Source organism: Aptenodytes patagonicus, chromosome 14 (assembly GCF_965638725.1).
Source record: "Aptenodytes patagonicus chromosome 14, bAptPat1.pri.cur, whole genome shotgun sequence".
Classification (NCBI taxonomy): Eukaryota; Metazoa; Chordata; class Aves; order Sphenisciformes; family Spheniscidae; genus Aptenodytes; species Aptenodytes patagonicus.
The window spans coordinates 367,802-604,871 of NC_134962.1; the positions used below are offsets into that span (position 1 = coordinate 367,802).

General features: G+C 63.5%; 23 protein-coding genes and 1 long non-coding RNA gene across 45 annotated transcripts; 10 read left to right on the forward strand and 14 right to left on the reverse strand.

The window, feature by feature from the left end:
* Nucleotides 1–10,866: 10,866 nt before the first annotated feature.
* Nucleotides 10,867–17,461, reverse strand: CD40 (CD40 molecule). Of its 5 annotated transcripts, none has more exons than XM_076351731.1 (9): nucleotides 17,405–17,461; nucleotides 15,924–16,005; nucleotides 15,182–15,307; nucleotides 14,928–15,071; nucleotides 14,588–14,687; nucleotides 13,536–13,597; nucleotides 13,164–13,265; nucleotides 12,713–12,738; nucleotides 10,867–10,943 (listed from the first exon to the last, which is right to left on the reverse strand). In XM_076351731.1, the coding sequence occupies exons 1-9, from the start codon at nucleotides 17,450–17,452 to the stop codon at nucleotides 10,893–10,895; spliced, it is 741 nt and encodes a 246-aa protein (XP_076207846.1). In that variant the 5' UTR covers nucleotides 17,453–17,461; the 3' UTR covers nucleotides 10,867–10,892. The 5 variants fall into 5 exon arrangements, with proteins under 5 accessions (XP_076207846.1, XP_076207845.1, XP_076207848.1 ...); XM_076351730.1 differs by lacking the exon at nucleotides 10,867–10,943 and adding an exon at nucleotides 11,549–12,395 and having other exon boundaries at nucleotides 13,164–13,262; XM_076351733.1 differs by lacking the exon at nucleotides 10,867–10,943 and adding an exon at nucleotides 11,549–12,169.
* Nucleotides 17,462–19,752: 2,291 nt separating this feature from the next.
* Nucleotides 19,753–40,004, forward strand: NCOA5 (nuclear receptor coactivator 5). Of its 5 annotated transcripts, none has more exons than XM_076351995.1 (10): nucleotides 19,753–19,808; nucleotides 23,281–23,467; nucleotides 24,003–24,110; nucleotides 28,101–28,167; nucleotides 31,732–32,109; nucleotides 32,385–32,500; nucleotides 32,652–32,778; nucleotides 35,078–35,277; nucleotides 37,242–37,565; nucleotides 37,992–40,004. In XM_076351995.1, exons 2-10 carry the CDS (start codon nucleotides 23,305–23,307, stop codon nucleotides 38,645–38,647), a joined length of 2,139 nt encoding a protein of 712 aa, XP_076208110.1. In that variant the 5' UTR covers nucleotides 19,753–19,808; nucleotides 23,281–23,304; the 3' UTR covers nucleotides 38,648–40,004. The 5 variants fall into 5 exon arrangements, with proteins under 5 accessions (XP_076208110.1, XP_076208113.1, XP_076208112.1 ...); XM_076351996.1 differs by lacking the exon at nucleotides 19,753–19,808 and adding an exon at nucleotides 20,259–20,315; XM_076351998.1 differs by lacking the exon at nucleotides 31,732–32,109.
* Nucleotides 40,005–45,028: 5,024 nt separating this feature from the next.
* SLC12A5 (solute carrier family 12 member 5) lies at nucleotides 45,029–75,260 on the reverse strand. 4 transcript variants are annotated; one of them, XM_076351601.1, is made up of 27 exons: nucleotides 75,152–75,260; nucleotides 60,354–60,448; nucleotides 59,971–60,102; nucleotides 59,600–59,746; nucleotides 58,889–58,943; nucleotides 57,711–57,841; nucleotides 57,277–57,518; nucleotides 56,989–57,200; nucleotides 54,468–54,635; nucleotides 53,382–53,480; nucleotides 53,145–53,202; nucleotides 52,208–52,382; nucleotides 51,192–51,310; nucleotides 50,750–50,848; nucleotides 50,504–50,623; nucleotides 50,223–50,327; nucleotides 49,979–50,147; nucleotides 48,832–49,027; nucleotides 48,579–48,748; nucleotides 48,368–48,499; nucleotides 48,037–48,144; nucleotides 47,739–47,861; nucleotides 47,471–47,658; nucleotides 47,098–47,112; nucleotides 46,372–46,505; nucleotides 45,730–45,827; nucleotides 45,029–45,577 (listed from the first exon to the last, which is right to left on the reverse strand). In XM_076351601.1, the coding sequence occupies exons 1-26, from the start codon at nucleotides 75,258–75,260 to the stop codon at nucleotides 45,736–45,738; spliced, it is 3,393 nt and encodes a 1,130-aa protein (XP_076207716.1). In that variant the 3' UTR covers nucleotides 45,029–45,577; nucleotides 45,730–45,735. The 4 variants fall into 4 exon arrangements, with proteins under 4 accessions (XP_076207716.1, XP_076207715.1, XP_076207714.1 ...); XM_076351600.1 differs by having other exon boundaries at nucleotides 45,717–45,827; XM_076351599.1 differs by having other exon boundaries at nucleotides 45,029–45,827.
* A 1,119-nt stretch (nucleotides 75,261–76,379) lies between these two features.
* On the reverse strand, nucleotides 76,380–80,936 carry MMP9 (matrix metallopeptidase 9). The gene is made up of 13 exons (XM_076351702.1): nucleotides 80,771–80,936; nucleotides 80,311–80,549; nucleotides 79,808–79,956; nucleotides 79,426–79,554; nucleotides 79,170–79,343; nucleotides 78,920–79,093; nucleotides 78,608–78,781; nucleotides 78,322–78,477; nucleotides 78,007–78,232; nucleotides 77,749–77,888; nucleotides 77,484–77,634; nucleotides 77,277–77,380; nucleotides 76,380–76,967 (listed from the first exon to the last, which is right to left on the reverse strand). The coding sequence occupies exons 1-13, from the start codon at nucleotides 80,912–80,914 to the stop codon at nucleotides 76,858–76,860; spliced, it is 2,070 nt and encodes a 689-aa protein (XP_076207817.1). The 5' UTR covers nucleotides 80,915–80,936; the 3' UTR covers nucleotides 76,380–76,857.
* Nucleotides 80,937–92,646: 11,710 nt separating this feature from the next.
* On the forward strand, nucleotides 92,647–103,154 carry ZNF335 (zinc finger protein 335). Of its 8 annotated transcripts, none has more exons than XM_076351745.1 (28): nucleotides 92,647–92,702; nucleotides 93,131–93,362; nucleotides 93,746–94,019; nucleotides 94,460–94,537; nucleotides 94,784–95,113; nucleotides 95,258–95,392; nucleotides 95,474–95,632; nucleotides 95,750–96,008; nucleotides 96,115–96,292; nucleotides 96,376–96,488; nucleotides 96,696–96,714; nucleotides 96,922–97,038; nucleotides 97,126–97,202; nucleotides 97,321–97,481; nucleotides 97,612–97,841; nucleotides 97,920–98,028; nucleotides 98,133–98,227; nucleotides 98,376–98,656; nucleotides 98,766–98,907; nucleotides 98,979–99,368; nucleotides 99,458–99,600; nucleotides 99,963–100,102; nucleotides 100,627–100,730; nucleotides 100,864–100,941; nucleotides 101,127–101,210; nucleotides 101,387–101,452; nucleotides 101,647–101,728; nucleotides 102,326–103,154. In XM_076351745.1, exons 2-28 carry the CDS (start codon nucleotides 93,162–93,164, stop codon nucleotides 102,442–102,444), a joined length of 4,164 nt encoding a protein of 1,387 aa, XP_076207860.1. In that variant the 5' UTR covers nucleotides 92,647–92,702; nucleotides 93,131–93,161; the 3' UTR covers nucleotides 102,445–103,154. The 8 variants fall into 8 exon arrangements, with proteins under 8 accessions (XP_076207860.1, XP_076207863.1, XP_076207862.1 ...); XM_076351748.1 differs by having other exon boundaries at nucleotides 102,329–103,154; XM_076351747.1 differs by having other exon boundaries at nucleotides 98,769–98,907.
* A 4,336-nt stretch (nucleotides 103,155–107,490) lies between these two features.
* Nucleotides 107,491–109,585, reverse strand: LOC143166894 (E3 ubiquitin-protein ligase RNF182-like). Its single transcript, XM_076351738.1, has 2 exons — nucleotides 109,510–109,585; nucleotides 107,491–109,064 (listed from the first exon to the last, which is right to left on the reverse strand). Exon 2 carries the CDS (start codon nucleotides 109,030–109,032, stop codon nucleotides 108,310–108,312), a length of 723 nt encoding a protein of 240 aa, XP_076207853.1. The 5' UTR covers nucleotides 109,033–109,064; nucleotides 109,510–109,585; the 3' UTR covers nucleotides 107,491–108,309.
* Nucleotides 109,586–112,891: 3,306 nt separating this feature from the next.
* On the reverse strand, nucleotides 112,892–126,265 carry PCIF1 (phosphorylated CTD interacting factor 1). Its single transcript, XM_076351592.1, has 17 exons — nucleotides 126,197–126,265; nucleotides 125,822–125,930; nucleotides 122,824–122,962; nucleotides 122,496–122,620; nucleotides 121,893–122,030; nucleotides 121,341–121,471; nucleotides 120,944–121,098; nucleotides 120,562–120,709; nucleotides 120,270–120,353; nucleotides 119,403–119,502; nucleotides 119,025–119,187; nucleotides 117,637–117,809; nucleotides 116,537–116,623; nucleotides 115,853–116,037; nucleotides 115,247–115,340; nucleotides 114,848–115,023; nucleotides 112,892–113,999 (listed from the first exon to the last, which is right to left on the reverse strand). Exons 3-17 carry the CDS (start codon nucleotides 122,945–122,947, stop codon nucleotides 113,747–113,749), a joined length of 2,136 nt encoding a protein of 711 aa, XP_076207707.1. The 5' UTR covers nucleotides 122,948–122,962; nucleotides 125,822–125,930; nucleotides 126,197–126,265; the 3' UTR covers nucleotides 112,892–113,746.
* PLTP (phospholipid transfer protein) lies at nucleotides 125,698–133,583 on the forward strand. 2 transcript variants are annotated; one of them, XM_076351594.1, is made up of 16 exons: nucleotides 125,698–125,809; nucleotides 129,855–129,973; nucleotides 130,178–130,277; nucleotides 130,358–130,486; nucleotides 130,641–130,796; nucleotides 130,990–131,053; nucleotides 131,178–131,241; nucleotides 131,360–131,451; nucleotides 131,590–131,766; nucleotides 131,948–132,007; nucleotides 132,109–132,270; nucleotides 132,493–132,560; nucleotides 132,643–132,685; nucleotides 132,892–132,955; nucleotides 133,043–133,119; nucleotides 133,234–133,583. In XM_076351594.1, the coding sequence occupies exons 2-16, from the start codon at nucleotides 129,862–129,864 to the stop codon at nucleotides 133,372–133,374; spliced, it is 1,509 nt and encodes a 502-aa protein (XP_076207709.1). In that variant the 5' UTR covers nucleotides 125,698–125,809; nucleotides 129,855–129,861; the 3' UTR covers nucleotides 133,375–133,583. The 2 variants fall into 2 exon arrangements, with proteins under 2 accessions (XP_076207709.1, XP_076207708.1); XM_076351593.1 differs by lacking the exon at nucleotides 125,698–125,809 and adding an exon at nucleotides 128,904–129,083.
* A 372-nt stretch (nucleotides 133,584–133,955) lies between these two features.
* CTSA (cathepsin A) lies at nucleotides 133,956–138,607 on the reverse strand. The gene is made up of 15 exons (XM_076352018.1): nucleotides 138,557–138,607; nucleotides 138,203–138,360; nucleotides 137,982–138,093; nucleotides 137,809–137,859; nucleotides 137,429–137,515; nucleotides 137,168–137,323; nucleotides 136,700–136,791; nucleotides 136,278–136,362; nucleotides 136,049–136,140; nucleotides 135,782–135,860; nucleotides 135,483–135,631; nucleotides 135,334–135,409; nucleotides 135,136–135,225; nucleotides 134,880–134,981; nucleotides 133,956–134,686 (listed from the first exon to the last, which is right to left on the reverse strand). Exons 1-15 carry the CDS (start codon nucleotides 138,605–138,607, stop codon nucleotides 134,603–134,605), a joined length of 1,464 nt encoding a protein of 487 aa, XP_076208133.1. The 3' UTR covers nucleotides 133,956–134,602.
* Nucleotides 138,608–139,331: 724 nt separating this feature from the next.
* On the forward strand, nucleotides 139,332–142,986 carry NEURL2 (neuralized E3 ubiquitin protein ligase 2). Its single transcript, XM_076352019.1, has 2 exons — nucleotides 139,332–140,013; nucleotides 142,557–142,986. Exons 1-2 carry the CDS (start codon nucleotides 139,332–139,334, stop codon nucleotides 142,670–142,672), a joined length of 798 nt encoding a protein of 265 aa, XP_076208134.1. The 3' UTR covers nucleotides 142,673–142,986.
* A 2,030-nt stretch (nucleotides 142,987–145,016) lies between these two features.
* ZSWIM1 (zinc finger SWIM-type containing 1) lies at nucleotides 145,017–147,124 on the reverse strand. Its single transcript, XM_076352184.1, has one exon. The coding sequence runs from the start codon at nucleotides 147,096–147,098 to the stop codon at nucleotides 145,458–145,460; it is 1,641 nt and encodes a 546-aa protein (XP_076208299.1). The 5' UTR covers nucleotides 147,099–147,124; the 3' UTR covers nucleotides 145,017–145,457.
* Nucleotides 147,125–147,524: 400 nt separating this feature from the next.
* On the reverse strand, nucleotides 147,525–151,006 carry ZSWIM3 (zinc finger SWIM-type containing 3). 2 transcript variants are annotated; one of them, XM_076352014.1, is made up of 2 exons: nucleotides 150,772–151,006; nucleotides 147,525–149,451 (listed from the first exon to the last, which is right to left on the reverse strand). In XM_076352014.1, the coding sequence occupies exons 1-2, from the start codon at nucleotides 150,924–150,926 to the stop codon at nucleotides 147,567–147,569; spliced, it is 2,040 nt and encodes a 679-aa protein (XP_076208129.1). In that variant the 5' UTR covers nucleotides 150,927–151,006; the 3' UTR covers nucleotides 147,525–147,566. The 2 variants fall into 2 exon arrangements, with proteins under 2 accessions (XP_076208129.1, XP_076208130.1); XM_076352015.1 differs by lacking the exon at nucleotides 150,772–151,006 and adding an exon at nucleotides 149,770–150,524.
* A 36-nt stretch (nucleotides 151,007–151,042) lies between these two features.
* ACOT8 (acyl-CoA thioesterase 8) lies at nucleotides 151,043–153,799 on the forward strand. The gene is given in 8 exon segments (XM_076352016.1): nucleotides 151,043–151,121; nucleotides 151,123–151,186; nucleotides 151,189–151,372; nucleotides 151,453–151,589; nucleotides 152,062–152,287; nucleotides 152,547–152,704; nucleotides 153,109–153,300; nucleotides 153,399–153,799. Coding segments are annotated over 8 exon segments (1,149 nt in total). The 5' UTR covers nucleotides 151,043–151,052; the 3' UTR covers nucleotides 153,518–153,799.
* Nucleotides 153,800–154,196: 397 nt separating this feature from the next.
* SNX21 (sorting nexin family member 21) lies at nucleotides 154,197–156,595 on the reverse strand. Its single transcript, XM_076351757.1, has 4 exons — nucleotides 156,543–156,595; nucleotides 155,949–156,239; nucleotides 155,641–155,777; nucleotides 154,197–155,305 (listed from the first exon to the last, which is right to left on the reverse strand). The coding sequence occupies exons 2-4, from the start codon at nucleotides 156,223–156,225 to the stop codon at nucleotides 154,634–154,636; spliced, it is 1,086 nt and encodes a 361-aa protein (XP_076207872.1). The 5' UTR covers nucleotides 156,226–156,239; nucleotides 156,543–156,595; the 3' UTR covers nucleotides 154,197–154,633.
* A 1,748-nt stretch (nucleotides 156,596–158,343) lies between these two features.
* TNNC2 (troponin C2, fast skeletal type) lies at nucleotides 158,344–160,277 on the forward strand. Its single transcript, XM_076351657.1, has 6 exons — nucleotides 158,344–158,433; nucleotides 159,192–159,243; nucleotides 159,365–159,508; nucleotides 159,589–159,703; nucleotides 159,786–159,922; nucleotides 160,025–160,277. The coding sequence occupies exons 1-6, from the start codon at nucleotides 158,422–158,424 to the stop codon at nucleotides 160,054–160,056; spliced, it is 492 nt and encodes a 163-aa protein (XP_076207772.1). The 5' UTR covers nucleotides 158,344–158,421; the 3' UTR covers nucleotides 160,057–160,277.
* Nucleotides 160,278–160,958: 681 nt separating this feature from the next.
* LOC143166898 (regulator of G-protein signaling 9-binding protein-like) lies at nucleotides 160,959–162,207 on the forward strand. The gene is made up of 2 exons (XM_076351743.1): nucleotides 160,959–161,288; nucleotides 161,442–162,207. Exons 1-2 carry the CDS (start codon nucleotides 161,096–161,098, stop codon nucleotides 161,885–161,887), a joined length of 639 nt encoding a protein of 212 aa, XP_076207858.1. The 5' UTR covers nucleotides 160,959–161,095; the 3' UTR covers nucleotides 161,888–162,207.
* On the reverse strand, nucleotides 162,181–163,537 carry UBE2C (ubiquitin conjugating enzyme E2 C). The gene is made up of 6 exons (XM_076351744.1): nucleotides 163,437–163,537; nucleotides 163,329–163,356; nucleotides 163,148–163,234; nucleotides 162,751–162,955; nucleotides 162,552–162,611; nucleotides 162,181–162,402 (listed from the first exon to the last, which is right to left on the reverse strand). The coding sequence occupies exons 1-6, from the start codon at nucleotides 163,535–163,537 to the stop codon at nucleotides 162,344–162,346; spliced, it is 540 nt and encodes a 179-aa protein (XP_076207859.1). The 3' UTR covers nucleotides 162,181–162,343.
* A 58-nt stretch (nucleotides 163,538–163,595) lies between these two features.
* DNTTIP1 (deoxynucleotidyltransferase terminal interacting protein 1) lies at nucleotides 163,596–169,172 on the reverse strand. Its single transcript, XM_076352389.1, has 13 exons — nucleotides 169,085–169,172; nucleotides 168,926–168,996; nucleotides 168,520–168,616; nucleotides 168,216–168,314; nucleotides 167,607–167,675; nucleotides 167,185–167,241; nucleotides 166,875–166,936; nucleotides 166,355–166,400; nucleotides 165,820–165,878; nucleotides 165,575–165,635; nucleotides 165,101–165,172; nucleotides 164,642–164,697; nucleotides 163,596–164,253 (listed from the first exon to the last, which is right to left on the reverse strand). Exons 1-13 carry the CDS (start codon nucleotides 169,169–169,171, stop codon nucleotides 163,596–163,598), a joined length of 1,494 nt encoding a protein of 497 aa, XP_076208504.1. The 5' UTR covers nucleotide 169,172.
* A 6,873-nt stretch (nucleotides 169,173–176,045) lies between these two features.
* Nucleotides 176,046–179,132, forward strand: LOC143166946 (uncharacterized). The gene is made up of 2 exons (XM_076351827.1): nucleotides 176,046–176,158; nucleotides 178,070–179,132. The coding sequence occupies exons 1-2, from the start codon at nucleotides 176,086–176,088 to the stop codon at nucleotides 178,951–178,953; spliced, it is 957 nt and encodes a 318-aa protein (XP_076207942.1). The 5' UTR covers nucleotides 176,046–176,085; the 3' UTR covers nucleotides 178,954–179,132.
* Nucleotides 179,133–184,096: 4,964 nt separating this feature from the next.
* Nucleotides 184,097–209,520, forward strand: LOC143166891 (actinia tenebrosa protease inhibitors-like). The gene is made up of 8 exons (XM_076351735.1): nucleotides 184,097–184,243; nucleotides 184,448–184,621; nucleotides 184,970–185,137; nucleotides 193,221–193,289; nucleotides 207,322–207,462; nucleotides 207,844–207,984; nucleotides 208,072–208,464; nucleotides 209,370–209,520. Exons 1-8 carry the CDS (start codon nucleotides 184,135–184,137, stop codon nucleotides 209,384–209,386), a joined length of 1,212 nt encoding a protein of 403 aa, XP_076207850.1. The 5' UTR covers nucleotides 184,097–184,134; the 3' UTR covers nucleotides 209,387–209,520.
* On the reverse strand, nucleotides 198,358–204,105 carry LOC143167109 (WAP four-disulfide core domain protein 2-like). The gene is made up of 4 exons (XM_076352174.1): nucleotides 200,393–204,105; nucleotides 199,990–200,124; nucleotides 198,661–198,813; nucleotides 198,358–198,564 (listed from the first exon to the last, which is right to left on the reverse strand). The coding sequence occupies exons 1-3, from the start codon at nucleotides 200,478–200,480 to the stop codon at nucleotides 198,662–198,664; spliced, it is 375 nt and encodes a 124-aa protein (XP_076208289.1). The 5' UTR covers nucleotides 200,481–204,105; the 3' UTR covers nucleotides 198,358–198,564; nucleotide 198,661.
* Nucleotides 209,521–210,914: 1,394 nt separating the features above from the next.
* LOC143167107 (uncharacterized) lies at nucleotides 210,915–217,689 on the reverse strand. The gene is made up of 2 exons (XR_012996499.1): nucleotides 217,593–217,689; nucleotides 210,915–212,068 (listed from the first exon to the last, which is right to left on the reverse strand). It is a non-coding gene; the product is annotated as an uncharacterized LOC143167107 (long non-coding RNA).
* LOC143167106 (waprin-Phi1-like) lies at nucleotides 210,915–217,758 on the reverse strand. 2 transcript variants are annotated; one of them, XM_076352172.1, is made up of 3 exons: nucleotides 213,874–217,586; nucleotides 213,471–213,605; nucleotides 210,915–212,294 (listed from the first exon to the last, which is right to left on the reverse strand). In XM_076352172.1, the coding sequence occupies exons 1-3, from the start codon at nucleotides 213,959–213,961 to the stop codon at nucleotides 212,167–212,169; spliced, it is 351 nt and encodes a 116-aa protein (XP_076208287.1). In that variant the 5' UTR covers nucleotides 213,962–217,586; the 3' UTR covers nucleotides 210,915–212,166. The 2 variants fall into 2 exon arrangements, 1 of the variants encoding a protein (XP_076208287.1); XR_012996498.1 differs by lacking the exons at nucleotides 213,471–213,605; nucleotides 213,874–217,586 and adding an exon at nucleotides 217,688–217,758 and having other exon boundaries at nucleotides 212,226–212,294.
* Nucleotides 217,759–220,215: 2,457 nt separating this feature from the next.
* LOC143166992 (uncharacterized) lies at nucleotides 220,216–223,001 on the forward strand. The gene is made up of 5 exons (XM_076351932.1): nucleotides 220,216–220,355; nucleotides 220,803–220,943; nucleotides 221,325–221,465; nucleotides 221,553–221,945; nucleotides 222,851–223,001. The coding sequence occupies exons 1-5, from the start codon at nucleotides 220,265–220,267 to the stop codon at nucleotides 222,865–222,867; spliced, it is 783 nt and encodes a 260-aa protein (XP_076208047.1). The 5' UTR covers nucleotides 220,216–220,264; the 3' UTR covers nucleotides 222,868–223,001.
* Nucleotides 223,002–237,070: the final 14,069 nt, after the last annotated feature.

The window sequence follows — 237,070 nt, forward strand, 5'->3', positions numbered from 1 at the left end:
GCTGCAGACAGCGGCATCGCCTGGCCAGCAATGGGGTGGTTCCAGCCTGCAGCCATGCTTCCTGGCGAGAGGGATCTGTGCGACCCCCACCATGCTTGGTGGCACCGCAACATGCAGCACTTCAGCCTCAGCAATTGCCAGTTACATTCCCAACCCTGTCTTCCTGCAGTGAGGTCGGGGCAGTGTGGACAAGCATCCTGCAGCTCTCACAGGTGACAAGATGGGGGGGACAGCCATGAATGCTGTCTGCCCCACTGACTGCAGAGCTGGGGAGAGCCCCGGCAGCTCATAGCACAGCAGAGGCTTCCTGCGGAGGCAGCACAGGGCCGGGGCAGGAGGGAGGGGAGCAGCCGAGGAGCCCTGGGTGCAGGCTGCGCGGTGCTGGCTCTGGGAGGGGGGAGGCTGCTGGAAGGTCCAGCTGGGGAGGGGCGCAGCCGAGTCCTTCCCACCATGGGGCTCTGCCCTGCCCTGGCTGCAGCATCAGCCGTGCCCACGCTGGTGCTGCTGCTGGCCACCGCCTGCTCACCCCAGCTCCCCCCTACCCTCCTTCTCTGCTTCGTGGCTTTTGTCTAATTCCCTACGCCCCTTTCCTATTTTTCTTCTTGACAGAAGAAGCAGGCTCATGCATCTAGAGACTCCACAGCCCTTTCTTGTAGCTGTAGATTAAATTTCCCAGTGCAATGTCTGCTGGCCTCTGGCTGAGTCGGTGTGCACGGTGTCCTCCCCGTCCCCAGGAGCAGAGTGCAGTCCTGGCAGTGCCGGGCCCTTGAGAGAGGGTCTGTGCAGAGGCATGGGGTGATCCCCGCCAGCCAAGCCAAGTCAAGCCAAGCCAAGTCAAGCCAAGCCAAGTCAAGCCCTGCCAGCCCTCCAGGCCACGGCTGTGGGCGAAGAGAAGGCATAAATCTTGCCTGAGCCCAGCAGCCAAACTCTGCTGAGCATCCCCCAGCTCCTGCTTCCCTTGCTCTGTTCTGTCCTTGACCCCGGGGAGGGTGCAGCATGTGGAGGGAGCCCGACTGCTCTAATTAAACCATGTTTGCAAACTCCCATGGTAAGCATCACTAATTATAATTAGAGAGAGTAGATCTGCCTTCCCTGCCTCTTGGAGACGTGAACAAGCTTCCTGCATGCCAACCAGGCTTGGAGGGCACTGAGGGCCGGCATGCAGCACTGTTTGTTGTCCCCTGGGCCAGGCATGTGCCCCAGAACAGCCCCTGTGGGGCAATGGTCCCATCGGAAGCCCTTGGGCTGGGAGTGCCAGGCCAGGGGCAGGGTGCCATGGTGCAGCTGGCATCGACCCTTCCATCCATGCATGGCATGACTGCCGCCCCGCTCCCTCAGCACACTGTCTTCATGCTTGAACCATTGGCCTAACGATTTCAGGTTTTTCCCCATTTTCCTGTATTATTATTTGTCGTTGTTCCCGTTGCAGTTCAGTGACCATGAATTATTGAACGTCTGCTTGCTCAGTAACTCTTTACTTCCACTTCGGCACACTGCTGCCTCACAGCCCACACGGGACGGCTGCCAGCTCCTGCCCCCAGCCTCGCCGCCTGCTGCCGCGGGACCCCTCTCTGCACTGCAGCATGCGTGGCCTGGCCCCACTCGTTGGCAAGGCTGCGGGCAAGGGGCTGCACAGGATTCCAGGTCCAGCAAAGTGCCTTTCCCTGGCTCCACTTCGCTGGCCATAGGGGCTGGGGAAGGCCAGGAGCCGCTCAGTCATGGGAGCCCTGGGTGAGGCGTGGGATGTACTGGGATGCACTGGGACGCACTGGGGGGCTGTGTGAGCAGTGGGGTCAGCTGGCTGGAGCTCACTTGTGCCCTGAGTGGGTGTGACCCAGGCCATTAGGTGCACATGGGGCTGATTTAGGGCAGTGCTCAACACATCCCTGCTAGGTGATAAAAGGAGGAGAGGGGGTCACTGCTTCCCTGTCTAGCCTGGAGTGGGGTGGTGGGAGGAAGCTCAGCCTGCTCCTCTAGGGAGGCTAAAGGCATTCTGCAGGGTAAGCAGGGAGGGTGGGTGGGTGGGTGGGTGGGTGGGGGCAGGCAGGCAGGCAGGCAGGCAGGGTCTGGCCCTGGCCCTGGCCCTGGCCCTGGCCCTGGCCCTGGGACATGATGGGTCTGCACTGCTGCCGAGGACTGCCGTGGGTGCCCGGACCACCAGCTCCCTGCAGCAGCCCATGCGTTTGCCGTGCCAATGCTGTGTGCTGCAGCTGCTGCACCTGTGCAGGTGAGTCTGCTCTCGCTGGGCTCCAGCTCTGCTTGCTTGGGGCCAGCAGGGCTGGATCCCCCAGGGCCCCTGCAGTGCTCGCCTTTGCCCCTCCATCCTGTCTCTCCCAGGACTGTGCTGGGGAAGGGGCTAGTTGTTGTGACTGCTTCAAACACAGCACCTCTAGCTGAGCTGCAGAGACCCCAGGTGCTGGGAGACCCATTCCCAACAGCCTTGACAGCTTGCCCCGGCAGGGGCTTTGCAGCAAGTGCTCACTGGGCAGCGTGGGTGGGCATGAGCGGGGCTTGCCCAGCATCCTGTCCCCGCTCTCAAGAGCTCTGTGCCCATCAGTGAGCAGGGACATGTTGGTGCTCACTGAGCTGCCCCGGTGCTGGTGGCAGGACAGGGCCTGGAGCTGTGGCTGCACCATAGCATTTGCAGGAGCAAGGAGGCTCTTGGTGGGTGACAGTGTCTGGCCAGACCATCAAAGCACGGGGAAGGCTCAGGCAGAGCCTGCTGGTGCCCCAGGGCAATGGCACAAGCAGCTGGGGATGAGCGAGGGAGGCTCTTGGCAGTGCCCAGCCCTGCCTGGGAGGACAGGGCTTTCCCGGCGCCAGGGAAATGTTTCCCTCCCCTGTGCCATGCTCAGAGTGCATCTGCACATAAACCCAGGGGAGCCTCTGGGTTTAACAGGCCCTGTGAGAAGCCCTGGGTGGGAGCAAGGACGTGGGTATGCCCGGTGCCAGGCTGACCTGCGCCAGCAGGAGCTGGTCCCGCTAGCGCTGGGGCAGCCAGGATGCACTGTGGCTGGAAGCTGGCTGGCACCTTGGCTCTGCAAAGCCACTGCTTTCTCCACACTGCTTTTGTGCTTAGGGCAGAGCTGAGGAATCTCTACTGGTATTGTAGGATTTCACAGAAGTGAAGAATAAAGTCTCTGAACTCCCTACAGCTGCATTTTCTGAGCACTGCAACACTCTGATACCTCTGAATCACTATTAAGCACCTGGTGCTGGGTTGTCTTTGCAACCGTGTCCCCAAATAAATCCCTTCCCCATGCTGAGCCTTGCTAGTGGCCCATTGTTAAATGGCCAGCCAACACAGTATAAGATGAAGTCATTTTTTCCAGTCATCCCGGGGGGGGGGGATCTCTCCAACGTCCTTCTTGTAGGATGAGACTGAAACTGGGAAGCTGCAAATCCCTGTGCAGTGCACTTGCTTGGCTGTGCCCCCCTGCCCCCTAAGCAGGGGTGCTGGTCGCTCGGGGCCCTCCTCACAGGGCTCATCATGGGAAGCGTTTGCTGGCATTGAGCTGGGCCAGGCACCCTCCACTGTGGGGCAGGGCGGCCCCCAGCAGTGCCAGGGCACCAGGGATGGGGAGCAGCATCCACCCTGCTGGCTGCTGCACAGCATCAGCTCCTCCATCAGGGTGGGCTGGCGGCACCCACAGGGACTCCCAGCCTCCTCAGGCTGTCCTGGATCCACAGGCCACGCTGGCCTCCCCCGTCGTAAGCCAGGGCAATCGCCGCCCGCTCTGCCATGCCCGGCTGGGCATCCTGCGGGGCCAGCAAGCCCCCATCCCCGCCTGCATCCGCAGCCCACTCCTGCCTTGCGCCTGAGCCAGCGGTGAGGCTGGGCAGGGAGCCTCGGCAGGCCGGCATCAGCTGTGCCCTGCACTGGCAGGCTGGGGCCGCGCTGGCTGGCATGTGCTCTGCTCTGGCCCTTTGCACTCGTGTGTGCAAGGCGCTGCCTCCAGCCTGTGTCCCGGCCTAGCTGCCCTCCGGCACCCGTGTGCTTGTCTCTGTCTGCCGCCGTCTTGCACATAAGTGGGCTCCCTGGGAGATTTGCTCAATTTTTTTCCTTTAACCTTGAAATGCAATTTCCTCCCCAAAATACCCTTTTTCCTGTAAACAACATCTCTTTAGTGAGATTACAGCAAAAATCCCTGAGCTACTGGGTCTGGCCGCTTTATCACCCGGTGAGCCCCATCCGTCACGGCTGCGTGTGTGTTCCCGGCGCCCCACCCTTGCCGCTGGGTGATGGTCTTTTCATCATTTTTACAGATTTATTTTACAATAATTTAATTTCATCCTCAGCCCTGGGAAGACGAATTGGCCCCTGATGTGACTGGGGATTTGGAGCCAGCCTCATAAATTTGCTGCCTCAACACAAAGCTCTTTCTGGAGTCCCAACTGCAGCCGTGAGCGAGAGTCTTTAAACAACGGGGGACGGGCTGTAAATCTCACGCAGCGGCGGAGGGGTGCTGCCAGCGCTGCTGCTTCTTCCCGAGCCTCAGCTGGGCTCGGTGGCTCCAGGCAGCTGGCAGGGCCTGGGCAGGGGCGTGGGGCAAGCAGGGCTCTGTGGGCTGCCCTGGCAGCTCCCCTGCAGGACTGGGTGCTGCTGGCAACTCCACAGGGAGCTGCCAGTGGCCAAGTGCTGGGGCTCTCACTGCGCTGCCAGGATGCAGCCTGCCCACACGGGCACCTGCTGCTGGGAGCCCAGAAGTGGCCAGTGCCCGGGACCTACCTCCACAGGCACACGCCTTGCTTTCCTGGCTCGGCAGAGCTGGTGCTGTGCCGGTGCTGTGCCAGTCACTGGCTTCAGGGTGGTACTGCCAGCCCTGCTGCAGAGCTGTGCTCGCTCCTGCACATCTGCGCTCGCTGCATGTGGGACTCGCCGCACTTTTGTTGCGAGAGGCTCGCCAATGTAATTAAACTCGAGTGACTCCCCTGCCCCCAGGCACAGCCCCTCGTTTCCCTTTGATTTATTATGTCGTCTTAATTTATTTAAATGAGTCTCGGTGTTTGCACAGGCTGGAAGGGTGCTGGCTGGAGCTCTAATTGCTGGAGCGAAGGGAAGGCAGCAGGAGGGGCTCCACGGCAGCTCAGCCCAGGCTAGGCAGCCACGTCCACCCCTGGGGGCGGCTGGAGCCACAGGGCCGGAGCTGCGGGAAGGAGCTTCCCTGCCTGCGGCCACTGTCCCCTGTAGATGTGCTGCTGAGCGGGGCATGGCCGCCCGCAGGGGTGTGCGCTGTGGGGCAGGGGGCTGCAGACAGACCCCAGGCATGGGAAGCGCCTTCAGAGCAAAGGTCCCTGTGCTGGCAGAGGCTGTTTGGCTCCCGGTGCTGGGCTGCGCTGGTGCCTGGGGCTGTGCCTCAGTGGGGCTGCAACGGGAAAGGCTGAGCAGCTTTTGGGGCCTGTTTAGGGGCATCTCCCTGGGGCACCACAGGGCAGCAGCTGCCCTGGCTCTGAGCTGGCAAAGGCAGGGGGATGGCAGAGCCTGTGGGGGACCCCCTGCTTGGCACTGCTCCCAGTGTGCACAGTGACTGGGGTCCAGCCGGACCTCACCATGGTTCCTGGCTGGCATGGGAGAGGTGTGTGGGACCCCAGGAGAGCCTGTGGCACAGCTCCGAGGGGTCAGTCTGTGCTCGAGGCCAGAGGAGGTTCCTCTCCGCAGAGCCTCTCACTCCCTCCATCTGTTCCTCCTGCCTCTCCATGGGCCCTGCTCCTCTGGTCCCCAAAGGATCACCAGGCTGAGCAGGCAGCATGCCTCCTGCCTGTCCCGTTCCTGCCCGAGCACCTGCGTGGTCTCATGCCCAGCTGGGCTCTGCGCTGCCGGCCTTGCCATCCTCAGCCTGTGTTTGCACAGCTGATTATTTCTGGCTCAGCGTACTGCCTTGCACTTGTCTCTGTTGAATTTCATCCTATTTTTTCCAGTCCATTTCTCCAATTTGTCAAGATCATTTTGAATTCTAATCCTGTCCTCCAAGATACTTGTAGTCCCTCCCAGCTTCATGTCATCTGCAAATTTAATAAGCGCTCTCTCTATTCCATCATCCAGGTCCTTAATGAAAACATTGAGCAAACCAGAACCAGGGCGAGCCCTTGGCCATCCAAGCAGCCCGACACTCACGCTGCGCTCGCCATGCTTGCTGCCCAAATGTGATGGGAGATGGTGCCAGAGCTTTGCCTCTGAGGCTGTGCCTCGCTGTGTCGCCCAGTTCACGTGGGACCTCTCTGCTTCGCTGCCCCGGAGCAGTGCTGGGACCACAGTGTGCTGCCGACTCTGCGGTCCCCAGTCCCTGTTGGGGGCGGGGGTGCCGGAGCTGGGACGAGGCTGGGAAGGGGCAGAGGTATGTCCTGAGGAGGGCTCCAGTGCGAGCTGCTGCTGGCCAGCGCAGTGCCAACGCCTGGGGCCGGCTGGCGGGTCTGCGTGACATCCCATGTAGCAGGGAGCCCGGTGGGGCCTCGCCAAGTGGCTGTGTGGTAAATGCCGTGGGGCCATGCCCTGCAAACCCCTGCTGCAGTGATGCCAGCGGTGCAAGGAGGGTGTGTGGAGCAGCAGTGAGACACGGCTCCGGCAGCAGCTGCTCCATCCCAGGCTGGGGCGTGCAGCAGGGACCACAGCGACAAGTGAGGTGCAGAGGGGAGCAGGCATCCAGCAGTGGCAGGGCAAGAGCCCCTCAGCCAGGTAATCGGTGCGGGCATGGGGGCAGCAGAGCAGCCCCTGATGGGGCCGTCCTCCCCCCTCGCAGCACAATGGCCACACCCTTTTCCACAGGGTGCAGGCTCTCCCCAGCCCCACAGTCTCCCTGTGCTGAGGCTGCTCTCTTGGGGGCCAGGACTGCTCCTCTGGGCTGCACACAGTGACCTGGAGCCAGGCCAAAGAGGAGCCACCCCATGTACCCCCCCCCCCAGGCCACCAGCCACCTCTTTTCTTTAATTGATTGTAGAAAGCAATTTACAAAATACAAACTGCTGCCTATGCCAAGCTCTGCATGTCCAGGCATAGCTTAATTTCACAGTAAAATTTCAAATGCAATGAATGGCTTTTCTCAGCACCAGTCCATGTCCAAGCCAAGAGCTTTGCTAGCTGCATGGGCTGTGCTGAGCAGCCCAGAAATGGCTCTTGCACTGCCCTGCAGAGCAAGCAGCTCCCCAGGTCGGCTGTCACGACGGTCGTGGCAGCCCTGCCAGCACTCATGTGGCTGATGCTGCCTGGGCTGGCTCAGCTGTGCGGGACCCACCGTGGCTGCAGGTCAGTCTGCAGGGAGCTGCGGGCCCTGACCCTTCGTGTAGCGAGCTGGATGCAGACCTTGCTGCAGGCATCCCATGCGATGCTGCCTCTCCACGCAGCTCTCGGGGAGGTGTCCTGGCAGGGCTGGCCAGCGCTGTGGTGGCGGGGGCTCTGCTGAGAGAGCTGGTGCTCCCGCCCTGGCTCCTTTCATGTCAGAGTTATAATTTCATGGTCAGGGTCTAGGAGGTTTGTACACACAGATGCATTAGTTCTGCATTTAGTGATACTTGAATAATTGGTGTCACATCAATTAGATCGGTTCTTGGATACTGCAGTGATAAGTGCTGTACAAAAGCCTCTGGGCTGCAGGATATGAGGAATCCCAATGGCGAGCGGGGCTGGCGGGGATGTCGAGTGCCGAGAGAGTGGCAAGGATACACGGTGCATTTGTCCTTTGCAGGAGAGCAGCAAGGCCTGGGGCCCTCAAGGTGGTCGGTGACTGGGGCTGCTGTGCTAGGGGGGACACTGCCCTGGCTGTGTAGCATGGGGGTGCAGGTGTGCGCTCGGGGAGGTGCTGCCAACATTGCAAACCTCTGAGCTCCTCAGTGCCCCAGTTGTCCCATCATGGTGCTCCTCTGTGTCAAGCCACTTGCTGGGTACCTAGTTCAGCACCATCTGCTGCTTCCCTCATCCCTCTGGGCTGCCATTGCAGCCCGTGGTGTGGATTTGCACACATGGTGGATTTCTGGGCACAGTGCTGCCAGCTAACAGGGAGGAGGTTCAGGTGGGTCTGGGGCAGCGTGGAGAACCCCAGGGCTCATGTGCCTGCAGTACAGATCAGCGCTGTCAGTCCGATCCCCGCTGCGGATTGTAGGCAGAGGTAATTTGCAGATGACAAATATCCCCGACAGTAAATATTTTTCCCATCCTCATCTTTCTACAAGCAGATAAGGTGGCAGCACTGTGGCAATACGGTTGCTGGAGGGAGACAAACTCTTTGGCAGTCTTAAGTCTATTGTGTCCCCACAATTATTTATAGATAAACAGAAGAAAGCCAATAAGCACAGAATGGAGCTGCACAGCTGCATTTGTCATGATGATGATGATGTTATCTCTCCCTCACACCCACACCCACACATCTCCAGTGCATGGAAACTCACTGCTGGCAACAATTAAATCCCCATCCTGTACAAGGCAGGACAGGCTGGAGGTTTTGCCCTCTCCTCGCTGACTTGCTGCCAGTCTGTTTTCCCTCACAGTGACCCAACCGCACAACTCTTCCAGCAGCTTCTCACCCCCAGCCGAGCCGGGGAGCCACAGCACCCAGAGTGCCACAGGGTCCTGGGGCGCCCTGGGGCTGCTGCATCTCTGTTCCTGGTGGCAGCAAGATGTGGAGACCGGGTGGCCTTTGTCCTGGTAAACCAGCCCTCAGGGTGCTGGGTGCCTCGTGATGAGGGGGGTCCCGGTGTTGCTTGCGGGGAGTGTGGGACTAGCTAGGTCCTCACCAGCTCATGCAGCAGGACCACAGGGTGTGGGTGCTCTCCACCGCCGGGAAGGGCATGGGGGCGAGCCTGTTGGCTTTCCCTGCTCTGTGCAGCCAGGACGTCCTCTCCAATCCCACACCGCTGCTGAGGACAGAAACGGGTGTGTTTGGAGGAAACTGTGTGAGGGATCTGGGATTAAACGATGTGGCAGGGAAGAGCGATGGAGATCACTGCTAATGAGCGCATTTCTCCAGCCCGTGAAGCAGAGACGCCAGGGAGTGAGAAATGCTGACTCCAGCATGGGAAGGAGTTGGGAAGTGCCGTGCTCTCCCTGTTTGGTGAGCACTTGGAGAGGTCTCTGAGCTTTGTGGGAGCCTGCAGAGAGGGGCCGGTGGCCTGGCAGGGCTGGACCCACCGAAGATGGGGGCAGGAAAGTTGCAGGCACAAGGCCCAGGGTGCCTCTGTGCCAGGTACCGGGGTCCTCAGGTGAGCTGTTGTTCATGCAGCACTGGGGCCTTTGACCAGCCTGAGTCTCCCCGTGTCCCGGGATGCTGCATGGCATTGCCTGGCTCCCACTGGGGCAGAAGCCCTGCAGCTCCCCGGGGCACATGCAGTCACTGCTCCTCCCTGGGGCCAGGGGTGCGGGAGTGGTTTGCATCCCTGCCACGCACTCAGCCTTGTCTCTGTAGGACCTCCGCCCGGGAAAAGCACCAGGACGAGCTCTCCAGCTGCGGACAGCATCTGAGGCAGCAACTGGGAGCCCTTAACTGGACTGGAGAATGGGATGATTTTTCATCGCTTCCTCATAATAAGAGGACAGGAGTAAGTGACTAGTACAGTTCGTTCACTCGGTAAAGATTTATACAATCACTTCATCCGGTAATTGGTATTCTGGGGAGAGAGGGAGCTGCAGCTCCAGCATCCGCCTCTATTTGTTTTCTCTGTCTTCCTCTCTTTCTCTCCCCGTTTCAGAATGAGTAATTCTGTCCCTCACAATCCCATTTAAACAGAGCATTTGTGGAGTGAATAATTAGTTACATTCAATTAGGTCTCATGCGTTCTCCCTTCTCACTTTGGGGGAGACAGACGTGCTAATGAGATGGCACGTCTGACATGCGGGAACAGGCATTAAACACGCTGCATGCCAGCAGGGAGAGGTCAGCACTGGGAGACGCAGGGAGCCAGAGGGACCAGCCCACTGCCATGGGGTAGTCGTGGGGAGACAGTCCCTTGGGGGCCATTTGGGGCCAAAGGCTCAGTGTCTGTGGCCCACATGATGCCAGCCCTCTCCACCGGCAGGACTGGCAGGGCCAGCAGGAATCGGGGTCATGTCTGTCCCCAGGGCAGGGTGTTCACTGGGCTGGTGCTGAGGGGATGCTGCCCAGCCCTGGGACCATCCTGCGGGCACTGCCGGGAGCATCATGTCCTGAGAGGGAGAGCTGCTGACATGCTTTTATCTCCCTTATTAAACCTAACATTAGGTTTTAAGAGGAGCCTTAAATAATGTGCCGCTGCCTTTACAGTAAAAGTCTCTCCGTGTTCCAGCTGCTCCTGGCTCTGGGATTTATGGCCTTTCTTATGCCACGCTGCATGCGCTTGGGTGGTGGCGGGTCACAGGCTGCAGCTGCTCTCCAGACCTGGAGCCTGCGCTGGGCTCTGCGCTGCTGCAGGCCAGTCCCATGCCAGCGGGTCAGGGCCCACAGCAGCTTTGTTGCTGTTCCCCCCCTCCCGCCCCCCAGCACTGCCCTGCAGTGAGACAGGCCCCACACGGTGCATGTGGTGATGGACTGGCAAGGCGAGGTGCACTGAGCCTGCCTGCTGCAGGCAGCCCTGCATGTACACTCAGTCCCCTGCGATGCAGGGTTGAGGTCAGGGCATGGGTGGTGGGGCCGTGTTGGACTGGAGCCCATGTGCTCTCTCCTCACAGGCAGGGGTCAGTGGGTGGGAGCTGTCACATTGCCCGGCAGCCTCAGGGAATGCCGACTGCAGATGCGGGAGGAGCACACCCAGGCTCAGAGTGTGCTGGAGGCTGGGGGACAGCGTAGGGAGGGTCTGGGGCCATGGCAGGCATCAAGCACAGCTGATGGTGTCTCTTCCCTTCCCTCCTCTGGTGGGAGCATCTGTCCTGGGAGCACCTGTCCCCAGAGTGTCCCTCCCAGGAGCATCAGTCCCAGGAGTGCTGGTAGGCATCAGTGAAGCGGGGAGGCCTGAGGAGCGGCTGGCAGGGGCTGCGGGCTGTGCTGCTCATGCACATTGGGAGAATAATAAAGTTTAATTACAGCTTTTTGGAGAACAATCGAGCCCAGTCGTTCCCCCCGCAGCACCGTGGCGGGGCCGGGTGTGGAGCCGTGCGGGCCGCGGCAGTGGCCTCCACGGGGATGGCTGCAGGCGGCGGGGCCGGCCTGCGCGCTGCAGCGGCGTGGGCTGCGTGGCACGCGGCGAGCAGCGTGTGCCCTCGCCTGCGCACGTGCCGCTGGGTGCGTGGGTGCGCGCGCGCGCGGACGGGGAGGGAGGGGCCCGCTCCGGGGAGCCCCGGCGGCGCCCCCCGAGCCCTGCGGAGCCGCCCCACGGGCTGCCCCGCTCCGCGGGCCCGGCCGGCGGAGGGAGCGCGGCCGCGGAAAGCCCGGACGCCCACGCGGGGCGGGGCCGCGCTCCGCCCCTGCCGGCCCGCGTTGGACGCGGTCGCGGACAGTCCGGTCCCGCCCCGCGCAGCCCCGCAGCACCATCTCCCGGCCGCCGCGCGTCGGTGTCCGAGGGCCTCGCCCCCGCCGCACCGGGCACCGGTCCCTGTCCCGTCCCCCCCCCCCATCCCGGCCGAGAGAAGAGGGCTGCAGGCACTGCCGGGACAGCGAGCCCTGCCTTTATTTGTCCCACGGAGCCCGTCTGTGCTGGGCCAGCACGGGGCCCAGCGGCCGGGCTGATACATGGGCTGCTGCCCTGCCCCAGGCTGCCACGGCACCAGCACCAGCAGCCACCTGGCCTCCATCGCCAGCACCCGCTACAGGCACTGGGCCCAGCTCCAGCACGGGGCCCTTGTGCGGGTGGCCCAGCTGGGTGCTACCGCAGCCTCCCTGGGCAGGTGGCTGAACTGTGCTCTCCCACGGTGGTCCTACACCAGCAGCCCATACTCGCTGTCCTGGCATCCCCGGGGGTCTACCACAGGGTCTCCACCTGAGCAGCCGTACTCTGCTCCACTGCAGCAGCCCTGGCCCGTGCCTGCACCAGGCTCTGCCAGGGGGGGTCAGCATATGAGCAGCCACGCTGCACTGTACCGCAGCACGCCGGTGGGACTGGGCTCTGCTCTTGCATCCCCATGCAGGCAGCTGAGCTTTGCTCCACTATGGCAGCCCTGGGCAGGCAGCCAGACCAAGCACTGCTGAGGTATCCCCATGGGGGTGGTCATGCCATGGTCCACTGCAGCGTCACATCATTTGCAGCCAGGCCAGATGCTAGATTTCCTCCCCAGCTGGAGAGGGGACAGAAGAGATGGTGCTGGCCCCAGTCTGTGCTACTGTCGGAGGCAGTGCCCTGCACCCTCACAGCCTCTCCTGCTCCGAGATGCGGCTCTCCTTGCCATCCTCCTGGGCCACAGGCTGGCCCCCGAGCAGGGTCTCCTGCACAGGGAAGGCTTCCTCCCCCATCTCCATGGGCTGCTGGGCCTCCCGTCTCTCTCTGGGCTTCCCAGGCTCTATCTGTACAGGGGCAGGGGTCAAGGGCAGGCAGGTACATCCCCCACCTCTGCAGCCACATCTTGAAAGACGCTACGCTCCCATGCAGGGTAGGGCCTCACCCTGTCTGGGTCCCTCCTGTCTCAGCATTTGCCAGCAGCATCCCAGGGTTGCCCCAGCCCTTGTCCTGTCCCAGCCAGGCAGCCCTAGGACAGCCCCCACCCCTCCTGCTCTGCAGAGCCACAGCCCCTGCTCTGTTGCTCCCTGCTGCTGGCACTTCCCCGGCTGTGCCCAGGAGGGACCCCAGCCCACTGCTGGAGGAGGGCTCTGGGCAGACTCACCTGCTTCTGCACCCGTCGCCTGGGATCTGGATGGAAAGAAGGACAGAGAAGGCAACAGTCAGGGGAGTGCTCCTGCCCTGCCCTGCAGTGAGCACTCAGGGGGTCAGAGCCAGGGCTGGTGCTGCTACACTGCAAGTCCTGCAGCTCATGTGCCTGCTGCTGCCGCCAGGCTGGGGGCCACGGCGGGGGAGCCAGGCTGGACCCTCAGGGCACCAGTGCTTTCCTCCAAGAGCTGGCCCAGCTTGGGCTGCAGCAGTGCAAACATGCCTCCTCCCAACGACAGAGCCCACTGATCCAGCAGGGCAAGGGGCTCAGGGAGCCACGCCCTGGCAGTGTCCCCAGAAGGGCTGCCCCACTCTTGACAGAGCTGCTGCCATCCTCCCTGCTCAGCTCCTCAGCCCTGTATGGCCCCTCTGGCCAAGGCATCCCTTCCCGTGTCCCAGCCCCTTACCTGTGTGGACCAGGCAGTAGATGCAGATGCCCACAAGGCACGTGACGACTGCAGCTGTGATGGGGATCAGCACTGATAGCGAGGAGCGCCTGCCCGACTCTGCTGAGGGAGATGGGGTCAGTGAGGCACCCACATGACACTCCCACCAAGATGCCGAGTGCCCCAAGCTGCTTCTCTGCTCCAGGTCCAGTCCCGCAGGGATCCCTCACGGGGACAGAGAGGAGCAGAAAGGCATCATGCCAGCAGTGCAGTCAGACCCTCCTCTCCCAAAAACACCCACGGGCCAGGCCAGCTCCTCTGAGCGCTGCAGGAGCTGGAGCACCAGGAGATCTCTGCTCTGCACTGGCCCAGCCAAGGGCACCGGGCACTTACCACAGATCACATCCGAGGTGTTCGTCCCTTTTGCCTTCACCACCAGCCCCTTTTCCTCACAGCTGCAGGGAAGAATGAGACCATGTAACCACAGCAGCAGCCTGAGCATGCGGAAAGCCCCTGAGGAGGAACGGCCAGGGCTGGGCGGCCACCTGAGCTGCGAGAGACAGTGTCCTGTGCTGAGCCTGCCAGGCTCTGGAGGGGCAAGTGGCCAGGGGCTCCCAGCCGACGCCAGGGTCTGTGCTGTGTGACGGGGACAGCAGGTACATAGCAGGGCCCGACCCCAGGGTCCTGGTCTAGAGTTGCTGAAACTGCTGAAGATGGGTACAAGTTTGGGGACAAGGCACAGGAGGGAGCGGATATTTGAGACCTGCCCGGTCAGGGAGACCCTGGGACTCTGACATGGCAGCTATTGCAGAACAGCTCAGAGATGACTTGATGACAGGCTACAAGTGGCTCCGTGGGGAGGTAATTTCTGGGCACAGATAAAAGCAAAGTGAAATCCAATGGCTGGCAGCTGAAGCGAGACTAATTCAGCCTGGAAATAAGGCTCACGTTTCTACCAGGGAATGCAATTAACCCTCAAGCCGCTTTCTAAAGACAGGGATGACCTGCCAGCCCACGGAATCCTCAAAGCCAGACTCCCCACGGAGAGGGCTGGTGCCTTGGCTGATGACTACAGCCAAGGAGCATGCTGGGATGGAGAGCCTGGACAGGGCATGGGGGGGTCCCTGTAGCCCCTCATCCCTTGCCTCCCAGTGCGGATGACAGCATGGACATCCCTGGAGGAGCCAGCACTCTGTGCACATGCTGAGGGACAGTCACAAGGGCCTGGATGTCTGCCTCGAGCTCAGCCACACCACCCTGGACCTCACCACCCTCATAGCTCTGCTCCTCTTGCTCCTGCCCTATGCCAGCCTGATTCTGTGTCTCTCAGAGACCCTCTGCCCAGTCCCCAAGGCCCCTAAGGAGGCTGGCAGCAGAGAACATGCTCACGGGGACTGGGCACAATTGGGGATGGATGAAGGATGTGGTCAGCACTCGGACAATACCTTGTCCAGGGATGGCACGGCTCGGTTTTAGAAGAGACATTGGAGAAGGTGCCTTCTGCACAGGGCTCGCAGGGGGACGACATCCGGGCCGCAGCCTTGGCTGGAGAGGAGCAGAGGTTGCAGGAAAGTCAGTACGGGCTGCAGGAGGTGAGGGGCTGTGGGGGTCAGGTGAGCAGCCCTCCCCATGGCAATTGCTGCCAGGTGCAGCAGCAGGCACAGCTCTCCCAAAGCCTTGCTAGGGACACCTTGCTGGGGGAGTCCCCCCCTTTCCCTGGAGGACCCGAGGTCAATGCTGCCAGGGCATCAGTCCCGCTGAGAGGGATGAGCTGGTCAGACTCACCTGCCACAAAGCCAAAGCCGTGTTGGCAGGGCTGGTTCTCCACACAGGTCTGGCAGCTGATGTCAGAGCAGTGCATGCCGGCCCGGCACTGGCACATAGTGTTGTGCGTTGCGTTTCCTTGTGTCTTCACGATGAGGCCAGCATCTGGGCAAAGGGAGCATGGACGAGGTGAGGCACCAGGCAGGTGAGCCTGGGGGGACACCAGCCCCTGCAGCCCCCACAGGCTGGGTCCAGTGGGCACAGAGAGCACTTACTGTCTTCACAGATATCGTGGGGGGCACAGTGCCTCTCCTTGGTCCAGCTCTGCTGATAGTGTCCGCTCTCACAGCGGGTGCAGACAGAGTCTTCTGTACCATTGCATTCAGAGACCAGCTTTTCCCCTGCAATAGAGGCTGGTGAGGAGGGGGCGAGGGAGCTTTCCCCCTCTCCAGGCAGCAGCTCTGCCAGAAGGACAGGGGAGCACTGGCAGCTGTGGATGCCAGGGCCATTGTGGCATGCTGCTTGGTAGCCTGATGCCACTCCGGCAGCCAGGGCTGCAGGGGCCAGCTCGCCCGGTGGCTGTGCATGCTGCACGGGGCCAGGTGGGGAGGGCTGCTGGGTGCTAAGGCAGGAGAGCAGGGGGGCCGTTCACTGCCTCCAGCACTCCAAGGACTGGAAAACGATCTGGCAGTGACAGCAGGAGCTGGCGAATACCATCATGATCTGGTAGTGCCAGTGGCAGCACGCTCCCCGCAAGCTGCCCATGCCATGGGGTCCTGCAGCTGCAGGAGCACACAAACCCAAGAGAGCTGTGGCAGATTTGATGAGGTCCAGGGGGTCTCCCAGAGCACCCATGAGGTACCCAGTTGCTCTAGCACTGAGGTGACACAGGGAGGTGAAGCTGTCGGCACTGCTGGCAACGGGGTGGCGGGGGCTCGGTCACACCAAGCTGTGCTTGCTCCACTGTGGCCGGGCAGTGCACCCTGGGGCCCCAGGAAGGGGACGGGGTCTCCGTACCTGGCTGACACCGGTTGCAGCACCTGCCTTTGTGTTCATACTGCTTATCAAAGCATCTTATGGCATCACCAGGCTCCCAGCACTGGAAGAAACAAGACCTGTGAATTCATGACGCTCCCCAGCATTCCGGCACCACCTCACTTCTGCGAGCACGCGTGTGCTAACCCACGTCCTGAGGTGAGGGCTTCCTCGCACCACTCTTCCCATGCCTGCGCTAACCACAGACCGCAGCAGCCGCCTGCGTTGCCTGATGCCACCAGTGCTCTCTTTGAAGTGGGGTGGCAGTGATTCCGGTAGGGTGGCCCCACATTTCCCCAGATTTCCTAACAGATGCTGATCTCACATTACTCCGTGCCCCTGCCGACGGTGCTGTGGCCCTGGGCAGGGGGCTCGACGTTACCTGAGCCTCCTGTGCCCAGAGCACTACCAGCTCCTTCCCAAGGCTGAAGCACTGGCCCTGAGGGGCAGGAAAGCCCCGGGCAAGTATATCATCCATGCAAAATCAGCCAGGGCCCTTCCTTGCTCCTCCTAGCAGGGGGCTGTGTGCACGAGGAAGGGTGGAGAGGAGGCAGAGAAGCAGATCTCAGGCCAGTCTGGATGCAGGAGAGCACCCACAGCACTGTACCACCCACAGCGGGGCTGTGGGCCAGCAGGTGAGGGAGGGCCAGGCACAAAGGGTGCTGCGGCCCAGCACAGCTGGGCACTGCAGACCCCCGCGGGGCCCCTCGGGCAGCCCTGGCTCGATGGGGCAGCCTGGGTCCAACCTGGGGACGCCTGACCCAGCAGAGGGGAACTGGCCCCGCCATCACACACGCCTGACGCTGGGCAGAAAGGGAAGTGAAAGGGGTGCAGGCAGGCCTGTCCCTGCGCCCCCGCAGCCTCCCAGCGCCTGACCTGTGCCCCGGGCTGGGGGGACCCTGTCTGAGGGCCCAGGCTGTGCCCAGGGCTGCGGAGCCCCAGGGCTCGACGCTGCCCATCCCCGCCCGTGGGGACCCACGCCCCATCCCCGGCCTGGCGCAGGGCTGGGCTGCATACCCCGCCGGGCCCCGCTCCCTCGGGCGGAAAGTGAAAGCGAGGTCGGGCCGAAGGGCCCGCGGGCAGAGCCCGGCCTGCCCCGCCCTCTCCTCCTCCCTACATCCACGCCCGCGCTCCCGGGCGCCGGCGGGGGGGTCCCGGGGGAGACCGGACCCAGCTGGCTCGGCACGGCTCAGGCTCTGCGGGGCGGCAGCGCTGCCGGGCTTCCTCCGCCGCCGCCGCCGCCCCCGCCCCGGGCGCGGCCCCAGCTGTGGGCCTCCCGCGAGGGCGGGCCGCGCCGAGGGAACGGGCCAAAGCGGCCGGACTGTGCCCCTTCCCGGAAAGCCCGGCGGCTGCGGCCGGGGCTCTGCCCCGAGGGAGGGAGGGAGGGAGGGAGGGAGCGCCCCAGCCCCAGCCCCAGCCCCAGCCCCAGCCCCAGCCCCAGCCCCAGCCCCAGCCCCACTCACGCCCAGCAGCGCCGCGCCGAGGAGCCCCAGCAGCCCGAGCCGCTTCATGGTGCTACGGCCCGCGCTGCGGCCGCCCGCCCTATAACGCCTCGTCCCGTTCCCGCCCAGGAAGGGGGCGTTGGGCCGCCCGCCGCCGCCCCCGGGGCTTCCCCGCGCGGCGACGGGCTCGGAGAGCCCCGCCAGCGCCCGGCAAGAGCGGAGCGGGGGGGGGACCGGCTCCCCGCCAGCCCTCCCGCATCCCGGGCCCACCCGAGCCCCGCGGTGCCAGCCCGCCGGCGGCCGAGCCCTCAGCCCGGCCTGCGGGGAGGCACTGCCGCAGCCCGGGCCCCAGCCTGGCCCGCCGGCGATGCTCGGCCGGGGGCACCGCGGCTGGGGGCCGCGGGAAGGGCCCTCGCCCTGGCCTCTCCTGCCACCGTCCCGGCGGGGGAGCAGCCAGCAGAGGGTGTCCCAGGCCCCAGCCTGCCACCCGGGGTCTTGGCAGAGCCGCTGGGGCTGGGGGTCCCTGCACGGTCGCTCTATGTGAGTGTCTTGCTGCCACTGGAGGTGGGAAGCTGGCTTCTGCCAGCTCCCTGCAAGCCCCACAGAGCCGCTGCCCTGCCTGCACCTTCCCAGGGTGAACGAGGTGCAGGCAGCGGCAGGAGTCAGCTGTGGACTCTGATGAGGAAAGCGTTCGTTCTGGCCCTGCCAGCTCATTCCTGAAGCAGAAGTTTAAGGTTTAGCTTCATTTTCCCAACGGTAACTCAGAGCTGTGGCCCTGGAGAGCCCCTCATTGCCACCCACAGGCCCTGGCCTCGGCACGGGGTCCCCACAAATACATCAGCCCAGAAACAGGAAGGGGCAAATGCGCTGGAGGCCTGCTGTGTCTCTGGCCAGCCACCTGCCTCTGGCTCAGTTCCCTCGGAGGAGTCCCCGAGCGGTCCCCAGGGAAGTTCCAGGCTCCCCTGCACACGCTGGAGACTTTCCCTGGGCTCCCCTTTCCAGCGTGGTGTGTGGCCAGGCAGGGAGCCGTGGCTTCTCAGCATCCCTACAGGCCCCGGTCACACACCGCACTGCCGCCCCGTCCCCCCATGGCTGCGCTGTGCCCACACCACAGTGATGGCCGCATGGCCGCACTCTGGCAACAGCCTTCCTGGCCATAATCGCTGCCTCAGCCCCAGCTCGGAGGCTGCTAGCCATGTGCCGCTGGCTGCCTGTGGCCTTTGCCAGGTCACTCCGGCTTCCGCGCAGTGGCTGGCGGGAGGGGCGGGCAGCGTGCTTCCCCGAGCGCGACGGCGGGGCAGGCAGCCGCAGGGACCGCGTGCTCTGGATTCCCCAGCCTGCTGTCACTTCCCAAAACTGACTCACTCGAGAGCGCGAAGGGTCCCAGGGGAGTCTCGAGGGCAGAGACGAGGAGGCAAAGGTGGGGAGGGGATTTCTGGGCCCGGCTCCCCCAGGCCCGGCCTGGGAAGTCCCCCACAGCCCTGAGCACCGGCCGCGCAGAAGGATGCACTTGTGGCGCCAGGCTGCGAGCGCTCCCCGCTCCCGGCCCCGAGACAGCCCCGAGCGGCGCGGGGGTGACGGGGCCCGGTGTTCCCCGCCCGGCAGGAGCTGCTCAGGCGGGAGCCCTGGCGGGAGCCCCCGGCCCACGCAGCCTGCCTCGGTCCCAGTGCCCGCACAGCGGGGCAGGCCGGTGCCGGCGCTGCTGCTCGGCGCGGCAGCCCGGGGCCCCGCTCGCCGCGGGCAGGTCCTGGCCCGCGGGCGCCAGGCCGCTGGCACCGCCGCCGCCGCGGAGCCCGACCCTTGCACTGGGCGGGGGTGCGACGGCAGCGGCGGGGTCGCGGCCCGCCCCGCCCCAATCCCGATCCCGGTCCCGGTCCCGCCCCAATCCCGGTCCCGCCCCAATCCCGATCCCGGCCCTGGTCCCGGCCCCGGTCCCGGTCCCGCCCCAATCCCGGTCCCGGTCCAATCCCGGTCCCGGCCCCGGTCCCGGTCCCGCCCCAATCCCGATCCCGGTCCCGGTCCCGCCCCAATCCCGATCCCGCCCCAATCCCGGTCCCGGCCCCGGTCCCGGCCACCTCCCCCGCGCCCCGCCCCGCCTCCCCTCGCCTCGCGCGGGGTCTGGTGGCGCCACCCAGCGGCCTCGCCCGGCCGCCCTCCGCGGGACTACAGGTCCCAGCCCGCCTTGCGGCGGCGGCTCGCGGGGCATGCCGGGAGCCAGGTAAGGCGTGCAGCCCCGCGCGCCACGCCCTTGCCTTAGCAGGCATCGGCGGCGGGCGGTACGTCAGCGCGCCGCGCCGTAAAGCGCGAGGCGTCGCCGTCCTGCTGGCGCCCCCCCTCCACTTTGCGACGGCGCCGTGCGGCAGCAGCGGTTGGCGCCTTTGTCCTGGCGGGCGGCGGCCTGAGGCGGACCGGGCCCGGCGCGGCGGTAAGTCTGTCTGTGGGCGGGCGGGCGGCGGGGCCCCGCGGCTCCGGGGCTCCGGGCGGCGGGGCGGCTTTACGCGGAGCGCTCGAATAAAAGACGTACCACAGCAAACCTCACGGACGACTGAGTCCCTTCCCGGCCGCCGCGCCGGGCTGGGGCCGGGCCGGGCGTGCCCCGCGGCCTGCGGGCGGGCCGCGCCTCCGCCTCGCCGCGCGGCGCGTCCGGGAAGTGGTAGCGGGGAGCGCGGGGTCGCTGGAGCTCCCCTGCTCCCCCGGCGGGGGCGGCACCGGCCGCTTCCCGCGGTGGCCTGGGGCCGGCCGGTACGCAGGGTTAACGCAGCTGAACAGCGCCTCTTCCCCGGTCAAGACGCGCAACGGGCGATTTCGTTGTCGCCGTCGCGGCGTGCGCGGGGAGCGCAGCCCCCGGGAGCACCTGCGGCCTGGTGCGAGAGCGGTGGCCGCCAGCGAGGCGTCAGGCGCGTGGCTTTCCTCACCGCTGCTTGAGAAGGCTGTGAGTAGTGACAAGGGCAAGGGTGGGCAGCTGCGGTTTGAGCAGCCTGGCTCGCCTTCTCGCAGCGGCAGCAGGGTCCTCGGGAAGGAAGGTGAAAGCGTTCTCCGTGTTAGCGTTTTCCTCGTGGGCAGCTCTGCATCTGCCTGCTGTCCTGGGTGCAGAGGACCAAGGCGGGTGGGTGCTAGTGCTGCCCGAGAATGGCCCTCCTGGCCCCAGGCCTGGCATTTGGGGGTGCGGCATGGGGTGGCTGCCTGGCAGGGCTTGGCTCCGAGGTGCTGAGAGCTGCTAGCTGGTGCTGGGCAGGAAGCTTACTGCTCCTCAGCACTGCTCCTCAGCACTGTTCCTTTCTGTGGTGGCTGGCTTTATTTTTTTTGCCTTGCCCAGGAACAACTTCTTGCAGACTTCTGTGTAATGTTTCACTTGTGTCAAATTAGTTTCAACATCCCACTTGAGGTATGTCTTGCTTTCTGAAGCTGTAGCACTGTTAATAAATAACCTTGGTTTTAAATATAAGATTTTTAGGGAAACATGGCTTTAATTAACTTCCAGAAGGTTTATTGGCACGTGAGCTGACGCGGGCTGTCCTGTTGTAGGCACCTGCTCAGCCTGGCACTTGGTTTCTGCATGGGGGGTTTGGCACCTTTAAGCTGCCCAGGTGTGTAGTTGGCCTCTCTGGCTGCACTCGTAGGAAAAGACTTAATGTGGAAATTAGTCGTTCACCTGGTGTAGCGTGCCTAAAGCTGGGACAATATTCATTTATTCTGGTCTTATGATTACTAAATGGCCCTTAACTATGTAATCTACCAAGCAGAAAATGGTAAGAGGCAGTAAATGCTCTTATATGGAAGTTCTCTAGTAATTCAACCTGAGTGTTTGGGATTTATTGCTTTGTTTTGAAAGTGAGCTGCAAGTGGAAAAATAGCTCCCTGTTTTTCTTCATATGGAAAGCTCTTGCACCCTCTTCCCCAGGCACCCCCTACTATTCCCACCCTTAAGAAAAAGAAAAGGGAACTTCTTACTGCTTTTTATACGGAAAGTGAAATGTCCCGCCAGCAGCAACCAGTCTTGTTGACACCTGTTTGCTGTGTGTATACGTGACGTTCCGAGACGGTATGTGCAGGCCATGCTGCCTGAGCAGGTACTTGCAGGGGCTCCGAGTCCCCATCCCTGGTAGGGCTCGGAGCCCAGCTGGAGAAGGCTGTGACAACTGGATCCAACTTGGATGTCACCCTGCTCCAAATGGGAACTTGGACTAGATGGGTGTTTCCATGTTTTATAGCCACTTAAATCATTTTGGGAGAATTTTGAAAACTTCTGTCCCCTCAACTGATGAGGACTTGAGCTGCAGTAGCAGAACAGAAGGGAAGTCTAGTGCTTCTATACAGGAAAAAATGGGACAAGATTTGGTACTTCTGACTGGGAAGGTAAAACTGTGTGTGGACAAACTTACAGGAGGATTGAGGCAAATATGGTAGAAGAAATGACTTTTTTGTTTGATTTTGGTTTCGGTGTTGGGTTTTTTTTCCTCCTCCCTGTTATGGCAGTCTAGTTCATTTTAAAAAGTTTTAGACTGGGAGGTGTTCTCTGCCTCCCATCCCTGCAGTGTTTCCTGAAAGAAGGAGAAAAGTGATATGAATGTAAAGTTGATTGATTTAAAAAAAAAAAAACCAACCCCAAAATTTTTATGTCTCAGATTTGGAGTAGATATATTTTTCATGCTGGTTAAGTGTTGTAGAAGCATTTATGTAAAACTGTGTTATATTTTTGGATGTTTGATTTGTTTATTTAGAGGCTACTTTTAAATTGTAATGAATATAGGCTACTGTTAAGGGAGTATCTTGGTTGTAGGCATCTCATGATTAACAGTAGAAGTTTCTGCTGATATACTCAATTTCATCAACTTTCTTTTTCCAGGTTTCTTGCATGTTATAAACAGGAAAATCCCATCCTGCATTCCTGTAGAAGAATGTTTAGGAAGTATGGCAACTTTATTAAACAGTTTTCAAACTTTCAAGTTAATCTTGAAAGTTTCAGTGGTTTTCATTTTCTTTTAAGCTTTATGTAATGGTGACTTTTAAACCAGAAAGTATGAATCCTAGGTGGGGTTTGGAGGGGTTTTTTGTTGGCTTGGTAGAATTTGTGATGTTTTTTTGTTTGTTGGGGGTTTTTTGCTGTAATTCTTCGGGTAAGTTTGTGCAGTGAATGTTGCTGACTGCTCCAGCTTTTTCTGCAATAGTGTGGGTTAACGAAGTGTACTTTTGCTGTACTGGAGGAGATGAAGTAGTGGTACAGCATTTACATGGGGGTGGTTAAATTCCCAGCTGTGGACCCGCCTTCTGTGGGAGCTGACGTCTCTATGGGGACAAGGATATGCTGTTTAGTAGGGGTATGAATGAGAAACTGTGTTTTCTGGTATTGGAAAGCTAAGATTTCTCATTTAGTAAAGTGATCTGAGCGTGGTCACTTAAGAGCATTTAAGCAGTACTTCCTGATGTCTCATTCAAAGCCTGTATTGAAATATTTGGGTCCTGTTATGCAATGTTGTGATGAGTGTTTCCTTTCTGCTTATTAAAATATTGCATAAATTTCAACACTTCTTACCAGTGGACTGAAGAAATAGATATTACAACAATGGGTGTATTGAAAAGCTTAAAGTTAAGATGTTTTAGTGGAAAATGAGTTTTACTTGTATCTTAGTTTGGAGTTAAACCATTAAAACTTATCTGCAAAATAATTAGGTTTACTACCTTTCAGTATTACAGAAAAGCTCAACCAAAATGCTGTGGTATACGTTTTTGCCAGACCTCTGTATCCCTTGTATTAAGATTTCTCTGGAGTGAAGTTTGCGTCAAGCAGACCCAGTTGGCTTCTAGTCTGCAAAGCTGTTAAGTTTAATCTTGTTCCAGTTTAATTTTAATGTCATGGATTGAAATTATATGCATGGCCGTTTTTCTTTTTTGCGAAGAGTTGGATTTGGAACGAAAGCAAAATGGCTCGAGGACGCAAGAGCAATAGCATCAAACAGAGCGACTTCACTAACAGCACCAATCCTCAGGATTTAGAGAGAAGACTTTTTGTCGGCAATTTGCCCACAGACCACATGACTCGTGAAGAAATGGAAGAGATATTTTCAAAATATGGCAAAATCAGGGGTTAGTATATTATCTTATGCCTTTTTGTGGCTGGGAATTCAGTGAGAAATATAACATTCATGCTTGTCAAATGCTATTTGATGATAATGACAGGAGTGACTAATGTTGCTCCTAAAAAGTGACCTTTTAATGATAATTTTTTCTGCCTGCATTTTCTCTGAAAAAGTGATTCCTTCAGTACAGCTGAAACATAATGCCTATATATCAGCTATGTTTTAGCTTTTGGGGTTGCAGTGTGATGTTGCAATATTCTTTCAAGTGACTTCATAGTCTCTTTATCAAATCTTGGTCACTTCACGGGCTGTATTTTGGTCACTGCCTTGTCAGAAGGAGGTTGGTCTACAAAATATATTTCAGAGTCTCTAAGTCCTGCATTTTGATCCTGGTAGATTTGGTTTTCCCAGGAAACTTGCATAGTCGTTTCTGGGTAGAGCCCCTTTGCTTGTTCCTCTGGTGGGATTACCTGATGGCCTGGGTGCGGGTTAGTACTGTCCCTTAGTTGTAACCGGTCTTGCCCTGCTGTTAACTTTTCCAGCCCTCAGCATGTACCATGGCTATGGGTTCGTGCAGTATGACCGTCTAGAAGATGTCCAGGCCGCTCTGGACGGTGAGAAGGGTCGCCTTTATAAAGGGTATAGATTAGGTAAGGAAAACTGATCCGTGCTCTCCTACTGACCCTAGCATGCGTTCTGGTAGAAGGAGTGCTTTTGTTTTAAAGCTCTCTGGAAAGATCACTATGTGAAACTTGCCTGGCACTAGTCTAAAGTCACTTTTACTAGGTATGTATTTGCCTTCTGAGTTATTTGCTGTAAGTGCTGTGTGGTTCATCTGCAGTGTTTTCTCGTGCTACCTAGGTCTTACTCTGAACTTATTTTTATGTGTTAGTATTTGAAAAGCTCTCTTACCCTGTGTAAGAAACTGTCCAACAGGTAAGCCCTGGAAAGCAGTCATTGAAACCTCATACACTTAGTTTTAAAAACATTTGTAAAACTATATTGGGCTTCATCTTGACAGGTTCAGAGGAATTGGTCACAGCACTTAGCGGCTTCTTAAATAAGTAATCTTAACTTGGATTTTTTTGCACACATGAAATCAATCTGTAAGTAGTGCTATAAATACTAGGTGCTTTAAAAAGGCCATTTTCCTAAAGATGAAAATAATTCTGCTAAATATGCTGGGAGCAAACAAACAGAAATGAATGGTTAGAGATCTAAGAGTAATCTATTAAATGCAAGCAAAAAATGTACTTTCGAAGTAAACCTAACTAATTTAAAGAAAAACATTTTGACTTAGGAAGGGTTGAAAGGAGCAGTAAATAATGACTTGTGGAAAGGTGTGTGTACAGTAGCAAATACAAGCCTGAAGATGGAAATGGAGGCAAATAGACAAGGAGGGTAGAAGGATACAAGAAGAAATTATGGCCAGTATTGTCAAAGTCTAGAAGCTTAAATAGGAACAACTGCGGCTGTTTTAGAAGCTGAGGTGTAGCTGTCTGGAAATGATAAAATTTCTCACTGGAAAGGACCGCCTAATCTTCAGTTAATGTTTCTGCTGTCTATTTTTGAAGAGGCAGAGGGTGTTGTTTTTGATATAGTTTCCATTTCAGTAGGAAACTAAAAAAGATAAAACAGCAGCTACCAAAACTAGACCTCTCCAAAAAATTAAATCTAACATCTATCAGGCTTAGTGAAATGAAGAGCTGCCTAGGCTATTAATGTTGTTTTTCCACAAGCCTTGGAAAACTAGGGAGTTTCCAGGGACCTAGCAGAGCGCTGCGGATGTGCCAATAGGCAGCATAAATGGGATGAGCCTGGCATCAGCCCCTGATAACAAAGGGATTCTTTCACCTGACTCTCAGTGAGAAGTGAATTAATTAATGCCAATCAAACTAAATCCTGTCAAACTAACTTATGATACTGCAGGTTTTATGGCTGAAAGTAGCAGTGTTGATGTAAAAGACTTCTGTAAGATGTTTGATTTGATTAAGAAACTAGAACAATTAAAAATAACACAGGGTTAAATGGATTTCAAATTAATCTCAGCGTAACGTAGATGGAATTGCTCAGTGCTTTGAGTGGTGTTCTGGAAAAACTGATTCCTGGCCATACAGTGCTTTTATAAGTGACTTGGAAAGAAAACATACAATCATGTTTTAAAAAGAGAGAATGAAATAATGAAGATTGAGTCACTGATGGTGAAATGACCTGGACTTCTTCCTAAGCTGGATGGAGGCAGAACTGAGCTTTCAGTAAAGCCAAAAGGGAAGATCTGCACCTAGCAGAAGTGCTTCTGTCATCCTTAGCTGTACAAAACACAGATTTGTAAGTAGGGAGGTTTTGGCACTTGTGGGTTTTTGCTGCTGGAATACTGCGTTCAGTTCTGGTATGCCTGGTTCAAAAAGGATAATGCTAAATTGGAGAAGCCTCAGAAAAATCTGAAGAAGGCTTAAAGAGTTGAAGAACAAGCCCTAGCAAAAGCTTCAAGGTAAAGGAGTGATGTGATTTGTGTGTTACAGACAGACCTGGAGATAAGTGAGTTTTAATCTGGTAGGTGTAGGTATGACAAGTTCTTAAATGGAAATAAATAGTTTTCTTTAACAGCAAAGTAATTTACTTCTGGAATAACTTATTGGAGCTTTGGTGGTTTCTATGCTCTGAAGACTTTTAAATTGGAATTGGATGTTTTGCTAAAAGTTAAGCTCTAGTTCAATGCCACTGCTGCACTTGAGGTAGGAATGTGATTCAGGAAACTCTCGTCACCTGTGTTTATTCAGAAGGTTACACTGTATGGTTACAGTGGCCCTGTCATCTCAAAATCCTACAAGACAGAAGACTTTTTTTTTCTCGGAAGTTTTGTCAATGTTCAAATACTTAACCTGTAAATGCTGTTGGCATTAAATAAAATGTTATTAAATCTGTTTGTTTTGCACAAGAGAAGGATCCCTGTCAAAGGTGTTTTTTCTTCTAGTGAAATATTTTTGTTCAGATTTAAATACATTTTTTTAATTTGAAAGAAATGTATGGTATTGAGTGTAAAAATCATAATAGGTTTCTGCAATGGCATCTTAAAACAGAAAATAAAAATAATCTTAAACCAAAGAAAGCAGATAGTGTCTTGCTTAAAGGTAACACTTGACTTAAGGGGAAAAAGAATTTTCAACTAAAAAATAAATGCAAGTAGAACAGTTGCTTCAGTTATGCAGTCTGAGTATTAAATATAATTGCTAATAACACAATAAGGTAAAAGGCTTTGGGAGAGTTTAACTCCAGTGTTGCATTATACTAATACTTCCACAAATGCACAGAAATGTTTTCATATCTTTAATGAGTAAAACTGTGTAGGGAATAAATGTCCATCAAATTTAGTTTGTGACAGTAGACAATGCAGCTGTATTTGATCTTGGAGAGACTGCTTTGTGGTCTTGTGAATGTTGTTATGCTGCATTTGTAGTTAATGTTCAGATTGCACTTGCCTCTCTCCCCCCACAAAAAGAGAACACACTGCTGCTTGATTGACAACAAGAGCAAAATTAGAACTGTTCCCTTAATTCTAATTTTAATCTTGAAAGTAATGAAGGATAATTTGGGAAGTTACAGAAGATGTTAAGACTGAGTCTGCCTAAAGACATTGTGGCATGTTTATTCTCTTGCAAGGGCTTTGAAAGTGGTTAATGTAAATAACTAATAAGAAATTTTAATTGTTGATAGATTCTCAGGGAGCAGATATGTCCTTTTCCTTAAAAAGGCTCTCAGAGTAAAATGTCTGAAGTCATTTCTGTTTGTTCTTGCCCCCCTCCAGTACATTATTTCATCTTCAATCAGCTGTTACGGAAGGCTTTGTTTCTTTACAGTAGAACAATATCGGTCCCTGCCAGTTCTGGGCAACTTCACTTTTTCTGGTTGAGGACAAGACTCTTTCTTCAGCTCTCTTACTTCTTTGTATTTCACTTCATGGTGTTTTTCATGGAGATGCTCAGAAGCCAACCATTTTTCAAATTTCTGATCTGTTGCATCAGTTTGCATCACATTGACAGTGGTGTTTTGAATGCACCATGTTGACTTCATAAGGAGCTTGTGCTTCAGGCTCCTTGGATCCCGTTTCCTCAGTGGTGGAGGCTGTACAACTTAGTGCTGCAGCAGTCCCTTGGAAGGCAGTTGCATGTGCCACTTGAGAACCCTTGGATTATTTTCAACAAGGGTAGCGGCATGCTCCATTGAACAGGACTGGCTGTGAACTTAAGACTATGCTGGCCATCAGCTTCCTTTCTCGGAGGTTTTCAGACTCTGCTTTTTCTCCTAGAGTCCATGAGTCGCTTTCTGCTTGCTCATAGACTGCAGAAGAAAGAGGTTCTCTTATGGAATGAAGAGTCTGGATGTAGGCCTGAACGTAAAGGGTTAAAGCTTCACCCAAGCTGTCCACTCTATTTTGAAGTCAGAGAAATCCATGAAAATTTCATTATGTTGTACTATCTAAACTTAATAAAAAATTGTCAAAGTGACAATGTCTCTCTGCTGAATGGATTTTCTTGCACCATCTGGATGTTGTTGAGCTTAAGTTGCTTTCATTTGAATTGTGCTGATGATCTTTTTTTTGTTCCATAGCATTGAACAGATGGGTTGATTATTCTTTACAGATATTAATAAAGCAGTGGAAAGAAGAAATATGAATAAGGCTTCATCAAGGTCCAGTCCGGCACGAAGGTAAAGTACCTGGAAGCAGTGAGTTATACTAGGAAGGTCAGGCTTTTAGGGCATGAGCCCAGTGGCCTGTGCTAAATGTCTGTGTCTCTTCCCTACCACCACCTCCCCAGTCAAATGGAGATGCTCAAGCGAGACAGTCGGGACATGGCCGCTCCACCTCTAAGAGCCCTTCTGGCGCTGACACCTCAGGAGGCACGAGGGAAACCTCGTGTCTGCTGCTGTTACTACAGCTAAGCGTTATGTTTTGCAGCAGCACAGGTTGTAAGAGATTTGTGAGGAAGAATACACTTGATGTTTGCTCCTGCCTCAAGTATCAGAGAAGCTGAGGCATATCTAGAGAACGCCATGGGGCCGTAGCATTCCCAGTGCCATGCTGCAGAGGACTTCGGGATCTTGCCTCTTCTGATGTTGGAAGCTTCCAGTGCTGAAATGAGACTGGAAAAGAGCACGTGAGCGAAGCACAAGACAGAGCAAACTGTCTCTATTGCACTGTCCCGTCTGCATGTGAGCTTGCATTGTCAGTACCTGGAACCAGTCCCCTTCTGTGCAGTTAGTGATGTGTACCTGGCAGCTTCTCCTGGTTTCCCACCCCTCGGTAGGCACAGTGTGTGCAGCTCCTGCACATCCTCTGTGTGTGAAGTTACAGGCAGGTGGAGAAGATGTGGACTGTCCTGTCACAGGAAGACAACTTCAGTTTCCTTTCCATGGCATTACTAGGGAGCACACGAAGACATGCCCTGGTTACAGTTTGGTATAAGGCGTGCATTTTCTATGCCTATATTGTAAAGCTTTCAACACAAAGGAGTGTTAGGTGTTGGACTTGAAAGTAATCAAGCTCTCGTGTCTGGTGTGCTCTACTAGCTTGACCTGTTAAATTACCAAAAATGGGGAAAAAGTGCAACTAGCAAGACATCTACCAGCAAAAAACAGGGAATGAGTAGCTGCAGTTCTTGGCATCATCTAGGTCTTTTGTACGTTGTGTGCTTACCCTGCACAGAGCCAAATGCGCTTGCAGAGACCAGCGCGTGGGCATTGCCCGGGAAGTGCTTTGTGCACACAGCTGGGGGTTCCTGTTACAGATGCGGCAAGCCTTGGGCCTGGGCAGTGTCAGGTGTGCTCCGTGCTGGCATGAGGCCCCCAAGAATACTGCAAGTACATGAGCAGCAGGCACTGATGGCACATCTTTGGCCTCAGTGGCACTGCAGGTGTGTAACACTGAAGGCGCCGGGCAGCACTGCGGGTGTGAGAGGCAGGCACCTATGCCATGAGCGTTGGTCCTCAGACCACATTGCATAGAGACAAGCAATAGGCACTGATGCCATGGGCATTGGGACCTGTCTCATGCTGCATGAATGCAAGAGCAGATGCCCATGTCACGGGCCCTAAGGAGCGCTGGAGGTGTGGGCACCAGGCTGTGGATTGGACTACTGCCACGGCTGCCGAAGGCTTTGGTGCCACTGTGACAGGCACTGGATTCCAGCTGGCACTACAGACACCGTGGCCATCCCCTGTTGCTAGCATCAGGTCCCAAGCAGCACCATGGGCACAGGTGGTGATGAGGTCATGGGCAACGAGCCCTGGGCATGGCTGTGGGTGCACAGACAGCAGATGATGGACTCTGGACCACGCTGCAGGCATGTGGACGACAGCTGCTGATGCCGGGATGTGGAGTCCCATGCTGCGCCACAGGTGGTGGTGCTGGGCCAGCGGTACTGAGTCCTGAGCAGATGCGGGCAGTGGTGCTGACGCTGGAGGAGTTGGACTGTGGTGACAGAGGTGTGGAAGCAGAAGGCTGCTGTGCCTTCATGTTGCTGCCTCTGCAAGCAGCAGGGCAGCGATGCAGGTGCAAGAGCAGAGGAGACCCGCGCCACATCTGTACTTCTGTTGCAGTTGTGCGTTGTTCATTCTGGATCTTTTTGTCTCTGCAGATAATGAATGTGGCCTGTTCTGGTCACCCCCACTCCAGCTGGAATAAATGTCATATGCCAAACAATTACACTGCATCTGGCTGTTTTGCTATATAGTCTTACAGCTACAGAAAGATCAGTTACTCAATATACATTAGAGCAAATCAGAAATTTCCCTTGAGTTTCTGCCATCATTCATTGTAGGTTGGGGGAAGGGGGTAATGATGTGTCTCTCTCGTGGGATGTGGTTTCAATACAGATCACAAACAAAAAGCAGATTTGTGTGTCCAAGAGTCTGAAGGAGTTTACGCTTGTTTGTGTGCAAATACAGTGTTTCTTTTACAGGAGGAGACTATATATGCTCTTGGTGGCAACACTGTAGTTTGTCCCAAGATCTGTTTTGTATCTGACATAAAAATAGAGAATGCCAATGCTCCTGTGTATCCCCCAGCACAGCTGGGTGTCTAACCACCAAAGTCCATGCACAGACTCTGCACATCCATCTCGTTACTGTCCGCTTTACCTGGCACTGAACTTGGCCACAACTGACTTACTGCTGCCGCTGTTCTTTCCAGGTGACTACTATGTGAATGCGCTGTAGCGGAAGCAGACTTATGTTCTGCTTATCTTTCATAAACTAGATTAGGCTGGTAGAGGACTCTAAAAGTCTGTCAAGTTTTGGAAATAAAAAGATTCAAAAAGCTGGGTTTTTTTCCCATGGTTGTCAGTATCTTGGGGAAAGAACATTCCAAATACATGAAGCTCAGTAGTTTCTCTGCAAGATTTTTTTTTTTATGTTTGGCTTAGACTACGGTGAAAGTTGTTTTTTTTTCTGGAAAACAAAATATGACCTGGAAAAAAACCTACTGTTCTGGAAAAAGATGAAGACTGGAATGTTGTTATTCCTTGCCTCCGAAGACAGTGCAGTACAAAGTCTGAATGAGATGGATCATTCAGATGTGACAGAGAAGCCTGTTGCTGCTGAGGATGCCATGCTGATTTGGTTTAGTACCCTCTTAACGTGGAGCATCGTAAACTTAAGACTGGCTTTCTACGGAAACTATCCCTTCAAATCCAGGACACGGCTATCATTGCTTTCTGCTAGCAGCACAAACCCAACCACAACATGGAACCTACAGTGTCTTTGGTGACAACAAGCTCCTTTTTTAATTGTATGCCAATAACAAATTATTTCAGGTATTCTGCTGTCATTGACTAGTGAATTTAATGGATCCCTTGAATGCTCCTGGCTGTTGCATATTTGTGGGTATTAGGCTCCAGCACCTTGAATTCTCTCAAAGAATTTGCAAAAACATGTTTGGTAGATGATCCATGGCTGACGTTGGAGGCTGGAGGCCTTGAAACGGTAGTTTCTGAGGTGCCTGTTCACTTCTTCCACAGGTGCTCTACGCTTTTAGTGATGTTCCATTAAGGAGCTTTCTGGGTCTTGTTTGGCTATCATAAACATTGGAATTAAGAAGCTTCTCCAGGCTGCTTCAACAAATACGTTTTTTGGGCAATTGTTGCTGTTGTGGGATAGGAGGGAGGATTCAGCTGCTGAGAGAAGGGTCGTTTTGGCACCTCAGGTAAGAGATCTAGGGGTAACACTACTCATGTTGTTAGCAGTCTAATGGAATTTACCTGGTGTTTTCCTCAGAGAGCCATATGCCTATGGGGATGGCCGAGATGCCAGACGCGACCGCTCCCCTCTTCGGGGGAGCCCACGGAGAGACCCCAGAGATAGCAGGGATGGTAGAAATGGGCGAGATTCCAGAGACACTCGAGACATTCGAGCTAGAGACATGCGTGACGCCAGAGACCACAGGGACCCACGGGACCTGAGAGACCCACGGGATATCAGGGATCCAAGAGACTTGCGGGACCCTCGTGATGTTAGAGATCTTCGTGACCCACGGGAGCCGCTGTATGATCGATACAGGGATCCACGGGATATGAGGAATCCACGAGATGCGAGGGATCCACGGGATATGAGGGATCCACGGGATATGAGAGACCCTCGGGACCCTTTGTACAGGTAATTTCCATGGGATTGTATTTGCCAACATGTTTTTATGGCGATCCTGCCTCAATGGCTGCACTGGTTTGAGTGGTGTCAGGTATTTAAGATAAGGAGATTGCTCTGCTCTGGCTGGGGGCAGTTGGGTGCCTGCTTTGTGTCTTGTGGGGAGCAGGTGGGTACTTCAGAAATTAAACTTGAGGTCAAGATCTGTGCATGATGCGTTGGCAAAAGTTATTGCCTGAGATTGTGCTGGAGCATGGAAACCCTTGCTTTTTCTGTAAATGTTGCAGACGAGATGAAGCTTATGACCGTTACCTTCGCCTTGAAGACTACTATCGGCGGAAGGATGACTCTTACTACGACCGTTACAAAGAGCATTTTGATAGAGCACCAGTGAATTCAGAAGGTAAGTACTTGTAACATTATGATAGGCAGATTCACATCCTTCCTCTGGGAGGATGCGGGAGATGCCTGCAGTGCTGAGTGCGTTGCGTTCTGTGATGCTTCGAGCAGGTCCAAAGGGCACTATTTGTTCTGTCCCTGTGGCTTGCTTTCAGACCGTTTGAAGCGTGAGGAGCGGCGCCGAGAGGAGCTGTACCGTCAGTACTACGAGGAAATCAAGAGACGTTTTGATGCAGAGAGACCTGTGGATTGTTCTGTGATAGTGGTGAATAAACAGACGAAGTAAGAAAATAGTTATGACCGACTTTATTATTGCATGGTAGAAGAAAATGGAATTAAACTTAGTCCTTCCTTGAGGCTGTTTGTCTTACAGGTTGCTCTTGAGGAGTGTGGCTTTAGAGCCCTCAGAATGCTACAGCTCCTGTTGCTGTTCTAAGAATGTATGTTGATGAGATGGAGAAATGTTGTATCTTGTGCTTTACTTTTATTTCCTTTCTGTTCACCTATCACTATACCTTCTCCTCATACTTTTCTACCTACTCTTCATATCAGCCTACTGTCATGACAGGTTATAGTGGCCTGTACTTGCTATTCATGGGTTGAACGATACGGAACTTATTAATATGTGCCAACCAGCAGATAGTACAGAGCAGTTGTCAGGGTGGAGTCGTGGGGGTGTTCGTTTCAGAGCTCCTGTCAGATTGGTTACTAGGTCAGATACCAGTCAATACTGTTAATCCAACGTGCAAGAAGTAGAAAATCACTGCTGAAAGTAGTCATGAATGATACCAAAAGCATGTGTAAGTAGTAACCAGGGCGATCTCATGTGGCAGTCAGAACACTTACTGAGGTGTCCGCACTCAAACACGGTGTGTCTTTTTATTGTGCTAAATGCAAGATTGTTTATCTAGAAACAAAAATGCAGGCCATCCCTATAGAACGGTGTGCTTTCTCTTGGAATGTAAGGACTTAAAAGAATTTTAGGAGTCAAAGGGACTTGTATCAAAAATGTTAGTATGTCCTTAGTTTGAAGAGCGGGCGCTGTTTGGGAACAGAGGGGTACACCTATGCCTGGTACAGTGGGAGGGGGGCCTGTAATGATGGCACCAGTCTGATGTCTATATCTTTACAAATAAATACATCGAAGAATAGCAAAGATGTAAATAAATCGTAGATCTGGGTTGGGGTCTGAAGAAAATGTTTGTCAAGGGGAAATGTAAAGCTCTGTCTCCTTAGCCCTTCGGAAGAAAGATCAAGAGTTGCTTTTATTTAACTTTGCTATATCTGTGAGGCAGAAAGAGCTGGCGCTTGACTGATCTGGTGGTAGAAGACAGAACAGGAAATGGGAACAAGGGAAGCGGTGAAACTAGAAATACACTTCTGTGGTTTGCTTTTAATGGAGTTGATTACCTATTGGAACAAATCTTGAAAGGAAATTTTAGATTCTTTATCCCTTGGTGACCAAAAGTCTTTAGAAGATATTCTAATAGACCACAAATTATTGTATTTGATACAGTGAGAATTTTTTTGTGCAAGAGGATCAGCTTAATATCCTAAGGATCGTTTTGGTCTGTAACAGCTACAAACCTTAAGAGCTGGAGCATGTTAATAAATCTTGGGAATTGAAGTATTGATGTCAACTAATATAGACCTGTTGAAAAATGACTCCCAGATAACTTAGATACACAATCGGTATAACTTAGAAATCCTTAAAAAGACAGTTGGCAGGGGGGAGCAGTTTTAGTCACCATTACAATGTTCGCATCCAAAGACGATAAATTGAACCTCTTTCAAAAGGTGTGGGTGCACACAGACTAAATTTCTCAGAACGCATATGCGGTCAGTATTGCAGTTTTGGTGCTGAGTATAGTAAGCTTAAAAAAAGACTTGAAAACTTTAAGCTCAGCCATGTGAGCTATGGTTTGTGTTTGGAATGGGAAGTCTGCAGGACAGTGGATACAGGAACAGTGGATCCATAGATGCTGTGTTGATACTGGGTTAGAGCAGAAAGCAGCTAGTAGAACGAAAGAGCAAGAGAAAATGTATTTGGAACTCAAATGAATGTTTATGGATTGGTAGTTATCCTCTGAAAATTAATCTTCAAGTCCAGAAGTTGGTCTGTGCTACAGTGAATTAGGATAAGGCACATTTGAACAGTTAAGATACTGAACATAGCACAAGTAACTGACTTCTGTAGGTTAGCTGCTCTGCTGTGTATCCCTTAGATCTCTGCAGGCATAAATTACCTCACTTAATGAGTTCAGTTTAAACATATTTATATGCAAGCAAATTTATAATAATGTAAATCCCTTTGCAAACACTGTTTCTCAGCTAAGCTGAGGCTTGATTTGTAATCTATTTCAGTTAAACTGAAATGACTGATTCAGATCAAAATAAGGGTAGGATATGGACTTTTATATTATTGTAATGAGATTGCTTAATACTGTCCTGTTAAAGACTATGAAGTTGGGCAAGCCATCAGAAAAGTGAATCTGAGATGACAGAGAGGGTGAATGTGCCAGGGTTTCTGTTTCTGTATGTGACTGACTTGTTAAACTCTGCTGGCTTTGCTTTGTGGTAGGGAGTACGCGGAGTCAGTGGGGCGGAAGGTGCGGGATCTGGGCATGGTAGTGGACCTGATCTTCCTCAACACAGAGATGTCACTGACGCAAGCCCTGGACGATGTGAGCAGAGGAGGGTCTCCTTTTGCCATTGTCATCACCCAGCAGCATCAAGTTCACCGCTCTTGCACTGTTAACATCATGTTTGGCACCCCACAAGGTACTGAGGTCTCAGTAGGCTGTGTAGCTCTGTGGTCACTCTGAACCACGCAAAGTGCTGCTTTAGAACACTGTCTTTCAAGCAGAATCCCACAGGACAAAGTTCATCCTTGCTGTGACATAAGTAGTTATTAATGACTTGACACCATGTCATAAATGTGAATATCATTATTTACAAGTTTCCATAATGCTTTATTTGTCCCTTGTCCAAAGGACTGTCTAATTTCTACCAAGAGAGAATCTCGGCTGTGTTCTTAGCACCTAACATTACCAGCCTTTGCATCTTAGGGCAAGTCATGAACCCCAGCTCTAGAAATGACTGCATTGCCTTGGTAGATTTCTGAGTAATACCAGTCCAACCTCAGTTTATCAGTTGTTGCTCTCAAAGAGAGCATGTTTGGAATGTGACAAATTACAGGACAGATTTTAAAACCAATTGTGATCTAAGGAAAAGCGTATTTGGTCAAGGTAAAGATCTGATTGTGAAACTGGGAAGAGTTATAAAAAGATACAACTATAAAGTGATTTGGTGTGCGTGCTCCACCTTTATAGCATTTTAGCACCATTTACACTTGTCACATCAGTTTCCATCTCAGGGTGTGACGTGGTTGTTGTGAGTGTGAGGGTGGGTGTAGGTATTAAAAAAAGGTCTTGCCAGAATGTGATCTCGGAAAGCAGCCTTTTGCTCTGATCAGGTTATTTCTCCCTTATTGTGTTCTCAAGTAATGTTTTGTGAGGTGCATCTGGGAGAGTAAACTTCTGAAAGCACAGTCGCTGGTTTTTGTGTGCTTACTGACTGAATAAGCCCAGTTTCTTTTAACATCAGATGCAGATGTGATAGGAGGGTTCTCTTATTTCCTGCACAAATATAGCTCATGGACACTTTCACTGGGCTTTCCACTGCCCTTGGTTTTGGTTTTAACTCCTTTGGTTTAACACCTGTCCTCCCACCAAAGCTTCTCTTCTTCTTTACTGGATCTAACGGTGTATCAAATCTGGTAAGAACCCCAGTCATTAGCTCATCCACAGCTCTTTCTAGAGATTACATACACTCACTTGAACTGCACACGGCCACCTTTCCCTTCACATTAGTTTCAGGGAACTCTTTCACAACTTGTGCAAAGCGTAATGTGAAAATGAACCCCAGTTTCCTGTTAAGAGGAAAAGGGTGGCAGGATTTGATGATCTGCAGGTGTGAAAAGTGCCCAGAGCTTTGGGCACTTTTTGGAAGGTAAAGGCCTTCTCTTTTGCTCTCCCTGCTTAAATCTGTGTTCAGGGGAGTATTTGCATGTGTGCTTTGTGAGGTGGAAATAATGACCTCAAAAACTTTAAAAGGCAAGTGCAAAAAAAAAAAAAAGTTGGAATTGACCATTATTCATTGTATTACAGAAGAACTTGATTGCTGCTTATTGCCCCAGAGTAGTAAACATAAGCAGTAATGTGGCATTGAGCCAGTACTTGTTTCCTCCCCATATCCTGCATGCGCACACACTATATTAAGGCATTGGCAGTACAGAACCAAAAAGTATTCCCATCACTGTCCTGCTCTGGGAAGCTTTAGCAGCCTTCAGAGGGCAAGTTTTGGATCTGTCCAAAGCTTTAGCAATAGAGTGGCTGGAACCGTCTCCTCTTGGAGCACGGAGAATTTATGTGAGAGGTACAGGGAGCTGCTTTCCCTTTTAATTGGGTTAGGGGCAAGAAAGATATTTCTTGGACTGATACGATATCTTCTCAGAGCCCTCAGCTATGGAAGAAAAGGATGGCCTTGCTGGGAGATAGCCTTGAGCCTTCTGTTGGCTTAGGAAATTGAACTGTTGCTGTGTGCCTAGGAAGCTTCCCAAGTCTATGCTTGCAATCCCAAAGCAGTGCCTGCCTGCTGAATGAGATGTGCTGGTGTGTGTGAGGCAAGGCACCTCCTGTTCACATCACTTTGGTTTACTTAAAAAGTTTCTTTTCCTTGTGCAGAACACCGCAACATGCCCCAAGCTGATGCCATGGTGCTGGTGGCAAGGAATTACGAGCGCTACAAAACAGAGTCACGGGAGAAGGAGCGCGAGGAAATTGCCCGGCAGGCTGCCAAGATGGCAGATGAAGCTGTTCTGCAGGAGCGGGAGCGCCCACCCCCCGTCGAGGAGGGTGTCAGAGGAGGTCACCCTCCAGGGATTCAGACTCTTTTGAACCTGCTGGCAGACAATCGCTATCTAACTGCTGAGGAGACTGATAAAGTAATTAATTACTTGAGAGACCGGAAGGAACGGTTACTGAGGGGAAGCACTGATTCTCTGCAGGGTAAGTTTCTCAGCCCCAGGCAAGACTATTAATCAAATGGTTTGTGGGCCCTCTGGGCTGGGACCCGAAAACAGTCCTGGGACTGCAGAGGAGTCCTGGTGTCGTAACTTCCTCTCACGGCGCCTCATTTTATTGAGATGGACGTGTCCTTGGGAGTCCTGAGATGATTCAGATCTTTCATGTGAAAGAACTTTTATATTGGATTCTCTCAGGGAAACCATGGGACTGCCATAACTGGTTTGGCTGCTGCACAAAGGGCAACAGTTCTGCTGAATGGTTTGAGTTCCCCAGAGCTGCACTGCTCTCCTGTTCAGAGGGTGGGTATTCATTGATGCTTGTGTCTTTGGTAGCTGTTTCACTAGTTTTCTTTAGGTGCCCCTTCAAGGGCATTTGCAGAGCTTTAAACCTCTTTCCTTTCTTTCCCAGCATCCATGTCAAGACAGTCTTTGGGGGCACCTTCAGGATCATCTCTGGGTAGTCAGTCCAGCCTTCCAAGCTCTCAGGCTCATCAGGGTTCACAGCCTCTGGTCTCTGCTCCTTCTGTTCCAGTGTCCTCTTCTAATCCTCAGCAGGAGCTTCAAGCAAAAATCCTCAGTCTCTTCAACAGCGGGGCGGCAGCGGCAGCAGCTGCAGTAGCAAACAGCAGTTCTGCAGCCTCTGCGGGCACTTCGGGTGGCACTCCGAACCAGAACTTTGCTAACATGGCCAGCGGTCAGGCCCGGTCAGCACAGATGAGTGCTGGAAATTTAAACCAGGCTCAGCAGAGATTGCAGACTCCAAGCACACAGCTTCCTGCTCTCCAGGGCCCTTCAAGAAATGCAGGTCCAAGACCTGGAGCTCCTCCACAAGCTCAGTCACTCTATGGTCAGCACCAAAATCGCCTCCCTGCACCTGGCAATGTACCTGCTCAAAGGCCAGTATCTTCTGGTATTAACTTTGACAACCCTAGTGTACAGAAAGCCTTGGACACCCTTATCCAGAGTGGTCCTGCACTCTCCCACCTAGTGAGCCAAACTGTGGCCCAGGGGCGAGCAGGGTCCTCAGCCCAGCAACCTATGGGTTCCTACCAGCGACACTATTAAAGCTGAGCTGTCAGGCCCTTTCCCCTTCCCTTTGCCATTCCATACTTACAGCTGTTTAAAGAGTCTCTTGTCCTTGACATGGGACAAATGCCCCTGGATATGCATGTCCTCTCCACTTTGGCGAGAGTGTACCCCCAGTGGCATTGTTGCTGACTGTTGCTAGCGCTGCCCTTCCTCACCTTGGTCTGGTTAGCAGTGTTTGGACAAGTATGCTCTATTTTCTCAGCGGCACGGTGTGCTAAGAGCCGCTTTGGATAATCGGTTGTTTTGTCCAGTCCCAGAAGCTGCTGCAATGACAGTCCTTCTGCATTTTCCTCTCTCCCAGTAGCTGGTGCATCTTCACATTGCGGTGCAGTCTGGTCTCACTGAACGGTCTTAGTATAGTTTTGGGTCAGTGGTTTTGAGGAAATAGGGGACCGAACAGGGCGGTACACTGACTGGGCCTTCTTGGAGACCCACCTTTTTGGAATGGGCACTATTTTTCTTTGGATTTCTTTTTTTATTTCTTTTTTTAATAGCATATAAGCCAGTTGGAAAGTACAGTGGTAGCGCTAGCAGCTGAACTCATGAAGCACATGCCTGACCACTACTCAGTAACCCAGGACCGTGCTGTTTGGTCCTTCCGTAGCTGGACTGTCATGTCCTGGCAGAGTGAGGCAGAGAAACACTCCTCACCTTGCCCAGCTCACAGAAACTGGCAGCTTTGGCCTGAGTACTGTGGCAGATCTGAAACACGAGCTTCCAGCCAAGGCAGAGATTTCAAATGGTCTGTCAATTTTCCTAACACCAAGTAGTCAGTGTTAAGATCAATCTGTTAAATTTGGTGTATAAATTTCCTTTTCTTATAATCTTGCTTTGGGATGGTTGGTTACTGTAGCCCAACAGCTCAGTCGCAGCCACGCTGATGTGCTGCTGGCCCTCCCTTGGGAATGCCTGCAACCAGTTACCAGGTGGTGAATGTCTGCTCTCTGAAACTTCATCTCGCTGTTGATGGGTATTTTGTCCATCTAAGGTGCAGAGGCAGTGCCAAGATGCAATACCATAATTTTATACATTTTTTTCAACACTTTGGTAGCTGTAGCGGACAGTTGAGTGGAAAATCGGACAGTGATTCTTCACCGTGTTTTTAACCAGTAACATACTTTGATACCAGAATACAAAACATCTCTTAACTATGTGGTCCTCCCCATCACAGCCTTCTTAGAGTCTGTAGGCTTCCTGCAGAGAACCGAAAGAAACTAAGAAAGCAGTGTTCTTGGAGCAGAGGATTTTCTTTGTCCCAGGTGGTTTGTGTTGTAGCATTCTCTCTGTGCTGTTAACAAGAGGACATTACTTTTTAATAAAAAGGCAGGAAAAACGTTTTGTTGCATTTTTGACACTTGACAGCTTGAGTACTACTGGAATACATTATTCCACTGCATTTGCCATTACTCTCTTCTTCCAGATAAGCTGTGTCAGACGCTGCCCAGCGCTGTATGCTAAGCAGAAAGCATACAAACCTTGCTGTGACCTGCTATGATAATATTGTAGTCTGTCTCAGTTTATAACCGTTTGGTTTTGCAGTACCTCACAGATACTTCCTCTCGCACAGTGGACTCGGACGATCTCGGGCAGAGCAGCCCACGTGCCTGTTGAGGGACCCGTGCGTTGGAGCAGTGTGTGGCAGGGGCCAGTGTGAGAGATCCGAAGCCTCTCCGGCTGCTGGGGGTGGGAGGGGGTGCACTCGGGCCAGCAGCGATCTGGTCCGGTATCTGTGCTGCAGCTGCTGTTAGTTGTGCGGCTGCTGCGTGAAGTTAGGGTTACAAGTCCCTGTGCGTTTAGCACTGGCCTTCCTTGACTTCGTGCTGCCATTACTACACAACCTGAAATTGGATGGAAGTATGTCTGTCTTCCATCTTTCTTCCTCCAGTCTCTTTTTGTTTAGATCCCTTTCTCCATCTCTACAACCCCGCAGGCAAGTAAAGCATCTTTGCTGGGGTGATCAGAAATTTGCATGAGCTTAAACAGGGGAACTGTGGCACTTGGGAGAGGCTGTTCCTCTCCTGATGTTTTGCTTCCTCTGCAATCTGCTGCTCCCTGTTGGGGCTTGCTCCTTGTTAGGGAAATGGTAGCAGCCAAGTGCAAAATAGCTGTGGAGACCCTGGAAGCAAGCGAAAACTCCCCATGCAAGTAGTGAAGGATGTAATAAAATCATTTATTGCATTTTGTGCAGACAGGAGTCTAGAAAAATGAACACAGTTAAAGCAGTAAAGCAGTAACAGGGAGCATTCAACAGCCGAGGAGCCACTCCTCCATTAATACCTGCACAGAGAACACAGGGTCTGTACTGAGGCGGCCTAATGCACAATACTGAAACACTCACAGAAATTAAATGCAAGCCTAATACTCTTTTTTTTTTTTTTTTTGTTTGCAACCTGTTTTATTTACAAGGTTTTAAACTTAATTGCATTGCTCTGCACACAGATTCTCTAAAACACAAAGCATACTAGGTCACTACATGTCTACTGAAATATTGCACTCGAATAAAAGTCACTTGAATGGACGTAGAACATCTAGCTACAGTGATTAAAAGATTATTGAATGAACTGACTTTGTGATAACATTCATAACAAATATATTGCACATGTAGCACAGAAAGTGTTGTAACCAGCAAATCTCAGACCTTTTGGTCTTTCTGCTAGTTTTTAGTCCTGCTACACAGAGGAGGGTCTTGACTCTTCTAGTGCAACTCTTACCCTTGTGCAGTATCTAGTGCTTCCTCTTGCCCAGCCACGGACCAACACTGACCCAGACTGGACGCTGCCTGTGCCTCCTGTAAGTGCTGTCTTGTGGCTTGTGGCCTGTGCCGTGTGGTGGCTGCAGTGACGTGAGCTGCTGCGCGTGGGGGCCTGCGCCTGCCCAGCTGAGGGGGATAGGGCAGCTCTCTGCTCAGTGCTCCCGCAGCAGGAACTGGAGCATACACCATCACCAGCCCAGTGCTGCATGCTGGCCGAATGTGGCTGTGGGTACGCGTGCTCCCTACCTGCTGCAGGCCATGCTGCCATCCCACCGTCGGGGTGGATCGTGTCTGCTCAGCGCTGCTCCCAGCAGCAGCCTGCCTGTGAAAAAAACTTGGGGGTCAAGACCTTCCTGTCTGGAACTAAAACCAAAACGTGTCTGCGCATGTGCCAAGGAGGAACTTGCATGTCTACCAGAGGAGGACACTGTCTTCACCAAGGTGGAACGGCAGAAGGGTGCTCCACGGGGAAACAACACTCACAGAGGCCAAACGTGCAGGGCTGGGTTTGTAAACTAACATGCAGTGCTGTCTGCTAAAACTGGCCCTCTCCAGCCAACAGCAAGCAAGAACTCGCTGTGGAAACCAGCACCTTTCTTGCCACAGCCAAATTTTGCCTGGCAGGGGTGTTGAGGCAGCCCTGGCTCTGTCTAGAGCTGTGCCCCTGCTCTTGCTGGAGGATGAGGAAGGGAAACTCCTTGTTTCAGCAGTAGTGATGGAAAGGGCTCACCTTCCTGCTCCCTGGGGGAGCCGGGACCGCAGCTTTACCATGGGGGGTTGAAGTGGTGCTGAGGGGGAATGGGATCTGCTGGGGAGGCGATGAAGCAAACCTCTCAGTGGAAAAGCATGCCCTGGCCTGCTGTCTCACCACTGCTCTGCAGACAATGTCATTCCCTGCTACCCTGTACCTGCAGCCGAAGGAAGAGCTCTTTGCTCTGATGCTGCTGAGGGTGGATGCTGTCTGCGGCTTCAGCAGAGGCAGATGCTAGTGGCTGCAGCGGCTGCTGCTGCGCATAACCTGCCTCCGCACTCTGGCCCTCAGTGCTGACCTGGTCCATGCACCAGGGCGGGGGGGGACCACATTCGCTGCTGCAGGACAGCGCCCACAGCTGTAGGCACAGCAGGGCAATAGCCAAGCTGTAATTAGAGGGTGAGTACAGGGAGCGGGGTGGCATCTTTTGAAGAGGCAGAGCAGCTGGCAAGCGTTATAGGCCCAACAAGTGTGGTGCTAGCGCATGAGATGAGTGGGCAGGTTGCTGCATGCCTCCCCCATTGCTGTAGAAGTGCCTCAAATAATTTTGGGAGGCTGGAAACAGCATGTGAGCTTGTGTGTGGTGGTGTAGGACCAGCTCCAAGGGGCAGAGCAGCTAGACATGGGCAAATCCTGGTTCTCATGGGGCTGCCCTTCCCAAAGCTAAAGGAACTTTTCACTTGCAGATGCCTGCCTGCTCTTTCAACAGCTCCCAAGTGGCTGAGGCAGTGGCAGGACCAGAGAGTGCTGCCCTGTGCGTCTGCACCATTCATCAGCCTGGAGCTCCTGCGCTGAAACCAGGTCTCAGCTCACCCTGATGGTCACCTCCTGTAAACACTGAGCTCCCCAAGCCCTTGGGACTAGCTTCCACACCAGAGTCTGCAACACAGACCGATACAGCCGTGCAGATAGCTGAGCTACCATGGCAGAAAGTCTGGCTGTGGCTGTGGCTGCTGCTGGAGAGAAGGGAGGCACTTTGGGAGTGATGGAAATGTAGGAGCAAGGTATGAGCAGGCACAGATGTGCAGCTGGGGCTTGGTTTTGGTCTGGGAGTGTGTCCAAGTAGTATCTTAATGCAAAAAAAAAAACCCATCCAAAAACCCACTGCTTTTTATCCAAGCAGCCCCAAATAGCTTTGGCTTGGACCTGGAGGAGTAGTGGAGCTCTGCAGCGGGAGCGGGGACTGGAGTCATCCAGTGCAGAGGGAGTTTCCTGCCCTCAGTGAGGCAGCGGCCGAGGGCTGCAGCCGCTCTCAGTGGGCAGGAGGGATGGGCAGGCAGGGGGCTGGACGCTGGGACCAGCCGTGCCAGGCAGGAGGCAGCCGCTGCCAGGCCACCCATGGGGACGCTGTGGCAGCACCCGCTTCCTCTGTGCCAGCCTGGAGGCTGCTGGGGTGCGGGGCAGTGTTGGGGAGCGGTTTGGGGGGGCCGAGGAGGTGAGTGCTCCAGTGCAGGGGCTCAGCTCTGGCCAGGGGACAAAGCATTGCCGCTTCAGGCCAGGCTGGTGAGCCTCCACTGCTGGGAGAGGGCAACTCTTAGCAGGCTGCACTTCGAGTGGAAGCTCAAATCTGCTGTGAAACAAGTTCAGAAAAGTCTGTGACTTCTTTTCCCTGAAAACTCTTAAGAAGCTAAATTGAGAAGAGAATGAACCTGCGACCTGGCCCTTTCCCAGGGGCTACCGGTGGCCGGTGAAGGCTATAGCCTTCACCACTGCTCCAGAGCACTTGGTGCAACGGATGGGCGCCTGTTTCGTGCAGGAGCAGCCCATCTCGGCTCTCCGTCCCCGCGGCCTGGTGCTAGCAGAGCCCTGCATCTCTCAGAATAGATATAGATCTCTATATATAGACTTCATCTGGTTCTATTAACATAAATATGATCACTTTAAAAATACACATACTGTATTATGTACACTATGTACATGGGGCCGGGGCAGGCGCCGGCGGGTGCCCTGGCTGCCCTCGGCACCGCTTCCTGCATGGTTCCTGGAACCGTTCACATTTGTTAAAAGCTCCTCAGTTTCTCTGGTGTGAGAGCTGCTGGGGGGGAGGGGGCAACGACAGGGGGTGACCCTGCAGCTGCTGCCAAAGGTAAGACGTGTTTGAACTGCCCCGGTGCACCCTGCTGTCTGCACACGGGGGCTGCCTGCTGCAGCGTGGGCCAGCGAGAGGGGACAGGCTTTGGGCTGCAGCGGCTGCATGGGGTGAGGGAGTGCTGTGATGCTGGGGGGCGGTGGGACCCCTACAGCCACCCCTTGCTGCGGGGTCCGGCCCTGTCAGACCAGGCAAACAGACTTTGCATATGTTAAAACTACGCACAGATCCGGACTTTCCTACAGCCCCATGGCAGCGTCTGCGACTGCCTGGGGCTAGGTTAGCAGCGAAGCCCTGGGGAGCAGCGGGGAGCACAGCAGGGCATACGGGGACCCGGATGCACGTGCAGGTGCTGGGACCAGCTGGGTTGGCTGGTGCTGGGGGCCTGAGAGCCCCTAGTGCCCCCCGGTGCAGTGTGGCGGGGGAGTGGGGCGGGGACGACGGGATGGGATGGGACTCCTCTGAGCCCGGGGCCAAGAGCAGGCGCTGGTGTCTCGGGGGGTCAGGAGCACCCATGTAGCTCCAGTGGCTGGAGAGTGGCTCCAGCTCATGCTGCACATGGCGGGGCCTCTGCTCAGCTCCGGACATCGCAGCTCCACACCACGGCCGCTGCACAAGCAACAGGAGAGTACCAGGGCAGAGAGAGCCTGGAGTCAGTGGGGAGGGGGACAGGGAGCACCCCCCACCCACCCCAGGCCGGAGCTCATGCTGTCGTGGGATTGCTTCAATCCAGCACCCGACCCCCCACAGCTGCCCCCCACCCTCTGCCCCCTCCAAACCATCACACTGCATCTCCACAAGCTTGGCCCACGGCCTCCAGAGACAGACGGCGCCGAGGCAGCAGCGAGGTGGGGCTGTCCGGGCCCATCCTGGCGAGGGGCGGCTGGGGTGCAGCACCGTGGGAAGCAGCCCCGGGCGCTGCTGGAGATGGGGAGAGGAGTGTCCGGTGAGGAAAGCGTGCTGGTGGCCTCTCTCTTCTCCCAGCACCTTCCCAGGGAGGCAGAGCACAAGCGGCAGGCGGTCACAGGGCACAGGCGCGTCCAGCCAAGCTCCGCGCAGGGGTAGCGGCACGGTGGGGCCTGGTGCCTGTCTTGGCACAGCCACCCTCCTGCCCCGTCAGGGGCTGCAAGCAGCAGTGCTGGGGCTGGTGGCGGGGCTGGCCCTGCTGGGGACGGGCGGTGGCGGCAGCGCTGGGCTCTGGTGCTCAGTCCGCGGTACAGTGTATATATTTATATATAAACAAGGACAGCAGTGCTGTGATGTTGCAATGAGGAACAGCTGCTCTGGTGCTGGATGCTCCCGGAAGATCTGGTGCTGCAGTTCAAATGGAGAGATCAGGGGCACGGCCAAAGCCAGGTGAAGTTTCTGCACACTGGCTGCCGTCAGGCCTTTCCTCCTCCCCTCCAGGAGCACGGTGCAAAGGGGTGGCGGGGCTCTCAGCGTGCAGACAAACCTCTCTTGCGCACCGTGTTTCAGGAGTAGATGGTGATGACCTCCCGGCCCCCACCACGCACCAGGAGCACTCGGTCCAGGTGCTCCGTCAGCACCTCCAGGAACTCCATGTCTGCACGGCCGTCAAGGAGGACCAACACCAAGATGGAGCACGGGGACAGCCCCATGCCATCCCTGCCTGGCCCCATGCGCTGGGAGCTGAGCCTGCGGCATGACACCTCTGTACCAGAGGCGGGAGCTGGTGGGGTCAGGCCCGAGCCAAGGGGCCAGGGGACCCTGCCCGTGCTGGCGCCACATGACGGGGACTGTGGCTGAGCCTGCCCCAGCAGGCAGCTGAGCCCCGTGGATCTCTGCCTGCACCCCCGCAACGTGCCATCATGCTCACGTGTGTGGGGGCAACGTCATGTGGCCCCACCACCCATCCCACATGTGTCACCTCTGCCGGACAGGCAGGCTGATGCCAATGACAGCTGTCAGACCCAGCTGGGGGCAGGAGGCGTGGCGGGGTCAAGGCTCAGGCACTGGACCTGTGCCCCCACACTCGCCTGGAAGATCCACCAGCCTTGAGGGAGTTGCGGCCCCCTGGCCCCTGGCCCCCCCCAGCGGAGAGGGGACTTTGCACCAGCCCCAAGGCAGTGACCCTGCAGGAAGGATACAGTTCTCATCCCCTTTCCGGTTGCGGGGAGGCCCTGGCATGTTCAGCAGGACCAGCTTGGCGTCCTGGGACTTCTTCACGATCACCTCGTTGAGCTTCACGGCCGTGTGCATCCTCCGCACGTTGGACTGGTTCCTGGGGACGACAGCACGTGTGGGCACAGGGACGGGCATAGCCGGCCTCCCGCCCCACACCAGACCCAAGGGGCCACGGGGCGGGCTGGCCTCCTGCCCCAGAGGGGTCCAGGGCTGGGCTGCAGCACGAGCTCAAGGAGCAGCAAGCTTTGCCCGGCACGGCTGCTGGCAACTCTGAGCACACACCGGCGGCCGTGAGCTGCAGGGCTATGCATGGTGCCCATGCGCAGCGGCACACCACAGCTGCTTGGGGCCGAGCCATGTGGAAGTGAGCAGGAGCAGACGGTGTGAATGTCACCGCGGGTGCCCGAGCCCAGGCTTGCAGGAAGCTGCCAGCAGTATAACGGGGCAGACGAGGAGCACGCGGCACGGGCACTGTGCGGCACGCAAAGTCTGCGCAGGGACTGGCAGCCATGGCCCCCGCATGCTGCCCGGGTGAGCCGTCTAGCACCATGTTGGCAGCAGCTGGTGCGGCGCACCGAGCCACCCTCATGCACGGTGGCAACTCCAATGGCTCCAAGCGCGTTGCCCCACAAGCGGCGGCCCAGCTCCCCCCGCCCTGGGACCCGGCACCCAGCCAAACCCAGACTTACAGGTTCTCCCACTCCCTGCCAGGAGCACCATGGGGCCGGGGGGAGAGAGAGGAAGGGGGGGGGGGAGAGAGGGGGAGAGAGAGAGAGAGAAGATGTGAGCGCCAGGTGTGTACTCCGAGTCCCCGCAGCGCACGCTGCCCAGGCACCCTGTCCCTCATCGGCGCAGGTCTGCGCGGGGACCCCACCCCACCTCCCACCCAGCCCCTCTGCAGGGGCAAGCTCAGACCACCTGGGCTGCTGTACCCCCCCCCCCAAAGCAAGGAGCGAGCCGGTGCTGCCAGGGCCCTGCCTGCACCCGCCTGGCCGGGGTGGGCAGGGATGGCCGGGGCCGTGGGGCACAGGTGGGACAGGGTGACAGCATGTGGGGCCATACGGCTTCATGTTGAAGAAGTCCTTGATGCCCTCAGGGCTGACGGGGCTCTTGCTCTTGTTCTTCTCGGCGACAGACTTCTCCTTTGTCCAGGTGAGATGCACCTTCTCGGGGGCCGTCTCCACCTCGTCGCCGGGGGATTGGGAGCTGCTGGAGAAGGTGGTGGTGTTTTTGTCATGGATGAGCTGGACCTGCAGAGAGGAGAGGGGAACAGTGGGCAGGGGCCAGGGCCAGCTGCCTGCCCGAGCCCTGTCCCGGCACCGTGCCTCACCTCCTCCTCTGGCTTCTCCTCACTGTCGCCCACCTGCTCCTCGGGGACGCTCAGGCGCAGGCGCGTGTTAGCCGGGTTCTTGCGCCGGATGGAGCCACGGGACTCATCCGTGATGCTCTGGATCTGTGCAGGACAGGGTCAGCCAGGGGAACAGGGCAGAAGAGGGCTTGGCCAGGCAGACCCCAGCCTGCAGCCCCGACTCCCCCGCAGGATGAGTGTGCAGAGCCACGGGACAGCTCGGCCAGCGGCACAGCCACCATGGGGGCCGGATCCCACTCAGGCTGTCCTGCATCCTCACCTCCCGCTCCCGCTCATTCTTGGTGAGGTGCATTTGCTTGAGGATCTGGGAGCGCTGCTCCATCACTAGAGTCTTCTCATAGGTGTAGGCGGAGATGTCGCTTTCGTGCTGCAGGGGGGGGCACAGGAGAAACCGTGGGGCAGGGTGAGCTACACCCACTGGTCCCAGCCTGGCCCTGCGTGTCCCCATGGACCTACGTGTCCCCATGGTGCTGCATGTCCCCGTGGTGGTGTGTCCCCTGTGGTGCTGTGTCCCCCCGTGGCAGGATCTGTCTGGCTCTCCCACACGCAGCATCCCAGACTGCGGCACGCACCCCTGTCCCAGCACTCACCATCTCCACCACCTCCACCTCCGCGGTGATGCGCAGGTGGTACAAGAACGTGGTCAGGTCCTTCTTCATCTGGATGCTGTTGTCGTCCATCTGCGCCACTGTGAAGATACGCATCTTGCACTTGCGCCAGACCTGTGAGGGAGGGAGGCATGGGCACAGCTCCACAGGGACGGCCTCAGCCCCTTGCCCCATGACGTGGGGCCCAAGCTACCTTGTGGTGCCGCAGGAGGAAGGGCAGCAGCATGAGCATCCCCCCATCGTGGACGATCCACCAGACGTCGATGTGGCCCTCTGAGAACCGCTCCTGGTTGCCCGGGAACATGGCGACATTCTTGGCCACCAGCAAGGCCAGGTGCCCGGCTGTGGTCTCTCGCACCAGCTCTGGGAGGGGAAGGGCCACGTCATCCGGGGCGGTTCGCAGGGCCCCCCGCAACCCAGCAGCACCTACCCTCCGTGGTGCCTACCAATGAAGTTCCTCCAGGTCTGGTGGTCCTCCTTCTGGCGCCAGCTGCGGGGCCAGCCCACCAGCACCGTGTTGTGCTGCAGCCCCCCCAGCCCGCTGGACTGGATGAGGTGGGACATGCCATCCCGCAGGTTGGAGGAGATCACCACCTGGCAAAAGCCCTTCACCTTCTCTGCTTCCATCAGGCGGCGGATTGACTGGCGGCAGGAGAGGGGGGTCAGAGACCGCAGGGCCTGGGGACGGCTGCCTGCTGCAGGCACGGCGGCTGCCAGCCCCGGCAACGGTACCCTGGCCAAGCAGGGTGCAGAGTGCGGGGTGTGGGGTACAGGGTATGGGGTGAGGGGTGCTGCAGTGGGGTGTAGGTCCCTGCAGGTACCCAGGTCTCCATGCCCCACGGCAGGCTGGCAGCTCTGGGCCGGGAGGGGTGAGGCCTGGCAGTGAGCGGAGCTGGCGCACAGCTCTGCGCCGTGCCGAGCAGAGGGTGTCCCTGTGCCAGGGCTCTGATGGGCGGCGGAGCAGCAATTAGAGTTATTTACTCAGAGAAATTATAACATGTCTGCATGGGAGAGAAACTGTTTGCTTCCAAGGGCTTAATCTCATTAATGTGCCGCCCGGCTGGTGGAGAGGTGTGGGGGACAGGGAGGGCTCTCGCTCTGTCGGGAAAAGGCTCCCGTCTCCCAGCCTGCCTGGCACTGGTGCCACGGGGGCCGTGGGGACCGTGGGGGCCATAGGGGCTGTGGGGAGGGTCGGGGCTGCAGTGGCCATGGGGCAGCTGAGGGGCTGCTCAGCTGAGCAGCACAGCAACCCCTGGCCGGGCGCCATGCCATGCCGTGATGTGCTGTGCCGTGCCGTGCCGTGCTAAGCCCTGCAGCAGCTGGCCAAGATTGGGACCAGTGCTGGATGGTGCTGGTGTCTCTGGCATCTGGGGAAGGGGGCAGGGGTCCGGAGGTCTCCGCGGTGCCATGAGCACCGGCAAAGCGTGGAGTCTCCGAGCTCTGCCTGGTGCCACCCCAGTGCTCTCCTGGCCAACCGGGGCCACCAGCCCTGGCCACAGGACAGAAATGCTGCTGGGCTCCCAGCGACGGGCACCCGCTGCTGGCAGAACCCAGCCTGGCGCAGGCAGCGGCCCCAGCATGGGAAGCTCTCACCTCCTCTGCCCTCTGCGCCTGCGGGTGGTTGTCCAGGAAGGTCCCTTCCAGCACGGAGGCCACAATGGTGAGGCCCTTGCCGGCCTTGAGCTGTGACGTGAAGGACAGGAGCTGCGGGTGCACCACGTTCTGCTCCTGATCCCCACGGACCAGGACCAGCAGCTGTGGTCTGGAAGGACAGTCCTGCAGTCAGCACACGTGCTCTGGCCGGCCCCTGCCCCAGCCCCCCCCGGCTTGGCCTCACCTCCAGTTCTTGGTGTGTGGGGGACCCTCCTCCAGCCGCAGCAGGGCGTAGCGGGCTGCACTCAGAGACAGCCCCCGGATCCCATCACCCCACTCCTTCTCCGCCCTGTGGGAACCAGCAGCACGTAAGGGACGCCCACAGCTCCGGCCATGGACCACCACGCTGGCACCCCAGAGCATCTGGGGAGGAGCCACCCCGGGGGAGCTGAGCAGCCCACACCAAGGGGCTGAGGGGAGGCTGTCAGTGCTGGGCAGGGTCTGCGGCGCCACGGCCACCCTTACCCACGGTACTCGATGTATTTGTAGATGAGGCCGGCAATCAACATGGCGACCAGCGCGTAGTACCAGGAGCAGATGAACATCAGTGCCAGGCAGAGGCTCATGCCCAGGAAGGACAGGGTCCTACGGAGAGCACTGCACTGTCAGCGTGCCCTGGCCCCCGCAGTGGTGCCGGGGTCCCCAGCCCAGGGTGGCCCGGGGGGTGGCAGGACACCCCGTCCCGTCCAGTCCCATCCCGTCCCAGCTCACCAGTGGTAGTAGCGGAAGCGGGGCCGCCAGTTGGGCGTCCGCAGCAGTGTCTGCACCGCACACGCCAGGTTGACAAACATGTAGCACATGAGGAAGAACCTGCAGGAGAGAGCATGAGGCTGAACCGGGTGCACCAGACCGGACCGGGCCCGCAGCCAAGCCCCGCCGCACCTCCCAGCCCTGGGGTGGCCAGTGCTGGAGCGGGCCCCGCTGATGGACGGGGGAGCCGGGACCGCGGAGCAACCAGGTCACAACACTGGCCGAGGAGGGTCCCTGGGCTCCCTGTGGGGCTCCCCTCTTCCCAGGCAGGGGCCAGGGCGGCAGGGGTGTGTGTCCCCCCAAGGAGCAGAGACCCGCATGAGCCACCCGCCTGGCTGGGGTGAGGGGTTGCGGGCCCGTCCGCCACTCGCGAAGGTGCGGGTGGACAGAGCATGCTGCCTACATGGAGAGGATGGGAGCCACCTCGTCCAGGGAGGCAATCAGGATCCCGATCTCGCAGATGCAGGCTGTGAGCAGCAGGGCCCATGTTGGCTCCCCGTTGGCTTTGCCGTGGCCGAAGACCTGGGAGGCAGGGGGGAGAGGGGTGCGTCAGAGCTCTGCGATGCTGGCACCGTGCAGCCCTGGGCGAGGGTCCACAGCACAGGCTGACAGGGTCAGACTGTCCCATGTGCCCAGCCCTGGCCGGGAGCCAGGACTGGGTGCACCGGGGCTGCGTGAGCGCCGCCGCGAGCTGGCACACGTCTTGAGCCAGGTCCCGCCAGGGAAGTGGTCCCAAGGCTGGCAGGACTGGCTCCCACTGCTGGTACAGCCCCATTCCCAGCAGACCCCACGGCCCTCCTTGCACCCAAAGCAGCTCCTGTCCCCCTGGAACCGCCACCCAGGGATGAGCCCCAGCTCAGCCCGGCCACAGCCAGTGTGCAGTCAGGCACCCCATGCCCAGGACAGACACGCTGCCGGAGGAGAGCAGCTCCTCCTGTGGCTGTGGGGACACTGGTGGGTCCGGGCGCGAGGGCGGGGGCATGTGTCTGGACACATTAGAGGGTACGGGCAGCACGAGCGAGAGCTCAGGCTGGGGCTGGCAGGGTGAAGGAGGGAGGATAAAATTAGCCCGCTCTTCCCTGGGGGAGCTGTCGGGTTGGATTTGGAGAGATGAGGTTGTGAGAACACGTCTTCAGAGAGCAGATAAAATATGAAGCAGCACGGCAGCAGGGGGAGGGGATCCTGACCTTTCCCGGCACTGTTGTCCCACCAACACCGTGGCCAAACCCCCCACGGCTGCCTGCTGCCACACCGGTGCCAACGGGACGAGGGCAGGGCAGCCGGGCTGCTCTGGCAGGTGACGGTGCTGGGAGGAGGCAGTGCGGGCAGCGTGGGTGCTCACTGGTCTGCCATGCTGATGGGAGCCGCGGCCACGGTGGGTGCTTGGGGCCGGCAGTGCCGGGCTCGGGGGATGCCTACCCTGAGGAAGGGCACGATCCCATCCCTGGAGATGGCTTGCAGGAGGCGGGGAGCTCCGGTGAGGCTCTGCAGCCCAGCCCCACACGTGGAGAAGAAGGAGCCGATGACAATGACCCATGGGGATGGCCACGCCAGGGTGCCAACCACCAGGTTCCCGTTGACAGCTTCACCAAACCTGCGGGGCACCAGCATCACCCACAGCTCCGTCCTGTGGCTGAGCCCCAAGAACACCAGCACTGCGGCGGCACAACCCAGCCACCCAGGCAGGTCGGCCACCAAGGGACACTGCTGGGGGGGACGGGCCCGGAAACGGGCCCTGCCCTGACTGCTGATGGCCCCCACCCACCGCGGGGGGAGAGCAAGGGAGCGGGGTCTTGGGTAACCGGGGTCCATCCCCATCCTGCACCCGTGGCCCTGGGGAGGAGAAGGGGGAGGTATGGGACAGGCGCGCCGCATCCCCTGTGCCGGGAGGAGGCCGATTAAGGCTGCGTGTGATTGGATCCCGTTTGTGTTGGTGCTGGCGACCCAGAAGTGTCACCTGCCGCGTGCAGCGAGCTGGGCTGCCCCAGATACGCAGGCAGCGTCGGCAGCCCTGCCTGTTGACAAACAAGCACGGCTGCCTGCAGCCCTGGAGCGGGTGGAAGGACTGCGGATGTGCAGCAAAACATGGGGGGGGGGAGGAGGGGGAGGTGTCAGGGCACACACGAGTCCCCAGCGCCTGTTACAAGCTTGGGCCCCCCTGAGAGCACTCCCCACTCTGGTGCTCTCACCCCAGGACCCCCGCGGACCCTCCAGTGCCGCTCTGTCTGCCCAGTGTGTCCCAGCTGCCCCTACCTCCCCCTGGAGCTGCCCCTGCCCCAGCCTCTTCCCAGGGGCTGCCCCCGGGGGGCTGTCGGGCTCTCCCCACACTGGCCCCACATGGCCCTGGGACACTCACTTGTCACGCAGGACGACTCCCTCGATGCATGCCCCGAAGAGGACGACAGAGCTGATATCTGCCGGGCAGTCAAGGAGAGCCAGGAAGACGCGGAGTCCCACCCACCCGCCTGCCTGCCCCCCACCAGCGGGGTGCTGGGACCCCCATCCCAGCCCGGTGGGGCACCCGAGCAGGTCTGCCCTGCACAGCAAGCCCAGCCCGCCCACGGCCCAGGCTCAGGTGAGCCCTGAAGGATACAGACCGCAGAGGTGGTGGCGATGGCCAGGATGGTGCCCGTGGGGATGGACTTCTGGGCATCCCGCAGGTCTCCGGAGCGGTTGGAGCCAGCCATGATGCCTGGGGAAAGAGGGGACGGTGCCACGGCTGGCAGATCCACAGCTCTCGCCCATCCCAGCCGGCAGAACAGCTCACGCTGGGCTCTGCGCAAGCCCTGGGCGTGGCAGGGCACCAGCTCAGCAGCATGCCAGGACAGGGAGCAGACACACAGCAGCCCACTCCGCGTGTCCCCCCCAGCACCTCCCCCCCAAGCCACAGTCTGAGGCCACTCATGGATTAGGCTCAAAATGCTCTTAAGGGACTTGTCTCATTAGCCCTTAATTAGCTCAAGCAGGGACGGTGACTACAGCAGTGACAGGGACAGAGTCCAGCCCCGGCACTGCTCTGGGAAGGCAGGAGGCCAGGCTGGGACATGGCTGGTGCCAGCAGGTCCAGCACGGCCCGAGGGACGACCTGTGCTCCTGCTGTGACAGCAGCCAGGGCAGCCATCCCACTGTGCCCAGCAGGGCAGGACCCCGCAGCCAGGACGCGGCCACCTGCAGCTCAGCCTGCGTCACTGAGGGGACACGCGCCACATTAAAAACCACGACCTGCCAGTAAGCAGGTGCTGGGTGGGAGGGTGCTGGGGGCCACGTGCCAAGCAGCGTCGCAGGGCCTGTCCAGTGCCGGACCCCGCCAGTGATCGCAGTGCCTGGGACAGCCGTGGGGGTCCCACAGGCTCCGAGGCACCGGCAGAGCTGCAGGCGGGACTCAGCGACTGTGCCCCGCAGCAGTTCCGCAGTGGACTGGGGTGGGGGGGGCTCCTCCACCCCCAGGCAGCTATAAATACCGGAGCTGCAGGACGTCAGCGCGGCGCCAAGCGGCACCGTCAGATCTGGAGCGCGGGCGGCTGCGTGGGAGGCGCAGGCTGCAACCCACCCCCGTGCCACTGCCACTGCACCCAACATGGGGGGCAGGTGCACATGGGGCTCTGCGGGAGCATGCCCGGCAGCACGTGTGCTAGCCGGTGTCCCGTGGCACGCGAGCAGGGCCGGCAGCAGCTCCCACCTGTGACCGAGGGGAAGTAGATGCCGACAAGCAGGGTGAAGTAGGACGTCATGTCGCTGAAGACGTAGGGCTGGTCCATGTCCACCGGCGTGTCGGGGGGGCTGACGGAGGGCAGCCCCCGCTTCTCCACAATCACGCCTTTGGTCAGGTACGAGCTCCAGAGGTTCTCTGCGAGGCAGCAGGAGGCCAGGCAGCACAGCTGGCGTGAGGAGGTGCCGGAGAGCCGCCTGCACCTGGCACAGCACCCTCCCGCCCCGCAGCCCAAAGGGACAGAGCATGGGGGCATCCAGCACTGACTCCCCGAGCCCTGGCCTCACTAAGTAGCCAGCATGGCCAGCAGCTGGGGCCGCTGGCATCTGGTGGGCAAGGGATGGGGCATCCCTAGCCCATCACGGATGTGCGGAAACATCTGGCCTGGGGACAGGCCCGGCAGCATGGGTGGGTGACCAGAGCAGGTCCATCCTGCTGCTGGCATTGTCCCCACAAGATACTGGAGCAGCTGACATGGGATTGCAGTAGCAAATAATTAAGAGGGTAATATAATTAATGCTGATCAACACAGGTTTAAGGAAAGTGGATCGTGTCAAAGTAACTTGATAATGTTTTTGATGGGATTATGAGTGCGGGGCTGATGTAACAGGCTTAGTGTCCCTCCGCGTGCTGCCTTGGCCGCAGATCGCTGTGAGAAACTGGAGCAGCAGAGAGCAGCCAGTGCCCGGGCATGGCGGGGAGAGGCTGACAGCCATCGGCATGGCATTGCAAAGGGGCTGCTGAGCGGGTCCAAGGGGCCCCACAGGGACCAGCCCTCAGAACCCGGCACTGAGCACCCCTCCCCAGCCACGTGACCTCCCCTGACCGCTCTCGGGTGACAGACAGGGCTGGCAGCCCCCACCAAGACAGCTCTGCCCAGCTCATCCTCTCGGAAAGGCATGTTTCTCCCTGCAGGGAGACCCGGTGCCTGGGGCACAGCCAACCCCAGCCACCTCTGCTGGGACCGCGCGGTGACACCCCGTCTTGAGATGCTGCCAGCCCGGTCCCCGTCACCACCAGCCGCCCCAGAGCCGGGTCCTGGCTCTGCCCCATGTGCCCCAGATGCAGGAGCATTTGCTGTCTGCTGCCCTGACAAAGACTGGCCGGGCTGGGTGGGGAGTCTGCATCCCCTCCCCAGCAGGACCATTGCCAGCAGGAGCAGGCTGTACCCAGCAGCCAGGGACTCCTTATCTGCCCCACAAGATCTCAGCATGGGATGCCATCGGGAGCCTCCCGAGCACCCAGCAAACGCACTCCACCACATCACCGTGACACGGCCTGGCAGCCGTAGCCCCAAGCACCATGCACTTAGCCAAGTCCAAGCTCCCATGCCTGGGTCCATGCAGCCACCATGGCAGGGATGGGCTGGAGCAGCCCCTGCAGCCGCCCCGGCGCAGTTTCAGCCTCAGCACCCAGCAGAGACACAGCCGGGGCTGCCCCGTGGCAAGCACCAGCCGTGCCCAAGTGTCCCAGCCCCTGCCTTGCTCCACAGGACCTGCCGGAGATGGAGCCACCGTGAGCTCACCACGTGCACCCCGCATGCTGCACAGCTGGCACAGCCACCGCCCTGACACCCAGCCTGGCACTGCAAGAGCGCCTGGCCCGGCTGCTGCACCAGGGAAGGGCTGATCCTGCTTGCGGCTCTGCAGGCAGGGAAGCCTGACAGGGTGCTACACTCCTGAGCTCTGACACCCGCCCCAGCGCGGGAGCACCCAGAGCAGGTCCTGCCAGCACAGTCCTGCAGAGCAGGGGTCTGCAAACACCCCGAGCATGGCACTGAGCATCGGCCTCCGCCACCCACTGCAGAGTGTGAACACCTGGCAAATGTACCAGCAGCTCTGGAAAAACAGGTCAAAAGTGGCTCCTCCCAGCAAATTCACGAGTTTTTCTGCGGCCCTGGCCACTCTCCCGGTGCGGCTGCAGCCGCAGCAGCAAAGTGCCCCTGAGGGGCAATCACTCCTCGCAAAACCTCAGATCAATACCAGCCTTTCTGAAGGCCAAGAGGAAGCAGAGGGAGGATTTATTCCTCCCCAGCCTTTGGGCACCCTTCGGAGCTGTCCTGCTGTGGTCTGGCTGGCACAGACCATGCACGGGCGTCCGCAGCACCCAGCTCGGTCGTGCAGTGCAGGAGTCCGTCCCGCTGCCCAGCGTGGCGTGAGCACAGCTCACTGCACCCGAGGGGCAGAGCAGCTCACGGCAGGGATCACCCGCACGCCCCCTCACCTGGACCTGGCACTGCCCACCTGCCCCCACAACACCTGCCTGGCATGCCTGAGGGGTTGGCTACCCATGTGCACGATGGCCCCCCGCAGCACTGCCCCTCCACCAGCCCTGCCAGAGGAGCTGCCTGGCAGGCATGGCCGCTGCTCCACCACGGCTCCCCTGGGGCTTGTCCTGCGCCTCGGTCCCCGCGCCCACATCCCCATGCCTCCGTCCCTGCTCCTCCATCCCCCTGCCTCCATCCCTGTGCAGGTTCCTGTGCCGTGCCCACCTTGGATCAGGCCGCTGGCAGCACCGGGGATGCCCTCGATCTCGGTCACATTGTTCATGGTGAAGTACTCATCACAGGTGGCATTGAGGAAGCGGGAGGTGCAGAAGAGCTCCCAGAGCTTGGAGCCCACAGTCTCGTTCCCCTCTACCACCATCTTGGTGCAGAGGTCGAAGCCGTGGCGCGAGAGGGTCCTGTTGCCCAGGAGGCAGATCCTGGGGGGTGCAGGCACTCAGCTGTGCGCCTGCGTGCCCCGGGCCCTGCCACAGCCCCACAGGATGCCGTACTCACGGGAAGCTTGGTGGGTCAAAGGCCGACTTGATGACACCAGCGTAGATGGCGAGGATGGAAAGGATGACACAGCCCAGGAAGACCAGGGCAAACTTGTTGACATATTTGACCCCCACGAACACCACGGTGGCCATGCAGGTCAGCACGCAGGTGCCATACACACGCATGTTGTTGAGCATTGCAGCCGCCTCCCCACTGGCGTCCTCTGCCTTGAAGATGGCCATGGCCGGGAAGATGTAGGCCTGGGAAAGAGTCATGGCATTACCACCCAGTTAATGGCCCCGTGGAGGGGACCCCGGGGAAGGGTCCCTCAGCCCCACTGCAAAGCTCCCTGACAGGCCACGAGGAGCGGGCAGCAAGGGCAGGTGAGGGCAGAGCTGCCCTGCCGGGACCTGAGCCCTCGGCACCACCGGGGGGAAGGACCAGGCACGTACCAGCAGGATTTCGATGGTGCCCAGGATGTACATGGCGCCGGCAAAGGTGGTGCCCAGGTAGAAGCAGAGCCCCACAGCCCCACCAAACTCAGGTCCCAGGGAGCGCGAGATCATGTAGTAGGAGCCACCCGCTGCCAGAGAGAGCAAAGATGGGTCCCAGCCAGACCCCAGCGGCACCCCCAGCCCTGCCAGGCATCCTGGAGGGCAGGATGGAGCCAGGGCAGCCCTGGACCCTGCTCCTGCACAGAGCAGGACGCAGTCCCCAGGGCCCCGGAGCAGCAGGAGCGACCGTGCTGGCAGAGCCATTCCCCGGGAGCCCAGCAGCCAGGTGTGATGGCCGTGGGGACACGTGTCCCCTGGGACACCAGACAGGCACTGGAGCCCCAGGGACATGGACCATGCCCTGCTCCATCCTCCCAGAAGAGCCCTTAGAGCTGGGCTGCCGGGATCAATGGTCCCACTGCGGCAGCAGAATGATAAATAGCTTTAATTACACCCTGCGCTGAGGCTGTCAATGCCTTGCCCAGCCTGGTGGACCAGCCAGGCCAGCACAGCTCACCTGCTCCCAGCTCCCCAGGGCACTGTGGGGCTGGGCATGCTCTGGGGGAGGCAGCCCAGGGGCACCCGCACAGCCAGACCCCACTGGTGCCTCCCCGGAGGTAGAGACCGCACGCAGAAGCATCTTCGCATCTGGCACGGCTCAGGGAGGCCAGTGGGAGAGGCCGCCCCACCGCCCAGCCGGCGGTGCCCAGCACGCCCGGCTCCCCATCCTCCTGCCGGCATGTCTCCCTGGCTCCCCCACGGCCTCGCCAGTCTGGCGGAGGGAGGAGCTGCGGCTGGCAGCTCTCACTGCCATCTGCACCTCGCGGCTCTGGGGATGGGTGGCAGCTCCAGCTCCACGCTCCCCCCGGGGCCATGGGGAACCCGCGCGGGCTGGTGGCAGAAGGCCAGGGAGTGGCTGGCGGCAATGTCTGCCCTCCCGTGCGTGGCGCAGGGCAGCCCCAGAGTTCAGCTGGCATGGCCCAGGGCGCGGGACAGCCTCGGGGGGATGCTCTCTGGGAAAAGCCCTTTGCCACCTGGCCCTTCTGGGGCACAGGGGCCCCCACAGGTGCCCAACCCGGCAAGGAGCCAGCTCCCCTTGCCCCGAAGCACACACAGGGACAGGGGCTCAGCTCTACCTGGCACCACGCCATTGGTGGCGATCGCGCTCATGGAAATGGCCGTCAGCATTGTCTGCGGGAAGAAACACAGTGTTAGCACCCGGCAGAGCTCCCTCCTTGCTGGGGCAGAGGGACAGGGCAGCGGGAAGGGAGAGCTGGGGCCATGCTGGGACATGGGGCTCCCTGGGGCCACGCTGAGATGTGCCACAGGGACGGGATGCCTGGGGGAGAGCCGGATGGATGGATGGATGGATGGGCAGGCAGGGTGGCTGGCCGGCAGTACAGCTGGGGGGCTGAGCCCCTTGGAGGGACTGGCAGTGCTGTGAGGGGCAGGGGATCCCCAGGCTGCCCCGGACGCTGCCTGTGTTCAGTCCCTCCAGCCTCAGCCCTGGGGTCACTGTCCTGGCGGGATGGCTCACTGCAGCATGGTGTGCAGGGCCAGGGCAGGGGACTCCCCGCCACAACCCCCCCGCATGGCAGCTACGATCTGGGTCGCTATTTGAGCACCGTTCTGCTGCTGATTCCTTTGGGAAGCCAAAGGCTTCTCCTTGCTGTAAGTGAGGCAGGAGCAGGGGCATGGGCAGGGGCAGGGGCAGGGGCAGGGGCACAGGCAGGGCAGGGCAGGGTGGGCCGGCAGCTAGTGCACCTCTCCACAGTCCAGCCAGCCTGGCTGGTGACCCCCAGACCCGGGGCGAGGCCAGCAGGGGCCCAGCCGGCTCCATCACTCACACAGGAGCAGCAGAGGAAGACCATGCAGAAGGACTCCATGATGCCGGCGATCCCCACCACCCAGGTGAGGCGCAGGAAGAGAATGACCCCAAAGATGTTCTGGAGGCAGGGCAGGTAGACGCCCATGAAGGTGCCCATCCGCGGGGCCTGCCGAGGGAGCGGGCAGCCATCAGGGCTCATGGGCCTGGCTGGCAGAGGAGCGAGGGGTCCCGCTCCTCCTGCAATGCAGCCAGGGACCCCGGGTGAAACCACCCTCCTGGCAGGGGCCGAGGCACCCAGCTGTCCCTGGGGCAGCCCATGGCCTGGGACTGCACAGGCAGAGGCCGGGAGAAGGGACTGCGTCCCTCCTGCGTCCCTCCTGCGTCCCTCACCTGCACCGGCTTCTTCTTGCCCCCATCATTGTTCTCGGCCTCCTCATGCTCCCGGCTGCCCTGCGGCAGGTTGGTGTAGTTGGCCAGCCCACTCAGCAGGGACGAGACCATGGGGCTGGTGTCCATCTCCTCCTGCAGAGAGCAGAACCCCAAGCTGTGAGGACAGTCCCTGGGGACACCAGCCAGCCCTGGGACTTGGGGACTTTGCCAGATGCCACTCCACCGCCCACCCCGCTGGGCACGGCTGCGACAGCTGGAGGACCCTGGCCTGGGGCTCTGGCATGTCTCGGTGCCCAGGGCACGGGTCGGGGTGCTGTGGGACAGCTGCCCAGCTTGGCCCCCTCCCCAGGAACCCTCCCTGCCCCGCCGCCTGCACGCCCTACCTCGAAGAGGGCCATGTTCTTGCCATCATACTCTCTGCCCTTCTCCAGGTCCGTGCTGTTGATGAAGGGGCTGCTCTCCTTGGGATTGCCATCACCTGCAGAGATGCCACCGGGTCAGCCAGGCAGCTCCCACCCCAGCCCACACTGGGAGAGCATCCACCCCACAGGGCTGCTGCTGCAAGAGGTTGTGGCTGCACCCCAGCTCCTGCAGGAGGGCTGCTGGGGCCATGGGCACCATGCTCATGCCCAGGACAGGAGATGGCAGCCCCTGCATCCCAGCTGCCAGCATCACCTCCTGCGCCACGCATGGGCAGGGGCTGCCTGTCCCCAGGAGCCACGCGCTGCCCTGCCCGGCCGGGCTGGTGCGCGGACCCGCTGGAGCGCATCCACACAGTGAGGTGAGCGGTGTGGATCCAGGGGGAACCCTCCCGGCAGGATGGCTGGCAGCAATAACTCACGGCACGGGGCGCCCAGAGCGCACTGGGGCTGCCCAGAGTGCTGCGCCTGCAAGGGCAGGATCCAGCCGGCTGCTCAGCACACCACCACAGACAGGGACAGTCCCAGCGCGGTGCCTGGGAGCGGGGCGGGCGGCTGGATGTCTGGTCCTGCTCCCTGACATGCACCACAGGAGCAGGGGCCATGGCCTCGCCGGCTGTGCCGCAAGTCGGGGAGGCATCCGGCGGTGGCGCCACCAAGGGCAGGTTGCTGCTGCTCTGCCCAGGGCAGTGGAGCTGCCTGCAGCGGCACAGAGTCCACAGAGCTGCTGGGACAGGGTCGCAGCTGCTTGCTGCATTAACGGCCTCATGCAGAAGAAACCCGGAGTCGGCTTAATAGCAAGGAAAAGCCGAGCTGCAGAGCAGCAGAAATAAATCAGACTGGAAATGGAGCAGCAGCGAGGATGGTGCCGCCGGAGCGGCGCAGCCCTGAGCGGAGGCCCAGAGGGGAGGGGGGCAGGGGCCGCACGGGGCTGGGGAGCCAAAGGACATGGTGCTGGGCAGAGCAGCTCAGCACGTGACAGCCCCCGCGGCACAGGGAAACCTGAAACGATTGCCCTGGTCCCCAGACCTGGGCGGGAGGAGAGGGGCTCCCCACCACGCACCCATCCCAACCACCATGGCCCCGCAGCCAGGGCAATCGCACTGCTGGCGGCAGCAGCACCACGGGGCAGGCTGCCTGCACGGGCAGGGTTACAGACCTGCTCCACACCCTGGGCCTGGGGCGAGAGCCATCCCCTCCACTGGCCTTGAGCACAGAGCCCGGAGCCCAGGAGCACCTGGGGGCGCAGGGACGGCGCAGGGGCCACCTGTGGGCCAGGGTGGTGCAGCCACCCACACACCGCAGCAGCCCCGGGACAGACACTGTGACCGTTTGGAGCAGCCCGGTCCTTTGAAGACCGCCTGCCTCCTGCCAGTTGACTCATATACGGGATCCTGGGAGCCGGTTTGCCTGTGTGCGGTGGTGATTCACCATCTGCAATTTCCCCGGCAGACGCGGTGCTCCTGGCTGACCAGGAGGTGAAGCCCCAAGTGCCGCAGGTGACGCCGATCCACAGGCTGGGCCCCGCCTCCCACCGGTCCCCGGGCTCCTCCGGCATGGGGCAGCGGGGCGGCAGTGTCCCTGATGGCGCAGCCAAACTGCGGGGCAGAGCCCGCAGGCTCCTCCTGCACAGGAATGGCCGTGGTGGCAGCACCGGGACACCCTGGCCCACAGGTCCGGCCGGCTGCTGCACCGCCGGCATGTGCCCTGCCCCATGTCCCCCACCGAAGGGTGAGCGGGGAGTTCTCAGCACGGACCCAACGTGCTCCTTGCTCCAGGTTTAGTTTAAAGCACTGCACCCAACGCTCATTAGGTAACAGCGGTGGCACGGGCTGGCACCCACCCGCTTGCCATGGCTCCCACCCACTCGCACCGGCTCCAGGGACCGCGCAGACGTGAGACATCCACCACGCCAACAGTGACACCCTCCAGGCCGACAGCAGGGCCCATCCCCAGCACAGGGCCGTGAGGACACAGGACTGGGGGTGTCTGGAGCCCACCTCTCCACCCTGGGACCGAGCGAGGCTGGGCGGCACCTCAGGGGCATGGGGGCAGGGGCAGCCTGGCAGGGGGGACATGCTCGCAGCCTAGTGAGGCCCTGGGATCCCACCGGGAGAACAGAGCCCGCGGGGGCCTCGCCTCGCCGCTTGGTACCCGGCCGACGACATCACCGTGCTGGTTTCCATGGCAACGGTGAGCCATGGCGGCCTCGGCTCCCGCTCTTATGTAACAGCACAGGCGACCGGACACCGGCCCCGCATGGCACCCGCACCCCAGCCCACCAGCACCCGCCATACAGCACGGCTGGGCCCCCCGGCCCCAGCCCGCCCCGACCCCACGGGACTGGCACTGCCTGGCTCCGCACGACAGACACCAGCAGCACCCCCGGGTGCCCACGCTCCAACCCACTGGCACCACAACAGCACCCAAACCTCGCAGTCCCTCCACCCCCCGGCCCAGGGCACCGCCCCTCTCCAGCACCGCAGGGACTGCGGCCCGGTGCTGGCATCACCCAGGCTGCCAGGGCCGGCCCAGGTCACAGGAGCCCCTCACCTGGTGGTGCTGCTGGGAGGACCGGCACTGGGAGAGGCCCCAGGCTGGTGGGAAGTGGGGACACAGGGACATGCACATGGCACAGCTCCGGCACCCTCGGGGCATGGCTCGGAGGGACTCCTGGCCACCTGCCTCGCCCCTGGCCCCGCAGGCTGGAGGCAGTTAAGTGCCATGGCTGTGGGGTCCCAGGTGACGATGCACTCCCCACTCCTGCCAGGGACCATTTTGCTGCAGAAGGGCTGGTGCAGCCTCCCCCCGGCAGCTGGCACAGGATTTGTGGTCTGTGCAGGCAGAGGAAGGCAGAGGTACCATAGCCCGTCCTGGGCAGGGCCCACCCTGTCCCCCACCCGCCACCACCACGGCCACTCCCTGCCCAGCGGCACTGAGGGGGTGACAACTCCGGGCCGTGGGGACACGCAGGACCCTGCCATGTCCTCCCAGCGCCTGCCAGGCCTGCCTGTGCCCCACTCCCCCAGCACAGCCCAGGGACGAGCGGCACCGGGGCAGGAGCGCAGGATGGGGCTGGGCAGTGCTGAGGCCGGACAGCCCGGTGTGGGAGAGGCGGCATGAGCAGAGCAGAGCCGAGCCGTGCCAGGCTTCGATCCCGGCGGTGAGCCACCCCCCTCCCCAGGGATCACTCAACATGAATTGGCCTTTTAATTTGCTGCGGCGGCTGGAAGGGCTCATGGCGGGATTGCTGCCAGGAACCCGCAGCCCCGCTGTGGGCACTGTGCAGTCCCACTCGTGGCAGGGGTTACCACCGACCATGCCTGCCCAGGGCATCCCAAAGCCGACCCCGCTGCCCGACCCGGCAGCCCAGAGCCCCCACAGCTGAGGAACAGTCCCTGCGCCCCTGGGAGCTCACCCACCCCACAGGGCAGTGCTTGGGCTGCAGCACCAGCCACAATGTGATCTCCTAATGGCTTTTTACTCAGACCTAAATTGGGTTGGGAAGCGTCATGTCCCTCATCCCAAATCCTCCCTAATCGCTTTACACGGCACAGGGCACCGAGCACTGGCTGGGGAGAGCCCAAGCAGCCAAACCCTATGGGCTAATTAACCAGAGCTGCTGCCGGGGCTACTGCCTACTCCTGCCCGGCCACGGCCAGCCCATCCCCTCCACGGCACACTGCGAAGGCTGGCTCCCTCACAGCTGCCACACACAGTGAGACCTGGCCAGGGACATTGGGCGCTGGGGCTGGGGCTGTGGCGCCAGCTGGGAGGAGCAGCGGGTGAGGGGGGATGCAGTGGGGGCAGCCCCGGCCCCACACTCCCCCTGCGCCTCCGTTTGTGCTCCTGCAGCACCCTAGGGCCCGCCAGGTTCTGGCACAGGGGTGCTGACAGCTCAGGGACCCCCTGTGCGGGCCTGGCCACTGGCCCCTCCTGAGCCACTGCCCCACACCAGTCCTGCCAGCCCCAGGGGCAGGAGTAGTGCGGCTGCTGCTCACGGCACCCAGGGACACCCCGGGGCTCCCCTGGAGGCGCACAGGGCACCTTGACTTTTGCCAGAGCGTTCGACGGCACTGGCTGGCAAGCAGCCTCCTCCCGCTCCCCGGGGCTCTGCCCGCAGCCAGCGGCAAGGGGCACCCCAGGGTGACCCCAGCAGCCCGGCAAGCACATGGGTGAGCACGTGGCCCTGGCTGATGTCCCCAGCTGCTGCTGTTTTGCAGGAGCTGCTGGCCAGGGAGGCCACAGTGCTGTTTTGTCACCCCTGGCCATCAAGGGGACTTGGCCACACGTCCACTGGCTTGGTCCTGGGCTGCTGGCCTGGAGGTGCCTAAGGCAGATGGGGATGTCCAAAGGGCCCTTATGGTGGCTGGCACCTCTGCTCCTACCCAGGCTTCCTTCTCCCCTGAGCAAGGGTATCTGCCAGCTGCCCCAGGTAGGGTAACCCTCAGAGAGGCCACGGAGCCCCCGCAGCCCCCACCAAGGCAGAGACCACCAGCGGCCAGAGCAGTGCTGGCTCGTGCTGGCAGTGTGCACAGCAGTGCTGGCTCCCGGCTGCAGCGCAGCGGTGGGGTGAGGGTGGTTGGGGTGGGGGGATGTTCCCCCAGCCCCGGGGCTGCGCTTGGCCCCTCCAGCTGGTAGGCACACCGAGTGGCCTTTTGGGCTGGATTCTTTCACTGCCTGACCCAAATTGGACCAACTGCTACTTCAGACCTATCCTCTTTCTTCCTAAACCTGGGATTATCCTCCCTTTGATCAGCCGGCCCTGCAGGCGCAGGATTTCCAGCACAGGCGCTTTGGCTGGCTGCATTTAAACAGCTTCCCAGATTCTCCGACAGCCCGAGCCCTGCCTTGGAAATGGCCGTGGAGATGAGCTCCAGCAAAGCTCCTGGCCCCAGGTCTCCCCTCCTTGGGCAGCCCAGTGCCTCCAGGCTGGAGTGCTGGCACGGTAGCCTGCAGCGGGGCTGTGTCTGACATTTCCACACCCCAAACAGAGCGGTGCAAGCTGCCAGCCTGAATACTGCAGGCAGCAGCTCTGTCTGCCCCCTCGCTCCCCACCACCTCCCCAGGGGGTCTGCCACCAGCCCAGCCCTTGCCAGGCTGCCAAGGCTGGAGCCCTTGCAGCCCTTGTCAGAGGCTCTCACAGTCTATCCAGAGTGGGGACCCGAGCGGGGATGCTGCTCAGCCTTTCTGACAGAAATGGCCTAAGTGGCACCCAGGGCTTCAGCAGCTCTGCTGGGCTCAGCAAATCGACAGACGGCCAGTGCTGGAGCAGCCGGGATGCATGGGGGGGCCCCACTGGCATGCAACAGCTCTGCCACCCCCCGGGTCATCCACAGTCCGTGCAGGCAGACACCGCACAGTGATCTCAGTGTGACCCTCGGGGGGGGGGGGAGGCAATCCCACCCCCCCGCAGCAGCCGCCCTCAGCACGGGTGCAGAAGGCCCTGCCGCACCCCTCCCCACAGACCCTCCCCTGCTCTCCCAAGCCCCCCCCAGGGCCCCCACCACCTCCAGCCCCACGTCCGCTGGCCCACAGGACACCATCTCGCCAGGCCCAGCTCCAGGGACAGTCTGTCTGGTCCATCTGTAGTGGCACCGTGTCCAGCCCTCCTGCCAGACCCCAGCAAGGCAGAAATGCCTGCCGCCACGCTGCCGGCACTGCTGCGATGGAAACGCAGCGAGTGGGATAGATCCTGGTGCTGCAGAGGGCAAGGGGAGGGCGAGAGCCCAGGGAAGGGCATGTCCGGGGGCCAGTGCGGCTCCCCCCAGCCCAGCAAGGTGCCCCCAGAAGACTCCTGCAAGCCCTGACCTTGAGTGGAGCCGTGAATAAACAAGCATATAAACAGGCTCCGGTCGGCGGAGCAGAGCGAACACCAAAAGCCTCGTCGTGGCTGTGCCCAGAGCCTCACTGCAGGCAGCCAGGGACTTCTGCAGTGACTGCCAGCACCGGCTGTCCCCTCCTGGCTGGGGCTTTCAGCAGACCCTGCGAGGGGACCCAGCAAGGGGACCTGGTGGGGGGCTGGGGGGAGTCAGAGAGGCACTGCAGGTCCCCTCGGGCACACCTCTGCATTTCCCTGGCTCCAACCCATCCCTGTGCCCGACAGAAGCACCTGCAGGAGAGGGTGCTGCACTGGCCCAGCTGCCTGGGGCTGGACATGGCCCCACAGGGGCCTGAGGACCCTCCGCAGCAGCTCGGCTGTTGGCAGGTGCCCCGGGGAGAGCTCAGGCCAAAGTGCCAGCAGCCGCGTGGCCGCTGCCAGGGGCTGGTGGCCCCACCACCCGCGGGGCTGCAGCCCCGTCCCCTCGCCCGCAGCGGCCTTGCCCGCCTGCACTGCGCCGGGGCTGCAGCATGCCCGGCATGGCACAGGTTGGCAGGGAATGGCACAGCTTGGCCCGGACTGGCAGGGCACGGCACGGGCTAGACCGAGCGGACCAGCTCGGCTCAGCTTGGCTTGGCACGGCTCGGCACGGCACGGCTCAGGTTGGCTTGGCACGGCACAGCTCGGCACAGCTCGGCACGGCAGACCGCAGCGGTCCGGGCCGATCGGCTCCTGCCGGCCCCGGCGCAGGGCCCGGGCGGCCGCTTCAGCACCGCGGACAGCGGCGGCGGCGGCACGGGGCTGGCGGAGCCCCCGCGCGGCGCCGGGGGGCGGCGGATGCGGGAGGGGGGCGGTGGGGCGGCTGCCGGGGATCGGGGGGCGGCAGCGGGGAGGAATGGGGGGGCGGCAGCGGGATGAGGGAGGCGGTAGGGAGGGATGGGGGGGCGGCAGCCGGAGACGGAGGGCGGCAGTAGGGAGAGCTGGGGGGGCGGCAGCGGGGATGGGGGAGGCGGTAGGGAGGGATGGGGAGGAGGTAGCCGGGGACGGGTGGGCGGCAGCCGGAGGGGGAAGGCGGTAGGGAGGGACGGGTAGGAGGTAGCCGGGGTAGGGGGGGCGGCAGCCGGGCGCGGGGACCCCTGCGGGGGTCCCGGGCGGGCGGGAGCGGGCCGGTGCAGCGGTCGCCGGGGGCTGCCCGGGAGAGGGCAGGGGCCGGCGCCCGGCGGGATCGCCCGGAGCACAGCCCGCAGCCCACGCCCCCCGCCCGGGAGGAGGCTCCCCGGCAAGCCCCAGGCACCGCTCAGCCCCGCCGCGGCCGCTGCTCCAGCCGCGCCGCCGTTTCCCGGGGCTGCCGCAGCGGCGGGAGCGGGGCCGGGGCTGCGCGGAGGCGCCGGCAGCGGGAGCAACCCCGCACCGTCCGCATCGCCCGCCGCAGCCCCGCGGGGCCGCGGACCAAAAGCCGCCGTCGCGGCCGGTGCCGGTGCCGCCCGCCGGCCCCGCCGCGGGGTCCAGCGGCCGTGGCACCCCCAGCCTTGCGGCCCCCGGCTCCGCGCCGCCTCTGCCACCCGCTCGGCGCCGAGCCTCGGCCCCCAGCCCGGCAGGGGCGGCCGCCACGGGCTCCCCCGGTCCCCGGTCCCCGGTCCCCCGGTCCCGGTCCCTCACCTTGGCTGGCGCCGCCGTCGCCGTCCTCGCAGTCGGCCAGGTTGTTCAGCATGGCGCCGGCTGCCCGCGGCCGCACGCTGCTGCCCGGGAGCTGCGAGCGCCGCGCTCCGCAGCCAGCCGCGTCCCCGCGTCGCCGGTGGGAGGGGGCTGCAGTGCGGAGGCGCCCGGGCTCACGGCTCGCTGCTGGCGGCGGAGCCCAGCCCGGCCGCTCACTTCATCACGTATGCAGGAGGCATTGCCCCCGCCGCTGTGGGGAGGGGAGCAGCGGCAGGCAGGGGCGAGGCGGGGGAGGGCGCGGAGCGGAGCGCACGCCGCCTCCCGGCTGAGCCAGGCGGGGGGAGGAACTAGGGCACGGCAGCGCTGCGGGCCCCGGCTGGCGCGGGCGGGACGGCCCCGCACCCCGCACCGGCCCCCGGCGCAGCCCCGGGACCGGGCACCCGGCTCGGGGCGTGCAGTGGGGCAGACCCTGTGCCTGCGGGGCCGACGCATCCCCAAGGGACGCCGAGGCCTGGGGTCAGGGCAACCCCCTGCCCGGGCGGCCCCCGCCCCTGCCTGCAGTGAGGCCAGCGGCAGGCAGGTCCCGGGTGGGGCAGGGCCAGCCACGCCGAGGACCCCTCTGCAGGCAGCAGGGCCCCGGCCGAGGGCGAAGCCCCCCAGCCCCAGCAGCAGGATCGGCCTGCAGCCACCATCATCCAAGGGCACCCCGGGGAGAAGGGGGATGGCCAGACCACCCAGCAGCGGGGCCAGGGGTCCGGCAGAGGCTGCCAACCCCGCTCTGCCCAGCAGCGCTGCAGAGTGGGGAATGCTGCCCACAGACGGGAGCGGGCTTGGCCTGACCCCCCCCCCCCGGGGTCTCCAGGGGGGCCAGGGTCACACTGCTCCCGGGAACACCCTGGCACAGCCCCACCTCAGACCTGCAGCACGGCAAGTCCAGGGGCTGACCCTGGAGAAGGACTGTGAAGAGGACAACCCCCCAGGCCCTGCTGCCTCCTGCGGAGCCCCCAGCCCTCACAGCCTCTCCCCCGGCAGAGCTGTGGGGCTCAGGGCCACCTTTGGGCTGGGGGCTGCTGACAGGACCCCGCAGGGCCGCTCGCAGCCCCCCCTTCTCTCACCCACTTAATCCGGGAGGATCCCAGAGCCGGAGCTGGCTGCAGCTCCCGGCATCTCCTCCAGAGCGGGCTGAGATCATGACAGCCGGCTGGCGTTAGTTACTTCTTGACGGCTGTAATTAATTGTTTACTTTCTCCTGGTACGGGGCCAGCTGCTCTGCAGCGCGAAGGCTCCCCGGCCTTCACCTTGCAGGGCAGGAGGGCTCAGACCCCTTGCACCGCCCCTGCCAGCAGCCCCAGCCTCTGCCCTGCCTGCTGCAGCCAGGACCCCCGGGGCCGGGCATCCCCTGGGAGCCACATGAGCACAGCCCCAGCTCTGCTGCAAAGGGTGCAGGATGGCCCGCAGGCAGGGTGGGAAGCTCAGGGCCTGCCCCAGCGTGGGCAGAGCGCTGTCGTCGTCCCTCCCCCCCCACATTTGGCTCCCAGCCCCCCTCCCTGCCCAGGACCCCGCGCACCAGCATGGGGCTGCCCCTGCCCAGCCGCAGCAGCACCGTGCCCTCACCCCCGCGTCCCTCAGCCTTGAGTGGGAGCCAGCGCTGGAACAAGGGGCTGGCCCACTCCCAAGGGACAGGACTGGCCCCTGCGCGCTGCCTGCACAGCCAGGGCTGCAGGCAGGATGCAGTGGGCAGAGCTGCTCTCCCTGGTGGGTCCTGGGGGGTTTACACAGCCCACCCATGCGTGGAGGCCGTGGCCGGGCAGAGGGACAGTGGGCGAGGGGCCATGCAGGGGCCAACCAGCCACGGCGAGTGCTGAGCACCGAGAGGGTGGTTCTGCCCAGGAGGCCGCAGCGCGTGGGCTCGCACAAGAGGGATTTTCCTGCTAAAACAGATGGGGGGGAGGGAGCACGTGAAAGACCACTAATCCCCTCATCCCTGGATTATGGCTCCATTTCAGGGGCTCAGATTTGCCAGCAGCACGGGGGGGGCTACACTATCAACTGCATTTGCTTAGCCCATGCGCAGGGTCCCACCGGCATGGGGGAGCACATTGAGGGTGTCCCCAGGGCAGAGCCAGACCAAGGGGGCTCAACCCCCCAGCATGGCACTGACCTAACCCTGGCCCGTGAGCGTGATGCCCTGGGGCTGGGGTACGTGGCCCCAGTGCACTGGGAGTGGAGAGGCTTGGCATGGCTTGGGCAGCACCCATGCCCTTGCGCTGCCTGCAGCCCCAGTGCCAGACCCCTTTTCTGGCACCCTGCAGCACCCAGGGTATGGGCAGAGAAGCTGGGGATGGAGGGAGGCAGACGGCTTTCCCTGGGCATGGGGGGGGGGATCAGCTGCAAGTGACCCCTGAGCCCAGGTGCAGGCAGGATCCTGGCATGGGGCCAAGCACGGCATCAGTGCCCCACTTAACTGCAAGAGGCTGCTTGGGAATGACGAGGGAGAGCTGCACGCTCCTTTGCCAGGCCAAGGGGTTGCAACAGCACAGCTGGACCACCCCCCACGATGCCTCTGCACACCCCCCGGGATGGAGAATGCTGAGCTGCATGAGACCCCCAAGAGCCGGAGCCAGTCTGGGACACGGAGCATCCCTGCAAACCACCTTGTGCCACTGCAGACCCCGCAGAGCCACCCAAGCACATCCCAGACACCCCTGCACCCACTGTGTTGCGCAGAGCCCGGGTGGGGGGAACCGCCCCTGCAGCCCTTCCCAGGGCAGGCGTCCCAGCAGCCAGCCACACAGCCCTTGCCTGTCCTGTCACCGGCAGTGGTCAAACCTCCCAGGGGCAAGACAGGTGCCGGAGGCACTGGGAAACCTCCTGAGGGCACAGAGTGGGCAGCCTGGCAGCAGCCTGCCCGGGAGGTGAGGGCAGTCATGCTGCAGAGATCCTAGTGGGCACGCTGCACCGCCTGCAGCGATCCGCGGGCACCGTCAGCAGCCTGCCTGACCCACACCCTGCCTGGACAGGAGACCCCGTGGTCCCAGCTCGGCAGGGTGCTCCTCACAGCGCCGGGGGCTCGAGGGCATGAGGCCAGACAGCCCCCAGGAGAAAGAAGAGCTGGGGCAGGAGAGGCCCCAAGAGGACAGAGGGGTGGGAGGGGAAGCCCAGAGGCACAGTGGGGTGCAGAGGGCAGCGATGCACACACACAGCCGTGGGCCATGCCGGAAGATTTGCATCACGGTGTGCCCTGCACCGCTCTGTCCTGCCGGCCCCATGAGCCTGGGGGCAGCACGTCCTACAGCACCTCAGCGGGATGGAGGGGTCTTGCTCATCCCTGTCCAGACAGGTCAGGGCCCTGCCACCAGCACCAGGGCAAAAACAGAGCCTGGAGGTGACATGGGTGCCAGCTGGGACCTGCCACCAGCCCCAGCAGTGGGACAGGACATGGAGGGAGGGACATGTCCCGTGGGGCTGGGGGCAGAGCCACGAGGAGCCCGGAGCTGGTGCAGCTGCCCAAGGCCAAGAGCAGAAGGGCGGCAGTGGGGCAGGGCAGGAGGCAGTGGGGCAGGGCAGGAGGACGTGAGCTCCTGCGTCACGAGAGCCCCGCACTGTGCACAGCTGGTGTGGCGTCCCTAGCTGCCCTGCCCAGATGTCTTGCTGGCAGCAGGGCCATGGCAGCGGGCGGCCAGGCAGCCTGGCACAGGGATCAGCCGCGGAAGCGACCTCCTCCCACTGGGCCCCGCTCCTGGGTAGCGCAGCTGAGGACCCCCCCTCTGAGCAGCCCCGTGCCGGCTGCAGCGCCCCAGGGACGCCGGGCTGCCACAGCTGAGCGAGGGCCAGAGGGCCCGGTGCTGGCCGAGGAGCAGCTGCACAGCCATCACCGGCTGCTCCCGGAAGGGTTGGGTGCAGGAGCGTGGCTGACTGAGGCAGTGGGCTGTCCTGCATCCCACATGGTACCCCCTCCCCGGCCCCACAGCTTGTGCAAGCACCCCCAGCCCGTGGCACCCCGCTGGAGCACCCCACGATGGGTTTAGTGGCATGGAGAGGCCTCGGAAAGTTGCTGCAGGTGGCAGCTGGGGCTTGAGCTGCCCCAGCCCCCACCGGGAGCAGTCCCACACCCCCCCGTGCCACGCGGCCCGTTCATGGCGCAGCCCTTTGGCGCTTTTAACGACACGTCCCAAGAGCACCCAGTCTTCCACGAATCTGCCTTGCGTGGGTCCAGGCTGGGCGAGCCAGGGGGTCGCGGCAGCGGGGGGCGGTGGGCAGGACAGGCTGGGCCCCCCGCATGCACAGCCCTCGCAGAGCCTGCCCCTTGCATGCACCCCTCTGCGCCTGGCACCTGGTGCCTCGAGCCGGGGCTGTGGGGGCCCTGCCCTGGCACCCTGCGGGGGGCCCTGCCCCACCCTCGCACCCCCAGGGCAGCAGCCCTGGGGGGGTGGGTGTCCCTGTGGGCAGTGCCCACGCTGCCGGGACGCAGCCAGGGCTGGTGGGGCCACCGCCGCCGCCCAAGCACCCCCCACCCCGGGTGCCCACGCGTCGCCCGGGGCCGGCCCCCAGCACGGCTGCCCCACACAGCCCTGCCCACGGCCCTACGGCCCACGGCCCCGCCCTCCCCCGGCGGGTCTGGGAGAGCGGCTGAACCCCCCCCCCAGCATCAGGAGCCGCCGGCAGGGATGACACCGGGCTCGGTTTCCATGGCAACGAGAGAGGCTCCTTAACCAGCTTGTTGCCACGGCGACTGCCGCCGAGCCCGGCTGCCTCGGGATACGGGGGGGGGGCTCCGCTGCAGGGATGCCCCGGTGTCCCCCCCGAGCCAGGGCAGCTGCCCACGGCCAGCGCCCCGGGGGCAGCCCAGCCCCGCACGGCTGGGTCCCAGGGGAGGCCCACCCGATCCCCGGCCCCGCGGAAGGCCCGGCCTCCCACGCCGCGGGTGCCGGGGGAGACCCCCGTGGGGGCGGCCGCAGCGGCCGGGTCCCGCGGACGGCGGCGGGGCGGGGCCGGGCGGGGCACTCCCCCCCCCCCCGTCGGAGGCCGTCCCGTCCCGGCAGCGCCCCCTGGCGGCGCCGAGGCCCCGCGCAGCCCCGGCCGCCCCCGCCGACACCCGCGGGCCCCGCACGGACCCCGCGCCGGCCGCGGCCGTCCCGTCCCAACCCTCGGACCCAGCCCCGGCTCCGGCCGCGCTGCAGCAGCAACCTGCGCCCGGCCCCGGGGCCCCCGCTGCGGCGTCCTGCCGGCGCCCTGCCCGCACCCGGCCCGGCACCGGGAAGTCCCTTCCCACGGCCGCCCCGGCAGCCCTAGGCCGCCCCTGCCCGGGGTCCGCACGGGGCTGAAACCCCTCCCCAGCACCACCCCCAGCGCCGGCCGCGTGGGGCCGCCCACGGACAGAGCCGGCCGGGAGGGGCAGCAGCAAGGCGGCCCCACGGCCCCGGCACGCCGCAGGGAGCGTGGCACCAGCCCGCCGGGCAGGCTGCCCCCGGGCGGGGCCGGGTGGTCCCGCAGCACCGAGGTCTGCGCCGGGGTAGAGGGTCCTCCCGCCGCCCCTGCGGGTCCTCGCACCGCCCCGGCACCGAGCAGCATGGCCGGCTGCAGCCCCCACCTGCTGCCAGCCCCGCGCGTGACACTGGGAAGGGCCAGGCGGCACCGAGCACCCACCTGGGACCCGGTCCCTCCCCGGCGCCGCGCAGGCAGCTCTGCCGTCCACAGCCCCATGCCAGCCCCACGGGCGCCCAGCCCCATGGCACCCCCTCCCATCTATCCCCCCGGGAGGCTGCATCCACAGCCTCGGGGCCATGGAGCAACACGGGGCGTGAATCTGGGCCGCCCTGGGGCTCTCTGGCACACTGCCCAGACCCCTAGGCATGCACCCTGCCATGGCTGCGGCCGACCCACGGTGCAGGGTCGGTCCTGGGGCACCTGCTGGCAGGGCCGGGCAGCTGGCTGTCCTTTGCGAGGGCGCAAGGTCACAGCTCAGCCAGGGAGGGACGCCGCCCCTGCGCCTCCCCTGCCGCGGCCCCTGCGGCATGCCCACCCCAGCTCTCCCATGGCCAGGCCTGCTCCTCGCCTGGCTCGCCTGGCCCCCCGCGACTAGATCAGCTGCCGAGCTGATAAGCCATTCCTGGAGGGCCGCAGGCTCCGGCCACAGCTCCGGCTCAGCACTGGCTGCTCTGCCCCCAGTGCAGCCCATGGACCAGGCCCAGCCACCCTGGGATGCCGTGGGGTGACAAGTGGCCCTGCACCTGCCCACCACCGGGTCCAGCCCTGCGCCGCCCCACCATGGCCAGGGTCCTGGGCAGGGGACCCCAGGGGCCGGAGCCCACTCATGGGGGCACAGCCTGGCCTGGTCATTGCAGCGCCCGTCCGGCTGCTTGCCGCCTCCCACCAGCGCCCTTCGCTGAGGGCGCAAGGTCACAGCTCCGTGCAGCGCGGTGCTGCCGTCGGCTGGGTTTCTGGGATCGATATGGCTCCGGTGACGGTGCAGCCCCGCCACCACGTCCCCAGGCACTGCGAGGCGATGGCCTGCCAGCCCCAGTGCCCGTGCCCACTGCAGCCCAGTGGGCCGGCGCCACCGAGGGCTAGTCACAGCCTGCCCTCCCCATGCCCTCGCGCCGGCCCAACTGCAGCCCAACAGCCCACCCTCCTCCACGGCTCCCCGAGGAGCAGCATGTGGCCTCGTGCCCCACAGCCATCCCCCCGCATGCCAGCCATGATCCCGGCTCCGTCCCACTCCTGGTCCCACAGGAGCAGGGCCTTGCTCCTACAGACCCCTGTGATGGGGCATGGGAGCCCCCCAGGTAGTGGGGGCAGCCCCAGGGGAGAACCCGTGGATGAGGTGTCTGGCCCAGGCGGCCAAGCTCCACTCCCCACTCCACGCCCCCCATCCCCCGAGCCCCACAGCCCTGCGCCAGCCCCGCTCCGGGGGTCCCCGCCGCCTCTGAGGGGCCCAGCCGATCAACCACCGGCCCAGGGCGACTCCGCATCCCCCCCACGGTGGCCCGACGGCCCTGCCCTGCTCCGTGGACCCTTCCCATGGACCCTGCCCTGGGAAACCTACCCCATGGACCCTGCCCTGCCCCGTGGACCCTCCCCAGGGACCCTGCCCTGCCCACGGACCCTGCTCCACCGGTTCTGCCCTACCGGCTCTGCCCCACAGACCCCTCCCCACGGACCCTGCCCCGCCGGACCCTGCCCACGGACCTTGCCCCAGGGACCCTGCCCCACGGAGCCTCCCACGGAGCCTGCCCCACGGAGCCCCCCCCGCCGCCCGCCCCGCCGGCCGTCCCCGGGCGCTCACCTCTGCCGTCGCGGCCGGGCAGGCTGCCGCCCCCCGCGCCGTGGTCGGGTCCGCGGGCGGCCGTGGGGCCGTGGCGGGGCAGCGCGGTGACGGTGAACCGCCGGCTCATGGCCCCGCCGCCTCCACAAGTGGCTCGGGGCCCCGGCGGCCGCCGAGCGCGGCCCCGCCGGGCGCTGACCGGGGTCCTAGTGCCCGCGGCACCGCCCGCCGCGCCGCCCCCACGGCTGCAGGGCTGGCACGGCTCGGACCGGCTCGGATCGGCTCGGATCGGCTGGCACGGCTCGGCTTGGTGGGCACGGCTGGCTGGGCTGTCACGGCTCGGCCCGGCTCGGTTCGGCTTGACAAAGCTCGGCTCAGCTCGGCTAGGCTAAGCTCGGCTCGGCTCGGCTCGGCTCGGCTAGGCTAAGCTCGGCTCGGCTCGGCTCGGCTCGGCTCGGCACGGCTCGGTTCGGCTCGGCACGGCTCGGTTCGGCTCGACGGGACGGACCGCGGGGTCGCTCCGCCCCGCCCGGCCCCGCGCCGCTCCGCAGCCGCCGCCGCACGGGGGGTGCTGGGACCGGACCCCGGCGGGATGGGACGGGACGGGTCGGGTCGGGTCGGGCCGGGACCGCGCTCCGCCGCGCTCTGCCCCCGCCCTGCGCAGACCCGCGGCCGCTAATTACAGCCCCGGGGCTGCGGCCGCCCCACCCTGCCACGGCACCGGGCAGCCCCCGGACACGGCCCCGGACTCGGCCCCGCCGCTGGGCTTCGCAGGCCGCGCTGGGTCAGGTCGGGGTGGGCTGGGGCAGGGCGGCTCTGCGGTAGCAGGCCGCAGCAGGGGGTCCGGGCTGCAGCGGGGCCCGGCCACATGCCATGTCCCAGCCTGCGACAAACGCCCGTCTCTCACCGCCAGTGGAGAGCCGGGGACGCAGGGGAGGGCTGGGGGCTGGCGGGGTACAGGGGAGCCAGGACCTGGGGGGGATCGGCGGGCAGGAGGGGCTCTGGAGGTTGGAGGGGTGCAGGGGGCTGCACGTGGCATGGGGCTGGTGGCGGGGGATGTTGGGACCTAGGGACGTCCTCCCCGGTGGGACCCAGTGTCCCTTAGGGATCCCAGAGCCCTCAGCAGGAGTGGGGCTTGGCTGCAGACTCCCCCTCCCAGCGCCCCCTTCCCCACCGATGCTGGCACCCCACACCTTGGGGTTCGCTGCGCCGTGGCCCCAGCCGGCTGACGGAGCACTCAGAGGCCATGTCTGAAGGATTGTCTTTATTAAAAACGGGCAGATGAGATTGGCAGAGCCCCACGTCCCCATCCTGGCCAAGTCCCGGGGCACCAGCTCCCAGTGGAGCCCGGCCCAACCCGGCATGGCTGGCTCAGGAAAAAGACAAAGTCATTAACAAATCCGTGTGCGGTTCGCACCAGGCAAATGCCTCTGCGTGGTGGAGCCGGCGCTGCCAGGGGCAGCACGGTGCCGGCTGCGGTGAGAGTCCTGCTCCTCAGCCGGGGCTCCCCGGGCTGGGCAGCTCCCGAGGGGCGACCCCAGGACTCCCTTCCCCCTCCTGACGGGGAGACAGCAAAGCTCCCACCAAGGTGGGGGCTGCCCCACGGCCGCGAGGCTGCACAGCCCCCAGTGCCCCGGGGGGGTCAGGCTACAAGACAGGAGCCGTGGGGTTGGGAGCAGTGGGCAGGGAGCAGCGTGGTGGCTGGAGCCGGGCGGCCGGTCAGGTCCTCAGTGCTGAGGGCACTGCAAGATGTCGTACTTGACGTAGCCCACCCGGTCCACCTGGTAGCGCGGTGTCATTCTCCAGTAGAAGCTGCCCTGGCAGAAGTGGTACTTGTCTGGGTGAGGAGGGAGGCCGAGAGAAAGGAGAGTCAGCAGGAGGATGGCCGTGCAAGGACCCATCCTGGCAGCCGCCTGAGCAGCGCGGGCACACGGGGATCTGGCCCCGGCAGGCAGCCCTCGCCAGGGCCCGGCTAGCCCCACCACAGGGACCTGCTGGGGCTGATGGCGTGCCCTGCCCCAGGGCCGTTTCCCCATGCCCACGAGAATCCCGAGCCCAGCACCGGGTCGATGCAGCCCCTGCCCGCAGGAGGCTCAGGGCAGCCCAGGGTGATGGCATGGCCCCCACCCACCAGGTCCCCGCTCACCTTGGTAGAGGAAGACATTGTGTGCGTCGAGGGGGACACCAGTGAAGACATCGTCGGTGGCGCGGGGGTAGCCCTTGTCCACCCTCTGGACCTTCACGTCCAGCCTGCAGGGAGAGCAGAGCCATGCTGAGGGCTGCCGGGAGCCCTCCGTCCCAGCCCTTCGCAGGGGGAGCCAGCAGGCGCCGCCGCAGCCATCCAGACCCTCACCTCCAGTAATTCTCCCCACTGAAGAGCAGCACTTTGCCACGGCCCCGCTGCAGGGCCCCTGAGATGCGGCCAGCTTCCTTCCTGATGCCTAGCTTCTCAATCCCCCGGGGGCCCAGCATACTTTTGCCAGAAAACACCCAGAACTGCCGACCTGCAGCCGGGAGAGAGCACGGGCATCAGCCAGCCCTGAGGGTGCCAGGGCAGGAGTGGGCTCCTCATGCCAGCTGCCGGCACCAGGGCTGAGGGCAACAGGGGCAGAGCTCACCGGCAAAGAAGAAGACCCTCTTGGTGAGCACGTCCTGGAAAGCGGCATCGATGACAGCCGGGAGGCCGGGCCAGGTGTCTGCGACGGAGAAGGCGCCCTGGATGCCCGACTTCCAGAAGGACGAGCGGGTCCAGTATTTCCTGGTGGGGAAGGTCAGCCGTCCTGGTAACCTCAGCCTGGCACAGCCCCATGTCCCCCCACGCCTGCTTGTTGCCCTGGCACTTGCCAGGGCAGGGGGTGCTGGGCACTGCCGCTCACCCATCCTTGAAGAAATGCAGCTCCCCGTTGATCTCTGTGATGGCATCAAAGTTCTTCTCCATGCAGGCATCCCGGCTGGGGTCCACAGGAATGGGCTCGACCGTGGGCTCCAGCGTCTCCTCCTCCTCCTCGGTGGTGGAGGTGCTGCCAGCCTCTGTGGGCATGGGCTGGGGCTCCTCAGTGGTCATGGGCACAGGGGCAGTGGGCTTGGGGCCAGAGCCACGACCTGAGCAAATACAAGGGAGGGTGTGAGGCTGTGGGCTGGCCCAGTGCCGCAGGACCACCAGCATGCCCAACCGCGGCGCAGCTGCTCACCATAGAGGTACTGGATGCCCCGGACATCATCTGGGTCCAGCTGGAAGTCCTGGACGTAGCTATACATGGGGTACATCAGGGCCTCACGCACGCTAGAGTGGTCCAGCCCCAGCGAGTGCCCGAACTCGTGGGCAGCCACCAGGAAGATGCTGTAACCTGGGGGAAAGCACCGGCCTCAGTGCCTGGCGGGACAGGACACACCAGCCGGGGACTGTGACCCCCATGGGGACCGCAGCAGTGCGGCAGCATGGTGTGGGGCCGGAGGGCACGGGCAGGGGGCTGGTACCTCTGTCCGGGCAGAAGCCCCACTTCTTGTCGGTGTCATAGTTGCTGGTGGTGGCACACCAGAGCTTGCCGTCCTGCCGGCCCTGGCTGGTGCAGGCACTGTAGGACTGCCCCAGGAAGGTGAAGGGGAAGACGCACGGGTCGCCCTGGGAGTTGCCGCCGATCACCGCTGTGTCTGCAGTGCAGTGTCAGTGGGGCTGGCCCTGGCCCCCTGGACGGCCCCAAGACCCCTCAGGTGCCCATCCTGTACACCACAGCTGGGGACCAGCCACCCTGCATGCCCCCTCCCCGCGCGCCCCCTCCCCACTCGCACCTCGGTTGGGGCAGAAGCCATATTTCTTGTCCTGGTCGAAGTTGGCGGTAGTGGCACACCAGCGGTAGCCATCGGAGCGCCCGTCCGTGGTGCAGGTGTCATAGGAGGTGCCGTCAAAGATGAAGGGGAAGACGCAGGGGGACCCGTCACTGTTGCCGCCGTTGGTGTAGAGGACTGCAGGGTGAGGAAGGGTGAGGACGGCCCTGAGCACCCGCGGGGCTGGGCAGGGGCTGCAGCCACCGCTACTCACGTTCGCTGGGGCAGAAGCCATATTTCTTGTCCCGGTCGTAGCTGGCGGTGGTGGCGCACCAGGGCAGCCCGTCCGTGCGCCCTTCCGTGATGCACTGGGAGTAGGAGCGGCCCTCGAAGACGAAGGGGAAGTGGCAGTCGGCCCCGTTGGCATTCCCGTGGCGGGTCTTCACCACTGCTCGGGAGAAGGGCGGCTCAGCGACAGGGCTGGGTTGGGTGCCATCAGTCCCCCCTGACCCACCGGGCCCTGCCCTTACCTAAGCCGGTTCCCAGTGTCCAGAACTCGTCATCGTCGAAGTGGGCATCGCCCTGGACCCCTTGGCCTGGGGGAAAGGCATGGGCCAAGAGCCCATCCTTGCCGTCGAAGGGATACCCATCCCCGTGCTCTGCAGGGGAAAGCACCCTCAGACCCGGCCCTGCTAGAGGAGCCCCCGCATCCATGGCACACGCACGGACCCCAGGCACGTGAGCCCTGCGCGCCCCCTGCGTGCCTGCACACGCAAGTGCCTGTTGGCACATGCAGGAGCAGAGGAACCCTGGACATGCAGGGACACGGCCCGGGGAGATGTGGGCACATTGCCAGCCCTCCCCCCACAGCTGAGCCGGCTCCCGGCTCCCTGCCTTCCCGCAGGACGTCACCTCGGCTGCCGAACATGATCATGATGTCTGCCTCGCCGCTGTATATCTGAGTGAAGGTGAGGGGGGTCACGTCGCTCCACACTTTGAACGCCCGCTTGAAGGCGTCATCTATCACGGCACGGTCCAGGTCAGGGGAGTAGTTCATCACCCTGCCGGGGGAGAAGCAGGGGGGTCAGCGCTGTCAGGTCCTGGCTCGTGCTGCAGGAGTGACCCTGCTCCAGGCGCATGGCGGGGACATGCCCCCAACCCTGGGAGGGGACAGCAGTGCTGGCATGGCCGGCCACGGCCCTCAGGACAGGTCTCAGATGCTCTCCCAGGCACCAGAGAGCAGATGCTGCCGCTGTGCTGGCTTGGCCCTGGCTGCACCGAGACCCAGTGCCGAGGCACGGCCAGTGGGCTGAGCTGAGGCTGCCGCCCTGCCTGGGCCCTCACACCCATCTCCATCCCCCGGGCGATCGTTGCCCCGCAGGCATGAGGCTCCATCTCCTGGGGCAGAGACTCACCGGTATGTCAGGTCCATGTGGTCCCACTTGAGGTCCCCCTCGAAGGTGAGGAAGGTTCCCACGTCGGGGACGCCGCAGCGGGGGGCTCGCATGGCCTCCAGCGTGCCAGCGTCCAGCTCCCCCGTCTCCTCCAGGCCCAGCTGCTTCTGCATCTTGCGCAGCGCCTTGGCCAGGGACACATGCTTGCTGCCCGTCCTCGCCTCCGCCTCTGTGGCATAGCCGAACCGCAGCAGGTAGCTCTGGGGAGGAAAGGCAGCCAGAGGGGCTGAGTGAGGCGGGAGGGGGCTCAGGCAGTCCCAGGCACTGCACACCCCTGGTGCTGGACCCCAGCCCGGGCACCTCCCAGGGCGCAGGGAGACAGTCAGCCCTTGAGCTTGGCCCACAGCCCCGTACTGCTGCCCCGGGAGTCCCTCGGGGTCCTGGGTGCTGGGAGAGGGCCGTGGGGCTGCGCTCCCCTCACCTCCGCCAGCTCCCGGTCTGACAGGGTGCTGACCAGCTCCCCTGGGAAGGTGACAACCGCCTGTGGCTTGCTCTGGAGAGGGGCAGCACAGCAGGAGAGGGCCAGCAGCCCCATGGCGAGTGGGGCCAGGAGGATGAGTGCCATGGCGTGGCAGTAGCAGGAGGGCTGTGGCTGTGCCGGGTCCCTGCTGCTCACTCTGGGTGCCGCCAGGCTCTCACTCCTATTTATGCAGCAGGGAGGACAGTGAGTCACCCTCAGACCCCTCAGCCGCCGACTCACACTCCTTTCCCACAGTGACTAAAGGCACACTCAGGTTCCTCCGTTCCCTGCCTTAACTGTTTCATCACCTTGTTTACTAAACACATTCGGTCCCGTGGCCATGCAACTAAACACGCTCGGTCCCGTGGACACGCAAGGCGTGAGGACAGGCGCAAGGGAGAGCAGCTGGGCAGCTGTGCTGGGGCATGGCACAGCCTGGCTGCCCGGGGGCTGCCCCGCGGCGGGGCGGCCAGCAGTGAGGGGCATCGCCCTGCTGGCCCCAAGGCCATGGTGGCAGTGGGGACAGCAGGGGGTTGTGGAGGCCGGGGGGCCAGCTGGGCGCTCGGGACCCTGCAGCCATGTTGCCGCACCGGCCGATGCTGAGCTCGGCTGAGGGCCAATGCCACCAGAGCCAGACCTGCAGGGGCCTGGGTGGGCACCGGGGCTGCGTGGGCAGAGCCGGCAGGAGAGCCCCTGCCCAGAGCTCCTGTGCCTGCAGCCCACCTGCCTGGGAGCCGGACGCCAGAGCTCGGACCCTCACCAGCACACAGCATCCGTCCCCATGTCCCCCACCGTGGCTGTGTCACCCAGGTGGGGCAGAGCATTCCCAGCATAGGAGGCCCTCGTGTCTCATCACCCCATGGGTGCCTCTAAGCCCACTCGCCGGCAGCCACCCGGCAGAGCCCTGCAGGACCAGGGGCAGTGCCTGCCCAAGAGGTCTGTGCCCAGGGACACTCCGGCGGGGCCCACGGGACATGGGGGTGCCCCGTCCTCGCCACCGGCTGCTCCATAGGGCGCTGCTGACTCAGGTTCCCACCCGGCGCAGCACAAACCTCGCCATGGGACAGTGTTTTCCTGCTTCTCCCAAAGTGCCAACGCTTGTGGGAACGGGAGTGGTGAAGGGGAAAACAAACAGGGACGAGGAGCGAGAGGAAAACAGATGGCAGAGAGGAGGGAAAGGTGCAGTGTCAGCCGTGGGAGGTGGGAGGGCTGGTGTAGCCCAGTGATGCTGCCCGAGACACAGGTCCCAGGACGGGTCCCCCTTCCGCAACTCTCGCTAACCCCGGGCTCGCGGGGCCCCGCTGAGCCCTCAGCTGTCCTCGGGAGGATGATCTTCCCGGGCCACCCCATCCCTGTTGGTGCCCTGTGCTCCTGGCTCCCGAACTCCCCAGGCTGTGCCCCTGCAACCACCCCCTCCCTGCATCACCCTGGCTCTGGCTGAGCCAAACAAACAGCTCCTGGCCCAGCCAGAGGACGAACAGGTTACGCTGGCGTCCAGCAAGGCTGGGGGATGGCGAGAGGAGGGGGGCCGCGCTCCCCTGTGCCCTTGCAGAGGAGCCCCGATGCCCAAGGGAGGGCTCATCCCTGGGGGAGCATCACCCGTGCAGGGCAGATGGGCTCACTGAGGGGGGCTGACCCTGGGTGCGGGCTCTGCCCCGGACCCCCTCTCCGCCCAGCCAGGGTCCCGTGGCCCCGCTCCCAGCCCAGCTGCATGCAGGGGAGCCGCCGAGCGGCGGGCGCCCAGTGCCGGCAGGATGCAGTGCCGGGGCTGCGGTTGGCCTGGCGCGGGGAGCTCACAGGCAGCATGAGCCCCGCCGGGAGGAAGCGGAGCTGGGAAATCGCAGGGTTGCCTCACTCCCCACCACAGCCCTGCAAGAGCAGCCCTTGTTCCTGGATGGAGGAAGTTGCTCCACAAGCAGCTGCTGTCCTGCGTCCTGGCATGACAAACACGTCCAGCCCACCGTGCCTGCGCACAGCCCTCTCCTGGCAGGACGCAGGCCAGGGACCCCCACAGCCAGGCCACCCCCACTGTCTCCCCTCCCCATGGGGTCCAGCCTGCTGCCCCTCACCCCTGTGCGTGGCCCAGCTCTTTGCAAGGCAGGAGGCAGTGGCTCCCTGTGCTCTCTGCCTGGCCAGCAGCCAGAGCAACAATGGGGCTCTGCCAAGGCGCCCCAAGGCCCCCGCTGCAGCTGACAGCTCCTGGGGTGCGCAGGGAGCAGGCATCACTCCATGTCCTCCGCTCTCCAGGCTGCCAGGACCTCAGCCCACAGCACATGGAGCCAGTGCCGGAGATGGATGCAAAAGCACCGCTGGGAGGACGCACCCCTGGGGCAGCCCGGGCAAGGGGATGTCTGACACCAGCTCCGGGGCACAGCCATGGAGGCCAGATCTGGCTCTGGCATCCCCACTGGCCTCCCCAGCGCTGTGGCAAATCCCTGGACCTTTCCCATGCTATTCCCATCCCTCATTTCTGCCGCATGCAGGAGCCGCAGCTCCCACAGCCTGAGCACACTGCCACGGCACTGCCTGTACCGCACTGCACCGCCTGCAGCACCCCTGAGGGCAGAGCCATGGCCGAACAGAGCAGAGCAGTGCTGACCGGGATGGGGCTCAGAGGAGAGCGATGGCAGGAGGAGCCGAGAGCCAGGGCCCTGCACACCGCGCAGCCCGTCCTAGCAAGCCCACGCTTGCCCGGCTCCAGCCAGCTCCGGGGTGCACCGGCAGGTCCGTGGCCAATGGCCCCAAGCGTCCTTGAGCTGGGCGGCTGGGGTCCCGGCAGGAGGCTGCCAGCCACAGCTCTGCCCCCCCAACCTGGCCTCTCCCACTGACTCACAGCCCCACTCGCCAGCTTCCTCCTGGCACCGGCCCGGGGGATTTTCTGGTGACTCTCTGGAGGCTCTGCAGGGAGCAGGGGCAGGGCTGGGGCAGCAGGGAAACCCCCGTGTCTGGCAACACCAGCAGCCTCAGAGCTGGGCCGGGGAACTCCATGGGGACAGGCTTGGCGCTGCCAGCACAAACCCCGCAGGCAGCCCCAGCCCCGTGCAGGGCCAGGCCGGGGAGCTGGGGCAAGGCACGGGTCCCTCGGCACAGGTATATGCAGAGGGATGCTCAGGGCAGCCGGTGCCGCTGGTGGGAGAGGAGGGCGGTGGTGAGCATGGGCAGCGCAGCAGGCGGGAGAGGGCTTTTGGCTGCCAGGGACCCCAAGAGCATCTGGGTGCTCTGCCCAGCCCATGTCTGCCCAGGGGCACCGTTTACACCCAGAGCCCCTGTAAGGATGAACGATACGGAAAAATCTACGCAGACGTCCTCCATCCCAGCCAGCTGCCCAAGCCACGAGGCTGCCCGTCACCACCACTGAAACGGGAAGGAACAGCCACCGCAGCCCCTTCCCACACCCTTACTCATGGCCACCCTCACACAGGAGGACACCACAGGGACACCCCTGTGGGAAACAGGTCCAGGACCCTGGCTGGGGCTGGATGCCTGCCTGGATCCCTGCCAGCGAGGAGGCAGCCGCCCTGCCCGGGGCAGAGGCTGATAGGACATGGTGGCACCTCGGCCAGGCTGCAGGTCTCCAGCTGGGAGGTGCTGGCTGGGCCAGCAGCAAGGTTTGGGGGGGCCGGACAGAGCCAGGGACCCCCAGAGCTGGGCCTGGGCTCTCCCCAGCTCTGTTCCCCCAGCGCAGGTGAGCAGAGTGGGGGCCAGCTGGGGAGGGAGCACAGCACCAACTGGCCAGGGGAGAGGTCCGACAGCTGCGGCCATGGGGTGCATCAGGGTGGCAAAGGTTGTGGGAGAGCTGAGGAGCAGGGGGGCAAGGAGACACCTGGCTGCCACAGTTGCTGCCTCCCACCTGGGGAGCCCAAAGAGCCAGGCAGGGGACAGGGGGGGATGCGGGAGTGAGGGGCAGGCCCAGGCATGTGGATGGCATCGGACGCCCTCCTGGCACGAGGGGACAGGCAGGAGCGCGGCAGAGCATGGCAGAGGGGAAGCAGGGCGGGAGGGAGTCAGCGTCTTGTGTGGGATGTGTGAGACATTGCTGGGTCGGGGAGAGCACAGCGCCAGCCGCTGCAGGGAAGCACAACCTGTGCGGAGGGCAGGGAGCTGCTTGGACCTGTCAGCCGCCACACGCAGTGCCAGTGCCACAGCCACCACGGCAGAGCCAGATTCCCCATCCGGCGGGCAGGGCACCAGTGCATGCCCCCAGCCATGTTGGGCAGCTGCAGCTGCCAGCCCCACCGCCCCGAGCCCAGCCCTGCTCCCATCCCACGGGCTCCGCAGCACCCCGTGCCCAGGGAGCAGAGCTGCCACCCGCACACCGGCTGCCATGGCCAGCACCAGCCTGCCATATGGTGCAGTGTGCCGGGCATGGGGACGCTTGGCGCAGGAGCGGGACCAAAGGCACAGGGAGCAGCTCTGCGTCAGGGGCTTGGAAGCCCCACTGCTCCTGCTCAAGGGCTCCAGACAGAAACAACATTCCTGCACACACTTCCCTTATCTGCTGCCCTGACGTCGGGCCGCGCGTGGGCTGGGATCACATCCTCCAGCTGGGCCCAGGACCCTTCTTGGCAAACCACGCCGCATGCCACGGTCCCACAGCGCTCCCGGCACCACCGGTCCCCAGCCCTGCACGCCTTCCCCGCCTGCCCGATGCTCCGTGGATGCACCTGCTCGTCTCCCTGCCCATCCCTGCCAGACCCTGCCTGTCCCTTGCCTCACCTGGGGAACTCCCCACCCCCTCAACACCAGCTTCTTGCGAATTCTTCACCCGTTTGCCTGGACAGGAGGCGACGTCCTGCCCCCCAGCCCTGCTGCCCCCCCAGCCCCAGTGCCGCTGCTCTCCGCAGCCTCTTGTCTGGGCGAGGATGACGCAGCCGGTGTCAGCTGGGCGGATCACCTCTGCCCTGCAGGCACTGAAACCAGCACTGTAGTTTCATCACTCGGCAGCGCCGATCCCAGCTGCAAACCACACATGACGGATCCCCCCCAGCCGTCACACCAGCTCCAGGCACCCAGGTGGGTGGCACAGTCACCTCCCTGCATCGGGCTGGGACATCCCCCCTCCGCGCCTTCCTCGGCCCCTTCACAACCCTGGAACCCCCCCATCTGTTTGGGTCCCACAGGGATGCTGGAGCAGGAATCTCCCACCCAGCGCTCTGCTCCTCCAGGTGCTGGGGCTGGCGGCAGGCACAGCGGCACAGCCTGTGCCAAGGCTGCCGGGCAGCCTCCCTGCTGGACACATCCCTGCCGATGCCGGGAAGGGACCCAGCGCCTCACAGACCCCTGCGCAGAGCCCTCGCCACACGGCACAACCCCTGTGCTCACCTGCACCCTGCTCATCTCCACAAGATGGAGAGGAAACCAGGCTCCTGCCTGCTGGGAAGCCCTCAAGGTGGGAAATCCAGGAAGGGTTTGACGAGACAAGTCAGCCTCTGGCAGAGGCCTCTGAAATCGCCTTGGTGTTCGATCTGGAGGGAAAACAGCCCAGACCATCTCATCTGCTGGAGAGAGGTGTGAAGAGCCCGGCAGCCCCAGGCCGTAGGAAGGGGGTATGAGAGCTCCAAACACTGTGGGGCTCTTGTTTTCATGACTTGCTTTGCTGCAAACTCATTCCCATCCCTTGAACCTCATCCCGTCTCAGCTGTTACCTCCAGCTTTGACCAACTTTTGTTCTACCAAACTTTCCCTGCCTGCCAGGAGCAGGACCGCAGCGCGTTCAGGCACGTGAGAGGGGCGCAGGGCCTGGGGCTGCCCCAGCTCCCGCGGGCTGCACGGGGCAGCACCAAGACTTTGTCACCCGTGGTGGCTTTGGGAAGGGGTGTCCATAAGCAGCTCTGCTGCTATCATCCCCTCAGCCACCCTGGGGCCATCCCCTCTGGGGTGACCTGCCGGATCAGGCCCATGGAGGCCATCTCCTGCACCCCACGGGGGTAAGGCAGGGGCCGTGAGGGGAGCGGGGCAGGATGGAGCTGGGTGGCCGCAGGCTCCTCAAGGCACAGCTGCTATGCTGGACCATCAGCCGGCACGGCACGGCACGGGTGGGCAGCGCTTTGTCCCCAGCGGTGAGACAGGCACGGCAGCTGCCTGCTAAAACGGGAAGAGCAGCAATTGTGACAATGACGGCGAACCTGCCTGCCTGTCCGGCATGTGAAGGGGACAACACGGCGCCAGGAACCTGCCGGCTGTCAGTGACGAAACGGCTCAGGAATAGGAAGCGGGGGTTTGTAGAAGGTGAAATATGGGCAAAACTGGTTGTATTTAATTGTAAACTACAAGAAGCAGAAGGAAGAGCGGTAGATGCAACATGCTCGGATTTCAGTAAAACATTTGACAACTGTTCTAACGCTTGCTGCCAAATTAATTCAGAGCGGCTCAGTTGTCAACACAGGCATATGGACAAAACCCAGGCAGCCCAGGGAATGGCAAACGGCCTGGCTGTCAGCCGGGGAGCTGCTGGGGCTGCATGACCCTTGGGGCCTTTTAAAACCTCTTCTGCAGGCACGGGTGCCGCAGGAGGGGAGGAAGGCAGCCACCAGGCTGCGGGAGGACTGGGGATGGAGAGAGCTGCCACGCTGCCAGGGGAGAAGGGTTGGAGAGCACCCAGGCAAGAGCCACCAGCCCTTCGGGAGCTGCCGAGCCCTGCAGGTGCCTCTGAACACCACGAGGCAGAGAGCAGCCCTGGAAGCCCACCCGCTCGGCCCCGGGGTCCAGCGACCCGCTTCCATGGGGCAGGAGGGACCAACCAGACCAACACCGCACCCGGTTGCTGCCTGGTGGGGCTCAGGACCGCTGCCATGCGAGAGCCGCAGGGCCCCTCTGGCCTCCGAGGGGGTCCGGCCGCAGGCAGGGCTGCGGGGCCGGCTCAGGCTGGGAGCCCCCGCAGCAGTGCCGGGGTACTGAGCTCCCCTGCTCCACGGGTGCTCGGCAGGGCGAAGCCCTGTGCGGGCGATGCGCGCAGGCAATGGGAACGGCCCGGCACAGCACGTGTTTAAGGCCTCTGGGGCCCTGCTACACACACAGTTCTCCTGCCCACCTTGTTTATTTTACTTATATTTCAGTAATTTGCTGATTACCCTTTTTTAACTAACCAGCAGTGATGAATCAGCAGTGCAGGAGAGGGTGGAAGCCAGCGGCCTTGGACCGTGGCTCTGAGGTCTCAGGTTCTGGGAAGGAAGCCACAGGATCCCTCCAGAAGGGAAAAAAAACTACCAGCAGCAGCAGCAGCACTTCTGGCAGGCGAGGAGGGGCCGGGCAGGACCGCAGCCGCAACTGTTTGCATTTCAGCAGCTCCAAACACATCCTGGAAAGGCCGTTGATGGTCCTGAAGCCCTGCAGGAACGGCAGCCATGGCTCTGACCCGGGCGCAGGATGAGACACACGGGACAGGCAGTGTATGGCACGGCTCAGCGCCGCCGTCGCTCCAGCCGGTGTGCAGGACGGTGGGCACCGACGGCCCAGGAGGCAGCGGGACACAAGGAGGGCACCGTGGCCCCCTCCGGCAGGCAGGAGCACCCAGCAGAGCGGTAGTGGGGGCGCTGGCAGGGAGCTGGGCTGCGTGCTCCGTCCGGAGCTCGCCCAGCCCACGCAGTGCCGCATCGCCCCAAGGAGAGCCCCTTCGTGCCCACGGCGCAGCCGCCCGCAGCACCTCCCGGCCCGGCTGGGCTGGGCAGAGCCAGGGCCAGCGAGCCGCCTCCTGCCAAGGGGACCTTGCGAGGATATAAGTGGCCTCGCCACAGGCTTTCGTCAGCTCCTCCGAGCCCCTGGAGAGCAGCTGGGAGTGGCTCCTGCCTGTCTCGGGAGCGCCCTGCCTGAGCCCAAGGGTGGCATTACGGCTGAGGCCACGGGTTCAGCCGCAGCCTCGGTGGCCACAGAAAACGGGGCATTATCCTATGACACTCCCACCCATGCCAGTGCCCTGGGAAGCAGAGATCCCAGCAGGAACGGCCGGCACCAGAGGGAGGCTGCTCACCACAGAAGCACCAGTGGCCCAGCAAGCCCGGGGCACACAGCAGAGGAGCCGGAGCAGTGCCCGGCGGGAAGCTGTCCCGGCTTGCTGCCACCCCAGCACGGAGCAATCCCCTGGGAGAGCCCCAGGCGCCTTCTTCGGGAGCCGCTGTTGCTGGGAAGGAGCTGAGTGGTGAAGCAATCTGGTGTGAAGAAAAACCCATTTCCTGCAGCAAGGGCTGTTTTGCTCAACGTTTTACAAAATGTGCTGATGCAACTGCCCTTCCCAGGTGGGATATAAATACAAGCCTGGTGGATGTGGATTAATGCCCTGCAGCTACACAAACATCACCAGCAATGTTTTCTTTAAAAAGAAAAAAGGAAACAAGGAGGAACAAACAGCACGGACGACAAAACCACTGACTGTGGAAGTCTGGGATCTCCAGTTGCAGGGAGGCTGGAGGGGCGCAGCCCTGGGCACCGTGCTCAGCACAAGCCACCACCTATTCTGGGACACTGACTGGAGCCATTAGCTCATGGAGAAGCTATTGTGGGAGCAGGGCAAGCCCGTGAGGCGGGTCAGCGTGGTGAACAAACCGCCGCTGAGGACAGGGCAGACCAGCACGGCTGAGGGGCGCCGGCGAGAGCAGGACCCCGACCAGAGTCGCTCAGTCAGCGTGCTCTCGCCCTGACCCGAGCGGCAGCTTGTCCGGCTGTAGCTCCTTCCAAGCACCGCATCCGGGCTGGAGAGTGTGGAGCTGGGAAACCTTCTACCTCCTGGGACAGCCTGTCAGTGCAGCTGATCAACCGGCCTGTTAAAAATCAGCTTCATATCCCACTCGAGTCTTATCGCCTTATTCTCCAGGCACAAGCGTTTGTGTTGTCTTCTCAGCCTGTTCCCGAAAGGCCTTTAACCTGGCGCTCCCCCTGCTAAGGTATTTGGACACACATCCAATGCGTGCCGCATCCATTTTTGGATTCTCTTAAGCCTCTTGCCGAGCTTTCTTTGTGTTTTCTTTGGCCCTGAAATGATTTCAGGCACAGGAGCCACAATGGCACAGCATTATCAGAGAGGAGCTGTGCCTCCAGAGCAGAGCATGGGAGCTGTGCTTTGCCTGGCTTGGAAATTCTCCGCTCACCCCTGCTCGGGGGCACGCAGCATTTTTAAAAATAGCAGGTTATCCATCTCAGCAAAGCTCCCGCTGGTACAATCCTTTGAGACAGAGGACATGGGGTGTCTCTGCAGGGTAACAGGGAAGCTTTAAGAAACTTTCTATCAGTTGAGCCAGCATCAGGAGGGTCTGCACTAGCCCCTGAGGCTCCCAGAGGTCAGGCTGCTTTGCCCTGGAACCGTCATCTGTTGGGAAAATCCTTTGCTTGTCTCAGACAGCAGCTGACTGAAGGCAAAAAGAGAGGAAACCTGCTAGTCCGACACAAATCCATCCTGTTTCCTCTACCTGGGAGGCAGCTTTTCCCAGGGGTTCCTCCAACCCACCCCCCCTGACAGAAACGTGGAGCTTCCCCCGACAGGGAGCACAGGGACACCCCAAACCCACAGACGGAGCTGGCCCCGCGGCTGGTCACGGACAGTGCCGGGCTCCTCCAGCGTGAGCTACGGAGCTAGAGAGAGAGGACGTTGCCCACAGGAGCCCCCCGTGTCCTCCCCAGCTCCACTTCCCGCCCAGCAACTGCAGAGCTATGCAGGGTTGCTTTAAAGAGGAACAATGGGGGGAAAAAAACCCCAACCCCTTGGTCTCTCTCGGCTTCTGGCACAAATGGTGATCACAGCAGCCGGCTGCGCGCACAGACTCGGTACCCGAGTCACTGGCAGGCAGCGCTGCTGCAGCAGGAGCACTTGTGCAGCCAGCCCCTCCTCAGCTCCCGCCAGCCCGGGGATGGGCTTCACTGATGCTGTCACTCCGTGATAGGCATAAACCTTTCAAGGATGTATTTAATTAGCTTGAAAAAGAGCCGGAAGGTGCACGCGCACCAGGCTGGCAGTTCAGCGGCAGCTCCTCTGCTGCCTCTACCGGGCACACGGCGCCTCCGGGAAGTCTCGCCCGGGGCAGGAGGCGCTGGACAGACACAGGGGACCTGCAGAACCCCACAGAGGAGCCCCGGGCTGAGGGGGGGGTGAATCCAGCCACCGCCCTCCTCGCCCTGGACCAGAAGCACCACCGCCAAATGACGCAGAGCGCTGATCCAGCCCACCCTGCTCGTCCAACACCCGCCCACTCGGATTTCTGGCAGGCTAACTCCACGCTCGCAGACTCTGCCAGATGAGACACTGTCTGTCCTTCTGCAGCTGGCACCACGTCAGCACCAGCTCCGTACCGGCCGTTCTGGCCAGCGAGACAGTGCAACCGCCCGCCCAGACCTGCTCTGGACAGAGCCGCACTGCGGGCTGACTCAGTCCTAGTGGCCCCGGGACCCGGGACCACAGCCGGGATGCGAAGCCTTGGCCCCCTCACTCAGCGAGCACGTCCCTTCCACAGGGACTGAGCAGCCAGGTTCAGCCCAAACATGTCCCAGCCTCGGAAGAGTGCAGGCACAACACGGCTGCTGTTCTTCCAGAAAAAACCCAGGATAGAGATGTTCTCAGTAGAGCACTGCAACATGAGAAAACATCGGTGAGAGCAAGGAGCCACCCAAGCCAGGCATTCATTAAAGACGTCAGTGCAAGCAGGGGGCGGCTGGGCCAGCCAGGCCCTCTGTCCACAGCTGAACTCGGCTGGAGACGGCACGCCACCGTGCTCGACAGCGCTGCCAGAGAGCTGGGGCAGCGGCAGGCTCCAGAACGCATCCCTGCAGGGACGCCGTGGCATCAGGAGGTGCTGGGAGCCCCCGGCCAAGCCCAGAGCAGCCCCCCAGCTTGCGCATCTCGAGCACGGGCGCTGGAGGTGCTGCCAGCAGCCAGCGCAGCTGACCCAGGCCTGCCAAACCGGGCACCCATCACCACCTGTGGTAGGGGGTGAACCAACCCTGATGACAGTTTGGTTAGCGAGAGAACAGAGGGAGATGGCTATTGTCCAGCTGCACAACTGCCATCAAAGAGGCAAGTTTGGCTTCTGTAAGACAGAGCAAACCTACAGCACCTGTCAGGCGCCATTCCCGCACCGGAGAACGAGGGGGAAAGTGCTTAACAGTCTGAGACACTGCGGCCACCGGGGCTGAACACGGTAAGGCTCCCGGGCCGCTGCAGGAAAGGGCACGGCAGAGGCCGCCGCAGCTCGGCCAGGGTCGCTCCGGGGAAGGGCGGCCCCAGCCGGGTCCGCAGAAGCGACCACGAGCCGCGCCGGGCTCCGTGCCCACCGCGGGCTACAGAAAGGGAGCCGAAGCGCCGGGGCTGCACGGCACTGCCGCGCCGGGACAGGGCCGGGCCGGGCCGGGCCGGGCGCGGGCCGCGGCGCTGGTCGGTACCGCAGAGCCCCCGCTCCGCCCGCGGCGGGATGGGGCTCCGGCTGGGGGCTGCGAGGCGGCCGCAGGGCACAGCCAGCGCGGCCGGGCCGAGCGTGGCCGGGCCGAGAGCCCCCGGCCCCGGCCCCGGCCCGCCGCTGCCACTTCCGCTTCCGCCTTCTCATCACGTGACGGGCGCAACCCGGCGCGACGCCGACGCTCAGGGCCCGGGCGCCGCTTCGTGACGCCATGACGCAGGGTCGCGGCACCTTCTCCATGATCCCTCCGCGGAGAAAGTAGTCCCCGGCGGGGCGCCGAGGCCTCCCCCAGCCCGCGGGCGGCGGGCGGCGCCGCTCGGTGCCGGGAGGCGGCGGCGGCCGGAGCGAGGAGCGCGTCCCCGCGGCGGCGAGCGCCGCGGGTGGGGCGGGGGCCGGGGTAAGTAGTCCCGGCGCGGGGCCCGCGCGGCCGTACCGCTGCGCAGCGCGAGGGCGGGGGGGCATGGCGGCCGCCGTGATGCCGGCTCCGGCGGAGGCGCGGCGGGGCCGCGGCGGGCTGGGTGAGGGCGCGGGCCGGCGGGCGGGCGGCGGCGGCGGGCCCCCTCGCCCCGCCGCGGCGGCGGCTCCCCCGCCCCGGCGCACCGGGGCCGCCCCGCCGTGTGCGCGCGCGCGGAGGCGGCGGGGGGGACCCCGCGGCAAGATGGCGGCCGGGGGCTGGGCAGGGCCGCGGGGCATGACGGGACCGGGGGCGCCGGGCGGCGCCGGGGCCCCCCGTGAGGGCGGCCGGGACCCCCGGGCATGGCGCCGCGGCGGCTCCGGGCCCTCCGCGGGTGCCCCGAGGGGCGGCCCGGGGACCCGGGCCGGGCGAGCCGGGTTGCGCGGAGCCGCGACCCCGCGGGCCGGGACCCCCGCAGCGGCCGGGGCCGCCCGGAGCGGCGGGGAGCGGGCGGCGGGCTGCGGCCCTGACGGCGGCGGCCTGCCCCCTCAGGTCGAGCCTAGGCGGCCCCGGCAGGGCGGGCATGGAGGAGAATGCGGTGGAGAGCAGCAGCGACGCGGCCCCGCAGGCGGCGCGGGAGGAGCCCTCCGAGAGCGGCCTGGGCGTCGGGACCTCGGAGGCCGTGTCGGCAGACAGCAGCGACGCCGCCTCGGCCCCCGGCCCCCTCTCCCGAACAGATGACTCCGGTGTGGGCCAGAGCTCCGACAGCAGCGGGGTCTCCTTGGTAGGAGCTAACGGGGAAGGTGGAGCGGCAGTCTGCTTGGGGAAGGGAGGGCAGCTGTGGTTCTGGTTCCTGAGAATTTCTCTAGACGTTTCTGGCAAACTGAACTTCAGGAGCCAGCTCTGTAGCTCAGCAGCCTCGGCAGGTGCTGTTACGCTACCGGTCGGGTGTCTGCTTGCTGTTCTGAGAAGGAGAACTCTCCCTGGTAGCAAGAGCAGCCCTGGAGATCCAGGGTCCTTGGCAATACCGAAGGAATTGCTCTGATACCTTTCCTGGCAGTTCTGCAGTGATACGCCGGTGTCGTTTGCATATGCTGGCTCCCCCAAGGGCCTGGCCTGGCAAAGGTCTCTCAGCTGAGCTCTTTTGGCCTCTTTTTTTTCTGCCAGGAAGAGGTGTCGGAGAGCAGCTCCAGCACAGATGCCATTCCCCGGATTTACCTGCCAGATTCATCCTCCATTGCCCAGTCCACCTTGGTCTCCAGTGTCTCTACTGTGAGCCAGTCCATCATGGTGTCAGAGTCCCCACAAGTCCTGGTCCACTCCAGCGTCATCACTGATGGAGCCACGATCGTGTCAGACTCCACCGCGTCCACTTCCTCGGACCTAGGCTCTGCTATCGACAAAATCATCGAGTCCACGATTGGGCCTGACATCATCCAGAGTGAGTGTGTGCTCCCAGCTGCTCGCGCACGCAGCAGACCTGCCCGCTCTCCCTCTGGAGTGCCCCACGTGCAAATGGCTCGGGGTGCTGGGGCTGGGGAAGGGAGCTGCTGCTGTGCCAGACACTGGGAGGTGAGGGGGAAATGTGTACGTGCATACGTATGCATCTCGATCAGTGGGCGTTTCTTTTCTTGCCTTGCTGCAGTAGCTGGGCGGTTTGATGAGGAGTTTGTGGCTGCTGTGGCTGCCGGACAGACGTCCCTCTGTCTGGCTGCTCCTTCAGCCGCGGTGCCAGCAGCCTAGGGCAGGCTCTGTCCCTGGAGCCAGACCTTCCTCGCCCCTTCCCGCTTGTGTCTGAACATGGGAGAGCCCCAGTGAGCCCAGGTGACTCTACAGGCCCCGTGTCTGGCAGTAACCACTCTGCTCTCCTCTTCCTCCCAGGCTGCATCGCCGTGACCAGTGCGGAGGATGGTGGGGCAGAGACTACGCAGTACCTCATTCTGCAGGGCCCCGATGACGGTAAGGGTGTGCCCTGGGGCGTCCAGTGGTGGCTGTCTCTGCCTCTGAGCCTGTTCCACAAGAGTGGGGCCTGGAGCAGGTATCCCAGCTACATCGGCCACAGTGCCTGTACCAGAGTCCCTGTGGATGTGCTGACTGTTGGGAGCTTGTTACTGAGCTCATGTTCAGCCCTGTGCCCCAGGTGTGGGTGCAGCCTGGATGCAGGTGAGGGTCTGCTCCTTGGCTGAGCTGGTTTTGGTGTTTCAGGTGCCCCCATGGTGTCCCAGATGGCCACCTCTGCTCTGGCCAATAGCTTGGCGATAGAAGCTGTTGCTGATGGACCTACCTCCACATGCCTTGACCAGCCTGGCCCTTCAGACCCTTCCGAGCAGTTGGAAGTGCTGGAGCTGCCCACACGGCCAGATCAGGCCCGAGAGGCAGATGGTGGGGAGGAGCTGGACCAGCCGGACATGGAGACCCTGGAAGAGATGATGGAGGTGGTGGTGGTGCAGCAGTTCAAGTGCAAGATGTGTCAGTACAAGAGTGTCTCCAAGAAAACGCTAATTAACCACATGAAAGAGCGGCACTTCCAGCCAGGTGTGTGCTGAGGGCTGAGGAAAATTTATCTTACTGCGGATGGGCTCTGCTCTCTCCGGGGAAGAAACAAGGGGAGGAGTATGAGTGTAAGGACGTGTTCTGTCATACAGTCCGGTAAAGTTTTTGTTCTGTTCTCTGTGGCAGTGGGTTCAGCTCTGGCTTTGAAGAAAGGACGTCCACGAAAGGGGGGATCTGCTCCAAAGACTGCAGAGGAGGAGGTCCCAGAAGAAGAAGAAGATGACGATATCATGGATGCTGGTGCTATTGATGACCCTGAAGGTAGGACTCATCCTCCCCACATCTTATGTAGCTTAGTCTTTTCCCAGTCTCTGTCTGACGTTTTGGGCCACTTACTTCCAGAGGACAGTGACTATAACCCAGCTGAGGATGAGCCCCGTGGGCGACAGCCCAAGTACAGCCGCACTGTCCCCACATCCAGCGAGGAGAGGCCGCGTCGACGCCCGGGGAGACCCCGCAAGTTTCCTCGTCTGGAGGACATGCCCCAGGACGTGCCTGAAGGTGAGGGAAGTGGGAGGCAGCAGCCCCATGCTGGGCTGGAGCAGGAAGCAGTACGCGAGCTCCCGGGAGCCCGCAGGGAGGGTGTGTGACAGAGCTGTGCTGTGTTCTGTCGAGCAGGAGGGGAGGTGGAGCCCTTGGTGACGTCCCAAAGCACACTGAGCCGTGAGCTGCAGAACTCGGAAGCAGCCAGTTCCTCTGGCCTGGAGAACGGGACCAGCGAGAGCCTGGCGGAGCCCAGCATCAGCCAGTCTGACTCTGAGAACAAGGACCCTTCCTCCAACACCGGCCCCGAGGAGGCAGACGTCATCCCCAGGAGGCGAGGGCGGCCCTCCCGCCGCTTCCTGGGCAAGAAATACCGCAAGTACATGGGGCGCAGGTGAGGGGTGTGTGCCGAGCCGGTGCTGGGCCCTCTGGCCTGTGCCCAGGGCCGGTCCAGCCCCTGTTTGCCACCACAGCTCTGAGCCCCGGTCCTGTTTCCGCAGGTACTACTACAAGTCACCCAAGCCCCTGATGAGGCCCTACCTGTGTCGTATCTGTGGCTCACGTTTCCTCACGCACGATGATCTGCGTTTCCACGTCAACTCGCACGAGGCCAATGACCCGCAGCTCTTCAAGTGTCTTCAGTGCAGCTACCGCTCCCGGCGCTGGTCCTCCCTCAAGGTGAGCACCATCTGTCCTGCTCCTGTACACACGAGGGTGGCTGGTAGCCCGAGGTCTCACAGCCCCCACTCTACTTCTCGCAGGAACACATGTTCAACCACGTGGGCAGCAAGCCCTACAAGTGCGAGGAGTGCAATTACACCAGCGTGTACAAGAAGGACGTCATCCGGCACTCCACAGTGCACAGCCGGGACAGGTAAGGGAAGTGCAGTCCTAGAGACTGTCTTGCAGCCTGGCTGAATGGCACTAACACTGTTCCTCCTGCCCTGGGAGGGCAGCCATGGCTGCCCCTTCCCCTGACGTCTGGCCCTTTCCAAAACGGGTAGTTTTGGTGTCTGGGTACAAGGGAGCTCGGACTTGGGATGTAGCTGACACCAAGGGGGTTTTCTTCTTTCTTTTTCAGGAAAAAGAGAGCTGATCCGGTGAGTTTGAGTAGCCTGTTGGCTTGTCTCTCGGCACTGTTATATGGGAAGAGGCATGTCTGGGCCTCCCACAAATTCTTGGTGCCTCGTTGAAGGCAGTGTTTCTGAATCACCTGAGGAAAGGCAGCCCAGGTCCTGCAGTGGGGAGAGGGTAAGGAAACTGGTGAGCCCCTCCCAGGTGAGCTCATCTTCATGCTCTCCCTCCAGCCCCCAAAGCTGAACTCCTTCCCGTGCCCTGTATGCAACCGTATCTACCCCATGCAGAAGAGGCTTACGCAGCACATGAAGACACACAGCACGGAGAAACCACACATGTGTGACAAGGTGAGGGGGGGACACAGGCTGGGGAAGGGCTGGCAGTGAGTGAGGCTGGATGGGAGGTGAATGCTGCTTTGCTTTGTTTCGCTGCAGTGTGGGAAGTCCTTTAAGAAGCGCTACACCTTCAAGATGCACCTGCTGACGCACATCCAGGCTATTGCCAACCGCAGGTAGGAGCCTGGCAACAGCCTGCGGTGTGCCCTGGTAGAGCCCGTGTCCCGGCTCCCCCTCAGAGGGGAAGACAGAAGGTCCCTGCTGCCCGTGTGACGGGCGGCGTTGTCCTGGCAGGTTCAAGTGTGAGTTCTGTGACTACGTCTGCGAGGACAAAAAGGTCCTACTGAACCACCAGCTGTCGCACATGAATGACAAGCCCTACAAGTGCAGCTTCTGCAAGTACTCCACCTTCCGGGAGGACTTCCTGGTCTCCCACATGGCTGTCAAGCACACGGGTGAGAGGAGCTGTCTGCCTGCCCCGTGCCCCAACGTCCTACGCCCCCGCTTCTCCAGGAGGCGGTCAGAGCTTGTCTGCTCTCCCTGCCTTCCCTCGGGGACCCCCTGCTTGACTCCTGTGCCCCGCAGGAGGGAAGCCGTTTGCTTGCGAGTTCTGTCACTTCACCACCAAGCACAAGAAGAACCTGCGCCTCCATGTGCACTGCCGCCACGCCGACTCCTTCGAGGAGTGGGCACAGAGGCACCCCGAGGAGCCGCCCTGCCGCCGCCGCCCCTTCTTCACCCTGCAGCAGATCGAGGAGCTGAAGCAGCAGCACAGCCAGGTGCAAGCCTCAGCTGAGCCAGAGGCCAGTCCGCCGGTGAGTGCCGTTGCCCGCGCCCCAGCTCCTCCTGGTGCTCACCGGCCCCGGCCGCGCTGCCAGCTCTCTCTCACGCAGGCGCCTCTTGGCCCTGTCACCTACCACGCGGTCCAGGCCGTCCCAGGAGCAGAGCCCCCCATCCTCTCGCAGGATTCCCTGGGAGGGGCCACCATCATTTACGAACAAGGCAAGTGAGCTCTCGGGGAAGGGGGGCAAGGATTCAGGAGGAGGTGGGCGAGGATGGGGAGGAGGTGGGCGAACACGTGCCTGATCCTCTCCTGACCCTGACAGATGTGGCTGGATCAGCAGAACTGGCCACACAGACCGCCCTGGATCTCCTGCTGAACATGAGCACTCAGCGAGAGCTGGCCACGGGTTCGCTGCAGGTGAGGGGGGGCTGTGTCTGCCGGGGTGTGGCAGGGAGAGGCTTCCCGGCCCTCCACAGTCTCTCCACAGTGCCCAGCCCTGTTCCGCTTCAGGGGGTGTCTTGCAGAGCCTTGCCTTCCTCTGGCTGAGCTGCTGTCCCCCCCGCAGGTGGCAGTGGTGAAGCCGGGTGATTCAGGAGAGGCACAGGCCCCCTGTGAGCCGCAGGCACAGGAGGGGGCAGAGATGGACTCTGAGGAGCAGCAGCAGCAGAAGTTGGTAACGCTGCACATGGCAGAGCCTGGGGAGACGTTGGTGCAAGAGGCTTATGAGGAGGCGACGCTGGGGGGTTCAGAGCTGCAGCAGATCACTATCCCCTTTGGCGGGACGACAGAATACAGCATCATCACACCCATCAGTGAGGAGATTCAGGCTCCGGGCACGCTGTACAGGTCAGCTGTATGGGAGGAGTGGGGAGACAGAGGCAATTCTGACCTGAAGTGAGGAGGCTTTAGTGGTGAGGAGGATGAGGCAGATCCTCCCTGACCCTGTCCTCTCCAGCAGTGAGGAGGAGAGCCCTGCAGAGACCTCCCATGCGGTTGTGGTGAGTGAAGCTGTGATGACAGAGGAGGCCCTGAAGGACCATAACAATCACTATATCATGTCATCCGGCATACCGGGGAGCCAATTCCATCACATTGAGGTAAGGAGCTGAGCTTTCTCCCCGTCTTGGGCAGCAGCGTGAGCAGGTGTGACTGGGTGTTTCTCTCTCAGCCCCTCAGCGGGGATGCTGCCTTTCCCTCGCCTGCGGAGGGCCAGGAGGCACAGCCCACCAGCGTCAAGTGGCCCCTGGTGCAGTGTGTCACCAGGCAGCTCCAGAAGGACTCATCTTTATCCCCAGCCTCCGAGGGGCAAGAAATCTCATCCCCAAAGGTCAAGTGGCCTGCACTCCAAGGCATGGCCAAGAAGCTCTCATGCAAGGTTTCCACAGCCAAGAAGCTCTCGTGCAAGATTTCCACAGCCAAAAAGTTTTCATGCAAGATTTGCACAGCCATGTTCACAGGAAGAGCAGAAATGGAGAGTCACAAGAGAGCCCACATTGGGCCCAGCACCTTCAAGTGTCCCGACTGTCCATTCACTGCAGCCCTCTGGCCAGAGGTTCGGGTAGGTTCCGTGGCACAGAGCAGCCCTGGGAACAAGAGCTTTGTGGAAACGAGGGCTTTCTGACCCTGTGCTTGTCCTTCTGCCCCCAGAGCCACATGGTCCAGCATGCCAGCCTTCGGCCACACAAGTGCACCCACTGCAGCTTCGCCTCCAAGAACAAGAAGGACCTGCGCAGGCACATGCTGACACACACCAACGAGAAGCCCTTTGCCTGCCAGATCTGTGGGCAGAGGTGAGTGAAGCCTGCTAGATTGTTGCCGCTTCGAGAGATCCTGTAGAGCTCTCCAAGGCTCAAGAGGGGATAGGATGTTGGCAAAGAGCTGGCTGCCCCGACCCTACCCTGGGGAGCAGTCCCCTGTTAGAGGGGACTCTGCCCTTGAGAACAGTTCCTGCTGCAGGTGGACCCAGCTTCGTCTCCAAGGAACTTCTGCGTGGGGAGGTTCAGTACTTGGGCAGTGATGGAAATGTTTTGGGAGCTGAGACAGGCCATGTCATAGGACGTGCTCGTGGTGCCCGTGGCCTGGGTCCCTGCAGAGAGCACGGAGGCCCTGTGCTGCCCATGGCAAACTCCACCTCACTCTGTTCCTCCCGTAGGTTCAACCGTAATGGGCACCTCAAGTTCCACATGCAGCGTTTGCACAGCTCAGAGGGGAAGAGGCCAGGGGTGCCTGCAGCTGCTGCCCAGCAGACCATCATACTGAACAGCGACGAGGACACGCTGGCCACGCTGCAGAGTAAGATGTGTCCCTGTGACCAGGGGTGACCTGCGGGTTTCCTGTGGCCAGAGCCCCATGTGGGGATTCACCCAGCCTGTGGGCCAAGCAGGGCTGAGAAGGGTCGGGGCCAGGAGATTCCTGCTGAAGGTTGGGATTGCCAGCGGCAGCAGGACTCGGTGCAGAGACGAGGGTGCCTGGTGAGGCACTGACTGTTGCGGTTCTGTGCAGAGCTAGGGGTCCCGTGTTTCCTCCAAGCAGGTCCCAATAGATCAGTGCGTTGCGGGAGCAGTGGTGCTGTGAGCAGCTTATGGCTGAAATGGGAAGCAGAGTTTGCGGTCTGATGTGGAGGTTGTGTTTTGCCCACAGTGACCTCTAGCTTCTTTCATGTTGGGAGAGTTTGGTTTAGCTTCTGACCTTCTGTGAGCAGAGCTAAGAGACTGTCCTGTGCTCCTCGTTGGGGCAGGCACCTGGCAGGGGCTGCCTGGGAGCAGGGCCGGTCGGCAGCCCCAGCAGTGTCCGCACCGGCTTTCTCTGCGTTCCAGCGGCTCTGCAGTCCGGCCAGGCAGTGCTGGCTCCCGAGCGGCTGCAGCAGGCCCTGGGGCAGGAACACATCATCGTTGCTCAGGAGCAGAGTGTCACGAGCCAGGTGAGTCGGGCCTGTCGGTCTCATCCTCCCGCCCTGTGCAGCTGCTCCCCGCAAGCTGTGCGGGTTTCCTCCTCGGAGGGCTTGTGGTCAGGCCCACCCCCACTGACAGCGCTGGGCTCTTGCTGACCTGCAGGAGGAGGCTACGTACATCCAGGAGATCACAACTGCCGACGGACAGACAGTACAGCACTTAGTGACCTCTGACAACCAGGTGACAGGGGGGGCCACATCCCAGGAACCAAAAGATTCTGCGCAGCTGGAGTGGGGAGAGCTGGGGGCAGTGGGGCAAGGTGGGGTGGAAACAGGCACAGAAGACAGACAAGAACCAGCCCTGTTGCGGTGTGGGAGGTGGGCAGTGGTGACCTCTTTTTTGGGTCTGAATCTCTGTGTTTGCAGGTTCAGTACATCATTGCCCAGGATGGTGTACAGCACTTGCTTCCCCATGAGTATGTTGTTGTCCCGGAGGGACATCACATCCAGGTAAGCTTCAGGCTGTCTGCTCCCTTTGCGTGGTGGATGGGGCTCGTGAGGGTGCTGTGTGCGGGGCTCAGCCTCCTCCTGCTCCCTGTGGCTTGTTCCATTCGAGTCACAGTTTTGTTCAGGGGCTGGGACGCCCACTAGCCCTAACGCAGCCTCACTGCGGCTCTTGTCCCCAGGTACAGGATGGTCAGATCACCCACATCCAGTACGAGCAGGGCAGCCAGTTCCTCCAGGAGCCGCAGGTAAGGGGCTGGGCATGGTGGCTGAAGCTGACAGGGCTGCCATGAGATGGGCTCTGAGCACACAGCTGGAGAGGGAGGGATGTGAAATAGAAGGTGCATGTGAGTTGGTGACTCACTGCAGCAGCTGTGGCCAGAGCAGCACTCCAGGGGGGACCCTGCCCCTCCCGGACTCTCCTGTTCTCTCCTCCCTGCAGATCCAGTACATGCCTGTCTCGCCTGAGCAGCAGCTTGTCACCCAGGCGCAGCTGGAAGCAGCTGCACACTCAGCGGTCTCAGGTAGGACCAGGGCCGAGCTCTGGCGTAGCTCTGGCAGTCCCGTCTCCCCCTGGGTCTCAGGTTGCCAGTCCTGCTGGGCAGTTCGCGATGCCTGTTAGCAGCCAGAGATGCCGTGGTCTCGGCCCAGCTCTGCCTGCGGAGGCTGCTCATTTGCTGTAGCTGGCAGGGGTGGCAGGGCAGCAGTGCAGCAGCCGTTGGCGGAAGGGCCAGGGTAGGCGAGGCTAGATTGCCACCTTGCTGCCTGTGTCCCTGTAGATCTGGGAAGCAGCCAGCCTTGGTGTCTGAGGGGATATCTTTGCTGCTCCTAGCGTGTCAGTTCTGGAACGGTACCAGCTCTCTTCCCCTGGAGATGAGTTGCCGTGCTGGGAGGTGCAGCAGCTTCCACAGGGTGGAGACACCCTGATGTGTGTTTGCAGAGTTAACCGGAGCCAGGGTCCCCGCTGGAGCCCTGCGTGAGCGTGGTGGCCCTTGCGCTCACATCGTACGCCTGCCCGTTCCCCTGGAGGCAGGTGGCAAATGTGGAGGGGGCCCTGGGCAGCCACCTGCTTTCCCCCGCCCTCGGATGCAAGGAGGCGCTGACCTCCCTCTCCTCTGCAGCAGTGGCTGATGCTGCGATGGCCCAGGCACAGGGCGTGTTCACCGCCGAGGCAACGGCCGAGCAGATCCAGCAGCTGCAGCAGGGGATCCACTACGACGTCATCACGCTGGCAGACTAGCACCGGGGCCGGGCCCGGCTGGTGCTGGGACACCCGTGCTGAGCAGGACAGCTGCACCAGGCAGGAGCCTCCTCAGCCAGCAGTTGCCTTATTGCTTCGGGGCTACGAGGGACGTGCCTGAGCGCGCCGTGGCCGGGGCATGCTGCTGCTTGGCCGTGCGCCGAGGGTCCTGCGCATCCTCCCCGGCATGGGCAGCTGTCTCCAGCAGCGACTGCTCTGCAGCCGAGGCGCCGAGGCAGGCTGAGCGGTGGCAGCGCTCTCGTGTGGCCGGTCTCTTTGCCTGTTGCACTTGATGGTCTGAAATCCCTTTTCCTGAATCATGTCTGTGTGGGCCAAACTTGGATCGGTGTCTGCCTGGTACACGAGGATCCTGGGAGAGAGCCATGGGGCTGAGCACCGCCACGCGGTACAGTGTGAGAGGTGTGTGTGCAGCCGCAGCCATGCGCTCCCTGCTCCGCAGTTGTGGGGCGTGCGGTCCCGGCGTGAGGGCAGCCGTCCCTCCCTTGGCTTCTCCGGCCTGCAGGCAGGCAGCAGTAGGGCTTTGGACTGGAGGAACCCAGAGTAGGAAGAAGCAGGGGTGGAAGATGTTCTATTTTTCTTCTGAAGAGGGATGGACTCTGGAGTTGGTTCGTAGGTGGTTGCGGGAGGGGTTCAATTCTGACATTCTCAAGCTTTGACTATGCTTATGAATAAAAAGGGACTGAAACCTGCGTGTGCACCTGCCTGGAGGGTCCGTGGTCCTGCACCAGCGCCTGCCCAGCATCCAGCGTGTCCTGCTGGGGCGCAGGGGTCCCAGAGCCTGGCACTGGGGCTGGGCAGGTCGCTGCTGGCAGCTGTGGCTGCCCTGTGCTGTGAGCTTCCTCCGGCCCGAGTGACCTTGACTTCTGGGAAGTGAGCCGGGCATCTGGTATGACGGTGGGTCTGGGGCTGGAGTCATGAAATTAATCGAGTAGTAAACAGCCTAAATCCCATGTAACTCTGTCCCAAACTACACATGCCGCCCCTCCCTGAGCGGATTGTCTGGAAGTATTTACATGTGATTATAACAGCTAATCTCAGAGTTTTAGTTCTATGCTTTTGCATTAAACTGATTATCTGTGGAGGGGAAAAAGGCCTGGAACCACCCAACTTCGGCAAGAGCTTCCGTGAGGCCGGAGCCCTGCAGCTGCAGGACTGGTGTGTGATCACCGGGCTCGCAGCCGGGCTCCCAGTCCAGCTGGTGCAGGGGAAGGGGGTGGCACTGGGGCTTGTGCTGCGAACGTAGAGCCTGTGTTCTGCCCAAAATGACAGCAGTACGCTCCCTCCCTGGCTGCTGGGGCTGCCTGCTGTCCCCAGGGAGCCCACCGCTCATCCCCTGCCTCAGGGCTGCAGGCAACAGCCTGCCTGCACACTGGACACCTGGACCGGCGCGGGCTGGACCCCCTGACCTTCCTGCCCAGCTGGGGAAGCAGGGTGGGGGGGGCCCTGCACCTCCCCTGGGCGAGCAGCCTCGGCCACAGTCGGTTGTCGCTCTGTCCCAGACGTGGCTGTGTCCCCCCTCTGGCTGCAGCCCTGTCTGCCCAGCTGTGCCGGTGTGTGGCTGTGCCTGTCCGGCCGTGGCTCAGTCACCGTCCAGCTGTATCCATCCGCCATGTTGGTGGCTGGCCGTGGCCCTCCCTCTCCAGCTGTGCCGCACAGGGTTAAGGCACGCCGCAGCAATCCACAGGCGCTTTCCTAGATTACAGCCCCATTATCTAATAAAGTGGATCCGCAGCGCTGCCCGTGGCGCTGATTAGGGCTGGAGGAGTCCTGTGGGGACAAGGTTACGGGGCCACTGTGGGGCCGTGGCCAGGGCTGGTCCCAGCTGTCCAGCCTGGCCGTCCCCTCCCGGCTGGCAGCACAGGCTCCTGGCTACCCTGCGGCTTCCACGCCTGGGGCTGCCGAGAGCACAGGACCAGCCCAGGGTGGGGACGGTGCTGGGACGGATGGGACCGGGGCTCCCGGCTGCTGCACGTGGGGAGCTCTGGGTGCTGCTGGGGCTCTGGCCATGGGGCACAGTGGGGCCGCGGGAGCTCAGGGCCCCTCAGCACTGGCACCTCGGCCCTAGGACCTTCTGCTGTCACCAGGATCCTGTGCGGAGCCTGGGGATGCAGCAAGGCTCATTAGCACCAGTGACCTTCCCCTTCCCGTCCCTGGTCAGCGCTAAGCGGGTTTGTTACATATTTAATATCCTGAGAGCGTTATTAGTCGGTATTTAATGACGGATACAACCTGTGGGATAATCCCAGTCTGAGCAGAGGCGCAGCGGCAGGAGCCGGGCGGCTTGGGGCATCAGAGGCTCTCAGGGCCCCTTGCACAGCTGCCCACTGCTGCCCTGCCTGCCCGCTGCCCCTGCTCCGCCAGCAGGCAGGAATGCCCCGGTGCCTGTGGGGCCGGGTCCCCACCCAGGCAAAGGGTCCCCGGCCGTCCCTGGGGGTGCAGGGCCCCTTCCCCTTCGTCCTTTGCAGCCGGGAATCCAGCTGCAGGCATGGCAGCACTGGGGCTTGGGCGAGGACCTGGCCAAGCCGGAGGAGGAGCGGGCTCCGGGGCAGCACCTCACGCCACTTGCGTCCTACTGGGCCATGCACAAGTTCTCCCGCCAGCCCCTGGCCCTCCGACCCGGCCTGCCGTAACATGGGGGGCTCTGCCAACCCCTGCCCCGGGGCCAGGTCAGGGCTGGGGTCAAGGACGGGGACTGATGGCTCTTGGCACTGCAGTAGAGCCCCGCGTGTGGTGTGTCCCATGTGTGTCCCTGTGGGTACTGCATCCCTGTGGCCGTGGGTTGCTGTGGGACTCACATGGGCCCCATGTACCAGCCCCCCGTGCCGCTGCACCCCATCCCTGGGGGCTGCGTGGGCTGTGCTGGGGCCATGCAGGGTCGGGGGGCTGGGCAGGGCCGGGGTCCTGGTGTGGGTCCTGGACACGTCCTGGCTGGTGGCGATCAGGCGAGGCTGCTCCCTGCCAGTCCCTGCCCAACAATAGCCGGGGAGGGGGCGGTATCGGCTGCCCCAGATCCCTGCTGCCGCTTTCATGGGTGCTAATACCCTCTAATCAGCTGTCGGTCACTGCGGACCCTGGCAGCTATAAAACGCCTGGGAGCAGCTCCCCTGCTCCTCTCCCTGCAGCATGGCAGCTCCTCGGGGTGAGGGGAGCACAGGCCGAGAGCCACGGGGCTGCAGGGGGCCCTGGAGAGCCCTGCGGGGGCCCCCACAAGCCCTGCTGCCCTGTCCCTGCCCCATGCTGGCCGGCTACAGCCTGCTGCCACCCCCTCTGAGCCTCCTGGCGCCCTTGGTAAGTGCCGCACGGCAGCTCCCTGGGGGCCGGGATGTGGGCCCCCTCCCAGGACCGGGCTGGGGCTGTGTAGGGTGGTTGGGGATCTGCTGTCCCAGGTTCCCTGCACCCCCAAGACATCCCCCTGCCCCTCCCCCCGCACCCTCCTGCACCCCTGCACTTGGGGCACGCAGTGCCGGGCACAGGAAAGGACGAGGACGGGCAGGACCCAGCTCTGCCCCTTCCCGTGCGTGAAGGGCTGAGTCCCCACGTCCCCCAGCCCCTCTCCTCTGGCCGCGGGTGCCCCCCGCCCCATCCTGCCCTGACACCCCTATGCCCCCTCCAGGTCTCACCAGCCTACGAGGTGCCGCCAGGGCTGCTGCCCAGCACCGGGCTCTGCCCGCCCTACTGCTGGCAGCCCCTGCCCATGGAGCCGGGGCGGGTGAAGGCAGCAGCAGCACGGGAGAGCACCGGGGCGCTGAAGGCCTGGCTGGCGCGACACTCCAGAAACCCCTATCCCAGCAAGGGGGAGAAGGTGATGCTGGCTGTGGTCAGCCAGATGAGCCTCACCCAGGTCTCCACATGGTTTGCCAACGCCCGCCGGCGCCTCAAGAAGGAGAACAAGGCAGGCTGGGCACCGCGTGGCGCTTCGGACGGTGAGGCCAGTGAGGGCGAGGGGGCACCACCGGATGCCCCCCCCGGCCCTGACCCCAGCCTCAGCCCCATGCAGGATGGGTGCGGGGGCAGCCCCGACGGGGGGCCAGGCCCTGGGCAGGGCAAGCAGCCCCAGAAACCCAAGATCTGGAGTGTGGCAGCGATGCTGGCATCTCCCCCCAGCGAGAGCAGGTGCCCCCTGGGGGTTCCAGAAGTGCCAGAGCAGGGATAGGGCTGGGGCAGTCGTGCCCTGTCCCCAACAGCCTGGTGGGGGTCAAGACTGTGGCTGTGGGGAGGGGACAGCCCCATGGCAGGGCAGGACAGCCAGCCACAGGACCCAGAGGCTGCCCAGATGAGGAGAGCGGGAGGTCTGGGCAGGGAGGGATGCGGGGCACTAATAAACGTGATTCTGTCTTGGACCTCCTGGTGTTGCTTGTCTGCGGCGGGGATGCCGGCGAGGATGCTGGCGGGGATGCGGGCATCTCCACTGCCAGCGCTGCTGTGGGCAGCTCCACTGCCCCCGGGGAGCAGGGCAGGTCCTGCCTCAAGCCCCTTGGGCTGCCCCTTGCCCGGCCCCCCCTGCCCCCCGGTGACGTCCCAGCGCTGTCCAAAGTGGGACCTGCTTGCGCGCCTGGCCAGGCTGCCAGGGGTTTGCCGGCCCCACTGCTGGCTGCGGTCCCTGAGGGCCCGTCGTTCGGCAGAGGAAGAGCTGCAGCATTTCCAGGTGATTCGGTGCCTTCCTGACGCCTCCTCCCCTTTCCCCTCCCTGGATGTCCGGGGTCATCTGTGGGGTGAGCTCACGCGTGGGGTGCAGGGCTGGGGTGGCTGTCACAGTGCTGCACCATGGGGCAGCACAGGGAGGGACACACATTGACTGGGACACGCAGGTGGCACCGCACACGAAGGGGGCGGGGAGGGAACAGCAGCACCCGTCCGCTTGCTGAATGGGACATTGGCTGCTGGGACCGGGCTCAGACCCACCAGGCTCCCCCAGTCCCCCGGAGCCAGACTCACAACGGGCGGCTCCATGCAGCCCCAGGGGAGCTGGCCAGGGAGGGGAGAGGGGACGAGGAGCCCTGGGAAGGCACAGACACAGGGCAGAGCTGTATGCCAGCTTTTAATGTGCCTAAGAACTAGGAAACAGAAATCAAAAATAGACTTTGCTCTTCTTGATAAAAGTAATAAAATGGTTAGCGGTGTTAAATTAATCCTTACAAAACAAAACCCAAGGAGGTTAAATAAAGCCCAGAGGCTCCGCATAAAAACCACGATGACTACAAAACAGCTGCAAAGACGTCTTTACACACCAAAGAAAACTCCTCTTCTCCGCTCCTCCCCTATACGGTACACAGTGTCGGCGAACACGGGACTCACACATGTGGGAAAGAAACACGGATGCAATGGGAGCAGCCCTGCGAGGAGCACGGGCGCCGTGGACAGAACTATTTACACTATGGACACGGAGCTGTGCTGGTGCCAGTCCGGCCGCAGGAGCCCCCGGGCTCTGCCCGCCCTTCTCCTGCCAGCGCCGGGCTGTGGCCAGCTGCTGGGGCCCCTCCAGCCGCGGCGCTAGGCGCCGAGCACTCACGCTTCCTTAGTTGGGATTAGTCTCCCGGCTGCTGCTTTGCTCTCGGCCCAGCTCCTGCTTTTTGTCTGCTGTGGAGGAGGAGGATGAGGACAAGGAACTGAGGGTCCGGCCTGAATGCTTGTAGGCTGCAACGAGCTCCTGCAGCCGCTCTGGCATGAGCTCCCACTTGGCAAAGCCTGCACTGTTCTGCAAGGGAAGGCAACAGGCGCTGAGCATCTCCCCATGGTCCAGGCACACCACCACGCTGTGGGTTGGGGAACACCTGTACCCCAAAGGACAACACTCCAAGGTGCCCAAAGCCTCCCTGTATGGGCACAGGGCTTGGCTGTGCAGGGTCAGGAGTGGGGGAACCCAAAGACCTCCCGGCACAGACACTGGCAGAGGCTGTAGACAATGCAGAGGAGTAGGGTGGAGGGCACAAGGCTGACCAGGATGATGCCCAGGCTGTGGTGCTCGATGAGCAGGAGGTAGATGCCGAAGGGCAGGGAGCTGAAGTACAGGAGGCAGAGGACACCCAGCATGAAGCGGGGGACGGCTCGCCACCCCCAGGAGCGGCACTTCCCAGGGCCATGGCAGGGCAGTGCGTCCAGGCTGGCGGGGTGGTACAGCCGCACCACCTCCAGCCTGCCCAGGCCCTCCGGCGGGGCCACGTCCTCTGGCACCTCCAGGATGGTGACAACCAGGCAGTCGGGCCCGGGCGCAGGCTCCAGCACGCTGGGGCAGAGGAGGACCTCAGGGGACCTGGGGGGACCCTGCTTCTTGGCCCACTCACGGCCTGTCAGCAGGGCCAGCACCTCGCCATCATCCTGCAGGTGCTGCACGTCCCCACCGGGCACGGGGCTGTGCTGGCGGCAGAAGGGGCAGCGGAGCTGACAGGGCGACGCGTCCCCCAGCACCACCATCTTGCGCAGGCACTTGGTGCAGAGGCGGTGGCCGCAGCAGAGCAGCTTGGGTCTGCGGGTGCGGGCGTCGTAGCGGCTGTAGCAGATCTTGCACTCCAGCTCGGGGGCCGCGAGTGCCATCGTCTGAGGCCCCTGCTTGCCGTCCTGCTGGGCCATGCTCCCGGAGGGCTGGCTGGGGGCTGTCGGTGCTGGGGGGGGCAAGGGAAGCCGCTGTGAGCGAGGGCTCAGGGGGCAGGTTCCCGGGCCCTGCTGCACCCCATGGGCAGGGTCCCAGTCAGCCACTGGGGCTCTGTGGCAGAGTGGGGCTGGGGGAGCAGGGGCAGCGGCAGCAGCCCCCTCACAGGGCCGGCGCAGCCCGGCTGTAACCACCGGCTGGTGCCGCCAGTGCTGGGACTCGCCCCCATCCTGGCCTCCGTGTCTTTCCCGGGGGACGGGTCTGGCTTGCAGGGTGGGGGCCCAGGTCCCGGGTGCAGCTTGTCCCACCCCGTGCGTGCAGGTTCCCCGGGGCCCCAGGGCAGGGCCGGCTCCGGACACCGGGCTCTGCTTGCTGCAGAGCACGCAGCGCCCCCCCCCACCCCCGCCCACGCCCCCAGGCAGCGGGGCGAGCAGGCTCCCAGCCCACGCCCCCCGTACCTGCGGTCCGCGCCGGGGCTCCCGGGTGGGACGCAGCCGTGGGTAGGTCCCCGGCCCTGCGGCCCCGGTGGGCCGGGCTGCGGCCCTGTCCGCGGAGGCAGGCGGGGTGCCGGCGGCGGCGGGCGCCCCATGGAGAGGCGTGGGGTGCGCTGCCCGCCACGCTGCGGAGGCAGCCCCGGCGCAGGGGCTGCCAGCATCCTCCGCGGCGTTGGCCTGGCAACGCGGAGCGGGAGGCGTATGCTCGGCCGGCCGGTGCCGGTGCCGGTGCCGGTGGCGTGCAGAGCCCTGCTAGGGCAGGGGCAGGCCCACCCGCGCCGCAGGGCACAGCTGGGGCAGCCGGGGTCCCCCGGGCCCCCCGCCGGGCTGCAGCAGGTCGGTGCGGGGGGTCGGTGCGGCTCTATGCAGCCCTGCTGCCCCTTCGCTCCCAGGCAGCCCTGAGGATGCTCCTTCCCTGCCTGGGGGCCCCCAGGCAGTGGCCCCTGGGGCCCTGCAGATGCCGGCCCAGGGGAGAGGGCGGCCGCAGAGCAGGGTCCTGAGGGCTCCCGCAGCACGGGCAGACCCTCTCCCCTTCCCTGGCCTGGGAACGGGCGGCTCCTGCTCGGCCCCAGGGAAAGAAGCGGCTTCAGGCATGAAGCGTCCAGCGGGGAGGGCTCTGTACACCCGTCCCAGGGCCCAGCACGTCACCTGCAGGATGAGGATCCTGGGGCACAGAGAAACGCCCAGCACTGCCAGCATGTGCCCGGCCTCCTCGCCCCTCTCCTGCGCCCCAGGGAGCCAGGGCCAGGGGCACTTGGGGGCCGCAGCACTTGCCAGAGCCAGGCTGGGCACAGCCGAACCCTTGGCACATCCCTCTCCACGCCTGGGCCTCCCCAGCCCATGCCAAATGCAACCCCCCCAGCTGCAGACCTTGCAGGGGTGTTTCCAGCAGCCCCGAGGGGCAGCAGCTGTCAGAGACCCCCCCCCCCCCGCTGCCCAGGGCTGAAGGCAGGTTGGCAGCGCTGATTCCTCCCCAGTGCAGACAGGGCAAACCTCCCTCCCGCTGTGCTGCCGGCGAGGAGAGCAGCAGCAACCGCCCACTACAGGCGGCAGCGCTTGTGGGGGTGATGGCAGGGACCCCATGCAGTGACGGCCGACCCGGGACACGCCTGAGCCCAGGCGCTGCTGGGGGTTTCCAGCTCCTTGTCAGTGACAGGGTCACGCCTTGCTGCTCTCAGCCCCCTCGGGGCATAGGACAGGGTGTCTATGCCGGTTAACAAGAAAATTACTTTTTTTTTTTTTCTCCATGCAGGGCTCTACCCTGGTCGCTGAGCTCCATGAACTGCCCAGGTAATTACTGTCCACACCCTGACAAGCGCAGTGCTGGGCTGCAGCTCTGGCCCACGCCAGAGCAGCTGCTTGGGCTGGAGCTGCCCGAAGCCGCATTAGTGAGGGGCCCTTTAGTTCAAATCGTCAAAGTTTGGCAGAATCTGAAAGAATTTACTCCAGGGGACCAGGCAACGTCCAGCTCCCAGTGTGACAGCTGACCTCGTCCCTCCCAGTCCTGCTTGTACCCCCCACCGTTCCCAGCTGCATCTCCCGGCTGCCCGCACCACCACAGCCTCTCGCACAGCCCTTGCTGGCCCGGCCTTTGTCACCTGCCCTTGGCTTCACCCTTGGTACAGGCTCGGCTGGGCAGCGAGCAGTCCCGAGCGCTGCGGGACGGCCACCGCCGAGTATCTTGGTGGGAAGTGTCACGTCTCATCTTGGCATCGGGCTGATGGGGGTGCCCCGTGCCGGCCCATCTGGCTGCCTTGAGGATTGGGCAGCTCATTTCCTGCAAGCAGAACCTGCTCCTTGTCCCAGGCACGCACCCCTGGCCCCTCCACACTCACTGGACCCTCCACCCGCTGTCACTTCGTCCCTGCGCTTCTCCGGAGCCAGAGCCCACCAGCCTCTGCCGCTGGGACTTGGCTCCCGGCACGCTCCTGCAACTAAATTCCTAACAAGGTAATTGGCCGTCACCCGAGGGAGCAAGACAAAGGACTCGGTGAGGACAGACTGACCAAGGAGTAGGTTTGCTGAACTTCCCAGCACCCGTGTGTGGCTCCGGTCACCTGCACTTCAGGAGCAGGCTGCCTTGGCTCAAAATAATGAAGAAAAGGAAAAAAAGACTTTACAAACTGCTGCTTTCACTGACGGAGTTCCCAGCTGTCCCGAGTGTCATTAAAGGAGGTCAATGATCTCCTCATCTCTGTCGTTGAAAGCATCCCTGGAGAGCTGTGGAAATACTGGGAGCAGGCTGAGCAGGCAGCACGTGGGGCTGGGCTGTGCCCACCGCAGAGCAGTGGGCCACTGCTGGCCACAGAGCGCCATGTGCGTGGCACGGACCCAGGATTCATGGCGCTTCCTCATCTCCCGCCTTTTAACTAATAAACCTCGTGACCTGTTTGATCTGTGCCGAGAAACGCAGCCCCACAAGGCTGCAGGATTACAGGCTTCCAGGCAATGCTAACCCACCCCGGAGCCATTTTCCTTTGGGACAGCAAAACCCAGCTGGGGAGGACTGGCTTCCAGGGCCCGCAGCCCATCCAGAGGCAGTGGGGGCTCTAGAGGTAAAGCCAGGAAATTCCCAAAGCCCCGAAGCTGGGTCAGAGAACTACCACGGCTTTTAACCCCCAGAGCCACCCTCACCTCGTTAGGCCAGAAGAGACTGGGGGTAGTAAACGATTCTTTAACACAACAGCCAGGGACAGGGTGAGATTGATGGCTGGAAGCTGAAGCAAGACCAGTCCAGCCAGGGGAGGCCTGTGCTTTGAGAGCGTGGTGCATCGACCCCCAGGCCGCTCTACCCGGGAAATCTCCCCACTCACCGCGGGCATCCCCCCCCTGCAGATCAGCGTTAGGGACTGCCCGCGGGAAAGCCCAGCCAAGCGCTCTCAACACCGCACCGGTCGCCGGTCTGCGCCAGTGAGGCTGTGCCTGCAACACGGCTCAGCCTGCGCCTCCCCGATCGGGGGGCAAAGGGCTACCGAAGCGCCGAGAGCCTCGGAGCAGAGGCCACGCAAGAAGAAGCGGGGTGGTTCTGCCCTGAAGAGCCTGAGGGCGATTACAGCTGCCTGCACTTCTTGGAGGGCCGTTACAGGGAAGGGAAAGCCAAACTCTTCACAGTAGCGGCAGACAATGAACCAAGAGGGTAGTGGTCAGGTTGCTGTAGGGGGTTCACGCTGGTCATTAGGAAAAAAAATTCACCAGGAGGGCACCACAGCACAGAATGGGTCACAGATGCCAGATAGTTCTGCAAAAAAACCCAACATTTTTCTGCCTTTCAGCCACAGTGAGACAGGCGAGGGCAGGGGGTGACCACAGGCCCCTGGCTGACAGAGAAGAGGCACGGACACGGGGCAGAGCTGTATGCTGGTTTTTAATGTTCCTAAGAACTAGGAAACAGAAATCAAAAATAGACTTTGCTCTTCTTGATAAAAGTAATAAAATGGTTAGCGGTGTTAAATTAATCCTTACAAAACAAAACCCAAGGAGGTTAAATAAAGCCCAGAGGCTCCGCATAAAAACCACGATGACTACAAAACAGCTGCAAAGACGTCTTTACACACCAAAGAAAACTCCTCTTCTCCGCTCCTCCCCTATACGGTACACAGTGTCGGCGAACACGGGACTCACACATGTGGGAAAGAAACACGGATGCAATGGGAGCAGCCCTGCGAGGAGCACGGGCGCCGTGGACAGAACTATTTACACTATGGACACGGAGCTGTGCTGGTGCCAGTCCGGCCGCAGGAGCCCCCGGGCTCTGCCCGCCCTTCTCCTGCCGGCGCTGGGCTGTGGCCAGCTGCTGGGGCCCCTCCAGCTGCGGCGCTAGGCGCCGAGCACTCGCATTTGCTGTCCGTCCCTCCATCTGTCCCGCCGTCCTTCCGCCCATGTGTGCGTCCCAGCTCCGGCTGCCCCTTCCCTCGGCGCTCTGGCGTCGAAGGGACTGCCTGCTCCTCCTGCCGCACCACGCTGGGTTCCCTTGCCCTCCGGTGAGGGCCACAGCCGAGCCTCCTCTCCCCACCGGTGGCCGGGTGCTCCCCGGTGCTCGTGGGCGGGGGCGGCGTGCAGTTCGCAGAGGAAAGCAGGTGCCGTGGAGCTGCTGCACAAGAGTCCCCCGGGCCGGTGCTACGTAGCCAGCAGTCTCTCCACTGCCCCGGCAAGCCTCCTCGTGGCCGCCGGCACCTCCCCTGCTGCCTCGCACCTCTGCGCCTTAGTTGGGATTAGTCTCCCGGCTGCTGCTTTGCTCTCGGCCCAGCTCCCGCTCTTTGTCTGCTGTGGAGGAGGAGGAGGAGGAGGACGACGACGAGGAGGAAGATGAGGAGCTCAGGGTCCGGCCTGAATGCTTGTAGGCTGCAACGAGCTCCTGCAGCCGCTCCGGCGTGGGCTCCCACTTGGCAAAGCCCGCACTGTTCTGCAGGAAGAGGACGGCTGTGTTGTGCACGGCCTTGTAGTACATCTCCTCTCTGCAGGGGAAGACAACAGGCACTTAGCATCTCCCCTGGCCCACCTGTCCAGAAGTCACACAACTGCCACCCAGATCTAATTCCTAGCACCCGCCCCTCCCCTTCCTGCGTGTCACGTTTAGGACAAGTATTCGTCTCTGTCCTTTTCTCTCATTATTCTGAGGAAAAGAGCAAGCAGAGTGCAGCGTCAGGCATTTCTGAGTAAAGGTAGAGGCTCACTAACTTTCAGAGGAGAAGCACCGATGCTGCGTAGCCACCTAGCTCTCTACCAGCACATGAACCGGGACATCACTGTCCTTGCAGAAGGAGTCTCATCGCGGTAAGGCATCAATCATAACCAGGTACAGAGAACTTAGTCTTTAAGCACTTGTTGCTTAAACAAGTTGTTGTTTGAACTTCTTGCTTAAACAGCAGACCAACGGCCAGCTTGCTCCGTTGAGGACTAAGATCCTACCCGCCCCTTGCTTCTGCTTCCCCCCGGGTGACACCGAATTGCTGCGGCATTTGGCAGCCCAGGAAATGCTGCTCAGCTCGCTCACCAGATCAGAGGGCTGGCAGAGGAGCACAGATGATCACCACAGCACCACATGTATGACCTGTTCAGACTGGACTTGTACCCAGGGAATACACCACTCACAAGCTTTTTGTTAGTGAAATACCTCAGTAGTCATTAAACGAACGTGAAATTCACAACACTCTGTATGCCTATCTTAAAAATCCAGGGTGATTATGTACTGCGTTCTTCCTTGCCTGCTCCCTACTTCCCATTGATTTCAACCTGGGATAGGATATTTCTGTCATACGGCTTCAGAAACGCATTCCCAGAAGGACCCGAGAAAAAGGCCTACTTTTTGCAGACATGCTGAGACCCGCTGCGGTATTCATGATCAAAGGCTGGCAGGATAAGCTGGTGCCGCTTGAACTTGCTCTGCTCCATGCGGGTCAGGGCTGGTGTAGGAGGGTCCCGCCACTCGGGGATGAAGACGATAAAGGAGAGAGGCTCACTGGAGTTCTCCAGCAGTTTCTAGTTCAACAAGAAAATGAACAATCTCAGCCCTGGCTGAGCAATGACATGTCTAATGAGTTCTACTGAAAGGAAACATTCCTGCTTCTGGAGCAGTGCCGCAGCAGTCACCGTCCTTTGCCTTCCGCACTACAGCCCTGCTGTAAGGATGCGGGAGCAGTGGGGAGAAGAGGACTGACTGCACAACTCCATTCAGAACAACTCCATAGGTGAGTGAACATACCTCAAAGTGAGAGACCATGGCATCCATCAGCTCCTCACAGAACGGAGGATTTGCCTCAAAAGAGCCACTTATAGGGAAGAAATCCAGGCACGGGCTGGAGGAAAAAGGCAAAGATCCCTATCAGAGAGGCTAGAATTCTAATTTTCACACCTTAAAAAGCATCTGTTTCCTCAGAAAAGGCAGTCGCGCTCTCAGAAAGCCTGAATCCCCAGCAGTACAGGGCCTGCTGCTTCCAACAGCAGGACTGGTCACTGGGGACACACTCCACCTGTAGTCACTGAAGGTGACTGCTGATTCAAGCAGACTGCCTGAGGGCCCAGGTCTCTCATTCTTCAGAACAAGGGCAAGCGCTGGCAAACCTATGAACTGCATTACTCCAGGGACCAGAGCCCTCTAACTAGACTAACAGCACACTCCTGACGGTTTCACAGCGTGTCTGTGTCCACTCATTGCCTTTAGGCAGGCCTGAAGTACACATCCTTCTGAGCAGACATCACACAACCAGCTACCGCCCTGAACACACAGACACGTCAGCCTGTCTTGAGTCATCACACGTGCACGCACCCACACAGAAACACGGCAAGGGCACCGGAACGTAAGACTCACCCCCTGGATCCAAAATACCCGTCTGTATCCAAGAAGGCCGAACAGTACTGTTTAAAATAGCAATTCAGGGGCGAGGCAAAGCATTCAAAACTCACTCCAAAGAGCTTATGGAGGGCTTCGAAGACGTGCACGGGAAGTGCCCCCTGCAGACCAGTTCCTTCGTACAGACCCACACCGAACATCATCTGAGGAGAGCAAACCCCGGTGAGCCGTGCCTGCACTCGCTGTTCCTGCTGCTCCCTTCACTGACCACGGACCCAGGGCCACACGTCCATGCACCCACTTCTCTAGGTATGCAGGGCCCCCTCGTCCTTTCTCAAATTCGTGTAGGTCCCCTGCATGTACCCAAGAATGCTCTTTAGATATTTCATCCAACTCAGGCCCCACAAACCAACTGTCAATTTTCACATATATCCCCCATGAACCTTTAGCTGGCTCTCAGAGTCAAGTTTCTTTCATAAAAATTTATCTTTACCCACCCTGAGGTCTCCTGTCAAGATCACAATTGCTCCCCAGACCGCAGTCCTATCTCAAAACACCGGGAGCAGACAACAGACCCAGTTTAAGCCCTATTTTGCATCAGGCTCCCAGAGCTGCGGACCTCCCCCAGAGCAAAGATAACAAGTTCAGTTCCCCACTATTACTAAGGCTTTCTGATGTACAACAACTGTGATGAGACAGTACCTGATATCGACGGAGAAGGCACCAAACCCTGGGCAGAAACTTTTCAAAGCCAGAGTCGTCAATGCAACTGTACCGATAGAGAAGCCACTGGAAGAGAAAGCCCAGCCATTAAACACAGAATCAACAAAGGTAAGACAGTACACAAACATACCATGATATGGAGAGGAACACTGACGAACAACAGGAGCAGGTGGGGCTCTGCATGGAGGCTTGTCAGCACATCTGCTTTTACCGTGCGAGTGAACCGCAAGCTCTTTACTGGCATGAATGAATGTACCACATCAGCAAGTGTCTCTCAGCAAGGGCTGCCTTGCTGCAAGTACGACCATTCTTGCAGCACAGTACTCTCCTGGTTTCGGCTGGGATAGAGTTAATTTTCTTCCTAGTAGCCGGTACAGTGCTGTGTTTTGGATTTAGTATGGGAATAATGTTGATAACACCCCGATGTTTTCGTTGTTGCTAGGTAGTGCTTACACTGGTCAAAGACTTTTCAGCTTCCCATGCCCTGCCAGCGAGAAGCTGGGAGGGGGCACAGCCAGGAGAGCTGACCCAAACTGGCCAAAGGGATATTCCATACCATGTGACGTCATGCTCAGTATATAAACTGGGGGGAGTTGGCTGGGGGGCAGGGACCACTGCTCGGGAACTGGCTGGGCATCGGTCAGCGGTTGGTGAGCAATTGCATTGTGCATCACTTATTTTGTATATTCTTTTATCATTATTATTATTTTCCCTTCCTTTTCTGTCCTATTAAACTGTCTTTATTTCAACCCATGAATTTTACTTTTTTTTCCCCGATTCTCTCCCCCATCCCACTGCAGGGGGGCATTTAGCTGCCTGCTGGGTTAAACCACAACAAGTATGTATCCAAAGCATACATGCAACACCTTGAAAGTATTCCCAGCAGAAGCCTGACCCTGACTAAGGTGAAAGTAGCTGTCCTCATTTCTGCTACTATTAGGGCAGTGTCTGACAGCCTCCGCCAGGTCAGCGCTCCATCCCTCTGCACAGTCGCTCCTCTCGGAGGACAAGGAGAAATGAAACCTCTCACCAAAGAGCAGTTTGTGACAAGTCACGCAGGACTGGCAGTCAGCCCTTACCAGCTTGCTGAAGTAGTTGCGGCTTACTTTCACCATCTCCCCCTTGTACCGCACACATGCCACATTGTTTTCCATATGCATTTCCACACTGGGGAGTGGTGGGGAGGGGATGGCCAGTCTCACTGGGTAACAGTATACGAGCCTGTCCTGGACTTCAGGAGCTTCTATCTCAGCTACGGAGAATAAAGAGAAAGGCAGCCCATTAGAATTCCATCTCAAAACATGCAGCAACAGGAATAGGGCTAAAGAGCAGACCGGTCACCCCAAAAACACCGTGGTGGTCCTTCATAGATCTTGTAGGCAGCTACCTAGGTTCAGAGCCAATTCCCCAAATTAATTCCATCACCCGCTGCCAGAACATAGAGAGGACCCATTTCACAGTACTTTTCCATCTCTGACACAGCACACCTGTAGACTGTACACAACCATTCCAGCATTGTGAGGCACATTCCAGACGAGTAAAACACTTTCCTTGTCCCTACCGTTGTTATTTCAGTTTGCCCCAAATTCATCCAAAGCACAATAAATATTCCCAGGCTGCCAAGTGCAGGAGGCAAAGGAATCTTCCTGCCACCTTGTGGTTACCCATCACAGACAGCAGCTAAGCCTCGGCTTCAGCAGGAAAAAAGAGAGCTCACAGGAAAGATCACTCAAAAGGAATCACGGATTCAATCGGGTGGGAAGACAAGCAGCAAAAACAAGCAGCAAAAGGCAGACAATAGGATCTGAAGGGAGCCTGAGGAGAGCTAGGACCCGAAAAGGAAAAGGACTACAGAACGGTGGTGATGAAACAGGGACCATGGAAGAAGGAAAAGGTGACTAGAGGCACAAGTACAGACCTAAACTAGGAAGAAAGAACAAAGATCAAGGAACATCAATCCTCTGCTGGGAAAGGAAGAAGGGTGCACAGTGACGCACTGGGAGGCAGAGGAGTGCAGAAGGTGCTCAGAACCCAAGAAATGTGGCAAAGGAGAATATAGGCAGGAGAGCGTGCTCAGCATTAGGAAGGAGAGTGTCAGCTGTCCCCAGGAATTCATGAAGAAGCAGAGCAAAAAAACACGGTCCAGGGAAATGAACTAATACCCTGTTCAGTGTGGTCAGCTCCTAACAAGCTACTTAATCCTGACAAATCATACATTTATGGTATTTGATATTACAGCTGGTAACAGTACCTGATGGAAAACACCTTGCCACTGCATAGGCACTGTGTGACTCTGTCAGCTAAGAACTATGCTGGACTGGCTATTTCTGACTCTATTAAATTCAATCCCGGGGACTCAGAGCAGCCCTCCCAACAGATAACGCTATTTGAATGGGGACAGGCCAGAGTGCATTGCCTTTATGCTGCAGTGCTGTAGCCCTATAGCTCTTCAGAGCTGACTGCGTACCAGATATATTGTTCTCTTTGAGGATGGCAAGATGCTTCTCCCGGATCCGCTTGACGTATTCAAGGGATATGTAGTAAATCTTACTGCAGATGCCTTCAACGGAGTCCTTTGCTGCAGCAGACACATGGGGCCCACATTGTTTGCGTAAGTGCTCCAGGCGGTCCTGCAGAACCAGAGAACCAGAGAGTCCCTTACACAACCCACCATCGGACTCCCCAGAGGTATGCAGAGTCTGCATGCCACTGTCACTCCCATTTCACAAAGCAAAGGAAAGCAATCGCAGCCTTCTCCAGGAGGACCTCTATCTGGCCCCAAACACGCACCCCCCCTCTTTCCCAGGCTCCCTGCGCTCAGCTGCACGAGCAGAGGGATACTGACCATGTAGTCCTCCTTAGAGGCAGAATGGTCCCGTCGCAGCCAGCTGAAGGTGTCCTCCACGTTCCACTTCACCACCTTCCTGCTGTCTGGTGAAGCACTCCTGCACAAAATGGAGAAGCAAAATTTAACCCACGGCTGCACGGCAATATATTCCATCCCACCACAATGGTCTTCTATCAGCAGGGGAACACAGCTGCCGACACTTCCTCAAGGCCCTACCCTGTCACTCCCCTCCAGGCCTCCTCTGGAAAGTGTTTCCAGACATTTATATGACTAGGGACTGCCATGCTCTCTCCAAAACACAGCGTAGCTGTCTGCTGTCCTCTCCGCAACAGGAGAGGCAGATAAAGCATTGATCTATCATGGAAATGGTCCATTTTGATCTTGCCTCTCATTTTCAAATGCAGCCATTGCTAGGAGCTTGTGACTCTGAGAAAACTACACCGTCAACAAGCTTTTTATTTTCCCCACACGGCTATCTTCCTCAATTCTGTCCTGTGGCAGATCTTGTCAGAGAAGTCATACATGGTATAATAAAATACCGCCCTAAGCTTTCTGCTCTTTAATAGCAGCAAGTGCCCAAGCACTCTTGTTTTTTTCTCAGGGATAAATGACAGAAGGCATTCTATGTCCAGTATTTCAAAGATTCTCACTTGTCTCTGCATACGATCAGCTTCCCAAAATTACATTTTACTGTAACATTACTATCAAAAGAGGCCTCCAGCACTGTCTTTTTTCTTCTGTACCTTCCTAACCTTGCTCTTCCTCAGTACGATGATGACCAACGCTGAATAAGGTGGGATGCAGCAGCCCCTATAACCTTTTTCTCTTTTCTGAATGTGACAGCACTGTAAGAGGAACTCCCACCTGGATTCAATCAGCCGTTTCGCAGCCTCGGCATACTTGAAGAGCAGTCTCTTGGCTTCCTCCCGGAACTTGATTCTGGATAACCTGAGGTAAGTTTAAATTCACATGCATCAGTTCCAAAGCTGCCACGAAGGCATGGAGGCCAGGTCCAGTTCCCAAGCTTTACATCACCAGCACCCTACCGCTTCATCAGTGAAAGTAAAACACAAAAGCACAGAACCGCAGCAGCTAAATCACTGGACCAGACCAATGCAAAAACATCCCAGCAAGGTGCTCTGTCTTTGAACAGTACCTGATGGGAATGTCATTCATGATCTCTCTGAACATGGAAGGAGACACTACTGGCTCGCAGTCACTCGGTAAAAGAGGATCTGTCCCTTTATCAACGACCTTCCTCTCCAACATCCAACGATTAAAGGACTCCCTTGGGGGGTCAATCCCTGGAGAAGCACAGAAAAAGGATCTAATCAATACAATAAAGAGGTGCCCAGAAGCCCTGATAAGGATCATCACATTGGAATTCTGCCTAATGAGTTTGCAACCAACAATGTCACAGAGAGTATAACCATCACAAAAAGAGATCACAAGGACAAGACAGACATAAACTAGAAGGAAGAACCCCACAGTACTGCAGGATTGATAAGACAAATAAGGGGGGCCCAACAGAAACTTACCTTCTCGCTGCTGGCAGAGCTCACGATAATGTTGCCGCAGCTTGAGAATGAGCTGGGATCGAAGCAGCTCCACCTCGGGGTGTGGAGAAAGCACTTCAGACGGTGCTCTCTGCTTAATCACTGCATTTGTCTGAATATCCAGGTCCCAATATACTCTATGGCAGAAGCAAATGTCATCAGGATGGCCAAATCATTGGCTAATTATCAAATATTACTTCTAAAGATGCTTCCTTGGGCTGTTTCACCAGCCAAGTGAGAGTCTTGAACTATCAAGACTCCTTGCAAAGATATAGGGGGGTGTTACATCCCTCAGGTTCTTCTTCAAAGGTGTCTGGAAAACCAGGTGTCTCTAATCTACCACCGAGAAAAGAACAGAAGACAAATGGAGACAACTCACTCAGTTGGTCGTAAAAGAGCTGCCTGCTGTTTATCTTCAGGTGAAACACACCATGCCTTCAAAACAGAGGTTCCTGGAATACTGGGAGAGCTGGGGACTGGCTGAGCAGCTGGGTTCCCTGGGACATCCGCCTGGGCATGTAAAAAATGAATTACTGGCCCACAGAGACAGGTAAAGGGAAAGCAGTCCAGAACACCTAACAATCCTGCACCAGTACACCACTCAGGATACCCCCATGAATTGCTAGAGCACATCTGGCCTGCTGTTGGCCTAAGTTAAATGGACATGCAAGCTACCATATTTCTCAGTCATAATCTGTTATCTCCCAACTCCCATACTCCACCTCAGGCTGTAAGAGAGAAATGGCAACTAGGCAGGACCCGAGTCTGCTTTCACTTTTGTACTTTCTGAGCGTCAGCTGTCACAGCTTGAGTTGTACTAGGGTGGCCTGACCTTGCACAGTTCAAAAAAAACAGGTCCAAGCTCCAGACCCCCTAGGTTTCAGTTTGAACAACATCCTCAAGCGTATTTGTCTCACAGCACCAGACCCACCTTGGGCTTTTTCACACTGTTGCCGCTCGGTGGAACCTCTTCAGAGAATCTCCTCTTCCTTTGCTTGCTCTCCACAGAGGTATCTATCATCCCACCTTCCAGTGGCATCGGAGCCGCATTCAATCCCAGAGGGTCTGACTATGAGCGTCCAAACAACAACAGCACGTCAGTTCATCAGCTGCCACTGCAGAGTCCCAAACAAAGGCACTAAGCCCTCTTAATTTCCCATTTCACTGCCCCAGGCTCCCACGTGGATGGAAATAAGGACACTAATACTCACACCTGCAGAAAGCTAAAAAAAAATCTCTTCTAGACCTGTGCCCGTATGCTTTTTTTTAAGACTTAGATGAGAAAAATGCAACAAACTCCCCCAGGTTGAGTGTTCTTTGAGCAGTGCACTACACCTGGAACAGCACTACCTGAGCGTGCACCTGAAGGAGGAACATTTCATCAGAACCAAGCCAAACACTGGACTCAGCAAGGAGTTCTGAAGGTAGAGAAGACCCTCCCACACGTGCAATCTGAAGTCCACAAGACCACGGCATCTGTCCCTGCAGAGTATCCCAGTATTGGCATGGCCCCTTGGGATGAGCGCATACTTACAATGACATCGTGCTGTCCCAGAACAGGCATTTCCCACAGAGATTGGTTAGTGAAGCGATTGAAGTAGTAAGGACGATTCTCCCGCTTGCTCCAGCACTTCTCCCAGCCAGCCTGCACCAGCTCATCTGAGAAGACAGTGAGATAGAGTCAGAAGAGGAGCAGTCCTGAGTAACAGCCCTGCCCTTCAGGTCCCCATTACTGCCACAGCACACTCTGAAATACGCATCATTCCTAGCCTCCCTTAGCAGCCTCGCTTCACCTTCTCTCCCCTGCTAGCAGGGCCCTGCAGAACCCTATGCTGGCGCCTTCCCAAAAGCAGAGTCACTACCTGGCAGGTCCTGTACCAGTCGCATAGGTTTGGGGGAGCTGGGCTGGTTCTGGTTGGAGGTGCCAGGTGAGTGACTCATGAGAGACGCTTCCTCCGCAGGGCTTCCGTGATTCTCATTGGCCATTTCTCAGCAACCACACTAGAAAAAAATACACAGAAAATCCATGTTACAGCAGGAAAGATCCCAGATCCACTTGGCCCACTCAGCTGTAGCACTACAAGTTCATTCTGATAATAAAACAGGGTTTGAACCAGTACACACAAAACGGCACCCAAGTCCTAAAAAACACCTGTTACCCTAGATACAACTAGCTATGAGGAATGCTGAGCTTTAAATGGTGTCAACCAGGGAGTTCTTAAGGCCAGCATTCAAAATACTCACTTTTCAGCTAGATCCCTCCTAAGAGTGCAGTGCCTGGTCCCATACATCAGGACTGAGAGCATAAAAAATAAAATACACTCCTCTGTGAACATGTACCACCTGCCACACTAATACTACTAGCCATATCTGATCTGTTATCGTCAGAGACACTTTAAATCAACATTTACACACACATAACTGCACATAATTTAAACAAAAGGCTTTTATTAAAAAACTTCTGCTATATGAAATAGCCCTAGTACTTCACTAATAACAACTTCTGCGGTTCAGAGAACCACAGGCTAGGAGTCAGGAACTCCTGAATTATTTTCCTCAGTGTGTCCCAGGCCCAGACTAGCTGTGAGGCCTCAGCCAGGCTATTTTAGCCTTTGGTACCTTTTCATCTTCGTAACAACAGTTATGCAAAAAAAGGTCTGTTGAAACAATAAAACTCATCTTAATCATAATTTAATGTTGCCAGCTGGAGAGAAACAGCCAGGCTTTTCCCCTCTTAGTCACCATTCTTCCCCCTGGGGAAGTTTCTGAGACAGCACTATAGATTGCTCCCCTCTGGCAGCCCTAAATACAGTGGCAATGAACTGGGGGAAACAAGGCATTTTAAATAATTACCATCTACCTCAGTTACTTAACTCTATTCAGGCCTTTGGAGACACCCTACACAACACCGAAGTTAGGGCCGCAGTAGCACAACCTTGTATACAGAAGTGTGTTTTTTAACTGAACACCACAGTAGCCCCAGCAGTAGGCTCCCTTGTATATCATCTCTTAAATGACAACTCTGGTTTGGTTTGCACGCTAAGTTATTTTGGATTTATTCACCCTTGCTCCCCTTCCTGTCCATAAAAACTGTGCTGGCTATTTCAGAAGACCAGAATGGTAGGAGCTGACAACGGTCAAGAATTAGCAGGCACTAGCTAAGTTGTCTATAGTACCGGTTGTGGAATCAGTATGATGCAGGCCAGGGCTGAGGAACACTTGACCCTTCCAGCATCTCGGAAGATGTTTCCGTTTTTCCAGCAAGGGTAAGCAAGGAAAGGTGTGGGACACTGCAGAAACCTGGAGTTTCGGTCTCTGCTCAGAACTAGGCAGATAACAATAACCAAGCCCACAGGCGAAAGTGTCTGCTACAGAGCGTACCAATGCAATCATGGACATTTAATCACCCCAGCAGGTGAGTGTTGCGCAATATTTGTTTACCCACACTTCCTCCTGAACTCCAACCCCACCGTGCCCTCTACAGTTACTTCACTTCAGCTAGCTGCCAGAAAGGCAGCAAGGTTAGCCCAGCCGTCTCGAAGAGACACGGCAGGAGCTCAGGCTCGCATCAGGGCTGTCAGTGCAAGGAAGCACACCGGAACCCGAGGGGTCCTAGGGCTGCAAGGCATGAGCCTCATCAGGCAGTGCTGCAGGTGCAGTAACTTTTGAAGGATGTGTTTAGCCCCTCCTCCTTAAACTAAAAACATATTTGCACATGCAGTTGCTGATGTGTCCTGCACATTACACAGCCAACACGTTATAATGGACTGGTACGTACTGACAGGACCAGACCTCCCAAAGTGATCCAGATAGCGCTGGATATCAAGATCTTCCTAGACTGGCTAGCACACACCACCTGCGGTAACTTGCTGGTGTTTTGCACCACTGATCGCTCAAAACAGCTCTCAAATAGGGTTCGCTGCTTTTGCCTTCTCCCATTTATGGATAAACTAGAATGGTGGAAGCAGACAAGAAGCTTTATCACTTGATCAGTGTTGATGAGTATTAAATCCAAGTACCCTTAAGATCTGGGAAAAGGAAAAAAGCAAACTAACAGGAATCCTGACAGAAGCAACTCTACTTTTATGTAACTAGTATTGGGACTTAGACAGTGAAAGGGATCCAGAGTAAGCATTTTATGGTGATTACGGTATTGTTTTTATACACCATGGCAATGCATACAGTACTTCACAGACACCGTAGAACGCTGTCCCTGCCCAGAGAGCTTACAACCTAGGAGCAGCAGCACAACCAGAGAGACCACAGCAAGGTAGAAGAAGACACAGAGTAAAGAAGTACAGCAAACAGCATCATTATTTGTTTCCATTTCACCGAGGTAGGATTTTACACAAGACAACAGCAAATGCAGACAAAGGAGAGCAGTGACAGCCCCCTGGGACTCAGCAAGGTTCTCCCTCATCCCAGAACCACAGCTGCTTCAGGAGGCTGGAAGTCAGGCCACCGCCTCCTTCCATCAGTACTTCTCCCTTTCCTGAGAGCCAGCCCTTGCGCCTGGCTAGGCGGGACAGGGGCTGAGCAGAGCACAGAGCTCCCAAGGCAGCACGCACAAGTGTGGTGAGCGCGCTGGGGACCAAGGGACCGTGTCTGCCGAGGGAAAGCATGCTGCCAGGCAGTGCGGAGGCAGCTCCCGGGGCTGCCCTCCCGGAGGCGGTGACGGGACGGAGCTCCTCGGTGCGGCGGGCCGGGACCGGCAGGCAGCCACGGGCACCGGTGCCCAGCGAGTGCGGAGCGGAGGCGGCGGCGGCGACAACTCTGCAGGCTGGACGGGAGGAGTCCGGGGGCACGGTCTAAGCGGGGCGGAGGCCGGGCGGCCCCGCGCCAGGGCAGGCGAGTACTTACGGTGGCGGGCTGCCTGGCGGGACGCGTGGCCGTCGCTCCGTGCTCGCCGCTGGCGCGCCGGGGCCGCATCCTCATAGCGGGGCGTCCCGCGCCTGGCCCGCGGGGGCCGCTGCGGAGACAGGAGGCCGTTACGGCGCGCCGCGGGGGAGGAGCCGCCGGAACGCGCGCAGGCGCGGCGGCAGCGGCGGGAGCGCGGCGCCCGGAGCAGCCGGGGCGGGCGCAGCGGCGGCGGCCGCGCTCTAAGATGGCGGCCGTGGGCCTGCGCCGCCTCCCCTCCTCCGCCGCCCGCCCGTCGCCGCCCGCCCCCTTCCCCCCCTCCTCCTTCTCCTCCTCCTCCTTCAGGGCAGCCCCCGCCCGCGCGGGAGCGCCGCTTACCTGAGCGTGAGGTCGGGGGCTGTAGGCACCGGGCACCGCTGCGTCTCCCGCCGCCGCCCCACCTCCGCCTCGCCCGCCCCACCGCCGCCATCTTGCGCCGGGACCGCGGGCAGCCGGTGCGCAGGCGCGGGGCCGCCCCGCCCTCGGCACTGCGCAGGCGCCGTCGCCCGGCCGCCGCCCGGCGCATGCGCATTTCCCCCGCGCCCCGGCCCGGCGGCAGACCGCCTGCGCGGAGCCTGGCCCGCGCTTTGGCGGGCGGGTGGGCGCATGCGCGGAGGGCGGGCGGCGGCCCCGCCTGCCCCGGCGCCATCTTTGGTGTGGCGCGGCGGCCCGCCCCGTTGTGGGCACGGCCGCGCCGCCGTCGCTATTTCGGGCCGCGCAGCCTGTCATTGCGGCCCGCGGTGGCCGCTGCGGTGCGGCCCTGCCCGCCCGCCGCGGGCGGTTCCTGTCACAGGCAGGGCGAGGCCGCAAGCGGTCGCTACCAAAGGGCCTTTGAAGTGCGGCGGCGCCGGAGCGGAGCGGGCGGCCGGGCCTGAGGGCGGGGGCAGCGCATTGATGTGTGCCGGCAAGGGCGGCCGCCGGCGGCAGCGGCCCGGCTGGGAGCCCGCAGCGGGGCTTCCGCCGCCCGGCGGGGCCTAGCGGCCGCTTCCTGACGATGCCTCAGCCCGCGGGCCAGCCCCTGGCAGCCGGCCGCCCCGAGCGTTGTTCGTGCCCGTGTGCCTGCCGACGGGAATCCCTCTGTTCAGGAGCATCCCCGTACACGTTCCTGCCTGCACGCCCGCTCGTTTAGTTGTTAATTTGGCCCACAAGGTCAGGTTTCAGAAAGGTGGCGGTGGCGCACACGCCCTGGCTGCCGTGGCCGGTGGCGGGCAATGGCTGTGTGTGAGGGGATGGTTGTGCAGGTGTGTGCCCAGCCGTGCGCCTGCCCCATGCCCGGTGCGGCGCTTTGCAGGTGGAGCTGGGTGCTGGCGCCGAGATGGGTGGCTGCGCTCCTCCGCCGGCCCTTGGGATTGCTCCCTTGCCCTGGGACCGGCAGCTGCTGCTGCAGGAGCCGTGGCGTGGCTGCCTTCCCGCGTGGCCCATTGGGGCGCATGCCTGGCCGTGCTCCCCGGCGTGGCTGGTTCCTCTGTGCCCACCGGTTGCATCCTCCCAGAGCCCCAGGCTGCATGCTTGTGGGGACAGATGTGCCTCTGCCACATGTGGCACGGGAGCCCAGACCCCACGAGAGAGCGTGGTACTTGCAGCACGATGGGAGCAGTCTGCATCCAGCGCAACGCGTGCTGGAGGATGACGTGGGGTGGGGAAGGGGGACACGGCAGTTACTGGGTCCTGCCTGGCTGGGCCAGCTTCTGGAGGGGGCTGCAGGAGCCTCCACTGTCCCCTCACAGCCGGTGCGGATGGGCTGCGGGTGGTGACCCTGGATGCACCGACCCAGCAGAGCAGCCGTTCTGCACGGTGGGGCACAGCCACCTCTCTCCTGCTGCAGGCCCGCGGGCTCGGCTCGCTGGGCAGACGATGGCCGGCGCTGGCTCACGGCCCCCGTGGAGGAGCTGTCACCCCCAGCTGCAGGGCCCTTTCCTGCCCTTTGCCTCTGGAGCTGTCGCCGCTGCCCAGTTTTCTGAGGGGCTTTCTGTCTTCCTGGGCAGCAGCCTGACCTGCTCGCTCTCCCAGAAGTCTTGCCCTCTGCTCTGAGAGCACCGGGGTCAGTTTAATGAGTTAGTGCTGGCAAAGCAATTCTGGAGGGATAAGTGCTGTGTAAGCACTAAGTCTCCCAAGTCTCCCTGTGTTCGGCGCACGAGCCCCACACAGCCTGGCTCTGCTGCCCTACAGCACAGATAATTGCCCGGAGCGCAAAGTGCTGGCTCAGACCAACCCCTTGTCGCACGGCCTGTGGGGGGAGAGGAGACTCTGAAGGGACAGTGTGAAGCCTCGATCCTTGGAGCTTGGGGATGGTGAGGGCAGGGGCAGCCCCTCAGCTGCGCCCCTGCAGCTCACTCAGGCAGGGCCCTCGGGGCCCTGGGGAGGACGCCCCGACCTGAGAAGCTGCCCATTCTCCCTGTGACGGGTGCTTGCAGGGGCGGGATGGAGCAGGATGGCGGCATGGGTGCTGCTGGGGCTGCTTCGGCAGCACCTCTCACAGTGCTACGAGCCCCAGTGCCTGCCAGGCTGCCAGCAACAAGCTGGGCAAGTCCATGCAGGAGCACGTCCTGCAGACCCCAAGCTGCCCAGTTCGTGCCAGGGGCCTGGGCAGCGGCTGTCAGAGCAGCACTGAGGGTCCGGGCAGCCTCGGCATCTTCTCCACCAGGGGCTCGCATCACAGATGGGCACAAACCAGCCTCCGTCGGCACCCCCGACCCAGGGCCAGGGGGCCTGTGTTGGGCTCTGGCCCTGGCGCAGACCCCGCCGGGCAGGGCTGGAGCTGGCAGAGGGCGGCTGGGAGAGCTTGGCACCGGTGGAGGCTTCATGATGCAGACTGTGGGGGGGGTGAGGTGTCCCCAACCCCGCGTGCCCCTTGCGGGGCTGAGCATTGCCGGGGAGGCCCAGGGATGTGGTGCGTGGCTGCACGCGAGGGACGTGGGGAGCTGTGTTTGCTGTGGGGGAGGAAGGCTGCGCACTCAGCCCGCAGCCTGGGTGTCTGAGCAACCCGCTGTCTTTCTGCCTGTGCTGGCAGGCAGCTGGGGCTCAGCGTGCCGGAGACCTGCATCCTCCCCGTCCCGCTGTCTCCTCCCAGCTGTGGGCTTGCAAGGAGTGGCAGCTGGTGGGATATATAAAGGCAGGGGAACCTCAGCCAGCTCAAAAGAAACTCCTGGAGCTACTGGTGTTCTCCCTCCCTCCCTTCGCGTGATTCAGCTTCCCCACACCAGGGGAGCCGAGGACAAGCCTCACTGTAAGTACCCGAACTGAGCCGGCATTGTGTAGGCGAACCCCTGGGTCCGTGTGCACAGCCTCGGGGAAGGATGGCAGCTCCGGGCCCTGGACAGGAGGGTCCCCTGTCCTCTCCCGTGCAGAGAACTGGGGGAGAATGCTGTGGGGGGAGCCCTGGACTGTCCCCACAGTCTTGCAGGGAGCTCTGCCTGTTGCTGCTGGATGGACAGGCTCCGGCTCCCTCCTCAGCCTAGTGTGTGGACAGGCAGCGCATCTCCATGGGGGGAGGGCAGCCAGGACTGCCCCGCGGGGCTGGGAGGGCTGTGGGGTGGCCCCACAGGAGAGGGCTCCCTTCTCTGTGGGGTGCTGGTGTTCCCTGCTGCAGCAGCACATGCTGGGCTCGCACCTCGCCGTGCAGTTTTGGGAGCTGGGAGTGTTCAGGGCAGGGTGGGGCGCGGCTGGGGCCAGCAGGAGCCCTCTGGGGCGAGCGTTCCCAGGGGACGTGAGACCCTGCGGGCCTCGCAGGGTCTGTGCTGGGGGCTTGTGCGCAGCACCCTAGGGTGGGGGCTGTGCCACTCGTGGGCTGCTGGTCCATGGGGGTTCAGGCAATGGGGACCTGGGCAGAACTCGAGGGGGATTGGGGGGGAGCAGCGGAGCCTTGGGGCGTTCCTCGGGGCCATCCCCTGCTCTGGGGCTGCGAGCAGATTGGGCAGCAGCCATCTCCCAGGGTGGCCGGGTATCCCCCGTGTGCCCCACTGGGCCAGCCCGTGCTGACCCTGCTCTCTGCCTCCAGGTGTGAGATGGCTGCCGGCAGCCACCTCCTCCTCCTCCTCCTCCTGCCCTGGCTGGTCATGGCCTCGCACAGCCCACCTGGCTGCAAGATCCGGATTACCTCCAAGGGGCTGGACCTGGGTAAGGGGCTGGATGGGACCCTGCTCCTGGGGCCTGGGTAAGAGGCAGGTTGGGATGCTGCTCCTGGGGTCTGCACCTGGGTAAGGCTCTGCCTGCACGTGGGGCGGCTGGAGAGGAGCTGGGGGACTGGCTGGGGGGGGGCGATGCTGCTGGGAGGGCAGCACAGCCTGGCTGTGGCCAGCCCAGGCTTGCTTTGCTTTGCAGTTAAGCAGGAGGGGCTGCGCTTCGTGGAGCAGGAGCTACAGAACATCACGGTGTCAGACCTGCACGGGAAGGAGGGGCAGTTCCACTACAACATCAGCCAGTGAGTGCTGCCTGCTCCCCACGCACACGGCTCCCCATGTCCATCTGTCCATCCAACCATCTATATCCCTTCCCCTGCAGGGTCAAGGTGGAGGACCTGCAGCTGGCATTTTCCGACCTGTACTTCCAGCCTCAGCAGCACCTTGTCTTCAACATCAACAATGCCTCCATCAGCATGCGCTTCCGGAGACAGCTGCTCTACTGGTTCTTGTGAGCTACCTCCCCCTCCTGCTCCCCCAGGCACCAGCCTACCCCACGGCTGGGCCACAGCCACTGCTTGGCCATGCCCGCTGGGTGCCTTGCTGTCCTGCCCTGCAGCTGGTAGGAGCTGTGTGCTCCTCTCATCTGCTCTCCTCGCTTCCAGCTATGACATCGGGTCCATCAATGCCTCTGCGGATGGTGTCCACATCCACACAGTGCTGCAGCTGGCCAAGGATGAGGCTGGGCGCCTGAAGATCTCCAACATCACCTGCAACGCCTCCATTGCCAGAATGCATGCAGGCTTCTCCGGCACGCTCAGGTACACCCAACCCCACTGCAGCAGCCCTGTCCCTCCGCCGGGCCAGCTCCACCTGTGCCTGGCTCCTCGGCCCCCCTTTCTGCACCCTCGGGATTTCCCCAGCCCAGGCTGTGTGCTGGCATGGGGCTGGAGGGGCAGGGCTGGAGCTGCAGGGGAAGGCAGGCAGCCACAGAGCTGCTCTTGTGTCCTGCAGGAAGGTCTACGAGTTCCTGAGCACCTTCATTGTCACAGGGATGCGCTTCCTCCTCAGCCAGCAGGTACGACAGGCAATGGAGCACAGGGGAGCCTGGCCTTGCCCTGCCCCACAGCAGGAGGGGAGGGTCCAGGTCCTCATCTGCACCTGGAGCAATCCTCCTCTTAGCCCAGCCCCTTGCCTTTCAGATCTGCCCGTCCCTGGAGCACGCCAGCCTGGTGCTGCTGAACTCGGTGCTGGACACGGTGCCGGGTGAGTGGTGCCCTGGGGGAAGGGACCGGACCCCACGCACTGTGGGGAGGGCAGAGCTGGGCATCGGGCTGCCAGGCAGCCCGCAAGCTTGGTCATGACAGCACATCTTCCCTGGCAGTGAGGAACTATGTGGATGAGCACATCGGGATTGACTACTCCCTCCTGCGGGATCCGGCTGTCTCCATGGACACCCTTGACCTAGACTTCAAGGTGAACACTGGATCCTGCCCTGCCGACCCTCCCACAGTCCACATGGGAACAGCTGTGCCAGCCTGCATGCTGGGCACCACGGAGCGAGCGGGGTGGGCTGCGCTACAGCTGCAGAAACATCTCCTGTTCTCGGCCCAGGGCACGTTCTTCCCCCGTGCAAGAGAGAACCAGGAGCTGGAGAACCACGCGGTGGAGCCGGTGATCAAGGAGACTGAGCGCATGGTCTACGTCGCCTTCTCTGAGTACTTCTTTGACTCGGCCATGCACGCGTACTTCCAAGCGGGTGTGCTGGCCATAGAGCTCCAGGGGGAGAAGGTAGGCAGTGCCAGTCACCCGGCTATGCACAGGCAGCTCTCTCTGGGCAGGGGCCTGCTGCCAGGCAGGAGGGAGGGCTGGGCTCTGCCCACAGAACAGAGGAGGTGCCATCCAGGGAGCAGCTCTGCTGGGATCAACAGCAACTGTTCGCTTATCGTCCGGTGGTTTGTCCTCCCTGCAGGTGCCCAAGGACCTGGAGGTTTTGCTGAGAGCCACCTTCTTCGGGACCATCTTCATGCTGGTGAGAGAAGCACCTGGCCGGGGCGGGAGGCACAGGGGAGCCCCTGGGGCAGAGCACAGCCCTGCCCAGCTCTGTGCCTCCGGCTCACCTGCCCTCCCCAGAGTCCTGCTGTGGACGCTCCCCTGCGGCTGGTGCTGCAGGTGTCGGCTCCCCCCCGCTGCATCATCAAACCCTCGGGCACCTCCGTCTCTGTCTCTGCCTTCCTCAACATCTCACTGGTGGCCCCGGGCCGCCCCCCCGTCCAGCTCTCCAGCATGGCCATGGTGAGTGGGGGGCTGGCCAGGAGGGGTGCACGTGGCCAGGGCTCCCTGTACAGCTACCCCAGCGCACAGGGGAAGAGCGTTTCCCACCTCACGGGGGAAGGCTCTGGCGTCCCAGAGCAGAGGGACAGCTGGGCCTATGGAACAAGAGGAGCAGCCAGCCTGGCCAGCTACCTGCTTGCAGTGGGCACAGCAGGGCTGTGATTCAGCCTTCTCTCTCCCTAGGAAACAAAGCTGAGCGCCAAGGTGTTTCTGCAAGGGAAGGCGCTGCGCGTGCAGCTGGACCTGCGACGGTACGGCCTGTGCTGGGGTCCCGTGGAGGCTGCGGGGAAGGTCCCCTCTGCGCCCCACTCACGGCTGCTTTCTCCCCTGCAGGTTTCGCATCTACTCCAAGCAGTCTGCGCTGGAGTCACTAGCAGTGAGCAGACCCGTGCCAGCCCGGGGAGGGGGGGTCCGGCCTCCCTTGCTAGCACCCAGCCACAGCACGGGGCAGGCTTGGGGAGGGGCTGTGCATTGCAGGACACTCCTTCTAGCCCACCCAGTGCTAAGTGCAGGCATGCCCTGCCCAGGCAGGCAGGTCTGCTGCTGCTGCCGGTGTGCTCACCCACATTCCTCTCTCCCCAGCTGTTCTCACTGCAGGCCCCACTGAAGACCCTGCTGCAGCTGACAATCATGCCCATCATTAATGGTAGACACCACTGCTGCCCGCACACAGCTGGGCTTGGGGCAGGGGCACAGTGGGACTCTGTTTCACTGCATCTCTCCCTCCCTGCAGAGAGGACTAAAAAGGGGGTGCAGATCCCACTGCCAGAAGGCATGGACTTCACCAAGGAGGTGGTCACCAACCATGCGGTACGTGGCAGGATGGGGACAGCCTGGGCACCCCCAGCGGGTGCAGGGACCATGTCCTGCTGGGGCAGGGCACAATTACACCCAGCCTTGCGCTAATCCTCTTTGCCTTCGCAGGGATTCCTCACGGTGGGAGCTGATCTCCACTTCTCCAAGGGGCTGCGGGAGGTGATTGAGAAATACCGCCCAGCCCCTACCGCCCCCGCCTACCCCAGCTCAAGGCCTGCAGAGCCCAGCATGGACCCCCGCCAGCTCTAGCTCTTCTCCCCACTCGCTCCTTCACCCCGGACCGAGGGCAGATCCCGGGCTGGACCCGTAGACTGTAGGTAGGAAGCAGCTTCCCCGGTACCACCGGCACATTCTGCAGGGCACCCATGCCCTGGTGGGTAGCAGCAAGGCGGAGACAGCCGCTCTGGGAACCCCTGCTGCACCCCATCTTGTTACACTAATAAACCACTTGACTCCAACCCACGCGGCCTCATTGCTTGGAGATGTGCCCACGCCGGACTGCACGGCTGCCAGCACGTGGGGAGAGATGGGGAAGGAGGCAGACAGCACTGCTCCCCCGGCCAAGGTACTTGGGAGGCAGACACAGCTCAGAACAGTGGCAGAGGGGCTCAGAGCAACTGCACTTCCCCTGCTTTTGCGGGTGGCTTGTTTCCAGGCCGCAGTGACCCCCTACGGAGAGGGGGGTACAGACCACAGACCCTGGCTCCCCAGCACAGCGTGTCAGCACTCACCTCTGCTAGATCCTTGGTGCATACTGGTACTCCTCAAAGGAAAGCAAAGCGGGGGGTTGCAGGGTGGTGCAAGGAGCTGGGCAGTGAGGAGCAGAACCACCTTGTTCAGAGAGTTTATTGCGAGTTCCCAGAAGCGCTGCGTGCCCCAGGCAGTGAGCAGGTGGTGGGATTGTCTTTGTGGTAAGCCTCCTTCACCGGGATCAGATGTGGGAGTGGGTTGGAGGGGAGCAGAAAGTCCCTGCAGGAGCAGCACCCAGCTGCCCACAGCCGCCACGTGAACTGCATTCCTAGCAGGGGGCAGCTGCCTCGGAGCCTGCCCAGGGCTGTGTGCATGCAGGGGCCGCAGGGCAGAGGGGAAGTGGTGAGGACTGCTCCCTTCCCAGGAGGGAAGTAACTGCCTCCCCAGACAGGGAGGAGGCGAGACAGGAAGCCACAAGTGAGGAGGCGGCTGCAGCAGGGGCACAACTCCTCACCCAGCAAGGACAGAGCCCCTGGGACTCCTTGCCCCCCAGCCCGTGCCCCCCACCCACCGCAGGCAGCCCCATCCTCCACCCTGTCCAGCTGGGCACCATCCTCAGGGCTGGGCAGAGCCCCTGGGCTGGAGCAGGGAGCCCCACCGGCTGCAGGAGTGACTCGTTTCATGGCGCAGGGAGCCTGGGCGCAGCTGAGCAGCACCAAGGACGAGCTGTGCAGGAGGTGCCGGGTGGAGAGGGCAGCCGGGGCGCCAGGCGCTGCCTCCACAGCTCCTAGTAAGGCTCGTTCTTAATGAAGCGGCTGAACATGGTGAAGGCAGCGAGCGGCCGGTCCGTGGGCACCATGTGGCCAGCTCCCTGTGGGAAACAGGCGGCAGCAGGTCAGTGCCAGCCGTGGGGCTGCCACTGCCCCGCAAGCACCTTCAGCCCCAGGCTGCCCGCAGCCCAGCCAGCACTGCCCCACTCTGACCGCAGCACTGGTGTCTGGCACGCCTGCCTGCGCTGCGGCCAGCGGCCCTGTCCCCGTCTCCCGGAGCCCCCTCAGCCCTACCTTGACAGTGAGGAAGGCGATGTTGGTAAATTCCTTCACGAAGCCCCCGATTTGGTTCTCGCCTCCTTCAGTGTAGAGCCAGGGCCGGCGAGCCACCTGCACCTGGGACCAGCAGCAGTGCCCTCAGTGCCCCGGCTGCCCGAGGCAGGTGGCCAGCCCTGCCCACGCCCTCGCCGCAGCCAGCCCCGGCACGCAGCCAACTGCACAGCCTGGAGCTGGTGACTGGCCTGGTGCAGGCCCCGCCCTGCCCATTTACCTTCTGGCACAGGGAGTCCACAAACCACTCGTCCCCGAGGAAGTTGCAGGCCATGTCGACGTCCCCGTTGTACACCAGGATCCGGTATTTCTGCAGAGCAGGAGGAGGGTGAGCGTTTCGCAGGGCAGCAGCCCCGGCCAGGCAGGAGGCCGGTTTGCAGAGCCGGTCTCAGGGCCCGGTGGCTTCCCCCACACGCACCATGGCTCCGAGCAGCTTCAGGTACTGGTTGTTCATCTGCATGTACAGGCGCTTGTAGCTGTGGTTCACCTCGAAGCTGCAGAGGAAGCATGGGCATCACGCGGCTGCTCAGGCTCATAGTGGTCCCTCCCAGCCCAGAGCTTGCTCACCTGCACACCTGCCACTCTGGGGCGTCGGGGGAGATGTGAAGAGCCTTCCTCACCTCCGGAGAGTTCAGATACACGCGGAGGGCTGTGGAGTTCGTGCAGGGAGGGTCCATCCGGACCTTCTTCCGGGCTACCGGCATCCGGAACAGGTTCTGGGAGAGAGTTGGGAAGAGTCCCTGCCACAGCAGCACCTGGTGCTGCCCCATGGGAGCGGCTGCTCTTTGCCCCCTCCTGCCCACAGGCAGCACCGCTGGCCAGGCAGAGGATGCTCGCAGCCTGGTGGCACGGGCACCCAGGCTCACCTGCCGCCAGGAGAACCTCATCGGCATCTGGATGAAGGAGTTGCCCAGGTCATGTGTGATGAGATAGTCACCCTCGTACCTGCAGCCGGAACGAGCACAGGGACAGGCTGAAAGCTCTGGAGGAAAAAGGACTCGGGGTCCTCCCTCGGGGAAGTCCTCGACAGCAGCCAGACACAGTCCACCTGTCCCAGAGGGACCCCTCTGCCAGCCAGGACCCCACGCGCTGCAAACCAAAGCAAGACCCATCTCCCCTGGGGCCAGTCTCACCTCATGCTCCCAGGGACACCACCATCGCACGGGGCATAGAGGTTGTAGATGTTGAGGCCGGACTCCTCTACGATCTGAATCATCTCCGCCATCTGCAACGAGCCGCAAGAAGGGTTTGGGATTCAGCAGGACGCTTGAGGGACCGTGGGCCTATCCAGAGCCAGGCGGGTAGGTGCTGCTCACAGACACCGGTGCTGGGCACACACTCAGGGGCTCCGGCTCCCCTCACCTTGAGTGTGCAGTTCAGGTTGGAATTGTCGTGGAAGTTGCACTTCCCTTGGGAGCAGCAGAAGGCCTGCAAGTCCCTCCACAGCCTGCGGGCAGAGACCAGGGGATTGGACCACACTGCCCAGATGGCAACACCGACACAAAGCCAGCGGCCACGGCCACAGCTGCGCTGCAGGCTCCCTGCCTAGCAGCCGCACAGCACGCGGCTCAGCCCGGTGCCCTGCGCGCCCCACAAACAAATGTGCCCAAGGGAGCTGCCCAGGACAAGGGGCCATCTCCACAGCCCGGCTGCTGGCCCAAGTCAGGCCAGGAGCATCCCCTGTCCCACACACCATTGACCCAGCCAGCCCCGTCCCATGCCGTGTCCCCGTCCTGCTCATGCAGGGACAGCGCATCTAGCAGCAGCGCTCCCCCTCCTCTTACTCGGTCCCCAGCAGGCCGTGGTAATAGGCAAAGTAAACCAGGGAGTTGTCATTGATCTCGTAGGAGGAGAGGCCATTTCCCACGGCAATTCCCTGCGAGGCAAGAAGAAAACAACTCTGTTGTGTTCCAGCTCCCCACAGGGCAGCTGCAGTGGCAGCAGCGGCAGGCAGGAAGCAGATGCGGCACTGTTTACTCCACAGAGGGAACAGGAAGGGTTGGGGGTGCCTGAGAACGCTCCCCTGGTCCCACTCGGCAGGGACAGACACGTCCACCAGCAGCTGCTGCCAGCACCCCAGGAGAAGATGAAAGGCCGCGGGGCCAGACCTGCCCTACGTCCCAGAGGGGACTCTGCACACTGGCTACGCAGCCAGTCCCCACCCCGGTACTGCTCGAGAGCCCCAGCGAGGCCGTGCCAAGCCCTCCGCTCCCCGGCTCAGCCCAGGCTGGCGTCAGAGCCCAGCCGCTCACCTTCAGGTTGAGGCTGGGGTCCTGCATCACCCACTCCGCCAGCGTGGGGATGTAGACCCCCCCGTAGCTCTCCCCCGTGAGGAAGAGATCGTTCTTGGAGTACTCGGGAAAGAGCCGGAGGAAATCCTTCAGCGCCAGGTAGTTGTTGTGAGCAACCTGCAGGCAGGAGGAGACAGGGGTCAGGCAGCAAGGCAGGACCCCCAGGCGCCCAGGCTGGGGCGGGCAGGAGGCAGGTCCCTCCCAGCAGCCCGGGTCACTCGCCTCGGTGTCGTTTGTGGTATACTTCTTGTCTTCGGAGTAGGAGAAGCCGACACCAGCGGGGGACTCCACGTAGAGCACGTTGGCAATCTGCAGGGACAGCAGAGGAGCTGGAGATCAGAGGAGACCCCCCTCCTGGCTCAGTGAGGCAGAGGGCTGCTGGCCTCGCCGGTGGCAGCACCCGTGGATGCCCAGCCTGCCCCAGGGCTGCGCTGGGGGGATGGCATTCCTGCTCTGCTCGACAGCAGACTTGAGAGGAGGGTGTGTTGGGCAGGGTGGGGGGAGCCTGTGGGAGGCTCGGCTCCATGGAGAGCGCAGGAGGAACTGGCTCGGGGCCACCCTCTCCCCACAGCTGTGGAGGGCTGCAGCCCCCACACCCGTACCTTGTTCCAGGCATAGTCATTGTACTTCAGCGTGACCCCGTCGGGCTGGATCTGGGGAAGCAGAAGGCAGTGACTGATGGGCACAACCAGGCTGGCCCCAGCGGGATGGCTCGTGCCATGCAGCCTGCCAACCCCCGGCGGCCCCGAGCCGTGGGACGGCTGCGACTACTGACCAGGAAGGGGCCGTGCTCCTTCAGGAAGCCCTCCATGGAGCTGCAGCCGGGGCCCCCGTTCAGCCACAGCACCAGGGGGCTGCTCTGGGGGTTGCTCTGGGCCTCCACAAACCTGCAGACACACGGCCGTCAGCGCCCGGCCAGACCCCCGCTCCGGCTGCTCGGGGCGCAGCCCGGCATCAGCATGGCAGCAGCCCGGGCGCCGCCGCGGCCCCACGTACCAGTAGTGCAGGCGCCTGCCCGGCCCGGCGCAGAGGTAGCCCGAGAAGTGCCGGAAGGAGGGCTGCTTGGCCAGCCCCGGCAGGAAGGTCACCTCGTGGTCCGGCGGGGCGGCCCGGCTCAGCCCCAGCAGCAGCGCGCACAGCAGCACCGGCCCCATCTGCGGGGGGCGGGAGGGGAGGTCGGGGCGCCGCTCGCCGGGAACGGCGGCGGCCCCAGCAGCGCCCCGCGACTGCCCCGCACCCGACCCGGCCACCCCGGGCCCGGGCCTGGCCCCGGCCGCCCCGCCGGCTCCCCCCGGCCCGATCTCCCCCGCCGGCCCCGGCCCCGCTCCGGTCCCGTCCCGTCGCGCTGACCCCGGCCGCTCCCGGCGCGGCTCCCGCAGGCGGCGATCCCGGCGGGCACATGACACCCGCCCATATGACCTCCGGCGCTCACGTGAGCGGGGCGGGGCCTCGCGACGGCCAATCAGCGCCCCGGGGGCGGCCGGCCCCTGCCCCCGTCCCGCGCGCGCACGTGGGAGCGGCTCCGGCCCCGGGACCCCCGGGGGGGGCCGCAGCCGGGGGGTCTCCGCTCCCGGCGCCACGCGGGAGCCCCCACGGTGCCCGCGGCGCGGGGAGCCCCGGCACCGGAGGGAGCGGGGAGCCGGGCCCGGCGGGAGCCCTCGGCCCCTCTGCGGGCACGACGGCGGCAGCCGGCGGCGGGGGTGCGGCGCCCGGTGGGCGCCGCCGGGCGCTGCCGGGCACAGGTGGGCGCTGCCGGGCACGGCCGGGCACCGCCGGGTACGGATGGGCATCACCGGGTACCGCCGGGCACGGCCGGGTACTGCCGGGCACAGGTGGGCGCTGCCGGGCACGGCCGGCTGCCACCGGGCACGGCCGGGCACAGACGGGCATCACCGGGTACCGCCGGGCACTGCCGGGCAGCGCCGGGCAGGCACCGCGTGGGGTGCCTGCGGGCCCGGAGAGCCCCGGTGGGGCCCGGCTGCGTCCCAGCAGACGCGGGGTCCCCTCCCGCCCTTCCCCGCGGCACTAGGACCCCTCCGAGCCACCCCCGCTGTCCCTGCCCGGAGGAGCCGTCACCGCCTCGCAGCAGCTGTGACGGGGACAGTTAAAAATAGCAGTGGCGGCGATGGCTGCCCGGTGCCGCCTCGCCGCACGCTTCCACCGCGTCCACGGCGCCAACGTCCGCCTGGACGCCTCGCGCACGCGGGCCACCCGGGTGGAGAGCTTCGCCAACGGGCTCTGCTTCAGCCAGGAGCCGCTGGCGCCCGGGCAGATCTTCCTGGTGGAGATCGAGGAGAAGGAGCTGGGCTGGTGCGGGCACCTGCGCGTGGGGCTGACAGCCCACGACCCCCAGAGCCTGGAGGTGGTGCCCGAGTACTCGCTCCCGGACCTGGTCAACATGGGGGACACCTGGGTGTTCGCCATCACCCGGAGCCACAACCGTGTCGCGGTGGACGGGGAGGAGGCGCCGGCGCGGGCGCGGGGCCCCCACTGGGAGCCCTTCCTGCTGATCGAGCAGGTGAGGATCCCCCGTGACACGCTGGTGGGGCGCAGCAGGCCCGGGCGCTACAGCCACATCCTGGATGACCTGTACAAGATGAACGTACTGCCCGCGACCGCCCGGCGCAGCCGGATCGGCGTGCTGTACGCCCCGCAGCCCGACGGCACCGCCGACATGCACATCATCATCAACGGGGAGGACATGGGGCCGAGCGCCAGGCACCTGCCCACCGCCCGCCCGCTCTACGCCGTGGTCGACGTCTTCGCCTCCACCAAGAGCGTCCGGGTCATCCCGGTGGAATATGGCTGTAGGTACCTGCCCCCTCCCTGGGGCATGTCCTGCAAGGGCCAGGAGCCGGGGCGCGAGGGGGCTCCGGTGGGGTCACCCCATAGTCCCCAACAGTCGGAGCGTCAGAGCGTGCCACGGGGCAGAGGGACGCGGGGTAGAGGGCACAGGAGAGCCCCCGGCCCCTGCGGAGCACGGGCGAGACCCCACACTGCCACTGACAGGTGGTGTCTCCCAAAAGCTCCGCCACGCGGGGCTGCGCCCGGGCTGGGGGAGAGCTCGCACCAGCTCCCAGCAGTGGCGGTTGGGGCAGAGCCCAGCCTGGTTGCCCTTCCCGAGCGGAGCGATGGGGGCGGGTGTTCTGGGCTGCCCCGGACCGGGGGCTGCGGCACCGCGGAGCTGTGCCCCCGCAGTGCCACGCTCATCCCCAGCCAGACGGATGGGGATCCCATCCCCCCGACCGGAGCCCAGTGCCGGTGCTCACGGAGCTGCTTCTTGGGGGCTGGCGAGCCCTCACCGTGCCCAGCCTCGCCCCACGGGCACGCAGCAGCCCGGAGCCAAGCAACGTCCTGCCTTGGCATCAAAACATCCGGCTGTGCCCCGCTGCCCACCTCGGCACGTACGCCGCGCCCCCGCGCCTGCCGCGTGCCCCGGCTGCGGGGTGCCCTGGGCAGGCGCTCCGTGATGCCATCGGAGGTTGGGCAATATCCGGCATCCCTCAGCCGGCTGGGGAGGGGCCAGGAAGGCTGGCGCTGGTCGCTGGCTCTTGCGTGGAGTCAGGCTAATAAGTGCTAATTAGCACCATACTGGAAAAATCAGCAGATGCCGAGGATCAGGTGAGAGGAGAGCCAGGAGGAGAGCTAGCGCCTGGGTGACGGTGGCTAGCCGTGAGCTGTCATGCTGCCGTGCCACCTTTGCTTTACATCAGCAGGATAATTCGCTGTCTGCACCCTGGGTGCAAGGCCGCAGACAGAAACAAGCCCAGACCTGACGGCCGAGGGGCCGGCTGCCCCCGACCGCCGGGAGCCACCGCTTCTCTCGTTGGCACAAAGTTCAGCCGCTTCTGTCTCAAGGCTGAAATCCAGGATTCTCCCTGCCAGCTGCTGCGAGCCGGGTTATCCAAACAGGGAGGTTAAATGTGCCCGGCCACCCAGGCCCCCCTGCCCCGGGAGTGTGCTGAGGGCGACCGGCCGGAGCACGCTGCAGGAGGCCGCTGAGCCGCCTCAGAGGGCCCGTCCCCGGCCGCTCGGGAGGGACTGGCGCTGGTAGCACGTACCTCTGGGAGAGCTGCCCCCTTCCCACCGCACCGCAGGCCGTGGGTCCCCGCGAGCACCGGGGCTGGCGCAGGCACTGCTGCAGAGGTGCAATCTAGCTTCCCGCCCTCAACAAAGATCTCAGTAGCTCCGGTTTCTGCAACACTTCCGTAGGGTTTAAAAATCGGTCTCAGTGCAGTTCTATTCCTGGCCGGGGTCCGGCTGGTGAAGTGAAAACCAGAAGTGAGCAGCTGAGCCGCCGGCAACATGCGATGCGGCATGGGGGGGCAGGGAGCAGGAGAGGCAAAGGGCATCTGCCACTAGTCACCCAGCACTCAGCATTACGCAGCCCTGCGCCGCCGAGGTGAAGATAAGCACTCCAGCCATCCGAAAACAGCCCCAAGGTCGGGAGCCGGCTGGGCACAGCGCGGTTGTGCTTGGCAGAGCTCTGCTCTGCCCGGTGCCGGCACGAGCCCCCGGAGGCACCGGCCCCGCAGCCAGAGAGGTGCTCAGCTACGTGCAGGCGAAATGGCCAGGTCCCACCCGTGGCTCCGCTCCGGCCGAGCACGATGCCCTGGGGTGCTCTCCTCCGGTTCGGCTCTTGGAGGCAGCGGATGAACCAAGGCCCACGGGCTGCGCCTGAGTCAGCTCTTGTTTAAAATCTGAGGAAAGCACTGGCCGCAGCTAATTGCACCCACGCCGCTGAGCCACCAAGGGCTCCTGAAAGAGGAATCCCACAGGGGCGCGTGTCACAGGAGCAGGAACCGGGCAGAGCCCGCGCAGGTGGCCACGGGAACGGCTCAGAAGATGGTTGTCTCAAAGGCATCGCCGGAGCTGTCTCTGCAGGCAGCACAGCCCCGGCCTGCGGGCGCCCACCCGGCAGCCTGGCGCCGGCGCCAGTGGAAGCGGACCAGCGGAGCAGGTTGGAAGGAAAGCACAGTGTGGGCGTGTGAGACCCCAGGGAGCCGCTCGACAGCCCCCAGGGAAAACAAATGCAGACCAGCCATGGTAACGCACGGCTCGGGCATATAACTGTCCCCCAACCTTCCTCCCGGTAACGGGAAGAGCTTCACAGCCCAGGGCCCTCAGGCTCCTGTCCCAGCCGGAGTACCTTGGCGCCGGCTCTCCCGCACAGCTGGCTCGAGCCCAGGGCAGGACGATGCCTGCTTCTGCCGCAGAGCAAGCTCACCCACCGCTGCCCTAAAACACAGTGCCTCCGGGGAGCCTCGGGGCCCATCTCCTCCGCACCCCTCTGCTCTCGGCCTTGCCGGTGACTCGGCCAACTCAGCTGCTTCTTTCTGTTCTCTTCCAGTCCCCTCCCTGCAGACCCTCTGCCGGCTGGTCATCCAGAAGCACATCGTCCACCGCCTGGCCATCGATGGCCTGGACCTGCCCCCGCCGCTGAAGAGCTTCTGCAAACACGAGTGAGGCGTTGAGGGCGCTGCCCCGGGCCATCCCCCGCGCCAACAGTCCCCCCAGCGACGGCCGGCAGGCTGCCCGGGCAGTATCTGTGCCCCCCGCTGCCCCCTCCACCTCCCGGGGCCCACCGGCACGCAGCCCCCCTTGCCCCCAGGGCGCCTGTGCGCAGGGCACGTGCTGCCAAAGGGCCAACGCAAGAGCCCGGGCAGCGCGGCAGAGCATCGGAGGGACTTTCCTCCGTGCAGACAGGTGCGGCAGGGCTGGCGCGGGGGCAGGAGGGTGGCACAGGGCAGAGCGAGCAATAAAGCGCTTCCAGCCAGAAAGCGAGCGTGCTGTGGGGAGTGCTGGCGCATGCAGCAACGCAGGGGGAGTGGCGATTGCTGCCGGACCCGCGCCAGGCCCGCTGCTGTCGGGGCCGTGCTGACAGCTGGCACTGCCCGCAGCAGGAGGCCCCGTGCACCAGGATGCCGGTGGAGCCGGCACCGAAGGACCCGCAGAGCCCCTGCAGCCAGGAGACCCAGCCCCGCCAGTGGGATCCCCATGGGATGAGGCCTTGGCGTGTGCCCAGCACCAGACCAGTTCTCGATGGGGCAAGGCCAGCGCTGGGCAGCTCTGGGGGCTCCCATCTGGGGGAGGAAGCTGCGGCTTTGGGTATTTTAGTCCCCAGCCAAGGGGACCTTCTTCCCCTTCCACGTCAGGGCATTTCGTGTGGCTGTAGGGGGTGCTTCAGGGGAGCTGCCTTCCAGTAAGGTGGGAAGAGTTCTGTCAAAGGAGGGCTCGGGGGGCTGGCACCCTCCCGCGCTTCAGCAGCCACTCGTGGGAGCGGTTCACCCTCCAGCGAGGAACAAAGCTGGGCCCGTGAGCCTGCGAGCACGGCCCTCAACGCTGCTGGGCTCGGGACCTGCCCGTGGCCCGGGAACGAAGCTAGGATTGCCCTAGGATCAGAGCAAGGGTCAGGCCGAGTGGAGCGTGGGAGGGCACGGCCCAACGCTCAGGCAGAGGGTAAATTACAGCTGGGCACTTGTCCCAGCCGGGCAGTTTCGCTCTTGGGAAAGATGTTTACCCCGAGAGCGGGGATGAGTTATTTCCTGTGCTCCCAGCAGGGAGGTGGACGGGGCGGATGCTGGAGGGAAACCCGCAGTGCCCAGGGAGCCGCGCTGGCAGCAGCCGTTGCTCAAGCACGTGTCTGTGGCCATGGAGCTGGTCACAGCGACCCGGCGCAGGGTCCAGCTACCCCGCCTCGCCAGCTGGGGAGGGGAGCCCAGCGCTCCCCAGCTCCGGGAGCCGGCACTGGGCCCTCCTCCAGACACCTCATCCTCCGGCTGGTGGGGATGGCAGCTGGCGTTCCCGCAGTGCCTGTGCCGGGCTGGGAGGGGAGGCAGGGTCGGAGCTGCACAGAGCAAGAGGCAGAGGAAAGAGCCCTCCGAAAATCAGAGGGGTGCCCACACACGCCAGGAAGAGAGATGGCAAGGGGGCCAGCAGGCAGGGCCTTCCAGGCCTCTCGAACAGCACGGCTGAGGGGTGAAATGAGCAGCTCCAAGTTTACAGAAAGGTGTTTTAGGAAACACTACACTATATTTAGTCGGAGAGATTCGATAGTATCAGATAATGTTACAAAACCCTCGATCGAGAGGAAATCCCCAACCACGCAGCAGTCCTACTCCTGCGACGGGCCAACTCTACCAAAACCAAAGCATTAATGAAGGAAGCGCTGATCGGGTAAAACGCCGACGGTGACTGAACCACAGCAATGAGTGAGGTCTCCCGACGCCCCCCCGTGCCACGTCCCGCAGGACGCAGCCTGCCGCGTCCCAGCACGATGGGCTTTGGAGCTGCTGGTGTTGGAGTTGCTCTTGCTGGCGAGGGGGGGACAGGGAGCTCACCCAGCCCAAGAGCAACGCCCAAGGGCTGGAGCTTGTTTGCTCTTCTTGGTATTTTTTCCTCCCCCACCCCATCTCATGCGTTTAAAGCCTTTGCTCTCCACCTCACCGCAGCTTTGTTTGCACTGCTGTGACCCCCAGCATCCCTCCCACCTCCCCCAGCACACGAGCTGTTGACGAGGGAGGGCGGGTTCCCCTTTCTGAGGAATTGAGAGCAGCTGCCGTAACCAAACAACTCCTCTGCTCCAGACCGCGGGCTGCGCGGCCGGCAGCGGAGATTGCCACCCTCCGGATCTGCTGCCTCCTAACAAGCAGGCTCGCTCCATTAACTGGAGGGCACCGCAACGAGGCAAGACCACCAAGAAGCGCCCTTCAAAGCCCTGCCTGATCTCATGAGCCGAGCGAGCCCCACCGTCCCCTCCTGCCAGCAGGGAGGGGCGGCCGCAGCTGGCGCAGAGACAAGACGCAGCTCCTGAGCGATACAAGGCCGATTTATTGGCTTTGTTGCACAACACATCGCAGCAGGATGCTGGAAAGACCTGCAGGCACTGGCCACAGATCAAGTAATTTTGTCACATGTTATTATACCATCATCTCCCACGCCGCACCACCCATGGCTGGCTCCCAGCCACATCTCCTGTTAGCCAGGTCAGCGGCTGGTTACCCATTCCAGCGCGGTCTGGAGTTCCCAATCCAGTTCCTCAGCTGCCCCGTGCAAGAGGCGATGCTTGCTCGGCAGATAAAGGACCCAAACTGCCCCTTCCATGCCGAGCCCCGAGGGAGTGACAGGCTGAGGGGAGTAAAGGGGGAAGCTGGGACACCGGTGGAGTGATGAACAGGCCTCCTGCACATCTGCTGCCCTGCTGCTCCCGAGGACCCGCACACGGAGCGGCCAGCTCGGCTCCCACTCGGCGCTACAGCTTCACCTCGACGTAGGGCCCGATCCAGCTGTCAGCCAGCTCCCGGAGGGTCCTGTACCTGCACTCAAACTCCTCCCTGCTGCAGTGGGTGAGAAGCCGGCTGATCTCCGCCGTGAGGAAGGACACCACCAGGGATTTATCCAAGGACTTGTTCCAGGAGCTCTTCAGGACCTCCAAGAGGCCATCAGCACTGTCTCGCCCGGCCTGATGGGCATCGCGTCCCTTCTGCCGCTGTCTGCTGAGCATCTCTGGCTGCAAGGTCTTCCTGTCCGAATTCAGCACGGCCAAGATGTGCCGGCAGGGCAGCTGGAAGACCTGGTTGAAGTGGCAAGTGCAGCTGCTCAGGCCTTTCAGGTCCACCCTGTGGGCATCCTCCAGGACCTGTATGCTGAGAGCGTCCTCCCCGGCGCCTATCAGCTGCACGGACTTCTGAACCACCGCAAACTCGCTCAGGCACAGCCTGGCAGCAGGCTCCGCGCAAATATCCCTCAAAGACTGCTTGATGAGCTCTTCAGTCCTTCGGTTAATTTCCTCCTCGCTGTCACCCTCCGGGTTTTCCGTGGCCTCCAGTTTGGCCACAGGAGATGAAGGATCTAATGAGGACTGAGGGCTCGCGGGCTCGTTCCGGAGGAGGAGGAGAGCCTGGGGGATTTCAGGCTGACGCTGAAGAGCCGTGGGGAGCCGAGGAGCTGCCGGTGGACTCTGGAGAACAATCACGGGGCTCTTAGCAGCTGTGAGAGAGGCTGCCACCGGCTGCTGCTGCTGAGCTGCTGCCGTGGTGGGGCAGGCCTGGACAGAGCTCTGAGATGGCTTCCCCTGGCATGCCAGAGGGGCGAGAGGCAGACCCAAGGCAGGCAGGCTTTGGGGAGCTGCCTGAGCAGCACGGTGATCAGGACGGGTAGTGGAGCACGTCGCGGTATCAGGAGTGCTCTTAGAAACACACTTTTGGTAGTGCTGGGCTAAGGAGGTGATGCAGCTCTCCAGAGAGAGCCCAGTGCTGAAAACCTGGCTTAACCCCTGGGTGACCACCTCCAGGTCCCTAAAGTAGTTACTGCTGTCCCCCCACGTCCTCTCCCTGTGCACGGCCCAGATCTCATCATCAAGCAGCCAGTGAATATGGAGCTGAGGCAGCAAGTCCGGTGTCACGAGGTCCCCCAGGAGGGCGTGCATCTTCCTGCGGCTGCTCTCGGTGGCTGCGCACATGGTGTCGCTCAGGGCGGCCAGGATCAGGCGCTCGGCGCGGCCCTCCAAGGCCAGCCGCTGGATCTGCTGCTGCAGGCGCTTGCAGAGGTGGAAGACGGAGAGGTGCACCTCTGCTGCGGGAAAGGCCTGGGCGAGCGCCGGCGGCTGGGGGAGGCCGGGGCCCACCAGGAGGAGCCGGGTCTCGGCCCAGGCGGGGTTGAAGGCCCTGAATGCCCCGTACATGCGGGACAGGCTTCCCGCCGACTCGTCCCGCGGGACGGCGAGATGCACCACCCTGGCCATGCCGCCCCGCAGCGCTGGGGCCGGCCCGGCCACCAGGAACACGTAGAGCGCCCGGCCCGCCGGCCCGCCCGCCCGGTGCACCAGCAGCGCCCGGGGGAAGCGGGCGAAGACACCGCCCATGGCGGCGCTCTGGAAGCTGACGGAGGCCATGCCGCCGCCCGCGCCCAGCTCGTAGGCCACCAGGGAGCCGCGGCCCGGGCCCGGCGGGGCCCGCGCCATCGCCGGCCCTGCCAGTGTCGGAACGGGCGCGCTCGGCGGCGGGACGCTCCCGCCCCGCGGCCGCCGCTACCGGGGGAACAATATCCCGGTATGCCCCGCGCCACCGCCTCCTCAGGGGAGTGCGCCTCGGCACGCCCCGCTCCCTTCCGGGGACGCCACCAATCACCGTCGGGCGCGCCGTGACGTCAGGCAGCGCTCGGGGCCCTCTGCCGGCTGGGGGCGGGCACGGCCCCGCCGCCCGCCCGGGGCCCCGCCGCCCGCCCGGGGCCCCGCCGCCCGCCCGGGGCCCCGCGGGACAGGCGGGCTCGGGCGCTGCCCGGAGCAGCCGCCGTACGGCGCAGAGGGCCGGGGACCGCCGGGAGCTCCCCTCCGCCATCACACGTCTCCTCGGCGCCGCCGTTACCCAGAGCAGTGCGGGGTCAGCGGCTCCTTCCCAGCCGCCTGCCCCGGCCCCGGCGACCCAGCCCAGGCGGCCAGGATCGCCGCCAGCGCGGAGCCGCGCTCCGCCAGCTCCTCCCCCTCGCACTGCATCAGCAGGGTGGCCAGCTCCAGGCTGAGGGACCGGACTCTCTCCCCCCTGCCCTCCAGCCGGCTGCCCGCCGAGCCCCCGCCGCGGCCCGGGAGGCTGGCCCCAGGGGCCGGGAGCTGCTGGTGCCTCCGCTGCCAGCGCCTGCACACCATGCCTTCCTCCACACGCCCCCGGTGCGCCTGCAGCACAGCCAGGACGTGCCTGCAGGGGAGCTGGTAGCGGCGGTGGAAGCAGCAGCTGCAGCTCCGGCAGTCCCGGCTCACCCGGTGCACGTCTTCCAGCAGCCGAACCGCGAGGCTGCCCGGCGTGGGGCTGAGCAGCTGGGTGGACGCCTGCACCACCTCCCACTCCTTCAGGCACAGCCAGGAGCCCAGGTCCGTACAGCTCTCCCGGAGTGTGGCCAGCACACAGCCCGTCCCCGCTGCGGCAGCCTGCCCAGCGGGCTCGGGGCGCTCGGCAAGAGCCAGAGAGCCAGAAACGGGACCTGGTTCTGCTGCTGCAGCACCGGCACGTGCGTCAGGCTCCTCCTGGAGGCTGCTCCGACTGTCCTCCTCAGTGCTTGAGAAACCCTGGTTCAGGCTTTCCAAGCCTGTGGAATCAAGGCAGTCTGCACACTCCAGAAAACAAAGAACGCTCGCCTCCAAGGACGGCTGCTGGCCAAAGAGACTGGATATTCGGTGCGTGATGAGGTCCAGGCTGTCCATGTGCGTGCTGCAGGAGTGCAGCCCTTTCTCCACGTGCATGCACCACAGCAGCTCGCAGGAGAACCAGTTGGCTTGCAGGTAGTCGTACAGCTCCGGGCTGACCACACGCTTCACCAGCTGGGACAGGGCATCCAGGCTTGCAGCCGAAGGGGAAAACACGGCCTTCTGCAAGGCCAGCGTCAAGTTCTGCTTGAAGGAAGAGGAGATTTCTGCTTCCCTCACGTTCTTCTCAAGGAGTCGGACAGTGTGATAGACAGAAAGGAGCACCTGGGCAGAGGGAAAGAGCTCGTGGAGGATGGCTTTGTGAAAGAAGGACACGTCCACAAAAACAGCCTGGACCTTTTGCCACTCGGGGTTGAACTCCTTGAAGACGGTCAGCATTTTCCTGACGCTGTGTCCTGCGTCGTACTTCAGCAGTGACAAGTGTACCACTTTCCCCACTCGCTCCTTACTCTCTACTAGGAAAGCGTAGAGGACGTGTCTCCCCTCGCTCGGCACCCTGTGCAGCAGGAGGCTCTCGGGGAACTGCATAAACGAGCTCTTCATCTTGCTGGTCTGGAAGCTGAGTCTGTCCAGGCCGTGGTCGCTGTCTGCGCTAATTGAGGCCAGCGAGCCCCTGTCTACCCTCAGGAAGGTTTTCATGACCTCAGCAACCCTGACGAGCACCGAGGCCGAGGCATTTTCCTTCGCTGCCTCAGGGAGCGTGGGAGCCCTGTACAGAGCAGGCGCCCCGTCCACCGGTTGTCCCACAACCACGTGCAAGTCCTCATCCGCCGCAGCACTGCTGTCGGTCCCACCCGCCTGCTGCTGCTTACGCAGTTTTGTAGCAGGGCCCTCACGTGCCACGGCGCTTGCCGTCACAGCGGTGGCTCTGGTCAGGGAAAACACCGGGTCCGCATGGATGTGGTTGCTGTTCAGTTCGCTGATCACGAGCCGGTCTATGTCCTCCTTATATTGCAACACAAAATAAGCCGGACACAAGCTGGGCTGCTGCTTTCTCTTCTTGCTGTATTTTTGGGTCCGAGCACAACCAAACTTCACCCGCATGAACCTGCAAGCGTTGAGAAAGCGTTAACGGGGGCAGCAATGGTGGTGTAGGCTGCCAGCATTTAGTTTTGACTTTTCTTGCATGCCAACTCTATACTCAGTTAGTGAGCACAAAAAACCCCCACACACGTGCCAGTCAGACATGTGGGCTGGCTTCTTGCTCAGCAAAGCCTGGGGTAAGCTCAAACACAGGAGAAACAGAGGAACCGAGAGTTACAACAGCCACGACCAGACACTACAAAGCAGCCCCAGCTCTTGTTCCCAACAGCGCCTCTATTTCTGCTCTCCAGAAACAGCAAAGCCGTCAATGAAAACTTGATACCTGCGTGTTTGTGCCTTGCTCTCTTACAGCACGTATCATTTCTGCAACTCCTCTGCATCTGGAGGAGCAGGCTAGAACATAGCAAGAAAGGCTTCAAGGCATGAGATTAAATTATATTTTAAGGTGGCAAGGGGAGTGGTTGTGTAACTGGAGAACGGCCTTGCAGCCTTTGCACACACAAGCAGATCCACCGACTGGGACGGAAACGAGACAGTGTCACGGCATCACTAGACCCGTTCAGATAAGCAAAGGCTGCGGAATCGAGTACTGCGAGAGGGAAACCTGACAACACCTTTCCCTTGCAGTGCGGTAAAGGCAGCTAGGGAACGCTAGCGGACGCCAATATTTAGCGTCCTGCTACTTGAGCGGAAAAAGGCAGGAGCTATAGTTTGTCAGCAGTTTCAAAGATCAAAGCTACAGGTTTTGCTACAAGAGGCAAAGAGAATCGTCGAGCCGAAAGGCAGAGTAAACCAGAGCTAAGCAGCAGAGGACGGCGGAGCGCCAGCCGGGGAACGAGGGGGCAGCGAGAGGGCCGGGACACAGCTATATGCAGCGAGGGGGGAGGCAGGAGCGGCACAAGAACAGCCGAGACCACGAAAACGGCAAGCGCGTGACATAACCAACCGTGCCCCCCTCTACGGGTGCGTTACGCTACCGGGATCATCCCTCCCGCAGTCACAGAGAGCCCGGCCGCAACAGCGTTCAGCCGGGCGCGGACGAGAGCTTGCGCCCTGCGGAAGGGCGCGGGTTTGGGGTTTGCGAGCCGGCTGACGGCTCTGCCTGCGGCGCGCTCCGCTGCGGGCAGGGCGCTCCTGCGTGGGCCCGTTCCCCGAGCCCGCGTGGGGGCCTCCGCCGGCCAGCGCCGAACCCCCCCCCCCCACCACCCCGCAGCACGGCGCGGGGCGCACGGCCCTGCCTCAGGGACCGCCGCTGCGAGGCGCCGAGCCAGCCCGGCCTGGCGGGGCAGGGCCACGCAGCGGCCCGGGGCCGCGGCGGCCTTACATGACATCCTCGCGGACGGCGGTGCCGTGCTGCCGGTTGTGGCAGCGGACGGAGACGCAGCTCCGCAGGCCGTAGCGGCACCCCTGCGCCAGCTTGTAGGCGCGGAACCGCTCCCTGAAGTCCTCGTAGCTCCTGAAGCGGGCCCCCAGCTCCATGGCGGGCGCCGGGCCCGGGACCCCCGGGGCCGGAGATCCAGCCCCGCGGCCTCCGCCCGCCAAGCGGGAGCGCGCTGCCCCCGCCGCCTGTATTAAACCCGCTGGGGCGGCGCCCGCACCCTGAATATGGCCAATCAGAGGCGTTCTCTCCGGATTGGCAGGAGGCGAGCCAACCAGCCCAGAGCTTTCCGCCACCACCCGGGTGACTGGCGGCTCGACGGCCCAATCAGTTGGCGGTCCCCGCTCCGCCGCGCGGCGGCCGGATGTCGCCGCTGTCAGTGGCGCCCGTTCCGGGTCGCTGAGGCGATGGCGGCGACGGGCGGCGACGGGGGGGCTGGCGCGGGGCCGGGGCCGGGGCCGGGGCGGCCGCCGCCGCCCGGGGACCTGCGGAGCGTGCTGATCACGAGCGTGCTGAACCTGGAGCGGCTGGAGCTCGACCTCTTCAGGTGCGCGGGGGCAGCGGGCCGCCGGGACCGGGCCGCCCTCACCGCCGCCGCCCTCACCGCCGCCGCCTTCTCCCCCGCAGGGGCCGGCACCACTGGGTGCCCGCTACGCAGCGCCTCTTCGGCGGGCAGATCGTGGGCCAGGCCCTGGTGGCGGCCGCCCGCGCCGTTAGCCGCGACGAACAGGTCCACTCGCTGCACTGCTACTTCGTGCGGGCAGGTGGGCCGGGCCCGGGGGGAACCGGGCTGCGGGAAGTGGGGACGAGCCGGTGAGCCCCGGCGGCTGGGGGGCGGGGTGGGAGGAGCAGGTCAGGGACCGGGGGGGGGGGCCGGGCTGCTCATCCCAGGGTCGGGGGGTGCCTGGGGCTGAGAGACGGCGGTGGGGCGGACGGGTGATTGTGGAGGGTGGGGCGGGGGACGGGGTGCAGGGGGTCGGGGAGGCTGGGGCTTACGGTGGGACTGGGGCCAGGCAGTGAATCCAGCGGCTGAGGGGCTGGGGAAGCTGGGGCTGAGGCCCGCGGGGGTGAGCAGGTGCCGCCATCCCGGCTCCAGCACAGCAGAGAGAGGGTGGCACTGCCAGCTCAGGGCACAGCAGGCTCAGCCCGCCTGGCCCCAGTGCTTGGCCTCTGTAGGTCAGGTCCCCTCTGTGGTGCGTGGTGGCCCAATGGCAGAACGTCCCTTTTCTGTCCCAGGGGACCCCCAGGTGCCGGTGCTGTACGAGGTGGAGCGGACCCGTACAGGGAAGAGCTTCTCTGTTCGTTCTGTAAAGGCCATCCAGCACGGAAAGCCGATCTTCATCTGCCAGGCCTCCTTCCAGCTCTCCCAGGGGAGCCCAGTGCAGCACCAGTTCACCATGCCTGCCGTGCCGCCCCCTGAGGAGCTGCTGACGCAAGAGGAGCTCATCCAGAAGTTCCTGCAGTGAGTGGGGTGGAAGGGGCACGCCGGGGATGCCCTTCTCTGCGGCTGGGGCTTAGGGAGGCGCAGGGATTGGGGCGACTGCCTGAGGAGTTCCCAAATATGCCTGGGAGGGGAGTAGAGAAGCAGGACAGGACAGGGCAGGAGCCGTGCCCCTCCTGCCTTTCTGTGTGGCCCTGGGTCCCTGGGCTGAAGCCGCTGCCAGCAGGACGTGCCCCTGGCCTGCCTGGAATTAACCTCACTTCTCCGTGTTGGTCTACAGGAATCCTAACTTGGCGGAGAGATACAGAAAGCATCTCAACAAGATTCAAGCCGAAGATGTGCCGATTGATATCAAACCCGTGAACCCGCCAGATATATTCTGCTCGGAGCTGCAGGAGCCAAAGCAGCTCTTCTGGGTGCGAGCACGAGGCTACATAGGTGGGTCCTGCTGGGAGGGTGGTCCAGCTGCCTCACGAGCCGAGGGCTCAGGCTCAAGCTCAAGCTCACGCTGTGGAGCATCCTCGTGATGGAGTGGGCCGAGAGGGTTGTGATTCAGAGGCTGTCTGCACCCTAAGCCTGCGGGGAAGCCTGGGGATTTCAAGGCTGGAATACGGGTGTGGGTGCCTGAGCGTGAAGTGATGCCTGTGTGCCGTGCTCAGCCACGGCGGGCTTTCCCCAGGGGGCACGGCAAGGGGAGCGCGTCTGAAAGAGCATCTCGGCTCTGCTTGGCCAGCAGCTGAGCCTCGGGGAAGCAGAGCTCCTGGGGCTTTGCCTCGCGCTACGTGCCCATGCTTGTCCCATGGCCACCCTGTGGGGGACGGGCAGTGCCGGTTGCTTTGCAGGAGAGACTGACATGAAGGTGCACTGCTGTGTGGCTGCCTACATCTCCGACTACGCCTTCCTGGGCACGGCCCTGCTCCCGCACCGGCAGTACCGCATCAAGTTCATGGTGTCCCTCGACCATTCCATGTGGTTCCATGCGCCCTTCCGAGCGGACCACTGGATGCTGTACGAGTGCGAGAGCCCCTGGGCTGGTGAGTCCTCACCGCATTCCCTGGGACCCACGCGGCAAAGGCCAGCCCTGCCTGTGCCGGGGGGCGGCGGGCCGCGGTCTGACAGGCGCTCTCTGCAGGCGGGTGCCGGGGACTGGTGCAGGGACGGCTGTGGCGCAGGGACGGGGTCCTGGCGGTCACCTGCGCGCAGGAAGGAGTCATCAGGGTGGAGCAAACGCCAAACCAGAGCAAGCTCTAGCTGAGGAATTCCCCGCGGGCTGGGGCTCAGGCACGCCGAGGGAGGGATCCCAGGACCAAAACAGATGTGGGCAAGGCGCGACCTGGGTGGCAGCAGGAAGGAGCCTTGAAAGAGACTGGGCTGGATCCAGCACTGCGGAGAATGCTGGTGCCAGAGGCCCTCTGCGACGGGTGGGGACCCACAGAGGCATCCCCTGTGACCGACTGCCAGCTGCATAGCACGTAACCGCACACTACGATCGGCCACCCTTCACCTGCCTTAAATAAAGCCGTCATGTGAACAGCTGGGCTCCGTCCCCTGGAGTTTGTCCCCTTGGCCCCCGTGATTGTGCTTGCCCGAGGCAGCCTCTCCTGGCAGGGGGAGGGCGGGCAGCGCCGGGGGCACTGGGGGCCGGCTCTGACCCCGCAGCAGGCTGGGTCGCAGGAGGGGAAAGTGCTACTACGGCACATGTAGCTTCCCCTTCTCACTTCTCCTGCCCTCCTCGTGCCCCTGGTGCATCAGTTGCTGCTTCTGCTTGCCCTCGGTCTCCTCCCCAGGGCCGGGCTCGGGCTCGGGCCCAGCCACTGGGAGCCGGGGAAAGGGCACGAGTCAGCTCCCACCTCAGCGTGGGGGGCTTGAGGCTTCCCGCTGATGGTGCCCTGGGGGAAGCGAAGCTGAACAGACACAGAAGGCGCCTTGCTCTTCTTCCTACCAAGACTTTATTAAATAAAGTCCTTTTTATTATATAAGTTTTATGGGAAGCTCCTGGCAAGAGCCCCAGACCCTGCCAGAAGCCTTCCTGTTCCCTTACGCAGTGCCAGTATGTCCCAGCTAAAGTCCCGTCCACTCTAGAAGTCCCCCCGCAGAGGGAGAGCCGGCTCCTGGCAGTGCCGGTGTGGGTGGCGAGCGCCCGTGAGCACACGTGAGCACCCGGCCCCGTGGGACGGACTAACCACAGAGAAAGTGCATTTTTGAGGCAGCTCCCGGGCGTGGGCCGTGCTGCCCGCGGGAGCGCAGCGCTGCCTCCCTGCCCCATCCCCGCCCGTGGCATCGCCCTCGCTGCTCCCGGCCACCCCGGGCACGAGCCCCACGTGGCCCTCTGCCTTCCTGCCAGCGCGGGCGCCGGCGGTGGGACGCTCACTCCAGAGGCTCCTTGATCAGGCACTCCTTCAGGGTGGGCTGCTGCTGCAGGGGCGGCCCGGCCTCCCGCAGGTCCTGCAGCCGGGCCTCCGAGCGCCGCTTGTCCTTGCCCACCTTCCAGGCCAGGTGGACGTGGGCCTGCAGGAAGGGCCCCAGCAGCGGGTGGCTGCCTTGGGCCTCCAGCAGCTGCAGCGCCTGCTCGCAGCAGCTGTGGGCCTCGCCGAGCTCATCCAGCTCCTGGTGGCAGACAGCCAGCCCGGCCAGCGTCAGGAGGAAGCGGCCGGAGCCACAGACCCCCAGCCGGTCCTGCAGCCGGTAGGCGTTGGCCCAGGTGGCCAGGGCCTCGCGGTACATGCCGGTGCAGGTCAGGCGCTGTGCAGCCCGCAGGTCCTGCAGGAAGAAGAACTCGAGGAACTCGGGGGAGCGGCGTATCTCGGCGATGGAGTGCAGGTGGGACAGGAACTGCTCGAAGGCTCGGCTCCGCTTGGCAATGGTCTCGGCGGTGAAGTTCCGGCGCAGCCTCTTCCTGGGGAAGGCGATGCCAGCCATGTCGCAGCCGAAGCGGCAGCGCAGGCGGCGGTTCAGCCGCTCGAAGTCCGAGTAGCGCCGGGCGATGGCGGCAGGGGCCTTGTCGAACCGGCCGGAGCGGATCAGGTAGATGGTGTAGAGCTGCGGGGGGGAGCCGGGTGTCAGGGCGGTGCCATGGGTGCGCTGCTCCCGCGGGGCCGGGCAGAGCCGGGTGTGCGGCCGCAGAGGGGCCACGGGGCGGTTTGCCCAGGCAGGAGGGAGCAGGCTGGGCTGCCGCAGCTGCAGCACCCATTGGCGATAGTTACCTGAGGCTCATCTGAGCCGCCAGCACCGTCCGAGCAGCACGGGGAAAGACAGAGAGAAATAAGCGCCAGCCCCGTGGGACCCCTGCCCCGGGAGGGAGCAGGACCCGCGGCCACCTCTGCGCCCACCCCACACCCACCCCGCGCTCACCCAGCCCCGCCGGGCTCACTCACCACGTACTTGGAGGAGCGCTCGCTGACCACACTGGCGCTGGTGACCTCGAAGAGCAGCCGCTGCGGTGCCAGGCTGCCCCGCGACTTCCTCCACAGCTCCTGCAGCTGCCGGGTCAGCAGGCTGCCGCCGGGGCGCTCTGCACCGGGAGAGGGGTGTCAGCCCGACTGCTGCGGGGACGGGGCTCTCCCAGCGCCCCGACGTCTCTGGGCCGCTGGCCCCCACCCTCACTTGGGTCCCCCCCAGGGTGCTGCTGCCCCGGGGAGCAGGGCTGCCCCAGCCCCCCCAGCACACCAGCCCCAGCACCTGCCTCCATCCTCTGCACCCGCTGCCGCGCCTGTCGGCTGCGGCGGCTCCCCCAGCTCCACTCCAGCACCGTCCTCCTCCTCCTCTTCCTCGTCCTCCTCCTCCTCGTGGCTGGTGAAGCTCAGGGTGCCGCTGAGGCGCGTCGACAGCCCCTCCGTGTCGTCCTCCAGCTCTGAGCTCTCTGGGAAGTCCTCTGCCTCGGAGCCGCCACGCACCCGCTCCTCCCGGCCGCCTTCTCCAGCCAGCGCGTGCCGCAGGCGGTGCAGGATGCGGGCGGCCATCCCGTCCAGCCCAGCTGCCGAAGGGGGGGGTCAGGCCTGGTTGCCCCAACACGGTGGGACGGGCAGGGGGCCAGGGGCTGCTCGCCGCTGCCGCACTGTGCTGCCCACCACGGCCCAGCGCAGCGCCGGCAGCCAAGGGCACCGCACGGGCCTGGGCTGGCACAGCCCGTCCGCGGGACACCCCGACCCTGGGACAACCGCCCCGGTGCAGCCCCGGGCCCCTCCTCGCCCCCAGCCCCGGCCCAGCCCGCTCCCGCCTTCGCCCCAGCCCGGTGCAGCAGCGTCCCCGCTGCGGGCGGTGCCGGCCCGGTCCGTACCGTGCTGGCCCGGGCCGTGCCGTGCCGAGCCGGGCGTTGCCGAGCGATGGCTGCTCCGCCGCGGCTCGTCCCGGGATCCTCCCTGCGCGGCTCCGCCTCCGCCGGGGACCCGGATCGCGGCCGGCACGGCCCGGCATTGCCTGGCACGGCCCGGCACGGGTCAGGGCAGGTCTGCCCGGCGCTGCCCGCAGTGCCTGCCTGCCCTCCGCTGCCAGCCCCTGCCCGGGCCGAGCCGGGCACCGCTCCCGTAATCCCCTGCCCCCTGGATAGGGGTGCCCCTGGCTGGGGCCGCAGGAGCCCCACACCCCGGCGCCTGGCACTGCGGGGTCCTGATACCCCAGTACCCCCATGTCTTCGTACCTCAATACCCCGGTACCCCGCACCCAGGCTCTCGGTCCCACTGTGCCGCAGCCCCTGAGGGACGTCCCCTGGGCTGCCCTGGCACCCCACCGCCCTTGCCCCAGCCAGCCTCGCCACGAGCCCCGTGCAGCTGGGCTGCACCCTTGGCACTCACCCTGCCTTACTTGGCACCACACCCGCTCCCTCCTCGCCGCTTTCTTGGGAATGTCTATTAATATCGAGGAACCAGCCCAGCTGCTGCCATCGCTCTGCCCCTGCTTGCCTGCTGCGCCCTGCTCCAGCACCCCGCACCCTGCCCGGGCTTGGACGGGGATCCCTGCACTCCCCTGGGTGCGGGAGGGTCTGGGGGGGCTTCTGCACCCAGTGCCCGGGCGGCCCCAAAGCCTCCCCAGCCCCTCCCTGCCCAGCTGCTGGGCAGGGTGGGATGCACCAGGGGCTGGGCTGGTGCAGGGAATGGGGGACCTGGCAAAACCAGGAGGCAGGGAACATCCTGGATGTCCCTGGCGCTGGGACCGTGCAGGACAGGGTGTGGTCAGCCTGGCCCCGCTGCAGCCCTGAGTCCTCGTGCAACCCCCTGGAGCACCATGGGCACGGGCCACTTGGCCAGCGTGTCCCAAAGCCACTAGCCCCAGCCAGGCCCTGGCAAAGGTGGCTGGCATGGGCTGTGGTGTGTGAGGAGGCGCCCGGGCAGGTTTCCCACTCTCCCGGCAGCATGGAAAGACGGGTCCTTTTCCGGACCCAGGTGCCAGGTGCCAAAGGTGCCGGGGACCCCGTAGTGCAGGGGGGGCATGCTCCACGCTCCCTCAGGGGCTTCACGCCCCAGGCACCGCTGGGGCCTCCTTCCTCCTCCAGGGCGGGTTGCTGCAGCACGGGTCTGCCCCAACCCACCCAAGCAGAAAATGGGGGTGAAAGGAGGGGGCCGGAGGTGGTGGAGCGAGGCTGGAGCCCCTGGGGTCTTGGGGGGGTGAGGGAGGGCACACTGCGCCGGGGGAGCCTGGCCCATGGTGGGAGCCTGTCCCAGGCAGGGTTGTGGGTTCAGCAGGGGAGCAGGCGATGGTCCATCCCTGCGGCGTTGGGGCAGACAGGTGGGCGCAGGGGGAAGCCCTGGCCCCCTTGTTTGGGTGATGCTGGCCACTCTGGGGCTATTTTTAACCCCCTCCTTGCTGAGCTGCTCCAGGCAGGGGGGGTGCTGCAGGGGGGGGCAGAGCCGCCCTCCTGTCAAGGCTCTGGTGTCCCTCCCTGGAGGGCTTGAATTTCTATCCCGGCTTCAGATCCACGTTTAATCCCCAGCTCTTGGCCAATAACGCTTTGGCTAAATTAGGTAAAATGCACCTGTTGCCAATGAGCGGGGCCGGATCGCCACCGGGGAGCTGATAGGCTGCCGGGGCCGGGGGGCCAGCAGTTGGGGGCAGGCCACGCAGCAGGGACGCTACAAATTGGGGCGCCAGGGTCACCAGGGAGCTTCTGGGGACTTGTGCTGCAGGAGGCGGTGACTCCCTGGGGGAGGGAAGCAGCAGAAATGGCTTCAATGGTAAGAGCCCCCATGCTGCCATGAGCCGCGTGCTGCATGCCACATGCTGCATGCTGGGCTGAGACACAGCAGGGCAGGAGGCACCGGGCACCGCATATGCCCGGTGGATCTGGGCTGCTGAGGCACCTCTGCAGATGGTGGTGGGGAGGCGGTCCCCGGGGCCGGGCTGACCGTGGCGGGCGAGGGTAGGGAGGCGTCGGGGTGGTGCAGGGTCCCCACGGGACGTGCCCCAGAGAGGGACCGTGCAGCTGCCTGAGCGGCACGAGTGCCTGGGGATGCTGGCTCAGCCCTGGCCGGAGCTTGGGGCTGTGCGGAGGCGGCGGTGGCAGGGGGCGGCTGAAAGCCAAGCGCTGGGTCATGCGACATGGTGTCACCACTGGCTCCGCAGCCGGCCCACACCTCCAGGAGAAACTCGATCGAGGCCGACAGGTGCCTATGGCCCTGCTGCTCCCTATAAGGGGAGCTGAGGAGATCCCAAAAATAGCACTGCGTGCCTGGAATGCCAAGGCTGCACCCGGGGACTGCGGCCCCTGCGCCATGGAGCTCCCCCGCCCAGCTGGTGGGGGGGCCCTGGGCAGGCAGCTCCCCGTAGCCCACCGCTCTCACAGATGCCTGGGTGGCACCACAGCGGCAGGGTCCGCAGCTCGCCCCGGCATGGCCCTGTGCTCCAGCTGGGCAGGGGCTCTCCCAGCACCCATGCAAGGGGCTCCCAGGCACGCCGTGGGCAGCCGCGGTGACCGCTCTCCCCTGCCTTGCAGACGGACCAGCAGGCTGAAGCCCGTGCCTTCCTCAGCGAGGAGATGATCGCAGGTGAGCATGGAGGTGGCAGGGAGAGGGGCCAGACCTGGTCAAGGCATGGGGCTGGGCTCTGTCCTGCTGCCGCGCCCCCATCCCACGCGCTGCCTGGCCCTGACCCCCTGCTTCCCCTCAGAGTTTAAGGCCGCCTTCGACATGTTTGATGCGGACGGCGGCGGGGACATCAGCACCAAGGAGCTGGGGACAGTGATGAGGATGCTGGGCCAGAACCCCACCAAGGAGGAGCTGGACGCCATCATAGAGGAGGTGGACGAGGATGGTGAGAGGCCCTCGGTGGCGGGTGGCGGGCGGTGGGTGCCAGGTGGGCAGCCTGACCCGTGCTCGGCTTCCTCCCTGTAGGCAGCGGCACCATCGACTTCGAGGAGTTCCTGGTGATGATGGTGCGCCAGATGAAGGAGGACGCCAAGGGCAAGTCCGAGGAGGAGTTGGCCAACTGCTTCCGCATCTTTGACCGGTGAGTGGGGGGTTGATGCGTGCCTGCCTGCCCCTGTGCATGGGGGTGAGCGGGGTCACATCCTGCCCTCACCCTCCTGCAGGAATGCGGACGGGTTCATTGACATCGAGGAGCTGAGTGAGATCCTGAGGGCCACTGGGGAGCACGTCACCGAGGAGGACATAGAGGACCTGATGAAGGACTCGGACAAGAACAACGATGGCCGCATCGACTTCGACGGTGAGCGATGGCCCCAACCCTTGCCCTGTGGCCGCCCCGGCCGAGTGCCCATGCTGCCTGCCCTGGGCACGGCTGAGGGCTGAGCGTGCCGCTCTCTTGCAGAGTTCCTGAAGATGATGGAGGGTGTGCAGTAAGGGACCAGACATTCCTCGGGCCGGCCGCTGCGCCCAGCCCTGCTCCACCGCTGCCCAGGGAGCAGCAGCTCCACAGCGCCCGGCCCCTGGCCGCCTGCGCTGGCTGGGACCCTGCCCCATGCAGGGGCCCCAGTCTCACCCCATCGCCGGTGGCTGAGCTTTTCCTCCAGTCTGTCGCATGCAGTTTCAGTCTGAGCCTCATTAAAAGGGGAAAGGCTTGAGCTGCTGGTGCGGGGGTTTGTGTGGGGAGGGGACCGCGGCACTGTGCCCCCTGCGCCGCTCCCCAGGGAGGGGGACGTGTCTGGGTGGCTGCCCCACACCCCATGCCGGTCAGGCTCACCCCCGCGGGCTGTGCCAGCAGGGTGCGGGGGCAGCGGTTCCCACGGGCTGCTGGGCGGGCGCCAGCGATGAGCTCAGACTTTCCATGCGGAGCGGCTGGTTCACACGCCAGCGGGTGATGGAGCACGGCCCCAGCGGGCAGCGAAGCTCTGGGAGCCAGGGGCCCTGGGGTGCTGCTCCTGCCCACTCCAGGGCAGGGCTGTGGGACCACAAGGGATTTGGGGAGCCACCACTGCCTGCCCCGCACTAAGACACCATGTCCCACCCAAAAGGGCACAGGGGACCTGGCTACAAGGTGGGGGGGCAGCAGCAGCCCCATCTCTGCAGGGTCAAGGTGATGCTGGAGCTGCCGTGCCTGGACAGCCTGTACCAGCCCGCCGTGCATCACTGCTCCCTGGGGACCCGCTCCTCCCCAGGCACTTGCAGCGGCTCCATGCAGCCTCTCCAGCCAGGGAGGAGCACAACAGGGGGGGGACAAGGAGGGCGCACTCCCCAGGCTGGGGTGGGTGGGGGCCAGGGAACACCCAGCACATGTGGGGACAGCAGGACTGGCACTGTGCAGCTGGTGGGACGCAGGGACACGGCTCAGAGCCCATCACATCCCTGCAGCACAGCACTGCGACACAGGGGAGCTGAGGCCCCCAGGGACCTGGAGGCTGCTGCGGAGGATCCTGGCCCTGCCCCGTCCTCACAGGGCACAATGGCACCGGGGAGAAGGGACGCGTGCCGTGTGCGGGGGGCAGCAGGGACATGCGCAGCTGCCCAGGCCGCCCTCTGCAAGGTCACAGCTGGGCACCGGCAGCTGGTGCTGCAGCTTGGGGGCAGCGCTGATGGCCCCCGGCTGCGGGAGGAGCGGTGCAGGAGGAGTGCGGAGGCCCGCGAGCTCAGCACCGGTAAGGAAGGGGCTGCTGCCCCAGGCAGCGGGGGGGGGGGGGGGGGGGGGGGGAAGGCCTGGGGGCAGCAGCCACAGTGCCCCCCCTGCACCCACACTGGGGCTGGTGGAGGGGCTTCAGGGCCGCCCCAGCTCAGTGTCCCCTGTCCCATAGGGCTGCGGCACGCACTGCTGGCGGGGCTGCGGCAGGTACCAGTGAGCCCCGAGGAGCGGCAGGAGCTGGAGCGGTTGTGGGTGCTCTTCCTCTCTGCCCTGGAGCTCTTCCTGCAGGACCTGTGCCGAGCTCACCACCTCTGCCAGCTCTTCTCCACACAGGGGGGTGGCGGGGCCCCACTGCGCACTGGGCTGGGGGGCCGGGGGCCACCCGGCCGCAAGGGGAGCCGGCGAGGTGGGGGTCCCACGCAGCCCCCAGCCACCCCACGCCTGGAGGAGGAGATCGAGCAGGTGAGGGCCACGCTGGCAGAGATGGAGAGCAGAGCCAACATCCCGCTGTGGACGGTGGAGGCCACACAGCCGGTAGAGACGGGCAGCACTGCAGCCCCTGAGGCCAGGGCAGCTCAGTGGGGACCTCGCACTGGGCACTGCTGCAGGGTGCTCTGACAGGGGGGCAGGAGAGGAGGCGGCAGGGCTGGCACCCCCAGTGCACACTCCGGCCTCACAGAGCAGCAGCCCCGGGCAGGCGGTGCTGGGGGCTGCCCCCACCCTGTGCGGGGAATGGGACCAGCTCCAGGCACTCTAAGTGTTAACAAAGCCTGTGTTACCCTATGGGGGTCGGTGTCCCTCCCTTCCTGCCCACGCTTGCAGAGGGGCCAGTGGGACCCTGGGGCTGGGCTGACTGAGAGAAGGTGCCTCCAGGTACTCACTGGGTGCCAGGCTGCAATAAAATCCCCTGAAAAGTTATAAACATGCATTTATTTATACATTAACTATGGCTCGGACTGCAAAATTAATTTAAAAACAGCCTATGATACAGAAAGCCGCGGGGAGCGGCTGGACAGGGAGCGGAGAGACCCAGGTACGACAGAGAGAGGCGGTGAGAGGAGGCGGCGGCGCGGGTCAGGTTTCCTGGCTCTTGGCCTGCTTGGCGTACGTCTCCCGCACATACTTCTTGTAGGCTGAGGAGAGAGGGAGGCGCAGGGCTGAGGGTCCTGGGGCAGCCGCGGGGCTGGGCAGGCAGCGGGACGCAGCAGGGTTGGGGGGCTGCACCACTGCCACCCCGGAGGGAGGGAGGGAGGAGGGGGGGGCACCCGCCCTGAGCACTCACCGACTTGGTTCTTCCAGAGCTCAGCAGCGTGTGTGTTCAGGGGGCTCTCGATGTTCGGCTCTGGGGACGGGGGCTAGGTCAGCGGGCGGGGTGGCCTGGACCCCCGAGCCCCGCCACCCAGCGCGGCACTGGGGGTGGGTTAGCCCCACCACTACCCCCCCCCCCCAGCACCCCACTGCAGCATGGCCGTGGGACCCACCTGCCAGCAGGCTCTGGATGGAGAGCAGGATGGTGCGGACGTCGTAGAGGGCCGACCACTTGTCCTTGAGGATGTCGAGGCAGATGTTGCCCTGGGTGTCGACATTGGGGTGGTAGCAGGGCGTCAGGAACCGCACCGTGGGCGCGGTGTAGGGGTACCCGCTGGGGAACTCCAGCGACAGCCTGTACCGCAGCTCCTCGTAGGCCTGGGGGCAGGAGTTAGGGCAGGGGCCACAGCCCCGGGCGGGGGGGCAGCCCCAGCCCCGGGGGAACCGGGGTGCAGGGGGAGCCCCAGCTTGGGGGGGGGGGGGGTGCGGGGAGGACTGAGACCACCCTCAGCCGGGGGGAGCAGGGTGGACCTGCCCGGGGTCCCGCCGTGCCGGGTCCCGGCCGCTCACCGTGCCGGCTGCGCCGTCGATGGTCCCGATCCACTTGAAGAGGTTGTCGGACTCGGGGAAGGCGGAGATGCCTTTGTCACCGGACATCTGCGGGGGCAGCGCGTCAGGGCGGCCCGGGACCCCCCGGCTCGGCCCCGGGACCGCCCCCCCCGCCCCGGCTCGGCCCCGGGACCCCACTCACCATGAGCGCCATCAGCTCCTGCTGCAGCCTGCGGGGGAAGCACACGTTACCGGTCCGGTCCGGCGGGGCAGCCCCCAGCCCCGAGCCCCCGCCCCGGCCCCAGCTCACCTCTTCCCCACCGAGCCGCGGGCCGCCGTGGCCCCCGCCTCAGCCGCTTTGCGGGCGGCCGCGCTGGGCACGGCGGCTGGGTCGGCGTTCTGCGAGGCCATGGCGGCTCCCGGGGGCGCTGGGCGACGCAATCGCCTCCGGCCGCCGCTGCCCGGCGGTTCACGGCGCTGGACGCGGCTCTCGCTCCCGGGCGGCGCCGCACCGGGCTGCGCTCGGCACAGGACCCGGCCCCCGCTGCGGCAGGGCTCTCTCGGTGCCGAGCGGCGGCTCTCCGGCGGGACTCTCCGGTGCGGCAGCCCGGTCCGGTCCGGCCCGGCCCGGGTCCTGCCGGCTCCCTCCGCCCCGCTCCCGCGCCCCGTTTGAATGTTTCCAACGTCCGGCCCCTCCGCCAATCAGCGCGCAGCCCCGTTCGAGCCGGCCAATCGCCGCTCGCCGGGGATGCGGCTGCCGCGGTAACTGCCGGCGGCCGCGGGATTGGCCGCCGGGCGCCTCCGCGGAAACGTCGCGATTGGCCGCTGCCCCGCGAGGCGGAGCCGCGGGTCCCGGCCGGCCCTTAAAGGACCAGACAGCCCCCCCCCCCCCCCCCCCCCCCCCTTCCCCAGGAGGCGGCGGAGGCGGGTGCGAAGCGGCTTTATTGGGGGCCCGGGGGGGGCCCGGGGGGGCCCCGGGGGGCGGTTCTTCAGGGTTCGGGGGGCCCTCGGGGGGCGGCGCGTCCACCCCGCGGCGAAGCGTCTCCATGTGCTTCTGCATCTTCTCCGTCATCCAGGCCGGCGGGACGAAGGGCTTCAGCTCCTCCAGCCGCAGGTCGACGGAGTCCCTGGGGAGAGGCGGGCTGAGACGGGGGGGGACCCCGGCACCCACCACGGACCCCCAGCCAGCACCGAGCCCAAACCCCCAGCACCCACCACGGACCCCCAGCCAGCACCGAGCCCAAACCCCCGGCACCCACCACGGACCCCCAGCCAGCACCGAGCCCAAACCCCCAGTACCCACCACGGACCCCTGGCACCAACCCCCAGCCAGCACCAAGCCCTCAACCGGCGCCGAGCCCCGCAACCGGCACAGAGCAGGGCCCCTCCAGCACGGGCCCGCCCTGCAGTGGAGCACCAGGGCAGGCACGGCGGAGGCCCCCAGGGCAGCAGCCCCAGGCACGGCAGCAGCCCCAGGCACGGCAGCACACACGGCACCTCTGCTTCGGTCCTCACCTGTAATCGTCCACTGGCAGCCAAATCCCAATGTCCTCTTCGATGAGGAGGTAGGCCTGCAGCACAAGGCGGGGGGACACCTCAGGGCTGCTGCGCACCTGCTCCGGCACCCACGAGGGGCAGCGAGGGCAGCACCGCATCCCCCGTCCCCAGCCAGCGCAGAGCCGCTGCTCCCCGCGGGAGCCGGCTGCGCCTCCTGGCCTGCCGGCCTCCTGGCCTGCGCTGCTCGCCCTCGTGTGCGCCCGGACCCCAAGGGGCAGCGGACGGACCTCCGCAGCGCCCTGGGAGCAGCTCTGCCTCCGCGCACCCTGCCTAGCCTCCTGCCAAAGCCGCCTTTCCCGCAGCACACCGCTCGCTGCACGCGCCCTGGCTCGCTGCTCCTCCGCCCGTCCTAGCCCTGCGGTGGGTCTTTGCGCGGTTCCTGCCGGCTGCAGGAGCCGCGAGCCCGGGCGTACTCACCATCTTGCCCCCAGTGGCCCTCATGTGCTGCTGCTCTGCCAGCCAGTGCTTATCTTGCGGGTCGGCTGCGTACTGCAATAAAGCAGCAAGGACCTAGCTGAACACAGGCAACAGACCTTCCGCTCTGACCACCCTCCTGCCGGGACGCTGCGCCCCGCTCCAGCGCTCCCTCAAGCGCATTGCCCCCCGCAGTGCTGCCCAGCGGGGGCTGCCGGGGGGAGGGCTCAGCTCTGCCTGCTGTTTCTCCAACCTCAAGCCCTGGCTCCAGGCAAACCCACCGCCTCGGAGGCTGCGCTAAGCCGTTAACTTATGTTCCGGTGTGCTAGCCAGACCGTGTGTATGTGCTCCAAGATAACAAACAAGGGCGTGGGGGAGGAAGAAAACAAGCGAGCCGAAGCACACGCTCCTGATTCCCATCGGAAACCGTTTCTGAGCAAACCCCGAAGGAGGAAGCGTCCTGCTGCGGCATCTGACCTTAAAGAGGTGGGGATGCTTGATGTAGAGTCGCCCTCTTGTTCCTCCCATCCCGAGAGCTCTGAAAGAGGAACACGAGGGGGTGTTACACCTGTGCGGAGGGCGGCCGTGGCGATACAGGGACACCTCCTCTCCTCCCCAGGCCCTTCCTACTGCTTTTGAGGCAGAGAAGCGAAGTGACGGGAGGAGTCTTACGGGCTCCTGCCTTGGAGACACCACCCTCCATCGACAGGGCCATTCCTTACTTGTTTGCTCGAGATCCCAGCACAAAGGTTGTGGTTTCAGTCAGTCGGGATGGATCCCACTACAGAGTAATTGGAAAAGGGGCAACATTAGAAATGAAGCTGGTGCCGGCCCATGCTCCACGAGCCTCGGCTCTCTGACAGGGAACCTCGGAACCGCCCCCGGCCTGGGAGGGAGGGAGCGAGCTGGCCACAGACCTCTGGACTTCCGCAGAGGAGGGACGTTACATTCCCTCTGGGCTGATCTAAGCAGTCTCCCTCGTGGGAAACGCTTGTGGGATCCTCCTGGCTACTACTGCTCACCCCGGGTCTCCTAACAGCGGCACCACACCGCAGAGCTACAGGCTACAGTGCCTGGGGGAGACAAGCAAAGGCCTCCAGGCACTTCGCTCCTCTTCTTGCTTCTCTCCTGCACTGCAGGGGCCCGTCGGGGCAGAGCACAGCTCAGCGCTGTCCTCTGCTCCCGCAGCAGTAGGGCTCTGCTGGCAGAAGCAAAGGGGAGGAGAGGGTGAGCCCAGCAGTGTCGGCCAGCCAATACCTTTGGTCCATCCCTTCTCACGGGCTCAGAGACTTTGAGCTTCCACCTGAGGGGAAGGAAAATGCAGTAAGAACGAGTCCCTGCGGGACCAGCGCAGTCACCACCACGGCACCAGCAGCAGGGACTGAGCCCCAGCCCTTCCAGATCCGCCTTCCTTCACACCCTCCATTCCCCTGCAGTGCCCAACTCCGGACCCTCACCTCTGCTGCACGTTCTCCTCTCCCCAGCTGCCAAGATCCCACCACCACCCGTGCCTCGCACTGCTCACTCTGCATGGTCCCATCTGGACCTTTTCACCCCTTCGGGCCTGTTTTAAAACCGCTTCCTTGAAGGTCTTTGCCTCCTGCGGGGAACAGCTCAACCTAAAACCCTCCTGCCCTCCCTCTGGCACTCCCCCTGCACCTTTCCTTTGTGCAGGAGGGGAAGGAGACCGCAGGGTTTCTGTACTCCCCCATTCGGGCAGTCTCATTTCCCCCCCGCTCTCCCAAAACAGGGGCTCTAGCTCAGGACCCATACTCACGCAGCCATGCCCGAGACCCCGCGATCGTTCGACAGGCTCTGCCCTGGAGGCCGCCCCTTTCTCTGCGTGGAAGAAATCCTTCAGTGACACAGCTGTGCAGGCTGAGAGAACCCCCTCGTTACCCACCCGCTCCCAGGGAAGCTGCTCTTTTTGTCACGAGCAAGAAATGCTAGCTGGCACAAGAGCGAACACCTCCGAGGCACCCCAAAAGCTGTCTGTGCACTTGCGCACGCTCTTACTGTGGGAATGGCCAGGAACGAGGAGCAGGCTTCCCGAAACATAAAATCCCTTGTGCGGAAAACCCTCCTACCTTTTTGGGAACGGGGCTCCCTCGACGATTCAGCTCCTCATCCATCTGTCGGGCACGCTGGAAGAGGAACGGCAGTGGGATGAGCAGGGCCCTTCTCCCCGCCTGGTCATGCAGGACCCCACGCAGCCAGCCGGCCGCTCTCTCCTTTGCCACGCTCGAGGCAGAGAGCACAAGCGTGCAGGGAAACGCCGACCCCACCCCGTCTCGGTGAGAAGCGCCGAACTGCACTAAGCAGCGACTGTGCCTGGGCTTTTCGTTGCCCTGCAGGTACCGCTCCCTCCTAACCTCACATCCCCCAGCTCTGCCTCCTGGCTGGTGCACCGATGGACAAGAGGCAGAGAACAAAGCAATTCCAACCCCTCTCCTCCTTCTCCCAGCTCTTACAAGCCATTTAAGCCTCTGGGAACAATAACAACTTTTACCTTTGGTACTGCCTGCTCGTGGGGCAACCTGGGAACAACCTTTTTGCCGTCAGAGAACAGCAGTTTGGCCTGCAAGAAGAGAAAGAAGGGTTACCCGATTCCGGGTCCAGAGAGGGACCTGCCAGCAACCCCCACTTTCGTGTATCTGCCCGAAAGCCCTGCAACAGCTCTGCTTTCGGAGCGCCGCCATGCAGTGCTTTTACAGACGGCGAGATGCGAAAGCACAGTCTGAGCGTGACAAAGCCTTGGCAACTGCAGCAAGACATGAAAGACAAAAATCCCGCCCTCCCCCCCCCCCACCCCACCCCCACCAGGACTCTCCGACGGGTGCCAGGGGGCCGGTCTCTGTGGAAGCTCCAGCCGCGCGACACGTGCCAACAGAGCGGCAGCGGAGAGCAGCAGTGGAAAGCAGCAGCACGAGCCGCCCGGCCCTGACTGCTCTCCTCCTCCTAGCGAGAACGAAGCAAAGCACAGCGACCGCTCAAGGGCTGCGGATGTTCCCCCCGGCTAATGGCAAAGCCATTAAGAGGGATGTGTCCTAGCCAGGCTGCTCTGCTCGGCCAGGCGCCAGGCTCTGCCGAGGAAGCGGAGCCCCTCGCTAGTGCCCACCTGCTCCAGGCAGCTCCGACACGTCTCCTGGATGAGCTGCTCCGGGTCCACCTCCTCCCCGACATTATCGCGCACGTTGATTGCTGCCTTCTGGAAAAACTGGAGAGGAGGCGGCAGGAGAGGGTTAGAGCCTGAGCAGCCAGGCAGTGTCGGGGCAGGCACGCGGGCCCAGCTCCCACGCTGCGCCCACACACCCGCGGCCACAAGAAAGGTGCGACGGCCTCACGTGGCGCCTGGAAGCGGAGCGCTCTCTACGCAGCCCGCGACGGGACAGGGCGGCGGGGCCTGTCCCTGCAGCTCTCACCTTCATGTACTTGTTGAAGACGCCCCGGATTTCCTCGTTGATGCTGGGCTGCAGGACAGCTCGCAGCAGGTCCATGGACACGGCCGGGTCCGTGAAGCTGACGGTGGAGGAGTCAGGTGGGGGGCGCGGGACCCCCCTTGCTCCAGTCTGGTCTTAGCCCAGATCCCCCCCCCTCCGGTCTGGTGCCCAGTCCAGCCAGCCCGGTCCAGCCCCCTCCCTCTGTTCAACCTTCCCCCTCGGGTCCCTCTGGCCCGGGCTCCCCCACCGCCACCCCCTGCCCAGCCCAGCCCAGCCCCTGCCCGGCCCACTCCCCTTCCCGCCCCCGGCCCAGCTCCCCGCCGGCTCGGTCCCATCCCGCCTCCCCACCGGCCCGGTCCCTCCGGCGGAGGCCGCGGCCCGCCCGTACCTGGTGGTCATCTGGGAGCGCCGGCCGCGCCGCTGCACCTGCCGGTGCTTGATCATGATGTTCCAGGGGCTCTGCGGGACACACGCGTCAGCCGCGGCCGGCCCGCCCGGCCCCGGCCCCGGCCGCGGCCCCGGCCCCGGCCCCGGCCCCCCGCCTCACCGTGCTGACCAGCTGCTCCTCGGCGCCGCCCGGGCCCTCCTCGCCCGGCGGCCCCGGCTGCTGCTCCGCATCGCGGGCGGCGCCCATGGCGGCGGCCGCCCCGGCCCGCGCGACCGGAAGCGCCGGGCCCAGCGCGCCTCCTCGGCCCGCGGCGCCCCGGCCGCGCGTCGGAAGTGACGGGCTGCCACGGCAACGGCGCCGGGGGGTCCCGGGCGGGGGGTCCCGGGCGGGGGGTGCGGGGGCGAGTCCCGGCCCGGCGCGGGGGAGCGGGGCGCCCCGGGGGGGGGGACGGGGGGACGCGGGGACGCGGGGACGCGGGGGGGTGTCTGCGGACGGGGCCGCGGGGCGGTTTCCGGCTGTCCGAGGAGGCGGCCGCGGGGCCAGCGACCCCCGTCCTGCCGGCTCGGCCGCGGCCTGGCCTGGCCTGGAGGAGGCGGCCGGAGCCCGCCGGGCTGCTGGGCACGGCAGCCTCCCCCGGGTCGCCCCGCGGCGGCGGCGGCGGCGGCCGGGGGCGGTGGGGCGGAGCAGCGAGCTGGATGCAGACAGCCCGAGGGGGCGAGGCCGGCCGGCCGACCTCGCCGTTGTCAGTCCAAAGACGCCCCCGTTTGCTTCCCCCCGTGCCTCCGCCGTTGTTTTTCCCTCGTGGCGTATTTTAAACCTCGCCCCTCGGCGTGCGTAGCCCCTCTCGTACATGCAGGGGTGCGAGGTCGTGTAAGAACACGCAGCAACAGAGAAGTCCTTAGCTCTAAAGAAGCGTGGCTTCGTGGGTGAACGCAGCGGTGGACCGTCACCTCTAAAATAATCCTAAGTCCTAAAGCCTTAAACGGTCGCGCTGTTCCGCCGTTCCACCTAGGAACGGGGCCTGTCTCGGATGACACCGGTGCTGTATCGACCCTGCCCGCGAGACCGAAGCAACCGCAGCTGCAGAAATGCGAATGTTTGTCCTTCCACCATCTGTGTGTTCTTTGTTGTGTTATTCTACGCCTCAAATAGAAAAATAAACCCGTTGCTGTTCCGATTGACTTTTTCCTGCGAGTCTTTCATCTTTCTGGAATCTCATTGTTTATCTGAGGAAGCGCTCAAAACCAGCGTTCCCTCGTCTCGTCTAATGTGTGCAGAACAGTCAAAATGACTTGTCTGTCGCTTTCTAGACCTTTTTACCATGTGTCGTGGTCAACAGGAAGCTCTTCTGTTGGGTCAGGTGGATAACAACGTTTCCTTTGGTTAAAAATCATTTGCTGTTTTGCTGGTAATGTTTTTCCTTGTTACTTCCAAGGTGGTTGTAAGATAAACCAAACAAACGGGATTTCCCAAAGCACACGGTGCTGAGGCCGTTCAGTGTCTCGTGTTCAGAGCGGCCGGTGTGGAGGATGGTGCAGAACAGACGCGTGCTCGAGCAGCCATTCCCAGTTCGCTGTCCTCGCGCGCTCTGTGTGCGAGTGGGGAAGCACTTTGTGCCACGGAGAGGGAAAGCAGATTCTCCTTCTCTGCCAGGTTTGCCGGACGCTGCAGACCAGCGCCTGCGGTGCAGGCACGCGTGGTGGTGCCTCCAGAGGACGGTCCGTTGGTGTCTCTCGGCATTTGTCGCTGCAGCCTGTGGCCGTGTCCCCCCAGCGTGACCGGTGTGATTCTTCCGCCGTAGCCGTCGGGCCAGCAGTAACCACTCTCGGCACCCACGGGAGACCGGACTGGCTGCGGGAGGAGAGGCTGGGTGACTCACGGGCTCACGTGCTGGAAGAGGCTCCTGCCCTTGTTGTCTCCTTCCTGCCGCTTTGGCCGGGGCTGCATCAGCCCGGGATGAGATCAGGCCGTTACAGAAACCTGACCTGCGGATGTGGGGCCAATCAAGTCATCATCAGTGTTGCCATAACTTCATTATCATCAGCACCGGGCTTTTTATGTGCTTATTTTGGTTGCTCCAAATTGTTAGCAACAAAAGTTGGACGTTGTCCAGAGGAGAGGAAAAATAACTATGGATGTAGAAACTCATGGGGAAAGGTGAAAAGGATGGTTTTGTTTAACCTGTGAAAGCTCGATAGAGAGAGGGCTCAGCTCTGTACGTGTGCTGCAGAGGGGACACCGTGAGAGGACAAAAGTCCTTGTGTTGGTTTGAATCAAGTGAGACTTGGACCAGATCTTTGGAAAAACTTTCCAGTTACGAGACGACTTAAATCCTGGAACAAGTTCTCAATAAAGGAGTCCCCTCTTTGCAGGGATAGGGATGTCTTTTTAAGAGCACGTCAGAACGATGTCTGTCAGGGAATCACCTAAATGTAACTGATGAGATGACTTGTTTGGATCTCCTCCAGTCCCCAGTTTTTAATGGTAATTTTTCCGTGGATCTGTGCGGTAGGTGCGCATGACAAAACACACCAGCCTGCGAATGTCTGCCAGACACGAACAGCCGTTTCGCAGCTGGGGTTACCTGAGTTCTTCTTTGATTCACAGAGAGACTTTGGACAAGTCCTGCCTGTCTCCAGTGTCCTCAGTGTGGATAGGCTTGTGGGGCGGGCAGGCTTTTGGCGGCAGCGGAAAGCCTGTTGGGCCCAATCCCACATCCTGGTTTGGCAGCGAGACTCTTGCGGGCAAAGCTTTGTTATCCCGCTGGATCTTCAGGACGGTGTTGGGTCTGCCCTTGCAGGTCACTGCAGGGCCGCGGCGTAAGAGGACGAGCAGCACAGGGGGGTCGGGAAGGAGGAATGGGATCGTAGCCTGTAAACTTTAACTGCATGACATTATTCCTTAGCATCAAACACTGTAAAATTATACCAGCCTTCACAGAAAGACGGCTGGCAGGACATCGCAGAGGAGCCTGCGTTTCAGTAGGCTGAGGAAGGGGAACAGAAGGGAGAGAGAAACCGAGCGGTTTGAATGCCAAGAGCCCCTTTCCCATCGATCCATGTCAGCCTCAGGAAGCAGCGGGGACGTTCCGTGTCTGCGGAGCCAGGTGGGCACGTGGAGGGGGTCTGAGGTGAGCTCCTGGCACCCCGTGGAAGCGGGGTTTATGTGGATGCTGCAAGCTCTGCATCGGAGTAGTGACGACCTGCCCTGGCCGCAGCCCAGCCGTCCCCGGGAGGATCCGGGTGCAGGAGCAGCGCTGCTCGTCACTGTGGGCATTTGCTCTTTTTTTCCAGGTCTTTACTCGCTCTGGCTTTTCCTTTTGCAAACGACTGCGGCACCAGTGTCTGTAAGATCCTGGTGAGGGGCTGCACACGCCTGCCGCGTCCTGCCACAGCAGAAGATGCGATTTTTTGGTTTACTTTTCTCTATTCACCCCCTGGCTTCTCATGAGACTGGTGCTGCACTGCAGGTAATCAATGAGAACCATGAAATGGCTGATGAGGAGAGGGGAAACACAACCAAAAAGCATTCGGAGGCCCAAATAATGTTCCTGGTGGGCACACAGCGATCATTAGTCCCTCCCGAGAGCGAGCCAGAGGGCTCTGGTGCACATCCCCACTCTCCATGGACCTGCGCTGCCATGTGCGATGGGTGCAGGTACGGTCCTGCTCTGCGGGATCCGAATCGTGTCGCTGGAACAGGACCTGCAGGATTCATCTCTCCGAGGTGTTTATTTCAGTAGAGAAATGTGCTTGTAAGGCGTTCTCCTTCATTAGTTCCCTAAATGTTAACCAATATTATGGTCTGCTAAAACGGAAAGGTGCCAAAATGATGGCGTTGTTCCCAAGAGCTGGCGGGCGAGTGTGGGGGCAGAGGTAGAGGCAGAGCTCTCCGCCGCGGCAGTCCCGGGGTTGGAAGGAGCCCCGCGGTCCCGCAAGTTGTTCCGGATCGTTCGCCAGATGCGTGGAAGGGAGTCGGTGCTGCCGACGCCAGCAGGATGGCACAAACTGCTCCGCGGGGTGTCCTGCTTGACAGTGATTAACAGCGACAGCAGCGCACGATAAGCACTGGGCCGTTGGGTTAAGCCGTGGAGCTGCGCGGTGTGAAACATTGGATCTTCAACAGACGCGGGCGGTTTGCGTGGAAATTGCATCCAAATTGAGTCACGGCCACGAGGAGAAGACTCAACCTGTACTTAAAGCATATTTCTTGCAATGAGCCCTCTTCCCACACAGGTTTGGCAGCACGGAGCCGTGCACCTTCCTGCTCCTGAGTCACACTTGCACAGTCCCTTGCGCTGCACCTGCATCGCTTTGACGTGACTTTGATGGAAAGCTCTTTGAGCAGGAACTTTGCCTTTTCAGTTTTCACGGCACACACTTGCTTAGAATCGTAGAAATAATGTCGAGCTCAAACCAATTAATTTCACTCGCCCCACAGTTGCAGATTTAAACTCTGTCTTTTGATCCAGCAAGTCCAACCCATTCTTGCCTGGTGCTGGTGTGTCCTGGCCAGACCAGTCCTTAAATTCTCCTATAATAGTGACTGCACTTTGGTTTGTGTGCAATTGAAGAAGAAATAATTAAGTAGGGAAGGAAAAAATTATGAAATCAGATTCTGACTAGCACTTCTGTGTGACTTGAGAATAACTTAATTTAAATGGGTTGACACTCACATAATTGAAGTTACTACTTAATCTGTTATCTCAAACATATTAAATAAGTCTTTACCCTGAAATCAGATGCAGAGAAAAGGGAAGTAAATGTGGCAGTACATTTAATTTTTCATTTACTCTTAATGTGGGTCTCCAGTGAAGGCCGGCAGTTTGGACCTGGGGTTTGAAGGCAGATTCCCGTGCTCTCCTCGCCTTGGGTGAGCTCTCGTCCTTGAAATCCTGAGACTTTTCCCTCCAGAGAGCTCCATTTCATCGGAGCACCGTTTCACCGGAGCAGACCCTTCTGCTGGATTCGCAGCAGCGGGGAGCAGCCTGAGCTCCGGTCCCCGGCTGCCGAGGGGAAACGGTTCCTCTGCTTACGGTTCTCCAGGGACTGTGGGCACTCGACCTGGTGAAAGGGATGCTCAGCCTTGTCCTTAGGCTGGGGAGTCTCAGCCGTGGGCAAAATAGTCTCGACTCAAGGTAATTTTTAATTAATTTAATCTATTGCCGGTTAACACAAACTTCTACTCACTGATTAGGGATAACAGATGCGCCCACTGGCTGCAGCTCGGGGCAGCCCGTGGCCTCCTCCCGCACACGCACTGCTGCCTAAACCGGTCAATCCGTGCCCAAAACAGCCCTCAGAGGTGAACGGATAGGGTGCTCGTGTGTGCACTAGCTGGGCGCTGACGCTGCCTACGGATGCCGTGTGCTCCCCTGGGTCCCTGTGCTGTGCTGTTTGGGTGCTCCTACGGGAATTACCTTGGTGTTCATGTAGGTGATAACTGCGCGCTCCTGCGTGAACTCATTCGGTGCTCATGCATGCAATTATTGAATGCTCGTGTAAATTCACTGGGCATGGACACTAAACCCTGCAATTTATGTTCAAGAGTTCCCAGAAAGCTGCTCTGAGGGCACCTTGCCGGAGTCTCCGGCTGGGCTGGATGAAGGATTGCACCGAGTTCTGCCTGCTCCTGGTGCGTGCCCAGGTCCGCGCGGGGCTGCCCCGCGGTAACAGGGGATTTGGGGAGGGCACAAAGGAGAAGGACCCCGTGGGGCTGGGGGACAGCGTTAATTTGCTGAGGAAACTTTCAGCTCGCACATTGGGATGCCAAAACCTGGGGATTTACATTAGTAACATAGAAAGAGCTGGAGCACGCTGCTTGTGAACGGAACAAGCAAATGAAATATTGGGTTTAGAGACAGATTTTCAAAAAAAGCCTTGAATATTGGGCCTGCAAAAATCTGCAAATAGTGGCTCCTGTGCGAAACAGCAGCCTTGGGGACAAGGGGCATTTGCATGTGGAAGGAGGGAGCTCCCCAGCGCTGCTGCCTGGGTGGGTGCTCATCCCCTGCACCTATTTCGTCTGAGACTGTGAGGCAGGGACGGGCTCCTGCCTGCGGGCAGAGCCCAGCGCTGGGGCAGTGCAGGTGGCCGCTGCTGTTGATAAAGCTCGCTCACAGTTTCCCAAACATCTTTCTGAGCAGTGTCGCGGCTGCTGCTGTCTGCCAGGAGATGCCCCGCCTCAGTCGAGAGCTCTCGTCTTTAAAACTGCACCAGGTTTTGCATGTGCGTGCTTCCCACTGTACTGTCCCTCACAGTTTTAACACAGCAGTGACACGAGGAAAAGAAACTGGTGGTGCTGCATAACGAGAAGTGGTCCGGCTGCCAGGGGCGTTTATTCCTGCTGGTTTTTAAATACAGCAGTTCACCAAAGCGATGGTACGGGACCTGCGCAGCGAGCGCTGTGCTCCCGCGGGACGGTGGCAGATGGTGCCGTTCTGGACGGGGCTGCCTCTGGGCTGGCCCTTTCTTTCCCTGCAGCTAACTCGGACTGTCTTTGCAAATCCCATTTAACAAAGCAACGGCACTGGAGGCCTGCTCCTTCACACACCTCCCAGAACGCTCTCGGGGAAGTGGGAGATGCCCTGGCAGAGGCAGCACTGGTGGCAGGACCAGCGCTGCCTGAAGGATCCCGGTCCCCGGGGTGGGGACCTGCCCAAAGGGACCGGCAGGAACGGGACCGATCGGGAGCGGGCGTGGGTAGCCCTGCCTTTTCCTGCCCAGCATCGCAGGGAGGCATCGGCAGCGTCCTGCGCGCTGGGGCTCGGGGAGGATGGTTTGTCCCTAGTGCTGCTGGGCGGCAGTGGCAGAGGGGTCGGTCACAGCCTTCAGCAAGGTGGTAGGGATTCCCATCAAGAGCAGCGGTGAAGAATCTGCCTCCCTGCAGCCGGGGCTCGCCCTTCCCCTCTCCCCGTCCCTGTGCTGTCCTCCCTGCGCTGTGCCGACTGCGGATCCAGCCGACTCTGGATCCTGCTCCTGCCTTGGTTGTGGGTGGAGAAAGGCAGCTGGAGTGGCTCTTTAGAAAACAGAATTACAGTAAAACGTGGGAGGTTCCTACAAGTCACCTGCGAGCTGCTTCCTCCCATTCCCAGACCCGGGCTGCCTGGGAGGAACTTTAAATTGCTGCCCGGCTCAGCCCTGGCCACTGGCTCCGGCAGCATGACTGCGAGAGGCATCTTCCTGCTGGGGCTCCTCGCCCTGTGGGCAGAGCTGCAGGCAGCACCCACTGCAGGCAAGTACGGGCGCGATGGAAACACCCGGCCTCTCTAGATTTTAAGAATATTTTCCGTATTTTCATAGAATTATAGAGTCACAGAATGGTTTGGGTTGGAAGGGACCTTTAAAGTTCATCTAGTCCAACCCCCCTGCAACGAGCAGGGACATCTTCAGCTAGATCAGTGTTGATGATGATGTTCAGTGATGTGTGTTTAAATGTCTGTTTTCATCCTTGTATTTATGAAAGCTTCCTGTGAAGAGTTGTAACCCTTGTGAGGTTTAGCCCTTGCTTAAATTTTATAATCTTCGTGTTCTGCAAAACTCCTGCTGAGGACGGAGACGGCGGTGGTACCAGCACGCAGGCGTAGGGATGCTCGCGAGGAGGTTTGTCAGTTGAACCGGCGACCAGGGCAGGGACCGGTGGAAATGTCAGCCTGGCCAGGCCCCTGGGGTGCTGCAGATGGGACCGAGACGGGCTGGACCGGACCCAGACTGGGCTGCCTGGGGGGGGGCCAGAATGGTCCCTCCCGGCTGGGCAGAGCAGCTTCCATCCACGGGGCTGGGACCCCCTGGGGCGAGTGGGGACCCCCACCCCTCACAGCCCTGCTCGGGGCATCTCTAACCAAAATAAGAACCTGCAGGTTGTTAGAGCCGAGCTCCAGCGGGCTGAGCTCTGCTGCCCACCCGCCTGTGCCTGCCTTGGACCTGAGCGCAGCACGTTCCTTGCCCGGGCTGGCAGCTGGCCCTGCGCTTTGCTTCGTGGCAGGTTCAGGGCATCTCCCCCCGCCCGTGAGCCCTCCGAAAGCACCAGCCCCGCCAGGGAGGTGCAGCTCTGGGAGAAAGGAAATTCTCAAAGAAGAATTATTTTTCCTTCTCTTTTTTTTTTTTTTTTAAATGGCCAACTTTCAAAGAAGTGAAAATTGCGTTTCTTTTGAATGATCAGTGAAGTGATTTTGAGAGCAGTGTTTGATATTTTACAGAACCCCTTCTTTCTGAATGCTCCTGCATGTGTTGCAAGCCGGGCTGTTTTATTCTAAGGCTTAAAGTCCGAGGCAGCAGCGGCTCCTGCGCAGCGGGAGCCAGGTTTGCTGTTGCTCTGTGTAACAAGACGCTGGGGCCATGGCACGCTGATAAAAATGTGTTGAAGAAACTCGAGTTTCTTTTGGTCTCGGTTTACAGCCTGGTTTTAAGCCTTACGATACAACCCGCCTTTTGCCAGCAAGCCGGCAGCGCTGGTGCCTGCATTGCTAACATGTTGGTCCCGTGCCCTGTCCCAGAGCGATGTCAAGGTGCCAGCACTGCCGGTGGGGAGCCTCGTGCCGCGCTGCTCCGCTGCTGAGCGGGATCGCTTGCTGCTGCTCAACAGGAGAGCGTGCAGCTAAATACGCTTACTGATATATTTATGCCCTGGTTAAATAGCACATGCTGCATTTGTATTTGTTTTGCTAAGAAGTTGCTAGTGCAACGTTCACCTGTCCCCTGCACCCCCCCGGGAGCACCCCAGGACACACGCACGCCGGCCCCACCACAACGCTGCCACGCGCCGGGAGGCACTGGCGTGGCCCGGAGGGCTGTGTTGCCCTGGCTGTGCAGGCAGCAGTGGGCAGGCAGAGGCCTGAAATCCCACCGGGAAACGCCGCAGGGGAGAAGGCAGCCATGCGGCGCCATGGCAAAGCCGGCTGCTGCGAGCACGGGGAGCGTCCTGCCCTCGATGCCCCGGCTCAGCATCAAAGTGCCAAGTCTGAGACCCTGAGCCATCAAGGGGCAGATCCCTGTGGGCTTTGCCCATCCAGGAGCCCTGTGCAGTGTCACGGGGTGCTGGCGGGTGGGAGCTGTGGGTGGAAGCCGTGGGTGGGAGCCGTGGGTGGGAGGGCAGCGCAGGGCTGGTGCCCCGGGGCTGACGCTGCTGCTTTCTGCTCCCTTCCAGGGCTCCCCGGAGCAGCCCCTGCCAGGTGGCCACAGCCAGGGCAGCCTGGAAGCACTCTGCCGGGGAAGAGCCCTTTGCCTGGGGAAGAGCCCAGCGCGGTGGGTTGCCCCTGTCCGCAGCCCGGCAGGGTTGCCCCGGAGGGGAAGTGGGAGTCGGGTGCGGAGCGGGTGGGTAAGGACCAGCGCCCGCCCGGGGCTGAGCCGGTGGCTGCTGCAACACCCGCGTCGGGGAAGAAGCCGGTGACTGGGGGGGAGCCTGCAGTGGGGAACAAGCCCACGCTGGCTGGGAAGCCAGACACTGGGAAGAAACCCAGTTCAGGGAAAAAGCCAGGGTGTTGGGGGAAGACTGAGACTAGGGAAAAGCCAGAGGTCACAGTGAAGCCAGAAACCGGGGTGAAGCCGGAGACTGGAGGGAAGCCAGACAGTGGGGGGAAGCCGGAGGCTGCGGGGAAGCCGGAGACTGGAGGGAAGCCGGAGGTTGGGGGGAAGCCGGAGGCTGGGGAGAAACCTGTGCTGGGGGAGAAGCCGGAGACCGGGGGGAAGCCAGAGAGTGAGGGGAAGCCTGAGGCGGGAGAGAAGCCTGAGTCTGACCAGGGTGACAGTGGGGAGGATGATGACAGTGATGATGACGATGATGATGATGACGACGATGACGACGACGACGACGATGATGATGATGATAAAAATGAGTATGGCGATGACGACGGTGATTACGATGACGACTACGACGATGATGACGACGATGATGATGACGACTACGACGACGACTACGACGATGATGACGACGACGACGACGACGATGACGGAGATGATGGTGGTGATGATGATGATGATGACGACAGTGATGATGGTGGTGGTGGTGGTGACGGCGATGAAGCTTGGTGACCAATGCTGCAGGGTGTGCGAGGAGCGTGTGGGGCAATGAGAGCCCGTGGTGGGTTGGCACAGGGGCGGCCACCCCTGGCTTCCTCCTCTGCCTCCCTCTGCCAGGGCTGGTCCCAGGCACCAATGGCATTTTGGGCAGGACCTACTCTTTCCTAATAAACCCCACATTGGGCCACCGGCTTGGTGTGACAAGCTGTCCCTGGACAGTGCCTGGCACGGCCAGGCCATCGTGGCTGCCCCAGCCCTGCCCCGGGCACAGGGAGCTCCTGCGCTCGCTCCTGCCCGGCATGGGCTCGGCGGGGCTCTTTGCACGGTGATGTGAGTCTGTCCCCCGTGGAAGAGCCACAGGGATGGTCCCAACCGGGCGCCCGCCCAGGACCAGCAGAGTATCTCTGGGCCAGGAGAAACCTCCCTGTGGGGTCTGTCCCCCCCAGCTCCCTGGGGCTCCCTGGGGCGAGCTGCTCTGTGGCCAAGGCCCCCCGGCATCCTCCAAAAGCAGCCGCCATGGCAGGGCTTGGTCAGGAGCCACGCGAGCATGGACACCCACAGGTCCCAGATCTGGTGGTTTTGCACAGGCGGTGTGCCGGGGTGCTGGGAGCCTCGCCTGTGCCCGCCGTGCTGCGTCGTGCCGTGCTGGCAGTGGGGTCAGGAGCTGGGGGACCGCTGCCTGTGCAGGATGTGAGGGGCACTGCCAACTGACCCCCGAGGGCTCAGGGCAGCCCCGACACACTCCTGCTGCGGAGCTGCACTAAGGTGAGGTTGGGGCCGGCTGTGCTGCCGTGGCCCTGGGGCAAGCCTGGGTCCTCTGTGGGGGCATGATGGAGTCCCGCCAGGCACCTGCTCCCAGGAGGGTCTCTGGGAATAAGAACGAGCCTGGTCCCGGCAGGGATGGATGGACCTGTGGAGTTTGGGCAGGACTTGTGTGCAGGTCCCCGGGGACATGCCAGCTGCAGTGGCACAGCCCCTGCCCGGGACCCCATCCCTCCTGCAGGAGCCGAAGGTCCCACGGAGGCTGGCGGGGGATCACCAGGAGACTGACACAGCAGAAGCCAGCCAGTGTTCATTGCAGACTGGGTTTACTGGGGGGTGGGAGGGCACGGAGACCCCCCCGTGCTCAGCATGGAGCTGAGCGCGAGGGGGTGGAGGTGGGATCGGGGGGACGGGTGCTTATCCAGCAGTTGATGGATCCCTCCATGGCCAGCTGTCCAGCTGTCTGGTACGGGGTGGCTGCACACTCTGGGTCCTTGGTCTGGGTCCAGGTGGGGGCTAGGTGAATCCTGGGGAGAAACGGGAGTGTCCATGTCCCAAGCCCTTGCTTTGGAGCACGCCAGGGCGTAGCCGTTGGCCCCACAGCAGGGCCCTGGGGCAAGGGCTCCCAAGACCCCGTGCACCCCTCCCAGGGGAGCTGTCGGGGGGTTTGCTGGTCACTTCTGCAGTGTGCGAGGATGTGTGGGGAGATGGCACTGCTGTGCGGGACGCTGCACCCTGGCCATGGCTGTGCTCATCCCTGTGCATGCGGCTGTGCACCCTTGCGCAGCACCATCCCGCCAGCTCCCCACACCCGCCCTGCACCTACCCCACGCTCACCTGCGGACACCAGCCGGGCGCAGAGGCAGCAGAGCCCCAGGAGCAGGAGCAGCGACAGCAGCCGCATGGCGCGGGGCGGGCAGCGTGGGGGCTGCCTGTCCGGGCACAGGCAGGGGTTTAAATCCTCCCGGGGCTGGAGGTTGGTCCCAGTGACCCGGTCCATGCCCCAGCACCTGGCACGCTCCGTCCGAGCGTGACCCCCCCCCGTCCCCTCCCTCCCATGGCCTGCTGCTGCTGGATGAGCCGTGCAGAGAGGCATGAAGGTGCTGCTGCTCGGTGCTGGGCTCTGTGCAGCCCTGAGAGAGCCGTGCTGTGCTGTGCCATGCCGTGCTGTGCCACAAGATAAGAGCAGCTGGTGCAGCTTCCCACTGCGGGTGACAGGTACAGGCCAGGTGGCAGCAAGGGGCTGGGGGACCCCGGCATGGGGCTGGCTCTGCCGAGGCAGTGGAGGTGGCTCCCCAGCTGGGTGCTGTGGAGCGGCCCATGGTGCCCTGGCAGCTCTCCGGGCATTGTTCTGCCTTGGGGAACAATCGCTGGCTCCTGAGGGACGTCCTGTGACTGGACACGGTCCACAGTCCTGCACTGCCACAGGCCCCTCAGCCCCGCACCTCCTGGCTAGCCGGTGCCCAGACGGCCCCACACCTTGGGGTGGCAGCCAGGGACCAGGACTGGCCGGGGGGATGCGGGGCCCCGGTGCTGAGGGCAGGGAGCCAGAGGCTGCGTGGGGGCTCTGCCCGGGTGCCGGGACTGCGGGGCCATAGCACTGGGTCCCATGTCCTTGCTGGAACTGCGGCGGGTGCCCGTGCCCCTATCACGTGGTGCTGGAGCTGCCTCTCACCTCCTGCACCCTTCCAGGGGGCTGGCGGGACCGGCCACCCCAGCCCCTGTGGCCACCCGCTGCCGGGGCTCCGGGCATGGGCATGGATCTGCACCAGCACCATCGCTCCGAGGGACACAGCCCTTCCCAGGGTCTGGCTGCGCTTCCCACCCACGGCTCTGTGCGTGCCTGGAGCCCCACAGCAATCGCTTGGGCACTGGCTCTCCCGGGGGGGCCCCGAAGCCACCCCCAGCACCATGCTGAGTGGGGGTATCTGCAAGCGTGCCACAGGCTGCACCAGCAGCAGGGGCTGTCCCGGGAGCTGCTGCCTGTCCCTGGGGCTGCACCGTGCCAGCGCTGCGTGGGGCTGCAGATGGGTCTGCTGGTGCGGTGTGTCGCAAGGATGGAGGCACCGGAGCGGCTGGGGCTTTCCCTGCCGGCTCCCTTCCGGGACCGCCTGTCCCTGGGAGAGGCAGGAGGGCTCTGGCGTGCTCGGCCGGGCAGGCTGCCTGCACACACGTGTGGATGTGCATGTGCACGTGCATGTGAAATGCAAGCCGGCCAGGTGTGGACACGTGTGCGTGCATGTGCATGCGTGTGCAGTTCACGCTCCATGTGCATGTGCCATCTAAACCGTGTGTGCCCGTGTGTGCCCATCGACAGTCCAGGCTGGCTGGGTGGCACCACGCGCTTGCCAGCAGCCAGCTACGGGGGGGACCCTCTCCTGTTGGTGTGTCCCTGTGTGCGGGATGGAGGTGACCTGCAGGTGGGATGACCTGTCCCGGGAACACATGGAGTTGTGAGAAGAGGAGCAGTGGGGAGCGCTGGCTCCACTGTGCCACGGTGTCCCCGCTCCCTGCAGGGTCTGTCCCTGTCCCTGTCCTTGTCCCTGTGTGGGCTTGTGTCAGCCCTGGGGAACGTCGGTCCCGACAGGCCAGCGGGCTCCGCGCGGGGCCAGCCAGGACGTGCCACAGCCAGTGGGACCCGCTCTGCCCCTTGGCTCCCCCAGCCCCTCTCCTGCTGCATACCCGGGCTAGGCAGGAGCATCATCCTGGTGGCACAGCCCCATCCCTGTCCCCGCTTGGTGCCCGCCCTGGGAGGTGCCACATTCCTGGGTGCTCCCTGGGCCAGGCTGCCCTGGTCGCTATTTCCGCCACGGTGGAGGTCTGGCTGGCAGCTCTGCCCTGCACGGCTGCGCCCATTACCCATGCTGCATGTCCCCTGCCGCATGAGCTGGATACGGTGGCAAGGCAGGCCAGGGGTCACCGACATGGGTCCCCCGTGGGGCATGGTTTTCTGTTGCGTGCAACCCCAACGTCTGCCTGGAAGCAGCCCCCCCCCCCCCGAACCCCAGCACCCGCGGGACCAGCTCCTGCGTCCACCGTGGCATCCCCCTGGCTTGGCCACGGCATTACCGCTGGTGCAGGGACAGCAGGGGCTGCTCTGGAAGACGATGTCAGTCGTTACAGTGATCACCTGGGTGGCTGAGATACCGTGGAGAGATAGTGGGGAAAAATGTAGCCCCAGTGGATTTTGGTGTCATGGCCCTGCCCCCCTGCGGGGTGTGGGGTTGGGAGTTTCGGTGCCACCAGGAATGTCCTGAACAGCTCAAGGTTGTGGGAGACATGCCAAGGGCGGCTGCCAAGCTGTGGGTCTGGGACCACTGCAGTCCCGTGCAGGGATCTCCTTCCCACCGCCCGCCCTGACCCTGCCCCCCCCGACTGCCACCGGCATGGCCCTCCGGCTTTGCTCCCGCCCCGCTCGGGCTTTGCCACGTTGCCATGTCCCACACCAGGGACACTGCCGGGGTCTCCGTCCTGGGGCTTCAGAAGAGAGGCAGGGAAAAGCTGCAGTGGGGTGCGGGCAGGTTGCGGTGCCACCCTCCAAACCCCACCCTGCTCCGACTTTCCTGGCCTCTCCCCACAGAGCTCTCCTCGCCCTCCGCTTCCCGTTGGGACAGTAATTACAGCAGTAATTAGGAAGACAATTATTCCTGCTGAATGAGAACAGCTTAATCTGTTTCTCCCTCCTTTTGGCAGGTTTCACCCCACGCCCGCCCACGGGTGCCGGCGGGATGCCGGGGACCCACCTGCTGCCCGGCCCAGCGCCAGGAGCCCTGTGCTGCCGTGGGTCCGACCACCGGCCAGGACCGGGGCAGGCTGCGAGCCGAGGTGGTACCCACGGGCTCAGCCCTGTGTGTGTGACTGTCCTGCCCGGGATGTCCTCTGTCAAACTGGGGATGAGAAGGGGAGAAGGGGCACGTCCCTCCCCATGCGCAGCCTTTCCCTGAGGACCTGCATCGCAGGGAGAGCAGGGAGCGCAGCACCATGGTGTGCGATGCCCCAGACCCTTCCCTGGCTGATGGCTGTGCCAGAGCTGGCGGTTTTCCGTGCCCTGGCACGGCACCACCACACTCACTGGTAGCAGAGAGGCCAGCACCGACCTCCCCCTGCCCATCCCCATCACCGGCTCGTCCCCAGGGGGCTGTGGGCAGGTGTCGGCAGTGCCCCCAGCCCAGACTGGGCACACCGCTGCCGCCCAGCTGGACTCCCCATGGGCTGCACCAGAGCAGCCGTCCTGTCCTACCGGTCCCCCCAGCTCGAGGGCTGCGGCCGGGATGCCGCCGGGGAGGCCGGGCCCTGCCTGGGTGCGGCTCGTTACCCGCATGGCAGGAATTAGCTGGGCTCGGGCGCCAGCTCCGCTCCCTCCGCCCCACCAGCACACCTTAAATCCCAGCCCGCCGCACCCGGGGCCCAGACCCGGCTGCCCAGGGCACCATGGAGCTGCCGCCCAGCTGCCTCCTCCTCCTCCTTGCAGTCCTGCTCCCCCTCGCCGCACTGTCTGGCCCGGCCCTGCACACAGCTGGAAGAGAGGAGCCAGGGACGGGTGAGTGTGCCTGGGGCACGTCCCGAGGACAGGGATGCTTTGGGTGCCGCTGCTGCCTGGTGCTCCCCACTGCTCTGCGTGATGCTGGGTGTCTGCGGGGGCACAGGGCTGTGGGCGATCGGGGTCTGGCCCTGGGGCACTGGGGGGCTGCTCAGCCCCCAGCTCTGCGGCTCTCCCCAGCGTCCCAGCCGCTGTGTCCCACAGCAAAGGCTGGGTACTGCTACCACATCCCAGAGGTGGAGGACCTGCTGGACGAGGACTGCGGCACCTGCCGCAGGGACGTCTCATGCTCCCGCTGCACCAGCGATGCCAGCTGTCCCGGTGCCACCAAGTGCTGCCCCAGCAAGTGTGGCTACACGTGCCAGGAGCCGGTGCTGGGTGAGGGCTCGGTGCTGTGGCGGTGGGGCTCTGGAACGGCAGTGTGGTGAGCGCAGGGGAGGGCAACAGGAGGGGTGAGCCAAGGCAACCGGGAAGGGGGTTCTCTGGGGTGACCCTGAGCTCTTGCCGCATCCTGCAGACCCGGGGGGGCACCACGCTGTGCAGTGGGGGAGCACCTGGGCTGCTGGCGCGTGGGGCAAGCGGGCGCAGAGCTGGCTGCCAGCGGGAAGGGTTCGGCAGCGAGAGGGGACCAGAGCTGTGCAGACTTCTCTGAGGGCCCCGGGAGCACCAAGCCCCACGGTGTCCCCATCCCATTGCCGGCTCAGCCCATTCCCCTTGGACTGCCAGATTTCTGCTACCTGCCCTCCGTCTGCGGGAGCTGCAAGGCACTCTTCCGCCGCTTCTTCTTCAACGCCTCCAGCCAGCAGTGTGAGGAGTTCATCTACGGCGGCTGCGGTGGCAACAGGAACAACTTCGAGACGGAGGGCGAGTGCTTCCAGGCCTGCTCCCATATCGGTAACTAGCTGTGTGCCGTGTGCCGCGTGCCGTGTGCTGTGGCCAGCAGCTGCTCCTGCCCCTGGCGATGCCCAGCCCAGCCCCGCTCCTGACCCCCAGTCTCTCAGTTCCAGGTGCCTGATAGCGCCGGCCCGGGGAGCACGGTGGCCTCTGCACGGCCCCTGCCCGGGGGAAGCTGCTGCCAGTGGCCACGTCCCCGGCCACGTCCCTGCAGGGAGCCATTCCCCGCAGGGCTGGCGGTGACCGGTGCTGCTTCCCGGGGCGGCCATGCTGGGGGCTGTGGCTCACCCGGGGATGCTCACCAGCCCGAGGGCAGGGTTGTGCACCCACAGCAGCACGGCTGCCCCCTCCTGTGTCGTGGTGCCCGACCGCAGGAGCCCGGCCCTCCCCTGGGGCTGTGACACTTCAATACAAGGACGGGTCCTTGGATGAGCACGTCTGGGTCTTGTCCTTCCTGCCTGTGCGGGCAGGAGCAGGCAGTGCCCATCCCTCTGGGCCGCCCCCCCTTGCTGGGACCGGGCGGTGGGTGCCTTCAGAGCACTACATGGCGGCCCCAGAGCTCACCCTGGCCACTGGATGGGCTCCCAGCCCCGGCTCTGCTCTCAAGCTGCTGACGTGACCTGGCTGGGAGCTAAAGCGACCCAATGGAGGAGACATGGCCCCTGCCTCAATGGATGCCCGGGGCGGTGCCCATCCTGCAGCCTGCCCCAGACCCAAGGCTGTGCCTGCACTGCATCGCTGGCCCCATGGTGCTGACTCTGGCGTGGGCTGAGCCCCCTGGCCCCAGCCCGGTGGGACCATCCCTTCCCCTGCGAGGCCCTGGCGATGCTGGGGCTGCTCTGGGAGCACAAGGGGCCGTCCCAGGGCCTGGTGGGGCCAGCCCAGTGCTGCCGAGACTTGGGGGCAGATGAAGGTGGCCACGCATGCACTTTATTGCTGGAGGTGGTGGGAGGGGACAGGCCAGCTGGGGCCCATGACCGCCCCGTGTCCCCTAACGAAGGTGTCTTCCTGCCATGGAGCTGCTGCTCTCCTGTCATGCAGTGTCTGAAAAGGAGGATGTGCTTTTAGGGAGCCCTGAGGTTGCGGGGGAGAGGGACTGGCGGCCATGGTTGCAGCTGAGCACAGCCGGCTCTGGTGAGAGCTTCCTCCCACTCTGCGTCCCTTCGGGTCCCCGTGCCCCGAAGGCATGTCTCTGCTGGGAGCAAAGCAATGGTGCAGCAGCAGGAGCCGTCCCTGCGGTGATGCCGAGCCGGGAGCATGCTGAGGGCTGTGCCCTTCATGCAGGTCTGGCTGGCACCCCGCATGCCCCGGTGCCAGCCCTGGTGCCAGCCCCAGCTTGGCAGCCCTGAGCCCCCTTACCACCAGGCACCCGTGTGCAGACGTGGCCGCAGCCATTGCTGCAGCACTTGTGGCCCCAGGGACACTCCTCGTCGAGGCTGCACAGGTCCAGGCACGTCCCACGGCCCCTGGGGACGGGGCACGCTCCCTCTCTGCCTGCAAGGCAGAGCACCCCACCATGGGGCACCCGGCTGGGGGGCACCCCATGGCTCCTGGGGCAATGCCTGGGTCCTGTCTGGCTGAGCTGCATCTCACCTCCGGGGATGTCCATGCAGACGCGGCCACAGCTGCTGCGGGTGCACCTCTGTCCCCAGGGACACTGTGAGTCAGCCTCGCACTCCTCCGTGCACTGCTTGGCTCTGTGCTGTGGCACGACCGCAGCATCACGCTCTGCGGGCAGGAGAGGACAGTCACGTGGCGGCTCTGAGCTGAGGCCATGTGTGCTCATCACTTGCACGGAAAGAGGGGGAGGCATGGAAAGAAGGACGGGGGCAGATTGTGTCCCTGGAGCGGGGAGGATGCGGGATCCTGTGGGCACAGCCACCTCGGCAGCCCCCGGTACAGGGCTCCAGCGTGGTGACAGTGCGGAGTCCTCACTGGGGAGGGAGGGCCAGGATGCCCCTGCGAGGACGGTGTCGGGGAGACCCCAGGCTCCATCCCTGCTGGGCTGAGCTGGGTGGGGGGACCCATGCCCTGGTGCAAGTGGCTGACCTTGCAGAGAGGCTGGCATGCAGACGTGGCCGCAGCCGTTGCTGCAGCACTTGTGGCCCCAGGGACACTCCTCGTCGAAGCTGCACAGGTCCAGGCACGTCCCCCCCTCCCTGGGGATGGGGCACACTCCCACTCTGCCTGCAAGGCAAACACCCGGCTGGGGGCACCCGGCTGGGGGCATCCCACCGTGGGGCACCCCGGGGCAGCCCCACACGGCTCCTGGGGGGCCTGGCTGGCTCTCACCTCCAGGAATGTCCATGCAGATGTGGCTGCAGCCGATGCTGGTGCACCTCTGCCCCTGGGGACACTGAGAGTCGGCCTCACACTCCTCCATGCACTGGCCACTGGCCCTGTCCTGGCTCTCTGCAGGGGCACAGTGACCCGCTGTTGCCCAGCTGCTGTGGGGGGCTGGTGGCCGGCTTTCCCCTGGGCAGGCTGCTCCTGCTACCTCTGGGCACGGCCATGCACTCCCAGCTGCAGCCGGTGTTGCAGCACTTCTCCTCTCGACGGCAGACGCTGTCATCCAGGCACCGGCTCCCATGCCTGCGCCGGGGGTCCCAGCACGGCTCTGCCCGAGGGCACTCCCCAGGGTGCTCTGCAGGAGGAGGGGAGCCGGGCAAGGGCGCGGGGTCCCTGCGCGTCCCAGCCCCACTTGCATGCTGCTGCCCCATGCCGGTGGCCGGGCTGCCAGCACTCACCTCTGGCAGGGCGGGCGCAGCGCATGGCGCAGCCAGAGAAGCAGCACTTCTCCTGCCGAGGACAGTCCCTGTCATGGGTGCAGGAGTCCTCCTCCACGCACGGCTCCGGCGTCTGCCGCGGCCTCACCTTCGGGCACTCGCCGGGTTTGTCTGAGAGGGGCGGGAAGGGGCAGCAGGGGCAGGGGCAAGCAACCCCCTGGACTGTGGGCACCTGCCTTCCCGGAGCCCCGGGTCACCCTGACGGCTGCACCCCAGGGGGTCTGAGCACCTGCCCTGCGGCAGCACCTCCTCACATCCTGCCCTGCAGGAGGTTTGCCAGCGTGCTCGGTGGCGTGCGGCACTGCCATCCCGGTGACTGTCTCCTCACCTCGTTCAGGGGCCGAGCACACATGGCCACATCTGCTGCTGCAGCACTTCTCAGTCCCCGGGCACTGCCAGTCCCCAGCGCAGGTGGTGCCGCATGGGGCTGCGGTGGTCGGCGCCTCCTCGGCCAAGGGGCAGATGCCTGGTTTCTCTGGGGGGCAGGAGGCAGTGGGGCTGGGGATGCAGGGGGCAACGGCGGGTCTCCCCCACCCAGACCTGCAGCCCCTGGTGCTGAGTGGGGGACCCCTGCCTGCTGCTTCCCTGCCCTGCCCAGTGTGAGGCCAAGCAGCTCGCACCTCGGGATGGGGGCAGGCAGGCGTAGTCGCAGCCGTGCAGGCAGCACTTCTCCTCGCCGGGGCACTCGGCGTCGTGCCGGCACCAGGCTCTGCATTCGTAACTGGGGAACAGCCCGGCGTGGGCCGGGCAGAAGCCGGCCTTCCCTGCAGGGCACGGCGCGGGGTAGCTGTGGTGCCCTTGGGATGGCTGCACGGACTTACACTGCAGCCTGGCCACCCCCGTGGGGCACGCAGCCCCCTTGGCACCACAGCCCCCTTGGCACCGCGGCCCCCTCAGCACCGTGGCCCTGGGTGCACCAGGCACCGCAGCACGGCTCTGCCCTGTGGCAACGTTGCGGCATCTCCTCCCGTGGGAACCACGGGGCTGGCACCAGACCCCTCTGCCAAGGGGCATGGGGGCTGTGGAGGGGAGCCGCCCTTGCCCCTGTGGCTCGCCGGATTGAGCTGCTCCCCATGTCCCACCTTGGCGCTCAGCGTTGCACAACCCCGCGCACTGGCCGCCGCAGCACATCTCCCCGGCGCCACAGTCTCTGTCACTCCAGCACCTTGTCCCCTCCCGCCAGGCTGGCGCGGCCGTGGGGACCCCTGCGAGGCAGACGACTCGTGGCTGCACGTAGGGCCGGGGATGCCAGCAGGGACCGGGACACATCCATCCCCTCCATCAGTCCTGGGCTCCCACCCAGCCCCGCTCCGTGCCCTCCTGGCACTGGGACAGCAGCTGAGGAGGCAGCGTGGCACCACCCAGCTCCTGCCCCGGCCACAGCACTCACCTGCTGCCTCAGCACGGCACTCTGGCCTGCACCAGTGCTGGCAGCACGTCTCCAGGCGTGGGCAGTCCCCATCCCCGCGGCAGCTCTTTCCCCGATGTCGTTCTACAACGCAGGCAGCAGCGGGGCTGGGGTAGCGTCTGCCCTGCACATGCCGAGGGGTCCCAACCGCAGCGCGGGGCAGCTTGGCACTGGGGACCCCGAGTTGGCTGGGGTGCAGGGCCCCGGGGGTCCCAGCCCGGGTGGGTCCCCACAGCCCTTCCCTTCTGCTTCACCGGGGTCCCCATCCCCTTGGCTCCTGGCACTGCTCGGAGGCACAGCCGCAGGGACCAGGGCAAGCACAGCTGTCGGAGCTCCGGGGCGGCTCCCTTCCCCCTCACCTCGTCCGTCTGCATGGCACTCCCGGCTGCACCGTTGGTGACAGCACACCTCGGATGTGGGACAGTCTTGGTCCTGGTGGCACCTCTGCTGGTGGTGCGGCTGTGGGGTGGCTGGGGCAGGGCTGGTGTCCTCTGCGCCGTGGAGCAGAGGTGCTGGCAGGGAGGCGGTGAGAATGGGATAGTGGCCTCGCCAGAGGGTGGCCTCACTGTCCCCTCCCCACACCAGCACCCACCTGGGAGCTGCGTGGTAGGTCCCCACCCCGGCCCCTCTCTGCCTGTCATGGGTAACGCCCCAGTGGCACCGCAGCCCCAAACACCGTGTCCCCCTGTGCACGTGTCTGGGCAATGCTGGTGCATGGCTGAAGCCACAGCCCTGCTGGCAGCATTTGCCTCCCATGCCACCACGTTGGCAGGAGGCCCTGGCATGGGGAGGGTGCGGGGCGGGGGCGGCACTGGCCCCTGGCACAGCCAGGCTCACCATGCAGTGGGGCCAGGCAGGCGAACCCGCAGGCGAGGGGGCAGCACTTGGCGCTGCCGGGGCAGTCGGTGTCCTGGGCGCAGGGGTCCTGGCACGGCGGGTCAGTGCCCAGCGGGGGGCTGGCGGGGCAGGCGCCGGGTTTCACTGGGGACAGCAGCGAGAGGTCGGGGACAGGCAGCAGCTCTCCTGCCAGCCCCACCAGCCCTGACAGAGCCCACCCCAGCGAGCACAGGGCGAGGGGGCCCCCGTTGTGCCACAGCTCTGTGCCTCGGGGCGGCTGCAGCCCCACGGCATCACCCTTGGTCCCCAAGCCACAGCCCTGCCCACGCTGCCCGTCCCATCCTGTCTCACCAGCCGGGGCTGCCGGCAGGCACTGGCGGCCACAGCTGCTGTTGCAGCATTTCTGCGCGTCGGGGCAGTCGCTGTCGCCTTGGCACTGCTCCCGGCACGGCCCCGCCGGCCCTGGCTGCGCTGCAGGGCACTCCCCGGGTTTGGGTTGGCCTGGTGGAGCACAGCAGGCGTGAGGCTTCAGCATCCCCAACTGGCTGCCCTGCCCGCCCCGGGACTCCCCAGCCCCTCGCTGTGATCCACACACGCCCAGCGCCCAGCAGCCGCATCCCAGCGTTGGGTTTCCCTGGCAGCTGCCAGGAGCTGCTGGTGTAGGGGAAGCGGCGTGCGGCCGCCCCAGGGGCCCATGGCGGGGAGGTGGCAGAAGTCTACAGCATGGAGGGGCCCCGTGGCCACCCCGCAGTGAGCCGGGGCTCTCCCACTGCCACGCTCCCAGCCGGCCCCTGTGGAAGCCTTACTCTGCACCGGCTCCAGGCAGGCAGGGCCGCAGCCCAGCGGGCAGCACTTCTGCGCTCCCAGGCAGTCCTTGTCCTCCAGGCAGGGGAAGGAGCAGGGGTAAAAGAGCCCCTCGGGGGCTGCCGCCGGGCAGGCGCCGGGTTTCTCTGCAATGCCGAGTAGCATGGGGCTGAGAGGTGAGGCTGCACCAGTGGTGTCCCAGGGCAGTGCTGGGAAACCTGACCCTGCCGGACCTGTCTGCCTGCCCCTGCCAGACCCCTCTGCCTGACCCTGGCTGGACCCCACCATGTGCCCTGTCCCGGACCCCTCCACATGCCCTATGCCAGCCTTGGGAGCCGTGGGCAGAAGGCTGCCAGTGGCACGGAGAGAGCTGCTCTGTGGCAATGGGGATGGCACAAGGGTGGGGACAGGGACAGGGAGGAAGGGTGTTGGCTGTCCCACGACAGAGGTGGTGCTGGTGGCCATGCCACGGTGCCGTACCTTCTGCTGGGGGGGTACAGCGGAGCCGGCACTCCCGGGGGCAGCACTTGTGCCAGCCGGGGCAGCTGGAGTCGTTGGCACAGAGGGGGGGCTCCAGGCGCAGGCAGCGCGTGAAGTCCCGTGGGCACCTCCCTGGCTTCTGGGGCTCCCCTGTGGTAGGATGGCGGCGTCAGGGCAGCGCCAGGCGGCAGAGCTCCTCACCCTCCGACCCCTGGGGAGCGGGGCGTGGGTCGCCCCTGCGGGGGACAGGGGACCGAAGCGGGGAGCGCAGCCTGGTGGGGCAGGGTCCTGGCAGGAGCTCAGCCTCTTGGGGCCCCAGGCCAGGGGCCTGGCTCACACTGACTCTCCCTCGCTGGCACAGCAGTGCCCGGCCGATGGCAATGCCCAGAGTCGCCAGGCAGAGCCCGGGGTGCGGGCAGCCCTGCTGCTGTGGCAGGTGAGGGACTGGTTGGAGCGGGGCTGGAGACTCCCCTGCAGCACGGCCCCGGGACTGCTGTACCCCCACACCGAGACCTGCACAGCACAGCATGGCATGGCATGGGGCTATGTGTGCCCTCGCAAGGCAGTGAGTGCCACAAGGAGTATTGCTGGCCTTGCCAGGGAGAAGCCAGAACCGAGCCAGCACTGGCTGGTGGTCAGGATCTATCCCTGAGCATCCTGCTGCCCCATGCATCCTCATTGCAAGCAGCGTGCTCCACGCCGCTGCCTCCTCCTCCTCTTCCTCCTCCTCCTGGCACCCTGTGCTCATCTTGGCCATGCTGGGAAAATCAGGACAGCTTGCCTTTGGCACAGGCGCGAGTGAGCTCCAGCTGGCACCTGTGCCCGGCTCCTGCCCGTCAGCCGGGAGATGCCGCGGGGGCAGCAGTTTCTGCAAACACCCCTTGCCGGCTCCTGGCAGGGCTGTGCTGTTTGGGCTGCAAACAGAGACGCTGCCGGGAGGTTTCACTCCAAACAGCAGCTGTTTTGTTAAAACAAAGAAGGAGCCCGGCCGTTGTCTTGGGGTGGGTAAAGCAGCACCGCAGCTGGGCACAACCGCCCCCGGCATTGCCCCCACGGCGGGGGGGCCCCGGCAGCAGGGATCTGTGCCCAGGAAGTGGCACCCACGGTCCAGGCCCCTCTGCTGGGGTTTGGGCCTGTCCCCGTGGTCGGGGGCCACATGCAGGGGTGGGGAAGAGACGGGAGGTGTGAGGAGCAGAGCCCGAACACTTGCAGGGCCACAGGTGTGGGGGTCCGTGCAGCCCTGGCCCCCTGCCCAGCCCCCGCCTGCCCCCATTAGCACCCTCCTCACTTCTGCCTTCACCGTGCAGCCCCTGCTCTGCCCAGAGACCCCTCCTCGGCGCCAGGACAGGCGCTGGGCTCTGCAGGCACAGACGTCCCAAATCCAGGTCTGCCACTGTCGGTGTGGGGGTGCCCAGGGAGGCCGGGAGAGCCCCTGCTGCGTGCGGCACCCCTGGGTGCTGACAGCTGCTGTGCACGCAGGGTGCAGGGGGTGCACGTGGGGGTGCAGGGTATGGACACATGCCTGTGCAGCCCGGGGTGGGAGCGGGCTCCCTGAGGCAGCAGGGCTGCGGTGCAGGCGCTGCAGCCAGCTGGGACACGGTCCCCACCAGCATGTGCTGGGCAGTGCCAGCATGTGCCAGGCAGGGACAGAGGGGACATGGCAGGGGCACGGGGGGGACGAGGTGCAAGGAGCTGGCCCTAGGATGCCTGTGCCTGGCAGCTGCCGGGTTTTTCTGCCGGTACTCACCGCCTTTCTCCTGTGGTGCAGTGCCCGGCTTTGCCCTGAGGATGAGGAGCCCCAGGAGGAGGAAAACCCCCAGCCTCATGGTGCTGCCGGGTATGTCGTGCGTGTCCGGGGGTTTAAAGTTTCTGGCGCGGGTGCCCGGGGTGATGGGGCAGCTGAAGCCGGGCTGCTGGCTGTGGCAGGCTGACCGTGCCGCAGGCAGGAGCAGGAGGAGGGGCAGTTCCCAGAACCCATCGGCGCCCCGCCAGCCATGCCGCTTATCTCCAGCCGAGCTGTGCTTTCGGGTCAGGGTGACCCACGGGGCTGGGGAGGGCAGCTGGGGTCAGGCGGCTGCTGTCCCCCGTGGCGCACAACCCCATCCCTGCCGCAGCTGCCTGTGACCCCCTGCCTGGGTTTGCCTCTAGCCCTGCTTGCCCCTTGCATCCCTGGGGTGGGGGCCGTGGACAGACCCCATGGCTTGGCCCCGGCATGGCAGCGGGAGCAGCCAGAGGGGCTCTGCCAGCTCTGCCGCCGTGGTGCTGCCCCGCAGCTGTGGCTTGGCTCAGCTGGGCATAGCTTCCACGCATGGGACCGCTCAGGATCCGGCACCACTAGGTGGGAGAGGTGTCCTGGGCCAGCTCAGTGTCCCAGCATGGTGATGGGGCTGGGCTGGGACCGGGGAGTGAGCGGGTCCTGCTGTGGCCCCTGGCATGTGGGTGCTGCTCCCTGCCCCCTTCCCTGTCTGGGTGCTTCATCTACCCCGACCCGTGACTGCTTTTCCAACCCGGTTTTTACACTTTGCAATGCAAATGAGCCCTTCCTTGGCGCAAGGAATCTGAGGGAACTGGTTTCTGCACTCCAGTCCATGACTGCCGAGGGGACATCGGTGTGGCCTCCGGACCCAGTGGGATGGTCACCACGGGGCGATGATGGCTGGAGGGGGCCCGCATGGAAACGGGAACCTCTCCCTGCCCCAGGGCGGCGGCTGCCTGCAGGAACGGGTGCCGGGCACCTGCTTGCACCTCCCTGCCTGTGTGCAGCCCAGGGCTGCCTGCACCTCCTGGGAACCCGCAGCAGAGCACAGGGATGGCGACCCAGAGCAGAAGGTGGCCATGTGCCAGTTTATTCTATTTCAGTGCTGTGAAGCGGCCGGGGCCGATAGGAATGCAGGGGTTTGCCTCTGTGCCTGGGCTGCCAGGAGCCTTGCCCTAGTGTGGGGTGGTGCGGGCGGCGTGCAGCCCTCGATGGCGCGGCTGGGAGGGGCTGGGCGTGCTAGGGATCCCGGCCAGGACCATCAGAGCAATGCCAGTGCCATCTTGCTGGCGGTGCAGAGGGTCCGGCGCAGGGACGGGCGCGGGGGGCAGTGGGCGCTGCTGGCGGCAGCACCTCTTTGCTCACCCACAGGGGTGTGGTGGCAGCAGGGTGGGGAGTGGCCCCGAAACAGCAGCTCCTGGTGCAACCCTTCCCGGCCAGGGCTAGGCTGTGCCTGGAAGTGCAGGTGATGAGGTGGTCAGTGCAGGATGGGTGCTCCCGCCCCGAGGGATGAGGGGCCCTGGGATGCCCCCACCTTGGGCCCTCCTCAGTCCCCTCCAGGCTGGACCCGCTGCAGGGGCGAGACCTGCGCAGTGCCCTGGGCTGCTGGGACCCAGGAGGTGGCAGGCTGGGGGGGGGGGGGGGCCTTACCCCGCAGCAGGGTGATGCATGCCCGGCCGCAGCCCCGCAGGCAGCACTTCTGGCCGGGGGGGCAATCCTTGTCCTGCAGGCACAGGAGGAGGCACTCGGCCGCCTGGTCACCATCACCCATGGGGGGACAGAGCCCGGGCCGCACTGGCACATGCGGAGAGAGGGAGGGGTGAGGGGATTACCTCCTGTGGGCAGGGCACCCCTCTGGGGTGGGGGAGCTGCCCTGCCCACAGGGGGTGAGCCCCTCACCTGGCTCCTGCCCCATGGCGACAGCAGCTGGGTCCCCATGCTCTCATCACCCCCCAGGAGGGTCACGGTGAGAGGCAGCCCCTGGGGAGGGCGGGTACAGCCAAGGGGGTGCCAGCCCTGGCCAGGGGTGCTCAGCCTGGGACAGGGCAGGGAGGGGACACAGGGGGTCTTGGCCCCACAGGGTGCCGGTGACTTTACCCTCAGTGGGTGGTTTGCAGACATGGCCACAGCCGGTGGTGCAGCACTTGGCAGCCCCGGGGCAGTCGCCGTCGGTGTCACACAGCTCCAGGCAGGGTCCCAGGGAGCCCCGCAGCACCACAGGGCATGCACCGGGCTTTGCTGCGGCACGGCGGCTCCCTAGTGACAACAGAGACCGTGGCTGTGCCGGAATGCTGCTTCCCCCAGCCCCGCTCCTGGCATGGCCTCGGTCTCCATCCTGCCCCCCCGTGCTGCCCCCCATCCTGCCCCCATCCTGGCCCCATCTTCCCTCCCAGAGCCCCATGCTGCCCTCAGCTGCCAGCCTCACACCCAGACCAGTCTGACCCAGTGGACCAGTCACAGCTCAATATGGGATGCCAGCTATCAGCTGGAGCGGTGAGGGACAACCCTGGCTCCAGTCCCCACCAACACCCAGCCCGAGTGCGGTGCAGGATGGGGGTGCAGGATGGGGTGAAGCCCCACGCCTGCTCGGGGCCATCACCCACCCGTCACAGAGGAGCTGAGCACAGGGATCCCTTCCCACAGCGCCCAGAGGGCCTGCCTCCGCCCAGGGGCTCACGAGGGCCGGGGCTGTGCCTGGGGTCGGTGTGCGGCACTGGGAGCCGCAGCCAGCGGCACACGCTCCCCAGGGCCTGGATGGCTGCCACCAGCTGCACACTCGGCCAGGCACGGCCACTGGGGCTTGTCTGGCGGCACGGCTGGGCACACGCCGGGCTTTGCCGGGGAGGAGCTGTGCTACCACCGGTGTGGCTGCAGAGTGGATGTGGGGTGGCCGCAGGGCGGCTGTGGGGCAGCCATGGACAGTGCCAGGGGCACACACGCTTGGGTGGGGGGATGCGTGAGCCTGGTGAGCCCTGGCCCTGGGGGGAGCGGGGCCTGCGGGCACCCAGCCCCAGGAGGAGAGATGGCAGGGCTGTACCTGTGTCCGGGGGGGCGCAGGACAGCCCACAGCCAGAGAAACAGCACTTGCGGTCCCCAGGGCAGTCTCGGTCATCGGTGCAGCGGTTGGGGCAGGCAGCAGCGCTCCTCTGGGCACGCTTCCGCGGGCAGGGGCCAGGTTTGGCTGGAGGGGAGGGGAGGCTCAGGGCTTGGCGTGCAGCCAGCCTGGCCCCACAGCGCCCGCGGCTCCCCCACAGAGTGATGGGGGCTGTGGACCCGTGGGGCTCTCCCGTGGGTCTCCATCTTCAGCCCAGCACGGGGACAGCGAGGCCACCTTACCTGGTTCGGCACGCATGCAGTGGGCGCAGCAGCCGCGGGTGCAGCACTTCTCTCCGGGGCTGCACGCGGTGTCGTTGTGGCAGCTCGTCCTGCAGCTCTCCCCGCTGGCACTGCTGGCGCGAGGGCAGTAGCCCGGGCTCTCTGCAGAGGGAGATGCTCCATGCGGCCATGTGCCCAGGGAGTGGGGCTCGTAGCAGGGGCACCCGACATGGGCACTGGCCCCCACCCACATCCCACCCGTCGCCCAGTCCCCACGCTGGCATCTCTCTGGGGGGAGCTGGCGGTACCTGTGGTGGGGAGGAGGCAGGTCCTGACCTGCCCACTCTGGCAGCACTTCTCAGCGCCGGGGCAGCTGTGGTCAGAGAGGCAGAACAGCCTGGGGGGACGTGGAGCTCTGCTCCCCGCCGCTGGGCACTTGCCCACTTTGCCAGGGGCAGGCAGGGCAGCGGGGGGCCAGCGTCCCTGTGGGGCACGGCGCGGTGCTGGGGTGACTGCGGGGGCAGCGCCTTGGTCCCCGGTGCGGTGCTGGTGGGCCGGGGTGGGTGGTAGCTCCACAAACAGTGCCAGGAGCACCAGGAGGAGGGTGCGCTTACCCGGCATTGTGCTGCTGTCGGGGGGCTGTGCTGCTGGGCCCGCTGGCCAGGATTTAAACCCTGCCAGGGCGGGGGCTGGCCAAGCCGAGCTGCTCCTTCCCATGGCAGCACTGTATTGAGACCGTGGGAGTGCCAGGCACGAACAATCCGCCTTGGGGGAGACTCCTGGGGCAGTGCTGGGCTCGCAGCCTGTGGCTGACGCATCCTCCACAGCACGCCCTTTCCAGGTCACCAGTGACCCGCGAGCAGCCGGGCTGGGGGGACAGGCAGCGCTCTGGGAGCCCCACTGCCTGTGCTCTCCAATGGCGAGCAGGGATGGGACACAGGGGAGCAATGTCCTGTCCCTGGTCCTCAGCGTCCACCCAGTCCTGCCCGGGGAGCGTTGTCAGTTGCCTCCCGGCACGCATGGAGCGGGAAGAGCTGCTGTGGAGAGCCATGGTGCTGAGCCAGGGTGGACCAGCCTGCACCCACACTGCAGGGAGAGGGGGAAACAGAACCGGGCACCCGGCTGTGCCAGGCAGGATGCAGGGCTCACTTTGCCTTGGGGCACAGCTGTGCTCTGTCCCCTGCCAAAGGTGGGGGCCCTGGGGTGCCAGCCCCTCGAAGGCATGTGGGACTGCTTGCTCTGGTCCTGGGGGCTGGGAGTGGGAGTGGGGTGGGTGCAGGAGGGCCGGGGCATCAGGAGCCCTGCGGGGAGCAGGAGGTGCCTGGGAGAGTGGGGCAGGAGCAGGAGTGGGGCCCAGCTCTGAGCAGGCAGGGGAGGGACGGGGCAGGGGCAGGCATGGGGCAAGGGCATGTGGGCTTCACTGCCCACAGCTCCTTTGGGCTCCTGCCATGGGCAACGTGCCACTGCCGGGCTGGGAGCATGTGGGGCAGGAGGGGGTTTGGGTGATGCTTGTGCAACGGCACACGCTAGCAGTCTCCCCGTCCCCCGGCCATCATAGAGCAGAGAATGGCCCCGTGCCAGGGCAGCCCGGGCCGTAGGGCCGTGGGGCAGCCGGGGCTGTGGCGCAGCCCCGGGCAGGGGCGCAGGCTGGGGACACTTGGAGACACGGTGCAGCCAGTCAGCGCTGGCGCTTGTCGTGTGCAGCCCTTCCAGGCGGCCCCAGCACTGGCACCAGCTCTCAGCAGCAGCTGTGGTGGGCAGGATGCGGCTGGGAGTGGGCAGAGTGGCTGCCCAGCCAGGAGCGTGGCGTGACGGAGAGGCGGCCACGAGCGCGGCAGGGAGAGGCTGCTTTATTGGTGAAAGTGCGGGGGGCTGTGGCGCACCCCAAGCAGGGGACCCTGGAGAGGAAGCTGAGGCTGAAGGCTCCGAGCTGGGAGCGCGGCCGGGCCGGGAGGGACTGTGCGGGGCCAGGGCCTGGGCGTGCAGGACTCACGTCGGGCAGCAGCTTCCCTGTGGCCAGGCTGGCAGGAGGCGGCTGCGCCTGCAAAGGGAGCAGAGAGCCATGAGTGGGACAGGCGCGCGGGTGCTGTGCCGTGGGTGCTGCGGGAACCCTGGGGTCGGTGGGTGCCTGACTGACCTCAGTGGAGGGGTGTCACACAGGAGACCTTGCCACAGCCGTTCCTGCAGCACTTCTGGCTCCCAGAGCAGTTGGAGTCCGTCTTGCACTGGTTCATGCAGACGCCTAGCATGGGGATCCCCGGACTGACGGGTGGGCAGGTTCCGGGCTTCTCTGCAAAGGCGAAGGGACACGGCCTGAGACCCGCCGGCCCCAGCACGAGGGGCAAGGCTGGCCCTGCAGCTTCCGGAGCCGCAGGCATGGCCCTGGCCCCTGGCTGCCGCGGAGGAGGGACCCCTGTGCCGGCCGGCAGCTCCCCCACCCCATGCTTCTGCCCACTGGTGCTCCTGCCAGCCTGACCCGATGGGGACACGTTGGGGAGGCCATGCAGTGTGGTGATCCCCCATGGTCCCTGTGCTCAGCCTCCCGCTCAGGGGTGCATGGCTGGCACAGGACGCGCAGCCGCAGCACGCAGTCCCGGTGGCAGCCTTGGCCCCGCTTTCCCCCACAGCTGTCGTGGACAGCTCCAGCCATGCGCTCGTGGCGCGTGGGCTCAGCTCAGGCCTCAGCGAGGGGCACGTGCCCCCCAGACAGCCTGTGCCCTGGCTGCGTGGGGCCCCTGCCCTGCCGTCCCGCTGCCTGCTGCTGCCTGCCACCAGCACCGGGCTCCCGGCTCTGCACCACGCCGTCCTCTGCTGTGGCACAGCCAGGCCAGCTCTGTCCTTGCAGGCGGCGATGGAGGTACCGGAGCCTCTGGTTCACATCCGTGTGTTTGCAGCTGGAGATCCCACATCCTGTGCCCGTCTACCGGGGCTGCTCTCCAGCAGGACCGGCGCGGAGAGCGTACTCAGCCAGGTGGCTGTGGGGCCATGTCCGGCGCAGGGCCGGGGATGGCGCCGTTGGGAGACTCTTCCCAGGCGCGGGGTCGGGAGGCAGGACAGTGCCCACATCCCAGGCCGGCAGCTGCCCACGGCGAGGCTGAGTGGGCAGCGAGGGCTGTGAGGGGGAGCAGCGCAGGCCCCTGCCCTCTGCACTGGCCCCAGCGTTGTTCTGAGGCGTCTGCTCAACCCCCGTGTCGCTGGGAGGAGGAAGGGGTGAGCGTGGCCCCGGCGAGCCCGGGCAGGGGGTGCACCGCGCCGGGAGGCCGCCCCGCGGGAGCACACCCTGACCCCGCCACGGTCCCCGCGCAGCCCCCGATACCCGCACTGCAGCCAGACGTGCAAGGGGCGCCCAGGCCCACGGCCGCTACTGCGCCCCAGAGCACCGGTGCTGCCGGCTGGGACGGGCTGTCAGCTCGCAGCAGCGGGGCCAGCTCCGGGCAGCGGGGCCGGGAGCAGGAGGGAGTGTTACCGTTGGGCTTCTGGCAGGCCTTGCCGCAGGCCACTGGGCAGCACTTGAGGGTGCTCTCGCAGTCGCCATCGGACTGGCACCCCACCGTGCAGTTCACTGCTTCTGCCGCTGGGTCCGGGCACACGCCGGCTTTCGCTGCAAGGCAAAGGCGGAGGGCGTGGGTGGGCGCCGGGGCTGCCGGCCCCACGGCAGGGCGAGGGCTGCCGTTCCGAGGCGGGAGATGCTGCCGCCAGCCCCAGGGCTGGGTCCAGGGATGCTGCTGAGCCCAACCGCGCCGGGCGCCGGCTGGCTCTCGATCCCGGCCCCCACCCCAGCAGGCCCTGGGGCTGGGAGTGATGCTGGCTGCTTGCCCGGGGCGTGCTGAGCCGTGCCGTGCCGTGCCGTGCCGTGCGCTCATACTCACTGGTGTCATTCTGGGCGGATGCTGGTGGCAGCTCTGCCCAGAGAGCCAGGAGCCCCGCCAGGACGAGCACGCTGCGGGCCTTGGGCATGGTGCGGGAGCCGGTGCTGCGCCTGCAGGGCCGCCCGGCCGGCCTTTAAGCTCCTCTCCAGGTGGGGCCGGCGGGCGGGAGGGCTCGGCCTTCCGGGTGGCTCCCAAGGGCCGGGCAGGGCCAGGCTCCCCCTTCGCGCTTGCACAACCCGAGTATCAGGTATCTGCCGCTGCTGGCTGCCGACCAGGAAGGGGGAGCCTCAAGGAGACCGGGCAGCCACGCTGAAAACTTGCCCGGCAGGAACAGCAGCCAAGTGCTGCTGGCCGCGGCCCCCGTGCGCCGCATGCCGGCCCCCGGCCGGCCCCGGCCCCTGAGGCAGCCGGAGCGCAGGGCTGTCATGGCCCTGTGCGGAGCTCGGCCGCCGGAGGCTGCGGGGATGCGGCTGGTACCGCCAGCGGAGAGCGCGGCAGGCATGGGTGCGCCAGGGACAGGGCATGAGCCATCCCTGCCACCGCCCTGGCCACGGTCGCGAGCTCGAGTGGAGCCCCTGGCCTGGGCCGCTGATGCCTAGAGGCCGGGACGAGCCGGCGGCGCGGACGGGGCTGCGGCTTGGCTGCAGCTGCAGCTCGCCCGGCTCCTGATCCAGCCACTTGTTCTCCTCCAGCTTTCTCTCCTCGACTGAAGGGCCCTCCAGGCTGCCTGCACCTCCGGGCAGGTTCTCGCCCCGGGGCTCCCCCGTGCCTCCCCGGCAGCCTCGGGAGCTCCTTCTGCCCAGCCGCAGCCTCGTCCCATGGCCCTCGCTGTCCTCGCAGCCTCCAACAGCCCTGGGGATGCAGCCCGGACTGGCCGGCAGCGCCGGTCGGGCAAGTGGCTGGTGGGGAGTGAGCCGCCAGCATGCTCCAGCTGCGTGCCTGGTGCTCTGGGGCATGGCAGTGCCGGGGGCCGTACAACCCCAGACCCTCTCGGCCTGGCGGCTGTCTGGGGTACCCCTCCCGCGGCACGTGCGCCGCCCTCCCGCAGGCCGGGATGCCTCGCAGCGCATGGCAGTGCCGAGCTGGGGTTTGTTTGGATAGGTCCAGCTAGCCAAGGGGCCCAGATCACCCGGCGTGGCTGCCCTGCTCCCATCAGTGTCTGCTGCTCCACCAGTTCCCGTCTCCTTCGCAGGTGCTGTCGGTGGTGGCTTCAGTTCCTCCGGGGCTGCTGATGGAAGGGGAGCCGCCCAGCACTGTGCTGGGTGCCCCAAGGACCCTGGCCCCTTTGCTCGCAGCTCTTGGTTTCGGCTCAATGTGTTGGGTCATTTGGCTGCCGTTGCGACGCAGGTGCCTGCGCGCGGTGCCGGTGCTGCCCGGCTGGAGGGCACAGGCTGGACACCTCTGCTGGGAAGCAATCCCAGAGCATCCCGGTTCCCTGGGCCCCATCCTAGGCACGGTCGCAGGCTGAGCCTCTCCTGCGTGGGGAGGAGGGCGAGACTTGCCCCGTCTCCAGTCATGATGTGCCCTCATCGCTGGCAGAGGCTCCAGGGGCAGCCCCAGCTCCGGGCTGGAGCATCCTGCAGACCCGCGTGGGCCAGGGGCGCGTGGGACGGGGGACGTGGTCCCTGCCCCGAGTCACGAGCTGGTGTCCGCTCTGCCAGGGTCCGTCTCCAGGTAATTTAAGCCCACAGTCAACAACACGGCACGGAGCGGAGCGGCAGTAAATCGGTAACTGTTTGCCTTTGCCGGTGGTCCCCTCCCCGCCGCAGGTGTTTATGCAGTAACAGGAGCCGGCGCGGATGGCCCAGCCGCCTGCCCAGCTGCCGCTCTGCGCTTCACCGCTGTCAGCAGCGGGAGCCGACGCACAGGCCCAGGCTGGCGGGGAGAGTGGCAGGGCGGTGGCGGGGAGAGCAGCAGGGCAGTCCTCATCCCTGCGCCCTCCGGGCTGGGGTGCTCGGCGGCTGGGTACCGGGGAGCTGCCTTGGGAGGCTGCCAGGACCTGGCCATGCTCGGGCTGGCCGGGAAGCTCCCACTCTGCCCGTGCAGCTGGGCCCCACCGGGGACAGCGCTTTGGGGAACTGGGCTGGGCTGGTGTTTCTAGCCCTGGGCTGACCCTGGGACTCCCTGAATAAAGGCGGCCATGTTGCAGCCCAGTGATCCCCGTGCCAGGGCCAGGGAACGCTGCTCCGGCGGCCGGGGCAGGATTGGGGTGGTAACGTGGCCGCTGCAGGCGTGAGCGTCGGCTGGGCGGTGTGAGCGCTGCCCTCCGGCATGGAGGCGAGGGACCTGTGCCGTCCCTGCCTGTGCCGTGCAGTGACAGAGCCCACCCGGAGCCAGCAGCGGCCTTCCTGGAGCAGCAGCGTTGCTGCCGATCCAACGCTGCCCACCCAGCGGCGCCGTCCCCGCTGCCAGGGCAGGGGCTGCCCCGGTGCCCTGCCGTCACTGAGCTGCTGCTCCTGTGCCGGTGCTGCCGGCGGCGCTTGTCTTTGAGAGTTATTGCCCTGGTCTGACCTGCAATTGCTCTGCCCCACTGTGTGGGATGTCCTTGGTGCTGGCAGGGAGCAGCCAGAGCTGGGAGGCTGCGAGCATGGACGCCGGCAGCCGGGCTGCGCCGGAGCAGCTGGACGGGAGCAGACGGGAGCCCAGAAACGGGCTCGTGGCAGGAGATGAGGGGGAAACCGCAGAGGACGGCGAGAGCTGTGGGGAGCAGCGTGGGTGTCGGTGGGTTTGCCCAAGGTTGTGTCTGGCTGCCGAGTGGCCAATCCAGCTGGAGCTGCCCCCAGCCAGCCGGAGCAGCTGGAGAGGGACTGAACGTGCCGGCGGCAGGGCCAGTGGCCGTGCTGGGCTCCAGCCCGTGCGGTCAGCATCGCTTTCTGGGAGACAGAAATGCTTTGGCTCCTGTCCCCAATGCGTGGCATTCGGGATGCTGCCGCTCCCGCCCCGGCTCTGCCAGGCGCTTCCTCGACAGAGGCCGAGGACGGCTGTGGGGAGCGCGGGGGTCTGCCGGCACGGCTGCAGGCAGCCGTCCCCGTGCCAAGGCACGTCCCGGGGGAGGATCCTGGCTGAGGACGCAGGGTCAGCAGCCCCGAGCCTGACCCCAAAGGCTCTTCCCTGCAGCATCCCTGGGTGGCAGTGCCCACCGCCGCTGAGCCTGGTCACACTGGCTGCACCCAAGCCCCGCGGGTGACTGCGGCTCCTTCGTGGCAGCAGGGAAGGTGCTGGAGTCACATCTCCCTGCCCGCCGAGGGAGGGCAGTCAATGATTAAAAGGGGAGCGTTGCTGGGCCCGGCAAGGTGCCCCTGGGCGGATAGCCAGCCTCCCGCTGCCGGCACGGAGCAGGGAAAGCAGGGGACAGCGATAGAGAAGGATGCCCCTTCCTCCGGGAGACATCGGGCCCCAGCAGTCGGCAGCTCAGGGTCCCCGCGCTGTGTGCATGGGCTGACGCACGGGGAATTATCTGACTCCTTTGGGGCCCAGTCATGCAACCGGCTGGCAGCCGAAGGCCGGTGCACCCCATGGGCAGGAGGGCTCCCGCTGCGCTGCTGCGTCCTGCTGCTGCTTCCAAGTCCCCCCCCGCCTGCCTGTGCTGCCCGCAAGGCGCAGACCTCGGCGGCCCCTCTCTGCGCTGCAGAGCTGGAGCCTCGTGGCTTGGCCGTGGTGCGTGGGGTGCCCTAGAGCTGGGGAAGCGCCTGGCTCTGTGCCGGTGTGATCGGTCTTACCTGCTCGTTCCACGCGGGACCCCTGGCCCAAGCCAGCCCCGCAGCACCCCGAGAGCCAGCAGGACGCAGCCGCCCTGTGCCCCCTGAGCACTCACCCGTGCCCCCGGCAGCCACAGCAGCCGGCTGCAGCTGGGCACACAGGGCGAGGATGCCCACGAGCAAAATGCTGGCGGTCTTCATGGTGCTCCCTGTGGGTGCCGGATGGCCAGCGTGGGTCGGCGGGGGTTTATATCCGCGCGGAGCCGGGGAGGGGCCGCCACACACATAACCTTCGGGTGCCGAAACTCTTGTTGCGTTTCACAGTTGTGCCCGAGGCAGCGACAGCCCCACGCTGTGTTGTTGCCTGAGAAATCATTTACCACAGCCCTGTCCCAGCCCCAGCAGCCAGGCTGCAGCCAGGGCAGGGACGTCAGCACCCAACAGCACCCTCCCCGGGGGAAAGGGAGACGTGGCCGTGGGCCAGGGTCACCCCCGTGGCCACGGGGAGCCCAGAGGAAGGGGCTGGAGCTCTCCGGCTGGGAAAAGACGAGACAGAGGGGACAGGAGGGAGGCTGGTACACCCAGGGTGGCCTGGAGAGTGCAGATGGGACTTTCTTCCTGCAGCTGCAGGACCTGGGGGCGGTGTGGGAGACCTGCAGGCGAGGGGCACAGGGTGGGCAGTCTCCTCGCTAAGCTGTGGGACTTGTTGCTGCAGACGTCAAGTGCTGCCCAGGTGCGACAAGTGATTAGACGAGTTTATGGGAGAGGAACCCAGGGGGCACTGAGCAGGAGGACACTCCCCTGGGGTGGTGGCCATCCTGGTGGCGCGGCACGGGGGCGTTCTAGGACAGAGAGCTGGGGGTCTGTCCCCGGCCATGCCCACCCCGGACACCCGGCGCCTGCTTTCCCTGGCCCCAGCCTGGTCCCACATCACACTGCGTCTGCCTGCGGAGCTGTGGGTGACAGCTGGCCGGGTCCCCGCAGGGCAGCATGGCCTCGGGGAGAGTGGAGCGTGGGAAGCCTGTGCGACGTGCCAGGCTGGGCGCACCCGCTGCTTCGCGCCATGCACCGAGCACCATTCCTCTGCGGGGACAGGCGGGCGGCTGGGTGCCGTCACGTCGGCTGGCTGCAGACAAGTCCCGGCAGATGAGTGCTCCGGCGGGGTCAACACAGGGGCTGCCTTTCACCTCGCTGCGCACCAGGACCGGCACGAGGTGGCCCTGGGCAGGGTGGGGAAGCCCAGGGTTACCGGTGCGGGGAGGTCACAGAGAGCCCAGTGCAGCCAAGCGTGCGAAGGGTGACCATGCGGAGGATGAGGTGTGCTCTGTGCCCGCGGGGACCCCATGGCGTTGCCGCTGCCGCGCCCCGAGACTCCGCCAAGCAGGACCTTTGCTCCCTGCTCACCATCCTATGTGGTGCGGGCGCACAGCCTGGCTGCACGTGTCTCTGCCGGGGGTCTGCACCGTGGCACCTCTCGCTGCTGAATTGCGGCCATGCCAGCACAGCTTGCTGTGCCCCGCTGGATGGCAAAGGGCACAGGCAGGTGCTGCCAGCAGGTCGGGCAGAGGCAGCCTGTCTTGCTGGGCACGGGAGGGGGCTGGCAGGGCTGCAGCAAGGCATGGGGGGCAGCCCGTGGCCACGGTGGGCAGAGAGGGGCAGGACCTGGGTTTTTGAGGGGCTGGTGGAAGGGGGCTGGTCCTCCGCTAGAGCTGGAGACGGGGAGAAAGGCCTCGGCCGGGGTCCCAGTGTGTGTGGGAGGACGCTCCCTGCCTGGGGGTTTGTCGCGAGGCCAGGCCGGCTGGAAACAGGCGTCTTTGTGCTGAGGCTGACGTGACCGCTGCGGTCTCATGCGGCGTTTTACAGTTCAACGATCATATTACCCCGCTTGGAAATCCCTGTTTGCGTCATCCCGGCTCCAAGTGGCCCAATGCACTTCTTGCTACAGAAACTCTGGGTCCGAAACAGGGAGAGAACCTTTAGGAAGAAACCCAGGGGCTGTGAAAGCAGTCCTATTCCCGCTTGATGTGCATGGGGTCCCTCTGAGTGACACCTGCCCCGACACGGCACGTGCCGCAGTGCCGTGGTGGCGGTGCGGGGAGTCGCCAGCCTCCCCCGAGCAGCGCCTGGTCCTTTGGCTGGCACTGGTGGCCCCGCACTCTGCAGGGCTTCGGCCTCGCGCCCTTCCTCCCCCGGCTGCCGCACGCCCGTTGCGTGTTACGGCGCGTAGCTGCGTGCTGTTAATGACAGCGTGTTCGAGTCCTGCCGGCACACGGCGGTGTGAAGCCTGGCGTGTCCTCCTGCCACCGTGCCCTGGCCGCGGGGAAGGGTCCCCCCGGCCTGTGCAGCCCCCTCCCTGCCTGCAGCCCCCGCCCTGCTGTGCCGCGCCGGGGCCGGGGCTGCGCAGCTCCGCCCGTGCCCCTGCCTGCGGTGTCTCGCAGCTCCGTGGGCTCCCCGGGCTCCGTGGGCTGCGGGCCCGATCCTGGCGCAGCATCCCGGGCGGCGGCCGGCAGAGGAGGCTGTTGCTCCGTCAGAGCGGGCCGGGCCGGGGCGCGGGGCCGGGCTCCGCCGGGCTCCGGGAGCGCCGTCCCCGTCCCCGGAGGCGGAGACCGGCGCGGGGCGCTGCGCCAGCCCGGGCCGGGCCCGGGGCTCCCGGGCTGTACTTAAGCGGCCGCGGGCGGCGCGGGGGCAGCGCCATGAAGCCGGGGCTGTTCCTGCTGCTGCTGCTGCTGGCCCCCCCGGGCCCCCCCGGCCACTGCCGGCCGGCCTCGGGGCGCCGCGTGCCAGGTGAGCCCCGGCCCGGGGGTGCGCTCTGAGCTCGGCCCCGCTCCCCGCCACCGCCCCGGTGTCCCCCTCGCCCCCTCGCCCCTCTGGTGGGGGCGCGCTGTGGGGGCCACGGGCTCCGAGCTGGGACGTGCCGCCGGGTACCTCCCGCCCAGCGCCGCGGTCCCCGCGGCTGCAGAGCCCGCACCCGAGCGGCCGGGCCGGACCCCCCCGGGAGCAGCGCGGGGGCCCGGGGAGGTGTCTCCCCGGGCCGCCTCACCCGCCGGCAGCTTCCGAGGCGCTGGGCGGCCCCGCGGGCTCTCGAAGCGGCGGCTCCACCGGTGCTCTGCACCGCGACGTGCCCCGCTGCCAGGGCAGAGCAGGTCCCGGCCGTGCCACCCCGCCAAGGGGGGCCCTGCCCAGGCTGGGGGGCCCCGCCCGCCCACCCTAACCCCCTGCCCGCTTTCCCAGAGGGCTACGGCGATTGCCCCCCGCCCAGGAGGATCCCCCTGAAGGCCTGCCACAACTTCTGCTCCTCGGATGGGGACTGCCCGGGCAGGGAGCGCTGCTGCAGCACCGGCTGTGGACAGGAGTGCCGGCTCCCCATAGGAGGTGAGGGGGTCCCTTCCCCCCCACAGCAGCCCTGAACGAGCCCGTGCTCAGCCCTCCAAGGGGGGTGTGTGACTGCAGCCACCTCGGGGAGCGGGTCCTGCAGCCCCGCCAGTCCCTGCGCCCCGTCCTGGCCTGTGGTCGGGATGTGCTGGGTCTGGGCTCTTCCAAGCACAGCCGCTGCCTGTGGGGTGCATCACCCGCAAGGGCCGGCGTGGGTGGCCCCTGCACCCAACTCCCCGCTCTCATCCCCTCTGGTGTAGTGGGACAGGGGTGCCCGTTGCTCCCTGCCCGCAGGACCCGGGGGTGGGCACCCTGTGGGTGGGATGGGCGGTGGGAGCGGGCAGGGGCTGGTAGAGGTCTGACCCTGCTGGACACCTCCAGTCAAGAGGGGCTTCTGCCCACGGCCGGACCCTGACTTGATAACCATCTGCCTGGTGGAGTGCGGCAGCGACAGCGAGTGCCCAGGCAACGAGAAGTGCTGCAGCATGGGCTGCCATGTCCACTGCATGCCGCCGGTGCCAGGTAAGGGCGGCCATGGGGCTCGGTGGGAGGGGGGGCCGCAGCCAGGACAGACCTCGAGTGCGAGCTGGTCTCCTCTCTCACCCACAGCCAACCCGGGCGTCTGCCCCAAAAGAAGGGTGCTGCATACCTTCGCCCCCTGCAACAGCTCTTGCAGCGACGACACCGACTGTCCCTGCCACAAGAAGTGCTGCTTCACGGGCTGCGGCCGTGGCTGCCTGCATCCGGAGAGAGGTACCACGGCCCCGCTCCTGCACGCTGGCTGGGGCCACCAGCTGGGTCCTGCTGCCTCCAGCAGCCCCCTGTCCGCGGGTGACATCTGTCACCTCCCGCCCGTGCCTGGCCCGTGCAGGGGACGCTTCCATCACTACGTCCACAACCCTGCCACGGGGACCTGCCAGCCATTCACCTACAGCGGCTGCGGGGGGAACCCCAACAACTTCAGGACAGTGGAGGAGTGCCAGCAGGTCTGCCAGCAATCGGGTGAGAGGAGGGGCTGCACTGGGCCAGACTGAGCTGCACTGGGCTGGACTGGGCCAGACGGGGCTGCCCCTGCCTGGGCAGGGGTGGGGGCCGGGCAGGGGGTGGGAGCACAGAGCTGCGCTGCCTGCAGCTGGGCAGCCGGACCCAGGGGGTCTGCTGTACCTCCCCGCGGAGCGAGGGTGGCCTCCCCGCAGCAGGGAGAGCGGCAGCATCCCACATTGCTCTGGCACACGGCGGGGGGGCCTCCGGGCATTTATGCTGGGTGATTTCAACCAGCTCGCAGCTCTGTCCTGGGAGCTGGCGTCATCTTTGGTCAGAACCAGGCAACAGTGCTAGTAATCATGATTTTGCAGCCTGACTACCAAAGTAGGAAACCTGACCACGGAGGCGCTCAGCCTGCACGGGTTGGGGGAGAAGCCTGCTCTTGCAAGTCGCCTTCCCACGTCTCTGCCAAATGCGTTTGGCACAGGGCGTGCATTTGGGAGAGCAGGCGGCTGGTGGAGCCGCGGTGGCCCCCGTGGGGGGTTAGGGGGGCCCCGGCACTGTGTGGGCACTCGCCTGGTTGTGACACTCAATACCGAGCGGAGCTGTGGGCGGTTGGGGCTGTTGGTGGTTGAGCAGCCGCTGCCGCTGCTCAGCTTCCTTGGCACGGTGGTTGTAGCTCCACGCAACAACGGAACCACGAGAGCTGCTCCTGGCTGTGCCACGTCCCTGGGGATGCGGGCCAGGGGGGCAGCCCGTGCCCAGGGCTGGGGGGCAGATGCTGGGGGGCTGAATGCACTGGGGGTGCAGGCAGCAGCCAGTCTGTGGCCAGCACTGCTCCGCAGCACCAGCACCCTGCTGCCTCCCCCTGCTCCCCTGCCCTGCCTGCATCCCCCTCCTCACCATCCCCTTTTGTTCCCCAGGGAGAGCCAAGGAGTGACCCCGAGGAGGAGGCGGCAGCGGGGCTTGGGCCCCTCCGTGGGGCCAGCAACCCGGGGGCCGGGGTCTGCGGCGGTGCTGGCTGCCGCGCTCTGCCCCACGCAATAAAGCTGCCAGAACGCCTGGCTTGCAGCAGCCCAGCCTCCACTGCCTTGCCTGACTTGCGCCTCCGCGGTGCCAGCGGCTCCACGTGCTGCCCAGCACCTTCCCGGCCGCATCCACGTGCGCGGGAGCTGTGAGCCCAGACCCTGGCTGAGCCCGGGGACCCCCGTACCCGGGCATGTGGTGCACGGGCTTGCTCGCGGTGGCAGGTGGCCCCAGGTGGCCCCTCGCTCCCGGGTCTTCACCCGGCCCCCACAGCAGGCGGGCAGTGCAGAGGCCCTGGCACCTCGCATGGCTGCACGGAGCTGGGCAGCACCGGCCCTGGTGTGAAATGTCCCTCCTGGACACGGCCCCTCCCTGGTCCGCGGGGGCCATGCGGGGATGGCCCCGGTGCTGCCCTGGCTGAGCGCCTGCAGCTACTCGCTCCCAGCTCGGTCCCTGAGGAGAGCACGGCCGGGGGACACGGGTCACGCTGCTGTGCTGGGGTTGGGACGGGGCGGGGGTGCCCATCCCCGTGCCAGCCTCCGCTCCTGCCTCCAGCTGGGCTCCCGGGGGGCCGAGGGCTCATGTCCTTCCCTGCTCGGTGCCGTCCCGGGCCCAGTGCCCATCCCGGGAGCTGCCGCGCCCGGAGCTCGTCCTGGTCTTGGCGTGGGGAGCGGGCGCAGGGTGCGGCCGGAGCTGGGGCAGGCGCAGGAGCAGCTCCCACAGGGGTGGCACCGTCCCTGCCAGGCACCACTGCCTGCAAGCCAGGGACCTGCAGGTCTTCCCCAGAAACACCTCCTGTTGGCGCTGGTAGCGTCTTATTAATTTGCCAATTAATGAGAACCCAGAGAGGCGAGCGGGCTGTGGATGAGTGCACTGCCTGCAGATGCTGGGGACGTTCCCAGGAAGGCTGAGCGAGGGCACAGAGTACCTTGGTGTGCTCCGGGACAGCGGTACCTCCACGGCCGTCCCGCAGCGGTGACACCCCATCCTCTGCCTGCCACCACGGGGACACTTGGGCTGGGCTTGGGGGTGGGCAGAGCTGGGGGGGTGTGCTGGGTCCGAGCTCGGCACTGCCTTCCTCCTCTGCGTCGGGTGCGGTGGGCGCTGGGCACGGGGGCGATGAATGACGGAGCGGCCGCAGGAGAGCCCTCGCTCCGGGCAGCGCTCCGGGCAGCGCTGGGGAGCTGGTGCCGAACCGGCGGGTGATGCCCACCCACTCTGGCAATGCCGCGGTGCCCCTGGCCCCCCCGGGACAGGTCTGGGGAGCTGGGGGGCAGGAGTGCCTCAGAGGTGGCATTTGCTTGGGGGGAGCAGGTTTTTGTGCCAAAGCTGCGGCAGCCGGACAGGGCCATGCACGCTCCCTCCCCACGTGCCGCTGGCCGTGGCCGCTGGTGAGCTCTGCAGGCAGAGACAGCGAGGAACTTGAAACAGAAAAGATGAAAACCTCCTGAAAGTGCCAATTTATTATTCAGCTCCCTCCCCACCTGCTCCCGCTCAACCCCGAGCTGGCGCCGTGGCTGCTGCCGGCTGCCGAGATGAAAGTCCCTGTGTGGGGCAGCCACGGGGGGCAGCACCCCGTCCCCAGCACCCCGTCCCCGGAGCTGGTGGGGGCTGTGCCTGCTGCGCGGGGAGCTCAGGCAGGGCCGCAGCACGTGGCCCTGGGGCTGTCCCCCAGTTCGGGGCGAGGACGGTGCCCGGCCCAGGCAGGGTGCTGCCCGCTCCAGCCCCCCGCTCAGCCCTGCATCGGGCCGTCCCCCATGACCCGGCTCTTGGGGGTTAACGGCACCGGCTGCCTGAACTCCGCCGCAGAAGCTGCTGCTCCATCCCAGCTCTAATAGCTCTTATCCGTAACCATCCAGCCGCCGGCTGCGGTGAGACCGAGATGGAGGCGTGGAGGGGCCGGGGCTGGGGTGGCGATGGCTGCCCGTGGGCAGGTGGCAGCCCCGGCCCCATGCCACACGGCACAGCCCGGCCGGCGGCACGGCCATGCATGGCACGCCGGCTGGCGGCACGGGGAAGGCGTCCTCCCAAAATGGGGTTTTTATTACAGCCATATATCACTGCGGCGGCCTGATGCGGGCAGACGGCGGTGATTTTTCTTCACGGTTTACAGACAAATGAGGGGAAGGAAAATTGATGTGAACTTTGCTATAGCGCGAGGTCGGGCACGGGCAGGGAGCTGGTTATGGATGAGCTGGGTGCTGCTGGGGCCGCCTGTCCCCGGGCCCCTCCTGGCCACCTTCTCCGGGCTGGATGGATGGGGGCACCGGTGGCGGCAGGACCAGGATCATCGCGTCTGGCTTGGGGACCGTGCTGCTGCTCGGGGGGGCTGGGGGGGAGGGGCTTCTGGCTTCCCTGGCCCCCCATCGCCCAAAGCACGGCCCCGAGCGGGCGGCTGCGCCTGTCCCTCGTCGGAGGGATGCTCGGCCACTCAGGGGGGAGGAGCGTGTGGGCAGGGTTATTAGTTCCAGCGGATATTCATTAGCGCTGCAAACGTGGTTTGGATGTGCAGCGTCGGGCGGGCTGCTGTCACCGCCTTCTGGCGAGATCTCGACTGCTTTCAACACAACTAAAGTTGCCTCCAAACACCATGGTCCTGCCCAGTATAAGATAACAGTTAATAGCGACTATCAGCTTCTCCATAAGGTCCATAAATATTAATACAATTCTAATTAGTTCCTTTAAATACATTCCCTAAATTAAGTGTTTCCTTGGCAATAAATCAGTGGTGGTTTGGCAGTTGGAGTCCGTCTTGCACTGGTTCATGCAGACGCCTAGCATGGGGATCCCCGGACTGACGGGTGGGCAGGTTCCGGGCTTCTCTGCAAAGGCGAAGGGACACGGCCTGAGACCCGCCGGCCCCAGCACGAGGGGCAAGGCTGGCCCTGCAGCTTCCGGAGCCGCAGGCATGGCCCTGGCCCCTGGCTGCCGCGGAGGAGGGACCCCTGTGCCGGCCGGCAGCTCCCCCACCCCATGCTTCTGCCCACTGGTGCTCCTGCCAGCCTGACCCGATGGGGACACGTTGGGGAGGCCATGCAGTGTGGTGATCCCCCATGGTCCCTGTGCTCAGCCTCCCACTCAGGGGTGCGTGGCTGGCACAGGACGCGCAGCCGCAGCACGCAGTCCCGGTGGCAGCCTTGGCCCCGCTTTCCCCCACAGCTGTCGTGGACAGCTCCAGCCATGCGCTCGTGGTGCGTGGGCTCAGCTCAGGCCTCAGCGAGGGGCACGTGCCCCCCAGACAGCCTGTGCCCTGGTTGCGTGGGGCCCCTGCCCTGCCGTCCCGCTGCCTGCCGCTGCCTGCCACCGGCACCGGGCTCCCGGCTCTGCACCACGCCGTCCTCTGCTGTGGCACAGCCAGGCCAGCTCTGTCCTTGCAGGCGGCGATGGAGGTACCGGAGCCTCTGGTTCACATCCGTGTGTTTGCAGCTGGAGATCCCACATCCTGTGCCCGTCTACCGGGGCTGCTCTCCAGCAGGACCGGCGCGGAGAGCGTACTCAGCCAGGTGGCTGTGGGGCCATGTCCGGCGCAGGGCCGGGGATGGCGCCGTTGGGAGACTCTTCCCAGGCGCGGGGTCGGGAGGCAGGACAGTGCCCACATCCCAGGCCGGCAGCTGCCCACGGCGAGGCTGAGTGGGCAGCGAGGGCTGTGAGGGGGAGCAGCGCAGGCCCCTGCCCTCTGCACTGGCCCAAGCGTTGTTCTGAGGCGTCTGCTCAACCCCCGTGTCGCTGGGAGGAGGAAGGGGTGAGCGTGGCCCCGGCGAGCCCGGGCAGGGGGTGCACCGCGCCAGGAGGCCGCCCCGCAGGAGCACACCCTGACCCCGCCACGCTCCCCGCGCAGCCCCCGATACCCGCACTGCAGCCAGACGTGCAAGGGGCGCCCAGGCCCACGGCCGCTACTGCGCCCCAGAGCACCGGTGCTGCCGGCTGGGACGGGCTGTCAGCTCGCAGCAGCGGGGCCAGCTCCGGGCAGCGGGGCCGGGAGCAGGAGGGAGTGTTACCGTCGGGCTTCTGGCAGGCCTTGCCGCAGGCCACTGGGCAGCACTTGAGGGTGCTCTCGCAGTCGCCATCGGACTGGCACCCCACCGTGCAGTTCACTGCTTCTGCCGCTGGGTCCGGGCACACGCCGGCTTTCGCTGCAAGGCAAAGGCGGAGGGCGTGGGTGGGCGCCGGGGCTGCCGGCCCCACGGCAGGGCGAGGGCTGCCGTTCCGAGGCGGGAGATGCTGCCGCCAGCCCCAGGGCTGGGTCCAGGGATGCTGCTGAGCCCAACCGCGCCGGGCGCCGGCTGGCTCTCGATCCCGGCCCCCACCCCAGCAGGCCCTGGGGCTGGGAGTGATGCTGGCTGCTTGCCCGGGGCGTGCTGAGCCGTGCCGTGCCGTGCCGTGCCGTGCGCTCATACTCACTGGTGTCATTCTGGGCGGATGCTGGTGGCAGCTCTGCCCAGAGAGCCAGGAGCCCCGCCAGGACGAGCACGCTGCGGGCCTTGGGCATGGTGCGGGAGCCGGTGCTGCGCCTGCAGGGCCGCCCGGCCGGCCTTTAAGCTCCTCTCCAGGTGGGGCCGGCGGGCGGGAGGGCTCGGCCTTCCGGGTGGCTCCCAAGGGCCGGGCAGGGCCAGGCTCCCCCTTCGCGCTTGCACAACCCGAGTATCAGGTATCTGCCGCTGCTGGCTGCCGACCAGGAAGGGGGAGCCTCAAGGAGACCGGGCAGCCACGCTGAAAACTTGCCCGGCAGGAACAGCAGCCAAGTGCTGCTGGCCGCGGCCCCCGTGCGCCGCATGCCGGCCCCCGGCCGGCCCCGGCCCCTGAGGCAGCCGGAGCGCAGGGCTGTCATGGCCCTGTGCGGAGCTCGGCCGCCGGAGGCTGCGGGGATGCGGCTGGTACCGCCAGCGGAGAGCGCGGCAGGCATGGGTGCGCCAGGGACAGGGCATGAGCCATCCCTGCCACCGCCCTGGCCACGGTCGCGAGCTCGAGTGGAGCCCCTGGCCTGGGCCGCTGATGCCTAGAGGCCGGGACGAGCCGGCGGCGCGGACGGGGCTGCGGCTTGGCTGCAGCTGCAGCTCGCCCGGCTCCTGATCCAGCCACTTGTTCTCCTCCAGCTTTCTCTCCTCGACTGAAGGGCCCTCCAGGCTGCCTGCACCTCCGGGCAGGTTCTCGCCCCGGGGCTCCCCCGTGCCTCCCCGGCAGCCTCGGGAGCTCCTTCTGCCCAGCCGCAGCCTCGTCCCATGGCCCTCGCTGTCCTCGCAGCCTCCAACAGCCCTGGGGATGCAGCCCGGACTGGCCGGCAGCGCCGGTCGGGCAAGTGGCTGGTGGGGAGTGAGCCGCCAGCATGCTCCAGCTGCGTGCCTGGTGCTCTGGGGCATGGCAGTGCCGGGGGCCGTACAACCCCAGACCCTCTCGGCCTGGCGGCTGTCTGGGGTACCCCTCCCGCGGCACGTGCGCCGCCCTCCCGCAGGCCGGGATGCCTCGCAGTGCATGGCAGTGCCGAGCTGGGGTTTGTTTGGATAGGTCCAGCTAGCCAAGGGGCCCAGATCACCCGGCGTGGCTGCCCTGCTCCCATCAGTGTCTGCTGCTCCACCAGTTCCCGTCTCCTTCGCAGGTGCTGTCGGTGGTGGCTTCAGTTCCTCCGGGGCTGCTGATGGAAGGGGAGCCGCCCAGCACTGTGCTGGGTGCCCCAAGGACCCTGGCCCCTTTGCTCGCAGCTCTTGGTTTCGGCTCAATGTGTTGGGTCATTTGGCTGCCGTTGCGACGCAGGTGCCTGCGCGCGGTGCCGGTGCTGCCCGGCTGGAGGGCACAGGCTGGACACCTCTGCTGGGAAGCAATCCCAGAGCATCCCGGTTCCCTGGGCCCCATCCTAGGCACGGTCGCAGGCTGAGCCTCTCCTGCGTGGGGAGGAGGGCGAGACTTGCCCCGTCTCCAGTCATGATGTGCCCTCATCGCTGGCAGAGGCTCCAGGGGCAGCCCCAGCTCCGGGCTGGAGCATCCTGCAGACCCGCGTGGGCCAGGGGCGCGTGGGACGGGGGACGTGGTCCCTGCCCCGAGTCACGAGCTGGTGTCCGCTCTGCCAGGGTCCGTCTCCAGGTAATTTAAGCCCACAGTCAACAACACGGCACGGAGCGGAGCGGCAGTAAATCGGTAACTGTTTGCCTTTGCCGGTGGTCCCCTCCCCGCCGCAGGTGTTTATGCAGTAACAGGAGCCGGCGCGGATGGCCCAGCCGCCTGCCCAGCTGCCGCTCTGCGCTTCACCGCTGTCAGCAGCGGGAGCCGACGCACAGGCCCAGGCTGGCGGGGAGAGTGGCAGGGCGGTGGCGGGGAGAGCAGCAGGGCAGTCCTCATCCCTGCGCCCTCCGGGCTGGGGTGCTCGGCGGCTGGGTACCGGGGAGCTGCCTTGGGAGGCTGCCAGGACCTGGCCATGCTCGGGCTGGCCGGGAAGCTCCCACTCTGCCCGTGCAGCTGGGCCCCACCGGGGACAGCGCTTTGGGGAACTGGGCTGGGCTGGTGTTTCTAGCCCTGGGCTGACCCTGGGACTCCCTGAATAAAGGCGGCCATGTTGCAGCCCAGTGATCCCCGTGCCAGGGCCAGGGAACGCTGCTCCGGCGGCCGGGGCAGGATTGGGGTGGTAACGTGGCCGCTGCAGGCGTGAGCGTCGGCTGGGCGGTGTGAGCGCTGCCCTCCGGCATGGAGGCGAGGGACCTGTGCCGTCCCTGCCTGTGCCGTGCAGTGACAGAGCCCACCCGGAGCCAGCAGCGGCCTTCCTGGAGCAGCAGCGTTGCTGCCGATCCAACGCTGCCCACCCAGCGGCGCCGTCCCCGCTGCCAGGGCAGGGGCTGCCCCGGTGCCCTGCCGTCACTGAGCTGCTGCTCCTGTGCCGGTGCTGCCGGCGGCGCTTGTCTTTGAGAGTTATTGCCCTGGTCTGACCTGCAATTGCTCTGCCCCACTGTGTGGGATGTCCTTGGTGCTGGCAGGGAGCAGCCAGAGCTGGGAGGCTGCGAGCATGGACGCCGGCAGCCGGGCTGCGCCGGAGCAGCTGGACGGGAGCAGACGGGAGCCCAGAAACGGGCTCGTGGCAGGAGATGAGGGGGAAACCGCAGAGGACGGCGAGAGCTGTGGGGAGCAGCGTGGGTGTCGGTGGGTTTGCCCAAGGTTGTGTCTGGCTGCCGAGTGGCCAATCCAGCTGGAGCTGCCCCCAGCCAGCCGGAGCAGCTGGAGAGGGACTGAACGTGCCGGCGGCAGGGCCAGTGGCCGTGCTGGGCTCCAGCCCGTGCGGTCAGCATCGCTTTCTGGGAGACAGAAATGCTTTGGCTCCTGTCCCCAATGCGTGGCATTCGGGATGCTGCCGCTCCCGCCCCGGCTCTGCCAGGCGCTTCCTCGACAGAGGCCGAGGACGGCTGTGGGGAGCGCGGGGGTCTGCCGGCACGGCCGCAGGCAGCCGTCCCCGTGCCAAGGCACGTCCCGGGGGAGGATCCTGGCTGAGGACGCAGGGTCAGCAGCCCCGAGCCTGACCCCAAAGGCTCTTCCCTGCAGCATCCCTGGGTGGCAGTGCCCACCGCCGCTGAGCCTGGTCACACTGGCTGCACCCAAGCCCCGCGGGTGACCGCGGCTCCTTCGTGGCAGCAGGGAAGGTGCTGGAGTCACGTCTCCCTGCCCGCCGAGGGAGGGCAGTCAATGATTAAAAGGGGAGCGTTGCTGGGCCCGGCAAGGTGCCCCTGGGCGGATAGCCAGCCTCCCGCTGCCGGCACGGAGCAGGGAAAGCAGGGGACAGCGATAGAGAAGGATGCCCCTTCCTCCGGGAGACATCGGGCCCCAGCAGTCGGCAGCTCAGGGTCCCCGCGCTGTGTGCATGGGCTGACGCACGGGGAATTATCTGACTCCTTTGGGGCCCAGTCATGCAACCGGCTGGCAGCCGAAGGCCGGTGCACCCCATGGGCAGGAGGGCTCCCGCTGTGCTGCTGCGTCCTGCTGCTGCTTCCAAGTCCCCCCCCGCCTGCCTGTGCTGCCCGCATGGCGCAGACCTCGGCGGCCCCTCTCTGCGCTGCAGAGCTGGAGCCTCGTGGCTTGGCCGTGGTGCGTGGGGTGCCCTAGAGCTGGGGAAGCGCCTGGCTCTGTGCCGGTGTGATCGGTCTTACCTGCTCGTTCCATGCGGGACCCCTGGCCCAAGCCAGCCCCGCAGCACCCCGAGAGCCAGCAGGACGCAGCCGCCCTGTGCCCCCTGAGCACTCACCCGTGCCCCCGGCAGCCACAGCAGCCGGCTGCAGCTGGGCACACAGGGCGAGGATGCCCACGAGCAAAATGCTGGCGGTCTTCATGGTGCTCCCTGTGGGTGCCGGATGGCCAGCGTGGGTCGGCGGGGGTTTATATCCGCGCGGAGCCGGGGAGGGGCCGCCACACACATAACCTTCGGGTGCCGAAACTCTTGTTGCATTTCACAGTTGTGCCCGAGGCAGCGACAGCCCCACGCTGTGTTGTTGCCTGAGAAATCATTTACCACAGCCCTGTCCCAGCCCCAGCAGCCAGGCTGCAGCCAGGGCAGGGACGTCAGCACCCAACAGCACCCTCCCTGGGGGAAAGGGAGACGTGGCCGTGGGCCAGGGTCACCCCCGTGGCCACGGGGAGCCCAGAGGAAGGGGCTGGAGCTCTCCGGCTGGGAAAAGACGAGACAGAGGGGACAGGAGGGAGGCTGGTACACCCAGGGTGGCCTGGAGAGTGCAGATGGGACTTTCTTCCCGCAGCTGCAGGACCTGGGGGCGGTGGGGGAGACCTGCAGGCGAGGGGCACAGGGTGGGCAGTCTCCTCGCTAAGCTGTGGGACTTGTTGCTGCAGACGTCAAGTGCTGCCCAGGTGCGACAAGTGATTAGACGAGTTTATGGGAGAGGAACCCAGGGGGCACTGAGCAGGAGGACACTCCCCTGGGGTGGTGGCCATCCTGGTGGCGCGGCACGGGGGCGTTCTAGGACAGAGAGCTGGGGGTCTGTCCCCGGCCATGCCCACCCCGGACACCCGGCGCCTGCTTTCCCTGGCCCCAGCCTGGTCCCACATCACACTGCGTCTGCCTGCGGAGCTGTGGGTGACAGCTGGCCGGGTCCCCGCAGGGCAGCATGGCCTCGGGGAGAGTGGAGCGTGGGAAGCCTGTGCGACGTGCCAGGCTGGGCGCACCCGCTGCTTCGCGCCATGCACCGAGCACCATTCCTCTGCGGGGACAGGCGGGCGGCTGGGTGCCGTCACGTCGGCTGGCTGCAGACAAGTCCCGGCAGATGAGTGCTCCGGCGGGGTCAACACAGGGGCTGCCTTTCACCTCGCTGCGCACCAGGACCGGCACGAGGTGGCCCTGGGCAGGGTGGGGAAGCCCAGGGTTACCGGTGCGGGGAGGTCACAGAGAGCCCAGTGCAGCCAAGCGTGCGAAGGGTGACCATGCGGAGGATGAGGTGTGCTCTGTGCCCGCGGGGACCCCATGGCGTTGCCGCTGCCGCGCCCCGAGACTCCGCCAAGCAGGACCTTTGCTCCCTGCTCACCATCCTATGTGGTGCGGGCGCACAGCCTGGCTGCACGTGTCTCTGCCGGGGGTCTGCACCGTGGCACCTCTCGCTGCTGAATTGCGGCCATGCCAGCACAGCTTGCTGTGCCCCGCTGGATGGCAAAGGGCACAGGCAGGTGCTGCCAGCAGGTCGGGCAGAGGCAGCCTGTCTTGCTGGGCACGGGAGGGGGCTGGCAGGGCTGCAGCAAGGCATGGGGGGCAGCCCGTGGCCACGGTGGGCAGAGAGGGGCAGGACCTGGGTTTTTGAGGGGCTGGTGGAAGGGGGCTGGTCCTCCGCTAGAGCTGGAGACGGGGAGAAAGGCCTCGGCCGGGGTCCCAGTGTGTGTGGGAGGACGCTCCCTGCCTGGGGGTTTGTCGCGAGGCCAGGCCGGCTGGAAACAGGCGTCTTTGTGCTGAGGCTGACGTGACCGCTGCGGTCTCATGCGGCGTTTTACAGTTCAACGATCATATTACCCCGCTTGGAAATCCCTGTTTGCGTCATCCCGGCTCCAAGTGGCCCAATGCACTTCTTGCTACAGAAACTCTGGGTCCGAAACAGGGAGAGAACCTTTAGGAAGAAACCCAGGGGCTGTGAAAGCAGTCCTATTCCCGCTTGATGTGCATGGGGTCCCTCTGAGTGACACCTGCCCCGACACGGCACGTGCCGCAGTGCCGTGGTGGCGGTGCGGGGAGTCGCCAGCCTCCCCCGAGCAGCGCCTGGTCCTTTGGCTGGCACTGGTGGCCCCGCACTCTGCAGGGCTTCGGCCTCGCGCCCTTCCTCCCCCGGCTGCCGCACGCCCGTTGCGTGTTACGGCGCGTAGCTGCGTGCTGTTAATGACAGCGTGTTCGAGTCCTGCCGGCACACGGCGGTGTGAAGCCTGGCGTGTCCTCCTGCCACCGTGCCCTGGCCGCGGGGAAGGGTCCCCCCGGCCTGTGCAGCCCCCTCCCTGCCTGCAGCCCCCGCCCTGCTGTGCCGCGCCGGGGCCGGGGCTGCGCAGCTCCGCCCGTGCCCCTGCCTGCGGTGTCTCGCAGCTCCGTGGGCTCCCCGGGCTCCGTGGGCTGCGGGCCCGATCCTGGCGCAGCATCCCGGGCGGCGGCCGGCAGAGGAGGCTGTTGCTCCGTCAGAGCGGGCCGGGCCGGGGCGCGGGGCCGGGCTCCGCCGGGCTCCGGGAGCGCCGTCCCCGTCCCCGGAGGCGGAGACCGGCGCGGGGCGCTGCGCCAGCCCGGGCCGGGCCCGGGGCTCCCGGGCTGTACTTAAGCGGCCGCGGGCGGCGCGGGGGCAGCGCCATGAAGCCGGGGCTGTTCCTGCTGCTGCTGCTGCTGGCCCCCCCGGGCCCCCCCGGCCACTGCCGGCCGGCCTCGGGGCGCCGCGTGCCAGGTGAGCCCCGGCCCGGGGGTGCGCTCTGAGCTCGGCCCCGCTCCCCGCCACCGCCCCGGTGTCCCCCTCGCCCCCTCGCCCCTCTGGTGGGGGCGCGCTGTGGGGGCCACGGGCTCCGAGCTGGGACGTGCCGCCGGGTACCTCCCGCCCAGCGCCGCGGTCCCCGCGGCTGCAGAGCCCGCACCCGAGCGGCCGGGCCGGACCCCCCCGGGAGCAGCGCGGGGGCCCGGGGAGGTGTCTCCCCGGGCCGCCTCACCCGCCGGCAGCTTCCGAGGCGCTGGGCGGCCCCGCGGGCTCTCGAAGCGGCGGCTCCACCGGTGCTCTGCACCGCGACGTGCCCCGCTGCCAGGGCAGAGCAGGTCCCGGCCGTGCCACCCCGCCAAGGGGGGCCCTGCCCAGGCTGGGGGGCCCCGCCCGCCCACCCTAACCCCCTGCCCGCTTTCCCAGAGGGCTACGGCGATTGCCCCCCGCCCAGGAGGATCCCCCTGAAGGCCTGCCACAACTTCTGCTCCTCGGATGGGGACTGCCCGGGCAGGGAGCGCTGCTGCAGCACCGGCTGTGGACAGGAGTGCCGGCTCCCCATAGGAGGTGAGGGGGTCCCTTCCCCCCCACAGCAGCCCTGAACGAGCCCGTGCTCAGCCCTCCAAGGGGGGTGTGTGACTGCAGCCACCTCGGGGAGCGGGTCCTGCAGCCCCGCCAGTCCCTGCGCCCCGTCCTGGCCTGTGGTCGGGATGTGCTGGGTCTGGGCTCTTCCAAGCACAGCCGCTGCCTGTGGGGTGCATCACCCGCAAGGGCCGGCGTGGGTGGCCCCTGCACCCAACTCCCCGCTCTCATCCCCTCTGGTGTAGTGGGACAGGGGTGCCCGTTGCTCCCTGCCCGCAGGACCCGGGGGTGGGCACCCTGCGGGTGGGATGGGCGGTGGGAGCGGGCAGGGGCTGGTAGAGGTCTGACCCTGCTGGACACCTCCAGTCAAGAGGGGCTTCTGCCCACGGCCGGACCCTGACTTGATAACCATCTGCCTGGTGGGGTGCAGCAGCGACAGCGAGTGCCCAGGCAACGAGAAGTGCTGCAGCATGGGCTGCCATGTCCACTGCATGCCGCCGGTGCCAGGTAAGGGCGGCCATGGGGCTCGGTGGGAGGGGGGGCCGCAGCCAGGACAGACCTCGAGTGCGAGCTGGTCTCCTCTCTCACCCACAGCCAACCCGGGCGTCTGCCCCAAAAGAAGGGTGCTGCATACCTTCGCCCCCTGCAACAGCTCTTGCAGCAACGACACCGACTGTCCCCGCCACAAGAAGTGCTGCTTCACGGGCTGCGGCCGTGGCTGCATGCATCCGGAGAGAGGTACCACGGCCCCGCTCCTGCACGCTGGCTGGGGCCACCAGCTGGGTCCTGCTGCCTCCAGCAGCCCCCTGTCCGCGGGTGACATCTGTCACCTCCCGCCCGTGCCTGGCCCGTGCAGGGGACGCTTCCATCGCTACGCCTACAACCCTGTCACGGGGACCTGCCAGCCATTCACCTACAGCGGCTGCGGGGGGAACCCCAACAACTTCAGGACGGTGGAGGAGTGCCAGCAGGTCTGCCAGCAATCGGGTGAGAGGAGGGGCTGCACTGGGCCAGACTGAGCTGCACTGGGCTGGACTGGGCCAGATGGGGCTGCCCCTGCCTGGGCAGGGGTGGGGGCCGGGCAGGGGGTGGGAGCACAGAGCTGCGCTGCCTGCAGCTGGGCAGCCGGACCCAGGGGGTCTGCTGTACCTCCCCGCGGAGCGAGGGTGGCCTCCCCGCAGCAGGGAGAGCGGCAGCATCCCACATTGCTCTGGCACACGGCGTGGGGGCCTCCGGGCATTTATGCTGGGTGATTTCAACCAGCTCGCAGCTCTGTCCTGGGAGCTGGCGTCATCTTTGGTCAGAACCAGGCAACAGTGCTAGTAATCATGATTTTGCAGCCTGACTACCAAAGTAGGAAACCTGACCACGGAGGCGCTCAGCCTGCACGGGTTGGGGGAGAAGCCTGCTCTTGCAAGTCGCCTTCCCACGTCTCTGCCAAATGCGTTTGGCACAGGGCGTGCATTTGGGAGAGCAGGCGGCTGGTGGAGCCGCGGTGGCCCCCGTGGGGGGTTAGGGGGGCCCCGGCACTGTGTGGGCACTCGCCTGGTTGTGACACTCAATACCGAGCGGAGCTGTGGGCGGTTGGGGCTGTTGGTGGTTGAGCAGCCGCTGCCGCTGCTCAGCTTCCTTGGCACGGTGGTTGTAGCTCCACGCAACAACGGAACCACGAGAGCTGCTCCTGGCTGTGCCACGTCCCTGGGGATGCGGGCCAGGGGGGCAGCCCGTGCCCAGGGCTGGGGGGCAGATGCTGGGGGGCTGAATGCACTGGGGGTGCAGGCAGCAGCCAGTCTGTGGCCAGCACTGCTCCGCAGCACCAGCACCCTGCTGCCTCCCCCCGCTCCCCTGCCCTGCCTGCATCCCCCTCCTCACCGTCCCCTTTTGTTCCCCAGGGAGAGCCAAGGAGTGACCCCGAGGAGGAGGCGGCAGCGGGGCTTGGGCCCCTCCGTGGGGCCAGCAACCCGGGGGCCGGGGTCTGCGGCGGTGCTGGCTGCTGCGCTCTGCCCCACGCAATAAAGCTGCCGGGACGCCTGGCTTGCAGCAGCCCAGCCTCCACTGCCTTGCCTGACTTGCGCCTCCGCGGTGCCAGCGGCTCCACGTGCTGCCCAGCACCTTCCCGGCCGCATCCACGTGCGCGGGAGCTGTGAGCCCAGACCCTGGCTGAGCCCGGGGACCCCCGTACCCGGGCATGTGGTGCACGGGCTTGCTCGCGGTGGCAGGTGGCCCCAGGTGGCCCCTCGCTCCCGGGTCTTCACCCGGCCCCCACAGCAGGCGGGCAGTGCAGAGGCCCTGGCACCTCGCATGGCTGCACGGAGCTGGGCAGCACCGGCCCTGGTGTGAAATGTCCCTCCTGGACACGGCCCCTCCCTGGTCCGCGGGGGCCATGCGGGGATGGCCCCGGTGCTGCCCTGGCTGAGCGCCTGCAGCTACTCGCTCCCAGCTCGGTCCCTGAGGAGAGCACGGCCGGGGGACACGGGTCACGCTGCTGTGCTGGGGTTGGGACGGGGCGGGGGTGCCCATCCCCGTGCCAGCCTCCGCTCCTGCCTCCAGCTGGGCTCCCGGGGGGCCGAGGGCTCATGTCCTTCCCTGCTCGGTGCCGTCCCGGGCCCAGTGCCCATCCCGGGAGCTGCCGCGCCCGGAGCTCGTCCTGGTCTTGGCGTGGGGAGCGGGCGCAGGGTGCGGCCGGAGCTGGGGCAGGCGCAGGAGCAGCTCCCACAGGGGTGGCACCGTCCCTGCCAGGCACCACTGCCTGCAAGCCAGGGACCTGCAGGTCTTCCCCAGAAACACCTCCTGTTGGTGCTGGTAGCGTCTTATTAATTTGCCAATTAATGAGAACCCAGAGAGGCGAGCGGGCTGTGGATGAGTGCACTGCCTGCAGATGCTGGGGACGTTCCCAGGAAGGCTGAGCGAGGGCACAGAGTACCTTGGTGTGCTCCGGGACAGCGGTACCTCCACGGCCGTCCCGCAGCGGTGACACCCCATCCTCTGCCTGCCACCACGGGGACACTTGGGCTGGGCTTGGGGGTGGGCAGAGCTGGGGGGGTGTGCTGGGTCCGAGCTCGGCACTGCCTTCCTCCTCTGCGTCGGGTGCGGTGGGCGCTGGGCACGGGGGCGATGAATGACGGAGCGGCCGCAGGAGAGCCCTCGCTCCGGGCAGCGCTCCGGGCAGCGCTGGGGAGCTGGTGCCGAACCGGCGGGTGATGCCCACCCACTCTGGCAATGCCGCGGTGCCCCTGGCCCCCCGGGACAGGTCTGGGGAGCTGGGGGGCAGGAGTGCCTCAGAGGTGGCATTTGCTTGGGGGGAGCAGGTTTTTGTGCCAAAGCTGCGGCAGCCGGACAGGGCCATGCACGCTCCCTCCCCACGTGCCGCTGGCCGTGGCCGCTGGTGAGCTCTGCAGGCAGAGACAGCGAGGAACTTGAAACAGAAAAGATGAAAACCTCCTGAAAGTGCCAATTTATTATTCAGCTCCCTCCCCACCTGCTCCCGCTCAACCCCGAGCTGGCGCCGTGGCTGCTGCCGGCTGCCGAGATGAAAGTCCCTGTGTGGGGCAGCCACGGGGGGCAGCACCCCGTCCCCAGCACCCCGTCCCCGGAGCTGGTGGGGGCTGTGCCTGCTGCGCGGGGAGCTCAGGCAGGGCCGCAGCACGTGGCCCTGGGGCTGTCCCCCAGTTCGGGGCGAGGACGGTGCCCGGCCCAGGCAGGGTGCTGCCCGCTCCAGCCCCCCGCTCAGCCCTGCATCGGGCCGTCCCCCATGACCCGGCTCTTGGGGGTTAACGGCACCGGCTGCCTGAACTCCGCCGCAGAAGCTGCTGCTCCATCCCAGCTCTAATAGCTCTTATCCGTAACCATCCAGCCGCCGGCTGCGGTGAGACCGAGATGGAGGCGTGGAGGGGCCGGGGCTGGGGTGGCGATGGCTGCCCGTGGGCAGGTGGCAGCCCCGGCCCCATGCCACATGGCACAGCCCGGCAGGCGGCACGGCCATGCATGGCACGCCGGCTGGCGGCATGGGGAAGGCGTCCTCCCAAAATGGGGTTTTTATTACAGCCATATATCACTGCGGCGGCCTGATGCGGGCAGACGGCGGTGATTTTTCTTCACGGTTTACAGACAAATGAGGGGAAGGAAAATTGATGTGAATTTTGCTATAGCGCGAGGTCGGGCACGGGCAGGGAGCTGGTTATGGATGAGCTGGGTGCTGCTGGGGCCGCCTGTCCCCGGGCCCCTCCTGGCCACCTTCTCCGGGCTGGATGGATGGGGGCACCGGTGGCGGCAGGACCAGGATCATCGCGTCTGGCTTGGGGACCGTGCTGCTGCTCGGGGGGGCTGGGGGGGAGGGGCTTCTGGCTTCCCTGGCCCCCCATCGCCCAAAGCACGGCCCCGAGCGGGCGGCTGCGCCTGTCCCTCGTCGGAGGGATGCTCGGCCACGCAGGGGGGAGGAGCGTGTGGGCAGGGTTATTAGTTCCAGCGGATATTCATTAGCGCTGCAAACGTGGTTTGGATGTGCAGCGTCGGGCGGGCTGCTGTCACCGCCTTCTGGCGAGATCTCGACTGCTTTCAACACAACTAAAGTTGCCTCCAAACACCATGGTCCTGCCCAGTATAAGATAACAGTTAATAGCGACTATCAGCTTCTCCATAAGGTCCATAAATATTAATACAATTCTAATTAGTTCCTTTAAATACATTCCCTAAATTAAGTGTTTCCTTGGCAATAAATCAGCAGTGGTTTGGCACCCTGCTCACACCCATTAAGCAGATGATGAGCTCTCCCAGTCCCTGCCTGCCAAGGGACGGGACCCGTGGCAGCGTGAGGCCGTGCCATGCCGTACCGTGCCATGCCCACGCGAGGGCTGGTGGTGCCCAGCCGGCGGTGCTCCCGCCTCGGGAGTTTCAAGCTTTGGGATGGGGAAAAGCGGGTGGGTTTTGGGGCTGGAGGAGCTGCGAGCTGTCCCACGCCGGGAGGGGTGCCAGTGTCTGCCATGATGATTTCCCGCCGTGCATGAGCGCTGCCTCAGCCCGCGCCAGGAGCTGCTGCATGTTGTCGATGCTTGGCTCCAGCGGCCCCTTCCTCCGGTGCCAGCGGAGCTGGAGGGCCGAGCTCCGTCCCCTTCTGAGGGGGCTGCCTGGTGGGTGGGGAACCTGCAGAGACGGCGGCGGCAAGGTCATCCCCGTGGCTCCCCCCACAGCACGGCACGGCCAGGCCGTTTTCAGGGTAAATCCTGAGGCTCGGCCAATGCTCTGGCGGGCTCCAGCGCCGTCTCTGATCCCGCACCCCAAGGAGGGGGTGGCCGGCGCTGCCGGCGGGATCTTATCAAGAGAGTGCAAGAGCGTGGTCTGAAAGCACCTGATAAAACATCACCTAAGGACCCCACAGTCACAGATATAAAAATAACCCAACCATTAGATTCAAAAGAGGAAAGGGAGCCCAGGCTTCACTGAACAAGCAGAAAGTGCCCTGCGACCTCAATCAGGAGTAATATTGTTAATACATTTTTCCCCAGGTGCACCCAGATTTGCATTCCCAGCAATTTGCACAATAATGAGGCGAGCTGACCATGCCTCACCTCGGCAGCAATCACCTCCAAATCGATGGCACCGTGCCGGCGAGCTCATCTGAAAGCTTGTTGGCTCCAGCTGCAGCGGTGGTGTGCGTCCCTGGTGCTGCTCTGCCCCGGCTGCCCCGGCATGCCTGCAGCCCCAGCGCCACGTGGCGGGAAGGGCTGGGTGCGTGGGGGGGGCTGCGTGGCTGCAGCGACCTGCCAGGGGGTGCTGGGGGCAGCTGGGGGCCGGTGTGCGCAGGAGCCGTGTGCCCAGGTGAGCCCACTGCCACCTCCGTGGAGCCCGGCTGGGTGCTCCTGCCCTGTGCCAGCCTCCTCCAGCCTTCATCCCCAGCTCTGAGTCCTCCTCCTCCTCCTGGGAGGCAGCAGCAGTGGCCGTCCTGCTCAGACCCCCCCCCCCTGAGCTGGAGGACATGGGTTCCCTTCAAAGGTGCTTGTCTGTGCTGTGCATGGGGGGGGCGAGTGTGCATGGGAGTGAGCATGTGCACGGGTGAGTGTTTGCATGTGGGGGGGGGCACGCATGGGGTGGGCAAACGCAGGGGGCATGCACGGGGTGAGCAAGTGCAGGGTGAGTGTTTGCACGCAGGGGCATGCACGGGTGAGCGAGCGCAGGGTGAGGGCGCAGGCTGCAGGTCTGAGCGGGGGGTGGACACGCTGTGCATCCTCCCTGCACTCTGGCAGTGGTGGTACTGGAAAAGAGCAAATACCAAACTCATTTGCTTGAGGAGAAATTAATACAGTGTGAAGCCTGTAGTGGGTGATTTAAGAAGTGAATTTAAAATCTGAACACAAATAGATTTTTTAATAAGGTCATAAGAAAGATTAAATGCTACAGACAAGCACAGCACTTGCCATTTCCAGCATTGCTTTTACCAAAAATATTTTGGGCTGGTGCCGTGTCCCTGCACTGCCCACGTGGGTCAGAGCCTGCTCACTCTGGCGGGGCGAGAGCTGCTCCAGGCGCAGTGCAGCGTGATGCTGGGCGAGCAGGGACGTCCCCGGGGAGGGTCTGACATCTCACCATCCCCATCCTCACGTGGCAGCCCAGCTCTCCGCTGGCACGCAGGAGCAGCCAGCAATGCTCCTCGGGTGTGGAGGGAGGAGAGGAGGTGTGTGGGGCCGCGGTGCCAGGGCGACCAGCCGTGGCTGCCCCGGCCTGGGCAGGATCCAGCCCCAGACCCGCTCCGGCGCTGCCGCCAGCCGCAAAGGTGCTCATGGTGCGGGAGGGGGTCATGCAGCCCAAGCCGTGGTGCCCACCCGGCGGGGCGTGCGCCCGCTGCCGGCTGCCAGCTCCCCCTCCCACTGCCCGGCAGGGACCAGGATTGATGGCAAGAGATTTGAAAGGCTCCAAATGTGGAGGTTATATCGCTGAGCCACCCCCATCCATCATGAGACGTTCATTATTAAGTAACACCCTGCATGCCGGGCTGATTTCACACCTTATCTGAACCCAGCAGCTGTGCCCTAAATCCTGAGCGCCGCGACTGTCTGGAGGAATTCGGCTGCCTGTGCTTAAAATTAGTCTTAGCATCTATCATTTCCCCACACCAAATGGCTTTTGTGTCGGCACTTGGCAGCGCTCATCCGTCACCGGGGCTCTGGGCTGCCCAGCTCCGTACCCTCTCCGTCACTGTCACAGGACCCCTCCTTGGCAAAATGTCACCCAAAGGACAAGCGCAACAGCTTGGCCTCTCCCTTCCGCCCAGGCTGGTGGCACTGCCGGCGGTGAGGGCGTCCTCCATCCCCTCGGGCACTGCAGGCACCAGCTCCGCTCCCGGAGGGGCTGTCCCCGTCCTTCCAGCCCTGCCGCAGCCGGGCATGTGGCACGGGCACAGCCTGCAAACCCTCCCCCGGGGCACAGGAGCCTCTCCCCTCCCCTGGCACGGTGGCTCGCCGCCTCCCGCGGTGCCAGCCACAGCTGCGTGGCTGGGCCTCTCCTGGCCACTGCTGCCAGCAGCCAGCCCTGGCGAGGAGCTCCTGCCAGGCAGGTGATGCTGGAGCTGTCGGCGTGATGAAAAGCCTCCCGCAGCAATGCAGATAACATACAAGCACAGGTCAGGCGAGGCCCGTGTAGCCCATCCATCAGGCGCAGCAGCTACAGGCGCTCCCCATGCCACCATCTGATGCACGTTATCCGGCACAAATGTGTTTCTTCCCCCAAGGTTAAACGGATGAGTGAGGTTCAGGCACTGACAGCTCTGCCTGCCCCATGGAAGCGATAAATGAGCTGGAAGAACCGGAGGGAAAAAAAAGGTTTGTTTTCTGTCAAATGCTCCTTTTGATGGTGTTGGCACAAGGACAGCGGCAGCATGGAGATGGGCACAAGGATGGGGATCTGCTCCCGGCGTGGCCGCAGGGCAGCCAGCAACGGGCACTGTCACAGCCGTGTTGGGTGCCACCGTGTTGCCGGCGGTGACAGATGGGCGAGAGCGAGGGCTCGGCGAGACACTGGAGCACCAAGCGGCCCTGGCAGCAGGCGCTCGGTGCAGCCCCGGCGTGCCACTGAGGCGTGCTGGGGCCGGCGGGGATTGGGTGGGATGGCAGCGAGCAAGAACATCCCCCCCCTCCCCGATCCCACGGGCAGCCCCAGGAGTGGTGCCGCGGGCTGGCAGAGCCGGCGCTGCAGCGGGGCAGGGGCCAGTGCTGCCCTCTGCATCTCCAGGTCTGTGCCAGCTTGTGATGCCCAGGGCCTGATCCTGCCTGGGACTGCCCGCCCGCTTTGGGCGCTGCCCGCAGCCGTGGCTCAGCCGTGGTGCCCTGGAACGTGTGCCGGGCAGGGGTCCGCCTCCCCGCGCAGTGTCCCCGCCGGGCTGCCGCTTCCCTCGCTCAATGTCACACTTGGAGCCTGTCAACGTGAAAAAAGGTTTGCAGCCGATAAGCGATCGGGCTGTCAGCTGTGGAGTGCCGCTCGCTTGTGATTTACTGCAACGTCGCTAACGGAGCACAGATTTTTCTTAATCTAAATTGAAAACTACTCAAGTAGAAAAATAATTTCATTGCTTCATCTTGAAGGGGCGGGAGGAGAGGAAGGGGAAGAGCTGTGCCAGGGCAGGCAGGTCCGGGGCTGCCTGCGCCCTCCGCGCCCCCGGTGGCTCCATGCCCTGGCCAGGCAGGGCCAGCCCTGTGCCACCAGCCCCCGTCTCCTTGGGCAGCTCCTACCTACGCCGGGGAGAAGCAGCAGCTTCTCCGGCTCGGGCAGTAAAACCCTGTTGCCGTGGCCCATGCCCAAGCCTGGTGGGAGCTGCTGGCACGTGCCTGGGGGCAAGGTGGGCAGCAGGAGCTGCGTCCCCACACAGGGGACGGGAAAGGCCTTGGGGCATCCCCGTGGGGACCCAGGACAGTGCCACGTCCCTGCAGCATCCTGGAGTGATGTCATCCATCCACAGAGGTGGTGTGGAGCTGCGGTGCTTTGCTGTGCCACGGTGCTTTGCTGTGCCACAGTGCTTGCCATGCCCCAGTGCTTCGCTGTGCCGAGGTGCTTTGCTGTGCCACGGTGCTCACTGTGCTATGGTGCGGCATGGCAGAGCAGGACGAGGTGTGTCTCAGGTATGCGGGTGCCTCCGATCCCAACGAGGAGGCTTTGACGGTGACGGTCTCTGCTGGTGCTTTGGGTCCGGCATGTAATCCAGCCGGCAAAGCTGCGCACCCCAGCCTACGTGGACGTGCCAACACGATGGGTCTGCGGTGGCTCCTGGGGCTCCGGGGCAAGCACCGGAGTCAGCCCTGTGTTAGGGAAGGGACCGCGCCAGCTGCCCCAGCGGTTGGGCGCATTGCGCATGGCAGTGTCATGGAGATGCCGGAGCAGCCACCATCCTCACCACACAGTACAGGAGGCCCCGGCAGAGCCAGCGCCTGGGCCGGGGCTGCAGGGAGGGTCTCGCTTTTGGCAGCATTGAAGAGCTCGTGCTCTGCTTGGAAAGAAAGCCTTCAAAGATCAAGCCCCGATCCCCCTGGCTCCTTGCTAGGGGCCAGCAGCGCTGGTGGGTATTTAGCGGGTGAGCCGTGGTCAGGCAGACACACGCGCGCCTGGCGGTGCCGATACACCCAGCCCTGATTGATCTGGATTTGCAGCTAAATACCAGGAGGGGCTAGGAGCGGGAATGGGAATCGGCTGCACCGGTGTGTGGGTCCTGGAGCACGACTGTGCTGGCTGGGGCTGGGCTCGCCCCGTGCAGGAGCAGAATCTGGCCATTTTCCACCAGCCAGGAGCTGGGACAGGGTGCGGGGAGGGGGCACCCACCAGGGCTCAGCTCCGGGGTGGCGGGGCACCGCCTGGCCCCGGTCCCGCTCGCCACCCGTGGGGCTGTGCCGCAGGCCCCCGGTGCCGGTGGACACCAGCGCAGGCAGGGACATGCTGCCTCATGGAGAGATCGGTAATTTGGAGCGCGAGCAAATTCTGGGAGCATTTGCTGAGCTGGATAATAACGTGCCCAGTGAGCTGCATCCCAAGCACACTGCCAAATTAAAGAAATTTTTTTCCCCTTTAATTTAAAAGTCACCATTGGGAAATCTCTGTCGGCCTCAGCAGTGATTTCCCCCCAGGCTGCCTTTCTAGAGAAATCTTTAATTTTGATTGTCACACTTTGTGGAGTTTAACTCGGGGAAGCAGAGCCACAAACAAGGTGCCGCTCTGGCACCGGGCAGGCTCCAGCTGTGCCGGGACAGCGAGCAGCACCAGCATGGGCAGGAAGGAGGGAGCAGCCCGGCCACGGCCACGGCCACCGTACCGGGCCTGGCGGGCATCGGCCGCCCTCTCCCCCCGCACCTCTTCCCCCGCTTTCCCCCCTGCCCACCCTCCCCTCCACTGGCCCCGGCCCCTCACAGCCTCATTTCACAGGTCAGCTCCCTTTAATTAGCCAGGTCCTGTCGTCCCCCCCCAACCCACCTGCCAAACGAATCGGCAAGTTCATGAAAAATCTCATTAACCTTAATCCCACAGCTGGCTTCTCCTGGGGACACCCACACCTCCCGGCCCCCGCGGTGCTGGCTGGCTCGGCAAGCGCTCTTCCCCAGCACCCCGCACCCTGGGACCTCTGCACCCCAGGACCCAGCACCCCGGGACCCTGGCCAGGAGCCGTGGCAGGTGTTACACCGAACCCCTTCAGGCTGGGAAGGCGGCACCAGAGAGGGAAGGCAAAGCCTGCAAGTTTTGCTCCACGCTCTGGTCTGTCACCCGGGTGCCTGGCCCCCGCGGCCCCGTCTCAGCCGGCTGCAGTGCCGTGGGGCTGGAGCAGATGTTGTGGCCAGCCCGGGATGGGGTGCAGCTCCCGGTGCCGCCCCGGTGCCTCCGGTGCCTCCAGCTTGGTGGAACTGGCATGTGACCCTGGAGAGGGGCCTGTCCTCTCCCTAACGAGGCCTGAGGGAATTGCCTGGCAGCTCCATTAGCAATTAAGAAAAAGGGGAAGAAATGCAGGCGCCTCCCTTTCGGCGCGGAGCTGGCACAGCAGTGCCGGGATGAGCTCCGGAAAGGTTACAGCCCATTTGCATTTTACCCTTCAGTAATTTCAACACTTACGGGTGCAATTAAGAGGCAAGCCTGGCGTTACGAAGCTATCAGCATGGAGAAGCCTGAATACTAACAAACTCCTGTGCGCGTTCCCATCCCGGGCTGCCCAATGAATCCATGATAACACCACAGTAATGCCAGCGGATTTCCACCGGCCGCAGTAATGGGCCTCGACTACATTAAATGCACATTTTTTAACTCGTCTGATAGCCCAGCCCTCCCCAAGCCATTCAGGTGATGGGTTCGGTGCTCGCTGCGGTCAGGGCACAGACGGCCGCGGAGGGGAGCGGGCATTGGCGTGGCAGGATGGCGGCCACGGCACAACCGGGGCCGGGTGGGTGCCGTGCTCATCGCCCCAACAAAGCATTTCATCCGATGTTGCCCTCTGGAAGAAGAGCCCCAGGCCCGCTTTGTCTCTTTTACAAGCAAACCGCCAGTGTGGCAGCACTGGTCGGACCGAGACACCTGGCACGGCCCCGGCGGGGCATCCCTCCCGCGGGGGGACGGGGGCTCTGCCAACACCCCGGGGCTGTTCCCCTTCTCCTGCTTCAGTGGAATGCCGGGCTCGGAGAACAGCCGCCTTCGCCTTTAAGCTTCATCCCCGTTTAATTGGATAGTTTTGAGCCCTGGCTCATGATTTCTGCAGCAATTTGGTCTGAGATTTCTTTCTTTCCCTCCATTATCCACTCTGATTAACTCAGCTGCACCTGTCAGCTTTTATTCGGCGGTGCAGGGAGCGCCTGCAAGAACCTGTTAAAATGCATGAGTTTTCTCACAGCCGCTCTTTCCTGGCCAGCGATGCTGAACTGGGAGGGAATGGGCTGCAGGGAAGGGGCTGCAGGCAGCTGGGGGCTGCGGCGCGGGTGCCGGGGGGCTGCGGGGGCCCCCGAGGCTGGGGTGCAGGTGCTGCAGGGGTGCCAGCGTCCCCCTCGGCACGCAGGCAGCGCGGGGGAGCCCGGCCGGGAGCCGTCGCAGGCTGGTGGCAGTGGGGAGCCCGCGGGGTGCAAGCAGCTGCAGGCAGGGCCCTGCCACCACCCTCCACTGCCAGGGTGCTTAGTGGCTGCAGCTTTTCCGCTTTGCAAATGCTCATTTTACATTCCAGCTATAACTTGTTCCCTTTTTCTCATTTTAATAAAAACGAAAGCATCCGGAAACACTGCTGCACCCATGAAAGAGCGAGATCTGACATAATTAAAAAGTGGCTTCAATCAGGCTGTTTTCCTAATGGTTTGTCATATCAGCCCACACCGCCCTGCACCCCCCCGTGCTCCCAACCCCCTGAGGCATCATTTACATTTCTTAATAACCCCTCATTAATATTCATGATGTGGGGAGGGTAATAACGGCTGAGTGCACACCACTAATTCAATTTCAGCGAGCCTCAGTGTGTTTAGTTAATCACCGGGGGACCTGGGTTACTCAGTACAATTATTTATTCGGAATTAGATCTCGAGGCATCTGGATTGAAACCTGAACTCGGAATAAAATTAAACCGGGATTCTCCTCCTCGCCTCCTCCTCCCGCCGCCGCTCCCAGCTGCGGTGCTGAGCATCCCGCCGTGGCCCCGCCGTGCCGAGCTGAGGAACTGTTGTTTCCATACTGGCACTCGTGCTGCGCTGCCAGGACCGTTGCAGTGGCTGGGGCTTCTTCGTGTCCAGAGAAGGGCAACGAGGCTGGTGAGGGGTCTGGAGAACAAGTCTTCTGAGGAGTGGCTGAGGGAACTGGGGTTGTTTAGGCTGGAGAAAAGGAGGCTGAGGGGAGACCTCATCGCTCTCTACAACTACCTGAAAGGAGGTTGTAGCGAGGGGGGGGTCGGTCTCTTCTCCCAAGTAACAAGCGATAGGACGAGAGGAAACGGCCTCAAGTTGTGCCAGGGGAGGTTTAGATTGGACGTGAGGAAAAATGTCTTTACTGAAAGAGTGGTTAAACATTGGAACAGGCTGCCCAGGGAAGTGGTGGAGTCCCCATCCCTGGAGGTATTTAAAAGACGTGTAGATGAGGCGCTTAGGGACATGGTTTAGTGGGCATGGGGGTGTTGGGTCGACGGTTGGACTCGATGATCTTAGAGGTCTTTTCCAACCTCAATGATTCTATGATTCTATGATTCTCCCCATTGTCAGTGGCTGCCGGGTCCCGGCTCCTCCGCACCCGTCCCCAGGGCTACAGCCGCAGCCGGGGAGGCCGTGGTGCCAGCTGGCAGCACCAGGATGCCAGCAGCCCGCTGCGCCCGTTTGTGCCAGTGCGGTTAGGGGAAAGGGGTTGGAAAAGGTCTGGTTCGGGCTGTCCCGAGACACCCCGGAGCCCTGGGGGTGTCCCCAAAGAAGAGGGGGAAGGTGCTGTAGGTCCCGTCGCCTCCGGCCGGGCAGTCCTGGGGCTGCAGGGACGCGGTCAGCCCCGAGGGCACCGGCGATGCCCCGGCCCCTGCAGAGGGTGGGTGCCTGGGGATGTGTAGCCAGGCTTCTGCTGGGGTCCTCGCTCTCCTGACCAAGCTAAGTCACCTCTGCTCCAGCCTGTCCAGAGCCTCCAGCCCCTTCCTGCAGCTTTGCCTTTTGCCCCGCCGCTCCCCGGGAGAGGCTGGTGCTGCCCCCATGCAAAGCCCACCACTCACGCAGAGCCCACCACCCAGGGCGGCCGGCTCATCCCCATCCTTTCACTTCCTTGAGGGCTTTTTTTATACTTTGATTTTACTCCTGGATTTGCTTTTTAATTCAATGTTTTGTCCCTGTGGTCCAACTCCCCTTATTGGATAAAACCTCTCTGTTATTGAACCCTGCCCTGCAGCAGCTTGGTGAGAATTGGGTTTCCCGGGCAGCGATACGGCCATTTCGGAGCACGGTGAGGCCAGCAGAGCGCGGGGACGGGAGGGGGGACGGGAGGAGCTGGCAGAGCTGGTGGCTGTTCCAGTGACAACTGCACTGTGCTGCGCTCTGCGGTTCCCCACTGCCCCGTACCCGGCACCCCCAGGGCTCGCAGCGCTGGGCAAAAACATCACAGCAAAAGGAAAGCCTTTGCGGGTTACTTCTAGATGCTGTTTGGAGATAGAGAGGGGCTTTAAAGATGGCCGGGGGACCAGGTGCGCATGGGCTGGGACCCTTCCCACGGCAGCACGACGGCTTGGCGGATCCGTGGGCTCCCACCCGCCCTCCGCCGCCATCGGCCTCCCGGTGCTGCCGCTTGCTGAGCCCTGCCGCAGCCGGCGCTCCGGCTACGTCTCCGGCCGCGTCCCAGGGGCTTTGACTGCCCTCCCCGCGCGGCAGAAGGGATGGGAGGTGCTGGCGCCCAGCGTCTGGTTTGCATTAATTCCTTTCAGTGCCGCTGTTCTCACAACTAGTGTGACTTTGCAGGCGTGGGGCGGTGGTCTGTGCCTCTCCTGGATTTCCAGCCGTCAGTGTGAGAAATGGCACCTGAGCTTTTGCGCCTTTCCCATGAGGTTATAGACTCCTGGCTATCAAGTTTTATTTAAGTCAGTTAATGCAGCAGCCACTTCTCAAATTCCTGACTTGGTTTTTCTGAACGTCCCCCCTGGCCTCACAGTCCTCCCAGGGAAGCGAATCGGCCGTTTTTCTCTCCCTTTGTCTATGAGGAGAAGCTTCAGGCGGGAGGTGCCGGCCTCGCTAGCTGTGTTCGGTTTTCTCCGATTTGAAGACGATGCCTTTCGCCCTTCCCCAACTCCCCTCCCAGCGCCGGGCGCGTTTCCCCGTCTGCGTTTGCAGACCGATGCTGTCAGCAACCCCTCACCGTTCCTGGGCCGAGGCCAGCGGCCCCACACAAACCGAAGGCCCGACAAAGGGGCGTTTGCGGCTCGCGGGCCAGCGGCGCGGTTGTGCCGTGCCTCACCCCCCCCCGTGCCAGGGCTGCACGCCAGGTCCTGCCGCTGCGTCTCCGGGCCCCGCACCGAGGGTCCCGTTTACTCCCCAAGCTGTTGGGGTTTGCGGCCGGGCAGCCTGTCCCCTGCCCCGCGCGGGGGGCCGCAAGGCTCGCTTCATTCTGCGCATCAACCGCCTCGAGAGGCAAAACACGGGTTCGAAGCGCTGTTAGGGAGTGAAAGGAAAAATGCGATTTTAGGGAGATGACATCATTCCGCGGGAGCAACGGCGAGGGGAGGGAAGAGGGAGGAGAAACCCTGGAGCAGGCGAAGGTCGCCATGCCCGGTGTTTCGGCGGTGCGAGGACGACCCGTCTGTAGGTGGAGGGTCAGTCCTTCTCTCCCGCTGCAACTCCACGCGTTTTACAACTGGTGGTCGTGTTTGCTGCCGTCGCTGCTCAGGCTTCCCGATAGCCGTGTCACGTTCCCACGTACGCGTCAGCGCTCCCCCAGCGACTGCGAACGCTCTGGTTTCGCAGCTGGTGAGTTATCCGAACACTCAGTAAAGGAAAGCCAGATGATCCAATAATTACCTTCTATTTATCTCATCTTTAACATGCAGATTTGTTGAGTTAATTTTGCCGTGACTGATATCTCCTGTATTTTATTGAAACAACAGGGGATGCTAGGGACTTCTTTGAAAACTTTGTATGTATTTTTAATTTCACGAGCGTTCTCAAACCAGACTCCTACTGAGGTAACTGCGTAATAGCTGCGATCATTACCTTATGAAAAATTGTTTCGGCTCAAAGCTGTTTTTTAAAGCATAGTTGAAATAAATTCAGTAAGATTTTGGCCAAGCCGACTCTCTGCCAATTATTCGTATTTGTTAAATTGAAAAATGCCTCTATCTGTCCGCGGCTCTGCATCTCGTTGCATCGCAGCACTATCTGCCACCACCTCAGCAAACAGAGGGACCGTCACGTCCCCTCCTGCTGCGTTCAGCGCTCGGTTATTGGCCTCTTTTCACGGTGACAGCCGTTAATGACGCCCTCTATAAAACAGAGGCCCGCCGTCGGCAAACGCTGCCGACAGCCGCCGGCAGCCCCGGGCCCGCCGCAGCCCCGGGGAGCCGACGGAAAACGCCTCAAAAGGAACCGCCGATTTTCGCCGCCTCCGCCTCGCAGCGGAGCGGAGCGGGTCGGGTCGGCTCGGCTCCCGGGGGGGGCCTTACCGGGGCACCG

What these genes read in the sequence shown, in the direction of transcription:
- CD40 (XM_076351728.1), bottom strand. Translation starts at nt 17,452, where the DNA reads ATGAAGCGGCTCGGGCTGCTGGGGCTCCTCGGCGCGGCGCTGCTGGGC. An exon ending in CGGCTTTGGCTTTGTGGCAG is followed by an intron (nt 14,688 to 14,927) that starts GTGAGTCTGACC and finishes GCTCCTCTCCAG; the next exon opens with CCAAGGCTGCGGCCCGGATG. An exon ending in CCGTGCCATCCCTGGACAAG is followed by an intron (nt 13,598 to 14,587) that starts GTATTGTCCGAG and finishes TCTTCCCTGCAG; the next exon opens with CTGTGAGGAAAAGGGGCTGG.
- NCOA5 (XM_076351995.1), top strand. Translation starts at nt 23,305, where the DNA reads ATGGCTCGAGGACGCAAGAGCAATAGCATCAAACAGAGCGACTTCACT. An exon ending in AGGTCCAGTCCGGCACGAAG is followed by an intron (nt 28,168 to 31,731) that starts GTAAAGTACCTG and finishes TGTTTTCCTCAG; the next exon opens with AGAGCCATATGCCTATGGGG. An exon ending in GTGGTGAATAAACAGACGAA is followed by an intron (nt 32,779 to 35,077) that starts GTAAGAAAATAG and finishes GCTTTGTGGTAG; the next exon opens with GGAGTACGCGGAGTCAGTGG.
- SLC12A5 (XM_076351601.1), bottom strand. Translation starts at nt 75,260, where the DNA reads ATGAGCCGGCGGTTCACCGTCACCGCGCTGCCCCGCCACGGCCCCACG. An exon ending in GCAAGAAGAAGCCGGTGCAG is followed by an intron (nt 59,747 to 59,970) that starts GTGAGGGACGCA and finishes CTCCCTCGGCAG; the next exon opens with GCCCCGCGGATGGGCACCTT. An exon ending in AGGCGCAGAGGGCAGAGGAG is followed by an intron (nt 49,028 to 49,978) that starts GTGAGAGCTTCC and finishes TCCTGCCGCCAG; the next exon opens with TCAATCCGCCGCCTGATGGA.
- MMP9 (XM_076351702.1), bottom strand. Translation starts at nt 80,914, where the DNA reads ATGGCACTCATCCTCCTGGCCCCACTCGCCATGGGGCTGCTGGCCCTC. An exon ending in CAGACCGGGAGCTGGCGGAG is followed by an intron (nt 80,550 to 80,770) that starts GTGAGGGGAGCG and finishes TTTCCTCCCCAG; the next exon opens with AGCTACCTGCTGCGGTTCGG. An exon ending in GAGGGTCTTCTTCTTTGCCG is followed by an intron (nt 77,635 to 77,748) that starts GTGAGCTCTGCC and finishes TCCCGGCTGCAG; the next exon opens with GTCGGCAGTTCTGGGTGTTT.
- ZNF335 (XM_076351745.1), top strand. Translation starts at nt 93,162, where the DNA reads ATGGAGGAGAATGCGGTGGAGAGCAGCAGCGACGCGGCCCCGCAGGCG. An exon ending in GCCAATTCCATCACATTGAG is followed by an intron (nt 98,908 to 98,978) that starts GTAAGGAGCTGA and finishes TTTCTCTCTCAG; the next exon opens with CCCCTCAGCGGGGATGCTGC. An exon ending in AGTTCCTCCAGGAGCCGCAG is followed by an intron (nt 101,453 to 101,646) that starts GTAAGGGGCTGG and finishes TCCTCCCTGCAG; the next exon opens with ATCCAGTACATGCCTGTCTC.
- LOC143166894 (XM_076351738.1), bottom strand. Translation starts at nt 109,032, where the DNA reads ATGGCCCAGCAGGACGGCAAGCAGGGGCCTCAGACGATGGCACTCGCG.
- PCIF1 (XM_076351592.1), bottom strand. Translation starts at nt 122,947, where the DNA reads ATGGCCAATGAGAATCACGGAAGCCCTGCGGAGGAAGCGTCTCTCATG. An exon ending in GCTCTTTTACGACCAACTGA is followed by an intron (nt 121,099 to 121,340) that starts GTGAGTTGTCTC and finishes CTTCTGCCATAG; the next exon opens with AGTATATTGGGACCTGGATA. An exon ending in ATGAATGACATTCCCATCAG is followed by an intron (nt 120,354 to 120,561) that starts GTACTGTTCAAA and finishes AACTTACCTCAG; the next exon opens with GTTATCCAGAATCAAGTTCC.
- PLTP (XM_076351594.1), top strand. Translation starts at nt 129,862, where the DNA reads ATGGCTGCCGGCAGCCACCTCCTCCTCCTCCTCCTCCTGCCCTGGCTG. An exon ending in CTCCAAGGGGCTGGACCTGG is followed by an intron (nt 129,974 to 130,177) that starts GTAAGGGGCTGG and finishes TTTGCTTTGCAG; the next exon opens with TTAAGCAGGAGGGGCTGCGC. An exon ending in CCCTTGACCTAGACTTCAAG is followed by an intron (nt 131,452 to 131,589) that starts GTGAACACTGGA and finishes TTCTCGGCCCAG; the next exon opens with GGCACGTTCTTCCCCCGTGC.
- CTSA (XM_076352018.1), bottom strand. Translation starts at nt 138,607, where the DNA reads ATGTGCCCGCCGGGATCGCCGCCTGCGGGAGCCGCGCCGGGAGCGGCC. An exon ending in ACCTGAACTGCACACTCAAG is followed by an intron (nt 136,141 to 136,277) that starts GTGAGGGGAGCC and finishes GGCTCGTTGCAG; the next exon opens with ATGGCGGAGATGATTCAGAT. An exon ending in TGAAGCTGCTCGGAGCCATG is followed by an intron (nt 135,226 to 135,333) that starts GTGCGTGTGGGG and finishes CCTGCTCTGCAG; the next exon opens with AAATACCGGATCCTGGTGTA.
- NEURL2 (XM_076352019.1), top strand. Translation starts at nt 139,332, where the DNA reads ATGGCTGCCCGGTGCCGCCTCGCCGCACGCTTCCACCGCGTCCACGGC. An exon ending in CATCCCGGTGGAATATGGCT is followed by an intron (nt 140,014 to 142,556) that starts GTAGGTACCTGC and finishes GTTCTCTTCCAG; the next exon opens with TCCCCTCCCTGCAGACCCTC.
- ZSWIM1 (XM_076352184.1), bottom strand. Translation starts at nt 147,098, where the DNA reads ATGGCCTCCGTCAGCTTCCAGAGCGCCGCCATGGGCGGTGTCTTCGCC.
- ZSWIM3 (XM_076352014.1), bottom strand. Translation starts at nt 150,926, where the DNA reads ATGGAGCTGGGGGCCCGCTTCAGGAGCTACGAGGACTTCAGGGAGCGG. An exon ending in GCCGTCCGCGAGGATGTCAT is followed by an intron (nt 149,452 to 150,771) that starts GTAAGGCCGCCG and finishes CAACGCTTGCAG; the next exon opens with GTTCATGCGGGTGAAGTTTG.
- SNX21 (XM_076351757.1), bottom strand. Translation starts at nt 156,225, where the DNA reads ATGGCCGCCCGCATCCTGCACCGCCTGCGGCACGCGCTGGCTGGAGAA. An exon ending in AGCGGGTGCAGAGGATGGAG is followed by an intron (nt 155,778 to 155,948) that starts GCAGGTGCTGGG and finishes CTCCCGGTGCAG; the next exon opens with AGCGCCCCGGCGGCAGCCTG. An exon ending in AGCGCTCCTCCAAGTACGTG is followed by an intron (nt 155,306 to 155,640) that starts GTGAGTGAGCCC and finishes TCCCCCCCGCAG; the next exon opens with CTCTACACCATCTACCTGAT.
- TNNC2 (XM_076351657.1), top strand. An exon ending in TGCTTCCGCATCTTTGACCG is followed by an intron (nt 159,704 to 159,785) that starts GTGAGTGGGGGG and finishes ACCCTCCTGCAG; the next exon opens with GAATGCGGACGGGTTCATTG. An exon ending in TGGCCGCATCGACTTCGACG is followed by an intron (nt 159,923 to 160,024) that starts GTGAGCGATGGC and finishes GCTCTCTTGCAG; the next exon opens with AGTTCCTGAAGATGATGGAG.
- LOC143166898 (XM_076351743.1), top strand. Translation starts at nt 161,096, where the DNA reads ATGGCACCGGGGAGAAGGGACGCGTGCCGTGTGCGGGGGGCAGCAGGG. An exon ending in GGCCCGCGAGCTCAGCACCG is followed by an intron (nt 161,289 to 161,441) that starts GTAAGGAAGGGG and finishes CCTGTCCCATAG; the next exon opens with GGCTGCGGCACGCACTGCTG.
- UBE2C (XM_076351744.1), bottom strand. Translation starts at nt 163,537, where the DNA reads ATGGCCTCGCAGAACGCCGACCCAGCCGCCGTGCCCAGCGCGGCCGCC. An exon ending in TCGACGGCGCAGCCGGCACG is followed by an intron (nt 162,956 to 163,147) that starts GTGAGCGGCCGG and finishes TCCTGCCCCCAG; the next exon opens with GCCTACGAGGAGCTGCGGTA. An exon ending in GCTCTGGAAGAACCAAGTCG is followed by an intron (nt 162,403 to 162,551) that starts GTGAGTGCTCAG and finishes CTCTCTCCTCAG; the next exon opens with CCTACAAGAAGTATGTGCGG.
- DNTTIP1 (XM_076352389.1), bottom strand. Translation starts at nt 169,171, where the DNA reads ATGGGCGCCGCCCGCGATGCGGAGCAGCAGCCGGGGCCGCCGGGCGAG. An exon ending in TGAGAAGGGATGGACCAAAG is followed by an intron (nt 165,879 to 166,354) that starts GTATTGGCTGGC and finishes ATTACTCTGTAG; the next exon opens with TGGGATCCATCCCGACTGAC. An exon ending in CTGCCAGTGGACGATTACAG is followed by an intron (nt 164,254 to 164,641) that starts GTGAGGACCGAA and finishes GCCTCTCCCCAG; the next exon opens with GGACTCCGTCGACCTGCGGC.
- LOC143166946 (XM_076351827.1), top strand. Translation starts at nt 176,086, where the DNA reads ATGACTGCGAGAGGCATCTTCCTGCTGGGGCTCCTCGCCCTGTGGGCA. An exon ending in GCAGGCAGCACCCACTGCAG is followed by an intron (nt 176,159 to 178,069) that starts GCAAGTACGGGC and finishes GCTCCCTTCCAG; the next exon opens with GGCTCCCCGGAGCAGCCCCT.
- LOC143166891 (XM_076351735.1), top strand. Translation starts at nt 184,135, where the DNA reads ATGGAGCTGCCGCCCAGCTGCCTCCTCCTCCTCCTTGCAGTCCTGCTC. An exon ending in CCAGGCCTGCTCCCATATCG is followed by an intron (nt 185,138 to 193,220) that starts GTAACTAGCTGT and finishes CCTGTGGTGCAG; the next exon opens with TGCCCGGCTTTGCCCTGAGG. An exon ending in GTGCCGGCTCCCCATAGGAG is followed by an intron (nt 207,463 to 207,843) that starts GTGAGGGGGTCC and finishes GGACACCTCCAG; the next exon opens with TCAAGAGGGGCTTCTGCCCA.
- LOC143167109 (XM_076352174.1), bottom strand. Translation starts at nt 200,480, where the DNA reads ATGCCCAAGGCCCGCAGCGTGCTCGTCCTGGCGGGGCTCCTGGCTCTC. An exon ending in ATCCGCCCAGAATGACACCA is followed by an intron (nt 200,125 to 200,392) that starts GTGAGTATGAGC and finishes TTTGCCTTGCAG; the next exon opens with CGAAAGCCGGCGTGTGCCCG. An exon ending in GGCCTGCCAGAAGCCCAACG is followed by an intron (nt 198,814 to 199,989) that starts GTAACACTCCCT and finishes TCGCCTTTGCAG; the next exon opens with AGAAGCCCGGAACCTGCCCA.
- LOC143167106 (XM_076352172.1), bottom strand. Translation starts at nt 213,961, where the DNA reads ATGCCCAAGGCCCGCAGCGTGCTCGTCCTGGCGGGGCTCCTGGCTCTC. An exon ending in ATCCGCCCAGAATGACACCA is followed by an intron (nt 213,606 to 213,873) that starts GTGAGTATGAGC and finishes TTTGCCTTGCAG; the next exon opens with CGAAAGCCGGCGTGTGCCCG. An exon ending in GGCCTGCCAGAAGCCCGACG is followed by an intron (nt 212,295 to 213,470) that starts GTAACACTCCCT and finishes TCGCCTTTGCAG; the next exon opens with AGAAGCCCGGAACCTGCCCA.
- LOC143166992 (XM_076351932.1), top strand. Translation starts at nt 220,265, where the DNA reads ATGAAGCCGGGGCTGTTCCTGCTGCTGCTGCTGCTGGCCCCCCCGGGC. An exon ending in CTCGGGGCGCCGCGTGCCAG is followed by an intron (nt 220,356 to 220,802) that starts GTGAGCCCCGGC and finishes CCGCTTTCCCAG; the next exon opens with AGGGCTACGGCGATTGCCCC. An exon ending in CTGCATGCCGCCGGTGCCAG is followed by an intron (nt 221,466 to 221,552) that starts GTAAGGGCGGCC and finishes TCTCACCCACAG; the next exon opens with CCAACCCGGGCGTCTGCCCC.